General features: G+C 33.5%; 1 pseudogene; it reads right to left on the bottom strand.

Moving 5' to 3' along the window:
- Positions 1-90929: 90929 nt before the first annotated feature.
- On the bottom strand, positions 90930-197105 carry LOC149544630 (uncharacterized; annotated as a pseudogene).
- Positions 197106-288358: the final 91253 nt, after the last annotated feature.

Genomic DNA, 288358 nt, shown 5'->3' with positions numbered 1-288358 from the left:
AATTCTCAGTTGGAGCCGAGTAACAAGAAATTATAAGTATGTGTCAAGTTATCTTTAGCTACTGAGTGAAGTTCAAGTGCCAAGTAATAGGAAATTATAAATACATGCTAAGTGATCTTTAGCTGCTGAGTGAAGTTTAGATGCTGAGCATCAAGAAAAATACAGTTGATGTTGTGTAACACAGTATGTGCCGAGCACAAGTATTTATATAGTGTCAATCTTCTACATTATTTTAAATAACGAAGATTCACCAAATCTGATCTGACAAAGTGGTTACCTTGAATTCTGTGAACTGGTTGGAAGATAAGGATGATGAGCTAGTGGCATGAAATTCTATGTAAACTATTTTTGGGAAAATTCAAAAGGATTATTCAAGAAGTTACTAGAGGAAGAAAAATATGGGTTAGATGCAATTAATCCTACCTAATCCATATGAATTTAAATTAAAGAATGGAAGAATTGAGCAAGAAAAAGTAATTCCAAGACTTCTATTGGAGTCATAGACCAAGAAGCAAATGTTGTTATGTTGATGTTGCCAAAGAGCCAAATTGCGAAGTGGTTAGAAGAATGTCCAAGAGAAGACATCTAAAAGAAGGAAGAGTATAGAGTCTCTACTTCTACAAGTGGTCAACAAGAGATGATTGCACTGGTATATTGAGTATTAAGACTCAAGGAGACTAAGCTTGAAAGGAGGTCAAGTTGTCAAAGTTACAGAAATTGTAAGCTAGGAAATGGTGTGAGCTGAGAAGTGATCTAAGATTTGCAAGTCAAGTTGTATTATGCAATCAGGAAAAAATCCCTAATTCTTACTCTCTAGCAATTGTATTAGTTAGGATAGGAGGAAAATCCTATTGACTTAGGTTGGCCCAATAGCCATTTGTAAATCCTTTAATAGGGTGGCATTCCAAGTGAATGCTCTAAAGTCCTCTAACCAGGCCCACTTCTAACAGGGTGGTTAAATCCTCTAACAAGGTCACATTTAATAGTGTGTTGTAAGCCTTAGCAAGAATGAAGATTAATCATTACCAAGAATTTGGAACTATCTCCAGAACAGAGCTTAATTCCCTAAAGTACAAATAAAACACCTGAATAATGGTCCATGAAAGAGATAACAAGACCTATCATGACTCATAGAATCATCCCTAGAATGAGGCTTAATCCTTAGGAGTTAGGGTTAGACTATCCTAATACCCATCCATTAAGAGTAAGAGCTTTATAATTATCCCTAGAATGAGGCATAATTCTCAACAAGAGTTGGGATTATCTCTAGAATGAAGCTTTATCCTTAGTAAGAATTTGGAATTTTCTCTAGAACAAAGCTTAATCCCCTAGAATTTAGATAGAATACCTAAATACTAGTCTATGAAAGAGATAATAGGACCTATCATGAGTCATAGAATCAGCCCTAGAACAAGGTTTGATCTCTAGGAGTTAGGGTTAGACTATCCTGATACCTATCCATTGAGCTCTAACAAGAATTGTTGTAAGATTAATCAATTGATCAGAAGATGAGATAGATGGCATAGATGCCAGATAGAAAGGAACAAGATGCCCTAAGTGATGAGATGCCCTAATTAATAAGGACATAAGATTCATATTGAATTGAAGCCAATTTTCAAAGATTCAATGATGCAATCATCTTGCCCCCTCAGGGGTGAAATTGAAATATGACACACCAAAACAATGATATAGAGGAATATATTGAGAGATACTAAAGAAATCAGAGATTTAGAAGAATGTAGAATAGATTAGAAGAGTTTGAAGAAAATTTAGAGTCAACTCAAAGTGATTTTGAGGTCCATAAGACCAAATTTGACCAAAGGTGACTAGACTAGACCAAAGTAGACTTTTTCCAGAAATGTTGGAAAATTTTGAAGAAATTGTGATTTTGAAAAGATTCCAAAATGTACAAAGCGTTCGAAAAATTGGACTGCATAAGTGTTTGATTGTATCAGTCCCAAAATTTTAAAATGTGATTTTGAGCTATTTAAGTGTGTTAGATTTCAAATTCAATCTCGAAAATGAGTTCAAAGTAGCTAAATTAGCCAGTGGGTGATTTTCACACCAATCAGACCACTTTGAAAAATTAGGTCAAAACCTATATAAGGGCCAAAAGGGTCATTTTCAATTCATTTGTGCTTTTGTCTTTTGTGGAGAAGAGAGCTCTGAGGAGAAAGATGGTGGTCCCCATGCATTCACATTGATTCAAGTGCTCTAGATCACACAACTAGCCGACGGAGTATGGACATCTGGTGAGTCATCAACAATCTTTCATTGTTTTTAATTTTTCATGCTTTTTGAGTCATTTAAAGCATGTTTTAGGGCATTTTTAAACTTTTTTTTATCAATTCCCATGTGAAGATTTTATTCCTTGCATGAAGCTAATATCTTTTCATGTAAAGAAGTAACATTCTAGTACTTCTCCTAATTTGATGGGTTTCCTCACACAGAAGACACCCATTTTGTGCATGAGAAGCCCTAGATTTTGTGAGTTTGTCACTGGTAGTCTTATCACTTTTCATGCAAGAAAGTGTTTCCTTGTGCAAAGATGTGCAAGCTCACATGAGAACATGAATTCTCATGCAAAATATGGTAAAAAGTGCAAATTTTAATCTTTGAAAATTGATATTCTTGTTGAGAATTTGCATTTACATTTGCCATTTTTGCCTATCTAAAACTAATTGCTTGCTTCTTATTTTCATGCATGTAGGTTATCTTTCTTGATGCCTAATTTAGATGATATTACCCACCTTGTAGAGCTCTGTTGTGACAGTTAGATGATGTTGACATTGCACATATCGATGCTCTTGGACTATCATATCTTTTCCAAATTACACCATTGTTGGTGAATCATGTCCTATTGATTGCACTTGTTGAGCATTTACATTTAGAGATGAACACCTTCCATCTACCCTAGAGAGATATGACCATCACCCTAAAGGATATCTATAAGATGTTGTGGATACCATTCCATGGGCCATGATTTATGTATGACATAGTACCACAAATAGGTACAGAGGCACTAAGGGTCATATTTCAAGAGAATCTAATCATGGGTAGAGCCATCACATCAGATGAGCTAGTTCATAAATATAGATCCACACATAAGTTTCCATCAGTATTGGCCATATTTATCAGTTATTTTTTGATGTTGGATAGAGGTTAGCATGGGTTAGAGTGTGGATGGGGATGGATGTTACAATTGATGCTAGAGGCATTCGAGAGATATGGATGGGTTCAGTGTACTCTCACCCAGATGTTCCACAAGATGCATGAGATTGCATACCATGAGAGGAAGAGCTTGGCTGCTAGGGTCTATATTCTTCAAGTATGGGCATGGGAGCATTTTCCTATTACCAAACCTTTTTTTTTTTATGAGAGGTAGCCTATAGAGCCATACATATGTAGATACTAAGGCAAGTTAACCTAGGCATCTCTGGGGAAGATTGAGTAATGGAGAGGTGGATTGGATGACCTAGTGGTAGTAGTATGGAGACCATGGAAGGATATAGAGCCATGAGATGGTGCACCTATAGAATTGGGATACATGTTCACCTCTCAACCACTAATAGGTCTCTCTATGTAGGTTGAAGAGAGACTCCTACTAACATGAGTCTAGTGATAGTATGGTCAGCCACAGCTAATATCACATGAGTATTACTCATATGAATAGCTTGCTATGGATCTAGACCATGGGTGGTCCTTGAGATTAGACCCAAGCCGCTCTATGATTAATGTACGAAACATAGTGATGATTTAGTGGGAATATTTTCTAGTCGTAGCCGATGGGGGATGACTTTGACATACCAGACATACTTTGTGAGTCATCCCTTCCCTCAATTTGTAGATCCAATGGGGATTTTCATACCCATATAGCTAGTATGGGCACCATAGCCACCATTATAGCAGCCACAGCATGAGAGAGAAAGACAGAGGACATGTCAATTGCCTATTACTCCTTAATAGATGAGATTAGACCCAAACATTGGTGGTAGTGACATAGGTTAGAGGCAGACTCAAGGTGAGATGGGATCCCTAAAATCGATCAAAGGGGATACCTAGAGGCTACATACAAAGATATAGTAGCTAGCCAAGTAGGAGGTTGGTGATGAGGAGATGTAGGATCAACTTTTTGGATCAAAGGGCAGAGATATCTTGGCATAGACCTAGGACGCCCTTAGGAGATCAAGGGATAGAGTGAGGATAGCACAATGATAGTTGTGAGATCTATACATATAAGATGTGGTGTGATACACAAGGATTGTAGAGCAAGATCATGAGATCCACAACTTACAAGAGTAGCTGGAACAAGAGGCTCAGAGATCAGAGCAACAACATGATGAGATCTAGTTGTAGTCAACGATGGTGGCTTACTAATTTTTAGTGTATGCAGTAGTGGTCCTAGATGAGGTAGATTAGGTGCCTCAATTTTCATAGTATGAGAGAGAGCCAGGAGGCGCATAGCTTCTAGTAAGATCAAATATGCCTCCTCCTCCTCCTCCACTAGTGGGAAGTGAGGGGAAAGGAGATAGTTAGCTCATTTTATTCTAAGTTTTCTATGGCTATGTATTGATTGGTGCATTAGTGCCACTTTGTATCATTTTGAGATAAACAATACTTGAGTAGCATTTAGTTTTGCACTAATGTACACTTGACTCCATATATATGAGATATTTTGATTCAAGTACCTTTGCATGTGTCATCTTTCTCTCTTTATAGTTTGTGATACATGAGATGTTTGTGCTATGATTATAAATGCAAATTTTATATGATGTTATAATGTAGTATGGATGAGATGAATCATGAAATTATGTATGAAATGAAAAATGTGAACGAAGTAACATCTCATGCAGCGTTTCATTTTGTTGATGGTGACAGGTATCTCATGAAGATCAGGAGGACAAATGAAAGAACTGAACACTTGTGCAATCATGAAGAAACATGATACTTTGAAGAAACCAACACTCCCTCATCACAAAGGCTATAAGTAAATCAACAATTGAACCATGTGCTTATACAATGCAACCCTACACTAGATGCAACCCTAAGTGTGGTTACAATACTTCAAAATTTATCATCACTAAGTGTGTAGTTAAATACCAAATGTCGTACAATTCCCACTAACTTTGTAATCATTGGAATATGAATAGTGTAAGGAAACTCAGGTGCAAAAATAACTTCCTACACTAATCTCTTAAGAGAAGTATGGTGCAAATCCTATTAAAATCTTTTACACTTACATATTCAATATCATGTAAACAACAATATTTTAGCCAAGCAAGCATAAAGAAAATAGACAGAGAAAGAAACACATAACACAAAGATTAACTGGTGGAGAAAAACCTTTCGGTAAAACAACCCCACCCATCTAGAACTTGCACAATGTATTATCTTCAACACAAGGTTACAATACACTTGCAATGCAAATTCAACAACAACAACAGAAGACTCCAATAGTAACTCATAGTACCAATAATACACTTTTTTGCATCACACCTCTTCGTAACCCTAAAAATGCTTATAACATGCACTTCACCATTTAGGGCTACTCCCAAAGGTAACCATATTAGGGTTTTACCATTCTTCGAGAAAATAGGTAGAGTATACAGTACTCAAATTTATCAGTTGCCACATGTCTTCACCTATCATTGAATCTTCCTAACATAGCTCTTATGTGTCATAGGAATTCGTCATAACCATTTTAGTGACGATCTCCTTATACACAATTCAAGATGCCAACACATCAACATTATTTGCAAGAAATACATTTTTAAAAAATAAATAATAAGAATAGGAATTATCCAAGGTTTAGACACCTTATTCCTAACAAATAGGACATACGGTCTACTTTTTTTGGGATTAAATGTAAGCATTCAAGACACAAGAAGCCCAAATGACCAAAAAATTTATCCCTTTTAATGTAGCAAGTTAACATAAACATCAAAGAAAAATGCTAGGATGAATAGAATTTTTCTTGCATGCAAACACACCAAACACACAAGAGATCCCTCTTGTGTTATGTAATCAGCAAGTATTCTATTTTCAATGACTCATAGTGACCCATAAATTCACTTAGCATGATGAATATCAGTATTTGTTGTACCATATAAAATTCACTCAAACAAGCAAAGAAAAGAACCAACCTTACTGAGTTGTCCCAATAAAAAGAGTCAAGGTACACAGCCATCCAATACAAGATGGAGGCACTTATAGTGGACACCCATTTTATATGGATGCTTTAGATCATTGGAACTAGACCAACAAATAGAAAGAAAAGAAAAGATCATGCCCCCAGTCCTTTCTTGTCTAGTCAAAAGTGACATCATCACATTGCTTGAAGAGAAATGATAAAGTGAAAGAAAAACAAGAAAAGAAAAGCTTAGCATATCCCAAACAAGTTCATCATTTTGAGTTCATTTTCTATGTGATTGGATTGATGTCAAGTGTCAATGTTCATAACATATGTGAAATAAATCTCTTTAGTAGGTTGACAACAATAGACAAACATAGTTAGGATAACTAGTGACTGAAGTCAAAGAGGAATCTTTAGTAAGAAGAATCATAGTAGGAAATTGAGTGACAGTAGACAAAGATAGTTAGGACAACTAGTGACTGATGTGAGAGATCTTCCATGGGAGGAATCTCAAAAGTGACACAAGTAATAGTAGGTAGAAATAGTTAGAACAATTGGGGACTGACATGAAAGAGATCTTCCATGAGAGGAATCTCAAAAGTGACACAAGCGACAGTATCTAGATGTGTTTAGAACAACTGGTGACTAATGTGAAAGATATTTTTTGCGAGAGGTATCTCAAAATTGACACAAGTGACAGTAGGTAGATGTAGTTGGAACAACTGGTGACTAACCTGAAAGAGATCTTTTATTAGATGAATCTCAAAAGTGACACAAGTGAAAATAGAAAGACGTGGTTAGAACAACTAATGACTATCGCAAAAGAGATTCCTATGACACTATAGGGTGTTGCCCCTAAGTTATGAAAAGATTCAATCCATGGATGCATGAGCGAAAGCAACAAACTAAAGTAGGAAAGCAACTATATAGGAGCTAGAAGATGTATTGTGAGATGTAGCATTTGAAATAAGAGTTGCCTATTTGGCAGGTTTTCACCTTCTTGGAAAGGATTTTTTTTTTTGCTACCATGATGCCCATTTGCCAGGTTTTCATCAATGGCACTTTTTTTGTTTTTCAAAAAATTTTGTATTTTTCTCTTTTTGATTTTTTTTTTATATTTTTAAATTTTTCAAGTATTTTGGGTATTAACAAGGAGCCTGTTATCACAAAATCTTGTACCCTTTTCCAAAGTCTTACCTAAGGATAGCCTCACAAAACATGGAAACAACCTCCAAGTTGTGAGACTTGAACTATAAGGTTGAATCTCTAGAGAAGGTTGGCTTCCTCTACTATTAAGATGCACTTAAACTATTCTTTAACATAAAAGGGAGAAGGTAGGCATGAGAAAAACTACCTAGCCTATTTTAAAGAGGTGATCCACCAAGTAGGGTATTCAGATCGATCTCTACTCATACATGCACAGTGTTATTATTATGATAGTCTAATCAATATATAGATTTAAACCTTACTTTAATCTATGAACTACACAAAGGTTGGACAACCATATGAGCAACACAAGGAGAATACTTCACTTATTAGCATTTATGGACAAAGGAGATATAGAGGATGTAGATTATAGATATTCATAGTATGTCAAAGAGAGGCAAATAAGTTTGCATGTTACAACAATAGTTTGAAAGAGATAAGGAAAAAAAATCATATAACTCATAGGGAAAGAGAATTTATAGTAGTATTCCAAGGTAGTACTAGAGAAACAGAGAAGATTTGATCCTAAGAAAGAGTAAAAACTTTTCCTTTATAGTGTAGGTATAACTTAGATAACTTCTATTACAAGGTAAAACCCAACCACTACAATCAAATCTCTAGAGAACAGCTAGTGTAAAGATGAAAAGGTTTGGCCATTGAGTAAATCCATACCCAAGAGGATCACTTGCATGCTGAAAAAATTTATGAGAGGTCAGGAATGATGACCCTTTTTAATCTCTAACTGAATCAATGGATTCATAAATAGCAGTGGAGTATTCCTTTGCACTTATAAAGCCTAGGGATCAATGAAGGTGGTTGTAGGAGATAAAATAATGATTCTTCCTTCAAAGAACCACTTATAATACTATCAATAGATTTAACTAAACATGCCTTCAATCAATTGGTGATTTAACCAATAAACTCCACCAAGTGGACCAAACATCTCTCATTGTTATGCCACCCTATCAGTGGCCTAACCCTTATGCCTTGCATGTGATCAGCCATGATCACAACCTCACCACTACCTTTCCTTAATAACTATTACTACTTGTGAAACTATGATCCACTACTCATTGCTTCCCCATGACCTATACTTGGCATTCCTTCCTAACCACTATGACCTAGTAAAAGTTGAACTTATACCATGGTCACATTGTCACAACCTTTGCTCTATATTACTATCTAACTCTTATGATCGAGTGAAATGAAGGGAACTGCTTGATCACAACTTATGTTTTAGTCACCCCTTAATCTACAATGATCATGGACTGACCATAGATCTAAATGATTGAATGGTGCAAGATATGTCTTAGATGCTAGAGATTTGTTTTTCCACATCATTATAACTCAAATTGTAGCATGTCATCATAACCATGCGATCAGGAAAAATTAAAACAAGTGCACCTTCACCACCTTAACTCTAGTCAACACTTGACTGCCCATGACCATGTGAATCACATGATCACAACTTAAAATATTCTAAGGTCTAACATGGAATTAGGGATATGGCCAAAATTAAATTATTTCATGAGAACTCTAGGTGGTTGTTAAGAACATATCATATTCGAATTTGATTTTTGGTGGGAGGCAATTTTGGGCTAACATTTCTAGCGACTCAAGGAGGATGTACATCTACTTAGCATATAACCAATGACCATCAAAGAGATTCATTACACTATAAAGTCTCTAAAACTATAAAACTCATAAATTCATTACTTCTACTATATTTGGTGCTATAACATGTCCTCTTCCTCTATAATTGCAAAACAACTTGTGGAACTAGACCCATCTTCTACAAAATGAAACATGTGCTCATGCACTTCTTTGAAAAAAAGAAAAAAAAAGAAAATGAAACTACCCTAACTATATACATGAGATACTAAGATTCATCAAAAATAAGACTTAATATATATCCCATTAATAGGGATGGTAAGGCTTCACCATCAGGTCTGCTCAACTGGAAGGCATTAGATTGTTTATAGCTGATGACAACATAGGGGCTGCTCCATAGGGCATCAAAATTTGAGTGTCTCCCTGCCTTTTCTCTATATACATTCCATTTAGGCACAAGATCACCTTCTCTTAAATTTTTGACCTTAGTCTTCTTATCAAAAAAATTCTTCATCTATTGTTGGTGTATTTCTAAGGTCTACATTTCCTAACCTCTTTTCATTTCTAACTCCATCAAATCTATCATTCTCATAAAAATAACATCATTTTCAATCAACTTGAGCTGATGGACCAACACAAGAGTAGGAAACTCCAATGAGACAAGAAGCCTAGCTTCCCTTCCATACAAAAACATGAAGGGGGAATTTCCTATGGCTCTCTTGGGTGTTATTCTATTAGCCCAAAGTGCAATTCTTAACTTTCAATGCTAGCACCTTTGGTAATCTTTCACAGTCCTTTTGATGATCTTGACCAAATTCTTATTATATGACTTAGCCAAGCCATTACCCTAAGGGTAATAGTTAGAGGACGTGCTCAAGTAAATACCATGATTAAGTGCCTGTGCACAAATTTGAGCTCCTATGAATGATTTAGCATTATCAAAAATAATAGTTGAAAGGGCACCAAACCTAGTTACAATTTCATCAAGAAACTCAATGACTAAATTTTTTGTGGCATCTTTTAGTGCTACTACCTCTATCCACCTTGTAAAGTAATCTTTAGTAGCTAGAATCCATTTATGACCAGAGCTACAAGGAGGATCGATGGGATAGGATGAAGTGGAAGAGCTGTAAATCTTTTTTTGCCTAAGAAAAAACACATTTTTCAAACTTCCTTACATGCTTGTGACAATCATGGAATAAGGATGGTGAGTGGTAAGCAACTCTCATAATTTTCATTATAGTAGTCCTTGTTGGAAAATGGCCACCATCAGGCCCATCATGAATTTCTTTGACTATCCTTTCTATTAGGTCTGTATTGACACATCTTAGTGAGGCCCCACTGAAATATTTTGTAAAAAGAACACCATTAACTATAGCATAAGGTATAGACTACACCTTGAATTTCCTTCTCTTGGATTCATCCAACCCTTGAGGATATCCATCTCTAGCTAAGAAGGTCTTCATATCATCCACCCAACTCCTTGGATTGTCATCTCTTGCTTCATGAGATGAGATAATTTTTTCTTATAATCCTCTACCCCTTACCAACTTGGTAATTTGAATATCCACATCATATTCCATTACCTTGGTGATCCAACCAACTCTCTTTTCACTAATATCTTTTCTCAACAAGAAATCCTTGACACTAGCATGTGGGACCAACAAATGGATTTTGTTATGAGAAAACATGTGTCTAAATTTTTTCAAGGCTCTTACAACTACAAGAGCCTACTTTTCTACATAGCTATATTTAGCTTCATACTCATTGTGTCCTTCACTCAAAAAAGTGATAGGTTGCTCTTCATTTTTTTATTTAGCTGCATCAAGACAACAAAAATACTTGATCCACCTCCCAAGGTGTAAAGGATAAAATCCTCATCAAAATTTGGATTGGTGAGAGTAGGAGGTGAAGCTATAGCTACTTTGATCTCGTCAAAACTTTTTTTCCCTTCCTTGGTCCATGAGAAGGCCATTCTTCTTTAGCATAACTGTAAGAGGTTTTTAGTGGAGCTAGGTTAGGAATAATTCTTCTCACAAAATTTATTCTACCAAGGAAACTTTGCAAGCTCTTCTTGTGGCTGGGGAGACTAAGGGAAAGTATTTCCTTTTTTTTGGGTCAATGGTTAGACCCTCTTTTGATACAATATGCCCTAATAAATTTCCTTGATTAGTGGAATAGACACACCTACTTGGACTAAGGGATACCTTGTACTCTCTACATCTCATAAATACCTATCTGAGATTACCAAAATTCTCTGCTACATCCCTTGAGTATACTATGATATCATCAAGGTAGACCAACACAAACCTTTCAATCATATTTTTGAAGGCCATCTTCATCACCTTTTTGAAATGTGGCACCTACATTTGTTATTCCAAATGTCATTTTACTATAGGCATAGGTACCCCATTTGGTAGTGAAAGCATTTTTATATCTGTCAGTCTCTTTGACCAACACTTGATTATATCCTGAGAAATTGTCCAAAAAGGAGAATCTCTCTGAACCACTAACTTTAGACAATATTTGTTCCATAGAAGGGAGAGGATGGTGATATTTAAGGGAGGCTTGGTTAAGATCCCTAGAAGCTACACATAGTCTAATCTCTCCATTCTTCTTCCTGACATGGACAAGGTTTGCCATCGAAGAAGAGTGCTTGATAGGGAAAATGATATTGTCCTTGATTAATTTGGATCGCTCATTTCTCATTAGGGGTTCAAACTTGGGGTTTATTGGCCTCTATTTTTTCCTAATAGGCATGACACTATCCACTAGATCTATAGTATTTTGGAACATTCTAGGGTCAAATCCGCTCAAATCATCATATATCCAAGCAAATATATCATTAAATTCTTGACACAGATGGACAATTCTTGCTTATTTTTAGAACACACTTTCCCAAGTTTAGCATCTTCCCATTAGTGACTATGATTGGCACATGGTCTTCTTTGTTTATAGTAAGATTCATGCCTTTTTCTCTCACTTGACCATCAAGGTTGAAGACACTTTCTAAAGTAATGAGACCTTTAGGTAATTTGTTAGTGCTAAGATTAATGATTTGATCTCCATATTGATCATACAATCTTGAATAATTTTTAGTAGAGAATTTTGCTTCATTCTACAAGAAACTCACAATTTGTGCATCAGATTCAAAGACCTACCAATTGATATCATCATCATGGATAGCAGGCCTGACCACCATTTTAATTTTTTGTCTCCTTTTATCTTTGATGCTTCTTGGGACATCCCAAGATGCACCCACTACCACAAGTTTGTTAGTGTGTTTGTTCTCCTTTCTATGAATACTCTGAATATTGAATGCACTGAAACCATCAAGCAAGTCCCATACCCTATGTTTGTAAGACTTGAGAAAATTATTCTTAGTACAATTTTGATTCCTTACTTGACTGACCACTAACTTGCTATCCCCATACACACTTAGTGCTTGGACCCCTCTTTTCTTAGCATTTAAGAGACCCTAAATCAAAGCCTCATATTTAGCGACATTATTAGTACAACTAAACTATAGCTTAAATGAGAAATCATAATTTTCTAATGGAGGAGAAACTAACATTACACCAACTCCTAACCCACTTCTAGTTCTCAACCCATCAAAGTACATGCTCCACATACCACTTGTATATTCTTTATCTTTTATCAATTTAGGGATAAGGAAATCCTTCTCTGATATGTAGTATGTTCCCAAGTCAATCTCTATGGTTTCTGATAGAGGATCAGACTGATAAGCATTAGCCCACTCATCCAAGAGGAAATCAAGTGTATCAAATAAGGAAGTAGTAGGCTCATTTGTTGTATCATTTTCATCTATCTCTAGGATGGTATAATTCATATTGATGAGGCTAGGAGTATAGGGCTCAATATGATGAAGGGCTAATGGTTCTACTTTAATTGAAGCCTTGCTTCCATATCTTGTACTAAAAAACATATATGACCAATCAGAAGATATATAACCACCTATTTAAGAAATGAAGTCTCTTGATAGAGAAATGGAAAAATGTCACTTGACCTCAGCAATTGATATATCCTAAACTATAATGCAACCTAGACATGCATGTAAGGCCATCTCCACATTTCTAAGGATCCCAACATTCTTGATAGTACTACAATCCAATTGTAACACATCTTTCACAATGGGTTCATATTTCATTTTCAAAGTATAAGCAACACACTTGGGCATCATTGAACTACTACCTCCTAAATCAATCATGCAATTGTGAACTAACTTATCTCCTATAAGTAGAGAGACATAAAATGGGGGAGGTATAACCTTTTTTCCTATTTCTACCTCCTTTGATGGTTGCACTAGACTCATGGCATTCTTTGTGCTAGGTGGTAACTCTTTTAGTTTAATGCTTTCCAACTCTTGTTGTAGTAACTTCCTTTGTGATGACACAGTAGTTACAATATCCCACATAGAAATATTCATGTTGGCCTTCCTCATCTACTCTACCACACTCAAATAATCATTAGATATTCTCATATGGGCCTTGGAAGTGGAAGCCTAGGATGGGATAATCTGTGGGTTGTTCACATTATTTTTTCTTTCATCTTGACTTTTCTATAGAGAAACATCAATAGGTTGGTTTGCCTTGGGTTGCTAGGTGATTTCTTGTATATGTGGTGATGTACATGATGTGGAGGGATAATTAGGATATTGAGGAGCCATTTCCTCCTCTACTCTTTTCATGTTCCTAGCATTGTAAGAACATGAATCCTAGTTTACATTACCATGTTCTTCTACTAGGAAGTTCATAAAAGAACAATCATCCTACTGAAATGTATCAACAAGGTGAATATTATTGTGTTGTTGGAAAACTACTCACTTAGGTAAAGTTAAAGCCAAGTAAGATTCTACCTTATGACACATGCAATATGCATAAGAGTAGTTTTAAGAAGGGCAAAAATCTTGATCTTGGGAAACATTTTTTTGAGGTACTAAGGCCCTGTTTAGGTTGGTTTTTGGAGACTGGAGTTGGTTGATAGGTCTATACTAATTATGAGGGTGATCAATAGGTCTACAATGGGTATGACTTTGGCTTGGAGGTCTACCATGAATGGGGCCTTGACTCTTAAGTTGGAGAGGCTTATTATTTTGAGCTTGCTACCTCTTCAAGGTCACCAACTCATTTCCCATTTTCTGGACTACTACACTATTTTCCTCCATCTTCCTTTCTTGATCTAACATCCTTCTGTCTACATTCTACATTAATTGTTGGATCATAGCTTCAATCCTATCAACCCCACTAGAGGATGTAGAGGCTATTGGGACCACAGGAAGAGGTTGACTCATAGAGGTAACAAGAATAGGGGCTATGATGGGCTGATGGTTAGGCATGTTAGGAAAGAAAGGCATTAGGGGCCTTGGAGCTAACTTTGCTCCTTGTATCAAAATATTTTCAGCTCTTATGGTGACCTCATAAGCAATTGGTAAGGTGTCTCCCCCCATAGATTGCAAGGTGGTAGCAATATCATTATTGAAGGCTCTAAGTTAATACAAGAATGTATTACCAAAAGAGGGTTTCACTATAGTAGGTATTCTATCCCATGTTTTCTAAAATCTAAAATTGAAATCAGTCATGCATTCATGGGGGGCCCTTTTGATAGTTGTTAGTTTCTCTAAAAGTGATAGGTGGTCACTTTTGTCTTTGAAATGCTTGCATAAGGCTGCCCCTAATCCATCCCAATTAGTAATGGAGTTGTGAGGAAAACCTCTATACCATTGTAATTATTTTCCCTTCAAGGATGAGGCCAAAAGCTTGATTGCTACATCATCCTTGGAGATGCCACAAATATTTTAGATATTAGACACTTCTTTAATATACTCAAAAGGGGATGTAGAGGTTTCATCAATAAAATCAAGTATGCTTTTGAGAGCTAATGCTGGTATGTCATACCTTTGGATTAATAGGAGAGGGCTTCCACCATTAAAGGCAGTGAAGGCATGAACTCTAGCCATATAAGAAACTGTTTTGTTGATATGAGTAAATGGTATTCTAGGCTAAGTCCTAACAATTGGAGGAGTGGAGATAGACCTTGTAGGGGTATGTGTTATTGTCACACTACTAACTAGCAATAAGGATACTCTAACCTTTCTTCTTGAAATAGAAAGAGAATGCTCTTGGTACTGGAACTTACCTCTGGAGGATGCCCTTGTCTATCTTTTGGGCATGAATTACAATAACCTTAGTCTAGAAAACAAATATATTTGAAGCTTAGAGTCACCAAGTACTTCTAAAAAATAGGCTTCTCGAAGGATTCATGCTAAAGGTAGTACTATCTCCTTAGCATGAACAAGGAATTTTTTCCTAATGCCAGTAAACTTTAAATATCTTTGAAGGAAGTCCCATTAGGCATGCCAAATATTGTTTTCACAAAAGCTTGCACCCTTTTCCAAAGTCTTACCTAAGGATAGCCTCATGAAACATGGAAACAACCTCCAAGCTATAGGACTTCAACTATGAGGTTAAATCTCTAGAGAAGGTTGGCTTCCTCAACTATTAGGATGCACTTAAACTATTCTTGAAGAGAAATGGGAGAAGGAAACGATGAGAAGAACTACCTAGTCTATTCTAAAGAGGTAATACACCAAATAGGGTGTTCAGATCAATCTCTCCTTATGCATGCACAATGTTATTATTTTTACATTCTAATAAATATACATATTCAAACCTTGCTTTAGTCTATGAACTACATAAAGATCAGACAAACATATGAGTGACACAAGGAGAGTACTTCACTTATTATCATTCATGGGACTAGGAGATACAGAAGATGCAGATTATAGATATTCATAGTACATCAAAGAGAGGCAAATAAATTTTCATAGTACAATTATAGTCTAAAACAGATAAGGAAAAAAATTGTATAACTTAGAGGTAGCAAGAATTTATAATAGTATGCCAAGGTAGCACTAGAGAAACAGAGAAGATATGACCCTAAGAAAGAGTACCAAATTTTCCTTTATAGTGTAGGTATAGCTTAGATAACTTCTATTACAAGGTAAAACCCAAAAACTACAGTCAAATTTATAGAGAATAGTTACTACAAATCTAAAAAGGTTTGGCCATTGTGTAAATCCATACCTAAGAGAATCACTTCTATAAGAATTTCCCTAAGGGAAAAATTCACCCAGGAGCTAAGAACTCAAACACAAGCACACAGTAGACCAAAGAGAGAGAGAGTATGATAAGAATGACAATGTATTCAATATGCCATAATTAAGAGTACACTAATATCCCATTTGGTTGCTGGAATATGATTTGAAAAGTGGCATTCGGAATCCTTGATTTGGGATTCTAGAACTTGAAATCCAGATTATGGTTTTGAGAATTTAATTTGGGACTATTTGGTTAATCAAGCATTCATAATGCCAAAAGACATTTCCTCCATTTGGTTGCATCTTTCTAGAATTGGGATATCACTGAAAAAAGCTCCAAATAAATTTTCAAATTCAACAATTAAATGATATTTTATTCTAGATTTTTGATCCATCTTGTGCTTTAATGACATGTCAAACTGCAAATTAGCTTTCTTGGGTGCAATTTCATTGCTTGATATGTGCTCCAATTTTGTGGACTATCTATGCTTAACAATGATTTTTGCATAGATTTCTATTAATACATAAGGTGTATTTTTTTTCTTCTACAAAGTGATCTCAATTGTTCAATCTGTATGCAAGTTCTAATGATTAAATTGTATTTCAGATACTGTAATATTTGAGAGTAGAAATAAGATTCGATGCATTTTAAAAATCATTTTTCATTGAAATTAATGAATGATTTATTAACCAATGTGCACAAAAGTTTTAAACTTTCCACAAACATTTGAATGCATTTTAAACTTCCTGCGAACTCTTTTGTCACGGTGCTAGATTCTTCAACAAATTTGTCGACCTTTTCATCATGATCCAATTCTTCTACTACCTTAAATAGTTGACAGATCCCACAACTGGAAGAAAAAAAGTACTTCTCAACCATATATGGAAGAAAAATATTCAATCCAAATTTAATATAAGATACATCTGTGAAATGGAAATGAATATTCATGGAGTAAACCAACTAAACAATGTGTTTTCATTCCCATTTTGTATAGGAATCTAGCGTAATCTTAAAATATTTTATCTACGAAAATAAGGTTTTGATTATTTAATCTATTATGACTACTTTTCCTTCAAATCCTTTGCAGTTTTCATTGTGAATCTCTCTGATGCAATCTACGAGAGAGGAATGAAAATCGTCATCGCTGTTAAAAATAACAAAAAATAGTACAAGTTTGAATCTATCACCTTCATGATCTTTCAAGTCAAACATTAGCACTGGTCAAACATGTACGAAGGACTTGAAAATATTTTGATATCATTTTATCTGCAATCCTCACTTTTATAAAATTGGAATTAAATCGAGCATTAGATCAATTCCACCTATTTAGCTGGAATACCAAATCAAGGTTTTGGGGGTCAAATGGGGATACCGGATTCTACTTTTTCCCAATTCTAATTCTGATTGTGCGGACCCAAACAATGTATTAGAAATTTTTTAGAATTCAAAATGCCAATTTCATTCTAATTCTAGCTACCAAACAAACCCTAAGAGTTCTTGTATATAAAGGCCTCTCGGGAAGCACCTAGAATGTCTCTAGAAACAACTAGAAGATAAGACAACTAAGCACCTTATCCATCATTCTAGATGAATGGATAAGAATCACAAAGTGTCACATGTGTGTAGAAGATTCCTATGTTGTAGACACCATGTGCTTAAAAGATGTGCAGACCCCCTATGATTTCATCAAGATAACACACAAGAGTGCACAAACTCCTAAGTGTCTCACAAATAAAATAATGCAAAATAATTAAATAATGCATAAACCTAAGTAAACTTAAGTAAGTGTTATAAGTAAATACTTATTTACACCAACACCCCCCCTTAAGTGCAACTTAGGGGAATGCCCTTAAGCTTACAAACTAGGATGAATATGCATAATGGGTCCTAGCTACTAGGTCATATTAGGTACCCATGTACATAATGAAAATGCAATCTCCCATAAAGTGGGGAAAGAGGGAAAACCTCATGGGAAAAACCCTCCCCAAAAAAGAGAGATAAATAAAGATGCATCAATGGATGGAGTAATCAACCCCACCCCCCACACCCCCCCCCCCCCCCCACCATTATGACATACATCCAATATATACATAAGAGAATGAGAGAAGGAAGAGAGATAGAATAGGCCGTCCCCCAAAAGAAAAATGCCGACAAGTGAAAGCCACTCCAATGAAGAAGCTGGTCCATGAATGTAGAATGGTTTTCCTCCCCTTAGGAAGAAACAAAGGAAAAGGTACACTCTTGAAGATGTATGGTGGCCCTAAAACCTGCTCAAGTATCCCTGTACTAATGTTGAAGTTCACCCCTTCCAACTGTGCTAAAACAAACAAATGTAGATCGGTGAAGGATGTCTGTTGAACCTATTCCACTAAACCATCTATCTCCTCAACTAACAAAGAGACCTCCAGTAATTTATATTCATAAGGATCCACAATCATGCCAACCTATGAAGATTGATCATGTAGAGAATGGACATGAGGGTTAGAGTGAGCCCTCACAACAACTATAGAAGGATCACTTTCATCAATGAGAATATGTAAGTCCTCAAGTTTGTCTCCCAAGTCAAGTGAAGCTAGAGCTAAAAGACAAGATGTACAAAGTTGTGTTGGACCTTTTGTTGTGGCAATGTAAGCATGTGGACTAGATTGATGTGACCTCTCACTACAACTATTGATAGAACCCCACGTGTCTAAACCTGTTGAAGCACTATCACTAGTGTCACTATTAGTTTCCTCTGAACAAGATGAAAACTCTCCCTTAGAAAATTTGATAATAGGTAGACCTTTGACCATGTGTTTGGAGAAAAGTTTCTAAAGAGAGTAGAAGTCAAGGTGACCAAACCACTCATGCCATAGGTTGATGTTTGAAGTAGAGTGAGTTAACAAGGCTTGGGAAGGACTCTTAGGTACAAAGTGGTAGAAGGAATAAAGCCTCTTATCATCATTGACTTTACCAATGAATCATCTTTGACACTTCGCACCATCACTAAATCTGGAAGGAACTCAACCTTATGACCATCTCCAAGGTGAGTGATTTGGTAAACTGATAGGAGATTGGAGCTTAGATTTGGAATATGGAGAACCTATTTAAATTCCCCATTTTGCATTTCCACATGTAATTTCCCTTCAACTTTCATCTTAGTATCATCTCCCACAAAGATGTGTGGTACCTTTGACTACTTCAATGAAGAAAAGTCTTCTTTTGAAGGAACCCATGTGGTAAGAGGCACCTGAGTCAAGTATCCATTCTAAAGAAGAATTTGTGTTTGCCATAAGTGCTTGACCTTTACCTTTTGAAGAGGTTAGAGGTGAATCCTTGGAAGTACCTAGCACTTGAATCTTGTTTTTCTTGAGTAGATTTTCTAACTCATCGATTCTTTTTGTCTTGCAATGATGCTTGTCATGATTTGGCTTTTTCCAGTATGCACAAAAAAGTTTGTCCTTCTTTTCATTACTTTGCTTCTTTTTTAAAGAAGAACCACCTTGTTGAGAGGAGGATTGTTGTGTCTTAGATTGTGTTTTTTTCTTCCACTACTTCTTCTTGTTGTTGCTTTTACCTCCTTGACTTGATTTGTGATCATCACTAGCCATCAAGGCTCTGGTCTTAGATGACTTGAGAAGTTTAAAATCTACCAAGTGAGATTGTTCAACATTCAACATGTTAGAAAATCCATCAAAGGAAGGCTTCCGGTAAGTATATCCCATGGTCAACCTATGAGTAGTAAAACTCAAAACAAAGTTGGCATACTCAGAAGGTAGCCTCTTCAGGATGTGATGAAACAACCTTCATCCTTTATGGGATTTCCACAATCTTTAGGAAGTGCCCTATACTCATTGACTTTAATGATGTAATCCTAAATTGTGTCATAATTCTTAGGATCCAAGAGAAGTAGATCATCCTCAATTTGAAATTCCTTTTCTTCATCCACCTTACCATACAACTGTTCAAGTTTGTCTCAAGATTATTTAAATTTTGAACAATTTTTAATATGGAAGAGAAGATCCCCTTGTACATAACTCCTGATAACAATTCTGAAAAAGAATCAAAGCTTTACAATGCCAAAGAAGGCCTAAGTCTGAAAGTGAGAAATTGGTCCACAAAACCCTAGAATCTAACTTTAGATATGGAAAGTAGACAAAAAGTACACACTTTCAAAAAAAAAAAAAAAAACTTGAAAAAGTGATCAGATGTGCTTGTACGGAGCTTCTAAAGTTGAAAAATGCAGGATCATGCAGGTAAAGTTGCCAAAATATGCATTTTTTGCAAAATCTATGAACTAAAACAAGAAAACAACATCACCACTAGAAAATTTAGGAAATTCTACCTAATTTCAAAAAAAATTGCACCTGAATCAGAGTCTATATGTCTAAGATAGGAGCTCGCAAAGTTAGGCTGCAAAACTAAAAAGCAATCTAGAGAGGCATCTAGAAGGAAAACTATGAGTCTAAATTTTATGGTCAAATGGCTATCACTATAGTTATAAAACACTTGGAAATGATGATCAAATGGCCGTCAATTTTAAGACAGTGTTATAATAATGTCAGCAAAAAAACTGCACTTGGGCTAATGTGGCAGGTTGACTAAGCTTTATGTATGATATGAATATGATGATGAGGCATATGGATTTTCACGATGGTAGATGATGTGTCTAGATTCCATGTGTCACACCAGTATTTCAAGTTCTTAGTCCCACATTGATGGGATAACACTTAATGCATTGTATAAAATGAATGACCCTGTGACTTAAAACCAAAAGTGCAAGGCTATCGATGAAGGCTTTCCCTGCTCGTCGATGGTGTATTTGCCAAATTTGTTGTGGCTGAAAATTCTGTGCCACCGGTTAGTATATAAGACTTGCTCAGCTAGTGGAAGGAAGGGTCAAGTTTTGTACAGTCTGGTTAGAGATGCTTGTATGACCACTGTAGAATAAAAATATACCCCTACAATAAAATAAAATATCCTGCGATACAATATATACCTCCAAAAATGGCAGATCTGGGGTGTCATTGCCCAAGTTTGCTAAAAAAAAAATCTCTGCTAGTACCTGAAAGGGCAAAAAAATTGATGAAAATATGGAGAAAATAAATGCAGATCTAAATTAAATTAATTGAATTTGTGAAAAATGACCATACCCATACTACATATTGGGGCCTCCAGGTTCTGATTTGCAAAAAAAAATTGCCTCACGGTTGACTTTGGGCCAAGGTAGCCAAGTTTATAGTCGATTTCCACTGGTTCAGCATTCTAAACATAATGGCGAGGTTAGATCTGGCTCTAGATGCTCTCAATTTCTGCAATATGGCAGATTCAGGCTGAGGTGATGAAGCAAGTGTGGTCTTGAATGACTATGTGATAAGAAAGTCTCCAAGAGCTTTGTTACCATGTAAGAATTTTCCTAAGAGAAAAATTCACCCAGGAACTAAGAACTCAAACACAAGCACTTAGTAGACCAAAGAGAGAGAGAGAGTATGATCAAGATGATAATGTATTCAATATGCCATAATTAAGAGTACACTAAGAGTGCCTATATATAAAGGCCTCTCAGGAAGCACCTAGAATGTCTCTAGAAACAACCAAAAGATAAGAAAACTAAGCACCTTATCCATCATTCTAGATGAGTGGATAAGAATTACAAAGTGTCACATGTGTGTAGAAGATTCATGTGTTGTAAACACCATGTGCTTAAAAGAGGTTTGGACCCCCTATGATGTCATCATGAAAACACACAAGAGTGAACAAACTCCTAAGTGTCTCAAAAATAAAATAATGCAAAATAATTCAATAATGCATAAACCTAAGTAAACTTAAGTAAGTGTAATAAGTAAATACTTATTTACACCAAGAACTTCCACACCAAACAAATCTCTAAGAGGTTAGGAATGATAGCCCTTTTTTATCTCTGATTGAATGAGTGGATTCATATTCATTTTATCTTATAGAGCCTAGGGATCAATGAAGGTGGTTGTAGGAGATAAAAAATTAGACTCTTCCTTCAAAGAACCACTTATACTATTGTCAATCAATTTAACTGACCGTGCATTCAATCAACTAGCTGGTCCACTTCAAATGAAGAGTGTTGATGGGATTCTTGAGCACCTCTCCCTCGGCTGTAGAAATTTGGTAAGCACCAGATCCAAACACTATGGTGACTATGTATGGACCAAGCCAATTGGGTTCAAACTTCCCTTTCTATACCCATTGTTGTAGATTCTTAGGGTTTTCTCTTAGAAGAAGAACACCCAATTGGAAGTCACATGGCTTAACTTTTTTGTTGTAGCTTCTAGATATACAGTGTTGATAGGCTTGAAGATGATCGTACGCCACTTTTTGACATTTATCTAACAATTCTAGCTCTTGAAATTGAGATATTATATAGTCATCATCAGTAATGTGGTCCTTCATGAAGATTCTCAAAGTAGGAATCTTAACCATGATTATAAGTACAACATCTGCTCCATATACCAAAGAAAAGGGCGTTGTGCTCATTAGAGTTATAATAATAGTTTTGATACTAGATCATCCAAGATTTAGGGGAATTATAGGTAGGGTAGAGTAATATTTCCACTAGGAACTCATGTTAAAGGTCATTCTCTAAAATCTATAACAAGGAAGCAAGAGTAGCCAGTACATTAGTTGCTTTGTTGTTTGCCTAAGGAACTTTTTGGAAAGGGATGTGAGCAAAGTATTTCTTCAGGTCATCCACCATGCATTTATAAGGGATCAATTTCTCATCCTTCATCTGATATACATCATTGATCTGGTTGATTATGAGCTATGAATCACCAAAGATATTTAATTTATCCACTCTCCATTCAACTACAATCTACATGCCATTAATTAGGGATTCATATTCTACAATGTTGTTTGTACAAGGAAACATAATCTTGTACACCTTAGGTAGTGAGTACCTCTACAGTATTATGAACAATTTCCTAGTATTGGATCCCTATTGTGTGAAGGAACAATCAAAGAACAAGACCCAAGTTTGGTGTGTTAGCATGAGAATTGATTCATTAGGGAAGTCAATATTTAGTAGAAGAAGACTTAAGATTGGTAGTTCTACTAAGCAATCGCTTATCCTTTGATAGCCTTCCATTCAACATATTGAATGTCAAACTCACTTAGTATCATGACCCACTTAGCTAACCTTCCTATTAAAGTTTCCTTGCTTAGTAAGTGTTTTAGTGGATCAATTTTAGCAACTAGTCACATAGTATGGGTGAGCATGTAGTGTCTCAACTTTTGGGAAGTAAAGACAACTGCCAAGAAAGTCTTCTCAATGATACTATAATTCATCTCATAAGGAATCAGTGTGTGACCCAGATAGTAAATAGCTCATTCTTTGTTATCGTTGTCTTCTTGAGCTAGGATGACACCAAGAGATGACTTTGTTGCTGAGATGTACAAAATAAGAGGCTTCCCATAGATAGGAGGCATCAAGATTGGTGGATTAGATAGGTATTGTTTTATCTATGTTAAACTTTGATCACAATCTTGACTCCAATTTTATTTGACGCGTTTATGTAGAGTCTTGGTAAATGGTTGTGACCTATCTGCCAACTGTGAGATTAATTTGTGAATGGATTGAAGTCTTCCTTGTAAGCCCCACATCTGATTGATATTATGTGGTGGAGGCATATCCATGATTTCCTGAACTTTCTCTAGATTAACCTCAATTCCTTTTTTAAACATAATGTAACCAAGTAGTTTCCCAAATGTTATGCCAAATACACATTTCTTAGGATTAAGTCTCAGAATAAATTTCTCCATACAATCTAGGATGGGTCCTAAATCTTGAAGATAAGTGTTGCATTTTGTGCTCTTAACCAAGGTATCATCAACATAGTCCTCCATCATCTTATGCATCATATCATGGAAAATTGTAGTAACTACCCTCTAATATGTGGCACCAGCATTTTTTAGACTAAATTGCATCACATTCCAATAGAAGGTTCCCCATGCACAACTGAAAGAAGTATTTTCCTAATCTTCTATTGCAATTTTTATTTGATTATAACTAGAAAATCTATCCATGAGTGAGTAAATTTCATATCCTACTATCATATCCACTATCATATCAATTTTAGGGAGTGGAAAGTCATCTTTCAGACATTCTAAGTTCAGATCTCATAAATCTATACAAACTCTAATAGATTTTTAATGCTCGAATAGTAGAACAACATTTGACATCTATTCAACGTAATCGATAACACAAATGAAACTAGCTTTTAGAAGCTTTTCCAATTCAGGTTTGATAAGTAATACAACATGAGGATGCATTTTCCTAAGTTTATGTTTAACTAGTTTAATGCCTAGTGCAATAGATAAATGATGCATTATAAGGTCAAGATCTAAGCCTAGCATGTCTAAGTATGTCCATGCAAAATTTATCTTTTTCTCCTAGAAGAAGGCAATGAGTTCCTCTTTTTCTTCTAAAGATAGTGACTGTGCAAGATGTATCATATGAGGTTGTTCCTCTATTCCCAAGTTGATTAGTTGTGTTGGTTCTATCAACATTAATAATATTTCTTAAAAATTACTATGAAGTGCATCAAATATCTCATCTGTATGCACCTTAGAGAGGTTTTCACCTTTGGATACATCTTTTATTTTTGCTATTTTAGGCTCTCATACTGCCAGAATGTGGTTTTCACCATCAAACCTTTTATTTATTTTTTCTTTTTTTTATGACTAAGGTATTTGATGTTAGCTTCAGTCATATTGATACTTCATTCACTTGTGGAAGATGTTATAGGTTTGATAGAATTTAAGTAGTAGGAAAGAGCATAGTCATTCTAGAATGTAGGGACTTCACTAGATGCATTAGGATTGTAGTCTATGAGCTCAAGATAGGTGAGTGAAAGATATATGGTAGGTTTGATTTTGTTCATAGTATAGTCATCAAATGCTTGGACAAGCAATTTGAGACCTAGAGTAGCTTCATCCACAAGTGTGTTTGAATGCCTTTGCGAGCTAACATCATTAATCAAATACCTGATGATACTAGTTGGATGAGACCCATTTGATCTAACCCTAAATAATTCACCTATTTCGAGCTGATTTTAATAAACATGAACTTGATCAATATCTTTGTCTGTAGTTGTATCTAAGAGAGACTCAAATTCATATTCTTGAGAATATGTACTACATGGAGATAGAATATAGAATTCCCTAATAGTAATAGGAACCCATTCTCCTTCATCATCTAGATTTTTACAAAGTCACTCAATGACACAAGCCTAACTAGACTCTCCTTGTTCTTGTTGGATATGGGGAGAATTAGTAGTGTCATTAGAAGAATCACTATCACCATCCATGGTACTAACACATCGTACAAAGTCATCTAGTTCTGTGAAGAATTTAGCAAGATCCATAAGAATTGGATAAGGATAAGGATCTTCATCATCAACATTATCCTCATGGTCATTTGACTCAGCTTGTGACTCACATTCCGATGAACTCTTAGGTTCTAGTATAAACTTTTAATCCCTAGATGAAAGGGAATCTTCTTGAAGCCTAGACTAGATGTATCTCAAGACCTTCTAGCTATCACTTTAACAGGATCAATCGGGCCATTTTTGTTGCATCGAATTTGACCATTTCCTTTGTAGCCAAAGCATTTCATGAGTTTGAGACCTAGACCTTTCTTTTCAAGAGTAATTTCATGAGACTATTTTGTGAGGTCAACCGGAGTTTCCTCTTTGTATATCTATGCCACAATAGCTTTGTTTTCATCTTCCTCCTCTAGAGGTATAGTATCTTTGACAAAGGTACCATTTTATTTTGTTTTAGGTGTCAGCACAAAATGTCTCTTTGCCTCACATGGTCTCCCATAATGACAAGGATATTTAGGAAGAAGTTTTAAAGACAAAATTGGTTCTATGTGATATTCACCCATTCTATTTTCTTTCAGCTTGAGTGACTATGTGATTTGTTTCATCATATTATCATGATGGTTTGTAGATTACCTATTACTAGGTATAAAGATTTCACTAGATTTTAGCATGTTACAAGTACAGCTTGTATTGGCAGGTATGGTGACTTCAAAGTCATGAAATGGGAACTTTAAGCATTGATGGTAAGTTGGGGTCATACCTCACATTTCATGTATCCATGATATCCCTAGCATAATTTTTTATGCTAATGAAATGTTGAGGAATCAATACATGACATCCCATTCTACTAGACCAACTCAAAGAGGCAACATAACAAGACCTAAAGATTTATGTTCAAATTTTTCATATGCCTTGATAGTTATCTTGCAAAGAGTGTTAATGGACTCTTTAGAATAGCCCAATTTCCTAAGTAAAACAACAAAGACAATGTCTAAACCAGCTCCATTGTTAATGAGTACATGACAAAGACATTTTTGGTGTATCATGGCTTCAATATGTAGCGATTGGTTATGTGGATAACTCAGTGAATTGTCATCCTCCTCAAACAAGAACATATAATAAGGTGAGGTTAGATGACATACCATAGAATGGAAAGGTTCTCCAATGTGTCTCAACATATATCTACCCATGAAAAGCATAATTCTACCAAAATCCAAGCATGATGCTCCTTCTTTAGAGAAAAACACAATTCAAATAGCAAGGTAAAACAACACAAACTTCAACTCAATCCATCCAATCTCTATGCAATCATGAAGGAAAGGTTCTCCAATGTGTCTCAACACATACCTACCATGAAAATCATAACTCCACCAAAATCCAAACTAGGAAGGTCCTACAACTGAGCATGTTGGATGTAAACTTCTTAGTTTGAATATATGATATATTGTCTCTCTAGATCTGAATCTCACTCCTCTTGTTCATTTTCTACTATGTGTTTGTTTATTGGTTTCTAGATCACCTCATTTTGGGGTACATTCATATTATCACTACATCAACTGGCATTAGAGCTCAGTCTTCCTAAGTGTGCAAGAAGATCATTGAAGTGTGAGGCAATTTGTACCAAGACCTTGGTTGGGAAAAGTTTATCAGAGAAGGGTTTTGATTTTGGAAGTCCTAGCTAGTTGGAGATTTGGTGTAGGGTGGTAGATCTCTAGATTTGGCCTGCACTTGCAGAGGACTCATCGTATGATTATTGTTTGTAAATGTAAATATGGTTCAAGGAAGGAGAAATGTTAATCTAGAGTTATTGGACATGCTAAGAAAACTTGTAACTGGAGTAGAAGCTATTGAGTTAGCACAAAATTGTGGAAGACATCTTGATGAATATGATTCTTTTTGGGATTATTTACATGAAAGGATTGATGATCTAGAAAAGTATGATTTGAGTTGGCATCTGAGGATTAGAAAGAAGGTTTGTTGGCTAGTTGAAGAGATTATGAAGAGAAAAAGATAGATCATGGAAGTACATGATGATTTTTCTGAAATGGAGGAAGTATCTTTTGGTTTTCATGAGTAGATAGATAGATCTAACATGGAAATTATAGAGCATCTTATTGTGCACAATGAGATTGCTGAAGAGGACATTTTCACTTATTTTTGTAAGGAATTGGATGTTATTATACACAAGGATGTTAATCTTGGAATGGATGTGATTGAGGACTTATCTATTGCTGTCATTGCTGATCTAGAGTTATATGTTCATTCTATTATGAATGATGTTGATTTGGATGTTGCTTGTGGTAAGAAGATGGATTTACTTGCTAGTAATATGATTGAGGGTTTCAGAGGTGTTATTTATATGGATTTACATAATGTTGTTGTTGTTGATATGGATCTAAACTTATATGTTACTACTAAGATGCTAAAGGATATGGAAGTTACTACTAATGTGGATTTTGATGATGTTGTTGATTTACATGTTTCTAGAAGAATGAATATATATACTATTATGAGTATGGATGACATAGGGTTATTGTTACATGTTCCTGATATGGATTCATTTGCTGTTGATTTGGTTGAAGATTCTTATGTTATGGATTTATATGCTTTTGTTATGATGGATCTAAGTTTATGTATTGTTGATGATCAGGTTTATGATTTAGATATTGTTTCTGATTTGGTTTTCATGTATGAGGATGATATTACGGATGATGTTGATGACAAGTTGCAAATGGAGCATTATGATTTTCAGTTGAGTTTATATGTTGATTGGTTGGATGAAATTCTATTTTTTGAATGGATGAAGCATAGATGGTTTATTTTTAGATTTTTTCTATTGACTTTGATGAACCGGAAGCCTTTGGTAAAGATGAAGTTGGTTGTAGATGTTTCTTTGGGCATCAAAGTTTGGGGCATACTTTTCTATTTACATATAAAGTTTGATGCAAGAGAATCAAGCTTGGATTTTGGTGAATTTATTCTTTTCATGGGTAGGTATGTTTTGAGACATATTGGAGAACCTTTCCCTCATGATTTCATAGAGATTGGATGGATTGAGTTGAAATTGGAGTCATTTTGCCTTATTGTTGGAGCTATATTTTCTAGTTTCTCGGCACCTATTGTAGGCTTTGTAACTAATTTTTCACAATGAATGAGAGGATTCACTTATCAAGGATTGACAAGAGCCTATAGTACTTTCTCATATCAAAGGTGCAAGTTCTAATTCCTCATAAGTTGGGAGATATGGTGATTCTCCTGGAGTATCAATTTCTAGTAGTTTTGCATGATAGTTTTACGTACCTGACTTTTAGGATGGATGCAAACTTATCCTTAGTAAATAAGCTTTTTTGAATTTAATGGGTTGTAGAGGACCTAAATTAATATCATATTTTGAAGTGTGAGTTCCAATTAAATTAGAGCTAGGAGATATCACATTTTTTCTCAGACATCAATTTCTTCACATTGAATTGTTGATGCAGGATGACTTGTGGCTCTTCAAGTATTTAATTTTAGTTTTTAGCATTCTAGGCTGACTTGTGCCTTAGATTAGTATAATTAGGGATCTTGGGTAGATTCTTAATTGTTGATTTTGGTAGAGGAGTCTTAGGTAGAGCAGCTTAGAGGTAGAATTTCATATTTGAGTTTGAAAAATTTTTCTTCTTTGAATGATGTATTATTCTTTTTAATGGCCATAACTTGGAAGGTTGTGCAGCCAAGCATGTTGGATGTAAATTTCTTGTTTTGAATATATGATATATTGTCTCTCTAGATCTAAATTTCACTCCTATTGTTCATTTTCCACTATGTGTTTGTTTGTTGGTTTCTGGGTCACCTCGTTTTGGAGTACATCTAGATTATCACAACATCAATTATGTTTAAAGCTAATGGAGATGTATAAAAATATAAGGCTAGTTTACTTGCTAAGGGGTTTTCGCAATAATATGGGGTTGACTATAATGAGATAGTTGCACGTGTAGCAAGACTTTATACTATCAGAATAGTATTAGCTATTGAAGCTCAAAATTAATGGATGGTTCACCAAATGGATGTAAAATCAACATTTTTGAATGGGCATTTTCAATAAGTCTATGTGCACCAACCACTAGGATATAAAATAAGAGGATATGAAGAAAAAGTTTATAAGTTGAAGAAGACACTCTATGGATTGAAGCAACCTCTGAGAACCCAATCCATCATAATAGATTCATATAAGATAGAGAATGGATTCAAGAGAAGCACCAATGAACCTACATTATATAACAAGATCAATAAACAAGGTTAGATTTTGATTTTGATTTTATATGTTGATGATTTGATCCTTATAGGCAATATATCTATTGACATATTTAAATCAGAAATAAAAAAGGAATTTGAAATGATAGATCTAGGATAATCAAATATTTTCTTGGCATTGAAGTTAGTCTAAATGATAAAAGAATTTTCATTTGTCAAAGTAAATATGATTTTATTTTTTGAAAATATTTAGATTAATAAATTGCAGTGTGGTTTCTACACTTCTGGTAGTAGGCACCAAACTAAATGGAGAAGATACTGAGAAAGGTTTTGATTCAACTATATTTAGAATATTGGTTAGTAGTTTGATGTATCTCGCAACAACTAGACCATATAATATGTATGGAGTGAGTTTAATCTTTAGATTCATGGACTCACCTAAGAACTCACATTGGTAGGAAGGAAAAAGAATAATGGGATATATTGCAAGAACTATGAATCATGGAATATTGTATTCTACTTCAGATGATTTTTAATTGGTTGGATATATAGATAGTGGTTTTTTAGGGAATATTGAGGATAGAAAGAGCACATCTAGATATGTATTTCATCTTGGGATAGGTGTTGTAGCCTGAGCATCAAAGAAGCAACCTGTAGTAGCAATCTCGTCACCTGAAGCATAGTATGTTTTTGGAGAAACAATAGCATGTCAATCAATATGCATGAGAAGGATTTTAAAAGACTTAATACAAGCTCAAGATGGACCTACCACAATATATTGTGATAACAACTCTGCTATTGCACTTTTGAATAGCCATGTGTTTCACAAGAGGACAAAGCAAATTGACACAAGGTATCACTTCATTAGATAGTTGGTTAGGAACAAAGAAATTAATCTAAAACATTGCAAATCAAAGGAGAAACTTGCAGATATCTTCACCAAGGCTTTAGCATGAGCATAATTTGAGATTTTGAGGGAAGCTTTGGGAATTGTAAATATTAAAATGAAGTTTGTAATAGTAGATAGTAGAAATTGGGGGGATGTTAAAAATATTAATTTCTATTTAGAATTAATTTTCTCATTTTTGTCATTAGATGTTTCTACTGATCTTAGATTGTTTTTGACTAATGAGTGTCTAAACACTTATGTCATTTACTTAGTTCATGTCGATCAAGTAACATATGCCAAGAGAAAAAAAAGCATGTCAAGTCCACAATGAGTACCAAGCCACTCATGTGCCAAGTAACTAAAATGTCGAGAAAATAGTGTATTTCAAGTGATTCAAGAGCTGGGTAAGCAGAACATGTTGAGTGATATTGATGCTAAGTCAAAGCATAGAATATAGTATGTGCCAAGCATCAGGGACTTCAAGTGTTAGCAAAATATTTTTTCATAGTTGTTTGTAATGGCATAGAAAACTATGTAAACCATTTTTGAGCTGACTTAATGATTAATTTATGATATTTTGGAGATAAGGATGAATCTTAAGTTGGAATCTCAATGCAATTACATGCAACCAATCTAATAAAGGGAAGGTTTAAGAGGAAAAATGGATGAATCACAATCATTGATTCATACCTAACCCTGAGTCACCTATGTCTTCTTAGGGAGGACAAACCCTAAACTTCATATGAGTGTGGCAGGAGTGAAGAGAGAAGTTTGCATGTGCAAACAGAGGATTCATGGTGACCAAGGTGTTATGATCTGAGATCATATTGTAGAATCAATTAAAGAAGAATAGAGGAAGGGAATAACATACAATGGAAATACATCTAATCAAGGAGGATAAAGAGTATATCAATTTAGAGGTGATATATTATCAAGCAACCAAGTGCTAACCCTAGGATCAAAACTAAGACATTCTAACAAGTTATTTTAGTCAAAATCTCTTAACAGATTAGTCCTAAGAGGTTGTATTGAAATCTTTTAATATGGTGCTTACATAATTGTGAGTTGAGGTCCTTTAGTAAGGTACACTTCTAATAGGGTGTTGAAATCCTTTAATAGGGTGAGACCCAAAAATCTTTGTAAGCCTTTAACAAGATAGACTTTTCATAGGTTAGATCATGTCTCATGATCAAACATTGTAACCTTAGTTGGATATACTTTATTATTGTAGTAGTGAAGATTTGTGGGTGTCATCCCCACCCCTATTTTACCTACTCATTGGAAGGTTTATGGGTAATCATATATAGTCTCATACATGCGTGAATGTTTACTTTTTTTTTATGATTTACATGTATATGTTTTACATGGTATTTTAGTTTACTTATTGAATGTATGAGATGGATGTGTGGTGAATGTTTTTATGGGTCCATGTTTAAATTAATAATTCACACACCCCCCAACTTAGAAGTTTACCTTTCCTATTTTAATTCTAACAGTTTCAAGATTTTTAGGTTTAGGTATTTTGGTTGTGTTGGCTATAGTACTTTTCAAGTACTTTCTAGAACTATGTATATATTTTTTCTCATTGGCTAATGCTATATATTTCTAGAATATTGTACACTTTCCTATACAAGAGGAACTATCTATTCATTTGAAGAATCATGGTGAATGAAATACAATCTATTTATATTGTGTCATAGCACATTGTGTTTAGTGTTTTCAATTTTCTTATCCCTCTTCCCATCCATCATTCATCATGTTGTAGGGAAGATCCATGAATTGGAAAGCACTCATGATCTTATTGTATGGAACATATCATCCTTTCATCCAAAGTGTTACCTAATTCACAAACATCACTTGAAACACAAATCCAACACCTATTCCATAGCCATAGTCAAGCATGGTCATATTTATTTTTGTTGAAATCTATCAATTTCCCTTTGAGCCAACCATCCACCTACCCATATAACACATTTAACTTTGTAGGTAATTTCAAATTTGAAAAAGAGAGGGAAAGTTTTTGAGATAAGTCAAAAGTAAAATATGCTCATTTATTCAATGAGAAGAAAAGGAGAAGAACAAGAAGGACATAGAATATCAAAGCAGAGAACATTGTGTTCAGAGAATAGAAGGAATAAGAAGAGGATCAGAGTTGTAGCAACATGGGATCAGCTCTTTTTTCCTTTGTAAGTCTATTTTTTTTGTCATGTGAAGTAGTGATTGCTCTATCTATTATTTCATGTAGCCTTGTAGTGTTGTAAGTTTATATTGCAAATGAAAGTTGTAGGTTAAAGTATTTTGATTCTGGTTGAAGCCATATGCTCCCAAATTTGTAATGGTTGCATCAATTTATGATTAGAGAGAAAGAAATAAGGCATATTAGTAAATCTCTAGGTATTTGGCTTGTTGTGGTATTCATTTCTATCTATTCCATATTGGGTTTAGTTTATTTGTAAGTCTTTGTCATTACCTTTGTGTTTTAATGGTAGAAAAGACCAGACAACAAGTATATGATTAACTCACTTAGTTCCCTTGTTAACTAAGCTTTCCTGGTGCTAAATCAGTCAATATATGTTTGTTTTTGTGTCTTTTGAGTGATAGCTAAGTCCATCAAGTCCCTACCCTATGCTTAATTTTTACTCTTATCGAGCTTACGCAGTCCATTCTTGGCTAAGTAGACTAAGCTCACGTTGTTCCTTTATCAACTAAGTTCACTCAATGTAGTGTTGGTTGAGTTTTTTTTTGAGATCTTTCCTTTGGTTACCAAGTCACTTAGGTTCCATTGATGTCAAGAAACTCAGCATTGCTTACCACTCAACTACTTAAGGTGCCAAGCAACTCAACACTTGTTGTGATTCTTGTTTAATGAGTGAATTTTGTTGTAAATTTTTTCACATGGTATTAGATCTTTGAGGGCCCACATCCTCATTAGTTTGGACATTTTCTTTTGGGTATTTGACATGTTAGGAGATGTAGGAAAGACATGGCATCAACCACCATCTTTTAATGGATGATATCATGACACTTGGGTAAAGCAAATGAGAACCATCATGGTTGCTTATGATTTATTGGATTTTGTGATGAATGGGTTTAATGATACAACTACATAGTATGATGCCCTTACCAACCCTTAGAAGACTTGGTTGAAGGAGTCAAGAAGAAAGGATGCAAAAGTCTTAAGTCTAATTGAGGTAGCCATGACAAAGACAATCTTCCCTAAGATAGCAACAGTTAATTATTCAAAGGAACCATAGGACATTCTTGAGAAAAACTTCGAAGGGACTAATAAATTCCAAGTAGTTAAGCTATAAATGATCATAAAGGAGTTTGAGAACCTCAAAATAAAGGATAGTGAACCTATTACAAAAATTAGCACAAGAATCTCTACTTTGATAAACCAACTCAAATCAAATGGAGAAGAGTATAAAGAGAAAATGATTGTGGAGAAGATATCAAACAGTTTACCTCAAAAATATATCAATCTTGTGATGACCATTGAGGAAGAAAAGGACATTTCCACATTAACAATGGATGATTTTATGGGAACTCTTTAAACCCATGAGCATCGGATTAATAGTTCAATTACAACTTCGTAAGACCAATCTTTCAATGCCTAAGAAAATTCAAGAGGCATGGGGAGAGGAAGAAATGACTCTGGTAGAGGCTCAAGAAGTAGAGGTCATGGAAGAAATGGTCAAATTAATGCTAGTCCAAAAAGCTCAAGACAAGCAAGTAGACAAGAGGGAGCAAGAAGCTCTCAAAAAAGCTCTAGAGGAGGTAAGAAGAATTAGAGCTCCAATAAGAGCAATGTAGAATGATACTACTATCACAAGTTTGGGCATTATGAAAGTGAATGATAGAAGAAGCAAGGTGATCAATCAAGATAGAATATAGATGTGGCTAATGTTAACATGGGAATTGCAAATAATCCCACAACCTTCATCATGTGTAACACTGGTGAAGAAAAAATCCCTGACCTATGGTACTTGGATAGCGGTTGCAGAACCACATGAGTGGTAATGAAATTCTATTCTCTTTCATTGATAGAAATTTCAAATCTAAAATTAAGAAGGGAAACAATGGAACCATTCCCATTGTGTGCAAAGGATCTATTATGGTTTGCATCCAACAAGTTGAGAAGAAGGAGATACAAAATGTATATTTTTCCCTAGGTATGAAGCACAATTTAATGAGTGTTGGACAACTCATTTAAAATGGTTACAAGGTACTAATGGAAAATGACAATTGTGTCATTCATGAAAAGGATGGGAGTAAGAGAATACTTGCAGCACTCAAAATGACAAAGAACCAGATAATCCCCTTGAAGATAGAGACATGTTTCTCTTCTCAAGTCGGTGGTGCACCTCCCACACATGCATGTACAATAGTACATTAGTAATCAACTCTTAGGAGCATGCTTGAAGACCCCTCCAATATATGGCATCTTAGGTATGGATATCTTGGCTTTGCTAGTTTAAATTTGTTGTCCAAGAAAAGAATGGTAGATGGTTTTTTAAGCATTTCATATTCATGTAACAAGTGTGAGGCTTCTGTTTTGGGTAAGAAACATAAGCTTTCCTTTAATTTTGGTAATTCTAGAAGGGCAAAGGTATCATTAGAATTGGTGCATTCTGATTTAGTTGGCCCTATGCAAACCACTTCTATTGGGGGAAGTACTTATTTTATGACATTCATTGATGATTTTAGTTATAGGACATGGGTGTATTTCTTGGAAATAAAATCTAAAGTATTTGATAAATTTTTTGAATTTAAAGTCTTGGCTGAAAAAATTTGTGAACACTATGTAAAATTCCATAGGTTGGATAGACAAGGGGACTATACCTCCAATTTTTTTGTAAACTTTTGCAAGAAAAATGACATCAAGAAAGAGCTTACAACCAGTTATACTCTGTAGTAAAATGGATTGGCTAAGAGTAAGAATAGGACAATTGAGCACTTGAGAGTGTTTGGATGTGTAGCATTTATGCACATGTGCCAAAGGAACAAATGAATAAGATGTATGACAAAGGTGTGAAGTGCATCTTCACTAGTTACAACTTGGAATCAAAGGCTTTATAGGTTGTATGATCTAATCACCAAGAACATCATCATTTCAAGAGATGTGGAGTTTCTTGAAAATCAGTTATGGGATGGCTCAATGGATGAATCTTCAAGCACTTCAAGTAAAGTGTTGACTATAGATGAAAAAGTTGAAATTGGTAATTAGAAAAGTGATGGAGCAGAAAACATAGATAGCTACAGACAAAGGAGGCAAGTAGCCTCAGACATGTCGAGTTTCAGCTCCTAGTAGTTCAAGATAGGTCTGAGTTGGTCCAAAAAATAGTAGTAGTAATGCTAAAAATTTAGATCCCACTCTCACCTCCCTATTTCCAAGAAAGACTAAGAGTATAAGAGAGATATACCAAGAAGAAAGGTATGATAAAGATTATGATGAAAGTGTTAATTTTGTACTATTTTCTCATAGTGATCCCATTTATTTTGAAAAAGCTATGAAAGAAGAGAAATGGTGTAATGCCATGGATGAGGAAATAGATACTATAAAGAGAAATGAAACATGGGAGTTAACTACTTTGCCTCCCAAGAAACAAGTAATTGGAGTTAAATGGGTTTACAAGACTAAGTGCAATGCTGAAGGAAAAATATATAGGCATAAGGCACAAATAGTAGTGAAGGGGTACAAGCAGTAATACATAAGAGATTATGATGAGACATATACCCTAGTTGCAAGAATGGAAATCATGTATTTTGTCATAGCAATTGCAACCCAACACAAATAGAAGGTATACCAAATGGATGTGTAGTCTATCTTCTCGAATTGTGTATTGAAAGAAGAAGTGTATGTGGAGTAGTCAACTAGTTACGAAGTTGTAGGGGAATAACAAAAGGTGTATAGATTGAAGAGAGCTCTATATGGGCTTAAGCAAGGTCCGTAGGCATGGTATAGCAAGATTAACTCATACTTGATGAGTAATGGCTTTAGCAAAAGTGATTGTGAGCCCACACTCTACATCTAGACATAAAATGGTAAGGTTTTGATTGTTGTCTTGTATGTAGATGACTTAATCTTAACTAGAAATGATAATTTCCTAATTGGTGAGTTAAGAGAGGCCATGAAGAATTAATTTGAAATGATAGAAATAGGTCTCTTGAAGTACTTTCTAGACATAGAAGTAAAACAAATGTATGATGGCATATTCATCTCTCAAGAAAAGTATGCAAATCAAATCTTGGAGAGATTCAAAATGTAGAATAGTAAGCTAGCCCCAACACCAAAAATAGTAGGTATAAAGTTGAGCAAGGAAGATTGCAGCAAAAATGTGAATTCAACATTATCCAAGAGTATGGTTGGAAGCTTGATATATTTAACAGCAACTCCTTCTGACATGATGCATATAGTAAGTTTGATTTCTAGATTTATCGAAACACCATAGGATTCCCATTGGCATGTGGGAAAGAGGATCTTAAGGTATGTGAATGGTACCAAGGTATTTTTCATCTTGTACACTATTGATAATGATTTTAAGTTGGTTGGATACACTGATAGTGATTGGGCTGGAAGCCTAGATAATAGGAAGAGCACTTCTAGATATATGTTTCATATGGGCTTAGGTGCAATTTCATGGGCATCCAAGTAGCAACATATTGTTTCTCAATCTAAAATAGAGGCTAAATACATAACAACAAATGTAGAAGCAGGTCAAGATATTTGGTTAACGAGAATCTTGATAGATTTGAATGAAAAGCAAGAGGATGGAACCACAATCATTTGTGACAACATTTCCTCCATTGAACTATCAAATAATCCAGTCTTCCATAGGAGAAGCAATCACATTGAAATCATATATCACTTAACTAGAGAGCTAGTGGAGAATGGAGAAATTAAGATGAAATTTTTTAAGTGTAAGCAGCAACTAGCAGATATATTTACTAAGCCATTAGGCATAGCAACTTATTTGCACCTAAGAATTAGTCTTGCCATGGTTGATTTGGATTAGGAGTGATCCTTATTTTTGTTGGCTCAAGACAAAGGGGGAGTTTTGAAATCTATCTATTTCCCCTTGAGCTAACCCCCCACCTACTTGTCTAGCACATTTAACTTGGTAGGTGAGTTCAAATATGAAAAAGAGAGGGAAAGTTTTTTGAGACAAGTCAAAAGGAAAACATGCTCATTCATTCAATTAGAAGAAAAGGAGAAGAGCAAGAAGGATAGAGAATATCATAGTAGAGAATATTGCATTCAAAGAATAGAAGGAACAAGAAGAGGATCAGAGTTTTAGTAGCACAGTATTAGTTCTTTTGTTCTCTATTAGTCTTTCCCTTGTCCTATGAAGTAGTGATTGCTCTAGGTGTTATTGCATGCAGCCTTATAGTGTTATAGATTTATATTGTAAATAGAAGTTGTAGGTTAAGGTATTATGATTCTGATTGAAGCTATATGCTCCCAAATTTGTAATAGTTGAATCAGTTTATGAATAGAAAGTAAGAAAGTAGGAATATTAGTAAATCTCTAGGTATTTGTCTTGTTATGGTCTTCATTTCTATCTATTCCATATTGGATTTAGTTTCTATGCAAGTCTCTTTTATTACCTATGTATTTTAATGGTGGAAAAGACCAAAGAACAAGTATGTGATTAACTCACTTGGTTCCCTTGTTAACTAAGCTCTCCTTGTGCTAACTCAGTCAATATATGTTTGTGTTGTATCTGTCGAGTTATAGATGAGTCCACCAAGTCCCTTCCCTATTCTTACCGAGCTCACTCAATTTCTACTCTATCAAGCTCACTTAGTCCTTTCCTAGCCAAGTTGACCAAACTCACTTAGTTCCCTTGTCAACCAAGTTCACTCAATGTAGTTTTTGAGATGTCATTTTTCATAATTCTTAGTGATAGGAATCCTTTCAAACTTCTCGCTTTAAAATTCGATCTGGGATCAAGTCCAAGGTTTTGGGTGATCTTGTGACTTATTGGAATCAGCTTAGTTGAAGATAAATGTATTTTTTCACAAAGAGGCCTTTGTTGGTTCATACCAATGTTGGATAAGATGATAAATCTTCTTGTTGTTTCAAAATTAACCACAAAAAAAGATATGTTTTTGTTATTTTCTATTTTTTTTAATGAATGTAATCTAACAATGAAACTATATGAATTCATTATTTAACCAAGGGTTAGCAAAGAAAATAATAAAGATAAGGTAATAAGAGATGAAAGTAAATAGCATAAAGGGAAATTCCTAATGGACATAAACCATGATAACAACACATTTGTGAGTTAAGTCATTGAAAAGATTGGGTAGAAAAATAATGAAAGTAGGAGTAGTGCTTCCTCAAATTCACTGATACAATCATCGATGGAAACTTATTAAAACCAAAAGATGATTTTCTTATCATGAAATCATAAGGCCATGAAAAGTAAAATCATATGAGATGAGAAGCTATGTAGGATCAAAAAGATTGATCTCTTCTCCAACTCTATAGATTGGTAGAATTTGTCAACACACGACAAACACTAGAACTAAAATATCACACAATCAAATCAACACAACAAAATTGTTGGCTCCATTATTATCATGAACAAGAATCCACAAAAATAAGACACTCTAGAAAGAATAACTATACTTAGAATGAGAGCACTAAAAACATATATTATTGAATGAAAATATCAGCCTGGAATACATGTTACATTCTTGCATTTATAAGAAATCATCTCCTCAATTTGTGTTGAGAGTGAAAACTCTCTTTATGCAAACATGTGCTTCTAAACTAATAAAAAAATCCATTTATTGTACAAACTGACTCTCTAAATGGTGCTAAGTAGGATTCCACCCTTGTTTACATCAATTAATGGGTGCATGAGCTTTTACATGTCTTAAAACAAAGAAAGAAGCACTAGATAAGAAGAAGGAAGGTGTAAGAGGATCTGGGAGCCACTAGAAGCTCTAAAAATGGAACTTTGACCTTCTTTGAATATTTATAGGAGTTAAACTACCATTAGAATGTGTTTTTGTTGCATATAAAGCTCTAAATTTAGAACTAGTAGTTAACTATCAGTGAACCTCTTACTTCTTCAAAAACTTATGCATACCTTTGGAGAAGCGCACCTTTAAGGAATTTGTGCAAGGTGCTCAATTCACAAAAAAATCAAAGTTCTCTGCTTTGAAAATGATTTTGGGATTTTTCTTAGACAAGGTCTGGGAGCACTCTAGTGTACTTATTTTTCCCCTTTTTGATGATTTATACCCTCTTTATAGCCAAACATTTTAATAGATTTGAATTCCTTATGCTTCTTCTATTTGAAATCCCAAGGCACTTGTGTTAAATCTTATCATTAATAGTTGCATAAGATGAGGAACTTGTTTTGGTTCATGAGTCCAACCTCTATATCTTTGATCTTCAATATAAATTTATGAATCAAAACTTGCACGTGACTCCTTTGAAGGTTAAGGTTACTAGCTTAAGTGAGAACTCTATTACTGTTGACAAGAAGGATGCTATGATAATTTGTACACATGCACATTATGTGCCACGACTTTGTGTTATGCGCATTTGCACACCTTTGCGTTATGTACATCTTTATGCACTATGAATTCCATTACTTGATTTTTTTATTCTCTCTAACTGCCTAATCCTTCCTTGTCAGAGACCAAGTGATCTAGATTATCCAGAACAATCAAATGTTTGAAACTTTTTCATATATTTTTTTAACAAGATTTTCTAGGCATTTTTAATTGGATTTTTTGGAGGTCTTCTACACAAAATTTGAAGTTTAAACATTCATCAGTCCCTAAAATTGGGTAGCTAAAGGTTTCCTATTTTAGGGATTGAAATTAGATTTTTAGTTCTTTCCAACGGTGTAAATGGTTTTGAATCTTGAGCTCTACGTCAAAAGTTATGACCCTAAAAAGTTAAGGATTTTTATCTACACAAACAAGAAAACATTAATTATCTTGTGTTGAAAAACCCAAAAGAGGACTCCGTAGGACTCAGACTGAAAAAATTGGGTCAACACTAGTCAAAATAGTTAATTTCCCCCCCAAAAAAGCTAGTTTTTGTGCACTAGTGCACCTAGCACACCTTGAAAAGTATGCTAGTGCACTAATTTGCCTTGGAAAACTGGTGAAGTGCGTAGTTGCACACAAGCACAAATGTGCACCTTGACAAGGTGTGCATGGTCTGCTCACATGTGCATCTATGCATTCTGCAAGCGAGAGAGGGGGGCGAGAGTGTGCACCTACACATGTGTTCATATGTGCATGTCCAAAGGAATAAAGTGCACACTTGCGCATATAGTGCACATGCACACCCTAGATGGGTGCACATGTGCATTAGTGTGCCCTTTAGAACTAAAAATCACCCTTTTCTTCATATATATATATATATATATATATATATTCTCACATCTGAGGTTCTTAGTTAAAGTACTAGGGCTTGACCCAGACTCCTAGTGGAGTTCCAAAATGACCCAGCCCCTAGACTAGGGTTCTAGGAAATTAAAAAAATTACTATGGGGTCCCCATTTCTAGGAGAAATGGGACATGCATTGTGAAACCACAATAGTAGTGTTGGTTGTGTTAGGATTAACCTTAGACATAAATAACAGTTAGATGCTTCATAAATTAATAGATCCCACATAAGAGAACACAAGACACCAAGATTTAATGTGGTTCACCCAGTCCCTAGGCTATGTCCACCAATAGCAAGTCCAATATTATTATGATCCAATGATTACAACCTAATTACAATCTATAATACCTTATAGCTCAATACTATCGCAAGAATTAATTTTTGCATCACACCTCACGAAAATCCCTAACCCTAAGCCTTTTTATACAAGCTTTTTTTTTATTACAAAATTAGGGCTAGAATAATATAAAAATAGTAGCTAACACCTTTTACAATATAAGGTCATTTTTGGCTTTGGGAACCCCCACAGGGGCATTCTATGATAGAGAGCACACCTAGGGCACTACCCCAAGACCCCATCTTGGGGGTGATGACCCCAAACCCCTATAGAAATAATATGTGGAGAAAAAATGCACCAAATAAACCTCTAAGTCTGATTAGGCTCCACATCACAACAATCTCCCACTTGGAGACTGATCAGACTCCATAATAATAACAGGCTGAGTTTGTTTGTTGAAGTCTTTCCTTTGGTGACCGAGCCACTCAAGTCTAGTTGCTATCAAGAAACTTGACATTTCCTATCACTAGGCTACTTAAGGTGTCTAGCAACTTGACACTCACTATAGTTCTTGTTTATTGGGTGAATTTTGTTGTGAATTTTTTTACAATTTTACAAATTTGCATCTGATTCATCATGGCATTCAAATCTCCCAAACTATTAGGAATAAATCCTAACATATTATTACAAGATAAATATAGAATTTGAAGATGCTTGACCTTAAGCAACTCTAAAGGAAAAGCACAATGAAATTTATTAAATGCCAAGCCAAGAACTCTTAACCCTACTAATTCTCCAATCCAAATTGGGATACTACCCTAAAATCTATTCTTTCCAATGTTAAACACTCAAAAAAATTCCACAACTTGGAATAGGAGGTATGAGACCTTGCAATTTATTTTCATTGAGATTTAGTGTCTCAAGATTTGCCAAATTTGCTAGCTCTTTGGAAATCTCATCTTCCAAATAATTTTGAGCCATATTCAAGACAATGAGCAAAGAACATCTCGTCAAATTTTTAGGAATGACACCACTTAGCATATTTCTTGACAAGTCTAATATTGTCATTTTTTCCTTAAAGAGTTTCTTGTTTTTTTGGCAAGTCTAAAAGTGTGGAATATAACCATTGAACCTATTCTTTGACATTTCCACATACCATCCCCTAAAATCAAGAATTGATCCATGTAGGCTATTTTTGTGTAAGTCTATAGCCATTATATACATGCAAATAACAAGAGGCAAATAATCTTCTACGTAGTTATGGGAAAGATTGAGCACTATAAGATTAGGAAGATCCAACCATTGAGGAATCAAATGGATTTTCCCACTCAACCTACATGAAACACCAAAATTGACTTTATAGTTTTCATCATGCCAGCATGAATTAACTAATGAGAAATGGAACTCCAACATTATCATCATTTTTATGCAAAATGAAAAGGGAGACATGATTGTTTACTAAAGAAAAGATGGTTAGAGAGAATGAAGTAATGATTATGTAAGATTATAAAGAGATCTTCGTAACACTATCTAACTGTGGTGAGGAACTATTTTTCTTCTTCTTAAGTTTATTTAGACCAAATTCTAACTGCAATCACGTGGAGTTTGAATCGTAGAATAAAGAACATACTACGAAGAAGAAAAACATACCAAGATAGAGACAGAGAAATGAGTTCAAAACAAATTACACATTGGACTAGTAAAGTATACAAATGTATTGGAGAGTAGCATAGATTTTTTCTTTAAGTTGTGTAATCTTGTAAGGAAAAGTCTTACTTTAAGGTTTGACATTACAATTATATTTAAATTAGTTTGAAATCTCTTTTTTAATGATGCTAGATTATTCACATAAAGTAAGAATAGATTCTTTGTAGACTTATTCATAATCATTTTGTCTTTTATATACAATATTCATAGATAATGACAAGCACTTAAATCTAACTATGCTTGTATAACATAATAAAACACAATTTTAATTCTTATTGTTAAAAAATTATAGTATTATAATTTTAATGGAAGAGGTGAATATAGACAAGTTTATCATCATTATGTAATTGAGAGATTAATGCATAGGAGTAGAAAATAATATTCAAATGAGAAAAATAGTTGAAACAAGCCACTTAGTTTGGCCATCACACTATCTTTCCACCACCACCACAAAATCATTTAAATTTCCTAAATATGTATATATTTTTAAAAATTACACAATATTTATAATGATTAGAATGAAAATGTGTGCCTAATGTTATATCATCCATTGTGTCATAGAAAACTATATACCATTCTTTTATACCAACTACACAATCCTACAAAATTTGCCAAATTTTAAAGGTTATTATAATAAAATGGCTCAAAGAAGAAGCATTTAAGCTAAAGCTATTGCTAAGCAATGATTCTATGCCAACTGTTGAAAATGGTAAATATGTATTTCTATTAAAGGATGGCACACTATTCATTGTGAGTAGAAGGAAAATTTGTGTCCCATGAAAATGCATCTTTTGTATCATAGTAAACTACATATTATTATTATGTACCAGCTACACTTAGTCCTACAAAATTCTCCAAATTTCATATTCTATCAAAAATATTTAAGCATGTGTACCCTACATACATCATCTATAACTCTTTTGTAAAATTAACAAAATTGAAACAAATATATCAACCAGACATACATATACTATTGAAGATAGATTGATAAAAGTATGAGAATGTTTTTCAATCATTATTTTGTTACTGATGTCAAACCTGCTACTTGTTGGTAAGACAACTGCTTAGATGATTTGAGTACTATCATATATTTTATTGATGAGGAGGATTTGATCAAAAGGGATAACAAAAGCACCTAGAGAAAAGGTTGAGTTATGGTATGTAAAAGGGAGTATAAAGATCAGTTAAGATAGTGACAAAATAGTGCCTTGATTATCTACTTAAGTTTGCAAAGCTTGGATACACTAACAAAGTCTAGAAGGACAAGTAAGAAGAATTTAGTTTTCCAAGCTTGACTAAGTGCATAGTATGTGCTTAGAAAAGTTGGTGCAAGTTGAGAAAAAATTAGTTGTAGCTAAGAAAAGTCAAAATTTAATGTATGATGATTGAAAAAGTGTAAACCAAGTAAAGGTTAGTTGATGTCGAGCACCAGTAAACTTTAGTGTTTCCTAATTGATCTAGTTGAAGATGAGTGGAAGAATAGTATGGAAGTTGAGTGATAGCATATTGATGTCAAGTACTAGTATTCATGTTAAATCATGAATTTGATGAATCTAAGTTGACTAGTTTATTTTATTGAATTTTTTGAAGCATGTAGAAGATAACTATGATGAGTTGTTGGCACAGAATTCATGGTAAACCATTTTGAGGAAAATTCAAAGAGGATTAAAGGAGAAGTTTCTAGAAGGGACTAAAATGAAAAGAGGAGTAGATTCATTGAATCCTACCTAACCCTAATATGGACAATAGAAGATGAACATAAAAAGATCTTAATTTTCTATTTATAGAGATGGGTGGTCAGAAGTAATGGAGGTACAACCCAAGACCAAAATGAACACAATAGGAAAAGGAAAATATTATTATCAAAATTGATATGCTAGAACATTTAGTACACTAAAAATAGAATCTATGACATGCCCTATAGGCTTACAAAGTTGTTTGAATCTAGAGAAAATCTTCGTCTAGTATCTTCTCCCAAACTCCACCAAGAACTGCCTTTACAATGCCAAAAATATTCTTAAATAAACCCCAATCAGGTTTAGTGTTAGGAATGCATTCTATAATATTCCATTTGGCATCCACTGCCAAAACAAAAGGTTCTAGAGATCACATTAGAAGTTGGTGTAGAATTAAAAGAATCTATAAATGGTAGTCCAACTTTTGGGAGGCATAACTTTTGATCTGGGACTCCGATTAATAAACTATTTACATTTTTGGAAATAGGCCCAAGTGCTCTATAGCCCTATGGAACATCTCTACTTGTCCCCCATTTTTTGGGCCTATAAAAGGCCATTTAGAGCCTCAAATCTGACTTTGAAGCACTCTTAAGAGGTCTCCAGGCAACTTAAAACTATAATAACTTTCAAATCGTAAAGCCTTTTGACCTGATTATTTTTCTAGAATTATTTAAACTAAAAATATAATCATCCCTCGAACTTATACCTTATAAATCATTATAATTATGGCTTGATTATAAAATAACCCATTTTCTACATTGCCACATATCCTAAAGTGCTCAAAAACTCTAACCTAGAAAGCTAATAGTGGAACTATGAGAGTTGGAATCTTAATTTCATTGGAGTTGATGAAATCCAACTCTAAAGATGCCTAGGATCACCTACATGCAAATAACTTGTCAAAGGGAAGCCAATGAAGGAAGAGTGTGGAGCTAGGGAAAAACCCTAAATGGACATGAGAGAGAACAAGATATGCAAACACAAGAAAATATGTATTTACAATATGCAATAAGTGATATGTTGAAAATACAACGAGGGAGTCCAATATAAAGGACTCAAGGAATCTTCTAGAATGAGCTAGAAGATGCTAGGAGATAAGTGTGACAACTAAGCATACATCCACATGAGGTGGAAAGTCCTCGAACAAGGTGAGAGGATAAGTATGACTTAGGAGAGAACAAACTCCCATATTGTCAACAACTTATAACAAACTCCTAGAATAAAACTAATAAATAAATGCATTTACCTAAGTAAGCTTAAGTAAAATAGAATAAATAATTAATAAATTAATTATTTACTCTAACAACCCCCCTTAAGTGTAACTTAGGGAAATGCCTTAAGCTCACAAAACTAAGATGAAAAGTAGAATGGGTCCCAGCAACGAGGCCATCTTAGGTACCCATGTACAATGCAAAAAGATGCAACCTCTAAAAATGGGGAAAGAGAGAAAACCATGTGGAAAAAACCCTCCCCCAAAAGAAGGTAAGAACCTAGTGAAGGACTGAAGAAGCCTCCAGCTAGAGCAATGTCCCTGAAATAGGAACAAAGAGTGATCATGAAGAGCATCACTGAAGCATGAAGAAGCCACAAAATCTATCATCAAAAGAAACTATTGATCTAAAGAACCTCCATGGAAGAAGAAGGCACGAACCAAGTGTGTCTATATGGTAGATGATCCATCTCACCGAAATGCATAGGTAGCCAGCCATTGCAATCACCTTGTATATAGGATCAACTACTAAATACATAGCTCACACTAACAAACCATCGAACCATAGAAGCATTAGAACAACAAAACAACCCCCCCTTAATGAAGACAGGGTGAGATGAAAAACAACTAAAAAGGTGGGCCAAAGTCTCCTACAGATGAACCAAGAACAAGGAGAAAGATGAAGAGGTACAAACACCCATAAACACATGGTCAAATTGACTCTACATGGGGCTAATGTCATGGAAGGGATACTCACTTGACAAAGGAAGATGACACAAACATGGCAACTACTATCCCTCCATGGTGCTTTATCAAAATAGTGCAAGTACAACTATCTCAAAACAATGTTCATGACCCCCAAAATGTAGGAGTGGCACTTTATCTCAAAGGAAAATGATCCTTAGACCTGTAACACCCAAGATATCCACCACTAACCAAAATTGCCAAAAACATGATAGAAAGGGCATGGGGTAGAATCTAAAGGAAATGATAGCATTTCTAAAAAGTAGATAGAACCAACTACACTAGTGTCTTTGTCTCAAAACTAGCTTTTCAGTGCTTCTTTTGGATCCAAAAAATACCTCTGTATGTTCAAGTTATCGCCAAAAAACCAAAGGTAGGTCCAAAATGACATAGAGAGGTGCAAGAAGATGATGCAGTGCTGATGTCAGTATTTTATGCCATTAAAATTGATGGCCAGGCAGCCATCAAGGAAAAAAGAAAGCCATGTGGCACACCACACGGTAGTCCACATGGCAACCTAGTGTCAAAGCTGACATGGCAGGGTGTGACATGGCAAGTGCATGTGGTAAAGTGCCATGTGGCACTGTGCCATGAGTCACACCCTGGTTACTACAAGTGTCTGCTGATAGGGCTACAAAATCCATATGTTAATGTACAACTAGCTATTTACTATGTAGAAGGAAATGCCACACGACGACAGAAGTAACATCCATGCAGTGTTGAGCAAGTGCTAACAAAGCAGGCAGAGGATGAGCAGTGAATAGGGTGGAGAACCACGGGCTAAGAAAAGAACTCAAGAAGTGACGTTGGCTATAGAGGCAAGTTGGTGGTGGCAGGGTGGCTTGCTAGTGGTGGCCAGGCTAAAGCAGCTTTGTGGTAGCTCAGCCAACTACGACAATCGGTGAGCTAAGCACGGGTGGCCACCGGGCAGTGCTTCAAATTTTTTTATTTTTTTTATTTTTTTGCCTCAAAATTTTTTGTATGACTGTATGGAAGGGCCTGTGCCTAAAAAATTTTTTCCTTCCAGATCCAATGGCAGTGTCCGTTTGAGCCCAATGTGCTCCAAAAATTTGTTGTCCCCCTTATTTGAAGAAAAATCGCACAAACAAACTAGGGTCTGCGACTTCAAATCACAGCTTCAAAAATCCCTCAATGAAGTAGTAGTAGGAAGGCTCTAATACCATGTTGGAGTTGATGAAATCCAACTTTGAAGATGTCTAGGATCACCTACATGCAAATAACCTGTCAAAGGGAAGCTAAGGAAGGAAGAACATGGAGCTAGGGAAAAACCCTAAACTTACATGAGAGAGAACAAGATATGAAAACACAAGAAAATATGTATTTACAATATGAAATAAGTGATATGTTGAAAATACAACAAGGAATCCCAATATAAAAGACTCAAGGAATCTTCTAGAATGAGATAGAAGATGCTAGGAGATAAGTGTGACAACTAAGCATACATCCACATGAGGTGGAAAATCCTCGAACAAGGTGAGAGGATAAGTATGACTTAGGAGTGAAAAAACTCTCATATTGTCAACAACTTATAACAAACTCCTAGAGTACAACTAATAAATAAATGCATTTACCTAAGTAAGCTTAAGTAAAATAGAATACATAATTCTAACAAATTTCACCCAAATGGGTATCCAGAAATGAAAACACTTTAAACAAAAACTAATACTAAGCATTTTTTGGGTGATATAGGATTGCCTTGATGCCACTAGATGCTCCTACATTAGACATCTAGGGTAGATTAGAAAGTGGCCCTATCACTTTATAGCTATTAGAGGACAACCCAAATAGGTAACCTCCATTGTGGATATCTAAGTTGATTCTTCTATTGGCCATCCTTTCCACTTCACCAAGTATTCTTCATACTGCCTATTTCTACTACTCTAACCTGCACAACTATCTAGAATTTCTTCAATCTCTTCCTTTGCAAAAGTAGGAATTGGACATGGCTCCAACATCAACCCCTCATTTGCACCATCATCATGATATTCTATTAAGTCTGTAATATTGAAAATAGAAGAAATGTGAATCCCATCTAGAAACTCCACTTCATATGCATTTCCTAATTCATGTTTCTTCAAAAATTTGTAAGGGCCAAATTTTTTCATCTTCATCTTGTTGTAGGTGCCTACTAGAAATTGTTCCTTCCTTAAGTATACCATAACCAGATCCCCTACTTGGAACTCCTTATGTCTCCTCTTTTGATCTTTCCTAGCCTTATACAATTGGTTCATATTGGTAATATGTGCATGCACCTCCACATGTAAATTCTTGACATGTTCAACAAATTCTTCCACCTCGGCACTTGTCCTCTACCCTTGCTCCATCTTCCTCAACTCTAGTATAGTCCTTGGACTACTCCCATACAGAATTTGGAATGGTGCTCTACCAATACTCCTTTTTATAGAATTATTGTAAGAAAATTCTGCTTGTGGTAGAATCAAATCCCATCCTTTGGGCTTATCTCCTACTAAACACCTCAATAAATTGCCTAGACTTTTATTTACTACTATTGTTTGTCCATCAATATGTTGATGATGTGTATAAATGAACTTCAATTGTGTCCTCAACTTTTTCCACAATGTCCTCCAAAAATACCCCATAAATTTAGTATCCTTATTAGAAAAAATACTCTTTGGGAGACCATGTAGCCTCACCACCTCTCTGTAAAACAAATCTGCAATATGCACTCCATCATGAGTCTCATGGCATGGAATGAAATGTGTGGTCTTGGAGAACCTATGAACCACCATAAATACTGAGTCATTACCTCATTGTGTCCTTAGTAACCCAAGAACAAAATCCATACTTATGTCCTCCCAAGGCTTTGATGGAACAAGCAATGGCCGATAGAGTCTAGTATTTTGACCAAATCCTTTGGCTATTTGACATACTTGACAACTCTACACAAACTTCTTCACATCCTGTGACAATTGAGGCCAAAAATAATGTTCTCTAATAATGGCAATTGTCTTATCCTGACCAAAGTGTCCTACCATCCCTCCATTGTGTTTCTCTTTGATAAGTTCTCCCTCATAGAACTCCTTGGAATACACAATTGACTACCCTTGAACAACATACCATCCTGAATCAAGTAATCTAGCCACCTGGTCCTATCTAGAGTAACAGGTTCTTTACAAGCCTTCCATGGTTCTACAAAATTATGATCCTTAGAGTACAAATTCTTGAGTTCATCAAACTCAACCATTTCAAACTACATTATTGTCAACAAAAACCATGCCCTACTTAATGCATTTGCAATCCTATTAGACCTTCCACTTCTATGTTTCAACACAAATGTATAGCTTTGCATAAACTCTACCCATTTCAAATGTCTTTGATTCAATTTACCCTAGCTATTTAGGTACTGCAATGCCTAGTGATCAATATATAAGAAAAATTATTTCGGCAACAAATAATGCCTCCATTTCTTTAAGGCCTAAACTATTTCAAAGAACTCATAATCATAAACAAAATACTTCTTCTTTGCATCATTCAATTTTTTGCTAAAGTAGGCAATAGGCTTACCTTCTTGGCTCAATACAGCCCCAATAGCACTACTACTAGCATCACAATCCACCTAGAACACTTTATTGAAATTAGGAAGTGCCAACATAGGTTGCTTTGTCACCTTCTTTTTCAACAATTCAAAACTTGTTACAGCTCTTGTAGTCCACTTGAACTCTTTTCTATCCCCCCTCATTCTTTTAGTTAAGGGTGCACATATGCTACCAAAATACCTAATCAGCTTCCTATAAAAGCTAGCCTGACCATGGAATGACCTCACCTCAATAGCAAATCTTGGAGTAGGCCATTCCAAGATGAACTTTACCTTCTCTAGGTCCATTTTGAGACCCTCAGCTAATACAACAAACCCCAAATAGACTAACTCATTTTTGACAAAGCTACACTACTTCAAATTAATCAACAATTTATCTTCCCTCAACCTTTCAAGGATACTACAAATGTGCAATAAATTTTCATCCAAATATTTTCTAAAAATTAAAATATCATCCAAATAGACAATAACAAATTTTCCAATAATTTCATTAGTACCTTATTCAAAAGTTGCATGAAGGTTCTTGGCATGTTGGTCAATCCAAAGGGCATGACTAACCACACATATAGAATCTCCTTGGTTTTAAATGCAGTCTTCCACTCATCTCCCTCTCATATTTATATATGGTGATATCCACTCTTGAGATCTATCTTTGTGAACTACTAAGCTTCACTCAAAAAGTCCATAAGATCATCCATTATTGGCAAAGAGAACCAATACTTGATGCTTATTCTATTTATAGCTCAAGAGTCTATACACATTCTCCACTCTCTATCCTTCTTTGGTGCTAGCACTAAAAGTATTGCACATAGACTCAGGCTCTCTCAAATCAAACCTTTCCTCAATAGCTCCTAAACTTGTCTATTTAGCTCATCAATTTCAGTAGGAGTCATCCTATGAGTAGTGTTGTTAGGAAAACTAGCTCCAGGAATTAAATCTATTTAATGACTAATTTTCCTAACTGGTGGCAACCCTTCTAGAACATTATCAAAGATGAAATCTCCATACTCACTTAATAGACCTAAAACTTCAAGTGGAATTTCACTACTACCTTCCTTATCCTTTCTAGGAATGAAAGCATAACACATATGCTGATGTTTCATGCCATCCAAAAATTTTCTTCCATCAACAAGACATACCCTAGCACTATTACATACCTTTTCACCTTCCTTTATCAAGGGCTTCATTTTGTGGCGAACTCCATCCTTTATTAGAGAGTATGTATTTGTATGACCATCATGTATAGCAAGCCTATCAAACTGCCACATTCTTCCCAATAATAAATGGTAGACATCCATTGGAATGATGCCACAAAGAACCTCATCATGGTAACTCCCAATCTTGAACTTTACCAAACATTGTTAACTAACTAGGACCTTATGATCATCCTTCACCCAAGAAATCTAATACGGTTGGGGGTGTTTCTCCCTCTTGAGCTTTAGTTTTGAGACCATCTCCTCTAATACCAAGTTGTTAGTGCTTCCACCATCAACAATCACATCACAACATTTACCCTCCACTTGCACCTGGTACAAAACAATCTCCTTTATCTAGGTTCAATCTCACCACTTAGAAAGACCCTTTCATTGACTAAAACCTCTCCTCTTTTTGCATCCTCTGAAAGTGATGACTATGCATCCTCATCCGCATGAGCAATCCTTGCTTGACCATCAGCTCTCCTATCTATGCTTCCTTGGCATTAAGGGCATTCAAAGGCATGATGTCCTTCTTCATTGCAATGAAAATAGGTAACAAAAAAGCCTCCTCTTCTTGAACCTTGTCCACATCCTCTACCTCTTCCTTTTTGATCTCCAAAGTTTTGATCATGGGAGTAGTTGAAACTCTCATTCCTCTGGTTTTGGCTAGTACCCACATCTTCATTTTTCTTTTGGTTCTCACTTTGGCCTCCAAATGACCTACTACCACTCCTTCCTCCTTGATCACACCTTCTTTTCCTTCCATTAAAATTTCTATTTAGCTTCTCCTTAACTCATAGGGAAAACTAGTATGCCTCTTCAATGCTAGCCATTCTAACTAGACTCAACTCCTCCTAAATGCTAGGTCTTAACCCACTAAGGTAATGAGCAACCTTCTTCTTGTTTGCTTCTGTATGCCCTACCCTAATAAAGACTTGGTAAAATTCCTCTGTATATTCTTGAATATATTTTCCTACTTACTTTAACCCTTGCATTTTCTTGAACAAATCAAGCTCATAATCAATAGGAATGAACTGCTTCTTTAGTTTGTCCACCATGTGATCCCATCTTGTGATTTTCTCCTTTCCTCTTCTATTTCTTTCTGGTTGAATCTCTTGCCACTAGATTTTGGCATGGCCTTTCATTTTGGCCTTTGTAAACTTATCCTCGTCAAGGTCCCCGATATCCTCATACTCAAAATATTCCTCTAGTTCATTGATCCAATCGATCAACTCATTTAGATTTAGATTTCCTAAAAACATGCCAACATCAATTTTAGGTCTTTTTCCAAGCTTAGTAATGGCCCTAAAAAGACTCTCATCTACCCAATTTAGGACTTCTCTATCTCCTTCCCCTTCTTTCCCAATATTTCCTTCTTCATTTTCTCCCTCACTTTCGTCGCCTATGGCAACATTCATCCCTCTGCAGATCTCCACCTACAATGCTTGAACTTGTCTTTGGAGCACTCTAACCTTAGGATTAACAATTCTAGCCCTTCCACCATGCTTCCATTGTGGAGGCATCTTCTCATTATATAAAAACCCACAACCACATAGTCCTAGTGCAAACTGCCTCATAGTCGGTGCTATGTCTACACACTCAGGAGAACCTACTCTAATACCACTTAATAGAGGCACAACCCAAGACCAAAATGAACACAATGGAAAAAGGGAAATATTATTATCATAATTGATCTAATATTACATTTAGTAGATTGGAAATAGACTCTAAGATATGCCCTATCAGCTTACAAAGTTGTCTAAATATAGAGAAAATCTTCTTCCAATACCTTCTCTCAAACTCCACCAAGAACTGCCTTTACAATGCAAGAAATGTTCTTAAATAAACCCTATTTAGGTTTAAGGTTAGGAATACATTCTATAATATTCCATTTGGCATCCACCACCAAAATAGAAGGTTCTAGAAATCACATTAGAAGTCAATGTAAAATTAGTGGAATCTAAAAATGGTAGTACAACATCTAGGAGGCATAACTTTTGATCCAAGACTCTGACTGAAGAACCATTTACATTTTTAGAAAGCTCTCCAAGTTCTCTATAGCCCTATGGATCAGCTCCACTTGTCCCCCATTTTTCAGGTCTATAAGATGCCATTTAGTGCCTTAAATTTAACTTTGAAGTGCTCTTAGGAGGTCTCCAAGAAACTTAAAACTGAAATAACTTTCAAACTATAAAGCACTCTCTAGGTTAAATCCTTTGGATTAAGGTTGACCTAACAGTCATTTGTAAATCTTTTAACCAAGTGACATTCCAAGTGAATGATCTAAAATCCTCTAGCAAGGCTCACTCCTAACAGGATGATTGAAACCCACTAACCAAGTCACATTTAACAATGTGTATTGTAACCTTTAATAGGGTTTGCCTTTCATAGGACATCATTTTAGAAGAGTGAAAATGAGTAGCATGTTACTGGTGGTTTTTCCCAAATTGGGTTTCCACATGAAATCATTGTATCAAATGTGTTATTGAATATGTTATGTTTCATGCTTACATTTCTACAAAATTGATTTGATAGTAACCTACAAAGTTTAAGTGATTGTATGACCTAATGGAGGCATGCATGAATATATTTTATGGATATGGGTTCACTAAGCTATGAAAAAATTTATTTGTACATCTAGACCTTGGTTAACTGATTCACCCCCCCTAGTTATTCTAAAGAATTCCAACATATATAAAATTAATTTTTTTTAAATATATTTTACTAATAAAAAATATTACAATTAAAGAAAACCAAAATTTATTAGATAAGTTTAGTCAAGTATAATATGTTATTATATGAGTAATGCACATATAACATTGAAGAGCATTGAAAATCCTTTTTAAAAGTTATAGGTTTGTACCTCATTATAGTATTTCTAGAGGTTAAAATAATATCTTAACAAAATGTTTTGAGAATAAAATATATATGAGGATACGTAATTCTAATATCAATTCATTAATAGAGTGGACAAAAGACATCCTTATAATCATATTTATCTTCATTTAAATTCTATAATTAACATAATAATAATAGAGGCATATATAGAAAATATTATTATAACAAAATGGTCCAAAGAAGGAGTGTGGTCTATTGTTAAGCGAATCTTATTCTATGCTAATTATTGCAAATAGTATTTGAAGCATACATTATTAATACTCATTATAGGTACATTCAATATGGTGCTTATAAAATAGTGAAAAGTTTAAAATTCATAACTTAATTCCAATGTGTGACTACTCTCACCCATTAATAAATAATCTAAAAATCTAGAAATATGTGTTTCTTTTTTTTTGAAAGCTATAAATCTATATTTGTAGTTTTTTGGTGCCTGTGGATGTTGTTTTATTTCTTAGATCCATATATAATGTTGATAATATATATTTATACTAAATACAATATCTTGTTTATGTGATTGTACACTTATAAGAAATGATTGCAATCAGTTTCTTATGAATAAGGTTATGAAACTTCTTCAAAAGTTAGCTGAAAGTATAACTCGATATAATGTAACATTCTAGTTTTCCATTCAAGTATAGTTTTATTTTAGTTTTTAACTTATGTTGTGTAACAATTCTTTATGAATGAATAAAATGATGACATTTTGAATTTATAGACTATAATTAAGATTTGGATATACTCATCCAAGGAGGCCCACTTTGTGAGTAATCCCTTTTCATCTAAGAATTAGTTTTATTTCAATAATAAATGTTGTTTTGGGGTTTTTCTAGAGTATTACTAGTCTTGCACTCATTGGCAATATTTTCTTATGATATTATTGCATCTAAAACAAATAGCTCATAGTTTCTTGTTTTTTTAGTCATGAACTAAATGTTATGGTTAGTTTCATAAGTTAAGCTTTAGCATTGAGGTTTTTTAAGCATTGGAATTACTTCATTTCCAAAAATTTACATTCAAGTATTGTTTCATTTCAAGCTATAGGATAGCACATATTTAGTTATCAATTATTGCACATACAGGTTGGTCATTTCCAAGTACATAGGACCTCTTGAGTTGACATGTAAATGAGCCTTCATTGTAGAAAAGATAACTACTTATCATGGATGTCCAATCCATGAATTGAAGTTTTATAGAGCTTGGTCCTTCATCCAATTAGGAAACCCAACATGCAACATGATTCCTAATTAATCTTCAAGCTTAAAATACTATTGACTAAATAATTAAATTATTCCACACACAAAGAATCATTAAATATAGATCCAATCTTGGTCATAGTTTCAACATAATTGTAATAATAAGCAATATTATATGGTGTCTATATGATAGTAATAAAACTACATAGCTATATAACCCATTAAAGAGTGATGCTCAATTATATGTGCATTGAATTATACACTATGGATGTGTTGAATTAATACAAAGTAATGAGAAGGATGTTGAAGATATAAATTAGGTAAAAATAGGCAAGATTAATGGCATGCAATTAGATTTTGAAGGTTTTGTATAATTTAATGGTTCTTTATTGGTTGACTTTAATTAATATTTGTAGTGATTTTTAGTTTGTGATGCATGATGCTCCTGCATATGGGAAAATTAAATTATTAGAAAAAAAAAAAAACGAGGAACAAAAAAAAAAAAAAGGAAAAAAAAAAAAAAAAAAAAAATTGTGGAGGAGAGAGAAAGTGACGAAAATTAGAGGAGAAATAATAAAAAAATAAAAAGGAGAAAAGAAAGGAAAAGGAGATTTATATTTTCGAGGCGCATAGGTGGCATAAAAAAGAAAAATAGTAAAAATAGTTGTCATTCCATTAATCAAGGTAGAAGTTTGTGGAAAGATCCTTAAATCATGTATTTAATATTTGTTGGGTGCTTAGTTGTATTTGGGTGGGAATTTAATATTTATTTAAAGGTAGTTGTATTTACCTTTTATCCCACATTGGTTGTGTTTGTAATGTCTTGGGTTAGAAGTGCCTATTTAAGAAAGGCCTATTATCATTTGTAATCAAGTTCAAGAAGTTGAAGAAATGGAAGCTCTTCTAATGGAAGTTGGAGAAACGGAAGTTCTTCTAATGGAAGTTTTATGAAGCATTTTGTCATCTCTCTCTATCTCCATATTGTTTTTGGTTGTTAGTTGGTACGGGTGGTGTGGCCCGTCATCAGTGGTATCAGAGCAGGAGTTCCTGAGTGTGCGGACAGATCGCCGAACGTGAGGCAGTTTGCACCAGGACCTTGAGTTGGGTGAAGTTTGTGAAGAAGTTCTTGATTGTGTAGACAGAACGCCGACTGTGAGGCAGTTTGCACGAGGTTCTTGTGTTGCATGAGATTTGTCTTCTAAAGACTTGATTATGGAGAAGAGAAAGAAGAAGATGACTTTTGTGATTGGATGGATTCTGAGGATTCCTCAACTTGAGAAATTTAGAGCAAGAAATCAACAATCATTGCTAGTTGATTTACAAAAGCAAGTGAATGAATTAGAAGCTGAGTTGCAGAAGAGAAGAGCATGTCACCAAAAAAGAGATGTTGATAATTCCTTGGATGCGGAAAAGAAAGAGGATCCAGTGGAGTATGAGACATGTGGTACAAAAGAAGAGCAAGAGGATATTATTTGCGAACTTAAAGTTGAAGAAGATGAACGAGAAGAGGAAGAGCATGAAGATGGAAAGATTTATGAACCTGAAATAGATCAAGATGATTTGAAGATTGCAGCAATGGAGGAAACATATAGTGCCTTCGTTGGAGATCAAGCAAGTGGAGTAGTTACATGCATTGTTGATGACATAAAAGAGGCAAGCAAAGATGAAGATGTCAAACAGGTAAATTCTTATGAATCATGGGATGTTGTTTTTGATATGAGTTTAAAAGATATTGATGATGATTTGCATAAGGATCTTGTTAGTGATGTGTGGTATGCAAAGAAAGATTGGTATAGTGTTGCTGGATTTATTACAGGTGTAATTAATTCAACAAGATTGGATGAGGATGAGAGTTATACTTGGATAGAGTTCATTGCGAAAGAGTATTTTTCGCAGCAAACAGTTGTTCCAACTAGGTGTTGGAAAAGAAGAAAGAAGGAAATATATCGGCATCGGATACTTGTTCCAGCTATGTGTTGGAGGAAAAGAAAAAAAACTTTCAACAGTGGCTACTTCATTTTGTGAATCCATATTCACAAAATTTTTCCTACCATGGGAGTCGGATGCAGGAGCATCATGCATCAGCAAAAAAAAAATGTGGAAGATTTGCATGTTGGTTTTCTCGTCCTGTTGAGGTGGAAGCTTGTGGTGAAGATGAAGATGGTTGTATATCTTTCTTTTGGCATTAAAGTGTGGGACACACTTTTCTATCTACCAAGGGAGTCTGATGCAGGAGCATCTTACATGGGAAAATTAAATTATTAGAAAAAAAAAAAAACGAGGAACAAAAAAAAAAAAAAGAAAAAAAAAAAAAAAAAAAAAAATTGTGGAGGAGAGAGAAAGTGACGAAAATTAGAGGAGAAATAATAAAAAAATAAAAAGGAGAAAAGAAAGGAAAAGGAGATTTATATTTTCGAGGCGCATAGGTGGCATAAAAAAGAAAAATAGTAAAAATAGTTGTCATTCCATTAATCAAGGTAGAAGTTTGTGGAAAGATCCTTAAATCATGTATTTAATATTTGTTGGGTGCTTAGTTGTATTTGGGTGGGAATTTAATATTTATTTAAAGGTAGTTGTATTTACCTTTTATCCCACATTGGTTGTGTTTGTAATGTCTTGGGTTAGAAGTGCCTATTTAAGAAAGGCCTATTATCATTTGTAATCAAGTTCAAGAAGTTGAAGAAATGGAAGCTCTTCTAATGGAAGTTGGAGAAACGGAAGTTCTTCTAATGGAAGTTTTATGAAGCATTTTGTCATCTCTCTCTATCTCCATATTGTTGCATTTTTTGGTTGTTAGTTGGTACGGGTGGTGTGGCCCGTCATCAGTTTGAGAATATGGAATAGTTACATTTATATTTAGAATATATTTGAGAAGGGTGAGGATCAACTACCATAGGGTATTGAGATCCTTATGATGAAGGAACAAAAGGAAGAACAATAGGCTGTGGAATAAAAATAGGAGAACATGATGGAGGAAGAACTAACATGTTTAGAGGAAGACCACTTTTAGGTAAACTAGTTCACCAATATTTTGGACCTTAAAAGATTGATAAGAAAAAAAGAGATAATCAAGACACAATGGTGTTTAGATATTGGCATACAACCAAAGGAAATCAATAGTAGAAAAATCATAAGGCCTAGAGGGATGATAAAAACTATAATTAATAGTTTTAACCTTTTTGTTATGAAGAAATGTAAGACATTTATACACAAGAGAAACCAAAAGAATACTGAAATTTGATCAGAAGTACAAGAATAACTAAAAAAATTATATTAAAAATGTGACAAAAAAAAGACAAGAAGTGGCAAGTCTTTTAGTTAGTAAATTTCTCAAATGTGTGACAAAGAGAAGTGATAAAAAACTTGAAGTTCTTAAGATCTGATTTTCTTTTAAAAAGGACAAAATAGCTAATCTTAGCTGAGGAAACAAAACTCAAAGTTCAAGACCCGGAAGAAGGGAGACATAGTCTTCATGTGACATGCCCAATATCGGTTGGATTGTAGATCACCAAAGAAAATAAAGAGCATAAGCTTCCAAAGAAAGACATGTCAGACCTAGTGAGCAGGAGTCACACAAGAAAAGTAGAATATGACAAAAGAAAAAATGGACCCAAATGTAGAGTATTTTGAGTAGGTGAATAGAAGTTTCTTCACATGTATGATTAGGTGCCTATTACTTAGAGAATGAAAGGTTCTAATAAACACAGATATCCTCCATCCAAATTCTATAGTTGACCATTTTATATATATATATATATATATATATATCATGGATTTTTCTAAAAATTTCAGTGTTTGATCTTCATGATCTGCATAGTTTGTAGTCAAAAACAACAAAAAAATTGGAAAAAAAATAAAGTTTCACGTTATTTTGTCTTTAGTGCATTTCCAATGGAGATTAGCCTATCTAGTGAGAAAGAAAAGTAGACCAAGATAGAGATGAAAGAAAATACTACACACAAATTACAATTTTAACTTAAATATATGAGTCTATTTGGTTGTGAAACATATTTTTCTTTGACTACATAACTTTGCATCAAAAGGTCTAATTCCATCATTTTCCCTTACCCCTCTTCACATTTTGATTGTACAATATTCATGGTTAATGACTAATAGTTACAAAATTTGTATAAAATTATCATTTATAATCTTACATAATTCACTCTCTATAAATTTTGGTGTTATAATGTTTTTACAAGAGACATAGATAATTTGGTGACTGAAAAATAAATGCATTATCTAAGGTTTTAATCACTAAGTCATGGATCTAAGTTTAACATAGATGGTTGTAGTCTATATATGCAACAAAGTTTACAAAAGTCAATGGTTAAAATTATTTTATTATTCAATGTACTGTATTATTTAATATTGTAGATTTTCTTTTTAAAATGACATGATATTTATTATGAGTAGAATAAAATTGAAAAAAGTTGAGTTTGAAATGCAAATTTCTAAGAGGACTCATTGCAAACTTCAGAATAAACTTACAAGATCAAAGAAAAATATTTTTTTTCACAAATAAAAAATAAATTTATGTGAAAATAGCTTACAAGATAACACTCAACACACCAAAGCATAGACCTATTGTATAAAAATAAAAGATATTACAAAAATATATATAATCTATGCTCTTGCAAGTGTCTTTTAATTGCAAAATAATTTCAATAACATAACAATTTCTCTCAATAATATTTCTCTTTCTTTTCACAACACTTTGTATTTAGATAGTTTACAATAACCAAGAAAAGTGGTGGATGGCTTAAACATCACATATAAGCCTGATTCCTAGTCTAAAGTTGTTAAATAGTTGATGTGGACATAATTTTTTCAAGCTTAATTTCTTCCTTAGTGTGTGATGTTTAAGGGTGGCCAAAAAGTGTTTGCTCAAGATCCGTCTGCATTCATTATATCTCCTACATATTCCTAGAAACTTTTTTTTTATCCATAACATTTCTTATGTAGATATTATGTATCTACACATGAAAAAATGTCCTAGCCTTTTTTCCAAAACCTTCTAACGTTTCTTGTAGTCTTCTTGTATGAAAGATTTTGGTAGCACAAAGTTACATTCCCAAATCATGCATAAGAGAGAGATGAAAACATATATTACCACTTGTCACTTGGAGGTAACTTTTGGGAATCCCTTAACATTTCCCTCTCTCCCTCCTCCAATGATTCCCTCCTTCTGCCAAGTATTAGCACTTCTCTTCCTCCTCAATATTAGTTGCACCCAACTTCCTATTAAACCCCATTATTGAGTTGTGCACTTTTTAAACATGTAAAAAGTATTGATTTATAAAAATTGAATAGCTACATATGACCATGTTAATTTAGTTTTTTAACTATTTGGGACTCTTAAGATTAAGGAACTTTTATCTCAACAATCTCCCCCTTGGAAAAAACCTTGCAAGAGTAAAAAAAACAAATCATCTACTTAGGGCCCCCTGACCTATGGAAAATTCACACCATCCAAATTTATTAGTTTTCATTGGTTTTTCCAATGCATCTATAATGTCCATCAAAGTATCAACTTTTTCCCACTTCAACTTTCCATCTTTTAGCATGCTACAATTTTTTTAAAACTATACATTAGTTTTATTGAATTTCTTTTGTATTCAACCATTCAAGCATCTTCTCCAAGAATTTATTTGATACCTTTTGTATTTTTTTTAAAATTGAGAACATTAACATAAAGACAAAAAGATAATGGATAACAATAACTTTACATGAGTTGATTAATGATCTATGTATAAGGTGTATGTTGACATCAATGACAAACATTACCATGAATGCAACACATAAGAATTGAATCATGTTCCTGACAATGCTATGGTACTCTCCCACATAAGTACCATCAACAACATCCATGCTAATAAATATCTCACATAGAATCAACAATGATGTTCTTCTGAAAAGTGAGACTCAAAATGGATTTCTTCCAATGTAATTCATGACAAAAATTGATGGAATATATCTAAAGATAATAAACCATTTCTTTTTGGCCCATGCAATATCCAAAAACATATACTTAACAATCTCATTGTGCTAGCAATATGGGCATCTAGTCGGCTGAACTGTCATGCACTTTACGTTATCCCCAACAATGAGTTTATAATGAAGTATTTTATATGAAATAGTTTGGGAATTTGTATCAACTATAAACCTTTAGATTTGAGTTTCGAGATTAATGTTGGTTATATAAACATCATTTTGGTGTCTTTCCATTAATAGAAACATATATTGAATCCTCTTAGGTTAGTTCTTCCTCTAAAACAAAGGCTTAATAATAAATAGAATTATAATTGCAATTCATTATTTATTTTGACAACATAACACCTTTCTACTATTATTAACTAATTTGACATTCTAAAGTATGTATATCTTTTGGAAACGTGATACAATATTTATTATAATAATATTGAAAATATATCTATGTATTGCATCTCTTAAGCCATGATGAGCTATTTATTATTATTATATACCTACTACACATAGTTTTATGAAATTATTCAAAGTTCATATCCTATCCAATATATTTAGATACATAATATGGACATATTCAACTCCTACTCTTTTATAAAATTTACTAGATCAAAACAAATACATCACTAAAAAAAGAGGAAAAACTACTTAGTATTTTAAATTTACATTAGTAATGAAAATGGTTACAACCACAAGAAAAAAATACTATTTTGTGACATGTCAATGAAACATAGTATGTTATTACATGTGTAATGGTCATATAGCATTTGACATTTTAAACAACTAATACATTTTCCTCTGATTGTAATTTCATTTAAGGTTTAAAAAATATCCCAATAGATGAATTTGAGAATAAAATACATGAGAGTACAAGATATTTATCTCAAGTTTATTCATATATCAACCTTCTCATTCTTATAGTCATATGTCACTATAATTGAAATATAGATATAAAATTTTAACCAAAAAACCAACATAGAAAATGTTGCTATAATGAAATGACTCAAAGAGGGAGCATGATCTAAAGCTATTATTGTGTAAAAAATTTATACTAACCATTTAAAATAGTATTTGAAGAATATGGCACCATTATTCATTGTAGATACATACTATACAATGTTTACAAAGTAGGGAAGAGTTTCAAATATATAAACTCAATGTGAAAATACTTTCTACCAATGTTAAATCATACACCAATCTATAAATATATATTTTTGAAAATTACACAAAATGAGGTTGCATGATCTTTTTTCTTATATGCACCACAATATGAGTGCAAGTTTGTTCTTTAAGAATTTTACAAATGGAAATTAGGAGGTTGTTCCCAAGGAAATATCCTTTTGGCTTCTAGTTGTATTTTTCACCATTTGTATGCTTTCATTTATCTTATATGTTATCCTCTATACTCACCTAGATCTAGGTTTACGTTCATTGTTTCACTAAATAAAATAAAAATATATAAAAAATTGTGATCACAAATGTAAAAATCCATTAGGTTGAAAATCCAAAAGGAGATAAGGTATGAGGATGGAATAAGGAAGGGAAGGCCTTGTAGAATATTATGTTGTATTATCTTTACAGTAAATCACTCAAGATTAACATACTCAACTACCATGTAGATTTTCTTCTCATTTAGGTTCCTTTTAGATTTCTCTATTTAAATAGAAAGTCTATTGTGGTATCATGATTATCTATTTATGAGTTTACAAGGCTTTTGTGCACAAAATTAAAGGTTTAAACCAATCATAGTAGGGTGCAATCTACTAACATTTGTATAGTCAAAATGTAATGAAATTTGAGAATATTCTAAATATCAATGTTTGATCAATTTATTGACTTAGATGTATATTAATAATGAATGAGGTTATGTTAAATTTAAAAAAATTCTAGATAGAGTATTGGTTCATAAATGTAATCCATGATTACTATAATTTCAAAAAAAATGTGATCTAATATGTACAAGAATACCATTATCATTCATTGTTAATTTTATAATATGAGAATATTATGACTACTAGAACAATTAATTTAACAAGTACAATTTTATATATGGATTTATTTTAAATATAATTTTATCTCAAATTCAAAAAAAAAAAAATTAATAGATCAAGAAATAAATGAATTGATGAATGCTATCATTTTCAAAATAAAATACTAGAATTACACCATTACTCTTACTCTAGTTGTTGGATGCTCTAATAAACAACTTCAAGTATTACATTAAACTTATAAATTACCATGTTTTTTCATCCTCACCCTCTTGATTAGATTTATTTTCAACTTCTTCTTTAGTGTTCTCTTTTTAAATGTAAAGTCTATTGTAGTGAGAGTGATATTTATTATGACCTCAATAGAATCCTATGCATAGGATTCAAAAGTGTAAAGAATGTATAGTGGGAAAAAAGAAACCATTTTACGAGTTTCTTGAAGAAACAAATAAAAATGAGAGATGTATTCCAATTTTTCCATATGTGACATGCAAGTATATTGTCTACATTTTCAAATCTGCCTCAATTTAAACTTTTTTGTCACCAATTCATATTATCACCCACTATGTAGTTGCATTATTTGTAGATATCTTTGGCCTTCCATTGATGGGGACCAATGGGGAAAAGTGGAGGAATCCATTCATAGACAAGTTTCTTACATTTCTTTATATGGTACTATACCTTCTTTTTGAAGATCAATCACATTATGTGACTATGGTATTTATTATGGTGTAGAAATAGAATAATCTCCACTGCTAGAATCGAGATTATTAAAAAAATAAGAAATGCACTTGATAGTGCTTGTAAGAATTTGGCTTAGGCCAAAATTCACCCAAGAACTCAACACAAGTACAAAGTAGACCAAAATAGATAGATTATGATCAGAATGATGATATTCATTCAATATAATAGCTTAGCCAACTTGAGAGTACACTAGGAGTGCCTATATATAAAAGCCTCAAGAGAGCTTCTAGAATGCATAGAAGTTAGCATCATGATATGTCATACAACTAGGCACATGTCCACTAGATATGGGTTATCCTCCATTGAGCACGAGATTAAGTACGATGATGTGAGGATAAGACTACAATGGTGTAGCATGCAAATTAGTGGTGTAGACAACATGTGCTAAATGAGGAGTGTGGATAACTATGTTGTCAACATGACAACTCAGTGAATGATGCATACTCTTGTGTTGTAGACACCATGTGCATAATTAGAATTGCGTAACTCAATGAGAATACACAAACTCCTAAGTGTCTCACCTAAAATAATAATAAAATAATACATTAACCTAAGTAAACTTATGGAAAGACACAGTCAATTAGTGAAAAAATACTTAGTCATTATGAGAATTCAATAATGAGTGAGCTAACAGATAGAAGTGTTAACTGAGATCTTGAATGAACCTAGTTAACAATGTTAACCAAGCATGTAGGAAGCAGTATCAACCGAGTTGCATTGTCAATTGAGTTGACAGTTCCAACTAAGTTATAGTGTCAACCAAGTTGACACTATCTACCAAGTGCTAGTGTAAACTAATCCAACAAAGTATTATTGTTTTAGAATGATAACCAAGTAAGAAGAGTAGTGAAAAATGATCTAATAGTGTTTTTCAAGTGATCAATATGAACTAAGCATCCAATATCAACCGAGTGCCAAAGTTAGCCAAGGTGACAATGTTGCCTCAGTGTCTACAGTATCACTCAAGTAAGCCATTGGACCTTATTTACAACACTAAGCCAACTTGGTAATTATTTTTGGAACAATTGAAGTTATAGCCAACCTGTAATGTAATTATTTGGATGAGTATAAGTATAAGGTATTTTGATTGTCCAAATGAACTGATATGTGTAGAAGAACATTACATGCAAGTGAATATGAAAGAGTAGAGTACTTAGAAGGCTACAAGCAACATAAGGAAAGGTAGATGATCAGTTTACTTCAAAGGAAATTCATCAACAAAAAAAGTTTCATATTAGAGATCAATCCATTGATTCATCCTAAGAGGTGCATCATCCCAAATCTTCTAACAAGGTGGACCTAGCAGTCCTTTGTAGAAACTCCTAACAGAGTACATATTTAATTGTATTTTATAAATTCTTTCACAAGTTGAACCTAGTAGCCCTTATTAATCTTAACTAAGTAGATCACCAAAAGTGATCAATTGTAAGGCTTAATAGTGTAGTGCCTGCCCTAGTTTGCATTTTTTGCTATCATTGCCAAACACTTTTAGGACAGTTTTATGTTGATGATTATTAGTGGCATTATTTTGAGATTATCAGATATTGATGATGAATAATTAGATGATTTATTATCATATGTGTTTTCTTATAGATACTTACTCCATACTTACATGTGTATGGTGTGCGTGTTTGTTTCTTTATGTATTGCATTTCTGATGTGGTTAAGGGAGTCGTAGTCACCTACTAGTCGAGATCTACACGATACACCACTTCCTGCCATTGTCTGTTTAGCTTAGTATATATTGTGTATGTACATGCATGGATTTTATGTAGGTTATAGGTACCGGGTATCGACTTCCCTGAATTGCCAAGATGAGCATACCCTATCAGATTATCTCAATGGTAAGAGAGGGGACATAAATTCTCAAGTCAAATCCCAATCCTTTAGCCATTTTTCCTAATTGAAAATTAGGACAAGTATCTGAGTTGAGTACCCTCTGAATACATCGAATGATGTAATTCGTGATATTAACTATTTTGGTTTGATTTTGTATGTGTTTTGCTATGATAGGCTTTTGTATTTTACTTTATGAGTCTTTGGTGTATTTTCTATTAGTTAAGTCTAATTAAAAGATTCAATTAATGATTTAATTTAATGGAAAATTATTATGATATTTTAATATTTAATTTTATTTAATTAATTAGGAAATTAATTAAATAAATAAAAATTAAATTTGAAGATAAAAGTTATAAGTTTAAAGTTGGAATGTGATAATATTAATTCAATTTAATAATAATATATTTAGAGTTCATTTTTGAATAAATGCTAAATAATATTATTATTTAAGTTAATAAATATTTTATCAATTAAATTTTGAAAATAAATGTAAAAGTGGAAAAGATATTAAAATTATTAAAATATTCTAGATCGCATGATGCATGAATGTGATTAAAATATATTAAATAAAACAAGTGGATTTAATAAAGTGAGTGCATGAGATTTAAAATTAATAAATTAATTTTAAAAGGAGTCAAGTTAATATTAAATAAAGAAATTTAATTAAATAAATTAATGTGCATTATTTTAATATTTATTCACATAGGAGTTTGCGAACTCTTGTGAGTTGTCATGTTGAGAACACAAGAGTTTGCACTCTAATTATGTGCATGTTGTCTATACTTAGGAGTTAGCACATTATTTGAACACATGGTGTCTACAACATTCTAGACACCTCACCATCTTTATCTTCTTATTGTGGAAGATATGTGCTTAGTTTTCATGCTTATCTCCTAGTTCTTTCTAGACACATTCTAGATGCATCTTAGAGGCCTTTATATAGAGGCTCTCCTAGTGTGTATGGACAAGCTCATATGCTTCTACAAGCACTCCTAGTCAATTGGGGGAGGGGGGGGGTTGGGTTTCGGTCCTTGGAGGAATTGTGAATGTTGGAGAAGGAAGGAATTTTTAGAAAGGAGAATGTTCTAAGAGGAGGAGCTTCTCTACAATTTTCTAAGGTGTAGCGAATTAGCATCAATGTCCAGGTAGGCACTCGTGATTATTTCACATATTTTATTATGCTCTTTCTCTTCCTATCTTCACCATCTCTGTTATGTGTGTCTAAATAATTGTCTATGAATGAATCTTCAATTTTGTAATTTGGAATTCAGGCATGCATATTGTTTCATACAGTTATGGGAATTAAAAATATTATTGCAGTCTCCCCTTAGTAGAATCAAGATTTGGAAATTGATTCGAGTTTGGGTTCGAATTAAAATAGAATCTTATTATTATGCATTAGTTTTATATGATTTACTAACTAATCTAATTTAATTTAATTTAATTGAGATTAGTTAATAGTAGAAGAAGTGTAATTAATTATTAGTCAATTTAAGTAAATGGATTTTTAAATGAGGGAAAATTAAAAGAAATATTAATAAGTGTTTAGTGGAATTAAATAATTGAATTATTAGTGAGATTGATTTTACTTAAAATCAATGAAGATTATTTTAAATAAATGTTTTTCCTTGAAGTGTTTTAAGGAAATTGTAAACTAATTATTTGAAAGTTGATAAGTATTATTCTTATGATTCAAATAATGGGAGATGCTCTTGGAATTAAGGGAGTTTCATTTAATTATTAGTAACATTGATTTTAGTAAAATAATGCAATTATTTTAGTAAAAGTCAATGGGAATTAGTTTAATGATTTAAACAAGTAAATAATTATCTTTTGACTATTTTAGACAATTGTTTAAAATAATGGAGGGATAATTCTATGTTTTATTCAAACAGATAAATGGGTTGACTTGGAGATTAAACAAAGAATCTTATACGCTTGAAATATACTTGAAATAAAATCTAAAATCCTCATGTTTGGCTTAACCATGTGATTGCAAAAGAAAACTAAAACATGTGTTTGTATCTTGTTTTCTCTATGCTATATGCATGTTGGGGTTTGGGTGGTCCTAGAGTGTTGACCAGTTAGGATGTCTACCAGAGGTTTGGGAGTTATGCGAATGTGATGGCTTATTGATGTTATTTGATCTCAATCTTTCTAAACCCAACCATGGTAATGTGATGGCATGCTCTATGAGATGTTTGTATTTACTGATTGTTGTTTCTTTCCAGTCTTCTTGTGTGAAGCTGAGGTGTATGTATTTGAGATACTTGACTTAACCATTTTTGAGTCATCGATCAGTTATACTTAGACTACTTTCTAGTCACCTTGATGGGACTGAAGTGTTGATTTATTCTTGTTTTTGTGATGTTGTGACATGTTTTGACTCGACCATTTTGGAGTCTTCGATTAGTATAATTTTCTTTGAGATGCCTTCTTGGTTGCTTGTTGAGAACCAATGGATACTATAATTTATTTTGAGAATCCTTACGATTGCTTGTTGAGGACCGATGGATATTGTGATTATCATTGATACCTTCAATTGCCAATAGAGAACTGTTGTGGTCATGATTATCAATGGATGCTTTTCAGTTGCTCATGGAGATTTGATGTTCTTATTGTGGATTATCTTTTGGTATTTTTCTTATCACTTGTATAGGACTGAGGTGATTTTGTGATTTATGATTCCATGAGTCTAGGGTAGGTTATCTACTTGTAGTGTTGGGAATTGGTTTGCAATTGGGGCCAGGGCCCTAAGTGGCTGCCAGGGTAACTCATTGTAAGTTATTTAATAAGTGAAAACATTTACACTAAATGGGGATTAAAATGAACCTAATAAGATAATTGTATGTTCTTGCCCATGCTTTGAGTGCTAGTACAGACTAGGATGGGAGTAGAGAGAACGCTTGGTTGCGACCTTGCATTCTATAGTATGCTTCGTCAGTACAAGAGGATACAAGTGGCCACATAGGGATCACTAGGGGGCTGGGGTCTATTGAGAGACTACCAGGGTAACTCTAGCATGATGCGTGTGATGACACTTTCTTGCTTACATAGTCGCTTTCTTACATGTCTTTGTTGTGCCTCTAGGAACTAGATGTCGGTTTGTGTGTTTGAACCTTTGAGATAGCATACTTTTAGGATTCCTAGATTTAAAAGAGTATTTGTGTTATGTGATTAGATACCCTGTTTGAGACTTGAGACTATCTCCTCCAGGACTATCTTTGTTGGCATTTACCTTCATTATGTTCTTGTATCATTATGATGGATGTTATATCTTGTGACGGATGTAATTACTGACATGTTTCTCTATATTGATGATTAGCATGTGATAAATGATGTTATTTACTTATCTTATGCTTTATTTTGCATGATTAGATTTCTTATTCATATGTTGTGGCATGTTAGATTTCCTTCTACATATGTTGTAGTATGTTTTAGGAGTGACATCCCTATTTACTATAATACCGATGATCTCTTCGGTGGCTTGGGATGTTACACGCGGGGGATGGCTAGGGCCCATGATGGTCTAATGATGCTATTGATGGTTGGGAGGAACCATGCAATTAGTTAGTTGTGTTTTATGATGGACGGTTATCTTTTACAATGGTTGTTATATCTTTATTGATAGATGGATGTATCATGTATGTTAATAATTTCATTTACTTTCTAGCACTTGTATCATGGATTCGAAGAGGATGATGTATCTTTATTTTTACATATGTTTAATCTTTAAAGCTTTTCATACCCTGTGACATGTATAGTGGATGATTGAGCATTCCAAATTTAATTACCAAGAGGCATTCATAACAAATGTATATTATGGACTTTGGACTTTTCATTATTCTTTCAATTGGTTTTGGTAGTTGTTAGAATTCATATTAATTAGATTAAATGTGACTCAACATCTTGGGTTCCTTAAGGAGTGTAACTTGTTATGTATACGTTTTAGTTGAATGTGAGTATTGCTTCTGCTACTATGTGTTCATATGAATGGTTTATCTTTCATGTTTAAAATTTAAATAAAAAAAATTGTTTGGCAAACTTAGTAAAATTTAGGTTAATTCTTTTGGATCCCTTGGTGGGGCATTACAAATAGGAAAACTTTATTACTATAGTAGTGAAGCATTGTGGGTGTCATCCCCACCGCATTTTTACCCTCTTCTTGGAGCATTTTTGGGTTACCAAAAGATTGTGTTATGTTGTTGATACTTTATTTCTTTATGTTTCATGAATGAAAGTAGATTGAGTTAATAATGTTTTAAATCATTCCTAATTCATGACCCCACCCCCCCCCCCCTCTCTATCACCTAGCTTGCATTACATTTTGAACAATTTCTATCAGAGCAAGGTTCTCTTATTAGAAATTTAGTGGCTTGAGAGAAAAAAGTAGAGAAAATGGAAGTATACAAGGTAGAGAAAGCTATCGAAAATGAAAAGTTGGATCTCCATGTGGCTATGGAACAAATCAAGAAACTAAAGAATAAAATCACTCAATCCCTAAAAAGAAGAAAAGAATCGAAAACATAGATGAATGAAAATCTATACACATAAGAAAGAATTGATGATATTTGCATAGAAAGAAGTTCAAATGAAGCAGATGCATATATAGAAGATCTACTTACAAGGAACCTTATTCTGCAAGAATAAATTAGAAAATTAAAAAGAGAATAGGAGATTAATTCAGTTAGGATATGTAAAGTTGTGGAACAAAAGAACAAAGTTGAACATGACAAAGATATGGTCGAAGAAGACAAAAGATGAGTTAACACCATAATTGAAGAAAAGGACAATGAAATCAACTAGCTTTCACTACATTAGACAAGTTTGATAAATCAGTTGAATAGTACAAATCAAGAAGTCATCAATCTAAGGATAGAAAATGAAAGACGCAAGAATGATCTTAGAGCGCAAAAAGAAACTAATGAAAGAATTATGAGATCACAAGAAAGCATGGATCAGTTGGCTAAGATATCTTAGAACATACATAAAGTTAAAATAGGATTGGGCTACATTGAACAATGAGAATCATCATAGATAGGAGCTCAAAACAAAAAAAATCCTACATGAAATCATTGTAAAAGGATAAAACACACATCAAATAAAATTTCAAGTAATGGTAGGTTAGAATCTAATGGAAATTTCAATATTTGTAATCAACCTAGTCATAGAGAAAGTGAATGTAAGGACAAACCAAAATTTGAAGGAAAATGTTTTACATACAATAGACTAGGTCATAAATCTTCAAAGTGAAAAACCAAGAAATGAAATCCTATTGAGTAACTTGTTAAAGCTATCTTTGTTTGGGATTACAACACTTGGTATAGATGTAATCTATGTGGTGAATACAGATGCATTGGAGCTAACTGTATGAAGACTCACTTTAGAAAGAAGAATCCTACCAAAATATGCTATGTTTACAAAGAACTTGGTCATTTAGCAAAGAATAATATTAATAGAGCTATAGTTGAAGATGAAAATAAAACAAAGATTGATAAAATTAGGACTCAAATGAAGCAGCAACGAGTGGGGAAATCTCTAGATAATTCAAGTCAAAAAGTGAGGTTATTGACACCTAAGGAAATGAATTGGGTGATTTAATCATCTCTATATAAAGCATGCAAGGAGACTACTAGAGTTGTGAAAAAATCATATTCTACATCAGTTCTAGTCATCCAAGCAAGAAAGTCCGAATTAGCATAGAAAATGCACTAGGACATATAAAAGTATTAGACTTGAATGAGCTATTATTTTTGTTGACATTTCAGTCAAGTTTTTTTATTAGTGACACACACACTTATTCAGATGTTTAGTATCTATCAATCTTATTGTATAGTTAACAATGTTAGTTTTAGAAACAATATTCAGTTTGCATTGAGGAGTATCTACCAGGTTGGTGATTATCAGTGTAAACTGATCTTCATAGTGTTTATTGAATTTTTAGTTTTAGTGATGTGAATCTAATGTTGACTATGCTATACAGTGTCAATTAAGTGATTCAGTTTATACTGAACTCATAGTGATAGTGCTAACCTAGCTATGCAATGTTAACCAAGTGATTTAGTTGATATGTCAAGTTTTGTAGTATTCACTAAGTCAAAAGTGCAGACCAAATTCATACTACTTGGAAGTGATTAGTATGAGCCAAGCTTCTATGTCTACCAAGTGCATGAGGATGTCAAGTGTTGACTATGGTTGTTGAGTGTCAAAACCTCAATGAGTTTGTCTTCAAAATTTGAGTACCTACAGTTGGGCCAACTTTGTGCATTTTGAAGAAAAAACATGTATTGTAGCTAACTTTAATGAATTATAAATTGTAATTATATATATGTAAAGTATTGTATCACATCTAGAGAGAAATAGAAGTATGAAAGAATATGTATTAAGATGCAAAAGTGTGAATTAAAAGGCTACAAGTAGTATAAGGAGCAGCAAAGATTTATCTATCACAGCAAAGTGATTATTACACTCAAAGGGAATTTCATTCAGAAAATCAAGTTGTAGATTAGAGATCAACCACTGGTTCATCTTGATAGGTTCAACAATTAAATCCTTTCACAAGGTAGACCTAACAATCTTTTGTAAATCTCTTTACCGAGTGCATACTTCATTGTATGTTTGTAAAGGGTAAAAGCACAAACTTGTGTCACCTTTTAATGACATAAAAGTGGCATTTGTGCTTAGAATTTGAAGATGATGTAAACTAATGAAATGTGTAAAATTAGATGAAGTTTATGTTTGTAATTTTTTTGAAAAAAATTGTGTAAAGAAAAAACATGTATTGTAGCTAACTTTAATGAATTATAAATTGTATTGGTATATATGTAAAGTATTGTATCACATCTAGAGAGAAATAGAAGTATGAAAGAATATGTATTAAGATGCAAAAGTGTGAATTAAAAGGCTACAAGTAGTATAAGGAGCAGCAAAGATTTATCTATCACAGCAAGTTGATTATTACACTCAAAGGGAATTTTATTCAAAAAATCAAGTTGTAGATTAGAGATCAACCACTAGTTCACCCTAACAGGTGGAACAATTAAATCCTTTCACAAGATAGACCTAACAGTCTTTTTAAAATCTATTTACCGAGTGCATACTTCATTGTATGTTTGTATTAAATCCTTTTGCAAGGTGGACCTAATAGTCCTTATTGTTCCTAACAATGCAAATCATTAGAAGTGGTCATTGTAAGCCTTAATAGGCCAACTTTATACTATAGTACTAAAGCTTGTGGTTATCATCCACACCCCAATTTTACTTTTTATTTGGAAGGTTTCTAGGTCACCATATTGTGTGTCAAAGTGTTATGAATATTTTAATGCTTTTAGTTTTTTATGCATGCAATTAGATTAGAATACACATGAAGGATTAATTGGTGAATTAAGATTAAGTTTTATTGGTTATCGATTCACCCCTCCCCTCTTAGTAACTTAGCCTATCTCATATTTTTAACAATTGGTATTAGAGCTTTGTGGTTCTCAAAGAAGAAATTTAATAGCTTGAGAAAAGATCAGAGGCTATGGAGGTATTCAGACTTGATAAGGCTATTGACAATGAAAAGCTAGATTTGGAATTGGCTTTTGGGAAACTTAAGAAAGCAAAGGAGCAACTCTCTCAATCCCTAAAAAGAAGAAAAGATCTTGTAGTGCAGATGAATGAAAAACTCTACATTGAATAAAAAATTGAAGATATCCATTCAAAAAGTAATTTAGATGAAGCTGATGAAGCAATTAGAGAACTACTAGAAAAGAATGGTACACTTCAAGAAGAAGTAAGAAAGCTGAAAAGAGAACAAGAAATTTAGTTAGTAAGATTGTGTGAAGTAATGGAAGAGAAAAATAAGATAAAAGAAGAGATAGAAGGAAATAATAATGAAATTCAACATCTATCTCTTCAACAGATAGACTTCATTGATCAGCTTACTAATGCAAATGAAGAAATTATGAATCTAAGATTAGAGAATGAAAGATTACATAATGATCTAAACACTAAAAGAAAACCAATAAGATGATGATGAAATCTCAAGTAGACTTGAATTGATTGAATGAGAAAATCCAATACAGACAAAAAGGAAAAGAAGGAATTGGATATATAGAAGAAGTTCAATCATCCAAGCAAGGAGATCAAAAGAATCAAAGACCTACTTGCAATCATTTTGGTAAGCTAGGTTACACATCAAACAGATGTTGGAGTGATGGTAAAGATAAATTCAATGGAAAATGCTACAATTGCAGCAAGCATGGTCATAAAGCTAACAAATGCAAAGAGAAACCTAATTTTGAAAGAAAATGTCACAAATGTAAGAAGCATGGGAAAAAATCTTCTAAATGGAAAACTAAGATATTGATTCTAGTATAACAGATTGTAAAAGCTATAATTGGTTGGGACTACAACACTTGGTGTAGATGTCATTACTCTAGAGAATTTGGACACATTGGAATAAATTGTGTAAAACATCACATGAGGAAAAGAGACACCACTAGAAGTTGTTTTATTTGTACAAAACTTGGACATCTTACCAAGAACTATATGAATACTGGAAGAATTAAAGATGAAATGAAATCCAAGGCTGATAACATAAAAAAGTAGATGAGATAGCAATGGATTCTAAAATCTTCTGAGAATGCAAATTTGAGCAATGAAGCACATGTCACTCAAGAATTGGGTGACTCAAGCACTTCTACTTGATCTCCCACAAGGACAACTAGAACTAAGATTCTAAAGCAAAGATTCTACATCAGTTCCAGTCAGCTAGAAGGAAAGATCCATATTATCATTCAAGATGCAAAGGGATCACTGAGCGTCTATACCTTACCAAGCTAGGTCGGGTTGCAAGACCCTACCAAGCAATGTCAAGAGTAACTAAGTTGTTGTGTGGACATCGAGTCATGAATGTTCCTTCCAAGCAATTAATTCAAGCTGAGTGGAAGATAGTTTATCATCAACCAATTGAATGTACTAGGTATTTATGGTGATTGGAAAGTTAAATTTGTTAAAAAGGGTGAAATCAAATTTATTTGTCACCATGAATTTTCAAGAGCTATATGTGAAGAGTGATTTTTGAGCATCTAAGCGATCTGTGTGATTTATTTTTGAAGTTTTCTATGTTTTCATAAACCCTACTAAGTGATGGCATCCTTTAGCAATGAAACCAAGAAGGGGTCCAAGATCTTGGTTCGAGGAATTGAATGGAAGGTACTTGACTTCAAGTTAAATCTGGCAATTGTGGAAACACTTGATCCCACTAGAGTACAATCATAGATTCCATCAAAGGCATTTCTAGTTAACAATATTTTCTCACATTTTCATTGTACAATTCAAGATATAGGAACCCTAAAAATGGATGAGACTCTAGAAAATTTGTGTTTGAATGGTGTGTTAAAACTAGAGCATCAACACCTAGAAACTAAGGGTTTAACCCACATTCCACACATGAGTCGAGATTTTTAGATAAAATGGATAAGGTTTATCCTTAGCTATGTGCACAATGGGAAATTATGGTTAGATAAACCTATCTTGATAACAAAGAAAATGATTCATCAAATCAAGAAAATTATTCATCAAATCACAGAACTCCCAATATTGGCCAAGGTAAAAACTACCAAAACCCTAAGTCGGGTAGAACTTGAAAAGAAAACCCTTACCAAATGGGATGGAAGAGGTGTGAAGATTAGTTGTGTAGCTAATATAAAGCTAAAGTTTGGAGCTCATATAATTGCACATAAGATATATAGCTTCAGTCAACTCAATAATATATCATGTGACACAGTGGATCTTGCTTTCAAGGTGTTGAAGAACATGTCCTTTGACCTTGTTGAGTTGATGTTGAACCAATTCAACACAAACATGAAAAGCATAAGACCATCAAAGAATAACCCTTGTAATTATGGTTCACTTTTAACCTATTTATTCTTCTTTTTACAAAAATTTCTCCCTTTAAAAGGTACAGTTGTATGGAGAAAGGATGTACCTATTCTTTATCAAATCAATGAGTACATAGCAGAAATGGGAGAAAATTATGTCAATATCATGGACAACTTTTTTGATGTATTCAAGGAAAATATGAATAATAGATTTAGAATTTTACAAGGATGATATTTGTTTTATGGTAGAGTGTGACAAAGTGTATATACAAGTAGTCAAACCTAGAGTGGTATGGGTCAAGCCACTAGGTTATGAAGTTAACATTGATGACACTAGAGATATTATTGAGGCATTATTAAATGAACCTGTGGATCCAAAGGCAACATAATTTGGTACATATGATGAAGCTAAAGCAAGAGTTGAACTAGATATAAAACTTTCTTAGTCTATCAAAAAAGGAAAGAAAAGGATAGCTAAATTGAGACAAACTAGCTCTACCCTAATATTGACAGAAGTTAAAGGAGATGATATAGAAGAACATGATTTAGAAGACGAGGAAGATGAAGCAAAATCTAAAGAAGAGGAAGATGAGCCAATCAAGAAGAAATGTAAGGTTAGTATAACCAAACCTATGAAGCCATCTACTATAGTATTTACAAGAAGAACATCTAGAAAGAAACTTAAATTAGGTGAAGAAGTAGAGGATGTGATTTTCAAATGGCTTCCACCCACATTTCAAGAGAAACTAAAACAAATTGATGTAGGAGCTAGCATGGAAAACTTTAAATTATTGAGGTATGAAACTAGAAATGTAGAAGAGAGGTAGAAAGTTGAAGACGTTGTTATGTCTAAACTAGGTAAATGGAAATATTCACCAAACCAACTTGTACAACAAGTTCCCAATGAACAGATGGAGAAAATCAAGCCAAGATGGGAATGTACCAAACAAACTGCAAAGGTCATATATGAGTAGACTTTGAGGCAACTCATGTAAATTCTTAATGACAAAGAAGTAAAAGAGTCTGTCAATTAGAATGAAGTAAAACTTACTTTGAAATTTAAGACTTTCTTGATATTGGTTAAATACATTGAACATGTGGTGAGGAATGATACTAATACATGGAAGAATATCTATAATCTTCATAAGCAGGGTGATTTTTTTGTTAATGTTAGTGATAAGGATGATGATGGTGAAAATGAAAAGGAAAGGTACAATGATGATGAAGAAGAAACTAATGACAATAATATAGATAATGAGGAACAAGAATAGGAAGTCACTAAGGAGAATCTCCCCATGATTCAAAACATTGAGGAAATATACCATGAAAAGATTCCAGCATCAATTATAGCCTCACTTCCTTACTCTCCAAGAAAAGCTTTAAATCCATCAAGCTTAGAGAAAGCTACTACAAAGTTGGTTGTGACAAACATTGCAAATCTAAGCACTCAACCAAACTTTTCATCTATTCAACTCAATACTTCATTGACTGAAGTAACCAACACTTCATATATTGAGTAGTCATTACTTCCTCCTTCATCAGTTGTGGTTACTTAGCAACAAGGTATTTCTTCAATTAGTAAATATCTACTTTTTTGGCTATTCCTTCCATTTCCATTATTTTTACTATTCCAAGCATGCAAATAATAAGTACAAGGATAGTTGACAGCAAGCCTCAACTAAGTACAAAAGTTTCTAGAAAAGGAAAAGATAAGGAAGAAGAAATTGATCTTGATGAGGATATAATTATCCCAAATTGGGATATCTCTACTCTGAATCCTTCTTGGCTCATTGGAAATCTCTGCCAACAATGTCACTTCTCTATTTGGTAGACTCTGTGTAGATCTAACTTCATGCAAAAAAGAAAAGATAAACTCTCCATGATAGATGAAGATTTGAAGGCAAGTGCACACCAATTGTCACTTGATTCAAGCTACATTTCTGCTCATTACACAATGATCAAATTTCTGACTAATATGCAAGAAGAATTGCTAAGGGAAGAATCCAGTATAAGAGCCACACTTGTAGATATACATAGCATGATTCTTCCAAACATGGATGTATTGCAAAAACACATTGCACATGATAAAACTCTCATCCATGATAACATAATCTTCATTTCTAATCATGTGATGGAATTATCAACAGAAGTTCATATAGCATTGCATGCAAGCAAAGTGTTGCAAGAAAATTGGGACAAGACAATGTCACTAATTTTAAAGATACATTTTGACTTCTTGTCACATTTTGGCATTATATAATGTAGCATACAACTTTGGCATTTATGTCAAAAAGGGGGAGAAGATGTATATAACATGTAAAGCATATTGTAAAGTGGGAGAAGATGTGATATAAAAGGAAAGAATATGAAAAGATGCAATAAAGGGGAGAAGATGAGAAGATGTATATAACATGTAAAGTATATTGCATATATATGTATGGGGGAGAAACAAAATATTATACATATACATGTATAGATATTCAGATAAACATCTCTTACAAAAAAAAATTTGAAAAATCTCAAAAAAAGAGTATTACCAAGTTGCAGACACTAGATGGAGAACAAAGATTGTTTTGAACTTTTTGAGAATTGAATTTTGATTGATAAGTGTTTTTGTCACTAATGCCAAAGGGGGAGATTGTTGACATTTTATTCAAGTTTGTTTATTGGTGACACACACACTTATTCAGATGGTTAGTAGCTACCAAGCTTATTGTATAGTTAATTGTATTAACCAAGTAATGCAGGCTCTACTGAGTTCTACAGTTGCTACTAAGTTCTAGGAACAATATTTAGTTCACACCAAGTAGTATCTACCAGGTTGGTGATTATAAGTATAAATCAAGCTTCATAGTGTTTACTCAGTTTCTCAGTGCAAACCAAGTTTTATAGTGCTTATCAAGTTTTCAATTTTACTTATGTGAATCCAATGTTGACCGAGCTATACAATGTCAACCAAGTAAATTAGTTTATACTAAACTCACAATGATAGTGTTGACCGAGCTATGCAGTGTCAACTATGTGATTCATTTTATATGTCAAGTTTCACAGTATTCATCAAGTCACCAGTGTAGATCAAGTTTGAACTACTTGGAAGTGATTAGTATGAGCTGAGCTTCTATGTCTATTGAGTCCATGATGATGTTGATTGTTAACAATGGTTTTCAAGTGTTAGAACCTCACCGAGTTTGTCTTTAGAACCTAAATACCTATATTTGGGCTGAATTTTCGTATTTTGATGAAACTTGTATTATAGCTAACTTTGATGAATTGTAAATTAAATTGGTATATATGTAAAGTATTGTATCACATCCAAAGAGAAATAGAAGTATGAAAGAAAATGTATTAAGAAGAAAAAGTGAAAATTAAAAGGCTACAAGCAGTATAAGGAGCAGCAAAGATTTATCTATCATAGCAAGGTGATCATTACACTCAAAGGGAATCTCATTTACCAAATCAAGTTGTAGATCAGAGATCAACCTCTTATTCATCCTAACAGGTGGAATAGTTAAATTGTTTCACAAGGTAGACCTATTAGTCTTTTGTAAATCTCTTTATTGAGTCCATACTTCATTGTATGTTTGTAAATCCTTTTGCAAGGTGGACCTTGCAATCCTTATTGCCCATAATAGGGTAGATCATCAAAAGTGATCATTATAAGCCTTGACATGCCAACTTTATACTATAGTACTGAAGCTTGTGGGTGTCATCTCCACCTTAGTTTTACTTTCTATTTGGAAGCTTTCTAGGTCACCATATTGTGTGTCAAAGTGTTATGAATGTTTTAATGATTTTAGTTTTTCATGCATGCAATTATATTAGAATACACATGAAGGATCAATTGGTGAATTAAGATTAAGTTTTTTGGTTACTGATTCCCCCCTCCCCTCTCAGTAACTTATCCTAACTCATATTTCCATCAATTTCTAATTGAGTCAATCCTTAGGATTACCAAGCTATTAGTCCTATCCGAGTTACTTCTTAGACCTAACTAAGAAAGGTCAGACTCAACTAAGTCATTGACTCCACTAGGTATGATTAGTCAGTATTAACCAAGCTTCAAGATGCAATCAATGTTTGAAGACCTAACCAAGCCTCTTTCACATACCTAGGTACAAAGCATTAATGGGGCCCTCAAATTGAAAATCTAATAAAAGGGAGAAATCAAAGATTCATTTTTCACTACGAATTCTGAGTTTTCACAAAGCACAAAATTCTTTAAGCCCCCAAAGTGATTCAAAGTGAATTTGTAAGCAAGGAAAATCATATGCAAAGTTATCATAAAAAATCCTTCATCAACCAAGCATTATGGTAGCATCTTTGAGTACAAAGATTAGGAAGGGTTCTAAAATCTTGGTAAAGAGTTCAGACTATATTCCCCCAAAGTTTAAGCTATATCTCTCGATTGTTGAGGAGAAGGATCCACAAGGGGCACACTCATAAATTTCTCCTAAGGTATTTCTCACTCACAATGTTAGATCATTCTATCATTTTTATATTAAAAAATTGGGCAATTTTGAGCTAGATTAGGCATATGGTGCATTATGTGAAAATGATGTGTTGACACCAGAACACAAGCTTCTAGAGGTCAAGGGTTTGATCCACATCATTCACATGCACAAGAGATTGGATCATGCAAGCACACTACTCAAGGATAAAAACCTATTAGATGTAAATCATATGTTAGAGTTATCAACAGAGCTTTAGATTGCTCTACACATTCTAAAGGTGCTACAAGATAACTAGGATAAGGCTATGTCCTCAATTTTGAAGGTGCACCATGATTTTCTTTCTCATTTTGGTATAACCTTGTAAATTTTTGGCATTTGTAACAAAAATGAAGAGGAAAGTATATAAGGGGAAGGTATATAAAGGGAAAGTATATAAGGGAAATAAAATGTGATATGTATAGAAAGAATAAAATATATACAACAAAAAGATATGTAAAAAGAAGATAAAATAAAAATAATTTTGAAAAATTAAAAATACAACTTTCAGTTTAAATCGAGTTACAGAGTCCTTAGTATAAATTGAGCTACCAAATAGAGCACACTCTAAGCGGGAGTTTGACTAAAGAATATTATTTTCAGATCTTGTGCATGATAAGTGTTTTTGTCACCAATGCCAAAGGGGGAGATTGTTAACCTTATAGCAAGACATATTGTCAATTAGTGCCAAAACATTTAGTTATTATGGAAAGTCACTAATGACCAAGCTACCAGATAGAAGCTCATGAATGAACCTAGTTAACAATGTTAACCAAGAATGCAAGAAGTAGTGTCAACCAAGTTGATAGTTCCAACCAAGTTATAGTGTCAACTAAGTTGACACTATCTACTCAACTCTAGTGTAAACTGAGTCAGCCAAGCATTCTTGTTTTAGAATGATAATCAAGCATGTAGAGTAGTATGAACTGAGCTAGCAATTTTTGTTGAGTGATCATGATGAACCAAGCATCCAATATCAAATGAGTACCAAACTTAGCCAAGGCGACAATGTTTCCCAAGTGTCTACAGTATCACCCGAGTAAGCCATTGGACCTAAGTTACAACACTGAGCCAACTTGTAAATTGTTTTTAGAACAATTGAAGTTCTAGCCAACCTATAATGTAATTATTTGGATGGATATAAGTATAAGGTATTTTGATTGTCCAAATGAAGTTCTATGTGTAGAAGAACATTACATACAAGAGAATATGAAAGAGTAGAGTACTTAGAAGATTACAAGCCGCATAAGAAAAGAAAGAGACTCATCTATCATAGTTAGGGGGTCAGTTTCCTTCAAAACATCTTCATTAGAAAATTAAGTATCATATCTCAGATCAATCCACTAATTCATGGTGCATCAATCCCAAATCCTTTAACAAGGTGGACCTAACAGGCCTTTATAGAAACTCCTAATAAAGTACATCCTTAGTTGTATTGTATAAATCCTTTAACAAGGAGGACCTAGAAGTCCCTATTACTCTTAACCAAGTAGATAACCAAATGTGATCAATTATAAGCCTTAACATGCTAACTCTATTACTACAATAGTGAAGCATTGTGGATGTCATCTCCACCCCATTTTTACCTTCTATTTGGAGGCTTTCTAGGTTATCAAATATTGTGTTATGTTGTTGTTACTTTATTGATTTATATTCCATGCATTAAAGTACATTAGACAACAATAACAAAGTCGATTAAGTGAATAAATTTTTAAATGGTTCCTCATTCAAACCCCACCCCAACACAACCCCCCCCCCCCCGCCCCCCTCCCCCCCAACTCTCATTCACCTAGCTTGCATTATATATTCAAAATGAAAGACATCTTAATGCAACTAAACTTCATATGTGACGCATGAGTAATATTTTCAAAGAAAAAATTAAAATATTTAGTGTTGGAAATATTCAAGACTATGCTAGGTTACTCAAAGGGGAGGGGTGAATTAGTAACCTTAAAAACTTTATCAGATTCAAATCTTAATTGCAATAATCCAATAATCATTTAATTCATTAAACCAAATCTAATTGCATGCATGAGAAACTAAAAACATAAACATTCATGGCACATGAACACAATAATTTGGTGACCCAGAAACCTTCTAAATAGAAAGTAAAACTAGGGTGGGAATGATACCCACAAAACTTCAAACTACAGCATAAGGTTGGCCTGTTAAGGCTTACAATGATCAGTTTTTATGATCTACCCTGTTAGGAGCAATTAGGATTGCTAGGTCCACCTTGTTAGAGGTTTTACAAACATACAATGAAGTATGTACTCAGTAAAGAGATTTGAAAAAAGACTAATAAGTCTACCTTGTTAGAGGATTTTGGATTGGTTCACCTGTTAGAATGAAACAATAGATCTTTGACTTACAACTAATTTTCTAATAGAGATTCTTTGAAGTACTGATCACCTTTATGTGATAGATATGACTCTACTACTCCTTTTCTGATATGGCCTTACAATATACTTTGTTATTTATTCACATTCGCATGCTTCTTACATATTCTTCACTCTTACTTTTCATTCATACATACATACATCTATATGGATATGATATAATAAATTATATATTTATATATATATATATATCAATCCAATTTACAAAATTACAAAGTCGGCCAATCTACAAGTTAACACCAATATTACAAAGTCAGCTCAAATGAAGACACTCAGGTTTTGAAGAGTGTCTTGGTGAAGTTCTAATACATGGCATCCACTATCATTACTTAGCATCATCATGCATTCAATAAAGTAAAAGCTTAGTCCATACTAATCATCTTAGAGTAGTCTTGAACTCGGTCTGCACTAGTGACTTGGTAGATACTGTGTAACTTGGTAGAAATTGAATTACTCATTTACCATGACTGTACTCAGTAAACACTAATCATCACATCACTTAGTTAACACTAACTTCACTTCACATGAACTGATGACTTGGTAGAAACTATGAAGTTTGGTAACCACTGAACTACTCGGTAGGAACTGTAAAGCTTGGTGGCTACTGAATTACATGGCAAACATTGTAGACTATTTAATGATCTTGGTAATCATACAAAATTAGAATAAGTGTTGTTACTAATAAAAAACTTGACTTAATGTCAACAATCTGTCCCTTTGGTATTAGTGACAAAAACACTTATTAGCCAAAACTTATATACATTACAGTGTGATACTAGCTCGGTACTGATATATTGTTTTTAAGATTTTTCAAAAAATTTCTTTGTAAGTATATAAATTATACTTTCCTTTCTATTGCTTTGCATGATTCTCCCCCATAAAATATACATACTAAGTGTCTCTCCCCATATATACATAATGTCTCTCATATGCGTATATTCTATTTCCTCCACTTTTTGACAATAATGCCAAAGATTTATTCAAAACTTATTTACACAGAGACACCAATATAAGAAAGAAACTTGTAATATACCTTAAGTATGAGTGCTAAAGTCTTATCCCAATTTTCTTGCAAAAATTTGCACATATGAAGAGCAATTTTGACTTCTGTAGAGAGTTCTATCATGTGATCTACAATTGAGAGGTTGTTGTCATAGATCAATGTTTTTGAGCAAAAAATGTGCTTCTGCATTGTGTCCATGATGGGAAGGATCATATTCTGAATATCTATTAGTGAAGACCAAATCCTTGCTTCTTCTCTCAACAATTATGCCTACATATCTGACAAGAATCTAATTTTCATATGATGTGCAGAGCTTGAACTAGGGTCAAGTTTCAACTGTTGTGCACTAGCCTTTAGATCTTCATCAACCTTTCACAGTTCACTCTTTATTTCCTTTATGAACTTGGTAAAATTTCATAATTTTCCAAAAAGTGATGTCACATTTGTGCAAAAGTTTTCAAGATTGGTCAAAATTGAGGAAAGGTCTACTTGTTGAATAGCAATTTGTTGAGTAATGTGCTCAAGCACTTTGTTATCAAATTTCTTCTCTGCTTTCTCAATCAATTTTTCTTGACCACTAGAGTCCTCGTTAAACTTTTGTACTACCTCTTCTAATTGAAACAAAATGTGTTGAGAATTATCAACTTCAACACCTATCACCTCAGTCAAAATGTTCTTAGCACTTTCTATGATTTTATATTATCTGTCTCTTTCCTCTCTCAATTTCTTTTGTTTGCTTTCTTTTGGAGGAGTTGACTAGCTATTTTCATTTGATCTGCAGTGGCATTATCAAAATCCCACTTTGGAATCTCAATCTCCTCATGTAGGTCAATATCCTCCTCTATCTCATTTCCACTCAAAAGTCTTGTGCTAGGTTGAGCCTTAGGTTCAATTGCCGTTGTACTTAATGCCTTAGAATCCAAAATGGAAACAATAGTAGAGATAATAGGCTAGCTATAAAAACTGATATAGTACCAATAGATGGAATGCTGATTAGAATTCCTAATGAATCCAAAATTGATGTAGTTATAGATGTATCCACAGCTATAGAAAACAAAACTGTAGGATCCAAAATTGTAGAACTCAAAATTGTACTTATTGTTGAAAAACACAAAATTATAGAATATGCTATACTCATTGTTGATGATGTTGACTTGGGAATTGAATAAGAGGGAGGTTGTATCTTGGTAGATGAAGTGGTAGACACTTCCATTAGTGATGCACTAAGCTGTGAGGGAGCAAAGAGTGATTGGACATTTGATGTATCTACTGTGGTCACACTCAAGCTTGTTGAAGCTAACTCTAAACTTGATGTAGTTGCTGATTTTCTTGGAGAATGAGGAAGTGAGGCAATGACTATTGTTGCTATGTTCATAGGATCAATCTCCTCATCATCTTCTTTTTCTTCCTCGGTAGTTTCTTCCTCTTTATCTTCTTTAACTTCTTCATTGTCAAATTGTATTGTCTCAACGTATGTTCCTTCTTCCTCATCATCACTATCAGCATCCTTGACTTCTATTGGAAAGTCACTTTGATTATGCAAGTGATAAATATTCTTCCACATACCTATAGCATTCTTGACTACATGCTCTATATCTTTTAACAAAATTAAACAAGAATGAAATCTAAGAGTCATCTTGTCTTCATTTTTCTTCATAAATTCTTTTACCTCAGCATTGGTAATGCTTGGTAATAACTACCTCAAGGTTTTTTCATAGATATCTTTTGTTTTCTACATGGATGAGTCCCATTTTGGCTTCAATCTCTCTAATAGATCATTAGAAATCTAGGAGGCTATCTGATTAGGAGAATACTTCCATTTACCCATCTTGGTTAGCACCAATTCCTCAATCAATTTCTTCTAAGCCTCTATCATAGTGTCATACTTTAATGATTTGAAGTTTTTTATGCCTACACCTTCTTCCATTTTTTTTAGTTTTTCCTAGAAGGTGAGAGGAGTCTTGCTAAACACAACTTCACTATCTTTCTTCCTGGATCTCCTGGTAAACACTACAATAGATGGCTTGGGTGGCTTGGTGATGATCACCTTGCCTTTCTTCTCCACTAGCTCTTCTTCCTTTTCTAACACATCTCCATCCTCTACTTCATCATCATCATATTTTCCTTTACCCTTGGTCAACAAAAGAGGTGTGCTAGTTTTGAGTTTTTCTATTCTCCTCTTGCCTTTGTTAACCACCTGTGGAAGCTTGATTTCAAGCTCTGTTCTTACCTTGGCCTCATCATATGTTCCTAAGTATGGTGCCTTTGGATCAACAGGTTTTTTTATCAAGGCTTCAATTATGTCTTTTTCTTCATCAATGTTCACCTCATAGGGAAGAGGTTTTATCCATACAACTCTTGGTTTAAGTACCTGAATATAGACTTTGTCACTATCTACCATGAAACGAACATCATCTTTGTAATCTTCGACCAATTTCTTGGGAATCTTGAATCTATTATTCATTTCTCCTTGAAGACATCAAATTAATTATCCATTATGCTAAAAAAATTCTCACCCATTTCTGTAATGTACTCATTAATCTGATACAAAACTAGCACATTCTTTCTCCATACGACTATACCATTAGAAGGGAAAAATTTTGAACATAGAAAAATAGACATGTCAACAATGAACCAAATTTACAAGGTTGTTCTTGGATATCCTTATACTTTTCATTTTTTTGTTGAACTTCTTCAACAAGTCTGGAAGATCATATGGGAAATTTTACTTCATGACTTTGAATGCCAAGTCTACTGCTCCACAGGACACACTATTTAGACAACTAGAGCTGTAGATCTTGTGAGCTATCACATGTATGCCAAATTTCAGTTTTGCATCTATTACACTACTAATCTTCATGCCTCTACCATCCCACTTAGCTATAGTTTTCTTCTCTAACTCCACCTGACCTAGGGTTTTAGTAGTTTTGGCTTTAGAGAGCATGGCAAGGCTGATGATATGATGAATCATCTTCGTTGTGATCAAAACTAGTTTCTCAAGCCATAAATAACCATTGTTAACTTGTCTTAGGATGTATTTGATCCATTTTATTTGGAAACTTCAGGGGAGGTGGGGAATGTGGATTAAACCTTTATCTTCTAGGTGCTTATGTTTAGGTTTAAGAACACCATTCACACACAATTCACCTAGGGAATCATCCATATCTAGGGTTCCAATTTATTGAATTGCACACTTAAAATGAGTTTGGATATCATTAATGAGTAGTACCTTAGGAGGGATCTGCAATTGTGCTCCATTTGGATCAAGGGTTTCTGCAATTGTTGGTAGAAGTTTGAAATGTGGCAATTTCCATTCAAATACTTGGACCAACATTTCCAACCCTTTCTTTGCCTTTCTCCTACAACTTGATGCTTCCATGGCTACTCGGTAGGTTATGGAAAACTTCAAAAAAAATTATTGCAAATTTTGCTCGCAATCGCTTATCGCTCTGCAATTCATTTGATTGCAACAACACTTTAAGATTTTGATGAAAAATGAATTCAATTTCCTACCTTTTGATAACATTTTTCCATTAATTCTCAGTACAAAAGTAGCTATGATGACATCATTATGCGTGACAAGTTTTCATCCACTATTTGTTTAGATCGCTCAGTGAATATTTCATAACTCGATAACCAAACATGTTTGACTAGTTACTTTTTCTCGGTAGAGTCCATAACCCAACCTTACTTAGTGATAACTAATACTAATCTTCTATTATCACCTTGTATCTTGAATACTGATTTGGATCTTTGCTTCCTTTCAATTTTGGAACTATTTAGATGTGATCATGATAATGCAATTCCAGTTCTTACTTAAGAACTTATTTTGAAATGGTGGAGTCACCCACTTCTTGAGTGACATGACCATCATTTCTTGGACTAGCTTCCTTGGTACATTTAGGAATCCATTTTTGCCACATTTTGTTTCTAATGTTATCAACTTTTTCTTTCTTTTCATCTTCAATTCTACTTGTATTCATGAAATTCTTGGCTAGATAACCAAGTTCTATACAAGTGAAACATCTTATGGTGGTATCTCTCTTCCTTGTGTGATGTTTAACATAGTTCATGCCAATGTCTCCATACTCTCCATAGTAATGACATCTACACCAGGTGTTATAATCTCAACCAAATGTTTCTTTCACAATTTTCTCTACTAGATTGAATGACTTGGTTCTACAGTTTGATGCCTTGTGACCTTGTTTCTTGCATTTGTGACATTTTCCTTCAAATTTTGGTTTCTCTATACATTCATTAGACTTGTGACCATGTTGATTGCAATTGTAACATTTACTATTGAATTTTTCTTTTCTATTACTCCAACATTTGTTTGATGTATGACCTATCTTACCATAGTGATTGCAAGTAGGTCTTTGATTCCTTTGAGCACCTTGTTTGGAGGATTCACCTTCCTCTTTGTATCTAATTCCTACTTTACCTTTTTGTCTTTAGAGATTTTTCTCATGTAGTTAATTGAATTGATTCATGTCTACTTGGGATTTCATCATTCTCTCATTGACTTGCTTTTCAGTGTTTAGGTCATTTTTCAATCTTTCACTAATTTTCTTTTTAAATCTCAGCTCACTTCTTATTCTTTCATTGATTTGTCTTTCTGAATTTAGATCATTCCTTAATATTTCATTGATCTTTCTTTGACTCATGATTTCTTTATTTTTATTGGAGATTTGATCTATAATTTCTTCATGCTGAAGGGGTTGGTTATGGATCTCATTGTTTCTTCCATCCATTTCTTCTTTCATCTTGTTCCTTTTCTCCAAGATTTCACATAGCCTTACTAGCCGAATGTATTGTTCTCTTTTGAGATTTCTTTTTTCTTCTTGCAAGGAACCATTCTTCTCTAAGAGTTCTTTGATTGCATCATTTTCTTCATCTAAACTGCTTGAAGGGAAAAGATCTGCAATCTTTTCTTCAATGTACTTGTGATCATTCATCTGATTTGCAAGTTCTTTCCTTCTTTTTAGGGATTGGAAAAGATTCTCCTTAGCTTTCTTGAGTTGTGCAATGGCCATTTCTAGATCTAGCTTTTCATTATCTATTTCTTTATCAAGTCTAAATATCTCCATTATCCTTGATCTTTGCTCAAGTTGTCAAGCTTTATCCTAAGAACCACAAAGCTCTGATACCAATTGTTGGAAATATTCAATACTATGTTAGGTTACTGAGAGGGGAGAGGTTAATTAGTAACCTTAAAAACTTTATCAAATTCATATCTTAATTGCAATAATCCAATAATCATTTAATTCATTAAATCAGATCTAGTAGCATGCATGAGAAACTAAAAACAGAAACATTCATGGCACATGAACACAATAATTTGGTGACCCAAAAACCTTCCAAATAGAAAGTAAAACTAGGGTGGGGATGATGCCCACAAAACTTCAATACTGTAGCATAAATTTGGCCTATTAAGGCTTACAATGATCACTTCTAATGATTTTTCCTATTAGGAGCAATTAAGACTACTAGGTCGACCTTGTTAGAGGTTTCACAAACATACAATGAAGTATGTAGTTGATAAAGATATTTGACAAAAGACTGTTAAGTCTACCTTGTTAGAGGATTTTGGACTGGTTCACCTATTAGAATGAAATAGTTGATCTTTGACTTACAACTGATTTGCTGATAGAGACTCTTTGAAGTAGTGATCACCTTTATGTGATAGATATGACTCTACTACTCCTTTGTTGATATGGCCTTACAATACACTTTGTTGTTGATTCACATTTGCATGCTTCTTACATATTCTTCACTCTTACTTTTCATTCATGCATACATACATCTATATGGATATGATAAAATATATATATATATATATATATATATATATATATCCAATTTATAAATTACAAAGTTGGCCAATATACAAGTTAACACCAATATTATAAAGTCAGCTCAAATGAAGATACTCAAGTTTTGAAGACTGACTTGGTGAAGTTCTAATACATGGCATCCACTATCATTACTCGGCATCATCATGCATTCAGTAGAAGTATAAGGTTGGTCCATACTAATCATCTCAAAGTAGTCTCAAACTCAGTCTCCATTGGTGACTCAGTAGATACTATGTAACTTGGTAGAAACTAAATTACTCATTTACCATGACTGTACTCAGTAAACATTAATCATCACATCACTCGGTTAACACTAAATTCACTTCACATGAACTGATGGCTCAGTAGAAATTGTGAAGCTTGGTAACCACTGAACTACTCGATAGGAACTGTAAATCTTGGTGGCTATTGAATTACATGGAAAACATTGTAGACTGTTCAATGAGCTTGGTAATCATATAGAATTTGAATAAGTGTTGTCACTAATAACAAACCTGACTTAATGTCAATATTTAGACCTTAAAAATAATCTAAGTGGAGAAAAATTGGAAGCAATAAAATGAGATCTTCAAGTCATATCTCTAAGACACTAGCAACCTATAATACAAAAATTATACTTTTAAGGATCATTCATGCATTTAGGAATATTGTACTCATTCAATTCAATAGAGAAATTGATAAATTTTTGGAGCTTTTACTTGTATAAAAGCATATTGATGCAAGGATGATATTTGAACAAATTGAGTAATATTTGTACCTCTATTTAATGTATTATAACTAAAAATGGTGTAGGTAGAGTGTTACAATTTTACTTCTTCTATAAAAAGTTGATTCTTTTTCCTTTAAAAAATTTGTGAAAATATATAGAATAATTTATAGAATTTGATCATCTTAGTAAAACAAATAAATACCTCTTTAACAAATTCCTTTAAAATATTAAATATATGTAAAAATATCAAGAGTAGAAAACTTGGCATAAGACTTCCTATGAGCTATTCATTATAGAAAGAATGTCAATGTTCCCTACTCAACATTACGACACCAAAAAACATAATAGTTGCACAAGGGGTAGCCAAAGCTATTAGGAGAAAGAAAAAAATACATATTATTAGAAATATTCTCTGCATTCCTTGCACAACTAGACAATTTGAAAATCACACACTAAGTTTTGATTCCTAGGCAAAAATGTTAAATAGTCAAAGTTGAATTATTTTTTTAAACTTAATTTTTTCCTTAGTGTATGATGTTTAGGAATGGCATTGTACAAAACCTTCATGAACTCAATGTTCAAAAAGATATTGGATTACTCTATCCTATAAAGAAAAACATTTGTATCTCCATTTGAGTTGAAAGTACAAAATTGCAATCATGTTGGAAAATACAACTCTAAAACACAACCCCACTTAAACATCCCAGCATCAATCCATCTCATCCATAGCTCCATGCATGGCTCCTATGTTGTTTGATGGAACTTACTTGCCTCTTTTTCCAATCCCCAAATTCACTAGCCAACCATGAATATTGGGGTTCCCCCCATAAGAAGAAGCCTCACATGTTGCAAACTACTTGCCCCATGGTATTAACCTAGAGAGATCGTTGTATAAAAGATTTTAAAAAGAAAGAAAAGTCAGTTTCACCAAATTTGCTAGAATGTTTCTTAATAACATGTTTCCAGAAAGATCTAAAGACTCTAAATGGGCCATACTTCACAAGGACTTGGGAGTGTTGCATGTGAGATTGTTGTTCAAAATGTTGAGAGAAATTAAACCCTTCAACTCTCTCGTTTCCTTAGGAATACTGCTTGACATCTTGTTGTAGGAAAGATCCATAAATTTGAAGGCATGATGATCTTAGTGTATGGAGTAAATTAGCCTTTAATCCAAAGTGTTACTTGATTCACAAACTCTATTACAAAAATGGGCCCACTATCAAATGCATAGGGGTAGTAATCTAAGCTCATCTATGCTTTGTCAGTTTGTGTTTGATCTGTCATAGCATTCAACTTCTCCAAACTATTGGGAATATGTCCTAAAATATTATTTTGAGATAAATTAGGAATCTGAAGATTCTTGAGTGAAAGTAACTCAAATGGAAAAGTACTTTGAAAGTTGGGTGAGTGCACCATGTTTGTGTACAAAAAAGTGGACACCCAACAAAAAAATCCAAAAATATGAATAACACGCTTATGTTTTCAATAACATGGTCAAGTTATTTAAAAGTGAAATGTGGGCCAGGATTGGTATCCAAGCCTAGCCATTATAATTTAAAAAACCTGATTAGGTTCTATATTTTTTAATTGTGTTTCTTAAAACCTGATCAAGTTTCAAGAAAAACATAAATAATTTTCTATTGGCTCTATTTGAGGGCATTTTTACACCCTCAAATGATAGCATCAGTGTGGATTGTAAGGGAAAAATATATAACTCGATCAAGTTTGTAAGGAAAAGAGGTTTTTTCTTTCATTTTCATCCATGACACCCAAAAATGAGGTATGCCTTCATTATTTTCATCATTTATGTATTTTTTCATCATAGTTTGTAATGTGGTTTTGTAATTTGTAAGTTTTGTTCATGTTTTTCATAATTTGTAGTTGTTTTTTATTTTTTAATATAGATGCATCAATGATTCCAAAAAAGTGAGGGAGAGCAAAAAGACCACCTCCTACACAATCAAACCCTCCACCCATAGTGACACAACCATAAAACACTCCACCCACTATGACACAAATACAAAACCCTCCACCCATAGTGACACAAACACAAAACTCTCCACTCAATGTTCCAGTTCAACAACCACTACCACCTATAATCCCTCTATGCATACCATTACATCATTTAACTACTACACAAGAGGACCTTATAAACCACCTTACATAAAATAGTTCTAACATTACCCAAATGTTCAATAGGGTACAGTCATCTACACTTTCTCACCACTCAACCCGAGTGACCACACTTCAACAAATGACCCAAAATGTAAATGAGGTGTCTAGGGAGGTTAAGAAATGGGGTACATGGAGGAATAGATGTCATGCATTTTATGCCAATGGGTTATCATATCAACAAGTGAAAGATAAGAACATAAAGAAAGGTAATATATGTTCTCTTTTTACTGATCCTATATCTAGCAACTTCCTATTACACACAACCAAAACTTTTCCTATTCATTGGTGCACTCATACTAGGATGAGATCATGTTTTTGGAGTAGATGGTATATGGTATTTGACCTACCACCATGTAATAATTATGGCATACCTCTATCTTTTTTTAGAAAGCTATATTGTGAGTTCATCCTTAGCGAGAAACCAAGATACTTTGACATCTATGAGATCCATGGTAGAGGGATCCAAGCTCTATACAAGATAGACCTAGGGCTTGTAGGGTGGTACACAAAAAGAGAGGAGATGAACAACTCAAAAAATCATGCCTGATCTTGTGATTCCATCAATTGTAAAGGATTCTATTGATTTGTAGACTCTTCATGTAGCTATATCTTTGAAAGATGTTATCATTGAGCATGGCTCATAATTAGGCGGTTTTCCTTCACCTACGACACCTCGACCATCATTAGATGCACCTTTAGGGTCATCATAGTCTATGACAGCTCCATCATCATCACCTATGACACCTTGGTCATCATAGCCTAAAATAGCTCTATCAGCATCACATGTAACACTAGTGTCATCCCTGCTTGTGTCACCTACACCACCAGTGTCATCATTTCTTGTGCCACTTGTGTAGTGCCGACCCCTAGATCACATTTCTGTTATCATTGTCAAATTCTTTTAGGCTGATTTTATGCATTGATTAGTTTTAGAGATACTAGATTTACAATATTATGATATTATTTCACGTCTTGGATTACAAATGTATCAGTTATTGTTGCTTAGTTGATTTCATTCATGTGTTGTTGATGATATTTTAATGACCCTAGTTAGTAAATGTGATTTCTTTTATAAAAATGTTAACAGGATGTCTTTAATGATGATTATGTTGTATTGATAGAGATGCATTATTATATGTACGCATTTGATGTTAGACTTGTGATTTTTACAATACTTACGCCATACTTGCATGTGTATGGTGTGCATGTTTATTTTATCTTTATGTCTGATGTGTTTGATGTGGTTAAGGGAGGGAGTCGTAGTCACCTGCTAGTCAGGATCTACACGATGAACCACTCCCTTCCATTGTCTGTTTAGTTTAGATATATCATATACATGTACATGCTCGTCTTTTATGCAGGATGCAGGTACCAGGCATCGACTTCCCTGAATTGCCAGGATGAGCGTGCCCTATTACAAATACTCAAATGGTGAGAATGGGAAGATAATTATCAGGTCCAATCCTAGCCATAAGCCTATAATACTTGTCCTGCAAGGAGGACTCGTAACAGACTGTCTACCTTTTTAAAACCCATGTGTATTTTGTGTGTATGTTGTTTTGTGAGTCTTTGATGAATTTCTATTAATTAAGTCTAATTAATAGATTAAATTAATAATTTAATTTAATGGAAAATTATTATGATATTATGAATATTTAATTATATTTAATTAATTGAGAAATTAATTAAATATAAAGAATTGGATTCGAAGATAAAAGCTATAAGATTAAAGTTAGAACGTGATAATATTTATTTAATTTAATAATAAAATATTTAGAGTGCATTTTTAAATAAATGCTAAATATTATTGTTATTTAAGTTAATAAATATTTTATCAATTACATTTCTAAAAATGAAATTAAAAGTGAAAAGATATTAAATTATGAAAAAGGATTTAAGTTCGCATGAATGAGTTTAAATATAAGAGATTAATTTAAAAGATAAAATATGTAAACTTGATTAAGATATTTTACTATAGTGCGCATGAGATTTTAAAAGTTAATAAATTAATTTAAGTAAAGTAAAGTGGATAGTTAAATAAAGTAATTTAATGATTCACTCAACGTGCATGAAAGGAATTATAAAAGAATATCTTAATTAAAAAGAAAATTAATTGTGCATGAATGAATTAATTAAATAAAATAATTATAATTTTAGAGTGGTAGTGACAGAAACCCTAAAGGTAATTAGATTCTATATTAGAGGGTTTTCGAGTCATTATTGGGGACACAAGTTTTCAGGGCACACACAGGTTTATGAAGGGCAACTTGAAGGGTTTGGAAAGAAAAGAATTTTACGTGGCTTGAAAGATTTTGCTTGTTGTAGGAATTTGTATCTAGTTGTCAGAGGTTAGCATCAGACCCAGGTAGGATCTCGTGGTTTAATTGTATAGTAGTTTTTCGCTTTTCAAGTTTCTATCTGCTCTGTGTCTTTTGCATGTGTTATTTTTCTGGTATGCAATATTGTTCTTGTTTGAGAAATATCTATACATGGCTTAGATGGATACTTCGTTGAGTTTATTTTTAAAGGATTGTATTTGAATAAGAAATTAATTAAATACGAGAATCTATTGGATATTGAAATCAAGCTTGAGATTTAAAAGATAAACGTCCTCTCTCAATAGATTTTAAGAACGAAAATTAATTTGGGAAAAAAGTTTGCAATGAAAAGAAAATTTTGGATTAAAAATTGAATGGTTAAACTTAGTTTTCCTATCAGAGTAATAATGTAAAGGTTATTATATATATAGATATATATAATATTTTATTGTAGAATTTGTTTGAAATAATGAAATGAAAATTTATCAAATAATAAAAAAGTTCTTAGATTTTAAAAATAATAATTTAAAAAAAAAAAAAGACGTGGGCGATTTAAATATTATATATTAAAAATATATATATATATATGGGGAGGGGAGGGTTTTACCCACCCCCTACCCCCGCCTTACCTCTATGGTTGGCAGTTTAGTTGCTGCCACAGCAGTTACTACTGCTGTTGTAGCAATACTATGTACTGCAGCAGCCTGCTACGGTAGAGCTGCCACAGGGCTTCAAAAGGTCGGTAGCCCTTTATAAAGCCGACGGGCTTTTTAAAAATAAGCTATGTTTATTAATATTTTTTATTAATTTTAAAATGGAATTTCTTTTTAAATTGAATTGTATTGAATTTATTTAATATTAATTTATTAATTATTAATAATTTTAATTTAATAAATTTATTATTAATTTTTTAAATAATTAATGTTATTTATTTAAAAAGGATTTAATTCATAGTTTAAAATATTAATTTTTTTTAAAAAAATTAATTAATTAATATTTTAGTAAATATCATTTAATCGAGATTCTTGTCAATTATTTTTGACTATTAATTAATTATTAATTATTAAATAATTCATAATTATTAATGTAAATGATTATTAGAACAAATTTGGAATTAACAATAAATAGCAATTAATATTGTTAATAATATTTACTATTTAACAATTCGAATTATTAATGGAATTGGGAAATATTTCTATTTAGTAATCGAATAATTTAATAAATGATTAATATTACTTCTAAGTCTTGATATGATATTATATGAACAAGAATGAGTCTAATTGCAAGGGTTAAATTTGGATTCTTATCTACCGAGAAACTTATACTGGAAATGGAAACTGAAACTTTACTTTTTACCTTATTGTGTATTATAAAAAAAAAAAAACAAACCCAAACTATGAAACTGTGATGTTGCTTGTATTATTTACGCTTTTGGATTTTGGAGTCAATTAGGTGTTGACCAGTCTAGGACGTACACTACAGGTTTTATGGAATTTCTTTGATACTATTTTGTGGTTGGATGTCATGATGTGCTTTGTGATTCAAATTGGGTTTATACTTTGTGGAACTTTTATGTGTACTTGGATGGGAGATTCATCTTATTTCAGGTTGCCTGTTAAGGAACCGAGTTTGATCTTTATGGGTGTTGTGGTATGGGACACAACTGTGTTTTTATGTGCTTAGGAGAGGTTGTCTAGGTATGTGACTTGGGAGTGGCTTGCATAGGGGTCTGAGACCCAAAGTGGTCAGTACCAGAGTAACCTAATGCAAGTTATGTAATAAGTGATAATCTAGTAATTAAAATTTATGGGGGGAAACACACTAAAAAAGATAAGTTAGAGATATTTGACCCACCCATGCCTTGATTGCTTGTATAGACTAAGGATGGGAATGAGATGAGTGCCTCGTCTTCTTGAGAGGGTTTTCTAGTTTCCATATGTGTGATGTTGAGGGTCTAGGGTTCAGAGTAACCAGTCCAGGGTAACTCAATGCTTGAGGGTCCGGGGTCCATTAAGAGATCAGTCCAGGGTAACTCAAGCAGCCATGTGATGACACTCCCTAGTATGTAGCCTAAGTCTCCTCTATAGATTTTGTGTGTACCTCTAGTGGTGTACTTATTATTGATTGTGTTTATTGTGGTTATTACTTTCATTGAGGATGATTGGTGATTCATGGATGATGTACTCTTGATATGTGGTTTTTGACTTGAGGTGATTATCTTTTGTTGACTTTATCTTGTGATCTTGGTATTTGGTTTATACTTGGTTTTTGAATGATGTTTGGTTATGTGGTGTCGGTATTGGATTGAGTGTTCTTACTTTTGGATTATTTTATCTTCTTGAGTAGCATATGTTACCTTTGAGGTAGTTTTGGCTATTAGGAATTCCATGCCTAGGAATGTTTTATGTTTGATAGTCGTATGTGGATCGTTCATTATCTTCCCTGCACAGTGGGAGTGGAAGCCTGACTAGGTAACCACGCGATCAGGAGGTAGTGCCTTCTTACCATTTGGGTCCCCCTTCACATTGCTAGCTATTGGATGTTCGTTGCAGGAGATGTACCTTTATCATTCTTATTTCTTATCTTAGAGACTTCTTTTCAAATGATGTATATATGTTATCATGTATTCTGATGTACTGTATCTATTTTCACATACCCTGTGACATGTGCAGTGGATGTTATTAATTGGATGTACTTTCATTGTATTGTTTATACTTATGCATTTGCTTATGTGATTATGTATCTGTTATTTCTTTATGATCTTGAGACATTGTACTTGGAACTTAAACTAATTAATTTAAAAATTATTAAATGCGACTCAAGGTAAAGGAATCCTTGAGGAATTGAAATTGTATCTGTAATTGCAATGTCTATTTGATATGTATGTTCTTGTTGCTTCCGCATTAATGTTATCTTGATGTTGTTTAAACTTAAAAAAAAAAACAGTTCAGTAAACATTGTAACATGTTAGGTTTAATTCTCTTGGGTTCCCGAGCGGGGTGTTACAACTTGCATCATCATCACATGCAACATTACAGTCTTTGGGGCCTAATCAACATTTTTTTTAGTTGTTAGTGCATGTGTGATGGGATGGATATTGAGGCATCTTAGGATGGGTGTCATCTCATCCATGTGCACATTATGGGCATACTTGTTATTCATATAGAGGTGGGGATTTCACACTCAAATGATTTGATGACAATGGTCTTTGATGGATAGGAGACACAGTTTTGTTTGTTTGAGTTTTGACATGATATTATTTAATCACCTAAATATTGTAAAAGAAAATATTGTTTTATTCTACAGATCACTCTAGATTAATATGTAAACAATATGAAATGCAAGGTGCAACAATCAGTACAAGAACACCACAAAGTATGCATTCTGTTAGAGGTGAGAGGCTATGAGCAAGATCACCCAAGGTAAATAAAATAAAATAAAATTATTATTAAAAGTACAATAATACATTGGCTTTGAAATATTGTTTCTTAATTAGTATGACACTAACGACACAAAGTTCCCAAAAATGTTGTTTCATAATTGTTTTACAATGAACACCTAGTCTCTAAGAAGTTTTACAAGGAAGCCAATAAAATATCCATGTCGAAGATAAGTTGATGAGGACATTTCATCTACTTACATCATGTGAAGTTGCTAGCATGCCAAAACCTTACCATCTCCCACACTCATCATTCCTCTTTCATCCAACCCACTTATCGATCCTCCTCCATTTCCTACCATTACTTAAACCCCTCTTATAAATCCTCTTCCATCTCCTACCATCATTGAAGCCCTCCCATTCATCAAATCAATCCAATTCCCATCCACATCTCTTTCTCCTAGCATTACCCAAACCCCATCTAATGAACCTCATGAGTTTTGACATGATATATTTAATCACCTAAATATCATAAAAGTAATTTTTTTAATTTTATAGAGCACTCTAGATTGATATGTGAATAATATGCAATTCAAGGTGCAACAAGTGGTACAAGAACACCACATAATACTTGTTCTACTAGAGGTTTCAGGCTAGGAGCAAGAACACCTGGGTTAATTTTTTTTAAATATTCTTAGAAGTACAATTATACATTGGCTTTGAAATATTGTTTCTTAATTAGTATGACACTAAGAACACAAAATCCCCTAAATTTTGTTTCTTAATTGTTTTACAATGAACACCCAATCCCTAAGAAGCCTTACAAGGAAGCCAATAGAATATCCATGTCCAAGTTAAGTTGACAAGGATTTCTCATCTAATTACACCATGCAAAGTTGCTAGCATGTTAAAACCTTTCCATCTCCCGCACTCATCATTCCTCTTCCATGTCCCATAACTATTATCCCTCTTTCATCCAACCCACTTATAAATCCTCCTCCATTTCTTAACATTATTTAAACCCCTATTATAAATCCTCTTCCAGCTCCTACCATCATTGAAACCCTCCCAAATTCATCAAATCCATCCAATTCCCATCCACATATCTTGCTCCTAGCATACCCAAATTCCATCTAATGAACCTCATGAGCTCATCCTCCATATACCCATCTACATTGAAGAATATCCATATCACATAAGGTGTCTTGCAGGAGTATGGAGATCATGAATCTCCACTTGTATTTCTTGATAAAGTGCCAAAAGTTCATTCGCATCTCTCTTTTCCTTCCCAATCTCTTTGTTCTCAATTTAGGCATTGTAGCCTTTTTGAGCCCCAAATTTTCCTATCTTTCAACTATCCTTCCAATCTCATCCTTCAAGTCGTTCTTTTGTCTTCTTTCCATCATGTGATCTTCTTGTTTTTATTGTTCCTTCTTTCCATTTACAAAATTATCTCATATTTATAACAATACTCTTTTAGTATTGTATAGGGCTGAAATTTCTCAAGTTGATGATGCCATACTTCCTACCATTAACTTTGGCCTTGACAGCTATGCGGTATCATAGCTTACACACCTATCAAGTTTATGATTTGAGTTGAACTCAAGATATGTCTTATTGATTCCTCTTATGTTATATTTGTTTCTTCTTTAGGGTACTCCACATAGATCGAGGTCTAGAGGAAAGGAAAGGAAATCAACAAGAACACCGAAACAAAAAAAAGGTAATAAATACAAGTCAAGTTTATATTTTGAAATTTATTATGAATGAATGTATATACATGTAATCAATATTGATGAATACATAATGACTTGTTTGTTGAATATATGTAGAAACAATTGAGCTTTCTAGATTTGATGAATGCACCTGAGACTGTCAATGTTGAGGCAATGGAAGAGGTAAAATTTCATATTTTCCTTCTCATAAATTTTAGGTTATAGTAGGAATTTTTTTTATATACATATTAAACAATTGCATTTACAAATGAGTACATGTTTTTTTCCTTCATTTTTATAGTAATTATCAATAATTTGGCTTATTAACATGTTTTATTTATCTTTTACCTATTACAACACTTTTTGAGACTTCGTGCATATCCTTTCCCATTTCATTTTGTTAGGAGTCTTGAGCATTGTATGTAGATTCTTAGTTGAATCCCTCTTGTGATCTTAGTTTGGATTGCTTGTGTGTGTGATAGAAATACCTAACACCTACTCCACAATTTTAACATTTTATTGCTTACCATATAGGTTGTGCCTCATAACAACACTGATTCATTAGTGATTGTGCCTCCTCTTGGCATGGGAGATCCAGCTTAGGTTGTAGTACATTTTTTTAAATCTATTTGGAATTCCTAATTTTACTCTATAATACTAACATTTTATCCCTTATCAAATAGTTTATTCCTTATATGAGCACCAATTCATCAGTGGTGGTATCTCCTGCTAGCACGTGAGATCTAGCTCAGGCTGCAATACATTTTTTTGCTTTTTTACTGTATTTAGAATCCCTAATGCTAGTCTATGATGCTAACATTTTATTGCTTAACATATAGGTTGTACCTCATACTAGCACTAATTCATTAGTAGTTATATCTCCTGCTAGCATGAGAGATCCAGCTTAGGCTGAAGTACGTTGTTTGTTTTTTACTCTATTTGGAATCCCTAATGCCACTCTATAATTCTTAAGTTTTCTTACCTTATACCAACACTGATTCATTAGTTATTGTTTCTCCCATGAGAAATGATTCATTAGTAGTTGTGTCTCCCATCCTCACTCTATCTCATCATTCTATTAGGAGTCCCACCCATTGACAAAGGAGCCCATAAATGTTCTCATTTAGTCCAATTGTGGGACAAATGGATGATGTAATAAACTACTATACTATCCATAATTTAGAACCCAATTTCTAGTTATTTTCATATTACTTATAGATAAGATATTTGATATAGTATTTTAATTTTTCTTCTATAGACACCTGGTGGGCCATAGATTGCACCAAAGAGGCTTGATTTTAATGATCCTACATAGCCATAGATATTGATAGTGATATACATATGTAGTTGTGGTCATTATATGACATTGACATATATTTGACTTTTTTATTGTATATATTCAAGATTTGTATTGTGCACATTCAACATTTCTATTGTACACATTCGACATTTTTTAGGTATTCAAATTTTGGATTGTATCGATGAGACATAACATCTTTTTGTAGCTATATGATTGATATGGCACAATATATTATTCTTTTTGATATACATTAAACTTGGATTTCCATCCAACTTGTTCAATGTGTGCATACAAACTTGTATTTCATCTTACTTTCTTGCAATTAATCAAACACGTGAACATTCATTATTTTATATAGAAAATGTAATATGTTTATCAAATTTATTATAACATGTAATGAAACTTTTATGTCACTTATTTTGATGTAATAATACATGAAAAGTAAAAATATGTCATGATTTTTATATTTGTGTCAAAGATCATAGTTCGATAGTGCTTAGAGACCCTTAGGGATGTTTCTGTTTAGTGTGGTTGATACCATTGGAGGGATGTTATGGCTGAAATGAGGTTGATCCTCACCTAAAACTAAAAAAATAGAGATAATTGAGAAGATGATTTGATCCTAGGATATACAATTTGAAATATACACAACCTTGATCATTTGAACTGAGCAATATTGCAACTTTTGGCATTAGGCAAGATAGGGATGCCAAATCCAAACAAAGTCAAATATATAAAAATTGAGATAGGTTATTGTAGGCCTAGACAACATGATCTTGTAGTACTTAAAATTTTTTCAATACCTCAACCAAGCTCAAAGAAATTCCTGATCAAATACCATAGCCTAATGGTTCTTAGAGACCCTTAGGGACACTTCCATTCAATGCGATCGATAGTGTCCTAGGGACATTATGGCTGAAATGAGGTTAGTGCTATCCTAAACCCAAAAAACTAGAGTTAATAGAGTAGATAATTTGATCCTATGCCATATGATTTGAAATATACACAACCTTGCTCATTTGAACTGAGCAACATTGCAACTTTTGGCATTAGGCGAGATAGGGATGCCAAATCCAAGAAAAATTGAATCTCTAAGAAATGACATAGATTGTTGTAGGCCTAGACAACATGATCCTATAGCACTTAACAATTTTTCAATACCTTAGACAAGGTCAAAGAAATGCTTAGTCAAAGATCGCAGCTTGATGGTGCTTAGAGACCCTTAGGGACGCTTCTATTCAATGTGGTTGATACCGTTAGAGGGATGTTGTGGCTGAAACAAGGTTAGTCCTAGCCTAAACTCAACCAACTAGAGCTAATAGAGTAGAGGATTTGATCCTATGACATACATCTTGAAATATATACAACCTTGTTCATTTGAACTGAGCAACATTGAAACTTTTCGCATTAGGCAAGATAAGGATGCCAAATCCAAACAAATGTGAATCTCTAAAAATTAAGATAGGTTTTCGTAGGCATAGACAACATGATCCTATACCACTTGATATTTTGTCAATACCTTGCATGAGCTCAAAGAAATGCCCAATCAAAGATCACAACTTGATGACTCTTATAGACCCTTAGGGGTGCTTCCATTCAGTGTAGTCGATAGTATCCTAGGGATGTTGTGACTAAAATTATGTTGGTCCTAGCCTAAACCTAACCAACCAGAGCTAATGAAGTAGACAATTTGATCCTATGACATACAGTTTGAAATATACACAACTGTGCTCATTTGAACTAAGCAACATTGATACTTTTGGCATTAGACGAGATAGGGATTCCAAATCTCTAAAAGCTAAGATAGGTTATTATAGGCCTAGAAAATGTGATCCTATAGCACTTGATAGCTCATTATTACCTTGCATGAGCTTGAAGAAATACTCGATCAAATATCCCAACCTAGTGATGCTTAGAAACCCTTAGGGAGAAAGTGGTGAGGATTTAATGGTTGGGAATGTAAACAAGGCCAATGATACTTTAAACCTACTAAATCTATGGTTTTGACACCTGATTAGGTATTGTATAAAGTTGGGAACTCAGGGGTTAAGGATAAAGAGTATGATAGGGAGCTTGGATAAATCATTCACTGATTCATGCTCTTGGTCTTCTTTCAAGACTCTTAGGGTGTCTCTTCTTCACCCCTCTATCACCTATAGGAAATTAACTATCTTAGGGTCCCCTATTTTATCTAACCAACCCAACTACCAAGAAATATTACACTATCAAGTTAAAACTTGATACTTTCACACTTCATTCTTTCTAGACCTTACAACAACATAAAGGCTCTCAACCTCCAAATCCTTAACAAAACCTTGTAAAGGTATGGAGGTATCATAAAATAATTTAAATTAATTAATTAGGAGAGTTAGAAGTTCCATAAATTCCATCTTTCGACTTGATTTCTTCTTTTCTTCAAAATTAGGCCTACAAGGCTTGTATGCCCAATTAGGTCTCCTATAGTAATAAAATAGGGTTTTTCTCCCATACCTTCCAAAGGAATCCTAAAATTTATTTTTGGTTTATTGGTTCATTTTCCATCCCCTTTGATATTTTTGGGGTCTTGGGATCATACCCTTCCATCCATTACCCTAACCTAGTTTAGGTGAAAATATAGCTAACAAAGAAATCACTCACAAAATGCTTCAAGATGTTGATTGCAAAACCACACAATCTATACAATAGACTACCAATCCTAATCATAAGTTTTCTCATGCCTTATATAGGGTGGTTGGGTGGTTATTCACCTTTTAGGACTCCTTTTCAATTCTTTGCAACTTTCTTTCCCAAAGTTGCTCAAGCAAGTTTTGAAAGTTGCAAAGTAGCACAATGCAACTTTTACATTTTTTTTGCAACTTTTCACCAATTTGGTCAAATTAGCTTCCTATCTTCTCAAACTTAACCAAAAAACTTACCCATGGTAAAAACCTCACCCTAACTCTTCCTAGACCCTATTGACCTCATGCTAACATCATCATCATGCCTTGTGCCAATTAGATGGCTTTACAACTCACTAGCCCCTAATTGCACCTAGTGAAAGGCCCTGAGAACCTATGAAAAAATTCTCCATTACACTCCTACTATGGTCAACATGAACTTATATAAAACACATCTGAAATTCCCTAAGGCTCACACTTACACAACAAAAACATGAAAATTTAGATTGTCCAGGAAATCCTTAGATGCTCCTACACCAGATAGTTTCTTTGTAAAAGTGGCCTATTTTAAGCCTAAAAAGGGGTGTCATAGTATGACATCAAGGGCACAGTCTAAAAAACCTTATCAAATATTTCCATATGTTGTAGAGAATCCAAATGGGTAGCCAAAACTACAATTTATTTTCCTGATGTTTTGGGAAAGTTGGGAGAAAAAGAGTTCAAGAACCAAATTTATAACCATAAACGTAAATTCAATGTACAAATTTTTAACAATAATGTACAATATTTACATCTCTTATCATTTTTATATACAAAATTTGGCACCTAAATATGCACATGTGACATCTTTTATTGGATTTTTATACAAAATATGGCATATAAATATGCATATGTTACGTGTCTTCTCTTTTTTATATACAAAATTTGGCATCTACATATGCATGTCACTGTGAAGTTACAACATTATTTATAACACATATACAAAATATTCAAAATTATTCTACCATATGAAGAATGATTCGCTATATAGCACACAATCAATCAAGGGAACCTTGTAGATCAGCTCTAACACTTATTGTATCAAATATTGCCACATGATTAGATTCGCGTACTTTCCACAACTTCTTATTAAGGGGCCTACCATGATACGATATAAATTTAATATTTATTGCAGCAATAAGGATAGAGTAATGAATAATATGTTTGTGTCTCAAAATTCTCAAATAACCATGTGGTAGAATTCTTGATAGGGTACCTACGTTTAATTGTAAAGACAACTTAAAGTCAAAATTGATACATTATACATGACAAATTGACTTAAAGATATTTTCATTGAAGGGGACAAAAATATGCTACCTTCTAACCCATGTGCCTATCACAATGATGGATCTTATTGGGTACTCAATATCCTCACCATCAATGGTTGTAGCTATCAATTTCTTTTTGGTCTCAATACACTGACATAGAAAGTAATGTGTTCCTTATTCATTATTCTCATATGAAATAACTACATATACATGGCATGCATTATATAGAAGGATAAGTTAATGCCAAAATTTAAAGTAATCTATTTTAACCAAGTATTAAACTGATAACGTGTACCTGGTTCAACTAGGTGAGATACATGCTCAAAATTATTGATGTTTCAATCTGGTTGAGTTACAGTGTTGTAGGAAGTTGATATGAATCAATTGGATGAAAATTTATACAATACCATTGGTCAGCCAACTCTTTTGATTCACATTTTTCCCATAAATGATGCATACAAGAAGAGGAAAATCATGCAAGCTTTCTAATATGAATAACTAGTGATGCTTCATTTGAACTTTGAAATGAATGCATCTCACTTAATCCTATAAGTGTACAACAATATTGAAAATTTTCAATTTTAGGTTCATGTATCAACCAAAAATATCTGGTAACCATAGAATTACCTGTATTACCTAGTCCCATCATAGAATTGCATCATTGGACAATTGTTTAATCATTTTCTAATATTGTGCCACCTTTGTACTTTAATTCCTCTTTACTTAGGGCTCTTTTCAAACATGCTCCAACACCATCATGCTCTCCCTTTCCATGTCCCACCTCAGTGAAATTCCAAAAATGTTGCACTCCAGTTGTCACATGCATCCTACTCAACTACTAGAACTTCCTTACATTCTTGAATTGTGTGGTGTAATTGTCTGACCATATAATGTGTCGATTGTATCTTACATCTCTTTCCCTCAAATTATCATAGAAAACTCTAAAATATCCTTGCACAAATTCTAATGAATGAGTTTGATTATCGCTGATATAGAAGTGATACTCTCTTAATACCTTTTTGTCCGCCTTTGTGCTATATTCATAAGCATGAATAAAGGATATGTGTACAAAAATTAACACTTGTGTAGAGTTTTAATACATTGGTTGCACTTCATTTTGAAGTTTTAGTGTATAGTTTTCAATGAAGTGAAAAACTGACACAATCGTACCCAAGCAAAAAGTGTCCTTACACAACTTGAATTTCTCATCTAACCATCTAGCTCTATGTGTATGACCTATGTACTAATAAAATATTTTATCTTGAAACAATTTCATAAAATCAGCTACAGATACATCACTTTTCACTAGTTCACACCTCTTTAATTCTTTTTCATTTTTAACACCATATATAACTTACTTGTACTTTCCAAGAGAAATTAGTGTCTTACAAATTTCATGTGTGCTATCTAGATGTAGGCATCTATGCAACTTTTGCAAACTACCACATTAAGGGAAAAAACCTTTCAAACACATGGTCTTATAATAAATACACCCATTATCTTGTTTATATAGTAAACTTGCAATAAAATCTCTCAATGACTTAGGAGATAATTGTAGGCCACATTCCTACAATATTTCATTATTATACAAAGTACAATGTATATAATGATAAACATCATAATGCATAGAAAACTCAACATGTAGTGTGTGTACGATTTATCTTAACATAGAATGGTGTTCTCATCTCAAAAAACCTTTAGTTGATTTTAATTTGAGAAAATCTTTGAAGAAACATTTCATAAAATTGTGTTTGAGTCATATCCAAAAAATGTTTCGCATGTGGCTCATGGTTTTTTTTCCAATTCATCTTTTGACAATATCTTTTCGGTTTGGTGAAGCCCTTGTGTTGTCATGCCAAAAGTTTTCTATTAATGTTCTTGGTGCATCAACAATAACTTTATTCTTATGTGGGAGTCTACCTCCGAATGACCAAAAAAAGTCTCATTAGAATTCTTCATTTTCTCTCACCTCACTAAGGCTCTAACTAACGTTTTTCTACTTATCCTTAATGATTTACTTGTTTTTCTTACCATACGAATCTTTTCCATTTCCTTTCCCATTATGGTTGAAGTGGGGATCCATCAAATTGTATTAGCATCTTTAGTACATGTATTTGAACCAATGGATTTGTATTCATCAAAGAGATTTCTAACAATGCTTCTTTCACTACTATTTGAAAATGTTGTTAATCCCAAAATTCTCATTGTCTCTCCAAATTTCATATTTTTAACCATTTCAAAAACAAGTTGGCATCTTCCACTTTGATTTAAATTTTCAAAATAGTTATTCCAAATCTTTTGAACAATTCTCCTACAATTTCTTTCTAACATTTTATCATGCATTGGCTTCAAAATATTTTCATCAATGTCAATTAGAAACTTTGGTTTTCTACAAATTATTCTAGGAGATGTTGATGTATGCACATGCTCTATGTTTTCATTACTTACATTATGTTCATTTGTCATTTCAACTTGAGATGTTGCATTAGGGGAATTAGGTGATGTAAGTGTATTTGTCACAATCATTTGAATTGGGGTATGTTGAACATTTTCATTTGTCAAGTTATATACATTTGTGACATCAATATCAATAGGTAGATTTTAATCACTTATATAGGAGGCATTTGATGATGTACCTTCACGTAATATCCTCATGCACTCCCTTATTTTTTCCTTTGCTACCTCTCATTTTTCAATCATTCCTCTCTTGTTCTTTCCCATGATTGTAGATGCAAATTACCCTACAAACAATAACATGAATAAACTACACAATAAAATAAAATAAAATAACAAATTTTCATGATTATTTTATGCTCAATCATAAGATAATAATACAAAATAAGATGTTGGCACATGAAAAATATCAAAATTAGCATTTCCAAGCACAAAAAAACCTTATACTTGCATACCTGGTACAGAAATACATGTGAAACAATAGTAGAATCTGTTAGACCACACTAAAATAGCATTCATTTACATGTTTTTTTATGTATAGTTGTCAATAACCCAATCTGCTTATTGAGTTCTAACTACCTTATCCATATGGACCAATAACCCAATTGGGTTTTGTAGAACTTGATTAGGTTTTGTAAAATTTGATTAAGTTATGTATTACTACTACACAAAGTTAGATTGAGGGAGGGGGAGGGAGGGGGAGAGAGAGAGAGAGAGAGAGAGAGAGAGAGAGAGAGAGAGGGAGGGAGGGAGGGAGGGAGGGAGGGAGGGAGGGAGGGAGGGAGATGAAGAGGATGAGTGAGAGAGAAGGAGATAGTATAAAGAGAGAGGCTATATGATAGAGATAGAGAGATATTATGGGATGTGATAGAAAGATTGAGAGAGAGAAGGGGGATACAAAGAGAGAATTTGTGTGTGTGTGTGTGTGTGTGTGTGTGTGAGAGAGAGAGAGAGAGAGAGAGAGAGTGAGAATGATGGGATGGAGAGAATGACTAGGAGAAATGATAGAGAGAGAGAGAGAGAGAGAGAGAGAGAGAGAGAGACAGAAGGGGGTAGGAGAAAGAGAGAGGGGGATACAATAGTAGAATCTGGTAGACCACACTAAAATAGCATTCATTGACATTTTTTTTATGTATAGTTGTCAATAACCCAATCTGGTTATTGAGTTCTAACTACCTTATCCATATGGACCAATAACCCAATTGGGTTTTGTAGAACTTGATTAGGTTTTTTTAAAATTTGATCAAGTTATGTATTACTACTACACAAAGTTAGATTGAGGGAGGGGGGAGAGAGAGAGGGGGGGCGGGAGAGAGAGAGAGAGAGAGAGAGAGAGAGAGAGAGAGAGAGAGAGAGAGAGAGAGAGAGAGAGAGAGAGTGGGGGGGGGGGGGGGGGAGGGAGGGAGGGAGGGAGGGAGGGAGAGGATGAGTGAGAGAGAAGGAGATAGTATAAAGAGAGAGGATATATGATAGAGATAGAGAGAGATTATGGGATGTGATAGAAAGATTGAGAGAGAGAAGGGGGATACAAAGAGAGAATGTGTGTGTGTGTGTGTGTGTGTGTGTGTGTGAGAGAGAGAGAGAGAGAGAGACACAGAAGGGGGTAGGAGAAAGAGAGAGGGGGATATAAAGATAGAGAATGAGAGAGGGGGGGAGGGGGAGAGAGAGGGGTGTGAGAGAGAGATATTAGGAGATATGATAGAGAGAGAGAGGGGGGGATAGTAGAAAGAGAGAGAGGGGATAGGATAGAGATAGAGAGAGATTATGGAATGTGATAGAAAGAATGAGAGATATGTGGATAATGTGTGTGAGAGAGAGAAATGGGGATGGAGAGAAGGATTAGGAGAAATGGCAGAGAGAGAGAGAGAAGGGGATATACGAAAGAGAGAGGGGGATATATATATATATATATATATATATATATAGAGAGAGAGAGAGAGAGAGAGAGATTAGGGGATATGATAGAAAGAGTGAGAGAGAGAAGGGGATAGGAGAAAGAGATAGAGAGAGAGAGAGGATAAAGAGAGAGAGAGAGAATATGTGTGAGAGAGAGAGGATGGGATGGGATGGATAGAAGGATTAGGGGATATGATAGACACTTGTTTAGTATAATACATAACCTGATCTCTCTCTCCCCCCTCATTCTCTCCCTCCATCTACCCTTTTGCAGTAGTAATACATAACCTAATCCAGTTCTAAATGTATTTTTTATTTTTAAAACCCGATTGGGTTATGGCTTGGTGATAGACTAAGGGAATAACCCAAAGGCTTGGGAGGCTATTTTCCCTCCACTTTTTTCCTTTGGACATTTTTCATCTTCCAAAATGAATTCTCATCTTTTTCTTGATCAAGTATGCTAATGGGGAAGTGGATATCTCTAAAATCACTACCATAATTTTTTGTCCTCTTAGATTTTTCACCATAATCTTTTTTTAATTTTTGGACAACATTAACATTGTAAACTTTAATAGGATTTGTCCCTTTGGTGAAATGGTGGGGCTTCTTACCTATAGGGCCTACAACCAAGGTTCAAGTCCCCACAGGGGCATTCTCTACTGTGGATCATAATTGAGAATGTTTTTCCATTGACCCTTGGTGAAATAGTGGGGCTTCTTGCCTTTAGTGTTTACAACCAAGGGTTAATAAATTTTTATCTTGTATCAAACTTGTTCCTATCACTTCCCTAGCCATGGCCATTGGCTCCATGCCTGTGCTTCTGCCCCTACTCCTATTTGTTTTTTGCTATGTGTAGGTTTCATAGGGCCCTTGTCATTCACTACCTTGGTGTCTATAGAGACTCTACCCTTCTTGTGCCTAATTTTTGGAATGTCTAGATGTTGGGTGTTTTAACTGGATAAATTTTTGTGCCCAATTTTGGTTTCCTCTTTGCCCTTGCAGTGGCCACTATTGTTCATTGGTTTTTGTTTTAGAGTGTGAGAGTGGTTAATATGCCTTCTGCTCTTGCTGGTTCTGGGTCAGTTCCTATGACTTTAGGTGGCAAGCCTGCCTCTTATGTTGATGTGGCCGCATTCGAGGTGGGTCTTCATGGTGCTATTCAAGCTGCTCATTCTAGGCCTTCTCATCCCTGTGAAGTTTCCCCTATAAGTGTTTAAAACCCTAAAAGGGTACTTTTGGACACTGATATAGTCAATGATATTTTTGGTACAGTAGATGACATCTCTACCTTTGCTGCTATTTTTTGATTTCAAGTTTTTTGGCCCTCTTTAGCTAATCTTCATGCTTCTATTTCTAACTAATGGGAACCAATCTTAGATCATGAAGTACACATATTTCTGATGGCTAAAGGATTTTTCATAGTAAAGTTTAAATCTATTGAAGACAGGAAGACTATTTTGTGCAATAACAATTTTTTATGGGAGGATAGATTTCCACTTATGGCCAAACCTTGGCATATAGATTTCGATCTGCTCATTAAATCTTTTAATAGGGTTCCTATCTAGGTCTGGATCCCAAATCTCCCAATGCATCTCTAGCTTGATTTTTTTTATGAAGCTATTGGGGAGGCCATTGGTGATTTTTTGTATGTGGACTTAGACACTTTGGATATTCTCCATTCAACATATGCACATTTTCTTGTTCAGATGGATATTTCTAACGGCCTCCCTGAGAAGGTTTGTTTTAAATCCTCACAAGGATCTTGGACCCTTTCTTTGGATTATGAAGGTGTCCCATTTCGTTTTAGAAAATTCTATAAGACAAGTCACATTGCTGCTCGCTATGCTACTGGGAAGACTAAATCAAGGTGACCACCTTCTTGGTGGTTAGGGCGTCTTCTGAACACTACACAGTGGTTAAGTCCATGGATGTGCCTTTGGATTCAGTGGTTGTCTCTGTGGATGATTCCTTTGTCGATGATCTTTTGGTAGAGGAGGTTATCCTCCCTATTCCTACTCCCTTGGATGTTCCTCTTGGTCCTGGATCTTGTACCCTCTCCTGCCCCCTCCCCTGTATTGGACTCTCCTAGTTCAATGTGGGGCCAGATGGCTATGAGCTCTTCTAGGGGGTTTGTTGTTGTTTCAGATTCCCCTGGGCTCCATGGTTACATTTCTTCAGGGGATTGGATTGTTGAGGTAGCTAAGGTGGAGGATGGTAGGACTATGGTAAAAAGAAAGAAAACTAGGCCATCTGCTCCTCCTTTAGTAATGAATCTCTGATCATGCAAGGGAGGCTCTAAATAAAAGAGCAAAATAGGATGTATCTGGCTCTACCTCCTTGCTAGATCTTTACTTTTGGTTGGTGATAGGATTTTTTGTCACTGTGGCTACCCTCTATTTGGGGGGTGACTAGTTTCATGTTGGTTTGATGTACTTTTTTCTTATGCACTTACTGAAAATCTTTAGACTTGTACAGGGTTTTAGGCACCCTTCAAAACCTATTTTTCTTAATCAAAAACATTGTAAACTTTAATTACTTTTAGTAATGCCTTGACATTCCTCATAGACATATGTCTAGCATTTTCTTAATAATTTTGATATACTTAACAAAATTCAAAATAAATTACATATTATTGTTTTACACTTGATTATATACACATTTTTAAAAAAATCTATTTTTAATTATTTTGATGCAAGTTATGCTCAACACACGAACAAGTACCAAAATTTTAGGATGTTATTTGTTCAATAATTCATTTAAAAAGACACTCATCATAAAATTACAAAAAAATACACAAGTTCTAGATATGAGTCTTAAATATCATCCTACCAACGAGATATGCAAAATACTAAATATAACTATGTCTTTTGTGTTGCACACAAAAACAACTATGTTATATTTTTCTAAAATAATTAGGAACTATTTTTCGTGTGCACAGGGTTTGACCCACCTAATCTTATCCATTTATTAAAAAATATAGTAGTTTAGAAAGAAGAATTGGAGTACTATAATTTATATGTTTTACACATCTTGTCATTTTTAGTGGATGACACTCAAATATCTCATCCAAATTTAGGTTTACTTGATTTTAGAAAAAAGGTGTCCACTTGTATCCCCCTTTTGTACACGATCTTGCTACACTCACATAGTTGTTAAAAGCCAAGTTGAGAACTATTAACTCTCCTAATTCTCCAATCCAATCTATGATGCTCCCTTGAAATATGTTCTTCCCAATGTCAAAGACTCGAAGCTTTTTACAACTTGCAATAGTAGGAGGGACAAGACCTTACAAGTTGTTCTCATTCAGATTTTGAGTCTCAAGTGTAGTCAAATTTCCTAGCTCTTCTAGCATCTTACCTTTCAAATAATTCTAAGCCAATTTCAAGACCATTAGAAAATAACATCTAGCAAGAGTCTTAGGAAGGACACCTCTTATCTTATTCTTTGACAAGTCTAGGAGATATAAGAGATGAGGGGTGGAGCATATAGATTCTGGAATAGAACCATTGAACCTATTCCCTAACATATCTAAAATCATTACATTACAATCTAGAATAGAGACATGCAAGATATTGTTATGAAAGTATAGAATCCATATATTCTTGGAAATAAGAGTGGGTAGAGAACCTTCGAGTCAGTTGTTTGAAAGATTGAGCCTCCCAAGACTAGGAAGATCCCACAGCCAGGTAGTAATATTTCCTACAATGTTGTTATGTGACAAGTCCAACTGTGCTAATGAGTATAAAGTAGACAAAAAAAAGATGAATCTCCCCTTGAACATTACAAGAACTTAAACCTAGATATTGCAATTGATCGAATTGAGGAGCCAGACTTGAAGATATATGAATTGTAAGTTAATTTTCATTAAAAACCATTTCCTTGAGGTGAGCAAGATCCTCCCATATGGAAAGGGATATGTTGTCAATTAAATGGTTAGAGAAGAGTGATAATTTTCCTAAGTGGACAAGCTTTGAAATTGTATGTGGAATTGATCCAGACAACTAGTTATATTTGAGATCTAGGTATCTTAGGCTAGAAAGCCTTGAAATGGTATGCAAAACTATTCCAGACAATTGGTTGTTCCTCAGGTCTAGAGCTTTGAGGGTAGAAATATTTGAAATTATACATGAAAGTGTTCTAGACAACTGAATGTTCTCAAGGTCCAAAGATCTTAGGGAAGAAATTCCAAATGGTAGTAAATCCCCTGAGAAATTATTCTATGAGAGGTCCAACCATTGAAACATTGAAAATTTTTCAATGGAGAAGATTGTAGTTATATGACAAGTTAAGTGTTCTTAGACTTTGTCTTGAAAGATGTAAGAAATTTGAAGGGATAGAATCATTGAGATCACACAAAGACAAATCAATGGAAACCAAGGATGAGACATTCCAAGCTGGCAATGGAGAATCAAATGAATTTCATGAAAGATTGAGATGCGATAAGTGAGTGAGGTTTAGGAGAGATGGTATTTCACCTGAAAGTCCACAAAAATAAAGGTAAATCTCCTTGATATTAGAGAGGATTCTGATGGCATTAACCCATTGGTTGTTCACCATTGAAAAGTTCACAAAAGTCATATCCAGGTATTGCAACCTTCTTAAGCTTGTCATCCATCAGCCAAATATTCTACTATTCAAATCATTGAATCCCTAGAGATCTAGATGATGCAAGGTCGTAATATTACCCAACTTGAGAGGAATCTCACCTCCAAACTCAACATATGCCAAGGAAAGAAAAATAACGCTCTAGATTTTTTCCAATTCAAGTGGTACAAAAGTATAATTGAATTCATTCAGGCTCAAAATCCAAATATTGGATATGTTGCAAGTTGAATAGGGAGGGATAGATCTTCCTACTCAAACTACATGAATGTTCCCTCTCCTAGCATTTCCTACGATTATGATAATGGTTGTTGAGGTCGAGGGAAACAACACGGCTAGAATGATACTCACATTTGACACCCTCCCATTGACAACAATTAAATTGCTACCACAAATTCAATCTACTAGAGGAATCATTGAGCCAACTTCTCAAGTCCAGAAGTTGGCTTGTTTCTGTTATAAACAATAGTCTACCAAGATAACTAGGGGGGTGAATCAGTTATCTAACAATTAAAATATTTATCTTTTTAAACAAACTTAACCATTCAACCAAAATAAACAGAAATCATAATAAAATGTGCATAGATAATTACACTAGATATGTTAAGTAGGGAAACCCTTGATCAGAAGGAAAACCCCAGTGGGAATGATGCCCACAAGATGATGTACTAATACAAATATTTCTTTTTAGAGAATGGACCCTGTTAGGAGTCTATTAGAACATTTAGTACATAGAGTCCCTATTAGGAGACTTTGAATCCCTATTAGGAGATTCCAATCCTATTAGGAGTTATAGTACAATGTATGCAAGATGAGCCTACTACTCAAACATGCAATTTTAACTACAAGAATAGCTCATTGCTCAAACATGCAATTTACTGTTATGTTATTCTTTCCTTTGTTCTATCTATTAGAAGATTATTACAAGCATGAATTTTGATGATATTCCTATAGGGGAGTATTGTAGATATGTTACTATGATGGTATATTACATTCATGACCGAGTTTATCATTGATGTCAACATAGTAGTTTTCTATGGTATCTAACAGAAGAACAGCGAAAATATCAAGTTGGTATGGACGGCTAGTTGAGTGTTTACACTATTTGAGGTTATGAGAGATACTTTTGAGTATTTGGTATATGAATTTAACGTCAAAAGATGAAATGATAAGTCTGAAAGAAGTTATGTAAGTTTTGGTGATGTTTGTTCTGAGATAGAGTTTATAGAGGCATTTTCTAGCAAACTTGTTATATCTCTTAGCAGAATTGATATTATGTGAATTGAGGCTGAGGACATGAAGAAAACATGATAGAGATGATGTGGCTAAGCTTTCTCATCATAATGTTACATCTACAAAAAGTTATTCAAGTTGCAAGGCAGAAGATTTATGTTATCGCTAAGTGTAACGTGTTCTTAAAGTGGTCCTATAATAATTAATTGAGAAGATGTAACAACTGACTTAGGGAATTATATTATGGACTCGGTCTAAAGGAAGGAAAATTTCCTTTATCATGAAAAGGGTATGGAATTAATGTGGCGGATATTTGTAAGTAGTAGAGAGTGTAGAATGCGAAGTTGAGCAGAGCAGTGCGAAAGTGAAAGAAACTTCATTGCTGAGATTTTGCTGAGTGATTCGGGGTTTGATATTTGGATCCAAGGTTTGCGACCTGGTCTACAAGGTCTAAAAGTGATTAGTTTGGTTGACAGAATAGAGGAAAGAATAAAATAATAGTAAATTACTTGTTTGAGCAGTGAGCTCCTCTTGTAGTTGAAATTGCATGTTTGGGCAGTGGGCTCTTCTTGCATACATTGTACAACAACTCCTAACAGGGATTCAAAGTCTCCTTATAGGGACTCATTATACTAAATGTTGTAATAGACTCCTAACAAGTTCCATCCTCTAACAAGGAATATTTATATTAATACATCATCTTGTGGGCATCATTCCCACTAAGGTTTTCCCTCTGATAAAGGGTTTCCCTAGTCAACATATCTGGTGTAATTGTCTATGTGCATCTTATTATGGTTGATGTTTACTATGGTTGAACGGTTATGTTTGGTTAAAGAAGATATATGTTTTAATTGTTGGATAACTGATTCACACACACCCCCCGCCCGCCCACCCCCCCAGTTATCTTGGTGGGCTATTATTTCTAACAATTGGTATTAGAGCATCAGATCCTTAAAGATAAAGTCTAATAATTTTGAGAGATCCATGGCGAGCATGTTTAGAAAAGATAGTTTGAAGTTCAATAGAACAAATTATGATAGCTAGAAAGAAAAGATGAAGACATACATGATGTTGATGTTATATTGTGATCCATAAAGATTCTATTGTGATGATGTCATTATATTTCATGATGATTTGATACGAAATGATGTTATAATTGATGATGAAATAAAATGTACTATGTTTACATTGAAGATTACATGATATGATGTTGTCATTGGAAAATTTAAAACATGATTTATGATTTCATTGACTATGATAGTTGGATACTAACTACTTGATGTGGTTTTGTGAGTGTCTAAGTGTTTGTAGGATTGTGGGTGAAAGTGTGGTTGAGGTAGAGGAGGCTAGTGGTGGGTATGGATGATCTGGTTTGAATCACACACTATGTAGATTGTATTTTCATTGTGCCCATGTTAATTTTTTTAATACATTAGATATATTAGTACTTTTGTCTAATCTTATTCTCATGTATTAAAAATATGTTGACATAATTGTTTTCCATTAAGGAATAAAATAGGTTTTTACTAGGAACCCAAAACTTCAACATTCATTACAAAATATAATTTTTATAGTATACACTATAACTTCTTGTTAAAATATTTATATAAATTTATGTTTTTTTGGAAGATTTATGAACACTTAGAATAAACAATTTTCTTTAAAATATGAAATTGTTTTATCATCAAATACTATAAATTTTGTGAAATTTTTTACTCTCAAATACTATAAATTTAGCTTGTATCCGAAAATAGCATAAGAGAACCAAACAAAACATTCATAGTTGATGACTGATATGAGCGTAAAAAAGGTGGCCATGTTTAGAGGAACTACCATTCCATCTTGCTGCATGCTTGGGAGTAACAAGAAATGGTTATGAAAACTGTAGGAGGGGTAATAAATGTAAAGAAAACCACGATCTTTTATAGGGGGTTCTTAGGCTGACTAGAGATAAAAAGTTGTTTGGAGAATGCAAGAAAATGAACTTGAAATCTACGGATGGGAGTCATTGCAAGAAAAACAAGAAACACGGGGAAAGTTCAGAAATATCTTGATCACCTCAGCTAATCGATAGGAAGAAGTTTATACATCTTTCCAACCATAAGAAGAAATTATTTTCACATTGATATTTTCGGATAGCTTGATAAGAAAGCTTCAACGGTCACTAAAACTGGAACACTCATAGATTCTTTTCCATGTATTTTTTGGAAATAAATTTGTGATCATTTTGTCAGAGGTTTATTTCTAAGAAAATTTTCATAATGGCTTTGTTGTAAGAGTAAAATGTGAACTAGTTCTTCTTCAGATACGGATGTAGATCGTATTTTCTCTTGACTATGTACTTGTATTTTTTTTTGAAATATTTGTTTTCTTTGCTTATTTTTAGATAAAGGGGAATTCAAAACATGCTTTTATGTGGCAAAGTGTGTGAGAATGCAGTCTCTACATGGAACCAAGAATAGATAAGAATAGATAAGTTTAGGAAATTATCTTATTAGTTATACTTAACTTATATTTTTCCTCTATTTAATTTTATTAGTGAGTTAGATTCTATAAATTTAAATTTTGATAAATAGGATTGGGTTGTTTAAATTTTGTGTTATTTGTCAAAAAGCTGGGATATTTTGGTTATGACATTTACTAATTATATATTGGATTCAAATATTTTCAAATTTTATCATGTCATTAATGTAATTTTAAGAAAGGAAATATGAAGGAATAGTACTAGTGGGACTCTTAATATTGCATCATTCTTTGAACACAAAGGATAAGGGGAGAATAAAATGATTATACAAGAGTCTAAATAGTCGTGGAAAATTATAAGGAAGACTAAAATAAAGAGGCAGGCCCTAGTTATTAGTATAGTGGCAAGCAAGGATACTTTAAAAGTAAATATTAGTCTTTTAAAGATGTAAATTAATTAAAAGAAAATGAAGCCAACGAAGTAGATTGAGAAAATGGTATTCATATTTTAACCTCAAAATAAATTCTAATAGATATTTGGGTTCTTGATTTGGGAGTATCATTTCATGCTACTCTATGCAAAATGTTCTTAAAAATTAGGAAGTGAGTGACTTTAGTAATGTTTTTATGGATCATGATAACTACTATGATGTTATTGGTAAAGGGGATATTTTGGTAGAATGTATAGTTAAAAATAGTTAGATATCTTCCTTAGCTTAGGCAGAGTTTAATCTTTCTTGGATAGTTTTTAATGCCCTTGCCTGGGAACGAGAGAGAATAATATGAAGTTACTCTAAACATGGCACAATTTTTTTTAAAAAATTAGCTACACACCTAATTATTTTTAGAAAATCCCATAATAAAAAATAGTACATCTTCAATATCATGTCCTCTTAGATCCTCGGAAGTGTGTAATTAGAAACCTATAAGTCATAATACAACGTAATCAAAAAATGGAAATGTTATTTATTAAATAAACCATAATTGTACAATAGATAAATATATTACATAATAAAGATTAGATTTATTTGATAGCAGCTATGGATAGCTAATTTGATCTAAATTATGTGGAAGAAGAAAAAAATGTTAAGTATGAAATAACCAAGCTTAAAGGCTATGGTGTTACAATTACACTCAAAATGAAAGAGAGCAATGGTAAGAAGGCATAATGATTTTCATGATGAAGGCTAAAGTTATGCCTCCAAATTTTGAGGTGCAAATGATCAGGAAATTTCATAATCATTATCAGAGGGAACAAGATGTTTTCACCTATCTAAGTAGTTCCATAGGTTGAGGATGAGGGCACACCATAATGAAGACCAAAAATATTTGGTACACAAATATGCAAATGATTTAAGATATAATATTCAAGATGAGATCATTTTTTTTTTTTTTAAGACAGTGGATGAACATTTCGAATTAGTCATCAAGGATGAGAAGAAGCTCAAAAGGAAGAGTTATCATGGCAGTAGAGGTTGAGGATGTAAGAATACTAGTAGAGGGAGAGACAATTTTGGTAGAGGATAGAGTAGCAGGAATGATGAAAAGTATAGCAATGAGCCCAAGGGTGAACATAGTAGTAGAGGGGGACAAAATTTTAGAGGACAAAAAAGGCCCTACAATAAAGGTAGGGGAAACTTTGGAGGACTAGATAGAGAAAGTACAGAATTTTAAATGGTAAGTGTTATAATTGCTTTCAGTATGGGCACACTAGGAATCATTGTCCTAGCATGCCAACAAAATCATCTCCAACAAGAGATGGGAGAAACTAGTTGTTAATGGAGGATGATTGTTCAAGTAATCATTCACTCTAAAGTTCAATTCAAGTAAGTTCAGTACGTAGATTTATTGAATATTTAGTTAATCTTTATCTAATTCACTTTCATAGTCTCAAATAGTTTACTAGGCACACACAAGACTCCAATTCAATCTTGACTTTTTAAAATAACCTTGATGTACAATAAGAATTCCTACAATATTCAGTCATTGCAATCTACTTCAAAGAAGGGAAAATGTTGTAGATCTAAAATGGTTCTTATAAAATTGATGGAAAGATTAGATTAACCATTATAGAATCATTTCCATAACCACTAATTTTGAAATAGATATTGAGACAATAATGACTTCTTTTTAACTCCAGATCTCTAAGATGGCCATCATTTTTAATATATCAATTCTAGTTCATGCTTATTTTCGTACAAGAATCAACTAGTTTTTGGACTAAGTAACGAGGAGACACATCTCAATACAAGGAGGTCAAGTAAATGTATGAAAAAAACTAAGAATAAGAAAAGTTTGTGTAGATCAATCTTAGAAAAGAGACTTCCTAAATAGTTTCAAAATGATTATCTACACTAATAATTCCATTAATAGAGTCTTTCAACAAAAAAATAAAAGAACATATAAATAGTCTTTTCACCAGTTTAATGTAAAAATTTGATGATAATTCTATATTCTTCTGACAACACTCTAAATCTTCTTCAAAACACAATATTCCATCTAAAAAGTTCAAAAGCACTCAATCTGAAATTCCAAAAATCTTTTAGATGGTCACATTATGAGTTCACTAATTTTTTTATCCAAATCTCTAAGGTCACTAACCATAATCAAAATTCAATAAAATGTTTTAACAGATTCACCCAAAAGAAAAACTATTACATTCACAAATATCTATATGTATTTGTGTGGTCGAGGATTTGTAATAAACAAATTGAATCATATTTAATTTTCTCTAATATAATCTTTTCATCCAAAAATTTCTTTGTAAGTCAAATGTAAAACCATATTAATTCAATTAACCAATAATATATTTTTTAATGTTCCTCTTATCATATGGAAAGTTGTTGCATTCTAGTTGATTTTCAATAAAACATTTATTTCAGACATTTCAATTATTATCTCGACTAAAGGTTTTCACTCATGCATAAATTTCTAAAACAATGACCAAATAAATTCACCTAAAGGAGAAAACAACATTGCCACTAGAAGAAGGATAAGAACCCCTGGGTGACCCCCAGAGGTGAGAACCAAAAGAAGGAGGAGAATTTTTCTACCCAAGAAAGAAGCTTTAAGAAACTAAAGGAGAGGCATGCCATTGTTGAACAAAGATTTGATGATGTGACTAGGTTTGTGATTAAGGTTTTGCACTCAGTGGCTTCGACTCTTCGCCTTCTTCATGTTGAGAAAGAAGGACTCATAGTTGCGACAAGGGTGGACGCCACTAGTTCACTTTATAAGTTCCTTGTCGATAATTGGATGTAGTAGCTACTAGAAAAACTAGAGGAAAAGGAGAAGAGTAAGGAGAGCTATCCCCTTTCTTTACTTTAAGTTTTCTTATGCTTTCTTTTCTAGCATTCATCCCATGTGGGCTCTATTCATGGTAATTTTATGGACTTTCCATATTTGCTAACTCTCTTTATATTATAACTAGTTGTAGTTTACAATTTTTTGCTAGATACTGGGATACTTTTATGTGGGGGTTTTTTAAATTAGGAAAGGGGGTAGGCTAAGTTGTGTTGGATCTGACTTCTAGTTGTTTTAAAAAATTATGTCTCTCGGGTCACCCCCCATTTTTTGTTGCTTTTTAATTTCAAAAACATTGCCAGAAGTTGTATGACATTATATCACCATGGTTTTTTTTTCTATAAAAAATAATTTGTATGACGTGTAGGCACATGTAAGTTGTATTCTATTTTTCTCTATCCTTTTTTACCATTTTAATTAATGTATTAGAGATTTTGTTGATCCTAGAATAAGGTATGCAAATATTTTCTTTTTTATATAATCAAAATTAGTATATGAATATGCCTTTTCTACTTTTTTGTTATGAATTCCTTTTTTATTTGTCAATATGGAAGTTCCCTTTTGTAGGTTTGAAATGTACATTGTGCAAAAAAATATTATGCAAATAAGCACAATGAATGGTTAGTGCTAGATTAATGTTAGGTGTTCTTTTAATCTATAATTTCACTATGATTCTCTTCATTTGTATTCATAATTCAAATATTTTAACTGGACAACTTCTCTTTTGACTGATTTTTCAATGGTCCTAAACTACTACTTGAGTTTCCTCCGAGAAATGTTATTTAATTTTTATTCATCTAGAAATGTATTTCATAAGTTGCTAAGTGACCTTATTTTCACCTCATTTCATATCTTAATACTTGTAAGGTAAAATGTAATGATTCTATCCATTTTTATATAAATTTTGCTTAGAATAAAGATAACAAATTTTAATTAGTTATGCACTATATCTAACTGCTTATAGTGTGAATACTCTTGATGAAGGAATTTATTTTTCTCTCTATTGAGAATATGCTCAATTAAATAATGTCATATTTCCTTTTTTTATCATTTTTTATATATTATAACTACTAAATTTATCGAGGCTAATCAATGAAATCCATTTTTTTTAAGCACAATTAACCATGATGGTAAAGCTCTATAACTAATAACTAATGTAAATTAAAATAATTGTCTAAGTTAACTATCAAATAAATTATTTAGGTTTATAAATGATAATAGAAAAGTGATTTTGTAGATGTCAACAATTGATTAGCTTTGTCCTAGATTTGAACAGTTGATTAACCTTGGTTCAATATTTTTAATACTCTCAGCTCAAATTCTAATAATTGATTGTCTCTCATTATTGTTCAATCTGCTTGTTAAGATCTAATCTTTGTGAATATGGACCCAATTTCAAACTTGTGGATTTGGACTTGGAGGATGTGGTCCAATCAAATTCACTTGCATTCATTTTTATATTTGAACTAGTGTAAGGATGAGTTGAGTTTATGAATAGTTTTGTGTAACTCAAGTCAGAACTTGGAAAATCATTTTTATTGATCTTATTGAGATGATTCATATAGTATGCAAACATGCAACGAGCCTAAGATATAGTTATTTTTTATTATGTTCCAAATTCAAAAAGCATAGTCCTCCTTCACAAATTGAATTTAGATGTTCTCAATAATTTTCTAGTTGATTTTTCAAAGGAATCTGTTGATTCCTTTAAAGGAATTAACATTATGCACAATACTTTTTATCATAACTACTAGTAGTCAATAGTGGGTGACTTGAATTTTATATTTTAAATGTCAAGTATTAAAATGTGCAATTACAAAAGTCCACAGCAGCTAAATGTTTTGAAGAGCATGAATATATATTTCAACACAAGTAATGCAAATTTAGGAATTTATGATGAAGGGGACTAAAATACAAATTTTATGAGCCAATTTTATTCACAACCATGGTAGTTTGATCTCATTAGTATATTTACAACACTCTAATCAAAGCAAGTGCCGAATAATTTTTTACTATTACATATTTTCCTCATTTTAATTTTAATTAGAAATCTAGGTGGATGTGCATCAAAGTAAACTAGTACTCAATATTTAAGACTTGAACTATAATTGATTTGTTTAAAGTAACACATCAATATGAATTATATATGTCTTAGTGCATTTGCTTTTTTTAATCCTGTAGAAATGTGCAATGAGAATCCCTAGAATTGAAGATCTTCCCTCCTATTTGATTCTCTTTCACAATGATTATTGGCCTCTCCGTGATGAGCTTTATACTCTATGGTGTCCTCTACACCATACCAATAAGGTGTACCCACAATAGTGGGTTACACTTTTTTGGAGGAATTTATTCCTCCAAAAATGTGCAATACAAATTTTTGGCCCCAAAACTTTCAATAGAATTACTCATATAGTTTTGATCGAAACTACTTTTGAAGGTAATTTTGATCAAAACTTTTCAAGTAGTTAACTGTCAAAATAGTCTCTATCAAAACTATTTCAAAACTTTCAATAGAAAGTTTCTTTCAAAACTACCAAAGTAGATGTCTCCTACAAAGGCTATAGGATTTTTAGTTGTTTTCATGGCTTGCAAGCTCAATTGTTATGTTTAGATGGAGCATTGAAGACATGTCATTTTGCATGACACAAGTACTCGGATTGAGATTTCTAACGACTACGGATTTGATATATTTTGAATTTTTTAGGCATACATTGTTAGAGTAATAATATATTGCCTTATTAATAAAATCATTTTGATTTAATTATTAAGTCACTTATTATCTCTAGTTTACTTAAGCTAAACTTTAGGCATATAATATTTAATTATTTTATTAATTATTCTCATGCAACCTAGGTTTTACCTAGTAGGGTTTTGATCTTCTTTTATAAGGATTGATCTCTTTATAATTTATTCATTGTCTCTTTATAATTTATTCATTCACTTTTGATAATAATAATCCTTTCTTTTATCATCAAGAATGTCTAATCTATGGATTTGGCAATTTCAACCTCCATAGCTTTTGCTTCTCTCTTTCTGTGATAGGTGTTTGAATGTAGGTGATTCTTGGGAGCTATGGGGTTGATCTTTCATTAACTTCAATATGTTCAAGATTTTTTGGCATGAAAATTGAGATTTTTGGTCTGAAAATTCAGGTTTTTTGGGCACATAAATCAAGATTTTTTAGTGCACAAATTGAGATTTTTTTGGCATGAAAATTGATTTCTTTTTCACACAAATTGAGATTTTTTGACATGCAAATTGAAATTTTTGGTATGCAAATTGAAATTTATGGTACACAAATTGAGAAAATTTGGGTGTGAAGTTGACATGCTTCCTAAGGTAATTTCTAGTATTCATGGACACACTTCCTAGTGTATTCTAGAACAAATCTTGAGGTAGCAAATTTTTTTCTTTTCCAACACTTTTTTGACCTACCTATGGTTTTTTTTCCATAACCTACTCATCCGAACTCCATTTTTCACAAACAAAATATTGTCGAGAAGCTGGTTTTGAGCCTGTCGTGATGGTGTAATTTATTTTGATTTTTGATGTTGTTTGGTTGTTGATTTATGCATTCAAAGTCATAGGCTCTATTTTGAACTCCTAGAGATATATCTTGAGACATTTTATTTTCTAGATTCTACTCCATCCACATCCCATTCAGCTTTTTGATTTTATGCATTCCAGTGGATATCTTGGTTATTTCAGGTCCAGAGATTGATTTTGTTGTTTCAAATGATTTTTAATGGGTTGTATTATCTCTTTTATCAACCTTATGTCTCTTTTGATCTTTGTTGACATCTGTTTGTAGCAGTTTTGCAAATGCACTAAGATAAAGTGCCACTCTTTTGCATTTTAGGATCTTGGACATCTTTGTGTTTTATTGTACTTGTACTACATTATAAAGTGCCTTGGGGGGTTTCATGTTGGCCATATTCACCATCTTCATTTTTCAAGTGAGTGTTCCTTCCATGACATTATCCTCATAATGTGTTGATGACACATAGCATTATAGGTCTTTGTACTTCTTTTGCATTCTCGATGTTCCTAGTTTTTCTTTCTACTGGAGATATTGCATTCAGATTTAGTGTTCATGTCTTACATCTTAGCATTATATGGGGGTTATGTTGGTTCTATTTCTTTCTTGGTTTGATGGAGTGAGCTATGTATTCAGTATTTGATCCCATGTACTAGGTGATTGCAATTGTTGGATACCTATGGATTTTGGTTAGATGGATCATTTTCCATATAAAAAAAATTTCATTCCTATTTTTGGAGGCCATGAAGATACCTTTCATCTTCAATTGATCAACTCTTCATACATAATCTTCTCTACCTAGTTATATTCTTTACATTATAGGTTCTTCATATCAGTAGTTTGGTAGTGTTTGTAGCTTCATGCTTCAGTGGTGTTCTTCATGATCATCCTTTTGTTCCTATCTTCTAGAACATTTTATTTTCTCTCTTTTTGGAGTAGCATTTTTTCCATGTGGTTTTTTCTATTTCTCCTCTTTATGGATATTTGGTTGTGCTTGGGTACCTCATTAGGCCTTGTTGTTGAGACCCAAATTTGTTTTTAGCAATAGTTTCTAGATTTTTAGCTACTCCCTAAGATGATCTTAAGGGGGGGTGTTAGAGCAATAAGATATTGCTTTTACCTGTTAGGGTTTTGATCTCCTTTTATAAGGATTGATCTCTTTGTAATTTATTCATTCAATTTTGATAATAGAAATCTCTCTTTTGCTCATCAAGAATGTCTCATCTATGGATCTAGAAATTCTAGCCTCCATAGCTTTTGCTTCTCTCTTTCTATGATAGGTGTTTGCATGCAAGTGATTCTTGGGAGTTGTGGGGTTGATCTTTCATCAACTTCAACATACATTTTTTGACATAAATTGAATAGAGATTTGTTATAAAAACTAAACCTCTATATTGGATTCTCATGAAAAAATAGTAAATAAGAGAATAATTTATTTTTAAATAACTACACTCTTTGTATTCGAGTCCTCTTTCAATCAAAAAGAGATTTTTTTTAATGCGGTAAATATATAATAAGTTACATGTGTCAAAATCCATGTATGTCCAAATTAGAGTTAGGTCAATTTTTAAAATAGATAATTTATGAAATACTAAGGATAAAGATATTAGACTTCCTTCACAATGTTGATGTGGATGTTAAGAAACTAAATTTGAAAGAATCACATTGATATCTATTCTAGAATAAAAGTTATGTGTGTCAAAAATAGTGTCACTCCTTAAAAATCAAGTTTTTGATAACATACCAATTTTGACGGAGAAAAAATAATTCAAGTCAATTCAAAAATTAAAAATTAAAAATATATTTAGAATCTACAAAAAAATCCTAAAATACTCTAATATAATTCATCTTCAATTTCTTAATTGTTAAACAGTAATTTGTATTTGAAATTGAAAGTTTTCTTGAAAATTTAGAGTTCAATGACAATTTAGGCAAAAAAGTGTAACCCGTTATTGTGAGTCCACCCACATCATCTTTTGTCTTCACAATTTATAGTGATACCACCAATGTCCTCTTCTCATGCCTTGATTCTCCTAAATTTACATTGTTGTTATAACTTTGATACTTCCCACTGCACAACATCTAGCCAAACTAATGCTTTCTCGTAGTGCCCTAACAAAGGTAGGGACTCTAGCTGCATCACCACTACTCTTGTTTCTTCTTGTTTTATTTCTATTGCCATTTTGATATCATTACAATAGAGTAAAAGCATAGATCTGTGTCACCGTTTGTGATACAAAAACCTATTTTGGTCAAATCTCATTTCTCTATCAAAACTCAATTTTTAAAAAAAAATTAAAATACCCTTTTATAGATTTCAGATTCAATATCATCAGTATATAAATTTTTGAGTGTTTTGATTAGTTATAATATGCTATAATCTAAAAATATTATAAGTCGATATTTCAACATTTCAGAAGATGTTCTCTCAAAAAATGAAAAAAAAAAGTAAATCATATCAAAAAAATAAAAAAATATATATTTATCACTAGAGGAGAGAATCCTCTTCATGAATATGTAATTTTTTTTCAAGAAGGTATAGATTTGACAAGGAAGTTTTGACGGGAGGAAAAAACTGTTAGATTTTGACAAGGTCGAACTTGAGTACTTATAACAAAGAAAATATACATCAGAAATAATTATTTCTTTTTTTGTGCACTAGCTATACATGTCATCTATAAAATATTTTCAAATCATAACAAAAAAAGATGATTTGCACATACTTGTTTGACGGGAACTACATCCTATATTTTTTACAGTTAAAAAAGGGACTTCAAAATAAAATAAAATGAATAAATTCTTAGTCAAAAAAATAATAAAAAATTATAGGCATAAAATTCATACAATTCTACACATTTCATCAGTTTACATTATCTTCATATTTTAAACGCAAATACCATTTTTTTTGTCATTAATGTTGAACTGTCACATTCTGATATCACTTTTCTTTATAAAAGGTGACACAAGTTTTTTCTTTTACCCAATAAGGATTAGTATTTTTTTTCACATTTAATGGAATAATGATTATTTGAACTAAAATTAGAATAAAAAATTATCTTGGTTGTTTCTAAATGTCAACTTTACATATATTTTACAAAACTTCTAGATTAGTTCTAAATAATTAATTTTAAATATGGCCTTTATAAACCTTTTTGACTGATTCTAATATTTTTTTTAAAAAAATTATTTTTATAAGGGTTTGTAAACCTTCCATTTTCCCCTATATTGTGATAATTTCCTCTTACTCATGGAGTTAATGGTTTTTTTTAAAGATTAACTAGACTGGTCAATGGGAAATGAAATGAGATAGGATTTTATTTAGCAATTATTTGATTGCTAACAAAAGTTAGTATAATGTAATAGATGACAATAAGTCAAACTAAAAAAACTCATGATGAAGATGGAATTCTACTCAAGATTCATTAAATAAATTAATTATTAATCATCACAACATATAATAATAATAATTAGTCTTGGCTTTGGCCTATTAGTGATTAAAATACTGTTTATTTATTATAAAAATCTTTATTTATATAAATAAGTAACTTTTACATAATTTTGGTACTTTGTGTATTTTATTCCAATATAGAAAAGGTTAAACCACAATAGCTTTTGGTGTTATAGTTTAAATTACCTACATCGGCTTCAATTTTTTACAATTTGAATTACTTCCATATTTAATAATTCCTCGATTTCCTCAACTTGAAAAATGTCATATATTATTCCTTTATATATTTTTTCTTTATAAATTTAGAAGTTTTAATTTTTTTCTCTTTTCTTACTATTTTGGAAAAAAATTAAAATTCAAAATAAACCAAAAAAAAAGTGCCACATAATACCTAAGTACTTATTTTTATTTATTTTTATTTGTATTAATATATAATTGTCAATATATTATTTGGTTAAAGTTAGTTAATATATTAATATTTATAATTCAATTCGAAATTAGATTACAATTATATTGGAATTATTTTGAAAATTAGTACTAGATTGGGTTAGGTCAATTAGAAATATAATTAAGCTTAATATTAATATTATATAAAAAAATTAACTTTATCATAATAATAATAATTTTAATATCAAACCTCTATCTAATTCAGAATTTAGTAATTTTTTTAGGAATATAAATATTTTTAAATTAATTATAAAAATGTATACTTTAGATGCACATATATTATTACTTTGATATATTTTAGATAATAAAGTTGTATAATTGACATATATATATATATATATATATAAAGATTTAAATTAAAAAATTAAAAAAATTATAATAAGAGAATTCCTATAATTATATATAAAGTTATATTTAATTAAAAAATAATAATTATAATAAAATACAACATATTTTTCTATTCCATTATTTTTAAATTTAGTATTTGATGGAAATAAATGTAAAAAATATTGTTAAAAAGTAAAAAATAATATTAGTTAATCATTTCTAAAAGTTTATTGATATTCATGAAAATAAATTTTTAGAATTCAAAAAATAAAAATAGTAAATTTAGAATAATTAAATAAATTAAAAAAATAAAATAATGTATTATTGATTCAAATAACTAGTTAACTAATAGAATCTCATGTTATTACAATAGTACTAAGCCTGAGTGGCAAGTACTAATGTATAAATTTTTGAAATAGGTATTTAATTTTTAAGGTGATAGTAGGTAAGAGTTGATTTCAATTTTAACTCAAAGTTCTATAAATTTTTAAAATAAATAAAGAATATAATTAAATCAAGAAAATAGTCAATGAAGTAAAAAATATGTACTTTAGTTTTAATATGATAGAAATTATGAGTTGATTTCATGTGATATAGGCTAGGAGTTATTTTGATTTGAATTGTTGTGATAATAGTAACATAAATTATTTAATCATTTCTATCTAGCTTCTCCTTGGTTTGCTCCATACGACAAAAGCAAATTCAATGTACACTTTCAAAATGGAGTAGTGGACTTTCAACTCTATAAAAAAACTCAATATTATTTATAGATCATAAATGCTAAAATGAAGGAAATTGAGAACAAGTTGAATGGGGAGCCAGCCAATGGTGATGTTAGTGATAATGTGGAAGAGAAGATTCATAGGCCGGTCAACAAAATTTAGAATTTGGAAAGAAATATTTCCACACTAATTAATAATTGCCATAAATTGATGGAAGCCTTGGTGGAAAATATAAACCAAATTGCTAGAAATGTGGATATGCAAGTGGATAACATTATGGCATTGGATTTTGACAAGGTAAAGGCCATGGAAGGGACTTCGAGTAAGAAGAGAACTAGGTCTACTACCAGGAAGCTGAAGGAAAAGATTAAGAACAAATTAAATAGAAGGCAGAGAAGATTAAACAAAAGAAGGAAATGGCGATGGAGCCAACATAATGCTCATTTGCTTGTTTTGTCTTTAGTTTTTTGGCTTTTTGTTGCTTATTTTCTTAGGTAGTTGTTTGGTTTTGGTGTTAGTTTTGGTCTCTGCCTTTTGGCTAGTTTTTATTTTATGTTGGTTGTCTAGGGGTGTTCATTGTTGTTCTAGTACTATTCTTTATATATATATATATATATATATATATATAAACACTTAATCAAAAACATAAATTATTTAATCTTTTAATATATTGACATAGTTTAGTTTTCACAAAAAAGTCAATCAAATTAATCCTTTGTAAATTTATGTGAGGATTTTAGTTAAATAAATATTTTCAAAAGTATAAAATTATTTTATATATTATTATTTTTAAATAAAATAACAATGTGAGAATAAATATTAGGCAAAAGTCTACAATTCAACGATAAATTGTAAGCCACTTATTTAGTATTCTTTTATTCCTTCTACTAAAAACTATTTTTGATTTTTTTTAGTTGTTGATTCTAGTTGCACTTTGAGATTGAACTTTTGTCCACCATATAATGATTCATATGTTAATATTTGATCATGTAAAATTTAATTCTAAATTGAAATTATAGAATTTAATGCCTCAAAATTTCTTTTTTAATGTTTGAAAAAAATCCTTTTACATTATTACAAATATCATTTAAATGTCTAACTATTTAATAAGAATTTGAAGGCATTATTCTGTATATATATTTTCTCAATTACCTAATTTTATAATACTAACATACTATGCTTGATTAACTTCAAAAGTATATTGAAAAATACTTTCTATAGATAAAATAATGTAAATTAAATTAATGTATCTTCTAATCACATATCAAATATTCAAATATTTAACATATTTATTTCTATTCAATTTCCTATAAGTAAATCCTTGCACCTCGAACAAAATTACAAGTTGTGTCATAGAATAGTGGTGTTGTGTAAACAATCTCTAGGCCCTCAAATAATATGTTTTTATGTTCTATTGAGTTGGTTTTAAACCTTAAAACACTTAAAAGAGAATTTAAGACCTAATTATGTATCCAGGTACTATGGCAATGTCATGAATAAATATAATTAATATCACATCCGTCAACTATCTCTACAGAAGAGGCAGATTAACAAGCTTCAATTTTTATCAAATAAAATTTGAAATATATGAAAATTTTCAATATAGAGGTCTCCATTATATATTTTAATTATCTCCATTTCACTTGTTACATATATATAGACTTATAAAAAAAATTAAATAGTTAGAGAACTTCCTATATAGATTGCAGTCAAAAGAAAATCGCATTGAAGTTGAAATTGTTACCTTTGTTTAGTTCTTGAATACATTCAAAGATATATAGCTTGAAAAATAAATCCTTGATCAAATGAAATGCATGTTGTTGGTCTCTCTAACTGTTGTTGTCTATTAGTGTGAAACACTTAGTCATTTACTAGGCAGAGTTAGACAGTCATCATTGTGACTGAGCTACTCTGCAAAAGTCGAGCCATGCAAAGACTTGTATATATCGAGCTCTATAAGATCCGAGAAAGTATGTGGTCACCAAGTATTCTCAATGTAAGTTGAGTCTAATGTTAACAAAGCAGTTTGAGTATGTTGAAGCCAAGTTACACAAAAGGTGTTGAGCATAGTAAAGACAAAGGGTAAACAATGTATACAATGAGTGTTGAGTGTCAAAAATAGTAAGTGCTGAGCAATGCAAAATTTACATTCAAGTCAGGAATGATGCAAACTTTGAGGTGAACTATTTCAAGCTAGCATGGACATGATATTTAATACTTATAGATTTTTTTATAGAGATTTTTATGCATTTTATGACATAGATCACAAATCCCTATGTTATGTGATGAATGAATCAAATGGAGAGGCGAAACAAGGAAGCATCTAGAAAACTCTATAAAAAATTTAATGGTCCAAAACTTGATATAATTTAGTATATTATGGTATGGTATGGTATGGTATGGTGAAGTGTATGGTGATACAAAGGAGTGAACACTTCATTTATGCAATTCAAGTGTGAAGTGTGAACATTGTAGAAGAGGCAAAAGGAGTTCTATTATTCTAGAACAGAGAAAGCGACCTAGCCAAGCAGTGAAGGATAGAAAAGATTTATCACATTAGAGATCATAATAGATTGGAAAGAGGATATCTAATATCAGCTTATTAGAGCAGACTAGGAATTAGGTACTGAATCGGTTTTAATAGATTGAGTCAGGGTAAATCTCTTAATAGAGTGATCTTAACATATGTTTGTAAATATCCTAATAGAGTCCTTACTTTGATGTAAGTGTGAAATCCTCTAACAGGTTGATATCTAACCATCCTAAAATATTTTACCAGGGTAGACCCCTCATAAGGTAGATCATTAAATATGCTCAAGCTTTATAACCCTAATAGGTTAACTTTATTACTATAGTAGTGAAGATTAGGGGGTCTCATTCCCACCCCAATTTTACCTTCATTTTGAAGTATTTCTAGGTAATCAAAATCTTTATGTCATGTGATTACTTTTCATGTATGTGATTGAGGGATTAGATCTATATGTTATTATAGTTTGATTTTATAAGTTATGCATGCATAAGCAATTGGATATGAGATGGTAAATGTGGAGATTACATCATAGAATTGTTGAAAAGGTGAAAGTGTTACAAATCTTGATTCTCCACACCCCCCCCCCCCACCAGTATCTTAGTGTCTAGTTAAGACTTCCAACAATCAATATCGGAGCTAAGTTCTCTTGGAGAAGTTTAACAACTTGGATTCAAGATTTTGGAGATGGAGGATTTTAAATTGGACAAAACTATTAACAAGTAGGTAATTGACATCCAACTCCTACTGCAAAAACTTGAGACAACAAAATAAGATTTGAAGAAATCCCTAAAAAGGAGAAAAGCATTGGCTATTTAGGAAAAAATGGTTTTCTTATGAAGAAGTTGAAACTGAAGGACTATTTGAAACAATAAATTCAAAAGACATAGCATCTATAGATCTACTAGATAAGAATAGACTCCTAAATGAAGAAGTGAGAGGACTAAAAAGATAATATGAGATTCAATCAGTAAGGATATGTGAAGTGACTAAGAAAAAGAAGAAAGTTGAGGAAGACAAGGTTATTGCTAAGGAATACAAAAGGCTAATGGAAACTAGACTTGAAGAAAGGATATCTAATGTACAAAAACTCACAAACACTCAACTTGACATGATCAATCAATTGATGATTTGAAATCAAGAGTTGAATAGAAAAGATGTGGAATAGAAAATCTGATATCATAGAAGGATCTATTGAAGAATGAACTAAAAAATGAAAAAGAATATGTGGAAAGATTCAACAAGCCAAATGAAGCAATGAAATATTTTGAAGAGCTTATGATGTCATCTGGTAACACTTTTGGATCAGGACATTCATCTAGCAAGAAAGGAGATTCATCCAGTAATGGAGAACTAAGAAATGCAAAATCCAAGGGAAAACCAATATGTTATCACTATGGAAAATTTGGTCATACTAAAAACATCTACCAAAGCAAAAATGGTATGCAAAATACTAAGCCTAAGTTTACTAGTTATTTCTTTTACTGCAAGAAGGAAGGAGATCAAATACATGAGTGTAGGTCAAGAATGAAGAATGTATCTTCTACACCTAGATTTGAAAGCTATTGTTACAACTGTCAAAAGTATGGACATAGAGAATATGAATTCATATCATAGAAAAAAGCCTACTATAATCATCAAAGGAAAACCCATGTACCTAACAATGTATGCTCCTAATGTCATAAGTTTGGACATTCAAGCAAATTTTGCAGAAATCAAGTACCAACAAAAAATCACAAAAACACTAAGGGTAAAGGAAAAGTGGAAATTGATCAAACAAGGAAGGAGATGAATTAGACATGGAAGAAAAAGATAGAAGATGGAAACAGTGGAACAAATGGAGTTGAGATCACCCAATCCGATGGAGAAGATGATCACATCATCTCAAACGAAGTGAGAAAGGTACAAATAGAATTGTATATCTAATTATATATCTTACATCAATTCCTACAACATAAAATGTGCTAAACTTCATATTTGCATAAGTAAATATGCATAAGAATAGGTCTATGAAAGGACCAGTGCAAAAGAATCATATACACAGTTAGTGTTGGACATCAATAAAATTTATCCATATTAATCGAGCATTGTAATATGGACTGGGTACTTCAAATGTTAAAGTGATGTAGATGCCGAGTAAAATGGAAGAGACTAAGCTCTATAGCGAAGACCTAGTTCAAAGGCATAATGAAATACTGAGATAGCTAGCAACCATGTACCTAATTACACAACATTAGTGGTGAACCTAAAACTAGCAAAAGGAAGTATATATTGAAACTTGAAGGCATTATTTCATACCTTGCATATAGAATTTGAGAGCACAGAATGATTTGAGAAAAAAGAGATCTTAAGGTGATTTAAAAAGCAGATGTGAGACAAGAAGATTGATCAAGTGTAGATTGAAGTAGTATCAAGTGATCTAGAGGAAGAAAGTTTATGAACCCTAGCAAAGAGAAAAATGGTAGCTTCATAATTCACAAGAAAGATTCAAGGAGTAGAGGAACTAGTAAGATTCAATTGGTGAAGATGGACACTTGTTTTCCACCTAAATTTTTTATTATTCTTAAGTTTGAAATGAGAGGAGACTCAGTAGGTAAATTATCCTCAATACCATCCAAGGTAATAATGATACACAATGTGAGGATTTACTACACGTATAAAGTTGGAGAAGTAGGTGATTATGAAATTGGAGAAGCTTATGAGAAATTGTGTGATGAAGGATTTTTTAAGGAGGAATTTAAAATTGTTGAGAAGAAAGGGTTAATATGTAACCTAGAATTCTCAATAAATTTCAAGATCGAATGGATTAAGATTGTGTTGAGCAAGATTCATGACATGAAGTTTTGGCTACATAATGGATTAGTCAATATAACCAAGAATGGATGTCCTACACTAGATAAGAATAAGACAATAAGAAGTATAAGTCGAGAAGAAGTTGAAGAAAATACAAGCATCAAGTGGAATGGACAAGGGTTTTGCATCACAAAAATTTCCAATCCATTGATCAAAATTGCAGTGAGAATTATTTCTCACAAATTCTATCAATTAACTAGATTAAATAGTGTGTCATGTATGGTAGTGGATCAAGCATGGAAAATAGTCATGAAGGATCATGAACATGATCTTGCTAAGTTATAGAAGCTACAATTAGTAAAATACCTAACATCTATCAGGAAGGAAAATAACTCAATTTGTAAGGTTGGGTCACTTGTTATGTGTATTTTCTTTTACATTCATAATAGTTTCCTAGTATTGAGACATTGTTTGGGAACAAGGAAAACCATTGATAAGATAAATCAATGAATACATAACTCAATTAGGAGAGAATTTTGAGAATTTCATTGAAACATATCTTGAAGAATTCAGACAAAAAATGAGGATGAGGATGAGAATTCTAGAAGAATTGGTAATAAGACATTACAATGATGCATGTTTCCTAGCAGACATAGATAACACATATGTGCAGGCAGTGAAGCCTAGAGAGGCATGGCTAACAACATTGGATTATGAGATTGATAGTGACATAGTGAATGGAAACATTGTTGTAATATTGAAAGAAGAAATTGTCAATGAACTAGAACCTTTTGGAAAATATGAAAAAGCTAAGGCAAGAATTATGAAAAAAATCAAGATAGCTTCCAAGGAAAAGAAAAGGAAGAAAATGATAGAAGACATAGAAAAAAATCTAGGCACCCAAGGTGAGAGAAGTAAACCTTTGTAGATTACACAAGATCTTGGTGAAGATGAAGAAAAGGGTAGTCATGATGAGGAAGAGGAATAAGAAGGAGTCATAAGTAAAGTTCTAGTTTGTATCACTATGCCTAGAAAGAAGGAACCACAAAGAAGCCAATAGTGACACCCCTCTCTCCTCCTCTACCTACCAAACCAAGGACTATAGCAACAGCTAGTGTAGATAAATCTACAAGGCAAGCAAAAGAAATGGAGACCATAGAGTCAAGCAACTCGAAACCAAAGAGAAGAAGATTGATCAAAGGACCACCTACAAGAAGAACCAAATCTATTGATGAGATATGTGTAGATGTAAGGAGATCTTCAGGATTATCTAATTTTAGATTTGTGAAATATGATACATTAGATAATGATAATAGAATAAAAGTTGAGGAGGCCATGATAGATATGATGGAAAATCATAAGTTACCTTGAAATGAAGTAGAAAAGAAGCTACATATAGATTTATATAATAGACTTGAAAGAAGGTGGCAACAAGCATAAGTAGAAGAGAAAATCATAAGAACTAGCACATTAGCCAAAGTTATGCCTGATCTATGACAATCAAATGGAAACACTTTTGGAGAAATACAGGATTATATTTGTTCCTAAGTATTGAATTTTTATGATATTACAGAATAATACATAAGTTGTAATTTAGAAAAATGAGTTTCTTTGGAAAAGAATTTTTGGTATCACAATGAAAGAGTTAATAGGAACGAAGGATATTAAGATAGTTTCTATTGAAGATGATGTAAGTGATAAAGTGAGTTTAGGTGTGTCAAGTCCACACTCCTGATACTCCAAAGAAGCCCTCAGATGCAAAAAAGGAGGAGCAAGAGGAAAAGGAAACTAATAAGGACAATAGTGTAGATGTTCCTACCAAAGGTCAAGAAGGACCAATAGTGTTAGGACATCACATTAAGGTAAATAAGGAGTTAAATAAAATAGAGCTAACTAGTACTATTTTTGTCTAAATAGAACTAATGTAAAAATATGGCCAAGTGATGATACCCCCTCACCATCTCACAAAGTAGTGTCTAGCAGAAACACTTCGACACTTTGCACAAGGAGAGCAATAAAGGACCTCTCTCTAGATGTTGAAGTTAGTCTAGATGAAGTTATTGAGATGCCACAATTGGGTTTGGAAAATCTCACTCTTGAGAAAAAAAAAAATTGCTGCAAGAAATTTTGGCAAAGAAAAAGAAATAGGAAGAGCTAAGGAGAGAGCATCAATAGAAGCAAGTATTACATGATGTTAAAGAGACTTTTGTTGAAGCATTTGATATAAAAAAATTTGATGGGAAAGCTCAAATAATTTCCCATATTATAAAAATTGTTGAACAAATAAATGCTAGAGATATAGAATCAAATGATAGATTGATGAATTGGTCAGCAAAGAAATTTGAGAATAAGGTTGTAGAAAAAGATTTCTAAGTAGAAATTTCAATTGTAAGAATGTGTAGAGAATATAATAGAACTAATTTAGAAGGTACAACATTTGTACAATATTTTATGTGATATGCCAAGATTCACTACTGATCTTCAAGAAAACATCCAGTCAATTCAGGCTATTATTAAGATAGCATGCAACACTATTTTACAATCAGTTGAATCTAGCTCCCAACATTATAATAAGTTATTGAATGCTCAAGGAAAATTGGTTGAGCTTCAAGAAGCCGAGAGTAGCATGAGATCAAAATTTATCTTAATTCAATCAAAGTTGATGCCTCATGTGGAGGTTATATAGAGAGAACTCAACTCAACACAAGATCTTATCAAAGAAGATCATAATCTTTTTGTGGCTAAAAATTTAATTGATTTGGAGCTAGCTTAAAATTGCAAAATCACACTTTGGATTCAACAAGAACCACTTGGCATCATGCACTTTCAATGACCACCCAAGTCCACAAACCTTTCATTAAAAAATTATATGATTTGATTCCATCTATTCAACCCCAGTAGTAGATATTTGTGACAAAAAAGGGATTGTAATTATGATTACATAGTTTGAATGGAGAAAAGAAGAAAAGAAGAGAAGAATAAGGGGAATGAAATGATGATAAGAAGAGTTTAGAATCAAAAGAGTTCAGTGTTAGAAGTAAATCAGAGTTTAGAAGGCAAATAGGGTATGACTCTAAAAATAGAATACTTAGAGTCATGTATTTATATTGTCCATTATTTTCTTATTCGGCATTAGAAAAAAAAATTGTAGATATATTTTGAACTAAGTCATGGGGAGTACTCATATTAGCATTATAATGATGTAATCATGACAGAGTGTTTTTTCCACTAATGTAAAAGGGGGAGATTGTTTGTCTCTCTAACTATTATTGTCTATTAGTGTCAAACACTTAGTCATTTACTAGGCAGAGTCAAACTATCATCACTGTGACCGAGCTACTCTACATAGGTCAAGTCATGTAAAGACTTGTATATAAACTTGTATATACCAAACTCTGTAGCAACCAAGAAAGTATGTGCTCATTGAGTATTCTCAATGTAAGCCAACTCTAATGTTAACCAAGCAGTTTGAGCATGTTGAAGCCAAGTTACACAGAAGGTGCCAAGCATAGTAAAGATAGAGTGTTAGCAAGATATATAGTGAGTGCCGAGTGTTAGAAATAGTAAGTCTCGAGAAACACAAAATTTACATTCAAGTTAGGAATGATGCAAACTTTGAGGTAAACTATTTCAAGCTAACATTGACAAGATATTTAATTCTTGTAAAGTTTTTTATAGATATTTTTACATGTTTTATGATGTGGATCACAAATCCCTATGTTTTATGATGAATGAATTAGATGGAGAGGCAAAAAAATAAATCATCTACAAAACTCTTTAAGAAATGTTTAAATAGGGAAGAACTTGACCTAATTTAGTATGGTATGGTATGGTATGGTGATATAAAGGAGTGAAAAATTTATTCATGTGATTCAACTATGAAGTATGAACATTGCAGAAGAGGAAAAAGGAGTTATGTTATTCCACAACAGAGCAAGCAACCTAGCCAAGTAGTGAAGGATAGAAAAGCTTTATCAAATTAGAGATCAAAATAGAAAGGAAAGAGGAGATCTAATATCATCTTATCAAATAAAATTGAGGATCAGGTACTAAATATTTTTTTTAAGATTGAGTCAAGTTAAATATCTTAAGAGAGTGATCTTAACATATCTTTGTAAATCTCCTAATAGAGTCCTTAGTTTGTTGTAAGTGTGAAATCCTCTAACAGGGTGAGATCTAATACTCTCAAAAGCTTTTAACAAGGTGGAGCCCTCATAGGGTAGATCATTGAATATCATCAAACTTTGTAACCCTGACAGATTAACTTTATTACTACAATAGTGAATATTTGTGCATGTCATCCACACCCTAGTTTTACCTTCATTCTAAAGTGTTTTTGGGTAATCAAAATATTTGTGTCATGTGATTAATTTTCATGTATGTGATTGATAGATCAGATCTTTATGTTATTATAGTTTGATTTTATAAGTTATGCATGCATAAGCAATTGGATATGAGATGGTAAATGTGGAGATGCATTATAGAATTGGCGAAAAGGTTAAAGTGTTATAGATCCTGATTCATACCCACCCCCCCCCCCCCCCCCCACCCCTCTCAATATCTTAGTGTCCAATTAAGATTTCCAACACATGTTGGATCATGATGCAAAATCAGTCATCAAAAGCATAGGTAAATGGTTTTGGGTCAAGGTGAAAGGAAACTTATGGATGGCTATCAAACAACACATTCCAGATATGATCGGATGTTGATTCATTGCCACTATGAGAAAAATACTTACCCTCCACAACTATTTCTTCCACCATCTTTTTTAATACAATGATTACATGAGGAGATTAAGAGTAGATGTAGAAGATGGTGGTGTTTTAATGGTTGGGGTGGTCTTGTTCATTGTATTGAAAAAAAGAAAAAAACTCTATGTCGTACGAGGAAAGAGGAAGAGGCATATACATAGAGAGGACATTCATCTTTCTCTATATTCTCTCTATACATTGGCCAAGATAGAGGAAAATGCATTTTCACTATCAAAAGTTTTGTTGGAATCTCAAGGTGAAATTGACAACTTTCACTTTGTTTCGAGAAGAGGATTATAGAGAAATATTTTCTACAAGAGTGAGCTTTTTGTTTATGTTCCTATAAAGGTTACACCTACAAAACCAATGCCACATTAGCAATCTCCATAAAATACAAAAAATTCAATGAGAGTCAAAGTTATTTGAATATTGACCAATCAACATTAGTTGATTAACTATCATTAACTTTAGAAAAAATGATACATATACATATATGCTCTAACTTAAAAGAAATCTTAATTTTGTTACCAAAATAACAAGATGTACTAATTAAGGTGACCAATTTGACAGAAGCTCAACATCCTGTCTAAGAACACATGGGAAAGAATATTGTAGGAGTGCTTTACCACCCTACTACAAAGCCATTAATCTTCCTTGGAATCTTTCCTAACATGAAAGATACCTAGCCTAGAAACAAGATAGTCTAAACAAGAAAAACTAAGAGGAGAGTAATCAATTGTACAACACATTGTTTACAATTCAATTAGACAAGTAACACATTTTTGCAAAGACAAGTAACACAATTTTTAATAGCCAAATGCAAGATAATATGTCTCAATCAATTACATAGGAAAAGTAATTTAGCTCAATAGTTTTCTTCTTACATTTCCATTAGGAAGGAATATCACATGTAAGGTAAATTCTTTCCAGAAATTTGGACTTCATCTCGTAATAGCAAGGTAGCACAATCACTCTTAGTGACTCATAGTTCAAATCATTTTAATCATGTCATAATAGACCTAAATTATGACCACACAATCATTAAGCTTTAGAAGGCTAAACTTTGTGTGCATATTTCTAGTTATCTTATCCAAAGAAGAAACACACCACTAGGGGTACAAACAATAGCATCTCTTAATTAGAACTATGCAAATTGTATTCTTATAACTTTTACTTACAAGGGCACAAGTTAAGAAAAATTATACTTCTCTTTAAATTCCATGTTATACACATAATTTCTCACACAAGTAATTTTAATGAGTAATAAAGACACATCTCATAATCATCAATTCGTAGGAGTGCATACTTCTTCATCGCTAAAATCACAAGATGACATTTTTTGAGACACTTCTAAAATGCAACACCATCACCCATAGAATATCACAATTTCATTTAAGAACTAAAAATATTATGCTAGTGTTAGGATTAACCTTAGACATAAATAAAAATTACATGCAAATATAAACAATATCTAAAAAAATAAATCACACAGAGAAGAACACAAGACACCAAGATTTAACATGATTCACCCAATCCCTAGGCTATATCCACCAAACAACAAGTCTAATATTATTATGATCCAATGATTACAACCTTATTAAAATTTTTAATCCCTTACAACTCAATACCACCACAATAAGCAATTTTCATATCACACCTTATGGAAAAATCCCTAACCCTGAGAGCTTTTATACAAGTAATTTTATACCACTTTAGCGTTACAACATTGGCCACAACCCCAAAAAAATTTAGCCCAAAATAATTTATGAAGTATGTACAATAATTCCCTAATCAATCATCAAAAACTAACAATCTCCCCCTTGGAGACTGATCTTGTAGTAGTACCACTACCACATAGGGCTCCCATTGGATCAAACCACCCTAGATTTTATTGTTCATTTATCTTGTCTAGTCTAGAAGACCAACCAAAGTTGAAGAGGAGTTCATCTTCTCCCTTGTCACTACCTTTTTAAACATATCTATTGGATTGTCATTTGTATGAATCTTGTCTAGCTTTAACAGTCCATCATCCAAAACTAACTGAATGAAATGGTACCACAACTGAATGTGTTTTGTCTTTGAATATAGAGTAGAATTCTTCACAAGATGAATGACACTCTGAATATCTGTAAAAAAATAATTATCCCTTTGAGGGTGTTTAAATTATTTTACCAAGAACTAAAGCCATATCATCTCCTTAGCTACCTTTGTAGTGTATAACACATTAAAATTTTGCAATCGATAAACCCAACTCACCGTTACCCCACCAATAGTAAATACATAACCTATAGTATTCCACCTAGTATCAATATCCCCTACCAAATTTGAGTCAACATATCCCTATAAATCAATAGTAGAGCCCCCAAAATGTAGGCACTTATTGGATGTTCCTCTCAAATATCTAATAATCCATTTGACTACATTCCAATACTCAATTCCTAGATGATTCATATACCTACTAATGACTCCCACTACATGTGCAATATCTGGCCTTGTACATACCATAGCATACATCAAGCTTCCTATGGTTGAAGCATAAGGTACCTTGGATGTCTTATCCTCTGCTTCTTGTGTCTTGGGACACATCTCCTTAGTCAACTTCAAATGACCATGTAAAGGTATGTTGACAGCTTTAGCATTCTTCATAAAGAAACGTTGCAACACCTTTGCAATATAATCAGCCTAAGATAATGCCATTTTTCTATTCTTCCTATCTCTACAATAGAATTTTTTTTCTACCTAGAAATCCTTCATAGAAAATGCATGTGCTAACTGGCATTTTAGCCCCTTAATGTGATCCACATTAGACCCATCTAAAAGTATATCATCAACATATAAACATAAAATAATGTAGTTATCATCATCCAACCTCCTAAAATTAAAAAAATGATATGAATGACACCTACTATATCCATGCTTGTGCATAAAATTGTCAAATTTCAAATACCATTGCTGATGTGCTTGCTTCAAGCCATATAAACTTTTCTTCAATCTGCACACTAAGTTCTCCTTGCCTCTGACGTCAAATCCCTATGGCTGTGACCTATTTATCTCTTCATCCAAATCATCACGAAGGAAGGTTTTTTTAACATCAAGCTGCTCCAAATGCAAATATCCATTAGCCACAATACTTAAAATAGTACAGATAGAAGTCATTTTTACAATAGGAGAGAATAACTCATCAAAACCAATGCCTTTTTTTGTGCAAATCGTTTTACTACTAACCTAGCTTTAAATATTTTCTTACCTCCATCCTCTTCTTTCAACCTATAAACCCATTTATTTTGTAAAGCTTGTTTACCTACAGGTAACTTGCATCCCAAGTCTTATTTTTTAGCTAGGAGTCTATTTCATCTACCATTGCAGATTCCCAGTGAATCTTAGTATCCACCTACACAACTTTATCATAACATTTTGGTTCACTAGAATCAGTATGTAAAATAGAATATAAGGAGGGGGAAAATCTTTTTGGAGGTCTACTTAGCCATATTAATTGTCTAACATTCACTGGTGTATGTGGTATTGTAAAATAGAATATAAGGAGGGGGAAAATATTTTTGGAGGTCTACTTAGCCATATTAATTGTCTAACATTCACTGGTGTATTTGGTATTTTTTTTTGTATTTGTTTCACATCATGAGTAAGTGTTGGAACATCATCTTTTGGAGTATCGTGTAGCACTACATAATCATCTTCTTTCTTTTCATGTTGCTACAACAAATCTTTGTACAACACTTTCTTATTGAATATGACATCCATGCTTCTTAAAATTTTATGATTTTTAAAATCCCAAAGCCTATAACCAAATTCATCAATGTCATATCCAACAAATACACATTTTTTTTACTTAGCTTCCAGCTTGGTTCTATTTTCAAAATATATATGAGCAAATGCTTCACAACTAAAATTTTTGTGAAAAGAATAACTCACCTTCTTACCAGTCCATGCTTCCTCTATAATACAACAATCCAAAGGAGTAGAGGGAACTCTATTAATAAAAATATATAGTAGTATTGATAGCCTTTTCCCACATATTTAAGGGCAACCTTGCATGCAACCTCATGCTCCTTGCACGCTCCATTATAGTCTTGTTCATGTGTTCAGCCACTCCATTTTCCTGTGGAGTCCTTGGAACAATTTTATATCCATGAATACCATTGGTGGAGCAATAATCTTCAAATTCATGACTACAATATTCACCACCATTATCAGATCAGAGACATTTTAATTTCTTACCAGTCTCATTTTCAGCCAAGCATTTCCATTTTTTAAAAGTTTGAAATACATCAAATTTTTATCTAAGAAAATAAATCCATAGTTTTCTAGTTGCATCATCAATAAATGTAACATAATAATGAGAGCCACCAAGGGAAGATACCTGAGCCAGTCCTCATACATCTATATGCACAAGCTCTAATTTATCTTTTTTTTCCTTTCTAGTCTTCACAAAACTCACTCTCTTTTATTTTCCATACAAAACTTTCACAAAAATCCATATTAACTCATTTCAAACCTAGTAAAACTTTATTTGAATGAAGTACTTTCACACCTTTCTCACTCATTTTCCCAAGTCTATTGTGCCATAGTGTTGTATCAGAATCTACAGTAGCAATTTGTTCTCCCTGCTCAACTATAGCAATTGTTCTCGAACATTCATTTTTCACTAAAACAATTAAAGTAGAAAGAACAATATGACCTATACAAAGATATAAGGTGCCTACTTTCACACCTTTTTCTGCTACAAGAGAACCTTTTGAAACCTTCCAATTTTTATCATTAAAAATAACTACACAAGCCTCATCACTGAGTTGCCTTGTTGAAATTAAATTCCTACTCAGCCTTTGAACATGTCTTACCTCATGTAGTAGCCAATGATTCTCATTCTCCAACTTAATCTTAATTTTTCCCTTTCCAACAATTTGACAGGGTTCATTATCCCCCAAATAAACAAGTCCAAAATCCCCTTGGACATAATCAATGAAATAACCTCTATGAGGTGTAGCAAGAAATGAAGCACTAGAATCTAAAACCCATGAACCATCAAAAATTTCTAAGGTCAAAAGCAAAGCATCCTCTTCAAATTTTTTACTTACCATATTTGCCTCCTTGTCTCCATCTAGTTTATCACCTTCATTTTTCTTTTGATTCCAACAATCTTTCTTTTTATGCCCTAGTTTCCCACAATACTAGTAGTCATTTAGTCCTCTCGATTTAGACCTCCTCCCCTTTGACTTTCCTCTTGATTTCCCATGACTTTTGGAATTACTTCCTCTCTCAGTCATTCTGCCTCTTCTTTGTGCATTCAAAGAACTTCCTGATATAGATCCACCTAAGGTTTTCCTACGAGTTTCCTCACTCAACACAACACCGATCACATCATCATATTTTAGGGTACTAGATCCAAGAACATAATTACTCACAACCATTACCAAGCCATTCTAGCTTTCAAGAAAAGAAAATAAAATCAAGAGAGCCCCAATTTCTTCATCAAAATTAATACTCATGGAAGATAACTGACTAGTAATAGTATTAAACTCATTTAAATGATTTGCAATAGATCCACCTTCTTCCATTTTCATATTAAATAAATTCTTCATGAGAAATACCTTATTTGAAGCGGAGGGCTTTTCATATAGTTTCATTACGATTTTCATCAACTCTTCCATCATCTTTTCTTTTGTAATGTTAAATGTCACTAATTGTGCCAAGCATAATCGAATGCTTCCAAGTGCCTTTCTATCTAAAGGATCTTAGTCCTCATTTGTCATAGTTCCCTAGCTCTTAGTTTTTCCTTCCAATAGCTTCCATAAATCATTCTAATAAAGATAGTCTTCCATTTACATTTTCCATAATTGAAAGTTCTACCCATTAAACTTGTCAACCCTTAGCTTAACCTCACTTGTAATCACTCCCACTCAACCGTGAGACTTTCTTGTAGAGGATAACTAGAAAACAACTAGGCTCTAATACCACTTGTTAGGATTACCTTTAGATAGAAATAAAAATTACATGCAAATATAAACAGTATCAAGAAATAATAAATCACACAAAGAAGAACATAAGACACCAAGATTTAATGTGGTTCACCCTATCCCTAGGCTACATCAACCAAATAGCAAGTCCAAATTTAATATGATCTAGTGATTACAACCTAATTACAATCTATTATCCCTTGTACATTTCAATGCCACCACAAGAAGCAATTTTTGTATCACACCTTATGGAAAAATCCCTAACCTTAAGCCCTTTTATACAAGTAAATTTATTCTGCTTTAGGGTTACAACATGTCGGCCATATGTTGGCCATATGTCAGCCACAACCCAATATGAAGTATGTAAAGTACTTCCCTAATCAGTCACCACAAAATAAAAACTAAGACATCTCTTGAATGCATATAAAAGATACTTTAGGAATAAATCAACTCATCAAACACCACTCTATAAGGTAGGAAGAAAGTTGTCAATTTCTCCATTCCAAATGCACTAATTAAAGGAAAATCCCCTACTCATGCACAATCTCATAGATCATAATCCAACCATTCATTTTTTAGGCTAAGTGGGAATAATAACACCAAATGATGAGATTTTGTATAATTACACTAGTCCTAGTGTATTTATCTAAGGAATATCATACAAAGATGTTAAATTTCACATAAGAAATTGAAATCTTTAGTTTCCATGTAGACAGCTCTAACCCCTATTATTCCTACTAAAAAGAGTTAACGCACTGTCAGATAACTATTCTTATTAAAAAACTATTCTTATTAACAATTTTATAGCCACCACCATCATTCAAAACCAAATTATGATTTCATGCATAATTGAGTTTGATTTCTATGTAACACATGACCCATTAGCATTTACACTTTTTGTATCTAAGATATCACTTTCCAGACAAGGTGTAGAAATGACCTCTATAGATGAATGGTCATTTTGAAGATGTTTGATGCAATCCAAATTTACCTTTTAGGGAATTAAATTGTGGTTGAATGGGATGGTTAAAGTTTTAATTTTTTGGCCCAATCACCTTGTTTGGAAACTCTATTTGTTAACTGATTTCTATTAGAACGTTATCAACCTGTTTAATAGTGAGCTGAGTTTTTCAGTACCTACAAGCTTTGATTAACTCATTTCTATAATATTTTAAATGGAATAACAATCCCCTTTTGAAGGAGGTGCAAGGTACATAATTCCTTTGTTAAAAAATATTATTTTGTAAGCATAACATCCCATTGCTATCACAATAATTTATTTTTTTTTTTAAAGAAAATTCAATGACCTATACAGTTTAAGGATTAATGTTACTCTATCCAGCCAGATAAGATATCCTTGGAGGTTGACTGAACCATCCAAACACACAATTAGGTTTTAAGGAAATGAATTACAATTTGAATTAGAATTATACTATTCAATTTTATTTAACCCTCCCTATGGAAACAACAACAAGTAAAGTTCCTTTGGTTGTGTCTCCAACCACATTCTATACATAATGTGTTAACTACAATAACACAATAATGTTGCCCCACTTTTTAACCATTTTCTAATGATGCAAAGTGGAGGATTTAACTTGTATTATGTTTAGGCTAGTCGAGTTAGTCTATCCTTTCTTCCTCAAATGTTAGGTTTCTCCATTGAGTTTTAATCCATTTCCTTTTTCTCGCATTATATAGCCGGGTGGGTATTCCTTACTATCATGAGTCATATGGGTAGTCTACATCCTTACTCAATGGAGATTCTTGAATTATTTTATGTCAGATGAACTTACTCACAAGTCATTTTTTTGAACTTATAAAAATTTGGATTGGTAGAAAATCCAGTTTCATCTTCTCCCTTGGCGGGTTTTCGCACCCCGAAGGCGAAACTCCACTGAGATTCCTAAATATGATTCTTGAGTTTAAATAAAGAGGAGAAAATTATATTATGGATAGATCATTCAATTGTTTCCATTTTTTCACTATGGGAACCTTTCAAAACTCATTGAGATGATTGAAAAGGGCAATGGTGGAAAACTGAGAAGCAACTTCTCCTCGGTGGGTTTTGAACCAAGAAGTCAGTTTTTTGAAGAGGTGTCTGTAAAAGAATAAAGTGAGCCAATGGGTCCCACCTTTCACTTGAAAATTCAATTTTATATTTTTTGAAGGCTTAAATTAAATTGATTAGGGCAAAGGAGGTAAAGCAATGGGCATCAACGAAAAATCAGGTTTCTTCTTCTCCATAGCAAGTTTTCGCACCCCGAAGGTGAAACTCCACAGGGATCCATAAATGCTATTGGCAGGATAAAAAAAGGAAAGGTTATTATGGATGAATCAATCAAATATTATCATGTTTTCATAGTGGGAATTACTCAGAACTCATTAGGATGATCAGGATAAGCATTGGCGGAAAACTCAGAAATAACTTCTCCTTTGGCAAGCTTCGAATCAAGAAGTAAGTTTTTTGCAAAGGCTTAAATAGAAGGGTAAAGTTACTAGCGAGCCCCATTTTTCATTTGTGAAGCCTCTTTTATGTTTTCTAAGGGCTTGTAGTAATGTTCTTAGGGTAGAAAAGATAAAGAGAAAGCTTAAGCGAAAAAATGGAAATTGCCTTCTCCCTTGCGGGTTTTCTACCCTCGAAGCCAATATTCCACATCTGATGAAAAATCATAACTACAAGCATGCTAAGTATTTGAATTGAGCATAAAATGTGTTGGGACAGAAATGGAAGAAAATTAGTTAAATTTTTAAGGATGTTTTGAGCGGAATCTAGTCAAGCAGGATTTTCCCCACAGAGTACTCCATTCTTGTTTTTTCACAGCTTGGTGGAAAATGGGAAAGTAAGCTGTAATAAAGGAAAATAACTATTGGGCAAATATAAATAGTGAAAAGACAAGAAAGAATCCATTTCAACCTCCACATTTACTAATTTGATAGATTTATCATTTAAGTCATTTGTGTGGTACAGATTTTAAAGATTAATGGGTATATTGGAGTTTCTATATAGAGATGAACATAACGGATTTTCAAACTACTGATTACTCATTTGAAATATTATGCTATTGAATTGATTATTGAAATCCCCATAGTTACAAATTTTTTCTCTCTATCTCATTTTGAGTATTAAAATTTTCAATTATCTCTATCTCAATCGAAATGGCAATAAGATTTTCTGGATTTGATGGATTGGGCAGAATCAAGTCTACATGGTAGAATATCTCAGACACTTTACTCCATTTCTTTGACATGCAAGATTTCCAAAGAAGATTGAGGGTAGAACTAGTTCATCCCATAATGGAGAAACTTTGAAGAAGTGGGCTGGTAGAAGTGGCAATATTTCCCGTGGCAGTGCAAGCCCTGGATCTGATTATGGAATGTATTAATCGCTACAACCCAAACATGAGGAAAATCTTGCTACCTGATCAAATGGTGTTAATCTAAATTGATAGGTAGGCAGTAGTCAATTGTCTATGAATTCCAAAAAGAGAGGAGTTCTCTAAATTAAAAATCAATGCAGCTATGTCCGAATTCTCCATGAAGAAGATGGTGTGGTGGAAGCAGATCATGAGTTCCTAGTTCTAAAAGCCCAGATGGGCAAAGAGTAAGGTCCCTAAAACCCTATTTGGCATGGATCTTAAGCCTAAAATTGTGGATATTTTGGTCCTCTTGCATCGACTAAAAGGTGAGGTAGAAGCATTCAATCTTATAGAACAATACTTCTTTATGGTTCAAATTATCTACTCGGACACATAGTATGTTGACTGGGCATATGAAGTTAGTGAACATCTTGCTAGAGCTCTCAATGCAGCTAAGTTTTACAATTCATTTTATATGTCATCTTTCTTGATATATATGTTGGCTTCCCTACAACTATGGCCAGGACTTCCCAGAATTGAGAATTTTCCCAAAATTGTAAAAAGTTATGAGTTTTATCCATGTTTGCAACTACAAAATAGCTATGTGGAGTATATTCAGATTAATGGTGAATTTACTATGAGAATCTATAGGGAACTTCAAGGGTGTCCAAAATAGAGGTTTAGCCCAGAAGCGATGGCAGTCATCAGCCAGTTTGGCTGTCAATATTTTCAATTCTCATCTTTTTCTTATTTGTGTCTTGTAGTGTTTGACGGATTTCCCCTGCCCAGATATCTGAATGATATGATCGTGCTCATCGAAGTCGTCAAGAAAGTGATTCAACTAAATGTGTTGAGTACTAGTTTGAAGAAAAATAGATATGAATTTCCCATAAAAGTTGGAGCATACAGTTGTGAGTCTTGATCAAATGCGAAGAACATGCTCAAAACATTTGAGAACAAATACAGATTGGAGGAGTATGAAGTGATAAGGCCCATGTTTGATCCAAATGGGTATGCTACAGATGTGCTTCAAATTGGAAGCATCATCAAACATGTAACTACTATAGAAGATTATTGGGCTAACTGCAAAGATGAGCTAGAGAGTCAAGACCGTGCCTTTGCTAGACTTACAATAGAACAAATAAAGACATATGGCATTAACTTAGAGGTGGAAGGGCTAGAGGATGATGGGTAAAATATGTATAGTAATACATATTTGACCAAATTGAGAAATACTCCAATCAGTTATGAGCCATATGTCAATGTAAAGGAGGACCTTGATGCTATGATGGCTTGGATTCTCAAAAGAACTGAGAAATGGGTCGAGTGGATAGAAAAAAAGGGTCAGAGTAGGAGCAAGACTACTCAAGATTCACCAGCAGCTGCTACTCCCACTTCTTCCAAAAGTGCCAAACCTAGTGCTACTACTTCAGCTACTCCAAGACCTGGTCAATCTGCAAGAGGACGTGATCAATCCCTAGAGAAGAATATTCCAATAGCTCCAACTTTCCAAGGAGGTTCACTACCAGTGATTGGAGCCCAAGTTGGTACCAAAGAAAAGAAGACTAAAGAGTCGAAGGATGGCATTGCTGCTCTAGTTTCACCTCCTCATGTGGCTGCTCTAGTTTCACCTCCTCATGTGGTTGCTCCTCCATCTCCTCATCATAGCCTTGCTCCATATACAAGTGCTCCCCTTTAGAAGCCAATTGGTTCCTCCATTCAGATAGTAGAGATCAAGGATGAACAGAGTAGTAGCAACAAATCCACTGAATCTGATGAAGCCACAAGGAAAAATCAAGAGCAAGAGAAAGTCTTGAGTTATTCTATGCTTCTATTCTATGATCCTAAGAATCCATTTTCTACTACTTCAGTGCCAATCACTCCGGTGAGAAAGAAAATATTCAGTATAGAATCACATGTGGATGCTTCTAAAGTAATCATCATAAAATCCTTGCTAGAAGATACTCTAGAAAGGAAGAGAAAGAGGAAAGAAGAGAGTATTCCTGCAAAGGATACTATGTCTCAAGTAGTTTTTCCTTGATCTATAGTAACGAAAGCTAAGACACAAAAGACATTATCAATACTTGGGCAAGATCCAGAAACAGGGCACTTAACAATGGAGGTAGCGAAGCCAAATAAAGTAGGGAGAATTGAGGACATGACACCTGAAGATTTCACTCTACATTTGATTGATCTCGAGGAAGCTAGGCATGATACAAAGGTGGGCCTATGGAGATCAAGTAACAAGGTGATTGAAGAACAATTGGAGAACCTCAAATTGTCAAAAATTAGAATGAAAGTAGAGATTGAAGTACTAAACAGATTTATCAGGCAACTAGTTGTTCCATTGGCAACCATTATTGGTGTGTCTTCTATTAAGAACCCTACTGTAGAGGAAGTGCAAGCCTTCATCTCACAGCTTCAAAAGGATAGACATTTTGGCCAGATTGGAAAAGAATGGATTGAGAAGCTCAATGCAGATGGAGCTATTCTGATTGATCAAATTGGTAATGTTATCCTTCGGTTAGAAATTGAGAAGGATAATATCACTTCTAATAATAACACTTTGGCTACAGAAAATGCAAGGTGTGACGAATTTATTTCTCTCCTAAATATGGTCATTCAAATGAAGACAAAAGAGGTAGTCGAAGAAAATATTTTGAATAAGGGGACTGAGCCTCTGTTTGAATGGCTTCAAAACATGCAATTCAAGTAGGAAATGATTCAAGAGGCAGAGAAAGGACTCACAGAAACAAAGGAAAAGGTGAAGAAGATCCAAGACAAAGCATTTGAACTCATGTGTGGATTACATACTCATCCACAAAATAGTGGGCAAGGAAAAGCTCTCATTGGGGTAGAAGTAATGAAAAATAATTTCTCCACATATTTGAGTAACCTATCTAGAATGACTTCAAGCAGTCAAAACAGAGTGGTAGAGTTGCAAACACTTGGTGGATGTGTACATGTGGTGACTGGAGAATTGACAAGTTAGCTAAATGCAGTAAAGGAGTTGGCTTGGGAGCATTTAAAGTGGCTCTTAAGATTCACCAATGTACATGTCCCTAGTCACGAAGAAATGATCCCAATTATAGTGGCTACCAAAACACATAGGGCAAAAATTGAAAAGGGATAGAAGTCTAAGTAATTCATTTGACACTCCCTTTTCATTCTCTGATGTAAATTTTGCAAATTTTATAAATTTTGTAAAATGACAAATTGGCATCTTGCCATTTGTCATCCTCATAAGATGAACCAATTAAAATTCCTATTGTAATGGTCATCTCTCAAATCTATATGTATGAAGTTGAATGATTAATAAAAGGTTGGAAAAATTTTGGTGTGAAGTACTATTTGTTGCAGAGACAATTGAATGGTATTTTGTTTCAATCATTTTCTATTCCAGTAGATTTTTTGATTAGTTAGTATTTCCTTTCGATATTACAGAGAACTAAGGAAGAACAGAGTTTCATATCCACTGTTTTCCAAAATACAAATGAATGTAATAAGTATTTCTATAATTCATTTGACAAAAGGATTCTATTAGTTTTTCTCGATTTATCAGTCGTAGTTTACATTTGAATTTCAACTTATTCTAGTCTTATGCAAATAGATTTATGGATTCATAAGAGGTGTGGATAAGTGAATCTGTTTCACTATTTAGAAGTCTTTCTTGCGTAAATTAAGTTCTAGTTAGGCTTAATTTGGTTTGCCTCTTCTGCTCTCAGGTTAAGATCATACTCCACATTAGTTTTAGGAATAAAACACAATTCCTTGAACATCATTCACATAAGGAGTTGTACCTACCAATTTAGAGAGAAGCCAGTAATCAGAAGATGACTTTTCAACTATTGTAAATAGATATTGTTCATTATTCGAGCATTAAGAGTCATATATTCACAAGAAACAAGAGAGGAAAAATCTGTTTACCAACAAATTTTTGGCAACTCTACTAGGGACTTGAACAATCGCTTGATCAAAAAGCCTATGTAATGAAGAAAAATGGTACTACCTCATGAAAACATAATCCCAATGCTCCAACCTAACCTTGGTTTTCAATATGACCAAGAGGATATAATTTCATCTCTTAACACATTTTTTTGGAGGCATAGAAGGAACACTGAACATTATCGAAATGCTAGCCAGATATTAGAGGAAGAAGAAAGAAGAGCTGAAGCTTTAGAAAGAGTTGTTCAAAGGAGAGATATCCAAAGAGTAGAAAGACAATTAAGATAGTAAGCTTAGAGTTAAAATACACCTAGCATCCTGGAACAATTTAGGTTCCTCAAAAGTACCAAGGAACATGGTGGGCAAGATTCTACCTTTGATAAACTAACAAAGCTCAGGTTTCCTATTTTAGAAGTTCCAAAGTAGAAAGGTGAAGGTAAAAGTCAGAGTAGACCCCCTTCCCATGTTAGAAATCAAGACATCAGTACTTCCCATTCCACTTGTCAGGTGTTAGCACTTCACGTAGTTACTGCACCTCTAGTTGTTAACTTTCTGCCATATACTGCTAGAACAATCATGGCTACTCCATTAGCTATGGCAACAAGGCCGTTAGCACTAAATGCTTATCATCCACTCTAAGCTGGTTCAAGGAAGAATTTCCCTAAATTCTCAGGTGATGGGAAAGTTACTATAGACGAGCACATTAAATCCTTCTTTGTGGCTACCCATATATTAGGGGTGGGACATGAAGATGTTGTTGTAAGGTTGTTTGTAGAGACCCTTACAGATAGTGCAGCAGACTAGTTTTATCATTTAGCTGATGGTTCAATAACTGATTGGGACACAATGAGAACTGAATTTGAAGCTAGATTCAAAATCATAGAAGATGAACACGCCTTGCTAACACAGTTGCCTTCAATTAAGAAACAACCAACTATGAGCATGAGGGATTTTGTTGCAAATTTCAATAAGATTAATAGTAGAATTCCTACTAGTGATAGACCCACACCTAGCAATTTAAAAACTTTCTTTATTAGTGATATGCCTCCAGATATAAATTATGATCTGAGAAGAGTATGCCTTACCGATCTAGCTAACACACAAAAGAAAGCTATTGAATGTGAGGATGACTTAACTTCTACGAGAAAATGGAAACAAGAACTTCAAATTAAAGGAAGTTCTAGTAGTACCACATCATTAGAAGAGATGATTTAGAAGTTGTCTAATGATTCAGTAGCAATGAAAAAGAAATTACCCAGATTCAATAACTCTTATCAATAGAATTACCAAAACTCACTAGGAAGAAGCAATGAAAGTAGATTTCCAGAGCTTACAGGTCCACAACCTAAGTTGCAAATCGAAGCAACACCAAAAAAGGGAAATATTTGCATCTTTCATTTAACCATAGATCATGATAGTGAGAATTGTCTGGAGACTATTCATATGATGCAATTGCTACGTACTAATGAATTAAATATTGCAGCTCCATGTTCAAAACCTAATTCTTGTTCAAATGGTGACTCTAGAAATTTATTTTTGGAATGTGAATCAGATTCTAAATCAGAGGGTGAGTGTTATGCAACCATTGATGGAACTTCATACATAGTTCTTACCCATGGACAAAGGGTGAAGAATCAAGCATCTAGTTCTTCTATGAGTAAGGTACATAATGATAAAGAAACATCCAATTCATAGATGGGTAAGGACAAGGCATCTTTTGATTTCATTCAATTTTGTGAAGAGTCAAAAGTTCAAATTTCCACTATTGATTATTTAAAGTCACATCCTTTTGAATTAAAGAGATTAGTGGATAAATGTAAAGGAAGCTCCTCAGACTTGAATCATAATGTGACTATTGAAATTGAAGATGAAACCTTAACATCTGGCTTGTTTAATCAAGAAGATTCTACTATTTTAGCAACCTTCCCTAGATAGAAGCCTGAACCTTTTTATATTTCTTTGTACATCAATGGATGTAAACTTAGTAATTGCATAATAGATTCAGGTGCATCAGATAATGTTATGCCATATTCTATAGCTAAAGCCTTGGGACTAAATCTCACTAAAGTGCATGGGAGGTTATATTCTATGGATGTCAAACAAGTCCCTTTACTTGGACAGATCAAAGACGCTCAAGTGGCCTTAGCTTCACATCCAAAAAAGAAACTCCTATTGACTATCCTAGTAGCTAATATTCCAGCAAGCTATGGACTTCTATTAAGTAGAAGTTTTTGTTGAGACTTGGGAGGAGAAATAAGACTAGATTGGTCTCAAGCAATAATACCTATTGGGAATAAGAAGGTCAAATTAGAACTTGAGGAAAAAGAAAAGTTCACATTTTTGAAATCAGATGATCCTAAAGCTTAAATTTTGTATTAGGAACTGGAATTCAGTAACTATATGTTGTTTACTAAAGCAGATATGAATGAACAAATAGATGAAAACCTAGGTGATAAAATTCCAAATGAAAATAAAGATGTACCAGGCATATGGATGCTAGAATTTGATGGAAGTTGTGCCTCTTCAAGATCTGGAGTAGGTGTAGTATTGATATCCCCAGAAGGAGAACCTGAACCTATGGCTTTCAAATTGGAGTTTGGGAATACGAATAATACTATAGAATATGAGGCCTTATTGCTAGGAATAATGTCAGAAAAAGAAAGAGGCATAAAAATTTTAAAAGCTCAAGGTGATGCTGATCTTATTGTGAAGCAAATAAAAGGGCAATATTCTATTAAAAACCATAAGCTTAAAAATTATAGGAATAGAGTCTAGGATGAGATTGAAGGTTTGGATGCTTTTTCTATTGAAGCAGTTCCAAGGGAGATGAATACCAAAGCTGTCTCCTTAGCATTTTCCACCTCTTTATTGCTTCCTCATCTAGATTTCAAAGACAAGAAGTACCAGATCAAAATTGTATATCAATCTGTTGTCCCAAACAATGTAGAATCTTGGCAAGTCTTTAGTGATGAAAAGAGTTTGTAGATGTTTTTAGAAAATGAAAAGTCTAGTTTTGAGCATTAGTCCTATGGAAGTGATCATGAAAGCTCTAATGTAATTGAGAAACAGGGTCAAAATAGAGAAGTTTCACTAAAAGGTAACACCATTCCTCCATATTTTGTGGCTTTAGAAAACTATTTAATAGACATGATGCTTACATAAAGAAAAAGAGAGTGGAAAAGGGACCTACCACAGGTGAATATTGTCATGTCCCCTTTTCAAATAATTAAAAAAGAAAATCTTTGCTAAGGCAAGCAGGCTCAAGAAAGTGAAGTTTCGGAAAAAGGGGGTTAATCTTTGGAAACCGTTGGACTAATAAATGAAAATTATTATTAAAATAAGTTTCATTAACCTCTCTTGGACGTGAGTTACAGTTATACCCTCTTTTAAGGGGTTTGGAGGCATTTTGGGCTCATTCCAGAACTTGATTTTTGCTCATTCTTTGTTATTCTTTAGAGGCTGCCAAACCTATGGAGAAGGAGACCCAAGAACGGGAGTTTGCAGGTTTCCAAGGAGACCCAAGAATGGGAGTTTGCAGGTTTCTAGGAAGGCTAAGGATGGGAGTTTGAATCCATTCCATGTGCATGCTCATACAGAGTATGCCTTTGTGCTGAACAGTGCAGATTTGTGAGTTTTCGGGTGTGTTTTTGTATGAGTTTGGTGTTTACAGTTGAGTATTTCATATCAGTTTGGGTTGCTGCTGTATATAAAAATTTTAAATGTTAAAATAGAGCTGAATATATATATTGGGATGTGATTAAACTTCTGAGATAGATTATTAGTGTTTTTGTGGTGTTTTCGGGCATATTTTGTGCTATTTCGGGAGCCCGATGAGCATAGTTTTGGTCCTACATTTTCGAGCTGTTGTGTAAAGGCTATATGGATCTAGAAATGTCAATTTGTAGGATTTTATGCTGCTGAAATTTCTGTAAAAATTTCCATTTTCAGATTCATTAATAATTTGTGAAGTTGTGAAGCTTTTAGCACTATTTTCAGCATACCCGATTTGGGGTTTCTTGAGGAATTTGGTGGATCTTTGGGATATTAGTTGTTTGATCTTAAAGATCTGATTAAAAGTTGGAAATATAATTTAAAATCAGAAAAGGGACATTTCAGTGGTATCAGAGCCATGATCTTGCCAGCCTGAGGGTTTGTAGAAGTTTGCAGGTCAGTTTTGACAACTACCCAGATCTTGCATTTCAGTTTTGAGAACTACCCAAATCTTGCATGTCATAATTTATGATTGCATGTTGCTTCTAATCAGCTGCATGTCAAAATTTATGATTTCATGCTAATTCTAATCATTTTCATGTTAGTTCTTGGTGAATTTGGTGGTTGTAGAAGTTTGCATTTCAGTTTTGACAAGTACCCAGATCTTGCATGTCAGTTTTGACAACTACCCAGATCTTGCATGTCATAATTTGGTGGTTGCATGTTGCTTCTAATTAGTTTCATGTCAAAATCTATGGTTTCATGCTACTTCTAATCATTTTCATGTTAGTTCTTGATAAATTTGGTGGTTGTAGAAGTTTGCATGTCAGTTTTGACAACTACCCAGATCTTGCATGTTAGTTCTGACAACTACCCAGATCTTGCATGTCATAATTTGGTGGTTGCATGTTGCTTGTAATCAGTTGCATGTCCAAATCTATGGTTGCATGCTGCTTCTAATCATTTTCATGTTAGTTCTTGGTGTTTGAAGAAGTTATATCCTATTGGGGTTACACTCTACTTTATCCAGAATGGACAGGTATAGTACAGAGTCTCAGAGGAAACGATCTTGGACAATTGATAGCCAGAGTCAAAATAGTAGAAAGGATGATTATTTAGACATTCAAGATAAACTTATGAAAATAATCCATGACATGTCTAAACAGTTGGTTGAGCACCACTGTATAATGAATGACATCTTATCTGACCTAGCTAAGGTGGATAAGTTGACTGGATTTCTATTTCGCAAATTTTCTCACAGGACAGATGACACAATTCCCAAGAACTTGCATGAGGAGTTTGAGAAACTAGCTTAGCCAGGTAGAGGTCTCAGACTCTACTCTACTATAGGAGGTGGTGGGAAGGGATATTACACAGATTGATAGTAATGGTCAACTTGATACTTAAATTGAGACAATTGTTTATAGGTCGTAAAAGGGTGATGCCACAGGTATTCAGGATGGTATAGTTACAATAGGCAGTGACTATAGTGTAGTGGGTTCAGATGATGATTATGAGGATGTTGTTGTGCAGGATGTTGAGATACCTGGTAGAGATGAACAGACATTGAGCATTCATGACTTTGCTAAGAAAGAGTACCAGACACAGTTAGATGCTTCATCACATGAGGTTGAGGCTGGTAGTACTTCACATGATTTGTCCAGCCAGCTGAAGGTGAACAAAGATAGTAGTGTGACTTCATTATCTCATCATGACAGGCATGTGGAGTTAGTTGGTATTGGTCATATTACTTAGGTGAGGAGTTTGCTTGAGTTACCAGTTGATTCTAGTTTACGGATATGGACTCGAGATTGTTATATTGGCATTTGGGATTCAATTGACTGGAGATCTTTAACACTTTTTGGTAGCAGTGTTTGTTTGGGTGCTATCATGGATTTGATTAGCAGATTACATGGTGTTGTCTTTTCTTGTGCCAGTATCTTGTCTGATGTTGGTATTAGTTTTTATACACCAATGTTGGGCTTTGTTCATATATCTAGTCGGCCATACTTGCTGGAATGTGTTGATGATATTTCATATTTGGCAGTGTGTATAGATGAGTCCCAGGATCATATTGGCATTGATGACATCCAGAAGGATGCAATGGGCAGTTTTGAAGACTTAGTTTCCTTGGGTATAGAGGAGTTGGACAGCAATGCTAATGTTTTTGATACTCCGTATGTTGATATGAGCTTTAGATTTGATTCACAGGATATGGATGGTAATACTCTAGAGACTAGTAACTTTGAGGAAACTCCTTCAGACAGTGCATCAGAGGAGGTTTGTAGGAGACAGTCAAGCTAGTGCCATCATGTTTCTAATCAGTTGAGAGTTAGTGACCAAGACATTGCTATCACTTGCCAACATTTCGATGCTGCTCGTCAGTTGTTAGCAATTTATGGATGGGGTTCTCCTACTAGTGATGAGCAGGGAGGAAGTTATTTTTCCTTGGCAGAGATCCACTCTTTATGGGAGGCTATTCAGATTTTGAGACAGAATTATATGCAGTTGGTAGCCGACAGAGATTATCTTATGGAGTGGGGCAGTACATCATATGATGCATTGTTGGCCAAGGAAGATGAGGTGACTTCTGAGATTCTTGAGAGTACACAATTGGCTCTCAAGGAGTCACAATTTCATTTGGCTAAGGTGACCATGGAGTTAGAGTGACTACAGCCTTTACCTGATTCTATACAGTCACAATCTGTGGTGTTTGGTGATCCAAGGATGTCCATGGCCGAGATTGTTAGAGACAGTGGAGATGGGGATGCATCCATCCTTGATACTAACATTGGCATATCAGGTTCATTCCCACTAGAGTCAGGTTCAATTGAGTTGGGTGCTGTAGCCGATTTTTCTAGTGTGCCTAACATGGTGGTGACCTCTAGTACTAATGGCATGAAGACTAGAGATGTTGTATCAAAGACCATGTGTGATGTTGGTGAGCTGATAGTTGGCATGGTTCCTACTAGTAATACTACTCCCTTCGCAATGTCTTCAGAGGTAGTAGTCAGTTCCAACTTGGTTAATGATTGATTGTAGTTAGTTACATCCGGATTGCAGTCTAAGCCACTGACTGAGATTGGTGCATTCTATCGGCATTACACTGTGAGGTATGCTCATCTATCTACCTTTGATGACCATGTTGATGAGATGATGATACAGAGATGTACTTTGGTTCCTAGTGCTTATCATCAGTTATGGGATAGTTTGATGCCTCGGGATGAGAGTTGTGATGGGCATGACATGGTGATAGGTCCTGCAATTGACAGGTTGATAATACATGACTTAGAGCAGGAGTTTTGGAGTGATGCTTTAGCAGGTGTTGTTATTGATTCTAATCCTTTGGCTATGACATCTCTTGACTTAGCTGGTGATCAGTCACAGTGGGTTGTATCACTTCTTCATGGTGAGCTGTTGACTGAGGTTGGTTTTTTTTATCAACATTATATTGCAGGGTATGTACATCAGTTAGCATTTGATCCTTGTGCTAAGGAGTTGATGGTAGACAAATTTGGTTTGGATTCCATTTCTTACTCTTTATCTTGTAATGTCTTTTCACCATCAGCAGTGTATGGGAGTTATGGTTATGAGATAGTGGCCAATGATTTGTAAAGTTGTGTTGACTACAGGAGTTGTACAGTGTGTGGATTATCCATACTTGGTACAGTTTCATTCGAGAGGGTTCACCATTGTTACAGAGTTGGATTGTACATTCCATATAGGCCAGTGGGATCCGTTGATGGTATTTACTGTGTTGGTAGTTTGATTTGTCCACTTTACTTGGGTTCTGATGTTCTAAGAGTTTGTGCCTCATGGGTTTTTGATTGTGGTAGTGGTGATTTTGGAGTTTGGTTGAGCTATAATTGTCAATTTGATTATGGATTCCTCTTGGTCATATTGCAGAGGATATTACAGGAGCCTGTGTTAATTATTAGTAGTATAGTTCATGACTACATTTGGGATCCAGGTGGATTGATTGGTTTATTGTTCAACCATTGCTTGAGGACAAGCAATGATTGGGAGGGGAGGACTTTTCATGTCCCCTTTTCAAATAATTAAAAAAGAAAATCTTTGCTAAGGCAGGCAGGCTCAAGAAAGTGAAGTTTCAGAAAAAGGGGGTTAATCTTTGGAAACCGTTGGACTAATAAATGAAAATTATTATTAAAATAAGTTTCATTAACCTCTCTTGGACGTGAGTTACAGTTATGCCCTCTTTTAAGGGGTTTGGACGCATTTTGGGCTCATTCCAGAACTTGATTTTTGCTCATTCTTTGTTATTCTTCAGAGGCTGCCAAACTTGTGGAGAAGGAGACCCAAGAACGGGAGTTTGCAGGTTTCCAGGGAGACCCAAGAATGGCAGTTTGTAGGTTTCCAGGAAGGCTAAGGATGGGAGTTTGAAGCCATTCCATGTGCATGCTCATATAGAGTATGCCTTTGTGCTGAACAGTGTAGATTTGTGAGTTTTCGGGTGTGTTTTTGTATGAGTTTGGTGTTTACAGTTGAGTATTTCATATCAGTTTGGATTGCTGCTGTATATCAGACTTTTAAATATTAAAATAGAGCTGAATATATATATTGGGACGTGATTAAACTTCTGAGATAGATTATTAGTGTTTTTGTGGTGTTTCCGGGCATATTTTGTGCTATTTCGAGAGCCCGATGAGCATAGTTTTGGTCCTACATTTTTGAGCTGTTGTGTAAAGGCTATACAGATCTGGAAATGTCAATTTGTAGGCTGTTATGCTGCTGAAAGTTCTGTAAAAATTTCCATTTTCAGATTCATTAATAATTTGTGAAGTTGTGAAGCTTTTAGCACTATTTTCAGCATACCCGATTTGGGGTTTCTTGAGGAATTTGGTGGATCTTTGAGATATTATTTGTTTGATCTTAAAGATCTAATTAAAGGTTGGAAATATCATTTAAAATCAGAAAAGGGACATTTCAAATATGAAGGAGTTAATATCAAAGATATTCATAATCCTAAACTTATTAACATAGGGAAATGATGTTCACTTGAAGAAAAGGAGGCCACAAAGAATCTATTTATGGAGTATAGAGATTTTTTCACCTGGAGTTATGAAGATTTTAAAAGTTATAAAAATGGGAAGGTAAAACATGAGATCCCACTAAAGCCTGATGCAACCCCTTTCTGACAAAAATAAAGGAATTATAACCCTAAAGTTGTAGATACCATTTTTTGGGAGGTAGATAAGATGTTGAAAGCGAGGATAATTTATCCCATTCACCACTCCACCTGGGTAGCCAATATAGTACCCGTCAAAAAGAAGAATGGAGAGATAAGGATCTGTGTTGCTTTTCGCAATTTGAACCAAGCATCCCTGAAAGAAAACTTTGCTCTTCCTAATATGGACTATTTATTGCAAATAGTGACAGGATCTGAAATGATGTCTATGCTTGATGGCTTCTTAGGTTATAATAAGATTGAAGTAGAGGAGAAGGATCAACATAAGACAACATTCACTACCCCTTGGGGTACATTTTCATATCACTGAATGCCTTTTGGGCTTATTAATGTTGGTGCTACATTCCAAAGGTGCATGAGTAAGACATTCACTAATTTGAAAGACCAAATCATAGTCATATATTTGGATGATCTCATTGTATTCTCAAGAAAAATAAAATATCATATGGAAGATTTAAGGAAAGTACTACAAAGGTTCAGAGAGCATAGAATATCTCTTAACCCAAAGAAGTCAATTTTTTTTGTGACAGAAGGAAAGGTTTTGGGTCATATAATGTCCCAAGAAGGAATTAGAATCGATCCTAAAAGAGTAGAGGTTATTCAAAGATTGAGTCTACCCTAAAATAAAACAACGGTTAAGTCTTTCTTTGGACATGTAAATTTTCTCAGAAGATTTGTACCTAATTTTGTAGAAACTACTAAACATATAGTAGACATGATGAAAGGAAATTCAAATTTTAAATGGAATGAGACGGGAAAGAAAGCCTTTCAAGATATAAAAACTACTATTGCACATACCCCAGTTTTGAGTCATCCAAATTATAAACAAGATTTCTTTATTTACTGTTATACTTCTAAGCATACTTTATCTACAATATTAATGCAAGATAATGATGAAGGGGTACAAGCTCCTATAGCTTTTATGAGCATACCTTTGAAAGATCATGAACTAAAGTATTCACAAATTGAGAAGCATGCTTATGCAGTAGTCAGAGCATTTAAGAATTTCCATTTTTACATCTTACATTCACACTCTGTCATTTTTGTCCCAGATGTAGCAGTGAAAAGTGTGCTAACACAACAAGAAGTAGGTTGCAATGTCAGAGGGGTTTGGGTAGCAAAGATACAGGAATATGATATTGAGATTAAACCTACAAAGTTGATAAGAGGGAATTCTCTATGCAAAGCAATTGCAAAGAACAAAATCACTGGAGAGTTAGAAGAACTAAGAGAGAAACAATTGGTGTTAGCCGTAAGTCTCCACGATCCATGGTTTGAAAATATCATTTACTTTTTAACATATGGTGAATGTCCAGAAGGCCTAAATGTGAAACAAAGAAGAGACCTTAAATTGAAAGCTGCTAAATATGTGATATGGGATGGTAAACTTTTCAAAAGAGCCATTGATGGTAATTTCCTCAAATGTGTAGATAAATAGCAACAAGAAAAGTTGTTGAACATTTCATGATGAAGCTTGTGGTGGACATTTCTCTTCTTTAGTCACAGCATTTAAAAGACTAAGGAAATGTTATTACTGGCCTGGGATGTTTAAAGATGCATATACTTGGGTAGCAAAGTGTGAAAAGTGCAAATTATTCTTTGGACATCCCCAACTAGCTACTCTACCATTGAGACCTATTATCATAGAAGGGCCTTTCCAACAATGGGGCCTTGATTGTATTTGTCCTATTAAAACCACGTCCAATGCTGGTCATCAATATATAATAACTGCAACTAATTACTTCACTAAATGGGTAGAAGCTAAGGCTACAAAGAAGACTACTTCTAGGGTGGTGTGTGAATTCATAAAAGAAAACATTTTGGTTAGATTTGGTGTTCCTATTAAGTTAGTGATGGATAATGCATCCTATTTTTCTTCAATTGAGATTACAAATTTCTATTTTGTGTATGGGATTACCGTTAGTCATTCATCTAATTATTTCCCTGAAGGAAATGGATAGGCAGAGTCTAGAAATAAGAATTTAATTAATATTGTTAAGAAGCTAGTCTCAAATAATCAGAAAAATTGGTACAAAAAGATTCATGAGGCACTCTGGGCAGATAGGGTGACACCCAAGAGGGCAATTGGTATATCCCCTTTTGAATTGGTTTACAGAACTGAAGCCAATCTGCCTCTACCTCTGGAGTTAGCAACGAACAAGCTTAGTATAGTAATTGAGGATGATGTCTATAAAGATGGTCTGGAGAAGAGTATCCTATATCTAAGAAAACTTGAAGAAGAAAGAAGAGAAATTATAGACCATATTACATAGCATAAAATGCAAGTGAAAGAACTATTTGACAAGAGAACAAGATCGAGGAAATTCATGGTAGGAGACAATATGCTACTTTGGGACAAGAGAAAGGCTCTAAAAGGAATGCATAAAAAGTTTGATGCTCTATGGAAGGGTCCATTCAAAATTCAATACGCATTTGAAAAAAATTCTTTCAAGTTCGCATATGAAGATGGTGAAGTATTACCCCTAACTTATAATGGTCAGGATCTCAAGCTCTATCAAATTATGAATTGAAAATAGGTAACACCTGTATTGTATTATAGTTTCGTTTAATTCTTGTCTATGTTTTCCTAGTTAGCTTTTCTTTCCCTTTTGTGCCCTTGTTTTTCCTGCTTTATTTTTGTTGTGTTGCCACCTTAATTCCTTTGTGAACCAAAGATTTTGAGTTGCTCGCTTGGGTATACTCTACCCAAGTCCCCAGTTAGAGCTAGCTATTTCCCCACTTTTTAACCATTTTCCAATGATACAAAGTGGAGGATTTAACTTTTATTGTGTTTAGGCTAGTCGAGTCAGCCAGTCTTTTCTTCCTCAAATGTTGAGTTTCTCCATTGAGTTTCCATCCATTTTCCTTTTTCCTCCATTATATAGTCGGGTGGGTATTCCTTATTGTCATGAGTCATATGGGTAGTCTAGATCCTTACTCAATGGAAATTCTTGAATTATTTTATTCTAGACGAAGTTACTCACAAGTCATTTTGTTTCGAACTTATAAAAAGTTGGATTGGCAGAAAATCAAGTTTCATCTTCTCCCTTGGCGGGTTTTCGCACCCCAAAGGTGAAACTCCGCCAAGATTCCTAAATATGATTCTTGAGCTTAAATGAAGAGGAGAAAATTATATTATGGATTGATCATTCAATTTTTGCCATGTTTTTGCTATGGGAACCTTTCAAAACTCATTGAGATGATTGAAAAGGGAAATGACAACTTCTCCTCGGCGGGTTTTAAACCCAGAAGTCAATTTTCCAAAGAGGTGTATGTAAAAGAATAAAGTGACCCAGTGGGTCCCACCTTTCACTTGCAAAGTTAGTTTTATATTTTTTGAAGGCTTAAATTAAAGTGGTTATGGAAAAGAAGGTAAAGCAATGGGCATCAATGGAAAATCAAGTTTCTTCTTCTCCATAGCAGCTTTTTGCACCTCGAAAGTGAAACTCTGCAGGGATACATAAATTTTATTCGTAGGCTGAAACAAGGAAAGGTAAGCCATATTATGGATGAATCAATAAAATACTATCATGTTTTCATAGTGGGAATTACTCAGAACTCATCAAGATGATTAGGATAAGCATTGGCAAAAAACTCAGAAATAACTTCTCCTTTGGCGAGCTTCGAATCAAGAAGTAAGTTTTCCACAAAGGCTTAAATAGAAGGGTAAAGTTACTAGTGGGCCCCATTTTTCATTTTCAAAGCCTCTTTTATGTTTTCCAAGGGCTTGTAGTAATGTTCTTAGGGTAGAAAAGATAAAGCGAAAGATTAAGTGAAAAAATGGAAATTTCCCTCTCCCTTGCGGGTTTTCTACCCTCGAAGCCAATATTCTGCATTTGATGAAAAAGCGTAACTGCAAGCATGGTAAGTGTTTGAATTGAGCACAAAATGTGTTGGGATAGAAATGGAAGAAAATTAGTTAAATTTTTAAGGATGTTTTGAGCTCAATCTAGTCAAGCAGATTTTTCCCCATGGAGTACTCTGTTCTTTTTTTTTTGCAGCTTGGTGGAAAATGGGAAAAGTAAGCTGTAATAAAGGAAAATAACCATTGGGCCAACAGAAATAGTGAAAAGAAAAGAAACAATCAATTGCAACCTCCACATTTACTAATTTGATGGATTTATCATTTAAATCATTTGTGTTGCACAAATTTTAAAGATTAATGGGTATATTGGAGTTTTTATATCGAGATGAACATAACAGATTTTCAAACTACTACTTACTCATTTGAATTGTTATGTTGTTGAATTGATTATTGAAATCCCCACAGTTACAAAGTTATATTCTCTATCTAATCTTGCTACCTAATCAACTAGTGTTAATCTCAATTGATAGGCAGGCAGTAGTCAATTGCCTGCAAATTCTAGAAAGAGAGGAGTTCTCTGAATTAACAATCAATGTAGCGATGTCTGAATTCTCCCTGAAGAAGATTGTTTGGCGGAAGGAGATCATGAGTTCCTGGTTCCAAAAGCCTAGACGGGCAAAAAGTAAGGTCCCTAAAACCCTATTTGGCATGGATCTTAAGCCTTAAATTGTGGATATTTTGGTCCTCTTGCATCGACTAAAAGGTGAGGTAGAAGCATTCAATCTTATAGAACAATACTTCTTTATGGTTCAAATTATCTACTCGGACACATAGTATGTTGACTGGGCATATGAAGTTAGTGAACATCTTGCTAGAGCTCTCAATGCAGCTAAGTTTTACAATTTATTTTATATGTCATCTTTCTTGATATATATGTTGGCTTCCATACAACTATGGCTAGGACTTCCCACAATTAAGAATTTTCCCAAAAATGTAAAAAGTTATGAGTTTTATCCATGCTTGCAGTTACAAAATAGCTATGCGGAGCATATTTAGATTAATGATGCATTTACTATGAGAATCTATAGGGAACTTCAAGGGTGTCTAGAGTGGAGGTTTAGCCCAGAAGTGGGTGTGGTCATCAGCCAATTTGGCTATCATTTTATTCAATTCTCATCTTTTTCCTATTTGTATCTTGCAACATTTGACATATTTTCCCTGAAGCTACCTAGATATCCGGATGATATGATTGTGTTCATCGAAGTCATCAGGCAAGTGATTCATGTAAATGTGATGAGTACTAGTTTTAAGAAAAAGGGATATGAATTTCCCATAAAAGTTGGAGCATACAATTGTGAGTCCCGATCAGATGCGAAGAACATGCTCAAAACATTTGAGAACAAATACAGACTGGAGGAGTATGAAGTGATAAGGCTCATGTTTGATCCAAATGGGTATGCTAGAGATGTGCTTCAAATTGGAAGCGTCATCAAACATGTAACTACTATAGAAGATTATTGGGTTGACTGCAAAGATGAGCTAGATAGCTGAGACTGTGCCTTTGCTAGACTCACAATAGAACAAATAAAGACATATGGCATTAACTTAGAGGTGGAAGGGCTAGAGGATGATTGGAAAAATATGTATAGTAATACATATTTGACCAAATTGAGAAATACTCCAATCAATTTTGAGCCATATGTCAATGTGAAGGAGGACTTTGATGCTATGATGGCTCAAATTATCAAAAGAACTAGGAAATGGGTTGAGTGGATAGCAAAAAAGGGCCGGAGTAGGAGCAAGACTACTCAAGCTTCACCAGCCACTGCCACTCCCACTTCTTCCCATAGTGCCACACCTAGTGCTACTACTTTAGCTACTCCAAGACCTACTCAATCTGCAGGAGGAGGTGATCAACCCCTAGAGAAGAATCTTTTGATAGCTCCAACTTGCTAAGGAGGTTCACTACTAGTGATTGGAGCCTAGGTTGGTACCGAAGAAAAGAAGACTAAAGAGCCAAAGGATGGAATTGCTGCTCCAATTTCACCTCCTCATGTGGTTGCTCAAATTTCACCTCCTCATGTGGTTGCTCCTCCATCTCCTCATCATATCCCTACTCCATCTACAAGTGCTCCCCTTTTGAAGCCAACTAGTTCCCCCATTTAGATAGTAGAGCTCGGGGATGAACAGAGTAGTAGAAACAAATCCACTAAATCTGATGAAGCCACAAGGAAAACTCAGGAGCAAGAGAAAGTCTAGATTTCTTCTAGGCTTCTATTCCAGGATCCTAAGAATCCATTTTCTGCTACTTTAGCACCAGTCACTCTGGTGAGAAAGAAGATGTTCAATATAAAATTGCTAGGGGTTTCTTCTAAAGTAATCAGCACAGAATCTTGGCTAGAAGATACTCTAGAAAGGAAGAGAAAGAGGAAAGAGAAGAGTATCCTTGCAAAGGATAATATGTCTCAAGTAGTTCTCCTTGGATCTACAGTAGTGAAAGCTAAGAAGCAGAAGACTTTATCAATACTTGGGCAAGATCCAGAAATAGGGCACTTAACAATGGAGGTAGCAAAGCCAAATAAAGCAGGGAGAATTGAGTACATGACACCTAAAGATTTCACTCTGCATTCGATTGATCTTGAGGAAGCTAGGCATGATACAAAGGTGGGCCTATGGAGATCAAGTAATGAGGTGATAGAAGAACAATTGTAGAACCTCAAATTGTTAAAAATTAGAATGAAAGCAGAGATTGAAGAACTGAAAAGAGTTATCAGGCAACTAGTTGTTCCATTGGCAACCATTATTGGTGTGCCTACTACTAAGAACCCTACTACAGAGGAAGTGCAAGCCTTCATCTCACAACTTCAAAAGGATAGACATTTTGGCCAGATCAGAAAAGAATGCATTGAGAAGCTCAATGTAGATGGAGCTATTCTAATTGATCAAATTGGGAATGTTATCCTTCAGTTAGAAATTGAGAAGGATAATATCACTTCTAATTAGAACACTTTGGCTGCAAAAAAGGAAAGTTGTGACGAATGTATTTCTCTCCTAAATATGGTCATCCAAATGAATGAAAAAGAGGCAGTCAAAGTGAATATTTTTAAGAAGGGGACTGAGCCTCTATTCGAATGGTTTCAAAACATGCAATTCAAGAAATAAATGATTCAAGAGGTAGACAAAGGACTCATAGAAACAAAGGAAAAGGTGAAGAAGATCCAAGATAGAGCATTTGAGCTCATGCATGGATTACATACTGATCAACAAAATAGTGGCAAGGAAAAGCTCTCATTGGGGTAGAAGTAATGAAAAATAATTTCTCCACATACTTTAGTAACCTATCTAGAATGACTTCAAGTAGTCAAAATAGAGTGGTAGAGTTGCAAACACTTGGTGGATGTGTACATGTGGTGGCTGGAGAATTGACAAGTTAGCTAAATGCAGTAGAGGATTTGGCTCGAGAGCATTCAAAGTGGCTCTTAAGATTCACCAATGTACATGTGCCTAGTCACGAAAAAATGATCCCAATTATAGTGGCTATCAAAACATATAGGGTGAAAATTGAAAAGGGAAAGAAGTCTAAGTAATTCATTTGACACTCCCTTTTCATTCTCTGATGTAATTTTTGCAAATTTTGTAAATTTTGTAAAATGACAAATTGGCATCTTCCCATTTTTCATCCTCAGAAGATGAACCAATTAAAATTCCTATATTAATAGTCATCTCTCAACTCTATATGTATGAAGTTGAATGATTAATAAAATGTCAAAAAAAATTTGGTGTGAAGTACTATTTGTTGTAGAGACAATTGAATGGTATTTTGTTTCAATCATTTTCCATTCCAATAGATCTTGTGATTAGTTAGTATTTCCTTTCCGTATTACAGAGAACTAAGGAAGAACAGAGTTTCATATCCCCTATTTTCTAGAATACAAATGAATGTAATATGTATTGTTATAATTCATTTGATGAAAGGATTCTGTTAGTTTTTCTCAATTTATTAGTCGTAGTTTAGATTTGACTTTCAACTTATTCTAGTCTTATGTGAATAGATTTATGGATTCATAAGAGGTGTGGATATGTGAATTTGTTTCAGTATTTAGAAGTCTTTCTTGCCTGAATTAAGTTCTAGTTAGGCTTAATTTGGTTTGCCTCTTCTGCTCTTGGGTTAAGAGCATACCCCACATTAGTTTTAGGAATAAAACACAATTCCTTGAACATCATTCACACAAGAAGCTATACCTACCAATTCAAAGAGAAGCCAATAATTAGAAGATGGCTTTTCAACTGTTATAAATAGATATTGTTCATTATTTGGGCATCAAGAGTCATATCTTCACAAGAAACAAGGATGGACAAATCTGTTTACCAATAAATAAGTAAATGTAATTCTCTAGATGCATGATAAGGCTTTGCCCTAATGAATTTCAACAATGGTCTACACAAAAGAAAAACTAAACAGTTGCCTACCTAGTATGTGGTATTTAGTAGGTAAATTCAGAGCAAGATACAATATTTGTGTGAGCATTAGTATTAGCATTTGATTACCACTATGTCTTGGTGCCAACCTAGGATAAGTTTCTTAACATGTATTCATTTCATTCTTTCACAAAGAATATGAGCTTTCGAGAGAAGATGAATAAGTTTTCCTAACTATGAAAGGAAAACACAACGCTTGTTTAACATAATTTCAACTCATTTCAAGCAATATGGCTTACAATGTCTTACTACATTTATGCTTATTCATGAGTGGATTGGAATAAAGAAGAAAACCATGGTGTCAAATGCTAGTTCAATTTCTAGGATGAGCTAACTTTCGAGACTTTTCCTTTCATCCAATAGCATTTAATGCTCCCAAAGTCACCACATCCCATGAAAAAAATTCATTTGTAAAGATTGATTTAGAATCCAGCCTTTGGTGCTAATAGTCCAAGTGATATGCATGCTCCCAAAACATCTATGTTTAGCCCAAGAGAAAGGGTGTTGCAAGTTCTTGTGTTGACGAAAAGGTGATATACAAGTTTAGCAGCAACAACAACATTGTGTAATGGTATCATTTACTTGATGCATCTTCTTCTAATAATTACCATTTCTTGCTTCAAAAGAAAATGGTCTACTGTGATTTGTACCTTCTATAGATCTAAATGAGTTTCCAACTAAATAGAATGCAGGCCTAAGAGTCCTTGACACTGCTCAAGATGCCATGCTATAGGTTAAATATTTTCTAAGGTTTAAAATGTTTTATAGTCACAATTGTGCAAGATTTTAAGGGGTTTTAGAATGGTTCATGCCCTAGAATATGACCCCACTTGCCAGGATTTAGAGCATTCAAAGTCTTCTCAAGAACCAATGTATCCTCCCTTTCCCCAACTAGAATGTAATAAATCAAAAAAAATGAATTCATAGCCCAATCTATTAACTCATTCAATAAATTTCTTGAGAGGAGGATTGGTGGTGTTCATTTTCAGTTCTAACAAACTACTGTTATTTTAACAATCCCCTTCAAACACTAATGCCAAATTAATTTATAAACAATAAGAATATTTCTAAGAATAAAATCCATGTGGCAATAAGTTTAGTGATTTATTCAGTTTGAGGGAAGATGCTTTTGACATCCTTCTCCACTTAGAAAATGCATTGTCACAATGTAGAGATATATAGAAATATAAATCATACCCAAAGATATTCAAGAACTCAAATTAATAGCATGAAAGTCTAACTTCTATTTACATAACAATACATGCATTCACAATAAACTCTATCAATAATATTGACTTTCATCTACTTAATAAGGTAAAAATTTCATTTCCTTTGATTAAACCTATATTTCATTAGAATGCATTTTAGTAAAATTAGCACATTAACACTCATGGAACTATCTTTTCAAAGATAATATTAATGCATAGTTAAACTAACATTTTAGAGAAACTAAGATATATTTTGTATAAGAACATTTATAAGTAATTACTTCAAGAATATTTTCTACATGTGAGTGTGTGAATTCCTTTACATCTCTATAGTTTTACAAGGTTAGACTACCTCTCTCTGACAATATTCCCCCTTTCTTAAGATGTGTCATTCCCTTTGTTGTATACAAGAACAACACCAAAATATTAGTCCATTGTATAGTACAAATAAATCAAATATCCAAGGAATATCAAATCAATTACTTCCTTATCTTGAGAACTCTCAAACTCAAGTAACATATTACCTTAAAATTACATGATACCAAACACATACCTATGCCTACTTATCATAACTTGGTATCACCTGGATTTTACACCCCCCACCACCCCCCCCTCCCCCCCATTAGGTACTTCATATTCACTTCCTACCATACTTATACATGTACTCACAATACCTTTAGCTCATTCCTAATATCAATAGCTCAAAAAGGTAAGTATTCAATATAAATATCAGGAGTCGACATTTTCCTTTAAAATCATCTTTAATCACACCTTGATCATGAGTGACAATTAATCAACCATATGTACCATCTACATGTGGTTCTTTCTAAGGGATTAAGTGTCCACATCAATAGCATCCATGAAAAAAAATCATGTAATGTAATCATGTTTCATCATTGTTTGATTCATCATGAAATATCATCAATGTACTCATTAACATTTAATCATCATTATGCATTTAAATATTTGCAAAAGTTTAAATCCAAATGTATTTACATTATAATGCATCATTTAGCTCAAAATTAATGACATAAATCCAACCAATATAATAAGTCAAAGAATGATACCAAGGCCACATAGTCCAATATATCAAGCAATATTGACCCAAGTCTTTGTTGAACAACATATCGACTAGGAATCCAAAATAAACAACTCAAGATGACCAAATCATTGATCATTGTTCATCAACCAAGTTGACCGAATAAAATGAGCCAACAACTTTCTATAAAGTAGAAGTCACATACATGGTGGATCATAACATATACATAAACTAGTGCAATATTTTTTCAAAATAGATAACAGAAGGATCTATACATACCCTTTTGCATTATCATAGAAAGACCACATTTCCATGCACATGCCACATAGGCCAAAAAGTCAAGTCAAGTTAGAAAAAATTGACTACACATAGTTGAATCAACAAGTAGATAAAATATCTTCCAATTAATTATGCAACTTCATTCTAGTTTCAAGATTACATGTCAAAATGATAGTTACAATAATAATTGTGTTTCATATGCCAATTATTGACTGAATTATTGAACACAACATATAATCACATGAAAATATCATAAGAAGTTGACCTACATATCCAACTTATTCTATTGAATGTAAGAACCATGTCCTATTAATAAATTACCACATCATCAATTGCAAGAATACAAAATAGGCAACAAAACCCCTAGTTGAATAGTCAACAACTATTTCATTCACCATGTTCACAAGTTATCAAATAATTATCCATTTAAGAAGGTAACACATGAAATTATCTAGGGATGTTGACCTACACATCATCCATCTGTCAGAATGCATGATCTAATAAATACATGAAGTATAATCTAAAGAATCATACCTCAATGGGCATCATAAAAAAATTCAACCTACATGTTGGACATGCAACAATAAGCACATCATACAAGTGTAATACCCTCTTGCATATGATTTGCACCAATCACCTGCAAGGATTAGTAAATCTATTTTTTATCAATTTAGTGACCTAGGCCCTCAAGCCCATTTCATCATTGTAGTGTGCTTAACCAATTTATAAGCACAAGTTGTGATGTATGGCCTTCACACCACTCAATCATCACATAAAATAGTGTTGAGTGCTTTCCTACCCAACCATGAAGCCTTACACTTCCTTGGGATCCTACCTAACTCATAGAATACCCAACCCTATAATGGCATTTCCTTGGGATCCTACCTAACTCATAGAATTATGCAACTCAAAAATGCCCTAGTAATAAAAAGGTACTTTCTTGGAATCCTACCTAACATGTAGAATTCCCAACTATGGAATGCCCATATAGTACCAAAGATAGGAGGTATCTGGTGCAACCATGAAACATACTACCTCACACATATTTCTAACCCCACATATGCCCATATAGCCATAATCATGGATGTATCAAAGAGATGAAACAAGGGCAACATAGCTTTGGCCAAAGCATTTTTTAGTGCTAGTATTACACTGGCAGGTAGAATGGAAAATGAAAGCATCACTTCTACCCCTCTCTATTTTTCCACATTCAACACCCACACCAGAAGGTAAGCTTTCCAAAATAAAACAAAATGTATGCAAAAAGGAAGAATGACATGTACTTCACAATCTACTCCTTTCAACATTGTATCCATGTTCCACACTAAACATGATAGATGACATCACTTCCAAATCACAGGACTATAATCGTCAAAAATACACACACACCCTAGCCACCTCAAGATCAAAGAAATCTTGAAAACAAGATTCATAATTCTCAAGTCAAAGTCCAAAAAGGAGGTACAAAACAAAAATAAAAGTGAACAAGAGTCATAGTACATAGGTCACATAAGATATTGGTGGCTTAGTGATCACAATGAACATAAAATTTTCAAGCTAGCCCCTCACCACATCAAAGTTCATGAAAATTGCACATAATCAAATAAAACTCCCAATTCACATAAAGCACAATGACTCTCAGTAGTCACCAAAAGGGAGTAGATGTTTAATGACACCTTGCATCCAAGGATGGCTAGAACATAACCAAACTTCACATGCATCACATACAATTTATCTTGATAATCAAATATTTCTAAATGCACAATGGAACATGCAATACTTTTTCAAATGAAATCCATGTTCTTCCTATCTATAATACTTGATTACTCAATGAACCACATAAATCAGGCATAAACATAGTTCTTGTAGCACATGTGCATCATATGTTATTTATAGAATTAAAAGCATTTTTCTCTTCTATCATAAGCCAAGTCTTCATTTGGTATATTTTCATAGCTTAGTGCAAAAATCAACCATCCTTTGACTATCTCAATAGTTTAAATTAAATACACCAATACACATATTATACTATCACATAATTTAAATCAAATATTATCATAAATATATGAGGTACACAATTTACCAATTATTCCCTAGACTTTCCATTTTGACAATTTTTAAAGGAATACAATTTTAACTCAAAATCATGACATGCATAAGGAGCACCATATCCTTCTATGTCTAATCATAGCTGAGAGACAAAACATGCAACCCATGTCATCAACTCATTCAACATAAAGTAAACTAGTTGACTTACAATTATGTGTCTAGTATAGTGAACTCAAGGCCCAAGTGTGGAACCAAGAGCTCTGATACCATATGTTAAGGTTGCCCCTACAAAATCAATGTCACATCAGCAATCTCCATAAAATGTGGATAATATAATGAGAGTCAAAGTCATTTGAATATTGACCAGTCAACATTAGTTTATTAACTATCATTAACTTTAACAAAAATGATACATATACATATATGCTCCAACTTAGAAGAAACCTTAATTTTGTTACCAGAATACTGATATGTACCGATTATGTTAACCATTTTGATAGAAGTTCAAGAACCTATCTAAGAACACAAGGGTAGGAATATTGTGGGAGTGCTTTACCACCCTACCATGAAGCCATTAAGATTTCCCAAAATCTTTCCTAATATGAAAGATACCTAGCTTGGTAATGAGATAGTTTAAAAAAGAAAAACTAAAAGAAGAGTAATGGAATTATGCAACACATTATTTAGAATTCAATTAGACAAGTAACACATCTTTGCAAAGAAAATTAACACAATTTCTTATAACCAAATGCAAGATAATATGTTTCAATCAGTTACATAGGAAAATTAATTTAGCTCAAGATTTTTCTTCCCACATGTCCATTAGGAAGGCATATCACACGTAAGGAAAACTCTTACCAAAAATTTGGAATTCATCTTGTAATAGTAAGGTAGTACAATCACTCTTAGTGACTCATAGTTCAAATCAATGTAATCATGTCATAATAGACCTAAATTATGACCATATTGTCATTAAGCTTTAGAAGGCTAAACTTTGTGTGCATATTTCTAATGCATATTTCTAATTATCTTATTTGTTGTGGTTTCACAAGACACGCCCCATTTCACCTAGAAATGGGGACCCCTACTTTACTTTTGGCTTTCTAGATCCCTAGTCCAGGGTTTGAGTCTTTTTTAGAGTTTTATCTATTATTTTTGGTCAAGTACAGTTCCCGACTAGAAAACCTAGCTACTAAAAATTAGATATTTGGAGGAAGAAGAGCTTTTTTGAAAAAATAAAGATGCACCAGTGCACCTCATCAGGTGTGCTAGTGCACTAAATCATGAAGTAAGGGCATCACCCCTTGGTGATGCACATCAGCACACCAACACAACACCAAAGGTGCATGGGGCTATATAACCCAAGTGGTTCCCCCTCTCTCCTCACTTATTTTCTTTTGTTCTCTAAGCTCCATCATCTCGCACCCCCATACTAGTTGAGGTGCACATTCTCCCCACCTAGCACCCTAAACATCATGAAACAAAAAAAAAATTAAATACAAGAGAAGGTGCACATTAGCACACTTAAATAGGTGCACTGATGTGCACCTCCTTCACTTCAAATCCTAAGTCACTTAAAACTTTTAAAAACAAAATGGCTTCATCCTCCAAACTTGCTATGCACCTTAGAGGATTAAAATCCCCCATTTGTGCCTAAGTCTCCATTTGGGTGCACATCAACACCTCATGAGGTGTGTTGATGCTCACCCTATGTAATAAAACTTTGCTGAATTTCACACTAGGCGCACCTATCATGTGCATCAAGTGCACTCATTTTTGCCAATAAGAGTCATAAATATGGTTTTCTAGTAATTTTTGAGCGACTTGGTTTTTAGGTTTTTTTTGTGTCAAGTACTAGGGTGTCATTAATTAATCTTTATTCAACTCTAAACTAATGGACATCATTTTGTGTAGATTTAATGGCTTCTTCATCATCCTCCCTTACAACAAATATGGCCCCAAAACCCATGGTATTCAAGTTTCAAGGTATTCCTACAAAGTCACAATTCTAGGATGATCATTCAAAGATTTGAGATACCGAACTAAGTCACACTAATTTGGGAGCATTCTTGACAATGTGCAACAAACCAATAGAAAGGTCTCCAATGATTTCCACATTGATCTAATTAGGGCTAATCAGTGTAGCATCACACTTGATGTTAGTACAGTCCTCAGTACTAATTATGACACTCACTAAGAATTATGTTCCTAAAGAAAGAGTTGTCAAGAGCATTACTAGAGAGATCATTCTAGATCTTCAACACAAGAACATTGAGAAGGTATTCCATCTCTTTAGGGTAGATCAATTCATTAGATTAACCTATTAGCAAGTGGAGATATGGTACAAGGAACATATTGATGAATCTTTTGAGATCATCTAGTCCTCATACCTCATCAAGAAGACTCCTCTAGGGCAGAAGGCAGGCAAAGTGGATATGACAAGAGGATATATGGAGGATGTTGGATATTTAATCATACTCTTGAGTAGAGTTATGGGTTTGCCGACAGTTAGACACCTAAACATTTTATGGTGCATTTTATTGAGACAATATAAAAAGTAGAGATGCCACTTAATTAGGCTTCTACTCTTAGCGAGAACTTGGGTGAGCAGCTACTAGTGACGAATAATAATATAAAATTTTACATGACATCATACTTAGTATACTTATTAGCCACAATTGCAATAGATTATCTGAGGCTCTATAAGAGGGGTAGCATGTAAGATGCAAACGCATGGCCTTACATTCTATATCCTCAGCTAGTAAAGAAGAGGCTTTCAGAACAAAGAAGGAATATATGATTATAAATGATACTTTCATATTCACAATAATCTAGTTCATAGATGGAGATTATGTGAAGAGGATGTTCGAGGAGGTAGCTACTAAGATTTCAAAGGTTGGAGCTTATTATATTTAGTATCAAACATTTAGATATTTGAGGATAGCGGGTACGACTCTCAACCCATAGAAGCTCCCTAGGTATCCCAGTGACAAAATTATTCTCTTGGAGATCACTCAACAACTCTTATGTACATATGACAGAGTTACAATGTAGCACAAAATATGTTGGGCATGGCCTATTGCTATAGGACTATTCAGTGTGGATCAAAAACAAGACATTCCATCTTTTGAGTGTGAATGGGATCAATATCCCTTAGAAGAATATATTTCTTCTTGGCACTACTTTGATAATATTAGAAGAGTGCAACATCTAGCTGGTAAAACATTTCAGCATGAAGATTCCATTGAAGATCACTGGATGAATGCAAAAAATGACTATGATGTCCGTATAAGAGATTATTGTAGGATGACTCTATATCTAGTAGAAAGTGCTTTAAAGATGAAGATCCCATTGAAGATTCTACAACAAGATATGGAGGAGATGCTCAATCCATTGTTTAATAGGGATAAGATTGGTGACTAACCTATCATGAAATTTGAGGTTGATAAAGAAGAAAATACAAACATAAATCGTAAAGCAAGGCATGTCATCAAAGTGATAAAGGACTAGGTAAAGAGATATTTTAAACTTGATTCAATTCCTCAAATAGTGGCCTTTCATGTTCAATCCCACCTTGCTAAAGGTCGAGGAGCTAAAGTCACAGTACCTACATTCATAGCCCAGTCACCTGTGAGAGAAAAAATGATGCACCAACTTGATAGGCCAATTAGATATTATAGGGCTCAAAAGGATAAGGGTAAAAGAAAGAGGAAGAGGAATTATTCTTAAAAAATTGAGCTAGAGGAAGAAGTGACTCAGGCACCTCCATAGTAGGGAGAAGAGAATGTATAGTGGTAGAAGAATGTGGAAGTTGCATGAGCTCAAGATTATCCTCAAGTACTACTAGCTAAACAAAGCCAAGGAGAAGCTAACATTGAAATACAAGAAGTGCCTTCACAAGAAGTACAAGCCTCCCCCTCCATACCTAAGAAGAGAAAAATCAAAACTCTTGTTAAGAGAAGACAAAAGGTTATCAATAAAGTGATTCTTTTCCCATTAGTCCCTAAACCTATCCCAAAAGAAGCAGAAGAAGAAGAAGAAGATTAGGATGAAGAGGAAAATATACCTTTGAACTAGAGGACTCATCTCACAAGAGCTATAGAATTAGAAAGGAGAAGAAGTTCCACCATCACACCTCCATATATTCTTGAGCAACTCATCTAGACTACATCATAAGATGAAATGAAATAGTGGATAGATGAGTAGGAAGTGGAGAGCACTGATGTCTTTCAGATGTTAGATTTTGATTTTATGCTAGTGGGTACTGAACTGGTGGGAGAAAAATCAAAGATACTCCAATCAATCAACCTTAATAGGAGGATTGGAGTCAATTTCCACCTAAGCCACAAGGCCTTGAAGTAGCCCCACCATCCCTAGTGCAAGTTACATTTTATGTAGATAAGGGATCGACTACTCCTCTTCCCCCAAACAATGAAGAAGAATAGGTACAAGAGGAAGAGCCGTGATAGGTATCTAGTAAGGAAGTTTCAGAGGAAAGATAGATAAGTGAATAGCCTCAGCAAACTTCCTAAGACACCGAGGTAAGGATTGTGGACTCTACAAACAAAGAAACTCCTAGTACAGGTTCGTATAAAAGGAGAGGACTCCAAAAACGGGAGATAAGGGAAAGGGTATAGCAAAGCAAACTCCTTTGTCCTGGAAAGGAAAATCTCCATTGAACCATATTCCAAGGTGGTTGAGGAAAGAAGTAATAAGAAATAAGAAGCAACAATTCACCGTAGAGGAAGAGGATAGAATGGAATTAATAGAAGTTTTAAGGAAACCTTAATCACCCAAAAAATATGCATGGGTGTTAGCTTTCATCATGAATGATCAGAGCTAGGAGTTATTTTCTCATGTGGCTATCCCTCCTCTATGTTCAAATGTTGAAGAATTGACTCCACAGGATTATCAAATAAGGGAGGTTATGCTTGGGAAACCTACTGTTTTCATAAAATTTTGCACCCTTGCTTGAGGTTTGACCCTCAGGTGACCTTGTGTAATATGGAAATAGCCTCCAAGTGTGGGACTTGCACTTTGAGGCTGGGGGTATACCTAAACTACTACTTGAGAGGAAAAGGGAAAATGAGAACTGAAATAAAATGTAGAAAGGGAAAGGGAGTTGATGCACCAAGATAGAATGGTGGTTACAACTCTATCCATGTATGCACAACACATCAATGAAAAGTCTAGAATAAACTAGTCTCGACTCTATTTTGTCTCCAAGAATCCACATGTAGGTTTGGGACTAGTTGAAGTACTAAAAGGAAAGAAATCTTCACTTATATAGCAACCATCAACAGTTTGGACACAACATACAAACCTTGAAAAATAGAAAGAAACACCCATCAAAAGGAAAGATACATGTACATTTGACAAATAGAAAGAAGAGGTAAGGAAGGAAAACTATTCCATTAATGGAAGGTAAGGAATATAGTTGTAGAGCACAAGGTTGCTACAAGTAAACATAATAGAATAGAGATGAACCCAGAAAAAGTATTTATATCTTGCCTTTATAGAGTTCAGGCATAACTCATATCTAACTTGAAGTAAAAACCCCACAAGATAGAGTCAAGCTATAGAGAGAAGCAATAAATGAATATCAAAACTAAATCTGATAATAAGATACAATCTATTGTAGAAAATATAGGAAGGGCAAAGACAAATGCATCCAACCGTAAGAAATCAAATCCCATGAGATTTGATCATTGCAATCATTAATGAGGCATGGAGACATAGAGATGTTGTGCAAACAAGGCCAAAGGATTTTGTTTAGCATTAAATATCAATCCTTGCAACATGCCATGGACACAACAAATAAATCTACACCATTGTCAAAGAAAATGTGGGATGGGATAACACACAAGTTAGCCCGCTATAAAAATACAGAGCTGACCTGCATGGAAAAATCTGATTTAACCTACAAAGATGTGAACCATCAACATAGATCTTCATTCAAATATGGATGGCCAAGATGCTGCAAAAATCTCCTCAACAAGTGAATAAAACCCAACCGTAGATGCATATTTTTCTTTATAACCATGGATGGCTGAGATGCACTCAAAACACCCACAAGATGCTTCACAATATAATGGACATAGTATCTTCGCAAGAGACCCAGCAATTATTCAAAAATATGACCACTGTTTGATCAAAAGAAACCTAGCACAATAAGGAATCCACCACCTAGCACGCAACAGTTGGTCAACACATTTCTTGAACATTCAATTGAAGAGATAGTAGTGATTATGGTTAACATGAAATGTTAACCCAGTGCAAAAATGCATGTTAACCCACAACACGGTGCATGAAGGAAAAATGAGCCAACTCGGCAATTGCTCACAATGTTGCATGAAATAACTACCTTGCAAAACATAGAAAAAACCATAGATGATCTTTAATCTGATTGTGACACACAATGTTAACCCTAACAAAAAATGTGTGTTAACCCGAAACTCAGTACATGAAAAAAAAATGGGCCAACTCAGAAATGAAGGGACTAAACTATCTCAGCACATGAAAGAATTGAACTAGTTTAGTATAAGGACCCAAGTTAACACCTACCTTGGATACTACCAAGTTGATGGTTTCAACAGGGATCAAAGAAGTATTCAAGAGCTTGGAACAAGATGGAGCAGAATTAATAACACTTTGGTGACAAAATAAAATCCTAAAGGGATATCTAATTGAAGTTTTTGGTCCCTTGGATCCCACAAACCATAAGGAAACCTTGAACACAATCATCAAGAGAAGAGATAAGGGTGTTGTACAATTAGATCCATTTTTGAGTCCTTGTCAGCAATGGCAAGAAAGTTTTGAGAAAAAGCATGTACTAATCATTCAAGGAAATTTGAATTTGTTACACATTATGTAGGAGAATGTAGATAAGCTGGTAGCCATTTTTAATCAAGATTTTGGTTTGATGGATGAAGTACATACCTAGGGAAAGGATTTGTAAGCACTTTAGTCTATCAAAGGACAAAGGTATTAGATGTTGATGGATGTATATACAACTGAGGAATTACACAAGATTGATGATTGGATTGAAAATATTGTGGATGGAAATAAAGTGATGGAAACATTACATGTGGAGATTCATAGGCTCAAGGATCAAGCCCAAGAGAAAATTTTGGAAGCTGAGAAGCATTATAGTGATGCTTGTTTAGAAATTTTTGAAGATGATACGTAAGAGAAGTTAATATCAATAGAGGTAGTAGTTGAAAAAATCTACAAAAATTTTGAAAAGGCTACTAATGATGATGACATTAGGGAATCATTTAGAATAGAAGAAGCATTGTTAGATCTAGATGTGAAATTAGGAGATTTTGTGGAGACTTGTATCGAGGTGGGAAACTACAAGTAGAAGGTAAAAGACAATGATGAATCCTTAAATTTTCTAAATTCAGCCCAACTTACTAAGATCATTAAGAAATTCAAGGGAAAATACCTAGACATAGCTTTGGTATTAAGGGAAATAGAACCTAGAAAGCCAGAATTTCAATTTTGACACTTAGTAAAATTTTGGATTTTTGAACTTGCCTCTGAGGTGTGCTAGTACGTAGCTATGCCAAGTGCATAGGTGCACTTTTTCAATGGTTTTATGGAAGATTTTGAATAATTTAGAGGTGAGCCAATAGTTAATTGCCAATTCTAAATTTAAAGCTTTCCATGCATTGAAAATGCATTCTAATAGCAGTTTAACTCCAACAGACATCTAGTAAAGGTGGAGCTCCTATTTTTGGCACTTCATGACACTCCTACATCAACTAAATGCTTTCTCTTTCATATTTTCTCATGAATTCTTTGTTTTAAGACATGTAAAGGTGCATGCATCTAATTAATGATAAATATGGATGGATTCCTACTTAGCACTAGTTAGATAGATAGTTTGTACATAAATAGATTTGTTTTATTAGTTTAGAAGAATATGATTGCATAAAGATATCTCTCACTGTCAACATAAATTTAGGAATGTAATATGTATTGAAGGCCACCATTATTTTGATGAAATAATATATGTTGTTGGTACTCAGATTTGGAGTGTAGTGATTATTGCCTAAGTGTATTATATTTTATGGACGTATGCTCATGGAATGTAATTGAGCCAATAGTTTTGTTGCATTGTTTTGGTTGTGTGATCTTTTAATTCTAGTGTTTGTTGTAGGTCTAAAAATTCTACTAACATACTTAGTTTGAGAAGAGATCATCACATTGTTCCTACATAGCTTTTCATCTTGCATGAGCACACTTTCTATGGCCTTACAATTTGATGAAAAGTGAAACATCTTACGATTACTAAATGTTGGAAATGATTGAAGAGATCATGAATGAAGAATAATGGAACTAGTAAAGAATTTTTTCAATCATTTTTTTGTCATTGATGTCAAACTTGCTACTTGCAGGAATGACAATCGCTTTAGTGATTCAAATACTATCAATTGATTGATTGACAAGGAGGTGGCAATCAATAAGATGTAACTAGAACACCTAGAGAAAGGTTGAAGTTATGATGTTGTAATAAAGTACAAGGATTAGCTAAGCCATTGATGAAATAGTGTATTGATGACATATTCTAAGACATAGAGAATGGACACACTTAAACACATCAAAGATGTAAGGTTTAGCAAAGTCATTTGTAAAGCCTAACTAAGTTCATAAGAGACTGCCAAGCAAGCTAGTTAGTGTCGAAAAGATTCTTAGTTGAAGCCAAGAAAATTCACCTTTAGAGTGTGCCAAGTGATCTTTAAGTGCTGAGTAAATATCAAGTGTTGATTGATCTTCAAGTGCCAAGTAAATATCAAGTGATGAGCAAAGATCAGGTGTTGAGTGAAGATCAGATGTCGAGCAGAATACAGGAGCCGAGTAATACAGAGGGTGTTGAGCATCAGTAAATCAATAATGCCAGGTTGTTGCATTATTTTGAAAAATCAAGGACTCGCCAGATCTGATCCGACATGGTAGTTATCTAAAATTTTGTGAATCAAATAGAAGATAAGAGTGATGAGATGGTGTCACAAAACACCATGTAAAACATTTTTGGCAAATACAACTGGACTCTAGACAAAGTTTCTAGATAAGAGCAAGATATGGGGTAAATACATTGTATCCTACCTAATCTATTGAAATCTTAAAGTTGGAGAGGGAGAATCGAGTAGGAAAGGTATTCCAAATTTCTATTTAAGGAGTCATAAGGCCATGAAAACAGTAGTTGGTCAAGCATGAACGAAGTGCTGAAGAAGGTGCTAAGGAGGAAGAAAGCACATAAAATGTATTTCAATAGATGACCACAAGGATGATTTCATTGGTATAATGAGAAAGAAGACTCAAGGAGACAAAGCTTGAGAGGAAGACAAGTTGTCAAGAGCCATAGTGATTAAAGCCAAGAAAAGGATTGAACTGAAGTGTGATCTATAATCTGCAAGATATGTTGTAAGTTGTATCAGATCAAAAGTCATTATTGTTTCTCTAGAAATTGTAACAGTTAGTCTAAATTCTATGGACTTAGGTTGGTTTAATAGCCATGTTATAAATCATTTAACAAGGTGACATTCCAAGTGAATGTTCCAAAGTCCTTTGACTAGGCCCATTCCTAACAGTATGGTAAAATCCTCTAACAAGGTCACATTTAATAGTGTGTTGTAAGCCTTAAACAAGGCAAGCCTTTAATAGCACATCACTTCAAAAGAGTGAGAATTGAGTAGCATGTTACTGGTGGATTTTCCCAAATTGGGTTTCCACATAAATCATTGTGTCATGTGTTAATCTTGCATGTTTTATTCCTACATGTTGATTTGTTGTAACTTGCTAAGATGGATGTTTTAAGCTTCAATGGATGAATAGTTCAATGGGCTCACTATAATTTATGAAAAAGTACTATTAGTTTATTTAGACCTTGGATAATTGATTCACCCCCCCCCCCTTCTAAAGAATTCTAACAATTGGTATCAAAGCCTTGCTATTGATTAATTTGATAGGGGCCAGAAGCAGAAAAGATCAAAATGCCTAAGAGAGAAGTTCCCAAGCTCAACAAAGATAACTTTGTTGCATGGAAAAGTTTGATGAAGCTACATCTTGGATCCATAGGAGATTATGCCCAAAATTCAATTGTTGTTGAACATGTTGATCCAACTGGTACTCTTACTACAGAAGATTTGAAAAACAAACAGAAACACAATCAGACAATGCTAGAAATTGCTTATGCACTCAACTATGCTAAATTTGATGATATCAAAGGATGTGACACTACATTCAAGATGTGGAAAGCCTTATCATAAATTTATGGAGGAGATCAGAATGTCCAAAGAGCAAAAAGAGAAAGCCTCAGAGGAAAGTTCGATGATATGAAAATGGAAGAAAGTGAGAATGCTACTCAGTATGCCTCTAGAATAAAGGAAGTGGTAAGTGCAATAAGATGTTTGAGTTGTCAATTGGATGAAGATACTATTAATAGTAAGTTCTTAAGAACCTTTCTCCCTATATATGCTATTAGAGTATCTACTATACAAGAGCTAAGATGTATACTAGGGAACAATCTAAGTTTTGAAGGAATAGTGGGTAGACTCACTGCATTTGAGTTATCTAACTTTAACAATTATAGACCTAAGAATGTTGAATCTGCAAGTTCAAGGTCAAGCTATCACTGAAAGATGTTGAACAGGTGAAATCAAAGAAGGGAAAAAAGATGAAATATGTATCTAGTAATAGTAGCACTGATGAGGAAGATGTGGAACAATTGGAAGCTTTACTAGCTAGAAGATTTCATAGAGGTAAAGAAAGTCCAGAGGTAAGTTGCCTATCATTTGTTTCAATTGTAATGAAGTAGGACATATTGCTGCAAGGTGTACATAGAAAAAGGAATACAAGGAAGGCAACAAGTACAAATATAGAAGAGAAGATGATAAGAGAGATTACAAAGACAAAGGCAAGAAGTGTTATATTGTTGAAGAGGATTCTGATGGTAATGATGATGAAGTTGTTTACATGGCCATGAAGGACCAATTTGATGAAGAAGAACCTACAACACTGGTAACATGTATAAACAAGAATGACAGATGGATCATAGACAGTGGATGCTCACACCACATGACAAGAGACAAAAGTAAGTTTGTTAACCTTACTCAGTATGATGGAAATAGTGTTAGATTTGGAAATGATGCTCCATGTCAAATCAAAGGAAAAGGCTCCATTAAACGTATAGAGAAAATTTCATGTGACAATGCATACTATGTTGAAGGCCTAAACTACAATTTGCTAAGTGTCTCATAGTTAGGCAATGTAGGATGCAAAGTAGAATTTGGAAACAAAACTACAAAAATCTATGATACTGATGGTAAATTGATAGGAAAAGAAGATCAAACAAGAAGTAATCTATTTTACCTTGATATGGAAAATACTTCTTGTCTTGTTGCAAAATTTGATGATGTGTGGTTATGGCATAGAAGGCTATGTCATGTCAACTTTGATAATCTGATCAATATCAGTAAAATGAAGAAAGTCAAAGGTTTACCTAAACTAAAGAAACCTGACAATACCATGTGCAAACAATGTCAGCTAGGAAAGATGACAAAGTCAAGTTTCAAGAGTAAAAACTATACATCTAAAGAAGTATTTAAGTTAGTCCATACTAACTTATGTGGTTCAATAGAAGTATAAAGCTACAAAGGAGATAAATATATAATGTTGTTTGTTGATGACTATTCCAAGATGATGATTGTTATGTTCTTAAAGCAAAAATCTAATGCTTTTCAAATGTTTAAGTGGTATGTGGCTAGAGTTGAAAAGGAAACAGGAAAGAGTTTGAAATGCCTGAGATCAGACAGCGGTGGTGAATTCACATCAAATGAATTCGAGATATTTTGTAATGACAAAGGAATCAAGAGACATATGTCAGCTCCTAAAACTCCCTCACGAAATTGAATTGTTGAAAGAAGAAATAGATCTATGATTGATTGTGCCATAACACTAATGATGGAAAAGACTGTTGCTCTAAAATATTGGAGAGAAGCTGTAAGTGTGGTTGTTCATACACTGAATCGAGTACAAGTCAAGAAAGGTACAAGTGCAACACCTTTTGAATTATGGTATGGTCACTCACCCAATGTAAAGCATTTCAAAGTATTTGGTTGCAAATGCTTTATCCTTAAAGATGCTAGAAATGGAAAATTTGATGCAAAAAGTGATGAAGGTATATTCCTTGGTTACTCCACTAGAAGTAAAGCTTATAAGTGTTTAAATACTAACACTAACAAAATGTGGAAAGTGCAAATGTAAACTTTGATGAGCATACAGAAGTCCAAGTTGAAGAACAAAAGAGAATGGATGAATACAAAACCTTTGTGTATTCTTATGAAGGAATGCCTGTTGAAGAGATTGTTGTCAATCAAATTGGGATTCAACAACAAGTTTTAGTTTCAGCCAAATTAGAACTAGTGAATGTCGAGCTACATTCAGAAGCCGAGTTGTAGAATGAAGAAAATGCACATTCTAGCTCTAAAGCTAGTACACATGAAAGAGATATAGAACTACCTGACAATGAAGTACAAAGTGACCCTAAATCTGAAAGATCAAACATGGAAACAAGGACAAAACCAAAATTATCCAAATATGTGAAGAGACATCACCCAGCTAAACAAATAATTGGTGACAAAGATGCAAGACCAATGACAAGGAATAGACTAAGAAATGGATCATGTCTGTTAAGAAAAATTGAACCTAAGATACTGTTTGATGCATTGCAAGATGCTGACTAGTACAAAGCTATGGAAGAAGAGATTGATCAAATCAAGAAGAACAAAACCTAGAGTTTAGTTCCCAAACCAACTGAGAAGAATGTAATTGGCACTAAGTGGGTATTTAGAAACAAGCTAGATGAGAATGGTGAGATTACTAGAAACAAAGGTAGACTAGTATGTATGTGTTATGCTCAAGAAGAAGGATTAGACTATGGGGAAAAATTTGCCCCTGTTGAGAGAATGGGAGGAGTAAGAACTTTACTTGCATATGCTGCATATAAAGGTTTTAAAGTCTATCAGATGGATGTAAAGTTTGCCTTTCTAAATGGTATATTGGAAGAGGAAGTATATATTGAACAACCAAAGGGATTTTTTGATGAGAACAATAGGGATATGGTGTGTAAACTACATAAAGCACTCTATGGTCTGAAACAAGCACCTAGAGCATGGTATGAGAGACTTCACAAGTATCTAGTGCAAATAGGATTTGAAAGAACTGATGATAACAGAAACATGTACATTAAATTAGAAGAAGGTAAGGATATTATTGTATCTGAAATCTTTGTGGATGGCATAGTGTTTGGAGGAAAGGAAGTGTTTTGCAAAATTTTTGCTGACAAAATGAAACATGAGTTTGAGATGTCTATGTTTAAGGAGATCAAATTTTTTGTTGGTTTGCAAGTACATCAACTAAAACATGGTATATTTTTTGCACAATCAAAGTACATCAAAGAGATACTTAAAACGTTTGGATTAGAAGATTCCAAACCAATTAGCACATCAATGGCAATAGGACATAAACTATCCAAAAATGATGTATTAGCTAAAGTTAATCAAAAAATGTACAGATCCATGATTGAAAAAATACAATATGTTGTACATAGTAGACAAGACATAGAATTAGTAGTTGGAATAGTGGCTAGATTCTTTGCTAATCCTAAAGAGAATCATCTCATAGCAATAAAAAGAATAATGAGGTATCTCAAAGGAACTGATGATTTTGGCCTATATTATAAAAAGAATAAAAAGTTTGAACTCAATGCATACACAGATGCAGATTGGGGAGGCAACATTGATGATAGAAAAAGCACAAGTGGAGGAGCATTATTTTTAGGTAAAATACTAGTTACTTGGACTAGCAAGAAGCAAACATGCACATCTCAATCCACTGCAGAATCATAATATGTGGCAGTAGTAGTCAATTGTACAAACATTGTGTGGCTCACACATTTATTGAAAGGAATGAAAGAAGAGGTAACCAAACCTGTGATATTGTATTGTGATAATACAAGTGCTATAAACATATCCAAGAATCCAGTAATGCATGCAAAAACCAAGCATATTGCAATCAAGTATCACTATTTTAGAGAATTGGTAGAAGACAAACAAGTGAAGATGGAATATATCAATACAAAAGAACAAAATGCTGATATCTTCACCAAACCATTGCCAAAGGATGCTTTTGAATATCTTAGAAGCAAGTTGGGGGTAATGCCCCTAACTCAAGCAATTTAAAGCAACAAAGAAGCAGCCTTGTATCTACAAGAACAAATCAATGAAATATCAGAAGAATGATGCAGAGGATGACAGCAAGAGTAGGAACTCCAAATCAGTCACAAGCATGGTGACAGTGAGAGAAAACATGAGATGCAAAGCTTATATTTCACATGTTAAAGATGTTACATCTTTGGCATTTATGTCAAAGAGAGAGATATATGCAGAAAACTGATCAATACAAAGCAAGAGGCAAATATATATGAAAGAGAGAGATATATGAGATTAGTAGTAAGGATGTAATAGTAAAGAGGGAGAAGTAGAAAGTAGTAGAAAATGTATGTAATTTTGGTGGTAACTAAGTTGATCAATTGATTAGTTTGGTTTTCCATCAATGCCAAAGAGGGAGATTGTTGGAAATGATTGAAGAGATCATGAATGAAGAATAATGGAACTAGTAAAGAATGTTTTCAATCATTGTCTTTTCATTGATGTCAAACTTGCTACTTGCAAGAATGACAATCACTTTAGTGATTCAAATACTATCAATTGATTGATTGACAAGGAGGTGGCAATCAATAAGATGTAACTAGAACACCTAGAGAAAGGTTGAAGTTATGATGTTGTAATAAAGTAAAAGGATTAGCTAAGCCATTGATGAAATAATGTATTGATGACATATTCTAAGACATAGAATGGACACACTTAAACACATCAAAGATGTAAGGTTTAGTGAAGTCATTTGTAAAGCCTAACTAAGTTCATAAGAGAGTGTCGAGCAAGCTAGTTAGTGCTGAACAGATTCTTAGTTGAAGCTGACCAAGTTCACCTTTAGAGTGTGTTGAGTGATCTTCAAGTGCCAAGTAAATATCAAGTGTCGAGTGATCTTCAGGTGTTGAGTGAAGATCAAGTGCCGAGCGAAGATCAGATGTCGAGCAGAATACAGGAGCTGAGTAGTACAAAGGGTGTTGAGCATCAATAAATCAATAATGTTGAGTTGCTACATTATTTTGAAAATTGAAGATTCACTAGATCTGAGCTGACATGGTATTTATCTAGAATTTTGTGAATCAAATAAAAGATAAGAGTGATGAGCTAGTGGCATAGAACACCATGTAAAATGTTTTTGGTGAATACAACTGGACTCTAGAAGAAGTTTCTAGATAAGAGCAAGATATGGGGTAGATACATTGTATCCTACCTTATCTATTGAAACCCTAAAGTTGGAGAGGGAGAATTGAGTGGGAAAGGTATTCTAGATTTCTATTTAAGGATTCATAAGGTCACAAAACAAGTAGTTGGTCAAGCATGTAAGCATGAAGTGCTAAAGAAAGTGCTAAGGAGGAAGAAATCACAAAAACTCTATTTCAATAGATGACCACAAGGATGATTGCACTGGTATAATGAGAAAGAAGACTTAAGGAGACAAAGCTTGAGAGGAAGACAAGCTATCAAGAGCTGTAGTGATTAAAGCCAAGAAAAGGATTGAACTGAAGTGTGATCTATAATCTGCAAGATTTTTTGTAAGTTGTATCAGATCAAAAGTCATTATTGTTAATTTCTAACAATTGTAATAGTTAGTCTAAATCCTATGGACTTAGGTTGGTTCAATAGCCATGTTATAAATCCTTTAATAGGGTGACATTCCAAGTGAATGTTCCAAAGTCCTTTGACCAGGCCCATTCCTAACAGTATGGTAAAATCCTCTAACAAGGTCACATTTAACAGTGTTGTAAGCCTTTAACAAGGAAAGCCTTTAATAGGGCATCACTTTAGAAGAGTGAGAATTGAGTAGCATGTTACTAGTGGTTTTTCCCAAATTGGGTTTCCACGTAAATCATTATTTCATGTGTTAATCTTGCATCTTTTATTCCTGCATGTTGATTTGCTGTAACTTGCTAAGATGGATGTTTTAAGCTTGGATGGATGAATAGTTCAATGGGCTCACTATAATTTGTGAGAAAGTACTATTAGGGCATTTAGACCTTGGATAACTAATTCACCGCCACCCCTCCCCCCCCCCCCACCCCGCCTCAATTATTTTAAGGAATTCTAACACTAAATTCTCATTAAAAATTGCATTAGTGGAATTAAGGAAGCACTACTCCTATTTTCATTGGTTATCTATTGATCTTTTTGAAATCTTAACTCGTAGAGGTGTTGTTTTTGTAGCTTATATCTGTTAGGATTTACTTTTCATGTTATTTTCTTAAACTTCTTGTTTCCTTATTTTCATTATTTGCATTACTAACCCCTTGGTTACATTAGGAATTTATATAGTTGCATTGTTACATTTCATTCATCATAACAATAGAAAAATACAAAAATATATTCCTTTTTGTATGGTTATTTGTTTTGACACAACAAGCAAATTCTTTTCCAAATTGTTTAGAACCAACAAAGGCCTCCTCATGGACATTCACATTTATCTTGAACTGAGAAAATTCTAGTAGGTTGCAAGATCACTTGGAACCTTGGAGTTGATCCTTGGATTCACTTTTCAAGAGAGGAGTTTGAAAGTATTCTTGTTGTTAAGCATCGTACAAAATGATAGCTCAACATTATCCAAAGAAGAAAAACACCACTAGGGGTACAAACAATAGCATCTCTTAATTAGAACTATGCAAATTGCATTCTTATAATTTTTACATACAAGAGCACAAATTAAGAAAAATTATACTTCTCTTTAAATTCCATGTTCTACACATAATTTCTCACATAAGGAATTTTAATGAGTAATGAAGACACATCTCATAATCATCAATTTTTAGGAGTACATACTTCTTCATCACTAAAATCACAAGATGACATTTTTTAAGACACTTCTAAAATGCAACATTTATCACCCATAGAATATCATAATTTCATTTAAGAACTAAAAATATTGCACCATGACATCTCTTGAATGCATATAAAAGATACTTTAGGAATAATTCAACTAATCAAACACCACTCTATAAGGTAGGAAGAAAGTTGTCGATTTCTCCATTCCAAATGAACTAATTAAAGGAAAATCTCCTACTCATGCACAATCTCATAGATCATAATCCAACCATTCATTTACAAGCTAAGTGGGAATAATAACACCAAATGATGAGATTTTGAATAATTACATTAGTCCTAGTGTATTCATCTAAGGAATATCACACATGGATGTTAAATTTCACATAAGAAATTGAAATCTTTAGCTGCAATGTAGATAGTTCTAACCACTATTATTCCTTCAAAGAAGAGTTAACACACTATCAGATAATTATTTTTATTAAAAAAATTATTCTTATTAACAATTTTATAGCCACCATCATCATTCAAAACTTAATTACAATGTCATGCATAATTGATTTGATTTCTATGTAACACATGACCCATTAGCATTTACACTTTTTATATCTAAGCTATCGCTTTCTAGACAAGATGTAGAAATTATATTATTAACAATGGCCTCTATAGATGAATGGTCATTTTGAAGATGTTTGATGCAATCCAAATTTACCTTTTAGGGAATTAAATTGTGCTTGAATGGGATGGTTAAAGTTTTTACTTTTTGGCCCAATCACCTAATTGTTTGGAAACTCTATTTGTTAACTTATTTTTATTAGAAGGTTATCAACCTGTATAATAGTGAGTTGAGTTTTTAATACCTATAGGCTTTGATTATCTCATTTTAAACTTTTAATTACAATAACAATCCCCTTTCAAAGGAGGTGCAAGCTACATAATCCTTTTGTTAAACAGTATTATTTTGTAAGCATAACATCCCATTGCTATCACAATAATATTTTTATTAAAAAAATTCTATGACCTATATAGTTTTGGGGTTAGTGTTACTCTATTCAGCTAGATTACCCTTGAAGGCTGACTAAACTATCTAAACACACAATTAGGTTTTAAGGAAATGAATTATGATTTGAATTAGCATTATACTATTCAATTTTATTTAACCCTCCCTATGAAAACAATATCAAGTAAAGTTCCTTTGGTTGTGTCTCCAACCACATTCTATACATAATGTGCTAACTGCAATAACACAATAAGAAAATGTAATTCTCTGGATGCATCATAAGGCTCTACCCCAATGAATTTTAACAATGGTCTACACAAAAGAAAAACTAAATGTTTGCCGGCCCAGTATGCGGTATGCACCAAGTGAATCCAAAGCAAGATATAATATTTGTGTGAGCATTAGTATTAGCATTTGATTACTACTATGACTTGGTGCCAACCTAGGATAAATTTCGTAGCATGTATTTATGTCATTATTTCATGAAGGAAATGAGCTTTTGAGGGAAGATGAATGGTTTTTTCCAAATATGAAAGGGAAACACAATGCTTGTTCAACATAATTTCAACTTATTTTAGTCATTATGGCTTACAATGTCTTACTACATTTATACTTATTCATGAGTGGATTGGAATAAAGAAGAAAAACCTAGTGCCAAATGCTTGTTCGATTCCTAGGATGAGCACACCTCCTAGAATTTTCCTTTCATGTAGAAGCATTTAATGCTCCCAAATTCACCACATCCCATGAAATAAATTCATTCATAAAGATTGATTTAGAATCTAGCCTTTGGTGCAAATAGTCCAAGTGATATGTGTTGAGCTATCATTTTGCACGATGCTTAATGGCAGGAATCCTTTTGAACTCTTCTCTTGAAAAACTAATCTGAGGATCAACTCCAAGGTTTTGGGTGATCTTGCAACCTACTGGAATCTGCTCAGTTGAAAATAAATGTGAATGTTCATGAGGACGTCTTTGCTAGTTCAAAAACTTTGGATAAGATGTAGAATCTACTTACTATCAAAAAGAATAAAACACACAAAAGAAATATATTTTTGTATCTTTTTATTTTTTAATGAATGCAATTTAACAATGCAACTATATGAATTCCTAAATTTAACCAAGTGTTTGTAAAATAAAATAATGAAGATAGGGTAGCAAGAAGTTTAAGAAAATAACATGAAAATTAAATATCTAATGGACATAAACCATGGAAAAAATGCATCTACAAGTTAAGCTTTCAAAAATATTGGTGGGTAACCAATGAAGATAGGAGCACCACTTCCTCAATTCCACTGATGCAATCATTGATGGGAATTCAGTAACAATAAGATGTTTCACTTTTCATCAAATTGCAAGGCCACAAAAAGTGCACTCATGCAAGACAAAAAGTTATGCATGAACGATATGATGCAGATCTCTTCTTGAACTAAGTACATCAGCAAAATTTGTAAAACTATAGCAAACACCTAAATTAAAAGATCACATAACCAGAAATAATGCAATAAACTTTTGGCTCAATTACATTCCATGAACATACATCCAAAAAATATAAAACACTTAGGAAATAATCACTACACTCCAAATGCGAGCACCAAAAGTATATATTATTGCAAAAATAACAACAGCCTAGAATACATGTTACATTCCTGAATTTATAAGAAATTCTCTCCTCAATTTTGTTGAGAGTGAGAGATCTCTTTATGCAAACATATGCTTCTGAACTAATAAAACAAACCTATTTATGTACAAACCAATTATCTAACTGGTGCTAAATAAGACTCCATCCATATTTATATCATTAATTAGATGCATGGACCTTTACATTTCATAAAAGAAAGAAAGCATGAGAAAATAAGAAAGAGAAAGTTTTTAGTTGATGTAGAAGTGACTGGAAGTGTCAAAAATAGAAGCTCCATTTTCACTAGGCATCTATATGAATTCAACTGCCATCAGAATGTGTTTCTAATGCATGAAAAGCTCTAAATTTGGAATTGGTAGTTAACTATCAGCACACCTCTAAATTCTCAAAACTTTTTGATCACTAAAAAAGGTGCACCTGCACACCTAGCACACCATTGTACCTCAGAAGTAGGTTCCAAAAAAATGCAAAATTTCACTAAGTGTCAAAATTGAAATTCTGGCTTCTGGGTTTTGTTCTCCTTTACACTAGAGCTATGTCTGGGTATTTGCCCTTTAATTTCTCAATGATCTTAGTGGCTTAAGCCACATCTAGAAAATTTAAGGCTTCATGTTTTTCTTTCACTTGCTACCCGTAGTTACCCACTTTTATATGAGTCTCTGCAAAATCTCCTATTTTTACATCCAAGTCTAACAATGGTTCTTCTATTCTAAATGCTTAACTAGTATTTTCATTATTAGCAACTTCCTCAAAAAAAAATTGGAATTTTTGTACTACTACCTCTACCTTTATTAAATTCTCCTATGCATCATCCTCAAAAATATCTAAATAGGCATCACTATAATGTTTCTCAGCTTCCAAACTTTTCTCTTGGGCTTGGTCTTTGAGTTAATGAATCTCTACATGTAATGTCTCCAATACTTTATTACCATCCAAAATCTTTTCAATCCAGTCATCAATCTTATCTAATTCCTCTTCTATATATACCTCCATCAGCATTTGATACTTTTTTCCTTTGATAGACTATAATGCTTACAAATCTTTCCCCCAGGTATATACTTTGTCCATCAAACAAAAATTTTGATTCAAAATGGCTACTAGTCTATCCGCATTCTCCTGCATAACATGTAAAAACTTTAGATACACCCTTCTCTTCAAAACTTTCTCTCCATTGTTGACAAGCTCTCAAAAATGGGTCCAACTATAGCATACTCTTATCTCTTATCTTGATTGTTGCATTCAAGGTTTCCTCAGGATTTGTGGGATCTAAGGGACCAAAAACTTCACTTAGATATCCCTTTAGGATCTCATTTTGTTGCTGAATTATAATCAATTCTGCCCCATCTTGTTCTAAGCTCCTACATACTTCTTTCATTCCTATTGTAGTCATCAACTTAGTAGTATCCAAGGTAGGTTTCTCAAGCATAACCTACCTAATATGATAATCACATGGAGTCTATTCTTCAACATTGGAATGTGGAGGAGGGATATCCAGGTGAGAAAAAAAGTCTAGCTTTGATCAATCATGATGAAGGCTAATGCTCGTGCATCTTTTGGAGGTGATTCAAGCCTCCTTAAGACTTTGATCAATTCCATCCTATCCTCTTCCTCTGTGGTGAATTTTTGCTTATTATTTCTTATTACTTCTTTCCTCAATTACCTTGGGATATGCTCCAATAGAGATTTTCCCTTTCAGGATGAAGGAGTCTACTCTATTATACTCTTCCCCTTATCACTCCTTTCTAGAGTGCTCTCCTTCTGTAAGAGATCCGCACTGGGAGTCTTTGTATCCATGGAGTCTACAACTTTTAACTCAATGTCTTGGGAAGTTTGTTGAGGTTTTTCACTTATATGCCTTTCTTCTAACACTTGATCAATGGATACTTATTGTGGCTCTTCCTCTTGTTATGCTTGAACTTGTTCTTCTCCAATTTTTGGAGGAAGGGGAGTAATTGAACCTTTATCCACACAAAACATGATGTGTTGATGGTGGAATTATTTCAAGTCCTTGCATTTGAGGTGGCAACTAATATTGAGGTTGATTGGTTGGAGTGTTTAATATCTTATCTCTCACTAATTCAGTGTTACTGGGCATGAAACCAAAATTTGACATCAATGCCCTCTACATCCTACTCATCTATCCATTGTTTCATCTCATATTTTGATGTTGTAGTCTGAATGAGTTAGGAATAGACAAAGGTTTGATTGTGGAGCTTCTTCTCTGTTCCAATTCCATGGCTCTAGCAAGAAAAGTCCTCATGCTCAATAGTAAGTTATCATCTTCATCCTCATCATCCCCTTCTTCTTCTCCATCTTCTAGAATGACTTCTAATACTAATGGGAAGAGAATCAATCTCCTATTCACTTTTTACCTCCTCTTAAAAAGAGTCTTGATCTTCCTTTTCTTAGGAGTAGAAGGTGAGTCTTTTACCTCTTATGTAGGTACTTCTTGTACTTTAGTTTCAACTTCTCCCTGGCCTTCTTCAATTGGTGGCACTTAAGGATCATCTTGGGCTTGTGTAGCTTCCACATTATCCAGCCCTTAGACATTTTCTTCTCCTTACTATAGAGGTGCCTAAGTTGATTCTTCTTTTGGCTTAGCCTGTTGATAAGAAGTTCTCTTCCTCTTTCCTTTACCTTTTCCTTTACCTTTTCCTCGGCCTTTGGCTGGGAGGGCCTGCACATGAAAGGCCATTGTTTGAGAAATTTGATCAAGTTTGAAAGGCCCCTTGATCCAATCCTTTGTCAATTTGATTATGTGCCTTGTCCTATAATTAATGTATGAGTTTTCTTCTTTGTTAATGTAGGCATTCATGATAGGTTTTTGCCAATCATATCCCTTTTGAACAATGCATTGAGAAGATCCTCTATTTCTTGTTGCACAATCTTCAAGGGAATCTTTATCTTCAAAGAACTCTCTACCAGATATAGAGTCAACCTACAATAATCCCTTATGCAAACATCATAGTCATCTATTACATTCATCTAGTGATCTTCAACCGCATCCTCATGTTGAAATGCCTTGCCAACTAGATGTTGCACTCTTTCAATGTTATCAAAATAGGGCCGAGGAGAATTATATTATTCTAAGGGATATTGATCCCTTTCACACTCAAAAGACAGAATGTCTTGTCTTGGAACTATACTGAAAGGTCCTATAGTAATATGCCATACCCAACATATTTTGTGTTGCTTTCTAACTTTGTCATATGTAGACAAGAGTTGTCAAGCAATCTCCAAGACAATAAGTCTTTCATTGGGATACCTAAGGAGGTTCATGGGGTTGAGAGTTGTACCCGCTACCTTCAAATATGTGAACATTCAATACTGAATATAATAGGCTCCAACCTCTAAGATTTTAGCAGCTATCTCCTCAGACATCCTCTTTGCATAATCTCCCTCTATGAACTAGATTATTATGAATATGAAAGAATTTTTCATGATCCTATACTCCTTGTTGTGCTCTTGAAGCTTCTTTTTCACCAGCTGAGGATATACAATATAGGGCCATGTTTTTGCATCCTACATATTGCCCCTTTTGTAGAGCCCTGGATAATCTATCACTCTTGTAGCTAATAAATATACCAAATATGAGGTTATATAAAACTTCCAGTTATTCTTAACCGTAACCAGCTTCTCACCCAAGTTCTTGCTGAGAATGGAATACCAATCAAGTGGCATCTCTACTATTTTGATCATCTCAATAAAATGCACCATAAAAATGTTCAAGTGTCCAATTGTCGACAAACCCATAACTCTACTCAAGAGTATGATTGAATATCCAATATCTTCCTTCATATAGCCTCTTGTCATTTCCACTTTCTCTAGTTTTTTTCCAAGAGGAGTCTTCTCAATGAGGTATGATGATTGCTTGATTTTAGAAGCTTTATCAATATGTTCCTATACCATCTCTTGGCTTGGTGATAAGTTAATCTAATGAATTGATCTACCCTTGGGAGGTGGAACACCTTCTCAATGTTCTTGGGTCAAAGATCTAAGATAGTCTCTCCAATAATTCTCTTCATGACCCTTTATTCAGGAACATGATTCCCTACTAATCTCATAATAAGTTCTAAGGATTGCACTAACACTAGATGTAATGTTGCATTGATAAATCCTAATTGGTTCAATGCAAATATCATCAGAGACCTTTCTGTTGGTTAGTTGCACAATGTCAAGAATGCACCCAAATCTGTGTGGCCTAGCTCGGTGTCCTAGATCTTTAGTAATCACCTTGATATTGTGACTTGGTTAGAACACCATGAAACTTGAATACTATCAGCTTTGGAACCATCTTTTCTATAAGGGAGGATGATGAAGAAGCCATTGAATCTACACAAAAATGATGTCCATTATTTTGGAGTCAAAGAAAAATTGATAAATTCAAACCTTAAAATTGATGCAAACAAAACCAAAAAACCTAATTTTATGATTCTTATTTGCAAAAAAGGGCACACCTGGCACACCTAACAGGTGCGCCTAGTGTGCCTTTTAACTTTGGAAAGCCTATAATATATGGGTGCACTGATGTGTACCCTATACTCATTTTGCAACAAAAGTTTTATACCTTTAAGGGTGTGTAGAAGTGCACCTAATTAGGTCCCAATAGTGCACCTAATTAGGTGTGCTACTATGCACCTTTTTTGAGGTTATTTTGTTTGTTTCTGGGTGAAGGTGGAAAGAGTGGAGGAGGCACACCTACTAAGGTGCGATGCTACAGAGCTTGGAACTTGGAGAAAGAAAAGTAGCAAGTGAAGGGTTAGATGGGAGGGCCTCTAGTTTATATAGCCTAGCATCCCTAATACCCCTTGGTCTTTTGTAGTTGCACATCACCAAGGGTGATACCCTTTTGTTGACTTTGGTGCACTAGCACAACTAATCAGGTGCATTGGTGCATCTTTTTCCTTTGCAAAATGATATAGCTCTCTCTAAAATTTGACTTTCGAGAACTGGGTTTTTTAGTCGAGACCCTAATTTGACCAAGAACACTAGACAATACCCTAGAAATGACTCAAACCCTAGACTTGGGTTCCAAAAAGCAAAAAATATAAATTAGGGGGTCCCCATTTCTAGTCATAATAGGGTGTATGTTGTGAAACCACAACAATATGCATACTCACCATACATCTACAATTAGCCCAAGAGAAAGGGCGCTGCAAGTTCTTGTGTTGATGGAAATGTGAGATACAAGTTTATTAGTAGCAACAATATTGTACAATGGTATCATTGACTTGACCCATCTTCTTCTAAAAATTACCATTTCATTATCATTTCTCACTTTAAAAGAAAATGGTCTACTATGATTTGTACCTTCTACAGATCTAAATGAGTTTCCAGCTGAATGGAATGTAGACCTAAGAGTCCTTGACACTACTCAAGATGTCATGCTATAGGTTAAGGATTTTCTTAGGTTTAAAATGTTTCACAGTCACAATTGTGCAAGATTTTAAGGGGTTTTAGAACTAGTGTATCCTCCCTTCCCCCAACTAGAATGTGATAAATAAATAAAAATGAATTCATAACCCAATCTGTTAACTGATTCAAGAAATTTCTGAAGAGGAGGATTGGTGGTGCGCATTTTTTACTTCTAATATACTACCTTTCTTTTAACAATTCCCTTCGAAAACTAATGCCAAATCAATTTATAAATGATAAGAATTTTTCTAAGAATGAAATCCATGTGGCAATAAGTTCACTGATTTAGTTAGTTTGAGGGAAGATGGGTTATGACAGTTCCAAGTGTGAAAAGATTTGGTACATGGTTCTTTTGTTTCCATTGCATAGAACCCAACTTTCTATTGTGCTACTTGTTTTTATTTCTTTATATTTCTTTGGCATTAGCATATTACATTATGTTCTACATCACTTGCTCATAGTTTTCATATTTGAAGAAAATTTTGCTTGCAGTAGACTATTTTTAATAATGGCCATGTATGGATATTGTCAATTTTGATCATTCAAATCATCCCAACTCATATTACAGACAGAATACTATATTATTTTACTTCCTTGCCTCAAAATATACTTTAATTTTTTTCATCGTTTGAGAAGATTAATGCCAACATTTTTAAAAATTCAACTATAATTGAATAGGTTGTTCTTCAAAGAAAGAATGTAAGTTTGCATGCAGGTTTTTTTTTACTCTAAAGTAGATTTTAACATTGTTAGAACTTATAAGTGATGAGTGAGATTTTGTGTAGGTGGCCAAAGCCAAAGTTACCATGGTTATTTTAATAAATTATTTAAATTTATTGTTGGGATTAGAATTAGGGTTATGGTTATTATTAGAGTTATAATTGGGGTTAGTTTTAAGATTAGTGTTAAGATTAGTGTTAGAATTAGGATTAGTGTCACATTTAATTTTATCATTTCAGCCAGATTAATGGTAGGGATATGATTATAATTAATTTGAAAAGTTTAAAGTTACAAGTAGTATAATATTAATGGTAATGATAAGAGTTAAGATTGGGGTCATGGGTCAAGGTTACGATTAGGGGTAGGGTGGGATTAAGGACAAGGTTAGAAATAGGATGTTACAATTACATTAAGGATTAGTATTGTATTTAGTGTAAATTAAGGGTTAAGATTACGATTACTAATACAGTGAAGAAGTTAGAGTAAGATTATTGGTGGGTTGTACAATGTAAGTTAAAATTAGTATTAGGGTGAGAATATGGGTTAAGACTAGTATGAAAAATAGGGTCAATGGCAAAATTAGGTTTGGTGTTAGGGTGTAATGTTTAGTCTTACAAATAGTAAGTTCATAGACTTACAATTAGTATCATAGGTAGTGTTACAAGTAGGGTTAGGGGTGGGATTAGTATCAAGGACTCTTTCTATAAGGTTTAGGATTAGGATTATGGTTAGAGTTAGTTTTCAAATCTTGGTTAACTATATTATCATTAGAGGTAGGCTTGAGGTTTAAGGTTTATATCACAATTAGGGGTAGGATTATATATAGAAATAGGATTAGACATAGTGTTATGATTGTAAATAAAATAAGAGTTAGGGGTGGCTTTCATATTATTATTGGGGTTAATATTATGATTATAATAGTGTTAGAGATAACTTTTGAGTTTTAATGAAGGTTAGATATAGAAATATAGTTAGACATAGGGTTTTGGTTGAAAATAGAATAAGTGTTAGGGTTGGCTATAAGATTGTTGTTTGGTTACTACTAGAATTAATATTATAGTTAGGGCTTGATTAAGAAATAAGATTAGGCATAAGGTTATCATTTCAAATAAGAGTTAGTGGTTTTTATAAGATTATGGTCAGGGTTTCAAATTGGGATTAGAATTAGGAGTTTTGATTATCACTACGATCAGGTTAGATTTAGAGTCTATATCATGATTATGGTTAGGGTTATGTGTTATATATGGTTAGGATTATGTTTAAGGTTAGGGTAAGAATTATAATTATGGTTTACATCATAGTTGGGTTTAGGATATTAATTAGGGCTAGGGTTAGCTTTAAGATTCGAGTTACAACTACGTTTAGGGTTAGGATTATGATCAGACTCATAATTATAGTTATATTTTATATCATTATTAGGTTTAGGGTTTGGATTATGGTCACATTTCTAATAAACTTACGTATGGGTACATGTTAAGATAAGTAATATGGTTAGGGATATGGCTTGGTGTAAAATTTAGATCATGGTTAGATATAAAATTAGGGTTATGGTTTAGATTAAACTTAATGTTAGGTTACACTTAAGGTTAGGGTTAGGTTGTTTTAGAATTTGGCATATAAATGTGTTGAAATACTGCGATAAGATTATATGATGAAGTGTAGAAATGGGGTAAAGGATATGTTTTAGATAGAAATTAGGTTAAGAAACTATCATAGATATCATTATATATTGTCTTAGCTTTATTGAAGAACCTTAACCAAATTTTAAATTGTAATATATTTGGAACATAACTAAGAGCTTACCCTAATCCTAACTCTATTCCTAATTATGGCTAATCCCTAATCCTAATGAAATCATTAACATAATCATTACCATTTTTATGTATATTAAATTTGAATGTTTCCAAAATGTATTCTGAAATATCTATTTTGTATTTTATATATCTATTAAAATTACATTATTAATTGATTAATTTTTTAATTCAAGTTAAATATATAATGTAGGCATTAGTAGAACATTTAGTATTCTTTTAGTTATATAATGTTTAAAAAATTAAAGATATGTAAAGAAATATTTCTATTTTATATTATATTTTTGCATGCTAGACAATTGCAATTTTAAAATTAAACTAAGTTTTAATTTTTGAAAATTTTAAAAAGTTACAATGAATCTTTAATGCATTTTAAAATAATTTTGGAATAAATAGATTTTAAAGTTAATTATTATGATTTAGAATTGCCAAATTTCAAATAGAAAAATTAATAATTTAATTAGATATAAATATATGAAAAATATTCATATGATTTTTTTAAATGATAATTACATACCAAAAATGCTCCCATAGTTTAATTTGTTTTTTTTTTTAAAGCTTTTTTTCACTATAAGAACATATTTTGATGAATAGTCCCTTTCTATTAATAAATTAATATACTTGTTACAAATTCATAAAAAGGGAATCGAGGGATAGAAGATCACCCCGTGAAAGTTCACGTGACAAAAATTGGAAACAACAACTATTCACCAAAAAAACATATAAGTATATCCCTCAAGCCACAAGAGCAATGCCAGCCAAAGGACAATCATCACAATCATTATAATCCCTGGGATTGGGAGGTGGACTAGGAATAGTCCATCCATTAGCACCATCTTCATCAATAATGTTCTCTTTATCTTTATCCTCTACCTATGGTGGAGAAATTGCCAGATCCAGGTGGGGGAAAGACCACTTAGAGCCACCAGAGCTAGGATGAGAAATAAGAGGGGGAGCCATAGGAACCAGGGACCAACTAGAATCAGTGTGAGGGAGAGAAGATGAGTGGCATTGCGAACCAACATCATCACCACTAGGACAAGGAGCCTACAAGTGCATCATATGTGAATGGTGAGTAGAAGAATTATGACCCCAATGGTAGCCCTAGGATGAAGTGTGGTCAATCAAAGAGTCAAGAGGGACTTTGGCAACTATGCAAGGCATGTTACCCCTATAATTGAGCAATTCCTGGAGGTGGGCCACCTCCAGTGCCACCTTATTGGTCAGGACTTGGATCTACAACATGACATTAATACAAATGCATGCTTTAGTGTATATAGTAGCATTGATATCAAGAAAGTTGTGAGTGAAAAGAACAACATTCCTATCTTTCCACAATGTAATTTAAATCTCCATCCTAAAATTATGCCAGATCTAAATAAATTGATGAGGAAACCTCAACGAATCACCCAATACAATCATGTGCCAAGAAAAGGGTTCTAGCCTAAAAGGTTTAAAAAAATTATGTATCCATTGCCAATAATTCTGAGCACACCTATAGAACCAGAAAATATGCAAAAATGACTTAGGAACACCAAGATGTTTGAGCTGGGACTAAAGGGGAGCCCTTGAAATAGTAGGCACTAGACAAAATGGGAAATCTTAGGCTTAGTGGTAGCATCCCAAATGGTATCAAATCAAATCCTCTAATGATGAGGAGAAGACTGAAGATGCCATTCCTAGTTGAGAGTATCAACAATAAGGAGATGGGGAGAAATTCAACAATGCCCTAAGATGGGCTTATAACTACTGAAGTACATGGTAGGATACCAATTCCAGTCTTTCTACAAGGTCACATAGATTTTGAATTCCCAACTTGTGCGACAAATGATCAGGAATGGTAGAAAGCAATAGATCAAAATTATGTTGATCTAGACAAGCAAGATGAAACTGGACCTACATATCCACCCAAGATTTGAGACTCATAGAGACCCTAGAGAAGAGAGCCTTAGGATTCTTGATATCACATTTGACAAAATGCAGAGGACTGGCACCTTGAGTCTTGGCCAAAGGAATGCCCAGAATGGAAAATAGTGGAGACCAGCAAAGGTTCTGCTAATTTAAAGAAATCTCATCACCATCCCAACAAAGCCAAGGCCTCACAGCTTCCCAAGCTTTTTAAATTCTCTTGATAACAAAAGATCCTTGCATATGAATAGGTTCTCGCATAATGAGAAGGGTTTGAAGACTAATCCCATTCCACATAAGCCTATTGATAGGAAATCTAGAAGAGATATAGTGTCAAACCAACACTTTCTAAGCTTCATCACCAATAAGAGCATGAATAATCCACTTAGCACAAAGAGAAATCCCTCATTTCTATATAGAAATAAGGCCAAGACCTCCAAACTCTTTATGAAGATAGCAAAAATCCTAAGCAACCTTGTGAAAACCATGATGATCAGATCCAAAAGCCCAAAGAAAGTCATGATGAAAGTGTTCCAACTTGAGGTAGGAAGCTTTGGAGGGAGCCAAACAAGAGGAGTAATACACATGAGTAGCATTCAGCACCTTTGAGAAAATCTAGAATTTTCCCACAAGAGAGAGGGGTTTGGTAAGCTAGTATTCAAGATTTTTCTCAATTTTCATAAGCACAACATTCCAAAAATCCACTGAAGAAGCTTGAAAAGAAAAGGGGATGCCCAAAAGTAGAAATTATCCCTGCGAGTAACCCATTTCCACTCAAATTGTACAAGTTGAGGAAAATTCAGAAGAAAGGATTGTTTTTAAAAGAGGGTCTAATGTTATTGAATAGCCAAACCAGAAGCTTGACAAAAGGTATCCAAGCATAACAAGTCATTACTGATATTCTCCTCATCTTCTAGGAGAGTGAGAAATGATTCATCAATAAATTGACCATTGACAAGCTAGGAAGAAGACTTAGGCAAGGAAATGCCACACACCAAACTAGAGGAAACAAAGTGGGCAAGTAGGTAACCAAAACCTTCAACAGCAAGAACATATAAAGCTAGAGCCAAAGGGAAACCCTGGGGGATAGATTGAAAAATCTTGAAGGCTTCAGATTGAGAGTTTGAGATGGTAATACAAGCATTAGCATCACCAAAAAACATCTACATAGAATGGAGAAAAATAGGGTTGAAACCCATATCCTGGAGCATAGCCAAAATGAAGTGCCATTCAATTCGATCATAAGCTTTGGCAAAATCAATTTTCAAAAAAGGTTAGACTTACGAGCCCACTCCATGTCTTCCTAGACAACAATGATGTTTTCTAGCATATAAGAATATATTTGTATTAGTTGTTGATTGACTTTTATGATATTTCATCTCAAAATTCATTTTCCATGAGACCATTTGTTCACAAAATTATATCTAATAATAAAGGAGCAATATGTACTCTTCTACACTTTGCATGCACGTCTAGAGGGCAATTGAAACTACAACATTTGAACACAATCACTTTTTATTATGCTATGATGGATGACTTTTCCCAGCTTTAAAGATCGCATTTTGGTGTAGATTGAACATTCGCAAAGGTTATGGAGATTGGTTGTATACTTGAAAATCGCATTTTTTGAAAAGAAGCTAATGCCTTTCAACAAACCCATTTTCTACATATCTTATAATTATTGTATTCTTGTATTTTAGTACATCAAGATTAAATCAAAATTCTAGTGGTTGAAGTATTTAGAACTCATCAGACATGCATTTTTAATTTAGTAGATAGCTATTAGTTATTTGTGTAGGGAATAGGCTGCAAACATTTTTTGTTAGAAATAAATTATATTTTATTCATTGTATCTATTGTGGACATTCTCTATATATGGGGACAACTGTAGGAAGTCATGCCTAAACATGGCTAAGGCACTGGAGATAGTTCTTCATCCATTAGTGTAAAAAAATCTATTGTAAAATTTAAATCCTTGAAAAAATAGCACAAATGAACATATTTGAAGATGTGTTTAATGTGAGAGAAATAATTTAGAGTTTGAAGAAAAGCATAAAATCATAGAGAAAAGGAAAACAACAAAGAATTTAAAGTGATCAATCTTATAAGTGCTTGATGAATCCCTCTACCATACAACAACACAAATGCCATTATCTTCTCTTGAGCATGTAGAGGGGTTTTAAAAGAAAGGTAAGTTGTTGGAAATCTCATAGGTGTACTTCAATGATTCTTTAATTTCATTTGTAACTGAAAAACATGCAAAGTTTTATTTTTGTTTACAACATATTGTATATGTATTGGTATTTTCCACATAATTATAAACTTATGGACATATAGCTTGTTAATGATGATATTTAATTTGAATATCCTAATACAAATAAGTCTAAAATTTCTAGAAGACTCCGTCCTTTCTCTCTCAGTGGAGTCTTTTGAATTATGTTTTGAATATTTGGGATGAATATTAGAATATATGTTTACAATCATAGATAATGTAACTAATAATGGAACTATTGTGGATTCAAAACACATGCCTCATTTTTTTAAATTCAAAATGGAGACCCTCTTCTTTGTTTTCTAGAGCAAGAGACCACATTCTCTAGCACAGGGCACCTAGTCGGGAGCCTCAGTGAAAAAGGTCTCCCTCTAGGTTGGTCAGTCTAAATTTCCCAATCTAAGTAATGAATGCTTATTTGTATTAAGGTGCAAGAGTTGTATGACATACATGGTTTTAGAGATGAAATATATTTTCTATAATGAAATGAATTAAAAAATAAAAAAGTAAATTCCAAAGACATTATTGTGAGCAGATAGCAACATGGGCCTAGATCACATAAATGGGAAATTGATGAAGGGTGCTCCCCTTAATACCACAACACACAATAGAAATAAAGAAACAATACAAATTGAGAGAAAAAAATATGGCTTCTTATTATTGCTGCAAATAAGGAATTATAGATTTTCAATATGTAAATCCACATGGGTGTCTTCCTTACAATAGTGTGGAAGACAAAGCTTCAACTATCACCCAAAACTACCTTAGACAATATATGGGCCTTCCTTTTATAGGCATTTTCCACTGGCCGAGAAGGTTCTAGACACTAAGCCCTAACCCTTGAGGCCAACCTACCTCATATTATATTATTTTATTACACATTATTATAGAGGTTCAGCTCAAGACAAAATATAAATTATATTTTTGGATGGGTCCACTTCTAGAGACAATCACTAGCAAATTGTTGACTCGATGGGCTATTATAACCCCATTATAGAATCCTTGAGGCTAAATACCTATTGTAACAATCACAAAAGTGTCATTCAAATGATTTTTTATCTTGTTTCAAAGCCATTTAGTCCTTTATTGATAGACTTGAAGTTTGGATGGCCAAAATTCATATAAAAAATCTTTAATAAATGCATTAATACATATAATATGACAATGAATCTCATCTAGAAAACTGATGTGTCTAGGATGAACCTCCATATATGAGATTAGAATAATCTAAACACATAATGCCAACTTACTAAAATTAGCAAGCTCCCACAAATAGCAACTCTGCACAGGAATAGCCCTCATTGAAAATACAAAAATTGGAAATAGAAATATTTTTGGGTGATGCAATCTTGCCCTTACACTCTAGATTCTCATGCATTAGAAATAGAACCATTAAACTTTAAAGGTGAATTAAAAAAATTGATGGATGAATTTCTCACCTTATGAGTGCCATATGATAGATAGTAACTATGATTCATTTACTTACTTGTGATCAAGCATTGTCTAGAACTTATTAGTTAAAAACTTTGTAGCTTTCAAATGATTATCTTAATTCTTGAGTATTTATCATTTGGAATTTTCTTCCATGAAGAATTATTATTTAATTGAACTAAAAATATTGTAAGTCTTTACATACATGTAAGACAAGAATTAAATAAAAAGTATCCAATGCACTGATCAATTTAGTACAATGCAAAAGTATGATAATAAAAAAATACAAGTATCTATGTGCTCTTTCATGAATTCCTAGTAATATATGTTTATGTCTAAAATTATTAGAATAAATGAATGCGGTATTTTATTTTATGCTTAAAATATGTATTGATGTTTTTGGGTACTGTTCCTATGAATGTAATCTGTAGAATGACACATCATAAGAGAGGAATTATTGTGAGAGAGAAGTAATGTAACCTTGTAGATTTGTAAGGGTGTAATGGAATTAATGCACCCACATAGAAATTTTTTTATCTAATTACTTGATGTACATGCATGTTTATTATTCTTCTATAAAAGTATCCCTCCAAATGTGCATGTAAATTAAGTATGTAAATGTTTTTTGATGCATATGTATGTATTTGATTTAAGTATGACTAAGTAATCATAAGAAAGAAGAAATGTTGTTATATTACATTTTATTTGGAAAGAGAAACTATGTCTAATATGATATGTTATATTTTGCACATGAACCATTTGAAATACATAAAGCATCCATGATGACACACTATTTAAGAGGAGATGGATATCATGATCCATTTCTTTAAATCCTTTATTTATTGATAATTACAAAAATAAATATCTTTGAGTTTGAAATATCTACAAGATATTTTTTGTTCTTTTACAACTTACTTGTTTTTAGCATGAAAATGAGAATGTGGAAATTTAAAATAAGTAGTTAAACCACAATTTTAACTACACTTGCATATTGGTTAGATGGCATGCTAAAAAAATGACAAACATGGGAAAATGAGATAATTTTATCAAGAAGGAATAGTGTTGAAGGTAGTGGAGGAAAAATGAACAAATTGGGGATGAGAAAAGCTTGAGCACTGGAGCCAGAGATTGGTTGTTAGAATTGATTGAAACTCTATATCTCTTCTAACTCATTAATGGAGTTTCCAAGTCTGACATAATAGGGTTGTATGCTACTCTCAATCCTAGCAAAAAGATGTCAAGAAAATTTCATATGCCATAGCATATTAAAAATGATTCTCAAGTATATGCTTTAGATAGATCTATCAATAATTAAAAATCTATTCTAGGGGTTTCAAAAATGTTAGCTATTTTAGATTTACCTATGAGATTTTAGAAAGCTATTATTGTTTCTTTACATATCAACATTAGACTTTTCCATGTATTAGACAATGGCTTTCAAGAAAATGTAGGATTTTTTTCCAAGTCATGAATTGGTTTTGTTGACTTAGGGGAGTTGTAGTTGGTTAAAATAATGGAGGCATCTGACAGAGAAAAGGGAAAAAAGGAGAAAATTTTCCCCTCTCTATTGACAAAAATGGAGTTAATGAGAGTAGGAGTTGCAACTTCTTTTTCTTCATTTGTGCCTTATATTTGATCATATTGACAATATTCAATGTGTCAAGAGTAATGATGATTATATAGATCAAATGGGTTATAGAATGATTAAAAGGGTTATGTGCATATGAAGCTTCCCTCTAATATTAAAGGAGGGTTCTAGAACCTAGAATTTTTGTCTTGCACAGTGTTTTATCTCAAAATAATCATGTGAACATATGAAGAACCAACAGATATATTAAGCAAATCATGCAGGCTTCATCCTTTACTTTCATTAAAATTTGGATACAAATCTTGGTCCTAATAAAAGAGTTATTTAACATGTAAAAGAATTATATATTTCGATGCAACTAAGTGCCACTTACTTGTTAAGTTTTGGAAGCAATAAATATATGCAATTATATCACATTAAATTTAATAACCATAGGAAACAATGGCATGCATTTATTTCTTTTTCTTTTTAAGAGAAATACAATTAATTTTCCATGGATAGGTAAGGCAAATCAAAGAGGAACAATCATGACTAGAAGGAAACTGAACATGTCATGACTATCACTACTTTTAATAACAAAACTTTGGTCTTTCTCTTGATTCTTTTGTAGTTTTAAAAAAATAAAAATCTTCTGGAAAAAACTAGAATGGAAAGGGAAAAAAAAGGACAACTAATGATAGAGAATTTTTCAAAAAATATGAGACAATTATTGTGGGAGTTAGGTAATGTGCCTTGGAAGTGTGATTTGGAAGTGCGATTTGGAATAACTAATAAATAAATAAAATTATTTTAGTTTAAAAACTTGGATTGGATATGGAGTGGTACAATTTTCTCATGCTTGATGATTTTAGAGTTTCAAGTCAAATTATAAGTTACATCTCTAGTAGGCGCTTAGTTTTCTACAACATTTATTTGATGTATTTTGAGAAGGATTATCATTATGTAAGGTAGCAAAAAATCTGAACAATCATTATTTTTCTATTTTATACTTAAGCAATATATGCATACATAAGACAATTAAAATTTTCCTTTTAAATTTCCCTTGAACAATAAATGTTTCAGTATAAAAGATTCTCTCATTTTGTTTTGAAAAGTAAATAAAAACTTCTCTTATCCAATAATAATTTACATTTGTGTGAATAATGACTTATAATGTGAATCTATAGGTTAGAAGGAAGTTATTACTAGTAGGATATTCATAATGTAGATAAATGTTTTATTGGGCTAACTTGACTAGGCACGAAAAGTAATCAAAACTAAATATTAGATCATTGTATACATCAATTTTATTTGTTAAATTGTTAGGAATCTTCTTTAGTATTTTATAGTTTAATAAAAAAATTATATTGTACTTTTTTAGATGTCTAGATACACTCTAAGTATCTAGATGTCAATAATATTTTCTTTGCAAATAAATTGACATGTCTTGAAATTTTAGAATAATTGTATTTTGTTAGGACACATTTTTCTGCACATATGTTTTTAGCTTTGATGTTTTATATATGAATGAAAAAGAAAATTCTTAATTTTAGACCAGTCTAGAGTTTTTGGGGTGGGTATTACATTATCTTTATGTTTATAAGAGTCGGTAAAAATTGGTTATGATTATATCATATAATTTAAGATATGTAATTTTGAGAGTAATTATCTCATTCTTAGTATTTGTAAGAGGTATTTTGAATAGAAAGAATTCCATTATTCCTAGTAGTTTCACCTGATTAGATTACTTCTAGCTGGGTTGGGTATCCTTTATATTAAGAAGAATTTTGGGGAATGTTAATGTTTTTTGGTAGGGTAAAAATGCACTCGCACAATATTCTTTCACAAATGACTTTTATAAATTAGTGTTCAAAGATTCTTTAAGGGAAGACTTTATCTTACAATGCTATAAATCCCTTCTTATCTAACATGATCGTATTAGTAATTTGATTGTTTTTTCATTGATATATGAATATTTTATCTAAACTTTATGTTGCATTGATATTTTTTAATAGTTTTTGATTAAGTAAAATAGGTTTTACAGGGATCCTGAAACCCAGGAGTTTTTACAAAATAACTGAAACAGAAATAAAAAGTAAAGTCCAGCTACTATGCAACTACTTATGAAAAGCCAAAACCAAAAGGTAGGCCTGTAGCCAGGAAACAAAAGCTAGTAACCCTAGATAAGGACGAAACAAAAAATGAGAACTGAAATAATTAGTTCTACCTATCTAGAACCTATAGAGTCTCTGCAGCTTCATTGGCCCTCCTATTGTTCATGCCCACCTAGTCCTGGTTCAAATCCTCCACTAATCCCCTGGTCTCTTTCGTTTCTCCCTCAACTTACCCAAAGTCCATACTAGTCTTATCTTCTTTTTCCTCACCAAACCTAGCATCCTTCAAAGATTCACCCAGACTATTGATATTCTCATTCAAGGTGTTCAAAGTTACAATCACTTGACTAGCCAGGTTTTGATTAGTAGTCTCCATCCTTAGAAAAAAAATTTCAACCTTTGAGATTATATCCTCCTAGTCAGCATGATATCCTTGGTCGCTGCTTCTCATATGGTTGTCCTCCTAGCTCATTTTCTCCTTGAGCTCTTCTATCTCTTGAAATAGCCACTTGATAGATTGAAAGTTATCTATCATGTTGTTTTTAGCATTATTGAGTAGATTGAGCCCATATTCTCTCACATTATGAGAAATTATAACCAAAGACAGGTCGATAAGTTCATCGAAATGGACTTTTCCTTCTTTATCCTCCATCACTTTGGGGTTCATCATCTCCCTGACAATCCCCAACCTTTCCATTTTAGTGTTGAAATTTCTCCTTGACCCCCTCCTATCTTTCAAAAGCATCTCCCCACTATCTTCCACTTGTAATTCTATTTTCCCTTATAACAAAGAAATAGAAGGGATAGGGCCCAAAATAATAGGAGTCTGTTCATTTGTTTCTTCCAGCAGTGAAGCTTCCTCGGCCTTCCTTTTCTTGGGGTTCCTCGACATAATTCTCATATCCTCCTCAACCTTCTCACTATCCTCCTCCTCCATCTCTTCCTCCAACTCTGTTTCTTCCTCTTCAACATTATGCTCCTCCTCCTCCTGTTCCTCAAACTTGTGGGGATTGGGGGTTAAGATCTGAGGGCTCTTTATGCTAGGAGTAGATATATTTTAATAGTTGATTGATAAGTATTGAGTTTTTAATTAGACACATTGGTTGATTGTTATTTGGTCTATGTAACATCTCTTATTGTGATTATATTAGGACATTTGAGAGATGGTTGACATTTTATTTATCATGAACATCAATGTATGCCCTATCTGTTGGATAATTTTGGTCCTGATTGTACATATGTAATCCCAACATTATTTAAAATATTTTTACATCATGTCAAGTTATGCAATCAATCTTTGATGACATTTTTTGACTAACTCCCTTATTTATGTGAACAATGTGGCCTTAGTGCCAAAAGTTCTCTCTTTACAAACTTCCCTTGTACACATCACTATGCAAACCCAAAAAAAATTAAATATAAACAAAATATTTTAAAAATTGTACCACAATTTATAAGTGTACCTTATTTCTTATTCACATGAGGTAATATTACAACTTCACACACAAATATACATCACTTTCCAAACTTGGCTACATATTTATTTTCAAATCCTACAATAAACAAGAATATCTTGATTTTTTACACCAAATTACTATTTGTTAAAATTATAGATATATATTGAATAGAAAATAGACCATCACATTAGATAATTGTATTCCAATAGATCAATTTTTGTATATTGTGCTAATATTCCATTGCTTAACATCATGAAAACTTGCATTACTTGCTTGAGGTTTCTTCATTATTCTCTATAAATAAAATAATTTAATTTTCTAACAAGAAAATTATTAATGATCCTTTTGAACACAACATAGTTAAAATAATAGCTACTTTCATTATTATATACAATTTAAAAATTAATATGGGGAAAATTACAGATCTGTATCATAGTAGAGGACATTTGAACCTATTTTGGCCAAATCTCACTTCTCCATCAAAACTCAACTTTCTTCAAAAACTAAACTTTTGTATAGATCTCAAAGTCAAGATCATCATCATATAGATTCCAATTTATTTTTATTATTTATAATATGTTATAATTTCAAAATATTACAAGTAGGTATTTTAACATTCGAAAAGATGTTACTTCAAAAAAGGAAAAGAATAGTTAAAAACTATCATATCAAAAAAAATTAAAATTTATATTAAGCACTAGAAGAGAGAGTCCTCTTCAAGAAAATGTAGTTTTTTTTCAAAATTGTGTAGATTTTTTAGTAAATTTTTATGGGAGAAAAAATGATTGATTTCTAATAAGTTCAATTTCAAGTACTTATAAAAGAGAAAATATACATCAAAAACAAATATTACATTTTTTATGTATTATCTATACACATCATCTATAACAAATTTTAAAATTGGTGCAAAGAAATATTATTAAAATGTACTTGTTTGATGGGAACCACACACTATATTTTTGGCAGTTATAAAATAGACATCAAAAATTTAAAAATGCATAAATTCTAGTTGAAAAAAATTAAAAATTATAAGCATAAACTTCATCCAATTTTATGCATTTCATCAATTATATCATCTTCAAATTCTAAACACAAATGTCAATGATGGGGTAGTTGATGTATGTAAAACTGAAGAGCCTATCTTCAACTTGGCTAGTATTGTTTTAGCTACTAAACAACAAGAGGTTGCTAAGACAAATGATTCCAAAAAATATAAATTCACACAAACGTCAAAGCCTAAGAAAAGTTGTACTCCTTTGGTTGATTCTTATGATGTGATATTCAAAACTTTGCTTGGCAACAAGATCATTACACTACCCAACAACTCCAGACCCTATGACCATGTCATTAAACCTACATGGTGGAAAGAAGATCATTACTACAACTACCATAAGAATAAGGGCCACATTACTAAAAATTGCATCAAGTTCAAAGACATCATCCAAGATCTTATTGAGAATGAGAAATTTGGTGTGGACAGACTTGTTAAGAACTCTAATCATAAGGCTTTCAAGGAGCTTCTCCCTAAATATAAGAAAGGAGAAACATCAAATGCTAACAAGAAAAATGGCGATGCTAAGATTAACTACACCTACATGAACACTGACAATGTCATTCATATGCTTGAGCGTGTTAATGAAAGAATTCACATGGTGATACCTAAGTATGATGAACCTTATTATGACACTCATGATGAGATACCTAAGGTAATTTTGAGGGGAGTTGGTTCCTCACAAATGCAAACTTCTAGTAAACACAAACCTATGATCATGCTTATGGGTGAAATTTCTTCTTCTCATGGTGAAAGACTTAACTTCATTACTAGGAGTTAACCTAAGGTTTTCCTTAAAGCTCCAAATAAGCTCATCCTAAGCAAGTAGGATCTTCATCTTCCAAGAAAATATCTACAATTGCCAAGTCTACTTATGACCTTGTGGGTCAATTACCATGTACCCTCGTGTGAATCTCTATTTTTGAGCTTCTAGAGTAATCCCTTTACACAAGGAGATATTGGAGGAATCATTTTGTACAACTAGTGTCCCTACTAACATCGGCACTAATAAGTTTCAAGTTGTACCATCTTAAATCTTAAAATGAGTGCACTTTCCTTTTAAGACATTTTAGCTCCCTCTTCATAATTTCCTCTATGGACCATGGATATGCATGTTCTTAATCTCCTTTTTCTCCTATCTTCTTCCTCTTTCCACCCCTATCTTTCTAGAACCTACCCTTTCTTTTTGTGGCACCTAGGACTGGACATCTATCTAGGACCAAGTCGAGTTAGGTCAACCTATTCTAGACTAGGTTAACCCAAGTTGACCTATTCTAGACTAGGTTAACCCAAGTAAACCTAGTCCTCCCAAGTCAGCCTAATCCTGCACCAATTTGACCTAGGTAGACCTACTTCCCAGTAGTTCTAGAGCTTAGGGCCTGAAATGCCTTAGGGGTTTAATTAATTTATGGTTGTTATCTATTCGACTTGTATTTTTTTCCTTCCTAAAAAATAATGTATAAGGAGACTTGGAGGTTTCATTTTCATATAATACACTCAAGTAATTCAAGCTCTTTCTCTCAAATCTAGATTTATGCCATTTGTATTTAAGGAGTTCAAGTATTCAAGTTGTTCAAGCAAGTATATTTCTATCTAGCATTGGAAAATCCTTTGTTGGTATTTACTCTTCAAGATCTAGCTTATTTTTGGCCATCAAGGGAGGAGATCTACATTGATTCAATCATCATGTTCTTCATTGATGAACTTTATATCCATGACACCATGGAAAAATTATGGTAGATCCACTACAAAGAGTGGAGATACCCTATATTCCTAATTCAAAATCTATACTATATTTACATACAAAATTCTTACAAATAATAATTTTAAAAAACATGAATTCTAACATTTATTATGTCTTTTGGTCATTTACATTTATATTTCTCAATTATAGTTAATTCCTTAACCTAAGGCTTGACCAAGGAAAGCCCTCATCAAACCCCAACCCCCAAACCTTTATTTTATGTGTTGATTTACAGGTTGGGAGTGAAAAGGACTATAGATCTGGAACCTACAATTCATAAACTTTTTGAAGTCATCAATTCCACATCACTAGACTACATCAAGCTAGTTTTAGGATATCTTCCCAAGTTGACCTAGTCTTTTAGTCTTAGATTCTAGGGAGATTTATGGGTTTTGTTACTTTCATCATTTCATTCCAAGATTTGATAACAAATATTCAAATATAGATTAGATCTATGAGCTTTGGTGCAAAAATATATCTTCCTCTACACATTTCAAGGTAATTCTTTCATATATTTTTTCCTTTTATTGGCATGTATTTTTACCTTGTTAATATCCTAAGAACCTACTATGAAAATCTAGTTTTAATTGTGCAATTAGGGTTACATGTTTTATGTTCAGAGATTTCCCTAGGAAAACCCTAGTTTCATATTCATATGCATGATTTCATGTTTTAAACCCTACTTATTTTAAATAAGTGCTCTAAATGTTTCACACTTTTAAAAGAATTTTTAAATTTTAAGGTGCAATCGTCTGATCAAGGTTTATCTCTCTATTGCTACCTTGTTAAGATTTAAACCTTTTTATGGTGTGATGATGTGACTCAATCAATTGCTTAGTGTTCACTTTGTCTCCATGATTTATTACAAATGGTGAGCAAAAACAGCAAAGGCACGACGTTGTTAAGTAATGAATGTTCACGACTTCCCATAGTTAAGTATGAAGTCAAATTTTTAAGCAATGACCACATGAAAAGGCCATTTACACTCAATCACTACGCTCATAAAAGAAAAAAATTTAAACATGTGGAAGCATCTAAATTGAAGCAATAATGGTGTGACTAAGGTTAGGGAAATTATTCATGGCTTCACAACTTAAAGCTTGTTGAAGATTTGAGACGTGAGCCTATACTTGATTCATAGAGTTTTAGGGTTTGATAAAATTGCCATTTATCATCTCTTTTATAGTCCTTGAATTAGAAGAATTAAGGCTAAATTATATATTATATTGGAATTCATAGTAAGATTGGAAAATTGGATAGAGAATATTAATTCCTAGGTATACCTACCTGAATTTTGTAAATTTTAAAGTCGAGAAAACATCACAGAGTCTTGTCAGTTGGTCCTTTAAATTTGTTTCTTAGAATGCCCACTATGGTTTCTAAGTAACTCCTAGGTATTCCATTACCTTTAAAAGGCTTTTAAAATTATGTCAAATTAGAAGCTAATAAAACATGGTGACTCTATCTAAGATTCTTGTATTGGTTTATTTTAATAGACAAATCTCGAGAATATAGAAAAAGATACAACAGGAAGTAAATGACATGGGTTCTATCCAAATAGTGCCTTGTCTATGTGACAGAGTTTTCATTTCCCAAAGTGCATTGTGACAAAAAAATCTTTTTATTGGGCCCTTGTGTCAAATTTATATTCAAAAATTATATTCTTGTGATATTTTCCTATCTTCTAGCCATATTAAAGTTTTTTTTCCCTTAAGTGGGTGGTGACTCAGTCAAAGGTTTAGTAGTTAGTGCTATATTTTAAAGTGTTGCTTGAAATGGTAGATAGAAGGAAAAACACAAGAGCATATACAAAGGAAAATCTAGAGGGCCCTCTATATACAGAGCTACCTCAGGTTGGGAGGAAGAACCAACCTAAGAAGAAAGGAGATCCCATCTGCACATGGAAGCCCTGAGATAATGCCTCATCCCATTCCTATTATCAACATGTGATAGAAACAGAATCATCATCCTTAAATTTTGATGTAGGAGCATCCTAGGTTGCCTTGTTATCTTGCTCATCTTTTGTTCATTCTGCATGTTGGTGTCGAGTTACTGTAGCACTTAGTTGGTGCCAAGTTACTATAGCACTTAGTTGGTGCCAAGTTACTATAGCAATCTAGTATTGACCGAGTGTTCCTTCATGTGCTAAGTTATCCAGTGTATGCCAAGTAACTCTTCATGTGTCAAGTTACTCAGTGTATGTTGAGTGACCCTTCATGTGCTGAGTTACCTAGTGTATACCGACTAACCCTTTATGTTAAAATATTTTCTTGTGATGTGTCCAAACTATTTTTGGGTAGGCCTTCCTCTTATGTAATGTTCTAGAATGATATGTAAGCCATTTTGGCAAGTATATATAGAGTGTTTAAGCTTAGAGTTAGGCAGCTTTTAGAAGAGGATTGTAGAGCAGAATTGGAAAGTGTAAATTTGTTGTTGGATCTTTGAATGTGAATGTATTTGTATTTGGCCATAACCTAGAAGGCCTTATAGTTGGGCATGTATGAAGATATTTTGATGAATCAATAAAATTATTTCACTTTTCTTCCTCTTTTGGTTGTTGTTCTTTGTGTTTGCTTTTGTTGTGTTAACTCTTGGAGGGTGGTTTGGATAGCTGGGTGAGCCTTTGGCCCTAGTTATTCATCCCTTCCCTATGCCAAGTGGTATCAAAGCTTGAGGTTCATCTTTTTGGAGATTGGATCATGTAGAATCTTAATTCAAATTTGGTTGTAGGGTGGAAGATCTACAAATTTGACCTATAACTTGCAGAGGCTTACGATCTTACAGGAACCTAATTTGTAAAGATGGTTTGTGGTAGAGGAAATTTTAATAATGCCATATTGGATTAGTTGAGAAAAATTGCAGCTAGATTACATGTTGTGGAGATAGCCTAGAGGAGAGGAGCACATCTTGATGATGTAAGTGATGATGAAGTAGCAGCACCAAACCATAATCCAGAACCTGAAGAAGATCAAGATGAGGAAAGATTGTTGCAAGTGTTGTCTAGGAAAAATTCAAAGCCTACTATAGAAGTTGTTCTTTATGATAGAAAATTTGATACCAATGTTTTATTGTATTAGATCTCAGATATGGAGAAGTTCTTTGAGTATGAAAACAATCCTAATAATAGAAAGGTGAAGATTGCAATCACTAGGTTGAAAGGTCATGCATCACTATGGTGGGAACATTTGTAAACTGATAGAAAAAGGAGAGGAAAGGAGAAGATCAAAACTTGGCCAAAGATGGTGAACAAGGTAAAGAAAAAATTCCTTCCTATTGATTACCGAGTTAGCTTATTGAGAAAGATGCAAAGTTTGAAACAAAAGGACATGACTGTGAAAGAGTATACTAAGGAATTTTATAGATTAGACATCAGATCTAGACATGTAGATGATGATGGTGAGAAAATTGCAAGGTATATAAATGGATTAAGATCTAGAAATCAAGATGAAATAAGTTTTGTGAAGTTGGAAAGTGTTGAAGATGCATATCAATATACCTTGAAATCTAAGGAGATCTTACCAAAGAAGCATGAACAAAGACAAAGAGGTAGAGCTAGTAGATTCTAGAGAGGCAGAGGTAGATCTTATGGTGAAGGTGGTAGATCTAACAATTTTGTATAGGATAAAGGAAAATCTGAGCGTAAGAATGATGACAAAGACAAGACCAAGTGAAAAGGTGGTATCTCATACTAAGGAGGTACTAATTCTTATCGAGGAAGAGGTAATTCTTATTCTAGAGGTGGATTTCATGGTAATTGTTTCAGATGTGGCAAAGAGGGACATAGATCTTTTGAATGTAGATCCTCTAAAAATGGGCAAGGTAACATAAATGTTGTGATTCAAGGAGATGATGAGGGTTCACCAAGTGGACCTAAGGCTGGAGAAAATCTAATGGTGAGAAGAACCTTATGTAATAAGGGAAGTGATGAGGAACCTATTTTAAGGAGAAGTCTTTTCAAGACAAGATGTAAGGTGGCTGGAATATGCTACAAAGTGATCATTATGTTAGAAATTATTTTGAATAACTAAGAGGCGGGATGAATCAATTATTCAAGGTCCAAATTTCCAATTAAACTTTTTCATCAAGTAAAGTAAGCCCATCAAACTGTTCATGCATTCAAGCTTAAACTTTTCTACTTAGCAAGTTACTATAAAATCAACATGCAAACATAACACATGAAAGATCAACAATAACATGTTGCTAAATTCTCACTCTTCTAAAGTGATGCCATGTGAAAAGCTTGCCATGTTAAACGCTACAACACACTATTAAATGTGACCTAGTTAGAGGATTTAACCACCTTGTTAGAAGTGGGCCTGGTTAGAGGACTTTAAAACATTCACTTGGAATGCCACCCTGCTAAAGGATTTACAAATGGCTATTAAACCAACTTAAGTCCAGAGGATTTTACCCTAGCTAACACAATTTTTAGAGAGTAACAACGAGGACTTTTGACTTGATACAACTCGCAACCTAATTTGCAGATTTTAGATCACAGTTTAGTTCATAACATTGCCTGGCTATCAATCTATATAGCTTTGATAGCTTGACCTCCTTTCAAGCTTCATCTCCTTGAGTCTTCATGCTCGATATACTAGTGCAATCTCCTATATGACCATTTATCAAAGTAGAGTCTCAGTGCTTTGTTCTTCTTTTCAATGCCTTTTTCTTGACACCCTTAAACAACTTCAACCCAACAACTCTAACTTCTTGGCTTGTGACTCCTTAAATAGAAGTCTAGAAAATTCTTTTCCTACTCTATTCTTTCCTCCTTTAATTTTATTTTTAATTGATTAGGTAGGATTCAATGAATCTAACCCATATTCTATTTTCTTCTAGAAACATCATGAAGAATCCTCCTAAATTAGCTTTAAAATGGTTTACCTAAAATTTTGTGCCTCCAGCTCATCATCCTTATCCTCCATCTAGTTTACAAAATTCAAGGTAACAACCTTGTCGGCTCAAATCTAGTGAATCTTTAACTTTTAAAATAATGTAGCAGCTCGGCACTATTGAAATTTTGGTGCTCAGTAGAAACTATGTTACTTGGCACCAACTACATTTTACTAATGCTCAGCACCTACTATAGATTCACTCAGCATCCACTAATTTTTATGATGCTTGGCACTTGTTACTTTTCTTGGCACTAAACATGCTTGACTCGTTATATATCACTTGGCACACACTAGATTTTGCATTTGCTTGGCTCTAATCTGAAAATGTGCTTGGCATGAACTAGCTTGCTTAGCACTCACTAATGAACTTAGTTAATCTTTGCAGACAACCTTATTACAACTTATTCTTCGAGTGTTTCTAAGTGTGGCCAACCTCTATATCTTCAAGTATATTATCAATACATCATTGTACCAGTGTCTTAACTAATCCTTGCACTTCATTACAAAACCATGACTCAACCTTTCCCTTAGGTATGTTTGTTACTTCTTGTTGATTAAATCCTCTTCATCAATCAACTAAGTGATAGTACTTGGATCTTATAAGAAATTTTCATTCCAACAAATAGTAGGTTTGACATCAATGACAAAATAATGATTGAAAGAAAACTTTATTCAAAACTATTTATTCTATCACTAACATAAACTAGCTTATGAGTCCCTCTGAATTCTTTGTTGATAAGTTGTCTTTTTCCTCTAAGTTGCTACTTCCTTTCTAGTTTTTTTTTCTATTCTCCTTGATTGTTATTTTTCTCCCTCTTTTCTATGGCTTACCACTATTCATTTTGATCTTGCATTGCTCTTGAATCCTTCTTACATTATTTCTCCCTCTGAATGCATTGAATCATTTTCTACTATTCTGGTATCAACTACTTCTCCCTCTATCCATTTGATTCTATAGATTTGATTAGTTTCTACTATTTCTCCCTCTTTGAAAACAATGTCAAAGATGCATTATCTTAGCATCTTAACATGTAAGTGTAGCATTTGCAAGTATTCTAATTTTTCCTTCTATCACTTTTCTTGTGATAGATTTGGAACTTTAGCACTTTGATTACTTCAGGCATGATCCTAAAGTAAATATTGTCTACATCAATTTGTAATATGCCAACAATTGACTTATTTTATGTAGGGCAGTCTTGTTATTACTCAAGTAGCCTTACCTAGGGTATCACCCCTAGTTTACCTCTAAGATAATCAAATTCATCTTTAGGTAGTGTTTTTGTGAAGATGTTAGCAATCTATTCCTTTCAGTTGACATATTCCATCCTTACTTGCTTGCCTTCCAACATTTCTTTTACATAGTGATACTTAATTGCAATATGCTTTTTTTTGGCATGCATCAGAGGATTCTTTGATATGTTGATGGCACTTGTGTTATCACAATAGAGTATCACAGGTTCAATTACTTCTTCCTTCATTCCTTGCAATAGATGTTTGATGCATACAATATTAGTGCAGTTGATAGTAGCAACAACATATTCAACTTTTGTAGTGGGCTATGAGGTATAACTTTTCTTTTTGTCGGTCCAAGTAACCAATCTTTTACCTAAGAAAAGAGCTCCTCCACTAGTGTTTTTTCTATCCTCAATATTACCTCCCTAGTTTACATCAGTGTAGGCTTTCAACTCAAACTTTTCACTCCTCTTGTAATACAAGCCAAAGTCATCTATTCCTTTTAGATAACTCAATATTCTCTTTACTACCATAAGATGATTTTCTCTTGGATTAGCAAAAATCTTGCTACTATTCCAATAGCTAATGCAATGTTTGGTCTACTATGTACAACATACTGCAACTTTCCAATCATTGATCTGTACATTGTCTAATTTACTTTAGCTCACTCATCGTTCTTGGATAACTTATGTCCTATTACCATTGGTGTACTGACTAGTTTTGAGTCTTCTAATCCAAATTTCTTGATTATCTCCTTGATATATTTTGATTGAGTCAAAAATATACCATGTTTTAGTTGACCTACTTGCAATCCAACAAAGAATTTAATTTCTCCAAAAATTGACACAAAATCTTTGCATAGGACATCTTTTTCTCCAAATATTATATAATCAACAAAGATTTCAAATATTAAAATATCTTTAACTTTTTTTGCCTTGATATATAGTTTGTTAGTGTCATTTGTTCTCTCAAATCCTATCTTCACAAGATATTTGTGCAGTCTCTCATACTATGCTCTAGGTGCTTACTTTAGACCATAGAGTGCTTTGTGCAATTTGCAAACCATATCCTTGTTGTTTTCATCAACAAATCCCTCTAGTTGTTCTATGTAGACTTCCCCTTCTAGTATACCATTCAAAAAAGAAAAATTTACATCCATTTGATAGACTTTGAAATCTTTATAAGAAGAAAAATCAAATAGTGTTCTTACTCCTTCCATTCTTTCACCAGGAGCAAATGTTTCCCCATAGTCTAGTCCTTCTTCTTGTGCATAACCTTTGCAAACTAGTCTAGCCTTGTTTCTTGTTATCTCACCATTCTCATCAAGTTTGTTCCTAAACACCCATTTGGTACCAATCATATTCTTATTAGCTGGTCTAGGAACTAGGGTCTAGGTTTTTTTCTTCTCAATCTAATCTATCTCCTCTTCCATAGTTTTATGCTAATTATAATCTTGCAGTGCATCTTTGACTATTTTGGGCTCAATCTTGCTTAACAGGCATGATTCATTTCTTAGTTTTTTCCTTGTCATTGGACTAGCTTCCTTATCTCCAATGATTTGTTCTACAGGGTGATGTCTTCTCACATATTTGGATAGTCTTGGTTCTGTCGTTCTTTCCATGTTTGGTCCTTCAGCTTTAGAGTCAATTTGCACATCACTTTCAAATATTTCATCATCTCTTCCATGTGTACTAATTGCAGAATGTGCATTATCTTCATTCTGCAACTCAACTTCTGAATGTAGCTCAGCATTATGACTTAGTTAATACTAATATTTTTTGTTGATTCTCAACTTGGTTGGTAGCATCATCTTTAGTAGGTGTTCCTTCATAGAAGTATACAAAATCTTCTAGTTTCTTGGATTCATCAACTTGGACTTCTGCATGCTCATCAAAATTTATATTTGCACTCTCCACAATCTTGTTAGTGTTAGTATTCAAACACTTATATACTTTACTTCTAGTGGAGTATCCAAGGAATATGCCTTCATCACTCTTTGCATCAAACTTTCTATTTCTAGAATCTTTAAGAATATAGCATTTGCAACCAAATACTTTGAAATGTTTTACATTGGGTGAGTGACCATACCATAATTCAAAAGGTGTTGCATTTTAACTTTTCTTGTCTTGTACTTGATTTGGGGTGTAAACAACAGTACTTAAAGCTTCTCTCCAGTACTCCATAGAAAAAATTTTCTCCATCATCAAGGTTCTAGCAAAATCTATTACTGATCTATTTCTACTTTCTACAATCTCATTTTGTAAAGGAGTTCTTGGTGCTGATGTTTGTCTCTTGATTCCTTTTTCATTGCAAAATGTCTCAAACTCTTTTGATATAAACTCTCCTCCTTTGTCTGATCTCAAGCACTTTAGACTCTTTCTTGTTTCCTTCTCAACCCTGACCAAATACCACTTAAACATTTGAAATGCATCAATTTTTTTCTTTAAGAACATGGTATTCATCATCCCAGAATACTCATCCACAAATAGCGTTATATATATGTCTCCTTGGTAGCTTTTTACTTCTATTGGAAAGTGTAGACTTTTCTTTTGAAACTTGACTTGGTCATCTTTCCTAGTTGACATTGTTTGCACATGGTATTTTCAGGCTTCTTCAACTTAGGCAAGCCTTTGAATTTCTTCTTTTTGCTAATGATAATCAAATTATCAAAGTTAACATGACATAACCTTTTATGCCATAACCAAACATCATCAAGTTTTACAATAAGATAGGTTGCATTTTCCATATCTAGGTAAAATAGATTACTCCTAGATTGTTCACCTTTTCCTATAATATTTCCATCAATATCATAGATTTTGGTAGTTTTATTTCCAAATTCTACTTTTTAACCTATATTTCCTAATTGTGACACACTCAGCAAATTGTAGTTCAATCCTTCAACATAGTATGCATTGTCACATGACATTTTCTCTATAATTTTAATAAAACCTTTTCCTTTGATTTGACATGGAGCATCATTTCCAAATCAAACACTATTTCCATCATACTGAGTAAAAGTAATAAACTTACTTTTATCTCCTGTCATGTGATGTGAGCATCCACTATCTATGATTCACTTGTCATTTTTGTTCACATGGGTTACTAGTGTTGTTGTCTCATCTTCATCTAAATAATCCTTCTGGCTACATAAACTACCTCATCATCATTTTCATCAGAATCTTGTCCTTCAACAATGTAGCACTTTTTGCCTTTATCTTCGTAATCTCTTCTATTTTTGTTCTTGTTGCCTTCTTTGTAGTTCTTCTTCTATGTACATCTTGCAGCTATATGCCCTACTTCATTGCAATTAAAACAAATGATAGGAAGCTTACCTTTGAATTTACCTTTTCCTTTATGAAATCTCCTGGCCAGTTGTGCTTCCAATTTTTCCACATGTTCTTCATCTATGTTGTTGTCACTAGATGCAAATTTTTTGTTCTTCTTCTTCTTTGGTTTCACCTCCTTAGTGTCTTTTAATGATAGCTTGGTCTTGAAAGTAGATTCAAGATTCTCGGATCTGTAGTTATCAAAATTGGACAATTCAAATGTAATGAGTCTCCCTACTATTCCTTCAAAAGTTAACTGATTTCCTGGGACACACCTTAGCTCTTGGCTGGCTGAAACTACAATAGCATAAATTGGGAGCAAGGTTCTTAAGTATTTTCTATTAATAATATCATCTTCCAAATGACCACACAAACTTCTTATTTCACTTACTACTTCTTTCATTCTAGAGGCATATTGAGTAGCATTCTCATCTTCCTCAATTTTCATGTCATCAAACTTTCCTTTGAGGCTTTCTCTTTTTTCTCTCTAAATATTTTGATCTCCTTCATAGATATTAGTCAAGGCTCTCCACATCTTGAATGCAAAATCACATCTCTTGATGTCAACAAATTCAGCATAGTTGAGGGCAGAGGCAATCTCCAACATTTTCTGATTGTGCTCCTTCTTTTTCTTCATATCTTCTGAAGTGGGTATAGTTGGATCAACATGTTCTACTTCAATTGAGATTTGTGTATGATCACTTATTGATCCCAGATGTAGCTTCATCAACCTTTTCCATGCAATGAAGTTGTCTTTGTTAAGCTTGGGAACATCTCTCTTAGACATCTTGATCTTCTTGCTTCTAGTACTTTTAAACTAAATCAACAGATGGCTCTGATGAAAATTATTAGAAATATCTTAGAATAACTAAGAGGGGGGGGTGAATTATTTATTCAAGGTCCAAATTTCCAATTAAACTTTTTCATCAAGTAAAGTGAGCCCATCAAATTGTTCGTGCATTCAAGCTTAAACTTTTCTACTTAGCAAGTTACTATAAAATTAACATGCAAACATAACACATGAAAGATCAACACATAATACAATGATTTACATGGAAACCCAATTTGGGAAAAACCACTAGTAACATGCTACTCAATTCTCACTCTTTTGAAATGATGCCCTCTGAAAGGCCTACTCTATTAAAGGCTACAACACACTGTTAAATGTGACCTAGTTAGAGGATTTAACCATCCTATTAGAAGTGGGCCTAGTTAGAGGACTTTAAAATATTCACTTGGAATGCCACCTTGTTAAAGGATTTACAAATGGTTGTTAAACTAACCTAAGTCCATAGGATTTTACCCTAGCTGACACAATTGTTAGAGAGTAACAAAAAGGGTTTTTGACCTGATACAACTAACAACTTAGTTTGTAGATCTTAGATCATAGTTTAGCTCATAACATTGTTTGGCTTTCAGTCTCTGCATCTTTGATAGATTGACCTCCTTTCAAGATTTGTCTCATTGATTCTTTATGCTTGATAGACCAATGTAATCTACTATATGACCACTTATCAAAGTAGAGTTTTTGTGCTCTGATCTTCCTTCTTTTTAATGCCTTCTTATTGACACTCTTCAACAACTTTGACTCAACAACTCTAACTTCTTGGCTTGTGACTCCTTAAATAGAAGTTTGGAAAATGCTTTTCTTGCTCAATTCTTCCCTCCTTTAATTTTAGTTTAAATAGATTAGGCAGGATTCAATGAATCTAACCCATATTATGTTTTCTTCTAGAAGCATCATGAAGAATCCTCCTAAATTTGCTCAAAATTGGTTTACCTAAAATTTTGTGCCTCCAGCTCATCATCCTTATCCTCCATCTAGTTCACAAAATTCAAGGTAACAACCTTGTCGGCTTAGATCTAGCGAATCTTTAACTTTTCAAATAATGCAGTAGCTTGGCACTATTGAAATTCTAGTGCGTAGCACATAATGCATTACTCAACACCAATTATGTTTTACTGATTCTTGACACCTACTATAGATTCACTTGGCATCCACTAAGTTTTCTGATGCTCAGCACCTATTACTTTTCTTAGTACTTGAACATGCTCAACTCCTTCTGTATCACTCGATACACACTAGATTTTGCATTTGCTCGGCTCTAATCTAAAAATCTACTTAGCATGAACTAGCTTGCTTAGCACTCACTAATGATCTTAGTTAAGCTTTGCAGACAACCTTGTTACAACTTATTTTTCCAATGTTTCTAAGTGTGGCCAACCTTTGTATCTTCAAGTATATTATCAATACATCATTTTACCAGTGCCTTAACTAATCCTTGCACTTCATTACAAAACCATAACTCAACCTTTCCCTTAGGTATTTCTGTTACTTCTTGTTGATTAAATCCTCTTCATCAATCAACTAAATGATAGTACTTGGATCTTATAAGAAATTGGCATTCCAAAAAATAGTAGGTTTGACACCAGTGACAAAATAATGATTGAAAATATTTTTTATAAACTATCTTCCTTCTTTGCAACAACCTCCCTCTTTGATAGTACTCTTTTTTCAATCAAATTTTCAACATATTAACAGTGGAAGTTCTATAAATTTGGCATCGAAAGAGTTGGTTACAAAGTTAAAATTGTAAGGGCTAAAGCATCCTAAACCCTATCACATTTCATGGATCAAAGATAGGCATAAGATATTGGTAAGTGAGCAATGCCTTGAGAAGTTCAAGATTGGACATTACTTTGATGAAGTTTTGTGTGATATTATTCCTTTGGATTGTCATCATATTCTGCTGGGTAGACCTTGGCAATATTGTAGATATGCTATGCATGATGGAAGATTGAATCAATATACTCTTTGGGTGAATGGGAAGAAACAAATATTCTTTCCTTTAATTGAAAGTCTAGATGAGGTTAATTGTATTGCTGTAAAAATTTGCATGGTTAATGGGAAATAATTTGAAAAAGAAATGAAAAAGAATCAAGTTTGTTTTGCTATAATTCCAAAGAAATCAAGTTGTGTCAATAGTACCCAAGTGCCAGAAAATAGTGTTAACTGAGTGCCAGTCAGTAGCTAGTAGTATTGACTGAGTACCAGAAGAAATTGCTAAATTACTAAATAAGTGTAAAGAGACTATTGTAGAGGATGTACCTGATGGTTTACCTCCAATGAGAAGTATAAGTCATTGTATGGATCTAATTCTTGGAGCTAGTTTTTTGAACAAAGCACCATATAGATTGACACCTACAGGGAATGAAAAACTTAATAGACAAGTGCATGAGTTGTTGCAAAAAGGTTTGATCAGAGAAAGCTTGAGTCCATGTGATGTACCTACTATATTAGCACCCACAAAGAATAGAGAATGGAGAATGTGTACTGATTCCAGAGCTATTAACAAGATAATAGTGAAATATAGGTTTCCTATGCCGAGGATGGATGACATAATGAATTTTTTGAGCAAAGCAAAGTATTATACCAAGATTAATTTGAATAGTGGCTACCATCAGATCAGAATTAGAGAAGGTAATGAATGGAAGACAGGTTTTAGGAAAAAATATGTTTTGTATGAATGGTTGGTTATGCCTTTTGGTTTGGTTAATGCACTTAGAACTTTCATGAGGTTGATGAATGAAGTTCTAAAAAGATTTTTTGATAAGTTTGTGATTGTTTATTTGGATGATATTCTGATATTCAGTAAGACTAAGGAAGAACATCTTGAGCATATTAGATAAGTATTGTAGAGGTTGAAAGAGAAAAAGTTGTTGATTAATCTTTAAAAAGTGTTCTTTTTATGCAAGAGGAGATTGTGTATTTGGGATTTGTGATTTCAGCTAATGGATCAAAGATGGATCCTGAGAAGGTTAAATAAATTTTGGAATGGCCTACACCTAAGAATGTGGCTGAGGTAAGATCTTTTCATGGTTTGGCTAGTTTTTATAGAAATTTTATAAAGAATTTCAGTGTTGTTTGTAATGCTATGACTGAGACAATGAGGGGAGATAAAAAGGAATTCAAGTGGACACATGGAGCTAATAAGAGTTTTGAGACTTTGAAATAAAAGGTTTCTTAATTACCTATATTGGCTTTGCCTAATTTTAACAAAGTATTTCAAGTTGAATGTGATGCAAGTGGTAATGCAATGAGATTTATTTAGTCAAGAAGGTAAACCCATTGCTTTCTTTAGTGAAAAGCTGAAAGGAAGTATTATGTATATGATCAAGAATTTTATGCTATTATTCAAGCTTTGAAGAAGTGGAGACATTATTTGATTCCTAAGGAGTTTGTGCTATATAATGATTAGAAAGCTTTACACCACTTGGGAAGTCAACATAAATTGAATCAGAGACATATGAAGTGGGTTGAATACTTATAGAGTTTCACATTTAGTATTAAGCATAAGAGTGGAGTTACTAACAAAGTTGTTGATGCATTTAGTAGAAGACATTCTTTGTTGACTAAAATGAAGGTTGAAGTTCTTGGTTTTGATGAAATGAAAGAGTTGTATGATGTTGATCCTGATTTTTCTTAGGTGTGGAGAGAGTGCAGAGCACCAAATCTGGCAGATCACATAACTAAGTATGATGAGTGTTTAATTCAAGAATGTATGGTGTTCAAAGGCATTCAGTTGTGTATTTTGAGAAGTTCTATGAGGTTGAATCTGATTAAGGAAAAGCATAGTGGTGGATTGGCTGAAAATTTTGGAATTGATAAGACATGGAGTTTGTTGAAAGAGAAGTATTATTGGCCACAAATGTATAAGGCTATTCAGAAATTTGTAAAAAGTTGTAGAGTTTGTCAAATTGCAAAAGGGGTAAGTCAAAATATTGGTTTGTATACACCTATTACTATTCTTGAGAAGCCTTGGAGTGACATTAGTATGGATTTTGTTCTTGGATTACCTAAGATAGTGAAGGGGTATGATTCCATATTTGTTGTAGTGGATAGTTTTTTTAAGATGGCTCATTTCATATCATGTAAGAAGACATCAAATGTTGAGCATGTTGCTAAACTTTTCTTTAAAGATATTGTGAGATTGCATGGATTACCAAGAAGTATTATTTCTGACAAAGATAGTAAGTTTGTTGGTTATTTTTGGAAGACTTTGTGGAAGTAGATGGGTACTGAGTTAAAGTTTAGTTCTACATTCCATCCACACACAAATGGATAGACAGAGGTTGTGAATAGAAGCTTGGGTAATTTGTTGAGATGTTTAGTTGGAGATAAGCCAAGTAATTAGGAAGTAGTATTGGCACAAGCTGAGTTTGCATATAAAAATTTTATGAATAGGAGTATAGGGAAAACACCTTTTGAGATTATTACTAGAATGCAGCCTAGAGGTATATTAGATTTGAGAGATGTTGCTAGTGAAGAAAAGAGAAGCATTGGAGGAGAAGAATTTGTTGATTTTATGGATTCTTTGCATAAGGAAGTGAAGTTGAGGTTGGAACAAAGTAATCAAAAGTATAAGGAGAATGTTGATAAGTCTAGAAGACATCATGATTTTGAAATTGGTGATGAGGTGATGGTGGATAGATTTTTTAAGATGGCACATTTCATACCATGTAAGAAGACATCATATGTTGAGCATGTTGTTAAACTTTTCTTTAAAGAGATTGTGAGATTGCATGGATTACCAAGAAGTATTATTTCTGACAGAGATAGTAATTTTGTTGGTTATTTTTGGAAGACTTTGTGGAAGAAGATGGGTACTGAGTTGAATTTTAGTTATACATTCCATCCATAGACAAATGGATAGACAAAGGTTGTGAATAGAAGCTTGGGTAATTTGCTAAGATGTTTAGTCAGAGATAAGATGAGTAATTGGGAAGTAGTGTTGGCACAAGCTGAGTTTTCATATAACAATTTTGTGAATAGGAGTACAAGGAAAACACCTTTTGAGATTATTACTAAAATGTAGCCTAGAGGTATATCAGATTTAAGAGATGTTGCTAGTGAAGAAAAGAGAAGCACTACAGGAGACGAATTTGCTGATTTTATGGAGTCTTTGAATAAGGAAGTGAAGTTGAGGTTGGAAAAAAATAATTAGAAGTATAAGGAGAATGTTGATAAGTCTAGAAGACATCATGATTTTGAAATTAGTGATGAGGTGATGGTTCATTTAAAGAAAGGAAGATTTCCTATTGCAACATATAGTAAGTTGAAGATGAAGAAATTTGGACCTTGTAAGATCTTGAAGAATTTTGACAGTGATAATGCTTATGAAGTTGAGTTACCTAATGACATGGATATATCTTGTATATTTAATATTACTGATTTGTATAAGTATCATGAGTTAGATGATGAAGTTGTTGTATCAAAATATTATCCTAAGAAGCAAATTGAAGAAGTTGAAAAGATATTGGATAAGAGAGTTGGCAAGAGCATGAGAGGAAAGGATTACTATGAATATTTGGTGAAGTAGAAGAATAGGCCTATTGTAGATGCTTCATGGATTTCTCAATATGAGTTGGATTCAACTTAGATTGCGACATCTCAATGATTTATGAGAATCATTTCTTTCAACCCTGGTTGTCTGATGCAGGAGCATCCTGGATTGCCTTGTTATCCTGCTTATTTTTTGTTCATTCTACATGTTGGTGTTGAGTTATTGTAGCACTTAGTTAGTGCCAAGTTACTATAGCAATCTAGTGTTGATCGAGTGTTCCTTCATGTGTTGAGCTACCTAGTGTATGCCAAGTGACTCTTCATGTGCCAAGTTACCTAGTGTATGCTGAGACCCTTCATGTGCTGAGTTTTCCTATTTATGTTGAGTGTTAGCATTTGGACATGGATTTTGCAAGCTGACTTGCGAGATTTATTTCAATCACGATATTTATGTTAAGATCTTTTCTTGGGATGTGTCTAGATCATTGTTGGTTTGGCCTTCCTCTTATGTAATGTTCTACAATGATTTGTAAGCCATTTTGGCAAGTATATATAGAGTGTTTAGGCTTTGAGCTAGGCAATTTTTGGAAGAGGATTGCAAAGCAGAACTAAAAAGTGTGAATTTGTTGTTGGATCTTTGAATGTGAAGGTATTTGTATTTGGCCATAACCCAGAAGGCTTTACAATTGGGTATGTATGAAGATATTTTGATGAATCAACAAAAGTATTTCACTCTTCTTCCTCCTTTGGTTGTTGTTCTTTGTGTTTGCTTCTATTGTGTTAACTCTTGTAGGGTGGTTTGGATAGCTAGGTGAGCCTTTGGCCCTAGTTATTCATCCCTTCCCTATGTCAAATTTTGAGTCTGAGAACACTAGGGTTTTAGGTAAAATTTTCAATACCCCATTACCAGAAGAAAGAGTATACTAGGATAAAATTGTCTCTTCCATAGGAGATAGTACCTTTAGACCCAATATGTCTAAGGAGGTAAACCAACGATGGGGATATAAGAACACCTTGAATATTAGGCCAAATCTTAGATAAATCCTATATGTTGAATGAAATCTCATAGATCTAGATGATCATGTAGATTCATAAACTACCTCTGCATATCTTGATGAGTTATTATCTAAGATTGAAAATTTGAGGAAGAAGGTTGCAGAGGAAGATGCCAAACTATTGGAATTATAATAGGAAAGGTAAACTTCTGGGGGGGGTGAATCAATACTTTAAACTTGGACCCATAAAACATTCACCACAAATCCATCTCATACATTCAATAAGTAAACTAAAATACAATGTAAAGAATATACATCTAAAACATGAAAACAAGTAAACATTCACACATGTATGACACCAGATATGATTACCCATAAACCCTCCAATGAGAAGGTAAAACTAGGGTTTGGATGACACCCACAAATGTTTACTACTATACTAATAAAGTGTATCCAATGAAGGTTACAATATTTTGATCATTAGACATGATCTACCTTGTGAAAGGTCTACCCTATTAAAGGCTTAAAAAGAATGTTAGGTCTTACCCTGTTAAAGGATTTCAACACCGTGTTAGAAGTGTGCCTTGCTAAAGTACTTTAACTCACAATTAAGTAAGCACCTTATTAAAGGATTTCAATACAGGCTATTAGGACTAGTCTATTAAGAGATTTGACTGATTCACTTGCTAGAATGACTCAACATTGATCCTAAGGTTAGCACTTAGTTGCTTGATGACAGATCACCTCCAAATTGATGTACTCTTAATCCTTCTTGATAAAGTGTCTTTCTATTGTATTTTATTCCCTTCCTCTATTCTCCTTTAACTAATTTTGCAATGTAAACTCAATTCATAATACCTTGGTCACCATGAATGCTTTGTTTGCACATGCAAACTTCTCTCTTTAATCCTTCTCCATGCATATGAAGTTTAGATTTTTTCCTCCTTAATAAGACACAGGTGACTTAGGGTTAAGTATGAATCAATGGGATATGATTCATCCATTATGCAACTTAAACCTTCCCTTTACCTAATTGGCTATATGTAATTCATAGGGATTCTAACTAAAGATTTGTCCTTATCTCCAAAATATCATAAATTAATCTTTAAGTTGGCTCAAAAATGGTTTACATAGTTGTTTGTGCCATTATAAACAAGTATGAAAAAATTGTCTTACTCAACATATGAAGTCTCTGATGCTTTGCATGTACTAAATTCTATACTTTGACTCAGCATCTATATCACTTGGCATGCATTGTTAACTCAGCTCCTTAATCACTCGGTATACACTATCTACTCAACACTTGAGTGACTCGGTACTCATCATGGACTTGGCATGCACTATATTATACATGTTCTACTTGGCATATGTTGCTTGTTTGGCATGAACTAAGTAAATGACTTAAGTGTGTAGACACTCATTAGTCAAAATCAATCAAAGATCAACACAAACATATAAATTTGGAGAAAGAAAAAGAAGTAATCACCATGAATGCCCTTATAGAGAGGGAAAGCTTGCTTAGAAAGATGGAAGCACTTCAAGAAAAGAATAGGAAGTTAGAAGAGAAATCTTTTACTCTACATTTAGACATATTTGTAAATATGGGAGAAATGAGGTCAAAAATCCAAGATCAAGAACATCTTCTAGGAGAGAAGGAAGAACATGTCATTTATAAAGTCCAACCCTATAAGCCCATTGAAGAAAATGTAATAGATCTTACTATTAAGAATCTTGATAAAGGAAAGTAAAATGTTGTAGGTGTACAAATCAATGAGCCTGAAGTTGCCCCTAAGAATCTTGTTGTGTCAAAAATTGACTTAGAGTTGGAAAGAGGAAAAAAAGAAGAGGGAAGATCTTGCAAATGAATTAGAGAAAAAGGAAAATGAGGTTGAGCAACAGAAACAAGAAGGACAATTCATTTCCTTAAATCCACATCTAGCTTAACAACTTGGAAAAACCAAACTTGATAGGCTATACCTTATGTCCTAATTTGTGGTCCTATGATAAATAGCCAAGGTTTTTCCCAATCAATACCAAATTCCTCATCCACTACTATTGGTCAATTAGCTATAACCCAACAAGGAAAAATCCCCATACAAACTCAAGGGGCTAGACCTAGTTCTTCAAATGTCTTAGGATTTTAGAAAAGGCCCATTATATAGAAAGATTCAAATAAATATCCTTTATAGGTATCCTTGGTTTTCCTCACCCTGTCCCCATTGAGTTAAGAGATAAAGTCACAAAGTTTTCAAGAAATAATGCCATTACTAGTGAAGAACATCTCAGGAAATTCACTGATATGTTGAATGACTATGAAGTTGAGCATGAAGACGTTGTCATGAAGTTATTTGTGCATTCACTTACAAAAGATGCCAGAGACTGGTTTAAGAACTTTTTAATGACAGCATTGGTTTGTGGGATGATCTAGAAAATCTTTTCAAGGAGCAGTATGGAGATAATACTAATGCAAGCTTCATGTTGAATGAGTTCAATAACATCAACAAAAATTAGAATGAATCTACATTTGATTTAAATGTAAGGTTCCCAAAAGGAATGTATAATTTATTACAAGTTATGAGATTAGGTGAGGATGTATGTCTTGCTAGCTATTTCAATGCTTTTGATAGAAAATTGGCTTATATCCTAAGAGTTAAAGAACCTAGGACTCTAATGGATGCTTTTAGGATAGCTATCAATATTGAAGATAATAGGAAAGCATCTAGAAAACTTGGAAGGAGAGATGATCCCAAGCTATTTAAACCCAGGGAAAAAAAGAAGGAAGGTGAAAATCCTATCACAACCAAGAAACCTAAGGAAGATAAGATGGATCAAGTTTTGAACTTGCTAAAAAAATTGAAGCCTCCAATTAAAAATACAAGTAAGCCTAACATTGGTGAAAAGCCACATTTCAATAATAATTATAATAGGCAAACCAAGATGAAAAATTACCCATACAACATAAAATGGAAAGATGAAAACCCCATCATTAATCCTGTCTAAGGCACAAATGACAAGAATACACTAGATTCATTACAGAGAAATTTTCTGAATGTGATGGAATAAATTCCTTGGTGTATTATTTATCAATCTCCTCATTCTCCTAACTACTATGCTATTGCTCAATCTTTTTCCATACATCAACAGATAGATCTTGAAGAGGTAAAGGAAGAGAAGACCTGTGATGATGTTGCCTACAACATGATTAACCCATGTGACAATTATGAAGAATCTGATGATGATGAGTCTGAAATTGATGTGAGTGATCAACAAAAAATGTATCAAGTATACCACCAATAGATCTTCTTAGATTTTGAAGATGATGTTGATGATTAGACATGCAACATGATTTTAGAAGTTGGACACATGAATTTGAGACAACCTTCCAAGGAAGAAATTGATAGAATAATTGTTGAGATGGTTGCTCAAGTTCACATTACTTATAATCTGAGGAATAGAACAATAAATAGTATTGTTGGAAAGGCTTCAGGTATTTTCATCAAGGATGTTACATACAAGATGAATGATAGAAGAAAAGATGAAGATCTAATGGTTTTCAAGATCAAGGATAGCAAAGCCAAGAAATGGAAGCCCAAGAAGAAGGCACAAGCTCAGGGTGTAGAAATAGTCAAATTAAATAAAGAAGAAAGGAAGTCAAGTCTTTTTTTCCAAACAAATTGAGGATCCTATTACTCAAGTACAAGAAGCTAAAGGTAATTCATGCAAACCCCTTATTTATGACCCTGTTGATATGATCTCCATGATATCATAGATTATTGTCAAGGTTCCTTTATCTGAAATGTTTATATTAGAGGAACATAAAACTAAAGCCCTTTCTTGGTTAGGGGGGATTGAGAATAGTAATATCATTAGGGGAGAACCATCATTAGAATAGAAGATACAAGTTGTAGTAAAAGAAAAGGAAGATAAAGGATTTGTATCCCAAATACCTCAAATGTATTTGGATAGTTCATATGTAGCTTATATAGAGAATATTGATCCTTTCTTTCTTAGTCTAATTATAAATGGAAAAACCTTGAAGAACTGCATGATTGATTCAAGAGCTTCTTGTTAAGGTTGTAGCTTCTATCAGATTGATTTTGACATGAGATACCTTGTTGATGATAAATCATCTTTAAGATAAACATCTTATATATATAATATATATTATATATTATTATATAATAATATATTACATATATAGTTATTTATATTACTATTATGTTAATATGTTAACTAGTGATGTTTAATCGTAGAACAAAAGATTAATAATCAAGTATTAAGGTACATGTGAAATTAACATTTAAAGTTTTTAATAGATTATTTGTGGCAGAATCGAACAAGAATTCATGCAAACAATGGTTTTTTGGAACCAAAATTGATAACATATATTTGGAGGAAAATGAATCACGCATTTCACTTAATGTTTAAGAGATTTGGATCCCTGCACATCTTGTCGTAAATAATTGATTGGAAGGTCAAAAGACTTGTCTATCAAACTACAAGACGTGTTTCTTAATCCTATTCACATTTCTTTCTACTGTCTTTGCAAGAGTCACATGATATGCCAACATGGAATAGTAACACCATACATACCTTGCTTGAGTCATGTGACAAGAAAAGAGGGTAATCAAAGAAGGATTGGTCAGTAAAAGTTAGGACAAGGCCTACATCATTTTAGGGCAACCAAGTCTCGAAGTCAAAGGGGGAATACATTAGGAACGGTAACCATATTCCAAAGGAGTATAGGTACTATGGTGAGTCTAGCACACGTCTTGAAGTTGTCTTAATGAAGTAGACGCAATAAGAGAGAGTGAGTGTTGCAGGAGGCAGGATCAAGTGTTTTTTCACAACTTCTACCATTGGAATGTATGAGATGCCATGCAGAGTATTGATTACACAAGGATAAAGAAAACATGGACCCACCAAAGCCACCCACGATGGGGTTAGCGAGAAATGTAAGAAAGTGGAGTATTCATAATAAGATAGGAACAATAGACCATCAAATAGTAAACCACATATTGTATAGTACATTGGATAAACATAAGAAGTGGATGAAGCCTATGGTTATAAGTTATTGGAGGAATCCCATAGTAAGTTATTGGAGGCATCTCACATCACCATGCAAAGGGGTATCACATCGATTTGACTTGGCACATCACATCGGTAAGTATAGTTATTATCAGTTATGTGTTACATATCTTAATTTATATATGAGAACTTAGTTATATCTAGTGTATAAATAAGAACTTATAAAGAGAATATCTTAATTTAAGAATGATATTTAATAACTTAATACTATGTTTTGTTACATATAAATATGCTAATCAATACAAGCTATTAGTATTATTGTGGCTTTTTAATATTGTTATTGAAACATAAATGAAATGATATGATATTTAAATATATTTATAAATATTGAACTTCTAGGAGAATATGTCACCTCAGGGGAAGTCATATATAGAAATTAAGTATTGTGTTATCTTAATTCTATTATTAAAATAAAGAGAGATGTTATAATTATTTATGTTATAAGACATGAGTTAAGTTAATAACATTCAAATCAACATTCTTATTTATATTTCTATACGCACCATAAGAGCTATGTGGCTTGATCTTCTATTCCAAGAATGTTATTGTAGGAAGAAGGAGATTTAAGTACCCTCTATGCAACCTCTAGAAACTCTCTTCTATTTGTCATAATTTGGTGTAATTTATTTCCACATTTAATTTCTAACAAAATATAGGAAGCGCATTCTCCACTTAAATCATGGAATGTTTTTAGAATAAACAATGCCTTCATAGTACTTGAAATGCACTCTAAGGCAAATCTACACTAGTGCAAGATGAAATAATTCACTGTAATGGCCAAAACTATTACAATGTAGCAATCAATTTGAATGAATCTAAAGACTTCAATAAATCCTTGTCCACTTGGAAATGACACATCAAATTTTAGCTAATTAGTATGATGAATTGAATATACCATCGTCAACATTCTAAATGCGCGTGGAGAATCTATATAAAAAGATTGATTGATATTATTTATTCTCAAGACATAAATATAGATTGACAACTATCATTTTTGGTTGAGAACATACAAATTCAATGACAAATGTAAGCTTGAAGTAATTTATTGATGTTAGTTGAAGAGTTACAATATCAAATACCTACATGACCAAAGGATGATTACAAGAAAATGTTACAATATCTAACTAATTGATGATTAATCAAGGAAGATTATCATTAATCAAATTAGAAATTTCTATTTTTTGATTGATTGGAAATTTGAAAAGTGATGTGACTAACCTATAAGGAAAAGAAAAAAAATAGAACAGACATTATTCTTGGAAACAACCTATCATTACAATCTACAAGATTTAAAGAAGATAATCAATACTTTGTACCAAGTTAATTATTAGCAATCCTCATATGATAAGGTTATATTACAAGAGTTTGAGGATGTCAAGTTAAATTTCTTCATTAGTACTAACGATAACATGAAAATGATTCCTTACTAAGATTAATACTTAGAAAGAAGAAGTTAGAGATAGAGGTTGATATCATTCATGGATGATTGTCTCTCATTAGACTTGATATTGATTGAAAACCATATAAAAATGAAGTATATGGGAATTTTTCATTTTGGGGGGGTGAATAATTACCCAATGTTTCATTACCATATGGACCTTCATTAGAGAAATCAATTTCATGAATGCCCATGTGCAGATAAGAATTATTATCTTTTACATCTACCTAACCATTATAGCCTCTCTCTTATTTTTATTTCTATATGTACTATATGAACTATTTATCCTTAATTTTTTCCCTTGTATCTAAATTTGATCTTGTAGGAAAAGAATAATGACACATTAGGCAAGTTATGACAGTAACTTAAAAGAAGTTATGATCAGGCTGGATAAAGTGAGACTCTTGAAGCAAATATCTTTGATGATTGAGATTATGAGTATCCTTCTACATTAAGAGGGAGTATGACACTTTTGTGAAGGCAATGTAGGAGCTTAGAAGATTAATAATTAGAGGTATTCTAGAAATACATGTGTGTGACTACATGATTTTGATAGGCCTACTCTGGAGTGCATCATGAGGAAGTATTGACTTATCATTAGAAGGTGGTTACTATTTCACATATGATATGTAATGAAAGGTGACAATCTTTCATTAACATATATAAACAAAAGGTAACCATTATAGGAAGACAATCTTATAAATGGAAGACCTATTATCATGGCAAACTTCATTAAATGTTTGTCCTAGAGTGCTGGAAATCATGATAACAAAAAGACAGAAGGTAACCATTGTAAGGTGGTGATCTTATAAATGGTAGACCTATTATCATGGTTCTTTGGGCTAGATTTTGTCGGACACCATGATAACCAACTTGTTATGGTTCTTTGGGTTGGATCTTGTCAGACAGCATGACATAGTTACTACTATAGACCACACTTCAGGTGGTATTTTAAAGTTACAAAAATTGCTTCAATCGTGTGTTATGAAAGGTGAGAAATTTAGCCTCATAGTGAATTGAATATCATACTAAGATGATATCTATTCATATTCTTGAGAGCATAATGTGTTCTATAAATCCTCCCTAGCTAAGAGGGAGTGTTAAGGTTGTCGCTTTTGTCAGATTGATTTTGACATGAGATACCTTATTGATGGTAAATTATCTTTATGATAAATATCTTATTATATATGTAGTATATTATATATTATATATTATATATTATTATATAATAATATAATAATATATATTATGTATTATTATATGATACCATATATTATATATTATTATATAATAATATACTAATATATATTATACATTGTTATATAATATAATAATATATTACATATACGGTTATTTATATTACTATTATATCAATATGTTAACTAGTGATGTTTAACCATAGATACGTGTCTCTTCATGAGACATGTCTCCTCCTCTCATATTTATAAGCCTTCATGTGCATTTGGAACATAATCAATCAATGGCATTTTTAGTAGATTTGCAAAAATCCTAGAAAACAACACTTCTACCACTATCATGCCTTTTAATATCATGAAAGTTCCTAGTCAATTAGTTATATAATTATTATTACTTTCATCAAGCTTATGAAACCTTAACCATAAAAGCAATATAATCATAAAACACAACCAGATACTCATGCACAATAACACAAGATATGTTAACTAGGGAAACCCTTGATCAGAGGGAAAACCCTGGCAAGGATGGTACCCATAAGATGATGTACTAATATAAATATTCTTTGTTAGAGGATGGACCCTATTAAGAGTCTATAAAATACATTCAATACATATCAATCCTTGTTAGGAGACTTTAAATCCATGTCAGGAAATTCTAACCTTGTTAGGAGTTGTTGAAGGCAAATGGACCCACTATCCAAATAGCTTCAAGGGAAAGACCAATGAACCCACTGTCTAAATGATCTCAATATTATTCCTTGTATAATAATAGAATTGTACTATATTGATCCTTCCTCTTTCTCTATCCTATCAACCAAACTTTTGCTCCTTCTAATCTTGATACCAAATCAAAAACTTCACATCCAATAATCCCTTGGATCGCTAACTCGCATTTACCAAATAGTCTTCTCTTGTTCACACTTCCTTGAACACTTCACATGTCACACAAACTCTTACAAACAAGGAAAATATGTTCCTATATACCAAGTCCTAGAAAAAATTCCTTGAGTCAAACTTGAGGCTTTCCCAATTAATTATAATAAGACCAAAATAAGATAATTAATTATTTCACAATCACAATTGCATTGTCAGCTCACAATATATACAAGTCTTCACATATGCAATTTTAGGACTTTCACACTCACAGATGTCATTATTATACTTTCTTCTACCACAATATAACTTTGCATCTCTAGATTATAGCTTTGTTAGAAGATATAATGTGATCATCAGAAACTACTTCTTGAGTAAATTGTTTGTGTACTACTCTCTATAAATCACATATAACTTCTATATATCTTCAACTTAAGTTATTTGCACTTAACCTCACTATCAAGACACTATAAGGAACATTTCCTTAACTTCATGTCATTTGATCATTAAAATTTTGTTCGTACAACCATGATCTATGTCTATTATTCTCCTAGTCTTCACAAAATTACTACTATGTTAACATTAATGACAAACACAATCATGAATGCAACATGTCATTACTGCCACAAGATCTCAAATTCTTAGGATACTCCCCCAAAGGAATAGCATCAACATTCATGCCAAAACTCTCCCCCTTTTGCATTGATGAAAACATAGATGAAAGACATCTAAGTTTAAAGAATACCAAACAATACTCTGCTTGTTGTTTCTCATGTCCTCATCTTTTCAAATCCTCTTCATCAACAAATCTAAAATCCTTTAGAACACTACTTTGTTCTACATCTTCCTAGGATTAGCATTAGTTGTTCACATGCATAACAACTCTCAGTTTCTACTCCAGACATCAAATCTTTTCATACAATATATCTCCCCCATAGATATATTCCTTCTTCTTTCTTACATGAATCTTTCTAAATCTCCCTAATAAAGAGTAGGGATGTGCTCATGTCTCTCCTTATTCAACTGTCTCTGCCCCACTCACATAAAGGATTTTTTTTCATTGACATCAGTGACAAAGGCCTCATTATATCAATTATCTGCTCCAAGTCTTCAACCATCTCAAGTGTCCAAAGACATTTCTCAAGACCAATTACCAAGAGTCCTTAATGACTCTTCTCATCTCAAATGCTACCCCATACAAGAAGCATCAGCATTCAATCTAGTCTTTCAATAGTTCTCTATACCACTGGGCTAATGCAATCTCTGCATCATCTCTTTGAAGTAGGCAGGGGCATAACCCCAAGCATACCTCTGAAGTACTCAAATGTATCTTTAGGTAAAAGCTTTGTAAAGATATCTATAATCTGATATTTAGTACTGACATATTCCAACCTAGTTTCTATCTCTGCTATTTTTTCTCTCAAAACATGATACTTTATATATATATATATATATATGCTTAGTCTTAGAATGAAATACAGATTCGTAGACATACTTATTGTACTTGTGTTATCACAATATATGATAATGGTTCTAAAAAGTCTATCCCAATATCCTTTAGCATCTGCTTCATCCACATAACTTGATTACAATTATTTGTTGCTGCTATATACTCAACCTTAGTTTTTACTCTCTAAAATACAATTGTGTTTCTTGTGTAGCCAAGAAACCAATTTTCCTCCAAGAAATAATACTCCACCACTGGTGATTTTCCCATCATCTATACTACCTACCCAATCTACATTAGTATAAGCACATAGAGTGAAATCACTTGATCTATCATACCATATTCCATAGTCAGATGTTCCCTCCAAATATCTAAATATCCTCTTTACTGATGCATAATGATACTCCTTAGGCTCAACTTGAAATCTAGCTACAATCCCAACTGCATTTTCTATATCTAGTCTCATGTGAGTCATATATTAAAAACTTCCAATCATGGATTTATACTTCTTCTACTCTACTTTAGGTGTCTCATCTTTGCTAGATAACTTGTGACCAGTTATCATTGGTGTACCAACAGGCTTACAACTTTCCAAGCCAAATCTCTTCAATAAGACCTTCAAATACTTTGCTTGTGAAATAAAAATGTCATCACTATTTTGCACAATCTACAAACCTAGAAATAATTTCATCTCTCTTATCATACTCATTTCAAACTCATTCTTCGTTTCTTTGGCAAACTTATCACTTACTTCATAATTGCCTCCAAATATTATTTCATCAAAAAATATTACGATTATCAAAAAATCATTCTCAATTTATTTAAAGTATAAGTTACTATCTATCATACCTTTAGAAAATCCAAGCTTTTCCAAATACTTGTCCAACCTTGCACACCAGGTTCTAGGTGCATTCTTTAGACCATATAGGGCTTTCTTCAATCTACATACCATATATTTTTCTTATGTCAGAGGGAAACCTTCAAGCTGCTCAATGTATACCTCTTCTTCAAGTTCTCCATTTAGGAAGGTTGATTTAACATCCATCTTATATACCTTGAATTTTTTATTTGTTGCATAAGCTAAGAACATTCTCACTATTTCCATTGTAGCTATAGGGGCATATGTTTCTTCATAATCTATTCCTTCTTATTCAAGAGTCTTACATGAAGATAACTATCTTTTAATTCCATTCTCTTCACAAAATATGTTAAATTCTCTAGAGGTGAACTCTCCTCCTCTATCTGATCTCAAACATTTTATCTTAACACTAGATCTATTCTCAACTCTATTCTTAAATATCTTAAACTTTTCAAATTCTTCAAATTTCTCTTTAAGAAATGCTACCCACATCATTCTATTGAAATCATCAAAAAAACAATCATGAAATACCTTTCTCCATAGAATCCTCTTGTCCTAGTATGGCCAATTAAATCTATGTGAACAATCTCTAGCTTCTCTATAGTACTAAAATTGTTGCTGTGAAATGATACCTTCTTCTTAGCCATGATACATTCTTTATAGACAACATTAGTAGGCTTTATTGTCCTAGGTAAATCTCTAACTAAAAATGTGCTACTGACCTTCATAATGTTATCAAATTTTATATGACAAAACCTCCTAGGCCATAACCAACTATTATACACTTTAGCAACCAAACATGTCATCTCAATGGGGTTCAACTGAAATACATTACCTCTAAATCTTGTACCTATTCCAATTAACTTTCCATCTTTTTCTTTGATAATGCAGGTCTTTTCAATGAATTGCAACTAATAACCTTTATCCACCAACTATCCAACAATCAATAAGTTATGCTTTAATCCATCAACAAAGTAAACATCATTGATGTTAGTCTTTCCATCAAGAGTAATAGATCCTATCCCTATAATGTGATAAGCTATATTGTTACCAACTCAAACAATACCTCCATAATGATTCCTAAATTTAAATAACTTGTTGATATCACTAGTCATGTGATGTTAACATTCACTGTCTATTATCCAATCAAATTTATTTTCAACTTAGGAAACTAGAGCCTTCTCCTCTCTAATTTCTATGTCAAGATCCTCTTCTTTAATGGCTATAAATCCTAGCTCATCATCACTTTCACTTTGAACTCTTTCGTCAGATTTCTCATCTTCATTTGTATACAAACAATTCATAGGTCTTCTAGGCTTAAATTTTTCCTTATACTTTTTCTCTCTTTTAGGACATTTTAGATGGATAATGACCAAATTCATTACAAGCCCAACATTTAAATACATTCTTACCATTTGGTTCTCTTCTCACAAGGAGGACTATACTTTCTTCAATCTTCTTATCTTCATCAAATTTGGTTTCACTACTACTAGCAAAATCTCCATGAGTGCTTGCACTTCTAGACAGGCAGACATGGGTGAACACTTAGGGCACTGAAAGCTATCTCTACTCTTGTCAAATCTCCAAATTGTCTCAAACCTTCTTATGTTGCTTCCAATCTTCCAAGCAAAAATTCCCTAGTGAACTTCTCAATATAGGGTATCAAAAGTTCAATCATCTGTGCTACTTGCTTGAATGGTGGTGTCAAAGTTTTCAAGATCTTCCACACAACACCATATGATTTTATTCCTACAAAAATCTCAAATATCCTACCAACATAGCTTCTTGCATATTCATCTTCCATCATTTTAGCATTTTTAAATGAGCATATCCAATTTTGCAATCTTAATCTTTTTGTATGTTTATCACCTTAAAAAATAGATTCTAAGGCTTTCCAAATCTCATGAGATGTTAGTAATGACTTTACCTAACTATATTCATTGTCTGGAAGAGCTGATAGTAAGGCTTCTATGGCTCTCATATTACACATGAATAGATCTATTTCTACTTCACTGCATTGTTCAAACTTTTCTTCCTCCACAATTGTTTTGTTGTCTTTTTTCAAAATGCAATATCTTGGAACCATACATAGGATATGACTCTTCATATTCTCTTTCTAGCTATCATAGTTGACTCCATCAAACTTAGGACTATACTTACTAAAATGAATCGCCATTGATCTCCCAAAGTTTTTATCAAGGAACTAAAGCTCTGATACCAATTGCCAGAATATATAGTCCACCAATATAATTGAGAGGGGGGGTGAATTATTTATATAACTATTATTACTTTGATCAACATTATTAAACCTTAACCATATGAAAAATATGATCATAAACCACAATCAAATACTCATGCATAGTAACACTAGATATGTTAACTAGGGAAACACTTGATCAGAGGGAAAACCCCAATGGGGATGGTACCCACAAGATGATGTACTAATATAAATATTCCTTGTTAGAGGATGGACCCTATTAGGAGTCTATAAAATACATTAAGTAAATATCAATCCTTGTTAGGAGACTTTGAGTCCATGTTAGGAGATTCCAACCCCATTAGGAGTTATAGAAGGCAAAAGTACCCCCTATCCAAATAGCTTCAGGGGCAAGACCAATGAACCCACTATCTGAATGATCTTTGTATTATTCCTTTTAGAATAATTGAATTATACTATACTTATTCCTCTTTCTTTTTCCTATCAAATAGACTTTTTCTCCTTCTAATCTTGATGCCAAATCACAAACTTTGTATCCAATAATCCCTTGGATCACCTACTCACATTTACCAAATACTCTACACTTGTTCGCACTTTCTTGAACACTTTGCATGTCACATACACTCTTAAAAACAAGGAAAATATTTTCCTTTAAATAAAATCCTCAAAACAATTTCTTGAGTTAGCCTTGAGGCTTTCCCAATCAATTATGATAGGAACACAATAAAATAATTAATTATTTTGCAATCATGATAGCACTATCAGGTCATGGTCCATACAAATATTTACATGTATGACTTAAACACTTGCAAACTTATAGATGTCATTATTAGAATTTCTTCTACCACTATATAAATTTACATCTCTAGATTATATTTATATATGAAGATATAATATGATCATCATAAATTGCTTCTTGGGTTCACAGTTTCTACACTGCTCTTTGTAAATCACATATAACTTGTGTATCTCTTTAACTCAGGTTAAGTGCACATAACCTTTCTATCAAGACACTATGAGGAACACGTCCTTAACTTTCAATCACCTATCATCAAAATGGTCTTCATACAACCATGATCTATGTCTTCTATTCTGCTAGTTTCAGAGAATTACTACTATGTTGACATCAATGACAAACACAATCATGAATGCAACATGTCAACACTTCCAGATGCTCTCTAATGCTTAGGATACTCCTCCAAAGGAATATCATCAGCATTCATTCCAACAAAGATAGTCCCATTTATTTCACAAGAAGAAACAAGATGCATAGATTCACAAAGTGTCTGGACAATGTATTTCATTGGGGCTAGCTCCAAAGAAGGGATAGGGGTCAGAATAGTTTTTATATTGCCAAAGAAGAACACATTTAGATACTCCTTTACTCTAAACTTTACTTGTACAAATAATATAGCTGAATATGAAGCACTTTTACTTGGCTTAAAAGTAGTTACAAGTTGTGGTATTAAAAGGCTACATGTTATTGGTGATTCTAAGTTAGTGGCATCTCAAATTAGATAGACATATGCATCTAAGAATAAGAGATTGAAGCAATACAAAAATGTTATATGGGATCAGATTGAAGCATTTGATGCTTTTGGAACTACTTAAATGGATAGGAGTAACAATAAAATGGTTGATCTGCTAGCTAATGTAGCCATTAAGACTAATGATATATCTTTTGTTGGGGTTTCAAAAATTGAAATGCAGAACAAGCCTTTAATTATAGATAATATAGAGAACTAGAAGGTATTTGAAGATGACAAAGATATTTTGAGTTTTCTTCTCAATGAAGACAAATACCATGGCCAAGAGTTGGACTGTAATGCCTTGATTGAGAATATAGATGGGAAGGATGCCATCTTTGGCCAAGAGATCTTGTAGCTGAAAAAAAATAAAGTGCCTAAAGGGCTATTAGTGTTGAAAAGTGTATTTGAAAATCAATACATGGTCCACCTAGATGTCAAAGACAAAAAAAAAAAAGATCTTGAAGAAGTAAATCTTGGAACAAATGAGTCTCCCAAAAAGGTGTATATAGGTAAGACTCTATCCCCTACTATAAGAAAGTCCTTAATTGATTTATTAAGGAAGTTCACACATGTATTTTCATGGTCATATGATGATATAAAGGCCTATAGAGAAGATTTGTTCCAATATGTTATCATGTTAAAAGAGAATGTTAAACTATTTAGGAAAAAGCAAAGAGTTGTCAATCCTCCACTAGCCGCCAAAATGCAAGAAGAATTGATGAAGCTTAGGGATGGGGGAATTATTAACCCTATAAGATATTCCTCTTGGGTATCTAATTTAGTGCTAGTTAGGAAGAAGAATGATATATTAGGCTATGTGTAGACTTTATAAATCTCAATATTGCTTCTTTGAAAGAGAATTATGGCTTGCCAAACATGGAAGCTATGCTATAGTAGGTTATTGGTTCTGAGTTGATGTTTATGATGGATGGTTTCTCTAGTTACAACCAAGTGTTGGTTGATGAAAAAGAACAGTCCAAAACTACCTTTACAACTCTATGGCTAGAATATTTATATTCTTAAATTCCCTTTGGCTTAATCAATGCAAGGGCTACTTTCAAGAGAGCCATGGATGTTACCTTTGTTTAATATATAGATAAATTTATGGTTGTTTACCAAGATGATATGATAGCATACTCCAAGAAAGAAGAAGATCAGTGTAGACATGAAAAAAATTATGAAAGCTTTGGAATATGGGTCTCTATAAACCCAAAGAAATGTGCATTTGGAGTTACAAAGGGGAAATTTCTATGCCATATAGTGTCCAAGGATGGAGTTAAGATTGATCCAAAGAGGATGGTAGCCATAGATAAGGTTCCTAAACCAAAAGTGTCAAAGGTATTCAATCTTTCTTTGGCCAAGTAAATTTTTTGAGGAGATTAGTAACCAATTTTGCTAAGATTAGCAAACCCATATATAAGATGCTTAAGAAGAAAGGGGTAGTGATCAATTGGGAAGGTGAAACTTTAGTGACCTTTCAAGAAATTAAGGATAAAATAAAGAATGTTGTAGTGCTTAGAACACCTGATTATGAAAAATCAAGGCACATATTTTCTTTTTCTACCTTCCACACTATTGTAATAGTTTTACTCCAAAAGAATGAAGAGGGTTTTGAACAAACCATTACCTTTTTTATCAAGTCACTCCAGTCTATAGAACTCAAGTATGAAATCAATGAAAAGCAAGCATATTCTCTTATGAAAGTTGTTAAAGCTTTTAGGTGCTACCTGGTAGATGCTATTATCACAACATTTGTTCATAGTGTTGTTATGATGGATTTTTTTGTCCTAAAAAGAAGTGTCTAGTAGGAGGTGCAAAAGGATTAACAGAATTCAAGAATTCAACATTGAAGTCCAAATTAAAAAATTGGTGAGAGGCTAGGAGTTAGTAAAGCCAATAGCCCAATCAATTTTAGATGCCAATCAAATCAATATTTTAAATGAAGACCACAAGCCATATACTTGTGATACAGATGACTGTGAATGGTATAAGAATGACGTAGTGCAAGGTAGGAGATTTCCTAGCCCCTAGCAATGAAACCACATAGCAGAAACAGAACAACAAGAAACAATAATGCAAGATGTGGTATCAAATCACAACTCTCTAATCATAGATATAACTGATTACATGCAATATGCTCGGCTATAAGGCCTTTTGGGTTAGGGCCAACTACAAACAACAATTACAAAATTAGTCCTACAAGATCCACAAGATCCAACTTACAAATCCAATCCTAGCTAGCCTAGATACACAACTAGATAAGAACACTAAGAGCATCCACACTTGTAGCCTTAGGTCCACCAAGCGATCCTCTGGTGCTCAAGTTGCAGCCCTAGCTCTTCAAAATTTGCATCTACTTCCTCCCAAAAAATTGAACTGCTAAAAGACTCAACAAGACCCTTATTTATACTTTCCAAAATGGCTTATAGAATATTCTAGCACATACAAAATAGGAAGCCCAACCCAACAATGGTCAAGACACATTCCAAGGCAAGATCTCATCATAAATGTTGTGGTCAAAGTAAATCCTATAGGTCGGTTTGCACCAAAAACACAATTTCACGTCCAAAATGCTAACACTCGGCATAAACAAGAAAAATCAAAACCCACTAAGTGCTATAGTAACTCAACACCAACTAAGTGCTATAGTAACTCGGCACCCACTAAGTGCTATAGTAACTCGGCACCCACTAAGTGCTATTGTAACTTGGCACCAACTAAGTGCTATAGTAACTCAGCCCCAACTAAGTGCTACAATAACTTGGCACCAACTAAGTGCTATAGTAACTCAGCAACAATGAAGTGCTACAGTAACTTGGTACCAACTAGAACTACAGTAACTTGGCACCCACTAGATAGTTTGACAAAAACATAAGATCCAAAACCACTGGCACTCGGCTCCAACATTAAGGATTGAAAGAAAGCCTAGGATGCTCTTGCATTAGAAACCCTAGGTTCAAAAAGATCTAATAGCTAGAAGAACATCTTATGGATTCAACACATAAATCCCAAATTGGTTCTTCACATACATATCCTCCAAATCCTCAACTTGTACACTCTTTCCCTTTTTCTTCTTCTACTTCTTCACATTCATCTGAGGTGCTATAGGTGTACTTTCCATATTGATTTTGAACCTTCTCAATATCTACCAACTCAACTGGGCTACCAATACTCAAGTTCCTCCTATCGAGCTCTTCATTCTACAAAGGAATTAGGGAAAAATTCCTACTACCTTTCTCAATAGTAAACACATTCTTCACACAATCATGCATAGCCCTACAATCATATTGCCAAGGTCTACCAAGCAACACATGAAAACTATTCATATCCATAATATCACACAGCACTTGATTCTTATACCGCCCAATCCAAAAATCAACAAGGCATTGCTCCCTCACTTCCAAAGCATGTTCACCTTGCAACCAACCAATCCTATAAGGATAAGGATGTCTCACTCTCTTCAAAACAAGTTTCTAAATCATCTCCTTTGCAACAAGGTTATCAGTACTACCACCATCCACAATCACCTTGCAAACATTACCAACAGACTTACAACAAGTCTTGAACAAACTAGTCCTCTAACAAGGATCCAATGCCCTCTCACCAACCAATACTCGTCGAGCCAACAAAATTTCTCCTTGCTCAAGTTGACTATCCTAGACTTCAACCTCATTTATAATAGTAGTTGTTCTACCAATTAGACATTCAAAAGATCTATGCCCTTCTTGACCACACTTGAATCAATTACCTCTAAACCTACCTCCACCTGTCCTTCTTTTCTATTCAACAAGTTTTAGTTCACCTTCTACTTTTGGTTTAGCTTGTGTTGAACTATCTCGCTTCTCCTTCCCTCAATTCTTCCTCTTTAGCTTCTCCTCTTCTCTCAAAGCATACTGATAAGCATCCTCAACTTAAGAAATATTCAACATACCAACCTCATCCTAAATATTAAATCTCAAACCATTAATATAGCAAGACACCTTCTCTTTTGTAATTCTCTATGCACAGACTAAATAGTCAACTTGTAGAACTCCTCTGTATGATCTTTCATGGTCATATCCTTCTTTTTTAGATTCTGCAACCTCTTAAACAACTCAAGTTCATAATTGGCAGGAATGAACTTAGCCTTCAACTTAGTCAGCATCAATTTCTATCTAGTGATCTTCATTTCACCTTCCTCTTCTCTGTCTCTTTGTAGTTCATTCCACCAAAGAGCAGCATGTCCCTTTAACTTTGTTTGTGCCAACCTCACTCTAAGTGGATCCTCAATATCCTCAAGCTCAAATTATTCTTCCAATTCACCAATTCAATCAATCAGGTTTTTAGGATTCAAAGTACCCAAGAAATTAGAAATGCTTCAGCTTCAACTGAGATCCAGGTCTAGAAAATTGACTAGCTCTAGTTCCCATAGGTCTCTCCACATGATTAGTTCTATCCTCACCACTAGATCTAGTAGCTTCAAAGTCTTTAGCAACTTTCTCATAACTTCCTTCAGTATCCACATGCCTAGGTACACCACCTAAAGCACTTACAATTTCAGCAATCATGTCACTCTTCATCAATGCACTCTCAGATCTAAACTCTGCTCTCATCTTCTTTGAGATTAATTCTTCTATGGTATCACTAAGATCAGCAATTTCCCTAAGGTCCAATCTTCTTGGAGGCATCTTCCAAAATTTTAGCAAACCATAAGCAACAAATCCACCAATCCAAAAGATCAATCAACCACTAGATCAACCTTCTTTGCAAATCCTAGTGTAAACTACCTTAGCTTCAATGATCTATCAACACACTTAGAAAAAACCTTCACTTTGATACCACTTGATGTAGTGCAAAGTAGGAGAATCCCTAAAGGAGATGTCCTAGCCCTAGCAATAAAACCACACAGTGAAAACACAACAACAAGAAGAAACAATAATACAAGATCTGGTATCAAATCACAACTCTCTAATTATAGATATAATTGATTACATGTAATATGCCCAACTATAAGGCCTTCTAGGTTAGGGCCAACTACAAATAGCAATTACAAACTCAGTCTTTTAAGATCCACAAGATCCAACTTACAAATCTAATCCTAGCTAGCCTAGATACACAACTGGATAAGAACACCAAGAGAATCCATACTTGTACCCCCAGGTCCACTAAGTGATCTTCTATATCTCAAGCTATAGCCCTAGCTCTTCAAAATTTGCATTTACTTCCTTCCAAAAAACTAAACTGTGAAAAGACTCAACAAGACCCTTATTTATACTTGGTAAAATGCCTTACAGAACGTTCTAGAACATACAAAATAGGAAGGTTGACCCAAAAATGGTCAGGACACATCACAAGGCAAGATCTCATCATAAACATTGTGGTCAAAATAAATCCTACAAGTCATCTCACACCAAAAATGTAGAAATCATGTCCAAAATGCTGACACTCAGCATAAACAAGAAAACATAGTACCCACTAAGTGCTACAGTAACTTGGCACCAACTAAGTGCTATAGTAACTCGACACCCACTAAGTGCTACAGTAACTCAACATCAACTAAGTACTATAGTAACTTGGTACCAACTAAGTGCTACAGTAACTCAGCACCAACTAGAGTTATAGTAACTCGGCAACCCACTAGATAGTTTGGCAGCAACATAAGATCCAAAACCACTGGCACTTGGCTCCAACATGAAGGATTTCAAGAAAACCTAGGATGCTCATGCATCAAAGAATTTTATTTATTATTTACAACATATGGAACCTCCGTCCAATTTGACTGAAAATGAAAGGTGTGTGAAGTTGTAGGAAATCAAGTATATTATTATTGATGGAAAGATTTGGTGGAGAAATTTTGAAGGAGGTATACTAAAATGTATAAATCATGAAGAATCGGAAAAAAATACTCACTAAAATGTATTCAAGAGTATGTGGAGGTCATTATATGGCTACTTGATTATAGCCCATAAGGTGATGAGAGCTAGCTTTTGGTGGCCAAGTTTATTCAAGGTTTCTCGTGTCTTAATTAGAAAATGTAATCCTTGTCAGAGATTTGTTGGTAGACTAAAATCTCATGGGAATACCCCTTCAAAGCCAGTACAAGTTCAAGCACCATTCTAGTAGTGGGGAATGGATTTTGTAGGAGAAATAACATATAAGTATAGCACTAGATATTCCTTGATTCTTGTAGCAACATATTATTTCATAAAATGGGTAGAAGTCATTACTACTAGAAAAATCCACTAGTAAAGTTGTGAATAATTTCTTGTTAAACAATATAATCACTAGATTTGGATGTCCTAAAAGGATTGGAACTAATAATGCCATGTACTTTAGATTAGATGAATTTATACAATTTTGTGACAAGTATGGCATCATCAGGTCAATATCATCTCCATATCACCCATAGGGAAATGGAAAAGTTGAATCTACCAATAAAAGTTTGATGGTGATCATCAAAAGAACATTAGATGACAACAAAAAGGAATGGGATTCCAAACTACATCTAGCAGCCTAGGATAATAGAGTAACAATCAAGAAAGCAATAGGTGTTTTACCTTTTGATTTGATGTATAGGATTCAAGAAATAATTCCTAAGAATAATCTAATTGGTTTGTACAATTACATCCAAATGTATGATGAGGATATCATAGATGATATGTGTCATGCCCAAAAACTTTAGGCCAAAAACACAACTATTTTTTTTTTGAAAGATAAACTTAAGGCACTCGTACATAGATGTAACAAAACACATAATAGCTTAGTAGTGATCTCCCAACAAAGAGGTTGAAGATTTGCACTTGATTGACTAACATGATTGGATAAAATTAACATGCAATCCTACTTAACATTTACATTTTTGCTCTAACAATTACCTACCAACTTCTTATTAACTAGTATACATTCCTAGATTCACTAAGTCATAATAGTCGAGCATGTATTGATCACAAATAGTATCTGGCTTCACGTTCTATTGGGTTTCCATGACCCATATATGTAAGTAAATTTACTCATAGACATTATTCTAGGAAAAATTGTTATCAATTATAAATTTTCTAATAACCATGACATGGTTCTTTTGACTTTATAATATCAACTAATTAATTAGGTTGTTTGTGTGTGTGTGTGTGTGTGTGTGTGTAAAAGCCACTATACATTATATCACATATTCATGTATAACTCACCATAAAAGTTCCTTATATTCTAAGTACTGGTAGATGCCTTCATAGATCTATGTGGCCCTACCCAAAGAAAGTAATGCCATGCCCTTTGCCTTTAACTAACACCATTTATTTATCTATTATTCTCTTTATTCAATACCATCTATCCACTAAGACCAATATAAGTACACAAAATAACATTATGTCGATCATCTATAATAATTTAACCTAAACTAATTTACACTCTAGTAATTTAAACATAACATTAAACCTAACTACTAAATGATTCAATGGATACTAACAATGCTATATTACTAATTTAACCACCATAGCCTGCTACCATAATATAAAACTACTAATTACACTAGAATTTTTCCATTTAATACAATTACTAACCTTCTTAACATGCCATATTCCTAATTTGTGTCTAATCCCCACCAACCTCCCATAATACTAATTACTTCAGTTTATTATTTATTCCCTAATTGCAAAGTCCACTCTACATAGCCTTCAAGGCTACTAATAATACTAATTCCCATTTAATACTCTTAAATCACACTACACCTCTAACATTATTCCTAACTACTTCCTAACAATCTCCCATACTCTAATCTTTATTCATGTCAAAAAAAAAATCTTCTTCTTTTTTATACCCACTATGCCCTACTACCTACACCCACATCCCCCACTAACTTCTGCCTGTGGCTATACAACCATGAAAATGCACTTCCTTTACATTGCTTTTTCTAACTTTTCAAAAAAAAAATTCTAAGTCCTTGCCTTCGTAAGGAAGTGCATTTTCATGGCTTTATAGACGTTGCCCTAACTTCTTCCCATTTTTCATGTGCCCAGTTCCTTCTCCTCAATCCACGCGCCCTTCACACATTTCATGCCCCATCCTCACCCAATGATTTTCCCAACACACTATCTAAGAACATAATGGGCGGCAGTGGTAAAAATGCATCAACACGTACCTACCTTGGTCATTGAATGGGTGGGTCATGTATTGACCATGATCTCTGAATTCCCTTACCTCCTTGAAAGAGCTTGGATTGGTGAATTAAGGAATGCCTCGATTAAGGCTCCACATATGAGTTTAAACATGCTTTGTTTATAATCCCAAGGATGGGATCAATCATCATGACAAGCCCACTACCTCCCAAGATAGTCGCTAGCTATGATTTGGAGTATCCACATGCACCTATGGTGGAGACCAAGTAGGGTCGCTAGGAAAGGGGGAAAGGATCAATTTGACCATGTAGTGGGGCACCATTACATATAACTTTGTTTATTAATTTATTTATTTTTAAACTATCTTTCCAAGGGAATTGTGGACCCTCATTATGGGAAAATTTTTGTTTTATTTATTTATTTATTAATGGGACTTTCCCCAAACAATGATCACATATTCCTTGTTTCTTGAGTCTCCATCCCACTTTGTTTGTTTGTTTCTTCTTCTTCCTTTTTTTTGAAAATGATAGAGATATTATTTATTTTTAACCTAGTACTAACATCTAACCATATTGTCCTTTTCTATTCACAAGATTCTAATGAATATTCTTTTGAATATTTTATTAGTCTGAAAGGGGGAGGAGAATTATTTCCCTTTCCTATACAATTTCCAGAGAGTGCAAGTGCATCTACAGCAAAGTTTCACTAAGATTTTTAATACATTTTCTTGTTTACTTCATTTGATAGGGTAAGAACATGGGTTTAGGGGTGACTTGACTACCCTATTATATTCAATTGTTGATTTGTTGTTCTTCCTCTGCATCTATCTACTCCATTAGACAAACTAAACTTCACAACTATAACAAACATATGTAATACATTTGGACTAGATCAATTTTTCTCTTCCAAATGATGAATAATCTCATGGTTTGCTTCTGACTTGAACATAGTGGAATGTTTCTCATGCATACATATGGTTATCACAACACAATAGATTTTATTTTCATTGTATCAATTTCATAATAATAAAATTACTTAAGTTTAAATGAAACACCTATTACCATGAATCTCTTTGCTACACAATCTATAATGTTTAACTCTTGATTTATACCTAATTCGACATGTGGAGAAGAAACTCTGTTACATAACTTCAACATGAACTTCATAGCAATGGATATTCCTTTACATGAAACTATTTCTTTCCTTCTAAAAAAAATTATGAGGATGACACCATTCTTCCTTACAAGGACAATTATATGCATAACATCAAGTCTAAAGTTTACTCCTCACATTTTAATATAATAGGAGGTAATTACTTCTTGCATTGCATAAAATAACAAGGGGATTTTTCCATCTCACATATTACAAATAAAAATGGAAGGATTGGTTCCTTCAACCACATGGTACCTCAAAACGACACTTGATTCTTCAACAATGGTCAAGATTAAAAAAACCTAGCTTCTTCATAGGTTCCATCCTCACAAACTTGCAAAAAGAACACAAAATCAAGAACCATGGAGGCTCACCTCCCATCCTAGGCTTCTATGAAGCCACCCACCAAGCAAGGGAAACAAGGTTCAAATGGGGTTACACTCCAGCATTTCACAAAGCATAAAAACAAATATCACCATACATTTAAAATCCTTCCAAGGTTTAACACAATGATTCACCATTAGAATCATGAAACAATGGGTGAAGGTGGGCTCTCCAAAGAGGAGAATGCCATATCCATATACATCTGCAACTTCATAATGCCTCTTCAAGGCTATCAAATACATCATCCTTGTCACAACAATACACTTATACCTCCCATAATACATATGCCTCCTCAAGGCTATCAAAATACACTTATACCTCCCACTACAAACAAGATATATGGCTTCAATGGAGCTCATAATCCATGAAAAAAAACTATCTTCTCTCTTAGAGAAGATTTTCTCAACTAAATTGTTGAGTCCAACTAACCCCTTCACCCAAGGCATCTCTTCCCTCCCCAAGGTGAGTGAAGCCTTCACACCCATAAACATTTCATATACAAAATCAAGATAAAATGTAAGAGAAATTCATCACAACATTTACACATAACAACAAATACCACTCCACATACATTACATATTCCTATTCATAATATGAACTAGTATTCTACACAATGAACAAGTGAAATGAGGATCATGGAATAGGAACCAACCTTTGTCCAAGTTAATGGAAATTAAAGTTGTTGAAGAGCTCCCTATTTCCTTAGCTTCCTCTAAACCCTAACTATCTCTAAACTTAGAGAGTGGGTGAACATCCACTAGTTTGTCCAAACTCTCTTAAAAGGACCTCCAACCTTCCCACTACCTCCCTTTTCATTAAAACATGAAGCCCACTTTCTCTTACACTATTGTCCCTTCTAAACCTAGGACCTTGACCAAGGGTGAAGAAAAGGTTAAAGTCATGTGACAACTCTAATCTCGAATTGGTGAAAGAATTCATTGGTAAAAGGGTCCCCTAGGTTATCTAAGCATTGAAATGGTCAAATTTAGGTCGCTAACGTGTTATGCTAACATATGGGTAATTTTTTTTCACAAAAATGACACTTTGGGACCACATATTGACCCTCTAAAATCCTTGTAAAGTTTGAATTCGAATTCCCTTTCATGGTGACCCATCTTGTCCTTTCTCCAAGTGGTTTTTACTTAATCTTATGAAAGGAAATTAGTTTAAGGTTAAGTGTTGCCATGACCAAAACCCTAGGTGACATGTCATCAACACATAAAAAATTATAAGTGTCAAGTGACACATCTAAAATACATTACACATCACCATGACATGTCCCTTATCTATTTATGAGACTAAATTTACCACACACACAAGCTTATATTTACAAAATTAACACATCACAACAAGGCTTTTGAATCTTCCAAAGGTTCACCTTGGCTAAACTATTTCCACATAAGTTTGGACCTTGTTTCCCTAAGAAAATCCCATGGTTCAATTTCCTACACACTAAACTCAAACATCAATAGCCCAATGAAAAATCATATAAAATGCATGTAAATAGGTGCATGGAAAATTTCATGAACCACTTGATAATCCATTTCCTATCATAATCATGAAATGTTGGATCTATATTGTTAAACCATCCAACATGAAAACTAGTTATGAACACATAATTTAGGTCAAAATCATCAAAATGTAGATATCATGACTAGTATCCTTTGATTCAATCTAGTTTGATTACTAATAGCATCCCGTTATCAAATTATGAGATAATTATAAAGTGCATCTATTATGTCAGGTAAATAGAATGTTTGCATAGTCATGTCACATAGTTTCATAATCCAACCTAAAATAAATCAATTATATTTTATTGGTTCATAAAATCTTTGCTTATAAATACCAAGATGTCCACCTAATTGACTTATCACATTACATCATATTGATTTTTTCTATGTAGACCTTTATCCAAATTTGATAATAGTTTTCATCTTATGACTATTTATATTATTCACCAGAGTGGGTGTCGATTCATCTTTCCATACTAGCCATCTAATTAAATTATCCTAATAGGCCATAAAATACCACGAACCCATCATTGTAGCTACTAAGTTATGACATCTCAAGCTTTTATTGCATGGGGTCTCATCTTATCAACCTATTGTAATTTCAAATAGGATACCTAGCACAAAAATAACTATATTAGTCTCAATAAGATTTCTAGTTCATTTTCATAAGAAAATTCCAATCATGGCATACTTAGATCCTATAACCTTCTTACCATCGCTCTATCTTAAGGTGTATTATAATAGTATACAACTCTCATTCAATACACCAAAGACAAAATCTAACATCTCATCACCTTATGCTTCCTATCTCTAACCATATTTAAGATTCATAATAGGGTTCTGGAGAAGGTGCCTTACAATATGCAAGAGAGGATGGATGAATTGGTTAGATTAAGTGAGATCAAGAAAGAAGCCTCTGCCAAAAATACTAAGTTGCAATTGCAAGCAAAACACATGTATGATAAAAAATTAGTTGCAAAAAAATTTGAATCAAAAGACTTAGTATTGTTGTGGAATGCTAGAATGGAAGACAAGGGTAAACATGGAAAGTTTGACCCTATTTGACTAGGCCCATATCTCATTCATGAGAAATGGGGAGAGGATTCTTCTTTTGTCAAAGAATTATCAAGAATATTTTGGAATTGTTAGTTCATGGAAAATTCCTAAACAAGTACTTCTGTTGAAGGTGCTTCTTTTTCCATGAGTACTAGATTAGGTCTTTGTATAATTGTAAATTCTTGTATATATGATGTTTCTCTATATATATTTGTGCTTTTCTTATTGTGTGTGTAGCTCTCTAAAAAGGTTGTCATTGTACCAAGCATGTGGTTTTCTTAAACTAGAGTTTATGAATCCTTATATGGATGCTAGCTATCCATTATGCCCAGACAAAGCCACTATTGGCCTATATTTTCACCTTGTTAAAATCTTCTAAAAATCTAGTTTAAATTGTGTAATTAGGGTTATATATTTTCTATTGCAGAGATTTCCCTAGACAAACCCTAGTTTCACATCCATATGCATGATTTCATGTTTTAAACCCTCCTTGTTTTAAATAAGTTCTCTAAATGTTTTGCACTTTTAAAAGAAATTTCAAATTTTAAGGTATGACCTTGTGACCAAGGCTTATCTCTCTATCGCTACCTTGTTAAGCTTTTAACCTTTTTATGGTGTGATGGTGTGACTCATTCAATTTCTCAGTGTTCACTTGGTCTCCGAGGTTTATTACAAATGGTTAGCATAGACTATGAAGGTGCAATGTAATTAAGTAATGAGTTTTTGCAATGACCACATAAAAGGGCATTCATGCTCAATCACTACCCTCATGAAAAATGAGATTCAAACACATGGAAGCATGTAAGGATAGTGATTATGTTATAAAATAATATTTAAGGAATGATGGTGTGATTGAGCTTAGCAGAGCTATTCATGGCTTCACAACTTAAAGCTTAAACGATTGGCATGATGATGTGATCCAACAACCAACTTTGATTACACATTCACAAGGATAAGGTTGTAGTTTAATAATATAGTCATGATGATGCAAAATAGTCAATGCTACCTTAAAAATGCTTGACCACTCAATCATGAGGTCTAAGTTGTAAAGAGAAATAGAAACTATGAACTAACAAAAAAGGTTAACATGTTATAAAGAATGCTTGGTCATATAGTTTACATTGTAATAAAGAATATAAGTAGTGAATAGGTGAAATAGATTAGATCTTATTAAGTCTTTTTATTGCATGGTCACATAGTTAAGGCTTAAAGCTGAAATAGAAGGTGCAAAGAAATGATCATGTAACACACGGTCACAAGGCAAAGATGTTAATGTTTGAATCAAGCAGTGAATAGGAGACTAAAGGATTTATTGGCTTCAAAACCCATGAAATGTAGTTAATCTAAATACGTGTGACCCTCTGACATTGTCAAGGGATATAAAATTTTGTGTGATCACTCAATCGTATGGTTATGAACACAAAGTAAAACATAAGCTACAAAGAAATGATCACACACGATGATAGTGTTCACTTAGTCACATGGATAAAAGAAAGGCAAAAAGGTGTTAGAAATAGATAATACTAAGAGGGGGGTGAATTAGTATTTTCAATCTTTTTACACACAGTTGAATTTTATTAATTACTTTTCCACATGCATAAGAAAGAGAACCAATAGTGCTAAACAAAATAAACAACCATACAAGAAGAGAACTCATAACACCATATTATGTTAACCAGGGAAACCCTGGCCAAAGAAAAATCTTGGTGGGGATGGAACCCACAAGATGATTCACTATATGAAGAAACGGGTTGAGGATATTGACCCTGTTAGGAGTCTATGAACAATGTATAGTGTCTCAAGTCCCTGTTAGGAGACTAGGCCTTGTTAGAAGCCTTAACCCTATTAGGAGTTTCTTCAACCCTGTTAGGAGTTGGTAGGTCATGTAAAAATGTCTGCAAGAAGAGGCCACTGCCCTAACATGAAATTATTCAAAAAATTCTTCAAGAGAACAAGTATACATACAATAGTAGATCAATTATCATACTTCGCAAATATTTTGATTGTCAATTCTTCATACAAAGAGTGATTGCACACATATCAATCTACATCATATCTCACATAACCTTTCTTTGTATCATAAATCATAAAATCGCATTCACTTGTCACTTATATTTCACAACATTTACATTACTTTGTAATTAATAGTTACCCATGTATTTAACATCACATTGTATGCTAACTTCACAAATGAAGTTATTTACTTATGCCAAACATATTAGTAAATTCTTCCTTAGTCAGCTCATATATCATTCTTAGAGTCATCTCATCAAGGATTAATAATAAAATAGTTATTCAAGTCATTTAACACATTCTCCTGACATGCTCTATTATGCATTGTATCAATATTGCATCATTGTTTCCTTCATAAATTGAACTCAGTTAGTTGTATGGACATGTGCACTAGTATACATCATCAGTATGACATCATGCATCTTTGGTTAACTATGCAAGAGAATATTCCAAGGGAATATTCTACTATCATCAAATCTATCATGTTTTTGTAACATTGTCTAATACTTGACAATTTTCTTTCACAAGCAAACATAACTAAACTGTAAAAAAAATGTTGCCATAAATGACAACCACATAACCCACCTTATCTTATTGATTTTTCATATTGCCAACAATCTTCCAATTTGGCATTGATGACAACATTTTGGGAAAATTGGCTAAGTCCCAAACATGTTGTCATACCAATCAAAGTAAATAACCATAACATAGTAAGAACATTGTATTTATGTTTTGAAAGGATTAAATCCCTTATAACTCTAATTACAAAGTTTGTTTGAAGTAAAACTTACTACTATACTTCAAATTATAACTATCAATTATACTTTACCTTATTTCTCCCCCTTACAATTAAAATTTTCCATATTTATCCCCCTTTGACATCAATGACAAAGGTGCCAATTAAAAGGAAAAGAGAAAGAACTGTCAAAAACTGGTAGCTACATCAAAATTTGGAGAAACAATCACTAAAGTTAGTCTTCAACTATGCAAGGTGTTTCTTCCAACTATCTTTTAGTGCATTAGATACACTGATAAGTGCAATAAGGCATATGTGGCTAACTCTGATGCATTCAAATTTGTAGCCATGAATTTTTCACATGAGGACTTTTTTGACAAGCATTCCTCCAACTGATTTTCTAGCAATGTTACCTGTGGGGATAAGTGAAATCAAAAGAGTGAATCCCTTCAAAACTTTCTCTTTCTCTACTTGAGTTTCTCTTATGTTGTCATGAAGTGTCTACATTGTATGCTCAATGTTATCTAACTTCTAATTCTATTTCAAAAAGTTATCAGTGAGTATCTAAAGCTTAGTGACCTTTTCTTTGATTTTATTATCAAAACTTTGAAGATGAATGTATGCCAAGTTGCACTTAGCATAAACATGTTTTCCTTCTTCTATACTCTATCTTAATGCCTTAATGCATATATTCAAAGTTTCTATATCATTCCTTATATTTGTACACATGGTATTAAGGAGTTTACCATCATGCTCTATTTATGCTTGAATTGTAGCCACATTAGTAGGTGTTATGAACTCATCATCAAAAGTTTTACACAAAATTGTTGTGCACTGTTGAATAGCTACAGGTGTGTCAATAGGGCTTACTGTCTTTTCTATTTTGTCTGAAACTAAAGTCAAATTCTTTTCAATGGACTTGACTAATTTCTTCTTCTCAAGAAATTTACTTAGGGAAGATATGAGATATTGTTGGAAATATGATTGAAAAGATCATTGTGAGAAGAAGATTGATTGAAAGAGGGAAGTTGGTTGATAAATAATGTTTTCAATCATTGTTTTGTCATTGATGTCAAACTTTCTATTTGTAGGAATGACATTTTCATATAAGATCCACGTACTATCACTTAGTTGATTGGTGAAGAGGATTTGATCAACAAGATGTAACAAAAGCACCTAAGGGAAATGTTGAGTTATGGTTTTGTAATGAAGTGCAAGGATCGGTTAAGACATTGGTTAAATGATGTATTGATAACATACTCAAAGATACAGAGGTTGGCCACACTTAGAAATAGTGGAGATATAAGTTGGAACAAGGTTGACTGCAAAGCTTAAACTAAATTCATTAGCCAGTGCCGAGCAAGTTAGTTTAAGCTGAGCAAATTTTCAATTAGAGTCAAGAAAATGAAAAATCTAGTGTGTGCCAAGTAAACTTTAGGTGTCGAGTGAAGTTCAAGTACCGAGAAAAGTAATTGGTGTCAAGCATCAAAAAATATTAGTAGATGTTGATTGAATCCACAGTAGGTGTCGAGCATCAGTAAAGCACAATTGATTCCGAGTAACACAATATGTGTTGAGCATCAAAATTTCAATAGTGCCAAGCTGCTGCATTATCGAAAATGTTAAAAATTTGCCAAATCTAAGCTGACAAAGTTGTTAACTTGAATTTTGTGAACTAGTTGGAGGATAAGGATGATGAGCTAGTGGCACAAAATTTTATGCAAACCATTTTTGAGCTAATTCAAAAGGATTCTTCATGATGTTTCTAGAAGAAACAAAATATGGGTTAGATTCAATAAATCCTACCTGATCCATATGAATTAAAATTAAAGGAGGGAAGAATCGAGTGGGAAAAGAAGTTCTAGACTTCTATTTAAGGAGTCACAAACCAAAAAGCAAGAGTTGTTGGAGTGCCAAATTGTGAAGTGGTTGAAGGGTGTCAAAGAGAAGGCATCTAGGAAAAGGAAGAACAGAGTACAGAGAATCTACTTTTATAAGTGGTCAGAGAGAGAGGTGATTGCACTAGTACATTGAGCATGGAGACTCAAGGAGACAAAGCTTGAAAGGAGGGCAAGCTGTTAGAGCTGCAAAGACTAAAAGCCAAGCAATGTTATGAGCTGAAGAGTGATCTAAAATCTATAAGCTAAGTTGTATGATGTAATCAGGTCAAACCCCTTATTGTTACTCTCTAGCAATTGTATCAGTTAGGGTAAAAGAAAATCCTATGGACTTAGGTTGGTTTAATAGACATTTGTAAATCCTTTGACAGGGTGGCATTCCAAGTGAATGTTCTAAAGTCCTCTAACCAGGCCCACTTCTAATAGGGTGATTAAATCCTTTAACCAGGTCACATTTCACAATGTGTTGTTGCCTTTAATAGGGCAGGCCTTTCACAGGGCATCACTTCAAAAGAGTGAGAATTGAGTAGCATGTTACTAAAAAAAAATTCCAAATTGGGTTTCCACATAAATCACTATGTTATGTGTTGATCATTTCATGTGTTATGCTTGCATGCTAATGTACAGTAACTTGCTAAATAGGAAATTTTAAGCTTGGATGAATAAATAGTTAGATGGGAACACTTACTTGCTGAAAATTTTATATTGGACATTTGGACCTTGAATAACTGATTCACCCACCCCCCTCCACCGCTCCAACACCCCCCCCCCCCCCCTCCCCTGCCACCCCCTTAATTTTTTTAAAGCATTTCTAACAATTGGTATCATATCCATTTGCTGATTTAGTTTCAAGGTACTAGAAGCAGGAAGATCAAGATGTTCAAGAGAGATGTTCCCAAGCTCAACAAAGATTTCATTGCATGGTAGAGTCTAATGAAATTTCACCTTGGATCAATAGGTGATTATGCAAAAACCTCAATTAGAACAGAACATGTAGACCCAGCTGGACCCCTCTCTACAAATGATTTGAACAAAAGGAAGGAGCACAATCAAGCAATGTTGGAGATTGCCTCTGCACTCAATTATGCTAAATTTGATGACTTCAAAGGATGTGACACTGCATTCAAAATGTGGAAGGCCCTGTCATATATCTATGGAGGAGATCAAAATGTTTAGATGGAAAAGAGAGAAAGCCTCAGAGGAAAGTTTGACGACATGAAAATGGAGGAAGGTGAAAATGTTTCTCAATATGTTGCTAGAATGAAAGAAGTGGTAAGTGTAATAAGAAGTCTGGGTGGACAATGGGAAGAAGAGACTATCAATAGAAAATACTTGAGAACCCTACTCCCTATCTATGCTATTAGAGTTTCAACTATCCAAGAGCTAAGGTGTGTATAAGGAAACACACTAACCTTTGAATTAATAGTGGGAAGGCTCACTACATTTGAACTATCCAATTTTGATAACTACAGACCTATGAACCTTGAATCTACTTTCAAGGCCAAGCTGGCATTAAAAGACATTGAGGAGGTGAAATCAAAGAAGAAGAGTAGAAAAGGAAAGCATGCATCTAGTGACAATAGCATAGATGAGGAAGATGTGGAACAATTGGAAGCACTACTGGCTAGAAGATTCCATAGAGGAAAAGGTAAAGTCAAAGTTAAGTTGCCTATCATTTGTTTTCATTGTAATGAGGTAGGTTATATTGCTACAAGGTGTACACATAAGAAGAACTACAAAGAAGGCAACAAGTAGAAGAACAAGAGAGAAGATGATAGCACAAATTACAAGGACAAAGGAAAAAGATACTACATTGTTGAAGAAGATTCTGATGAGAATGATGATGAAGTAGTATATGTAGCCTTAAAGGATGAATTAGATGAAGATGAGGCAACAACACTAGTAACTTGTGTGAACAAGAATGACAAGTGGATTATAGACAGTGGGTGCTCACATCACATGACTAGAGATAAAAGTAAGTTTATTACCTTTACTTAGTATGATGGAAATAGTATTAGATTTGGTAATGATGATCCATGTCAAATCAAAAGAAAAAGCTCAATTAAACTTATAGAGAAAATTTCATGTGATAATGCATACTATGTTGAAGGACTGAACTATAATTTGTTGAGTGTATCACAGTTAGGCAATGTAGGTTGCAAAGTAGAATTTGGAAACAAAACTGTCAAAATCTATGACACTGATGGAAATCTGATAGGAAAAAGTGAACAAACTAAAAGTAATCTATTTTACCTAGATATTGAAGATGCAACCTATCTTGTTGTTAGAATTAATGATGTGTGGTTGTGGCATAAAAGATTGTGTCATGTTAACTTTGACAATCTGATTAGCATCAACAAAAAGAAGAAAGTCAAAGGTTTGCCTAAGCTAAAGAAGCCTAAAAATACAATGTGCAAACAATGTCAACTAGGAAAGATGACTAAATCTAGTTTCAAAAGAAAAACATACACTTCCAAAGAAGTACTAGAGTTAGTCCATATAGATGTATGTGGTCCAATAGAAGTGAAAATCTACCTAGGAGACATATACATAATGCTATTTATAGATGACTATCCTAGGATGATGACTGCCATGTTTTTGAAGCAAAAATCTAATGCATTTCAAATGTCAAAGTGGTATTTGGCCACAGTTGAGAGGGAAACAGAAAAATTCTAAAGTGCCAAAGATCAAACAGAGGAGGAGAGTTTACATCAAAAGAATTTGAGATATTCTGCAATGACAAAGGTATCAAAAGGAAAACATCAACACCAAGAACTCCACCACATAATGGTATTGCTAAAAGAAGAAATAGATCAGTAATAGACTATGCAAGAACTTTGATTGTGGAGAAAAATGTTGCACTAAAGTACTAGAGAGAAGTTATAAGTACTGCTATTTACACTCTGAATAGAGTCCAAGTCAAGAAAGGGACAAATGCAACACCTTTTGAATTATGGTATGGTCACTCACCTACTATAAAACATTACAAAATATTTGGTTGTAAATGTTATATTCTCAAAGATACTAGAAATGGAAAATTTGATGCAAAAAGTGATGAAGGAATATTCTTTGGATACTCCACTAAAAGCAAGGCATATAAGTGTTTGAACACTAACACTAACAAGATTGTGGAGAGTGCAAATGAAAATTTTGATGAGCATGCAGAAGTTCAAGTTGATGAAACTAAGAAACCATAAGATTATAGATCTTTTTTATACTTCTATGAAGGAATGATTTTTGGAGATAATGCTACCAATCAAGTTGGGAATCGACAACAAATCTTAGTATCGGCTAAGTCACAACCAATGAATGTTGAGCTACATTCAAAGGCAAGAGTTACAAAATGAAGAAAATGCATATTCTAATTTTGAAAATAGCATACATGAAAGAAATTCTGAAGTACCAGTTGGAGAAGAGCAAAATGACTCTGAAGCTGAAGGATCAAATGTAGAAAGAATGACTTAACCAAGGTTAGCCAAGCATGTAAGAAGACATCACCTTGCAGATCAAATAATTGGTGACAAGGATGCTAGACCAATGACTACAAGGAATATATTAAGGAATGAATCATGCTTGTTGAGCAAGGTTGAGTCAAAAATAGTGAAAGATGCACTACAAGATGATGACTTGTATAAAGCTATGGAAGAAGAAATAGACCAGATTGAGAAGAACAAAACCTGGACCCTTGTTCCCAAACCAACTAATAAGAATGTAATTGGTACAAAATGGGTTTTCAAAAAAAAACTTGATGAGAATGGTGACATAACAAGAAATAAGGCTAGACTAGTTTGCAAAGGCTATGCACAAGAAGAAGGATTGGATAATGAGGAAAAAATTTCCCCTATTGCAAGAATGGAAGGAGTAAGAACACTACTTGCATATGTTGCTTGCAAAGGTTTCAAGGTTTACCAAATGGATGTGAAGTCTACTTTTTTGAATGGTATCCTAGAAGAGGAAGTCTACATAGAACAACCAGAGGGATTTGTTGATGATAGTAACAAGGATATGGTTTTCAAATTACATAAGGCACTTTATGGTTTAAAGAAATCACATAGAACATGGTATGAGAGACTGCACAAATATCTCGTAAAGATAGGATTTGAGAGAATAGATGACAATAGCAACTTGTACATCAATGCAGAAAAGGGTAAAGACATTTTGATATCTGAAATCTTTATTGATGATATTATATTTGGAGGTAAAGATATTGTATGCAAAGATGTTGTTGATCAAATGAAACATGAGTTTGAAATGTCAATGTTTAGCGAAATCAAATTCTTTGTTGGATTGCAAGTACATCAATTGAAGCATGGCATATTTGTGACCCAATCAAAATACATCAAGGAGATACTTAATACATTTGGATTAGAAGACTCAAAACTAGTCAGCGCACCAATGGTGATAGGACATAAGTTATCAAAGAATGATGAGTTAGTTGAAGTGAATCAAACAATGTATAGATCAATGATTGGAAAGTTACAGTATGTTGTACATAGTAGAATAGACATTACATTAGCTATTGGAATAGTAGAAATATTTTCTACAAATCCAAGGAAAAATCATTTGATGCCAGTGAAAAGAATATTGAGGTACCTAAAAGGAACTGATGACTTTGGTTTGTACTACAAGAGAAGTGAAAAGTTTGAACTAAGAGCCTACACTGATATAGATTGGGGAGGTAATATTGATGATAGAAAAAGTACCAGTGGAGGAGCACTTTTCTTGGGAAGAAGATTAATTACTTGGGCTAGAAAAAAGAAAAGTTGTACTTCACAATCCACAACAAAAGCTGAATATATTGGAGCTGCTATTAATTGCACTAATATTTTATGGATCAAAAATCTATTGTAAAGTATAAAAGAAGAGGTAAATGAGCTTGTGATACTTTATTGTGATAATACAAGTGCTATCAACATATCAAAAAATCTTGTAATGCATGTCAAAACAAAGCATATTGCAATCATATATCACTACGTAAGAGAATTGGTGGAAGAAAAAAAAGTGAAGATGGAATATGTTAACTCAAAGGAAAAAATTGCTGACATTTTCACAAAAGCACTACCTAAAGATGCTTTTGAGTATCTTAGAGATAAGTTAGGGGTGATACCCCTAGCCAAGGCTACTTGAAGTAAAAGCAAGACTACCCTGCATCAAATGAATTGATTGCTAAAATATTTTACATTGATGCAGGGGATACTTACTTTAAGATTCATGCCTAAATTAAGTAAAGTATTAAAATTTCAAATTAGTCACAAGTAAGGTGATAGAGGGAGAAATTAAAAGAACCTATAAATGCTAGACTTGCATGTTAAGATGTTGAGATAATATGTCTTTGGCACTGTTGTCAAAGAGGAAGAAATATTAGAAATTGATCAACAAATGATCAATAGTTGAGTGAGAAGAATGAAAAAGAATGAAGATTGAGGGAGAAATAGAAAAAATGATCAACAATTGTAGGAGAAGATGAATAATAGAATATGAGCAATGAATACAAAGGGAGAGAATGTATGAAGGAAGAAAGGAAAGAAAAAGGATATAGTAGCTAAGAGGGAGAAGTAGAGACGGAGAAATTGTGTAATCCAATTTTCTTTTTGGCATTTGACTTACTATTCTAACCTAGTTAGCATGGTTGAATAGTTTGGTTTGATGTTTGATTAGTTTGGTTTGCTATCAATGCCAAAGAGGGAGATTGTTGGAAATCTAATCGAAAAAATCATGGTTAGAAGAAGATTCATTGAAAGAGGGAAGTTGGTTGATAAAGAATGTTTTCAATCATTGTTTTATCATGGATGTCAAACCTACTATTTGTAGGAATGAAAATTGCTTATAAGATCCAAGTACTATCACTTAGTTGATTGATGAAGAGGATTTGATCAACAAGATGTAACAAAAGCACCTAAGGAAAAGGTTGAGTTATGGTTTTGTAATGAAGTGTAAGGATCAGTTAAGACATTAGTTAAATGATGCATTGATAACATACTCAAAGATAAAGAAACATTGGAGATATAAGTTGGAACAAGGTTGACTACAAAGCTTAAACTAAGTTCATTAGCGAGTGCCAAGCAAGTTAGTTTAAGCTGAGAAAAATTTTAGTTAGAGCTGAGAAAATGAAAAATCTAATGTGTTCCAAGTGAACTTCAGGTGTCAAGTGAAGTTCAAGTGCTAAGAAAAGTAACAGGTGTCGAGCATCAAAAAGTCTTACTAGATGCCAAGTGAATCCACAGTAGGTGTCAAGCATCAGTAAAATATAGTTGATGCCAAGCAACATAATATGTGTTGAGCATTAGAATTTCAATAGTTTCGAGCTACTACATTGTTGGAAATGTCAAAGATTTTCCAAATCTGAGCCAACAAAGTTGTTAACTTGAATTTTTTGAACTAGTTGGAGGATAAGGATGATGAGATGGTGACACAAAATTCTATGCAAACTATTTTTGAGCAAATTCAAAAGGATTCTTCATGATGTTTCTAGAAGAAACAAAATATGGGTTCGATTCAATGAATCCTACCTAATCCATATGAATTGAAATTAAAGGAGGGAAGAATTGAGTGGGAAAAGAAGTTCCAAACTTCTATTTAAGGAGTCATAGACCAAAAAGTAAGAGTTTTTGAAGTGCCAAATTGTGAAGTGGTTGAAGGGTGTCAAAGAGAAGGCATCTAGGAGAAGGAAGAACAGAGTACGGAGACTCTACTTTGATAAGTGGTTAGAGAGAGATGATTACATTGGTACATTGAGCATGGAGACAAAGCTTGAAAGGAGGGCAAGTTGTTAGAGCTACAGAGACTGAAAGCCAAGCAATATTATGAGCTAAAGAGTGATCTAAAATCTGCAAGCTAAGTTATATGTTGTAATTAGCTCAAACTCCTTATTGTTACTCTCTAGAAATTGTATTGGTTAGGGTAAAAGAAAATCCTATGGACTTAGGTTGGTTTAATAGCCATTTATAAATCCTTTAATAGGGTGGCATTCCAAGTGAATGTTCTAAAGTCCTCTAACTAGGTCCACTTCTCATAGGGTGGTTAAATCCTTTAATCAAGTCACATTTAATAGTGTGTTGTAGCCTTTAACAGGGCAGGCCTTTCACAAGGCATCACTTCAGAAGAGTGAGAATTGAGTAGCATGTTACTAGTGGTTCTTCCCAAATTGGGTTTCCATGTGAATCACTATGTTATGTGTTGATCTTTTCATGCATTATAATTGAATGCTAATTTATAGTAGCTTATTAAATAGGAAATTTTAAGCTTGGATGAATAAATAGTTAGATGGGCACACTTTGCTTGCTAAAAAGTTTGAATTGAACATTTGGACCTTGAATAATTGATTCACCTCCCCACTCTCAGTTATTCTAAAGCATTTATAAAAAATATTGCACTTCATCTTCTTCATCTAACTAAACTATTGCTGTTGTGACCACTGCTACTTGAGTAGGTGATGTAGAGAGTGTTGTTGCTACAATTGCTAAGGGCACACTTGAAGTAGCTTCTTCAATGCTAGATTCTAATTTCTTTCCAAAACGTGCATCTTCTTCCTTTGGCTCCTGATCTTCTTCTTCATCAGATGAGCTACTGTAATCCACAATATTGCCAACAATGTTGGAACCAAAATCCTTAAATGGGTCCTTAGTTCTATCAACTATCACTTTGGTGTTATCCACTTGCATAGATTCACTGCCAATGGTAATATGTGGTGAATCATTGGAAATTGGTGTTCTAGTTGATTGCTCAAAACTATGAGGTGGAACTCTTGTAGTACAACTTGCTTCCTTTGTATGCACACACTCCTTAGAGTTCTTAGGATAGGGCTTTCCTTCTCTAGCTACACACTCTTTTCTGACATATGGCTTACATTTTATGGCTCTGCACTCTTCTTTTGCATAGTAGACATGTATGTGACTATAGCCTTTTGTGTTTCTTTATTTACTTCTTCATAATTTCCTCCCATGAGGAGAATGGATCTCTTTTTATTCCTTAATAGTGGTGCTATTCCTTTCAAAAAAATTGTTAACTCTTCCTCATTATTTATAGTACATAACTTTTTCACCATATTAATTCTTATTTTCTTGTCTTCCTCTACCACTCTAAATTTTTTGTTTCTCAATCTATTATACAAATCTTGAGGTATTTGACCTCTTATACTATCAAACCTTTTATCTTTGAGAATCATATTCCTAACTATAGCATTCTCTAGCTATCTTCTATCCATATTATTGTACAAATCATAGTATTTTTTAATTTCACAAAATTAGTCATTAATAATTTGCATGTTGAGATTCTCTATCTTGGGTTTCCATGCCTTTTGTCTGGTTGAGGTCTTTACTTCCTGATCATATGGCTCTATTGGTCTATCACTAGTTTCTTCTTCAGATTCAGAAGAACTAATCTACAAGGTTCTTCTCTTCTTGCTCGGACCACTTGTAGTCTACTTGACTATCTTCTTAGGAGGGGTTTTGGTCTTTTCAAGCCTTGTGGACTTCCTTGGTTTCAGAGCTTCCTTAGTCTTTACTAGATTCTTCAGAGGTTGTCGTTATGCAACTACTACATATGGTATAGTAGGTGCTTATGCACTTGTCTTTGCAACTATGACCTCTTTAGTAGGTCTGGCCACTGCAATGGGTGTAAGGGTCAATAGTTCAAATTGACCACTAGCCTTCATTTCCATGGCTATCCCTTTCACCTCATCAAATTCCTTTCTTGTCATTCCTGATTCCTTCAAAATATAATCACTCACTTTTTCTACCTTCTTCTTGGAGTTCTTTATTATCTAATTTTCCTTAACTTCTCTCATCTTTTCAATTTATGTCCCTCATCTAGGACATCCAAAATCAACTTCTAAGTGTAGGATTATCTGTGCATATCCTTCAATTAATTTCTCACTCATCTTGTAACCCATAGGTTCAATAAACTTAACTCGAGGAACTACAGCCTCTATAACAATGAAACACAATTCATCCTTATATTTCTTCACTAGAATAGGAGTTATCCTATACCTTTGCTTCAATTCAACTTGGAAAGATTTCATTATACTATCAATATCAGTCTCTGACTATTTTAGGTTTGGCGTTGTATGCATAAGTGATTGTTTGCATTGCGCACTCACTTCCATCCCAAATTATGATACTAGGAAACTTCTTAGTTGCATAGAAGAATATGTGAGTCATTAGGGATTCAAACCTAAAGAATGCACTCCTAGATTTCTTGATTCTTGATATATTATCCAACAACTATGTTCAGATAATGTTGCACAAATTTACATCTTTTCCTTTTTCTGCTAGGTAGGCTACATGAAGAAATCTTGCAAGTACTAAATCTGTCCTAGATCCATGATTGAATGTGTATCCCAAAAAATTTCAAATTATTCTTACTCCATCATCTTGAATGTTGTTGACCTTCATTTTTCTGCCTTCAAAATGTGTTGAGATTTATCTCAATTATCTTACGCACATTCTTAATGTTTACTAGATTGCATCCTTCATTGTTTAAACCTATTATCTTGTGAACTAGGTCATTATCAATACATATGATAGAATATACCAACCATAGAAGATCATCATGTACTTTTCTAAGAATTATCCTTGTCCATTCATGATTGTCAAAGTTTGTGTAGAACATATGCTTAAGTAGGTTAAGTTGTTCTAGGTCTCCATGTTCTAGTTTTAGTGGCAAATCATTTTTGCACATTTTCTCCAATTCCTCATGAATTTTTGTATCACCTATGCTTTCAATTTTGCAATGAATATAACCTCCTATATCCTCGACATGAAGAACATTTTCTAAAACTTGCAAAAATGCTCCAATAGGGTCATCAAGAAAAGAAACAAATGGGTGTTTCTTGAAATTGTATATAAGTCTATTGCTCACATTAAAAACTTTTTGTCTTTCCATTTCTAAAAAATTATGCTCAAAAAATTCAAAAAATATCTTAACTTCACGTATTAGGGTTTTCAACAAATTCACATGTCTATAGACCTCTTTAACTCTTCAAATCTTGCATTGATCTCACATTTAGATTTTGCATAAACAAATGATGTTTGCAAATCAATTTGCATCCTTTAAATATTTTGCAATCTATACTTTGCATCAATGCATATCTACAACTAGTTTAGTATACTATCTCTGTATAATAGAGAGGTTATTCTTCTTATATAACCCTATCTAGACCATATTAAACAATGCACACTTCATTATAGACTTTTCTCAATGTCTCATATATATTTTCAATTGTGGAACCTATAATATTATCTCTAACATTAGTTATCAATAATTGACACTTTTTCCCACTAAGAGTGCTTAATTCTAGTAGGAGGAGTCACAAATAATAAGTGACCTTATTGTCTTATCAGGTACATCTTCTAGAACTGTATGAGAATTTTCTAGTTCCTTTACTTTCACAAATGATTCCTTTAACTCTTATGTCTACTCCTTCATTTCTTTCTTTAAAAATTCATCATTTCTTTTATTATTCCTTCTATAATTTTGATTCCTATTTAGGTTTCTTCTATCCATTCTATAGAACTTTGTTGTATGTCCAAAGTTATTACATAATTGGCATATAGGTACATTCTGTCTTTGTTCATTTTACTGGTTGTTAAGTGCTCTATAATTCCTTGCAATGTGTCCAAGATTGTTGCATCTATAACAAAAAATTTGTCTTCTTTCTCCACTTTCATTGCTGTGAGATCTTCTTCTATTACCTACATGGTTAGTGTCCCTAAACATTCTACCATTTGCATTATTACTATCAAATTTAGGATTCTTACAATCCACTACAAATGGTCCATATCCATGACAATTATGACAATAAAAATTTGAAATAGGTTTGAAAAACTTACCTTTGCAATTGTCTTCAGTGTGTTCAAGTTCATCACACCAGACCTGAGATTCCTTTCTTTTATTGACCTCATCTTGATTAGATTTTTAGCTTTCTCAGAGTGAGTAACATTCTCTTTGTCTTTAGTTGTATCATCTATTTTTCTTAGGTCCTTCTTGACTTCAGGAGTATCAAGTTCTTTTTTCTCAATAGACTTCTTGGTAGATTATCTAAGAAAGAATCCAAGTCTAGTCTTGTCATAACTTGGTCTTTGTACATTTTTTAAAGATGGCGAGTGGGAGTGGGAGATATCAAGGGAGAGGACGGGGAGTGCCCATTAAAATTTTGAAACTAGTCTTGGGCGATAATCTTCAGGGTGGGGGTAACTGAAATCCAAGATCAAAGGAGGAGAGTTTAGTAGAGTGTGGAGATGCGACAGAGAATGGGAATGGGGACCCACATGACAATGGCAGAGGATTAGACAAGCCTCTTCTAACACCCAAGGTAGATAGGTCAAGGAATCTTCTGGAGAAGAAATGGTCTTCCCTTTTTGGAATCAAACCATGTGGTAAGTCCTCTTTCCCTCTAGTTAAGATTTTATCTAGTTTGGAAAAGGAGTCATGTTTGATTTCTATTATGGACAATATTTTTGATCATATTATTGCATCTATGGCCTCTACTCTGGTTGGGAAGTTCATTGGGAAAAGACCTAACATAGATGTGGTGAGAGCTTTCACAATGAAAAAATGGCATCTTAAGGGCCAGGTCAATGTTACAGCAATGGTAAAAGGTTTTTTGTCATTTGATTTCTCCTACAAAGATGACTTGGATAACATTCTTTGTGAAGGTTCTTGAAGTATAGGTCATTCAATCCTAGTGCTTCAAAAATGCTCATCAAAATTGGATCTCAATGAATCTTTCTTTCAGCAAGCACTGGTCTGGGTTAGACTTTTGGAGCTTCCCTTGGAGTTTTGGAATGAGGATGTTGTTATGGGAGTGGCTAACTCTTTTGAGAAACTATTATCTATTGATTCGATTACAACTTCAAAGAGTAGATTAACTTAGGTAGGGACCTACATTGGTGTTAGGGAAAGGGATGACATGCCAAGAGTGGTGTGTTTTCACTCTAAGCTAGGTACTCATATTCAAACATTAGATTATGAAAGTATCCCCTTTGCTTACTTTCACTATCTGAAAATAGGGAACAAGGAATTTCAATGTCCGAAGGTTAAAAAGGATAAGAAGAAGTTTCCTTCTTCTTCGCATTAGAGGGACAAGTTGATCTAAAAAAAGAATATTTTCAAGAGTGGTCAAAAGGAGGGTGTTAACAAGGACCCAATTATTGAAAAGCATAAACCTTCTACTACTTCTACTAGGAAAAATAATGATGTCTTGGCTACACCAAAGGTCATTAATTAGGGAGAGCCACTTCCTAAGCCAAATGTGGTTGTAGCTCCAGTTAAGGATAAGGACATTCAAAGAGAGTAGTAGTTATAGATGCACCACTTCCAAAGTCAAATGAGGTTGAAGATCAAGCAAAGCCAATGGAGAGTCCAAAGAGAGTGGTTATAATAGATGATATTGTGAATGCTACCTTACAACCTGTAAAACTAATGGAAAAATTTGTGGCTTTAGTTGAGGGTGGGAAGGAGCTAGTTTTTGAAACCAAGGATGATGAGACTAAAAGTGAGGAGAAAGATCTTTTTCCTAACAGCTTAGATGACATAGATGTTCTTTCTGATAAAGGTGAAGTCTTGGTTTCAGATGAGATTATTGAGTATAGGTTTGGTAAGGTTGGGATCTTGCAAATCTCAGAGAAAGAGAATCAAAAAAATATTGGGAGGGATATTAACCCCATCAAAGATGATGAGGTAGTGAAGGAAATTCATGTGGAGCCATTGAATATTCCTATGATTCCAAGGAAATCCTTAATGGTTTCTTGTTCCTTGGGAAAAGAGTTGGAGAGGGAAGCTTATTTATCACCTAAGCCAAGAAAGAAAAGCTATAGGGAGCCATCAATGGCTTTTCCTATTAAGACAAGAAGTAGTAGCAAACCAGATGTGGGACCTCAATCTAGGAGAGGAAGAAGATTCGAGAAGCAAGCCAAAGAGGAGGAGACCAAAAGAAGTTTGGTAGATGGGCGCTAGAAAACTCTTTTGGAATGTACCACTACTAAAAAATGAAGTTTATCTCATGGAATATAAGGAGGCTTAATGGTAACCATAAGTAGGAAATTATTAGGAACTTGATAAGAGACCAGAGACCAGATATTTTGATGATTCAAAAAACTAAGATGAAGAAATAAATTTTGGGCAAAACCAAATTTAGTAACACCATCAGTGGGGAAGCCTCGGAATTAGAGGGTGCATCTAGAGGCTTCCTAACTTTGTACAACATCAAGTAGTTTAAGGTAAAAATTGTTTATAATGATGGAAATATCCTTTTCTGTAGGGTGTCTCATATTTATTCCAATGAAATATGGTTTTTGTTGAATGTTTATGCTCCCAACAATAAGAGAGAAAGGAAGAATTACTAGTCTCAAATTGGGGAGCTAATGTAGACTAGTAATTTAAAGAAATTTATTATCATGGGGGACTCTAACACTCCATTAGTGGATCAGGAGAAGAAGGGTGGGTTGGCACCTAATTGGGAAATCAAATAGGATCTCTCCAATTTTATAAATAGCTTGGATTTTTTGGATCTGGATCTTTTGAGAGGAACTTTCACTTGGTCCAATAAAAGAATAGGACAAGAATGTATTCAAGTCAAATTGGATAGAGCTTTGATTTCCCCTGACTAGTTACAATATTTCTCTTATAATTTATCTCTTCTCCCAAGAGTTGGCTCAAATCACTCTCTAATTTCCCTTTCAGTTGTTCCCATTGAGCCAAGAAGGAATTTTCCTTTTAGGTTTGAAAAGATGTGGACTTCTCACCCTGATCTATGGACAAAGTGAAATTATAATGGGGAATAGATGTGGAAGGTACTGCAATGTTTAGAGTTTCTAGAAAATTGAGCAATGTGAAGAGAATGATAAAAGTATGGAATAAAACTAATTTTGGTCATATTTTTCATGAGAAGGAGGATCTTTCTACAAAAATCTCCTCTATTCAAGATAATATTCAGCAGGAAGGCTATAATTATTTAAATAGGGAGGCTGAGCTAGCTATATTATCTAATTTGTACAACATCATAAGTAAGGAAGAGAAATTCTAGAAGCAAAGATCAAGAATTAATTAGCTAATGAAAGGGGATCAAAATACAAAGTTTTTTCACTTATCCACTCTTAAACATAGAGCAAATAATAGAATTTTAGGGATTAAGAAAGGGCAAGATTTGTTGACTCAAGAGAAAGATATTTCTGCTAAGGCAATTTCCTTTTTCTCATCTTTGTTGTCTTGGGATCCCTTGTTATCTAAGATGGATTAGAATGATATTGTGTCATGTATTCCTTAGATTATCCAACCCCATCACAACAAAATACTTCGAGCTATGTCTAATGCTCATGAAGTTAAGGAAGCCTTGTTTTCTTTGTCTATTGATAAATCTCCAAGCCCAGATGGGTTTCCCACCTTCTCTTTCCAATTTTATTGGTAGGTGGTAATGGATGATGTGGTGAAGGTTGTTCAGGAATTGTTTGGAGCCAAGTGTATCCTAAAGGAGATAAACTCCACCTTTTTGGTCCTCGTTCCTAAATCTCTAGGGGCAGATTCTTTGGATAAATTTAGACCTGTCAGTCTTTGCAATTCCTTTTACAAGATTATTTCAAAGGTGTTAACTTCTAGGATGTTGAAAATTCTCCCATTGATTATCTCTTAGTAACAAATGGGATTTGTTCTTGGAAGACAAATTTTGGACTCAATAATGATGGTGCATGAAGTAATTCATTCTATGAAAGCCGGTAAAAGAGAAGGTATGCTTCTAAAACTAGATCTCTCAAAAGCTTATGATCGGGTTGACTAGTCTTTTCTTGATTTGGTGCTTTAGGATTTTGGTTTTGATCAAAAAGTTTGTAAGATTATTTCCTAGCTTGTTTCTACTTCTTCTCTTTCCATTCTAGTTAATGTTTCTCCTTCAGGCTTTTTTAGACCCTCGAGAGGCCTTAGACAGGGAGATCCCCTCTCACCAATTCTTTTCATTATCATGGCTAAATGTATTGGAAGGTTAATTTAGAAAAATAAGCATGAAGGAAGGTTAAAAGCATTAAAACATTCCTCCAGGTGTGCTTCCTTCTCTTGTCAACAATTTTTGGATGATACAATTATGGGAGGGGAGGCCTCTATTAAAGAGGCTAAGGTTATGAAGGAGATTCTTGATTTGTATATCAGAGGTTCAAGATAGCTCATTAACTAGGAAAAGATCTCAATCTTCTTTGTTAATACTCCTGAGGTCAGGGAGAGAAAAATTGCGAGGATCCTAGATTGTGGAGTGGGAAAGCTTCCTTCCACTTATCTTGGGCTCCCTCTTTGCACTAAGCCCCCTAACTCTTTTTGGAATGGGATCATTGATCGATTCAACAAAAATTTGGTGGGATGGAAAGGAGCTTTGCTTAGTCAAGTGGAAAATGCCAATTGGTCAAATCCACTCTTCAGAATTTGCCTATGTATGCTTTGAGTCTTTTTGGAATACTAGTTAAATTTGCTAAGAAAATGGAAAAAAATTAGAGGGACTTTCTTTGGACTGGTCTAGAAAGGAGAAAAATAATCCTCTCATGGCTTGGGCATCAGGAAATTAACCCACCTTAATAAGGCCCTCCTGGAAAAGTAGATCTAGTGCATTTTTAATAGTACTGGTGAATGGAGAGATATCTTAGTTAATAAATATATCAAAAGACCTTCTATTTAGTTTTCTCTAAATAATGAGGATATTCTAAAGGGATTAGTCATATGGAATGGTATATAGAAGGCTAGGGATCTAGCTAAGGCTAGGGTTATCTAGAAATTGGACAATGGGGAGGGTATCCAATTTTGGTCTGATAACTAGCTAATCCAAGGCCCCCTTAATAATAATCATGTGTTTGAAATTTGGGAAAAATGCTTGCATAAGGAAATTTGGGTCAGAAGTTATCAATTATAGAATTGGATAAGAATGGAGAGATCTTTCTCTCATTTTAGGGGATCTTAAACCGATAATGACAATGCTAAACTCTATGGTTTTAAGCAACAGAAAAGATGAGATTATTTGGGGAGATAATCCCAATGGTTATTATTCTATTGATTTGGGCTATAATTCTCTTTGGAGTTTAAAGGAGAAACCCCCATGGGCAATTGCCTAGATTCCTGGCCTTATTCCAAAGATCAATATCTTTTATTGTTTGGCTCTCTAGAAAAAAATACTAACTCAAGATAACTTAATAAAAAGAGGCCATATTATTCCCAATAGATGTATTTTATGTAAAGGCTAGCTAGAAATGGGAAATCACATGTTCATCCACTGTCATTTTTCATGGGAGGTCTGGGATTTTTTAACTAAGGACTTTAGGATTTGTTGGTGCATGCCAAAAAATCTTTTGGATTTCGTCTATCAGTGGAAAATTTTGTTCAAATTTTCTATTTTGCAGGAATTTGGAACCTTGATTTTACCTCATTTCTACTGGGGAATATGGAAGGAAAGGAAAAATAGATTTTTTAGAGAAAAAGAGGAGCCTACCTTCAATCTTGGGGAAAAGATTTATAAGAGCATCAAGGAAAACTACTAGGTGAAGAAGGGAGGAGAAATTGAGAAGGGACGTAAGAAGATGGAGAAAGAAAATGACAAGAAGATGAAAAGATAGGAAGTTAAATGGCTTCTTCCCCTAGAGGGATGGCATAAAGCTAACTTTAATGGGGCTTCAAAAGGTAACCCTGGGCCTTCGAGTTGTGGAGGTGTTATGAGGAATAACTTTGGAGAAGGTGTGGCAGCTTTTTCTCTTCCTTTGGGAGTAAAAACCAATCATTTTGCTAAAGCTAGCACTACTTGTCAATCTATTAAGTTGGCCTTTGAAATGGGCATTAGAAAACTTTGGTTAGAAGGGGACTCTAAAAATATCATACATTATATTAACCGTATTTCTCAACCTTCGTGGTCTATTGCTAACTTAGTGGAAGAGAATCATACTATCCTTGATAAATTTGATGTGTCCACATCATACATGTGTTTAGGGAAGCAAACCCCATGGTAGATTTGTTTGCCAATGAGGGTGTCAAGCAAGATAAGTTGTCAACATGGCACTCGAGAAGGAATATTCTAGTAGAAGCCAAGAATCTCATTGAGCTAGAAAAAATCGAGGGGTGTACAGTGGAGATCTAATTTCCATTATGATTATTTATGGATATTAGGGAATGAGTTTGAGTAATAAAGGTGTTTATAGAAAATGCAAGCAGTTGAGGTTATCCATGTCATGTTGTATTGTGGGTCAAAATTTTCTTTTGTTGCTTTGTATGGGATTATGTAAAACAATTTGGCACTTTTCACAAGAACAGTAATCAGATTTTCCAAAGGGCTAAAAAGGGTCTCCAAAGAGTAGAGTTTATGAGGATCACTAGTTTTGAGAGTGAAGAGATGGTGGGTGAATGTATTAAGAAGGAGCCTATGCAGGATGTGGAAAAGTGGAGAAATTGGGGTAAAGTTTGAGAAAAACTAGAGAAGGGAGGTATTACCAAATACATTGCAAAACTCCATGGTTTTGATCCAGATGTTACAAACAGTATGGTGAATTCGTGGAAGGAAGGGAAGGTGAGGTGAATGGAGTTTCTTTTTAGGTCATTGAGGAAGTGGTTTTTGCTATGTCTAAAATCTTGATGGAGGGTTTTCAAATTCTTTAGAGATAAGAAACTTTCAACAAATGTGATGAAGGATTTTGTGAAGAGCTCGAAGGAGAAGAATGACCTAGTTAAATGCGAGATGTACTATGATATGGAGTCCATCAAGAAACTTTAGAGGTATGTCTTACGAGATTTTATTGAGTACATCACTCTAGATTCTAGATTTGATCAAGTGAGAACTTATCATTTTGTTCTTCTTAATCACTTCTACCATGATGTTAAAATTTCCTTTCTGTACTATTTATTTACATCTATGAACAAAGCTATCTCTAGTTTCAAGAAGAAACCCTCAGTGAATCCTGCTCTCATGAAGGACTTTTATTGTTAATTCATGAGAATTTCAAGGTTCAAACTATTAGCAATAACCCTTCGCATGATGCAGATGCTACTGAAGTCATTGGTAGCTCTAGTTTCTTTTCTGATTCTAATGATATCTAGAGTTTTAACTCTAAGGGGGAGGAGAACACTTCCTTAGGTAAGAGAGAAAGAGGAATGGAGACAAAGCCTCCTTCTATCAGTATCCCTCATAGGAAGAGTCCCAAAGGTCATGGGAAAAAAATGTCTAGTCAGGATGATAAGGGCTATAATGAGGAATGGAAGGACATGGTTTCTAAAGAAGAGGGAAAGGAGGAAAAGGTTATCAAATTGGAGGATATTGTAGGGAAGAAATGAAAGAGAGAAAAAGGTATGGATGATGAGAGGGTTTCAAGCTAGGAGTTGGATATTTCAACTATCCCTCTTTCCCCAATTCATCCCTAGTTTCAACCCCAGGAGCAAGAAAAGGAGGATATTGGGGGAGAGGGGGGCAAACTGGTTGTGAAGGATAGGAGAAAAGCATGGAATAACTTGAAAGTTAGAACTATGACTATGGGTATTGTAAGAGAGGTTATGAACCCCCATATTCTAGTTGACAATCAGGAAGAGCCTAGGTTTGAAGACCTCTTCAACCCTGCAATTGTGGCAATAATTGATAATGCAAGGGAGATAGGAATGAATCTATTGAATAATGCAAATAATAGCATGATTGATAACTTTAGATCAATCAAGTGGCTTTATCATGAGTTGGAGGAGTTTAGGGAGAAGATTAGACATATGGAAAGAAATAAGAAAGTGCCAAGCCAAGGTTGTTAGAAGGACCAAGAGGAAAGATTCAGCTTGGCTAAAAGGAGAATTTAAAAATTGGAAAACTATAACCATAACTTGTCAAATCAAATGATTTCCATATGCAACTTGATCAATGAAAATATTTTGTCCCTTACTGGTGTGTTAAAAGCTAGAGGTATGTTGGAAGAGGATGATGATAAGAACAAAGGAAGAGGTAGAGCTAATGAGGATGTGGCTACTGATATTACCTTCACCAATATGGATCAGGTTGCATAAAACCCCCATGAGCAGATGGCAGAGGAGACCCATGAAGCCTATGAAGCTACTCAAACTATGTAGGAGCTTGAGAGGAAGACAGAAGAGTAATTTTCCTGGTCTATCTTTTGTTGTTAGTTGTTTATTATTTTTTGTTGGTTTTTGCTTGTTCTGGCTTTTTGTTTGGATGTTCTATTGATCTTTTCATTGACCTTTGTTTTAGGCTGGGCTTTATGCTTATTATCAGCCAAGAGACTTGTCTTTTTCTAGCTGGAATTTAATTGCTTATTATCACCCATAGTTATGTAATCACTTTTGGGTTTCAAGATCACTATAAAACCTGTTTATCTAATCAAAAACTTGGTCTTTGTATAGATATTTGTTCTTCAATTTTTTCAATGCTGGTATATAATTTCTCAAGTTGTTGTTTGGTTTGCACCAACTTACCTTTCAAAATAGTGTTGTATTTTTCTAATTTTGCATGCTCTAACTTGATAGGTTCCAATTCAAATGTTACCTTGCTTAACTAGGATCTTAGATCTACATTTTCAACTTTTATTTCAAAGTCATTTTGTCCTCCATTTTTCTTAAGACTTACCTTGAGTTCAACTACCTTTGACTCATGTTTTAGGATCTAATTTTCTTTCTTTAAATATTCAATATCATCATCACTAGTTTTCTCATTGGGTCATTTTTGGTTTAGGTCATCTATCTTGTCTTTTAATTCACCAATGTAAGCTTTTTCATCTTTGTATCTGTCTTTAAAGCCATCTCTTTCATTAATAAGGATATCAATCTTCTCAAGTGCTTCTTCAAGATTCATCTTCAATTGTTACATATCCATAGGGATCTTGTTCAAGATTTTAAGCATATTTTAAAATAAATCGGCTCTAATACCAATTGTTAGAAATAGATAACATTGAGAGGGGGGTGAATCAATATTTTCAATCTTTTTACCCACAACTGAATTTTATTAATTACTTTTCTACATGCATAAGAAAGAGAACCAATAGTACTAAACAAAATAAATGAACATACAAGAAGAGAACTCATAACACCATATTTTTTTAACAAGGGAAACCTTGGCCAAGGGAAAACACTGGTGGGGACGGAACCCACAAGATTACTCACTATATAAGGAATCTGGTTAAGGATATTGACCCTGTTAGGAGTCTATGAATAATGTATAGTGTCTCAAGTCCCTGTAGGAGACTAGGCCTTGTTAGAAGCCTCAACCCTATTAGAAGTTGGTAGATCATATACAAATGTGTGCAAGAAGAGCCCATTTCCCTAACATGCAATTATAGAATAAGTTCTTCAAGAGAATAAGTATACATATAATACTAGATCACTTGTTATACTCCACAAATCTTCTTATTGTCAAATCTTCATACATAGAGTGATTGCACACATATTAATTTACATCATATCTTGCATAACCTTGCTTTGCATCATAAATCATAACATCACATTCACTTGTCACTTATATTTCACAACATTCACATTACTTCATAATTATTAGTTATCCATCTATTTAACAACATTGCATTGTACACTAACTTCGCAAACAAAGTTCTTTACTTATACCAAACATATTGGTAAATTCTTCCTTAGTCATCTCACATATCATTCTTAGAGTCGGTGTATCAAGGATTAATAATAAAACAATTATTCGAGTCATTTAACACATTCTACTGACATGCTCTATTCTGTACTATATCATCACTACATCATTATTTCCTTCATAACTTGAACTCAATTGGTTGTACAGACATGCACACTAGTATACATCATCAATATGACATCATGCATCTCTGGTTAATTGCATAAGAGAATATTCCACTATCACCAAATCTATCATTTTGTTGTAACATTGTCTAATACTTGGACAATTTTCTTTCACAAGTAAACATAACTAAACTATAAAACAAATGTCACCATAAATGACAACCACATAACTCACCTTATCTGATTAATTGGTCACATTGCAAACAAAAGGAACCTATGAAGAAATGAAAACATATTTTATGAAGTGTTCTCTCTTTCAAAAGTTTTAAAGATCAAGCATAGATAGATAGTGAAGTGGCGATCAAGGGTTTTACACAGTCACAAGAAAAAATAAGAATTGAAAGGCAAACCTTGTGAAGCAATGAAAACCTAACAATACTAAGTGTTCACATGGTCACCACAGAAAAATAAACATTAAAATGATTTTTGTAATCTCATTATTGCTAAAATGAGGAATGCTATCTAAAAAGATAAAAAAGGGATTTGAATGCTAGAAGTACAAGCACCATAAAGCCTAATTGTGATGCTTTTCAGAATTTTCAAAAAAATTCATGCATGTTGTCTTAAATATGCCATTAATGTCATTTTCATGCTCAACTTCTATTAGAGGGTGATGTAACATAATTCCAATCACAACATTCATAGATTTTAGAGCCAAGAAGAGATTGAGTGTGAAATTCTCCAGAGAGATTAAATTGTAGAGAAGTGACTATAAATTCTAAATTTGAAGAAATGGTATAAGAGGAGGGTAAATTGATTGTAGAAGTGAACATAGAAGAAGATTCTATGGGCATTAGGCAAGTAAAAATAAGGATATCCAGCTTGTATGCTGAGGAATGGGTCTACTTTCTACTAGGATCATCAAATGCTAAAATTGTGAATTTGCATATATTCAGAGATTCATACAATTTTTGTAGAGAAGCAACAGTGTTAAAGACTAATGGTAATGAAATATTCTAGTATTTTTATAATAATAGGTTGACTAATCCACCAATCTCAAATCCCTGGAATCAAAATTTGGAAAAGTTGATTATGCCAAAGGTTACTGTTGGCATAGATTTGGTGAAGGCCTTGATAAAGGCATACAACCCTTTAACCTATGGGTTTCATAGAAGGATAGGAGTGTCTTATGCACTTTGGATAGGGAGGTTATCATAGAAGAGTTCAACTTTAAGGACCTATGAAAAAAATCATTGAACATGACAAAATGGATGAAACTTTCAAGAATCGAAAAAGTTTATTCACTGGCAGAGTTATGCAAAGGCTTATTCCTAATTCCAAGAAGGAAAAGGGTGATGTTGAGAATAATTGAGGAAGATTGTTAAAGATGGAGATTTTTGAGAAGAAATTGATATAATCAATATATATGTTTCAATCATTATTTTTTCACAAATGTCAAACCTACTATTTTCTTAACTTGAACAAATTTCTACAATCATTCATAGTAGGATGCATATTCTAGATTCGATTTTGTGCCATGTTTTTGCATCATATGTCTTTATTTCTTTCTTTTCATATTAAAATCTTGATACCTGTCACTTTCTTTATCTTGGATGACTTTGATGCCTTGATCTTTGTGCCTACTTTTCTCCCCACACCCCAGTGTTGTTCTTCTTCGTCTGCAGCTAATCATTTCTCTACTCTAGCTCTTCTCATCTTGATGATGGATCACTGAGTGTGATTCAAATAATTGATAGAAAAACATGGCACACAATTGAATCTAGAATATGCATCCTACTACTATTTTCTGGTAAGACAACTTCTTATATGATTTAAGTACTATCACTTATTTGATTGATGAAGAGGATTTGATCAAAAGATGTAACAATAGAACCTAGAGGAAAGGTTGAGTTATGATATGCAAAGGAGTACAAGAATTAGTTAAGATAGTGATAACATGATGTATTGATAATATACTTAAGGTTACAAAGGTTGGTTACACTAAGTATAGAAGAATAAGTTACACAAAGTTTGTCTGCCAAGCTTGACTGAGTGGATAATGGGTGTCGAGCAAAGTCAGTGTAAGCTGAGCAAAAAAATAGTTGGAGTTGAGTAAAAGTAAATTCTAGTAGATGCTGAGAAAAATAGTAGATGCTAAGTAAATTTTAGTTGATGTCGAGCACTAGTAAACTTTAGTTCATGTGGAGTGATTTAATAGAGGATGTTGAGCAACACAACATGTGTTGAGCATCAGAAGCAAGCTAATGTCAAGATTTTGCATTATTTGAAAGATCATGAATTTAATGGATCTGAGCTAACAAGTTTTTTCTTGGATTGTGTGAACTATGTGGAAGATAAGATTGATGAGTTGGTGGGACAGAATTCAAGGTAAGCTATTTTGAGACAAATTCAAAGAGGATTGAATGAGAAGTTTCTAGAAGAGATATGGAATATGGGATAGATTCATTATATCCTACCTAATCTTTCCCAACCATCAATTGGATGCTGGAGAATAAGCAGCAAAAGATCTTAATTTCCTATTTATAGGAATGGTTGGTCATGAAGCAAGGTTGTCAGGTGCAGGAACCTAAGGAAGAGAAGGAATCAAGGGTTTGCTTCATCAAGTAACCTAGAGAAGAGTTTGTATTGGCATGTTAAGCAAGAAGGCTTAAGGATATGAATGTTTGAAGGGTGAACAAGATATCAAAGCTAAAATGTGTTAAGGCCAAGCAAAATGGAGGATTGATGCTGAGATTTGTAATATACAAATGGAGTTGTAAATTATTATCAAATCAAGCCTTACCATTACTCACTAATAAGTGTATCAGTATAGGGTAAAATCATTTGGATTAAGGTTGACCTAATAGTCATTTGTAAATCCTTTAACTAGATGACATTCCAAGTGAATGGTCTAAAGTACTTTAACAAAGATCACTCCTAATAGGGTGATTGAAATATTTTAACAAGGTCACATTTAACAACGTGTATTATAACCCTTAACAAGTTTGGCCTTTCAAAGGGCATCACTTTAGAAGAGTGAAAAAGAGTAGCATGTTACTAGTGGTTTTTCCCAAATTGGGTTTCCACATAAATCATTGTGTCAAATGTGTTGATGAATCTTTTATGTTTCATGTTTACATATCTAAAAATTGATTTGATAGTAACCTACAAGTTTTAAGTGATTTCATAATCTTTTGGATGCATGCATGATGATAAATATTTTATGGATTCACTAAGCTATGAAAAGTTTTATTTATACATCTAGACCTTGTATAATGAATTCACCTCCCCCCCCCCAGTTATACTAAATAATTCCAATAGGTGAGCTCCCTAAAAAGGTAGGGGACTTTATGCCCTTGGAATTCTTCAATGAATACTTTCAATACATAGTTTTCTAAGTAGATAAGGTGATAGGATTGGAAGACATTATGAATGCCCCTAGAAACTTATATATCATAGCACTAGATATGCATGATTTGCA

The sequence above is a fragment of the Cupressus sempervirens genome, chromosome 8, assembly GCF_028749045.1.
Source record: "Cupressus sempervirens isolate cs-2001-9-10 chromosome 8, ASM2874904v1, whole genome shotgun sequence".
Taxonomy (NCBI): Eukaryota; Viridiplantae; Streptophyta; class Pinopsida; order Cupressales; family Cupressaceae; genus Cupressus; species Cupressus sempervirens.
Note: the sequence above shows the minus strand (reverse complement) of the source record. Positions and strands in the feature narration are given on the sequence as shown.